The following is a 274166-nucleotide window of genomic DNA, read 5'->3' as shown; positions in this document are numbered from 1 at the left end:
CTCAGAATAGTCTTTCCAGTTTGACAAATCTTTTACTACAGCACCCGGAGGCAGTGAACAGTTTGTTCCGAAGCGGCCCGCCCTGCCTCGTCTCCTCACATCAAGTCAGTAATTCTCCACCCCTGCCCGGGCCTCCCTAGGTTTTGGCTAGTATTCAGTACACATATGTCTACTGGGGAAAGAGTGAACTCAGTAACCAGAGGGAGGGTAGTGTCGACCTAAGCAAGGTTTGAAACTGTGCGGGTGGTTAACCTTCACAGCAAGATGGTCGAACAAGCTGAAAGGCTTCACACAGCTCTCTGCCCCCTCCTCCTACTCTGCTTCTATAAAGGGCTGAGACTATTACCCTGAGCCCCCCTCAACCACCCTCAAAACGTGTCCATGTGAGGGGTTTGTGGCCCGGCTCTGGAGAATAGCGGAGGAGCAAGAGTGAAAGGGGCTCTTTCTGAGGTGGAGTCGGCCTCACAGCCCTGCTGTCGTGGAAAGGCCTCCACCTGCTTCCTTGTGAGATTGGTGAACAATAAGATGCTTGTCTGCCGCCTCTGACAAACGCCCCGCCCATGCAGGAAACACAACCCACCTATGAGCCTGGGCACTAAATCCACACTTTACTGATGCAGAGTGAGAGCGTTCACTTACTGAGGCGTAATGCACCGTAGCAGGCCTCTGTTCATTTTCATGATGGGATTTTGCGGTTTTAAAACTTGCAGATAGTGGCAGAAAAGTGGAAAACGGATTTAATTTATAGAGAAAAGCTGGGAAAAGCAGAAATATTCATTTGAGCGGGTTTATTGAAATGGTAACACTGACAAACTAATCTTTGTTCATTTACAATCCTTTTTTTTTTCCAAAGCTGCACTCAGTGACAGCACCCATCAGCTTGTCTTACACAGCGACTAAATTAAAAGTTCCACTTTGAAAGACTTAGAGCATCCAATTGCAGAAATGGAATGAAAGAATCCTTGTTTTCACTGAGGATTGTGTTGTTGGCCATCCATGAGGCACCTAGAGAGGGTCCCCAGATAGCAAAATCATTATGGCTTAAATCTGGCCCAAAACTGGCATGCCATTTTGGCAAAGTTCTGGGCGGATGTATGGGCCCTAAATGGCCCAAAATAAACAAGCCAAAATCAAACCAGAAGGAAGCCAAAATTCACCCAAAACTAATTGCGGACTTCCAAAATATAGCCATAATTGTCCCAGAAAAGCCCCAAATCCCCATATTCCAGCCAAAAAAGTAGCCAAAAGTGACCCAAAGAGAGGCCAAAAAATTCACCCAAAATTTGTGTTGATCATGCTTTTAAAATGAGGTGGGGTTCTCTTCTGGGTAGAAATTCCCACTCTTTGCACAGTGTTTTGGCTTTACAGAAGTATGCCAAAACACAACCAAAACATCCATATATGGAATAAGATGTTGCCGCTCTTTAGTCAGTCTTCTGGCTTGCCATAAACATGCCATACCATCCCTGTACTTGATCCCGTTCTTTGCCCAGTCTTTTGGTTAACCACACATATGCCAGAACTCAGCCATACACTGCTGGTGCCTCCATATCTATTATGGATAACCTTAATCATACCACAGTTAAGCCTAAAGGTTTTCATAATGCCAAAAGAAAGCCAAAAATGCCAAATGTATGCCATAATACTGCCAAAATATTTGCTATCTGGGTTTAACGTTTCTACAGCAGCTTTGACAGAAGACTTTAACAAACCAACCATGAGAAGGACAGTGGTTGTGGGGTGTTGATTTAGTTGTAATCCTCAACTTCACCACAAGATGTCACTAAATATGACATTCTGAACCTTTAATGGGTGCGCTAAGTCAAAATATAATACTTCTAAGCCACAGAGTACAGACGTTAGGGCAGAGTACTTAAATTATCAAAGCCATTTTACATCCAGTTTACATGAATAGATAATAACCAGTAACGTGTCCAGGAGGTACCCCACCTTCGCCCACTGGTAGCTGGGATCAGCTCTAGCATCTGTACGACCTGAACGTTCTGAACAAAGTGGTTCAGAAAATGAATTCAACAGATGTACACCATCACTATTATTATTATTATTATTATTATTATTGTTATTGTTATTATTATTATCGTTAGCGGCAGTAGTATTCGTAGTAGTATTTAAATGGAACTGAAAAAGGCTGAAAGACTCCAAGAAAATATCCAATGTAGAGAGCATGAATTCACAAAAGAGAACTGAATGCATCATGTGACACTGGTAATGTGACGTGAATTAGGAAAAAGAATAAACTAAACTCCATTAATTAGATTAATAGATTTTAGATCAAAGTAAAACTGATACAGAAGAAAAACTGAAGTAAATTCACAGCCCCCTGCCCCTGATTCTGAGTTTTGAAAAGAAAAAACAAAATCTTTCTTTCTTTCTTTCTTTCTTTCTTTCTTTCTTTCTTTCTTTCTTTCTTGCCCTTTCTTTCTCTCTTTCTTTGTCTCTCTTTTTTCTCTCTGACTTTCTTTGTTTTTCACTATTTCTTTCTGCCTTTCTTTTCTTTGTTTCTTTCTTCTCTCTAACTTTCTTTCTTTCTTTCTTTCTTGCCCTTTCTTTCTTTCTTTCTTTCTTTCTTTCTCTCTTTCTTTCTTTTTTCTCTTTCTTTCTTTTTCTCTATCTTTCTTTCTTGCCCTTTCTTTCTTTCTTTCTTTCTTTTTTCTCTTTCTTTCTCACCCTTTCTTTCTTTTTCTCTCTATCTTTCTTGCCCTTTCTTTCTCTCTTTCTTTGTCTCACTTTCTTTTTTCTCTCTGTCTTTCTTTGTTTCTTTCACTCTTTCTTTCTGCCTTTCTTTTCTTTGTTTCTTTCTTTGTTTCTTTCTTTTTTCTCTCTAACTTTCTTTCTTTCTTTCTTTCTTTCTTTCTTTCTTTTACCCCAGCTGGTCAAAGCAGATGACCATCCTCCAGGAGTCTGGCTCTGCTCGAGCTTTTCTTTTCTTTCTGTTAGGCGGAAGTTTTCTCTCTCCTCTGCCACACTAAGTGTTTACTCCTGGAGGATTCTGTTGGGTTTCTTCAGATTAGCTCAAGTGTCTAGTTTAGACCAGCGCTAAATATAAAGTGAACTGATTTGATTTGAAACTAAGTTCAATAATCCTCATAAACTTAATCTTTTTCTTCTGTTTTTTGTCAAAGAACCGATGTGGATGTTCAGTTGTTTTTATAGAACTTGTCATTTCATGAGTGGATTGGACCTCACTGATCTGGTGGTTCGTAGTGGAAGATCGTGTTTAACTCTTAGTGGTCTGTCCATACTTCTGAGTTTGCCTTTATATAACACATCAGAAATGTTCACCACACCCATGTAGGTTATATATTGTCAGCACTATTTCACCTGTATGATATGATCATTCTTTTGCACTTTATCTTATTTAACATATTGGACCCAAAAATACACAAAAATAATAGAATACAATTTGGAAAAAAAAAATTGTTTTACTATTTATTACAAAGAAATTCACACTCCTGGTCAGTGATCTGTTTTGGAAGTTGAAAGAGTAAAGCAGGTTTGTATATGAACATATAAAGGTGTCTACCTATTAATCAGATCTCCAGGTTTACATGGATGATTAATGTCAAACAAAACCGTTTTCTTTTCTAATGCTTCGATCACCCTGGAGGGTTAAAGAGCAGAGTTTAAGTGTTTCTGAAGGCGTCCACCACAAACTGTAGAGTTAAAAACTGTACATTTAGAGTTTAAGTGTCGACTGGTGAGCAAGGAAGTAGTTCATGCTCCTGTAATAGTTGGAAATGCTCTTCCAACATTTAACTAGAACTGTGTCTTTTCATGATACTGTTTGTAAAATGTTCTGTGGTATAAGCCCTCATGGGCAGGAAAACGTCATTAACGTTCAGTTCATTTGGAGAAACGTGAGACAGAAACAGGATGAAAAACTGTAGTCTGAAAAGTAACTTTGAAAAGTACAGTGTCTGACTAAGAAGTAGAGGAACAGAGTAAGTATCAAGTTATATACAGCAGAAATAGTCCAGTAACTCAAAAACATATGATATGTTATGTGTGATGGTACTTTGTTCTATTTCACTACTGGTGGTTTTACACAACAGAAAACTAGACTCATTTGTGTCAGAAACCAAACTGAAAATCTGAACTGAGTTATTCCAGGAGATCATTTCTTTTTAGTTTGTGGAATAACTTTAACAAAGGTTTCACTGAAATTCAATAAACTGTGATCCATGAAATATCTGTGAAAAATCCATCAGTGACAAATAAGCATTGGTAAGATGAGCAACTTAAAGATATTATATGTTTAATGTATTTAAAAGCATGCAGTAGAGTTGCTAAATTATAAATATGACGTTTATTTTGGTTTTGCATTATGTTGAACTCCTTTTCTCTACTTTCTGTTCTGTGTGGTAGTTCACTCTGCAGCAGTGCATGGTATTCTGTAAGGCCTCTGCATTTCACATACAAGTCAATATCTACAAACTCCTCCAGAGAACACTATTCTACTATTGGAATTAAAAATGAAGTCATTTATCATATTATTGTTATTTACACTATTTCACTCTGTCAGCTATGATAAAGGAAACCAAATCTAGACATGTTGTATTTATTTCTGTAGCCTATTATTATGTATATATGTTGTCCACATTGATTTTATATTAATTTGGCCCAGAATGACTTTAGTACTGCACCCATGCCATATAGTCACGGAAAAAATTATTAGACCATCAAAAGTCATCAAAAACAATGGTTATACAATTAAGTACTAACTCCTGTGTGTATCATGTGACTAAAACAGACAGAAAAGAAAACATGGAATGCCTAAAAGCACTGTTTTTGGCAGTACAATGCCATAGCTATTGATGTAAGAACTGAAGTGATTTTGGTTATTTCCAAAAAAAAACAAAACATGGAAAATGGATAGATATCAGCTCTGAAATTAAGGTATTTTTGTTGTTATCATTATATTTGTCCAAACAAATGTAGCTTTAGTTGTACCACGCATTAAAATGAACAAGAATTGAAGAAAACAAGGACGGTCTAATATTTTTTTCCATGACTGTATATGTATGACTTACACACATGAATTCAAAGACAGTTTCTAAAAGTGCCAGACACTAGAAGGAATGTGAGAAGTGCATGTATTCTAACATGTATACTTTGTTTTGAAGTAGAACCGGATGGTCAGAGACAAACACTAATTTTGTCTGAAACTAATTCATAGACTTTCACATTTTGAGCCAAAACTAACTTCAAAAGGATTTTTCTTCATTATAGATTCGATTTGGTAAAGTGTTATTACTTTTATTCTACAAGTATTTTGCTAATAGACCAGTGTTAGAGATAGGAAGGTACATTCATTGGTTTGGATTATGAATTTGGACATTTTACAGACTCAGGTCTTTTTGGTATAGGGTCCCTGTCTTGCAAGCATACAGGAGCATGGAGATACAGTTTCTGAAAAAGTTATTAGACCATCAAAAGTCATCAAAAACAATGGTTATGCAATTAAGTACTAACTCCTGTGTGTATCATGTGACTGAAACAGACAGAAAAGAAAACATGGAATGCCTAAAATCAATGTTTTTGTCAGTACAACGCCATAGATATTGATGTAAAAACTGAAGTGATTTTGGTTATTATGAAGAAAACATGGAAAATGGATAGATATCAGCTCTGAAATTGAACCCTTATGAACTATTTTTGTTGTTATCATTATATTTGTCCAAACAAATGTACCTTTAGTTGTCCCAGGCATTAAAATGAACAAGAAATTGAAGAAAACAAGGGTGGTCTAGTAATTTTTTCCACGACTGTAATGGGATAATAAGTTTTATGTGATAATACTACTACTATTACTATTACTACTAAAAAATACATGGTGTTCATGGAGGTGGAGGAGAAAACACACTTCAGATATCATGGAATTTACAAACTTTGGCAAGCGCTTCTTTATTTACATCCAGGCTGTCTCGCAATGTCACAGCTGTTTTCCTTTTTTTCTCTTTTTGTAGAACGTCATCACCAAACAAGTTTGCTCTTTACAGATATACAGTATTATGTATACGAGTATCTTCCTGTCGGTGACCCTCTGACAACAGTGTAAACAGAGAAAAAGAGCAGTTCCCACTCTTTAGAAAACACATGCAGTGGAGTGGGACAAACATGTCGACAGTTGGCCAGGGTTTACATTAACAGGAGCCTCTTCTCTGATCACCCAAGCAGTAGTTGGTTCAGGTTTTGTCAGACACTCCAGTGCTCGAGGCGGTCACCAAGGAGTTGCAGCTTCTAGTTTCCTCCACAAGAGGGCGCTAGTGAAAAACAATGTGAACGCCCTGGCCTTACAAAAACAGAAAAGAAAACCGACACAGGACTAAGATACTACTATGACTGAGACTACTGTTCTCTCATCTAATGAGTGCAGTTAATATAACTTAGAGTCCTGTTCTAGTAACAAAAACACAGATAAATCATACCTACACTTAGCTGCTGGTAGGGCATTTCATTTTTGGCAAAAAACTTCCAGAAGGCATTTCAACAGAGTGCTATGCCAGGTTTATATATTTACACGCATTGCTGTTTCATCTGATGTACTAATTAATGTCCATAGAGCATGCATAGGTCTTCGTGAAATCGTCCAATCACTTTGTGTATGCTGGGATAATAGAGGGGGGGTCTCACCCAAGATGACGAGAGTCCCGACAAAGAATTACAGCACAGTGCAAAGAAACCCAGCAAAGGTTCCAGCTATAAACTGACTGACTGACAGAGAAAAACCTCTCCATCAGACATTACAACATATACATACAAGTCAAGTGTCCTCAAAATAAAAAAGGTGTAAAGTAACACCGGTGCAGATTATGGTATGTGTTACAGCTACGGAGATTTCCTGTGGATTGAAAAAGAGAGGGAGGTCTTTCTTTGTTTGCAGCTTGGAGCTTTCAGTCTTATCCCACGATAGATACGGGATGGAGCTAAAATAAACCACCCCGACCCCAGATAGTACACAGAGGAACACTAACATTCCTGCCCTACTAATTCAAAACGCATGGAGCTCCCATACTACACCATATAACCCAGCCCCCCCAACACACCAAAGAAAAACAAAACAAACACACAGATAGTCTGTTGTATACTGTACAGCTGGCCCTTCTTCAGGGAAAAAAAACAGTATTTACATTCACATCTCTAGAAAAAAAAAAAAAAATTTCATGTAACAAAAACCGTAGAAATGGACAAAACCTTTCAGATCTGAGTTAAATATGAGCTGCAATACTGATTTTAATACATTCCAGGTCTAATTGAATGATATTTCCTGCAAAGAAACACATGATGGACTATATTCTAAGATTGTTTTGATTGGACTCAAATATTGCAAATTTTTCTTAAGCTCAGGTCTGGGTTTTTGCCCATTTCTACATCGTGTTCTCTTCTTTTGTTGCAACCTTTGGTAACACCTTCAGGACATTAACTGGCAAAAATACTACACAAGGAAGAGGCAGTGAGTGATTTTAACAAATCAAACCAGTCAACAAAGTCTCTCAAGTCCCAACATGTATAGGCATATTAGTAACTTTGCTAGGATTAGAGAAGAAAAAGCTATAATGAGGATCAATACTGAAAGACTTCCTTCATTTTAACGCTACTTTTTCTATCACCCCGCATGGAGCTGTTGCAGTGATTTGTGATAACACTTCCGTTAACTTGAGCTTTACCTAATACTGCTGTAGAAAACAAATCGGTTTACTGGCGAATAAGACTAAAATGTGACACATTTGGGTTTTTTTTCCGACCGCTGATTGAAGTTCACTAAGACCTGACGACGAATAACATCCACACCTCAGGTTTATAGATAGCGCCGCTCCGTTCCCTGCGACCCAATGTGTCAGACTGTAATCTCAACTTTGCTGGTGTAATTAATCAATTTTGAACACTCTCAAAATACTCTCCTGACGAGAAAAACAATATGTGAAATCACACGCACACACACATACAGTCGCACTAATCCTCACACCCCAAATTGTTAAAAAAAGAAATCACAGAACAAGTTGAAAATATAACATACAAAGACTCTAAACTCATCCAGATCGCAGTGAGGCTTGATGTTACATCACGGACATTTCTGTCTTTGAGATGACTGGTTGAAGATGTGGAGAGTGTGACATATTTACAAGATGATGAGGAAGAGGAAGAAGGGGGGAGGGCTGGGGGTGTTATTTTTTTAGGCGGTGAGTGTGAGGAGGCCTGTGATCTGAGAGGTCAACATCTGAGGGTGGACTCTGTGTCTGATTGGATGTGGACAGCGATGATGTCCCAATAGTCCTGCACAAAAACAGAACAGACATAGTGGATGCAGACTATGTGCATCCACGTCTGCCTGTCTTTCATACACGCGAATTGCGGCTGTCAGGTGAAAAAACACTCACTATTACGTCCTAACGTCCACCAGGTCAGTGGTGACACAGGTTAGTTTTGGATAAGGTTAGGGCACAGGTGTCAAACATGCGGCCCGGGGGCCAAAACTGGCCCGCCAAAGGGTCCAGTCCAGCCCCTGGGATGAATTTGTGAAATGCAGAAATTACACTGAAGATATTAACAATCAAGGATGTTAGAATCATTTTAGGTCATTTCAGTCTAAAGTGGGTCAGACCAGTAAAATGCTATCATAATAACCTATAAATAATGAAAACTACATTTTTTTTCTCTTTGTTGTAGTGTAAAAAAAAACTAAAATTACACAAAAGTGTTTAGATTTACAGACTAGCCTTTTACAAAAAATGTGAATAACCTGAAATGTCTTAATAGAAGTATGTGGAATTGTACCAATATTCTGCCTGTTACTAAATCTTTTGTGTATTTGTAGATCCACTGTGATCTATAAGTTGTGATGCACATGTATAAATGATAAACTAAGGCATAATTTTGTTCAAATTGCACTTATTTTTCTTAACAATTTTCAGGTTCATATTTGTTCATGTTATATTCAAGTACGGTTTGTAGATGTGAACATTTTCATTACGGAATTTGACTTTTTTCACTCAAAAACAGAGAAAAAACCTTTGGAGTTGACATTATTTATCAGTTTTTATCCTATTATTTAAATTATTTTACTGGTCTGGCCCACTTTAGATCATATTAGGCTGTATGTGGCCCCTGAACTAAAAAGAGTTTGACACCCCTGGGTTAGGGTTACATTTGAGACATAGACACTAGACCATATTCCCTTTCAAATATACTTTAAAGTGTACCTGTACTGGTCATGCTTATGACACTAACTGTGCGTTGTGTGTTACTTTTAACCTCCTCAGGCCCAGGAAAGTAAGTTTTGGCTTTTTTTTTTTACATTAAGTAATTGCCTTGATTGGAAACATCATGATGCAACAGTTTTTTGAGATACATATTTTTTTTATGGAATGTCCTTTGCAGTAGACAGCAAGTAAAGTTGTGAAACTCTTGTTCCCTACAGAGGACAAAACTGCATTGCTGGGTCTCAGGAGGATAAGCAAGAGAAGCGCAAATTCAGTAAAAATCACCATAAATGCACCACACTGGACCTTTTCATTACATGAATTATGGGCGGGGGCAGAACCTACAGCGAACAGCCAATGCCGGCCGTAAGTGATGAGCCATCATTGATTCTGGGTGATGGAGTGTGAGTAAACGAGCAGCAATCAGTGAGCGAGATTGAGTGGAAAGCACGTGTTCGTGCTTATTGTTTGTGCAGCTGTAAGATTTGCACTCCGCCACTGTCCTAGAGACGTGACCCAGCACTGGACGATAATGTGTCATCTACAGGCTCATTTATGTTCGCTTTACACACATAAATAGGTACTTTTGCTTTTAACGTTGTCATGTGTCAGAGCATTTCTCAGTTAATCCACCAGAGAACGCCGCTCTTAATTAACATACTGGCCTAATACCACGAAGAAGAGTTAAGTGTTTTGAGAAGAAGAAGTCAATAATAACAAACATGGCAACGACAGAGGAGGTATTACTAATGTGATACCTATGCTGATATTGAGAAGGGTAGTTGCCATAATTTATGACAACTACCGACATATTTATGACTCATAAATATGTCGGTAGTTTTTCATTAACTTACACAGTCGCTCTTTGAAAAGTTCCACTATTTATGGAAATTATTCTGTTCACATGTCAACACTACCTCCACGGTTCGCAGTGGTACTGCTCTGTATCCGCAAGCAAAACAGAATTACTTATGGAATGTACGCAGAGGACGGACAGAACGCTCCGTCCGTATCCGTCTGCGTCTTTAATGTAGAGCATAAATGAGCCCTTAGACTGGTGTCTGCTGCACGGGGGCAGTGACCATTCCATCACAGCCCAGGTAATCGGACAAATCGACGAATCTGCGTGACTACCAGTGCTGGAACAGCCCGTGAAGGAGGCAACATGTCGGTGAACATGCCTGTGACGTAAGTTACCTGATGGAACCAGTAGTATTATACGTGGTCTTTTCAGACAGCTAGCAATGAATCTTCACTACTGGTACCCTTTAATGTATTTTGACCTTATGCGTCCCAGTCCTTCTGCTGTGCCTCATGGGAATAATGTGAATGGAGGTCAATGGGGAGAGACAGTTTTTGGATACTGTGTTCATTGTTCTGGCTGAGTGTCCCCATCTGAACAGGTTAACAACCCATGATTTCCAGGTGATTTTCATCCTAAGTATTGTGTTTATTTTTAAGCAGAACTGAAAATCATATATATTTTTGCAGTGAATATATAGTTATTTTGAAACAGTGCATTTAATAATGATTCTGACACTTCTACATCAATCTCACCTTTCTTTTGAACCCAAATTTATTGAGGAAAAACACTGTTGTTTATGAAATATACTCTACTCATTTTGGGACTGTCATTTTCAGCTAATAGGCTGAGAAATGGGTTTAGGGCAGAACAGGTTAAAATATTACATTTGTCTGAGGTAAAGATGGTGAGGAAAGATCTACTTTAGAGTGAAACAGCTCAGTGGTTTGCATCTGTCATGCATGCGATACACATCACCAGTAAAACAACCACTACATCGGCATATTTCACCTCAAATAGGAGGTGAAAAGGTGTTAAAAGAGGTGAGAATCACTCCATTCATGTTGAAGCTGCAGACAGACAGTTACAATGACCTGTGTGACACCTGTGAGTTTTGAGCGTGTGGTCTTTCTATTTATGGATTTTCACAGTCTGATACTTCAACAGTTTTACAACAAACTGTGACTGCCTTGACTCATAAAAGTACATTTCAATCTGCTAAACAGCATATGTGTAAATAACGGCATAATTCAACCAGCATCAAAAAATTACTTGTCTTTTGCCATTAACCATCGTATTATTTTACCAAAATAATGAAGCACAACAGAGGGGGCGGGACATCAGCTGTCTATCACCCAAACCCTGACTCTAAATGGGGATTAGATTTGATTCGTGTTTAAACTGATGTAGTTTAGTTTGTGTTTCAGACACATGATGACCTTCCTTTTCTGATGCAGTCTAATACATGCATTTTGGCTGTATACTTCTTTTACTGTAACTGAAACTTTAACCCTAGTTCAGAGGTTATGGTTAGATTTGAGCCATGTCTAAACTAATGTAGTTTAATTGCATTTCAGCCACATGTTAAATGCATAAACTTGAGGATGTTCCCTTTCAAGTGAGGTCTTGTACATACGTTTTGGTCGTACACTTCTGTTACAACCATAAACTTCTTAGTGTTAGGATAAGGGATACATCTGATCCACATTTGGGTTGTGTTTCAGCCACGTATTAAACACAGAAACTAGAAGATGTTGCCTTTCAAATCAACTCTAATATACGAGTGGGTGTTCACAAATTGACATTTCTGATTGTTGCAAATACTCTTTAAATATGGAAAATCCTCAGAAAGGTCTCGGAGCTGCTAATATTTTCTAGAGGTAAGAGCTTTTCACTTGACGGTAGCAACACACCCACCCACACATACACACTCACACATACACACACACACGGCTCTGAAATCAGATGCGGAGATCATGGAGGGCCTTCACTTAGGTGTTGCGGACCGCTAAGGCCTGTTCCAGCTCCTGTCTCCTCTGCTGGATCTGTCAGGGCAGAAGAGGCAAGAACAAACATGAATATGTCATCGGAGTGTGCGGATGCGTAGCTAAGGGATGTTGTTGTTGTCAGGGTGAAAAGATACCGAGGTGTCACTGTCTCACCTTGCAGTAGAAATAGCGGCTGACAGCCTCCTGGGACCAGGGCTCGTGGTAAAATGCCGCCCTCCTCTCCTCCTCTGGGTTCCCCACCACATCTGTCATTAACTACAACCAATGAGAGGGCACAGTCATTAACATTTTTTTAATAGCACAGCACTAATTGCAGCAATCAATTAAACACCCATTAAAAAGCTTGACTTTCCTTTTTCCTTTACCTCCCTGTATCACTAATAATTACCTTGCTCTTTACCCGGAGGTTTGAATAAAAAAATCACTTTTTAAGTACAAGGCTTTTAAACAAAAACTACATAAAATTAAGGAAGTAGGGAGTTAATTTACAGAGACATTTAGTTATAAGAGGAGCGCCAAGTGTGAGCGCATGTATTAATAGTAGTAACCTTAAGGTCTCGGCTCTGGGATTTGAGCCAGTCCTGGATGTAGCCCTTGGGATCTCTGGAGAAACTGAGCATGAAGTCCCTCTGGATCTTCAGCTGGTTGATGGACTCGATGGTCTCATGGATCTGAAAGGGCAGCAGTGACATGGATTACGACAAAAAGCAGAAATGTAACTGCTTCCTATTTGTTCAGCGGTGCCAACATCATCCTGTATATGAAAACAAGCAAAAAACTTTATATCATGATGCCCATATTCAAGTATTATTCAGAACTGTATAACAGACCTGCATGATGTGAAGGGAAACATACCATACGAGATAAAATGGTTCAGTTTTCTAATGATGATATGACTAAAAATACTGGCGTCTAAATTCAACAAAGACTACACAGAAAACAGCCTCAATAATTACATAAATATCTTCATTGTGTTCTTAGCCAAATCACAACTTTTACCGTCTGTTATTTCTCTGTGCCGTTTGGATGGTCTGTTATTAGCAAAATCTTAGACAATTGGACAGTTGGTGCATGTAAATTAAAGGATTTTTCTTGTTTGTGAACCTGGTAATGGAAATACAATTTAGCGCTCAGCACCATTGTATTTAGTCTCTGCATCATCATTAAATTATCAATTTCTCCTCTTGAACCCTTGTGCCCTCCCCAGTTTTACTACCTTCTGTTTACCTTTGTGGCAAAAATGTACATGCAGAGAAAACTGCTATAAAATCATCATACGCCAACATTTTTTTTTGCTTTTTAAAAAATAATAATTATATTTTATGCATCAGCCTACAGTGGGAAAATGGTCGAAACTGGTGGAATAAAGCAAAAATGTCAAATATCTCTAGTTTTCTTCTAAATGAAATGTCGACATTAGAGAAAGTACAGTTATATAGTGTAATGGCAGTAAGATTAAAAAATGTGGTTTTAATGGAAGTCAATGGGGCATTTTGGTCCAGGTAAACAGAGGCAGTATCTGACACTACAGGAAAAATACTAATGCAATCAAATCAATTTTGTTGCTAATCTTTGACCTATCCAAGAGTCTAATCACACCTAATGTTCCATCCTCCTAATATTTATTAAATGGAAAATATTACACTTTTTGTGTTTTTTTGTAATGAATTGCTCAGAATTCAAATAATTAAACTGCTTAAAATCCTGAAAATGGTTGAATGTTTGGTAGTTTTTAGCAGGGCTGAAGTTGTTGAAGAGATTTATGGAAACACAAAAGCAAAAAATAAATGAAAATATTAATGTATGATGATTTTATAGCAGTTTTTTTTTGTGTGTACATTTTTGCCACAAAGGTAACCAGAGGTTGCAAATGCATCATGGGAAATTAAAACACATGGAAGAGAAAAACACACTGGGTTTAAAAAATATATCTAAAATAGTTCCTGCCAAATTTCATTCTGAAAGCTGCATTACAGCCAAAATGATCAACAAATTTAAAAAAAAAGAGAAAAATGTACAAAAATGCCCGAGGAACTAAGGGTTAATGTAGGTCTATCTACTCTCTGTCCTTGGTATCTGGTGTCCCACTCCCACAGGACGACGTATTTACCACCTCCCTGTGATGAACATCATCAAAGTAAAGGAGGATTGTTCCACGGAGTGTGCTCAATGTGATGCTGCTCATCGCACCTTGTTGTCGAGGGAGGCGATTTCCTGCTGGTTTGCGGTGGAGAGGAGGAAGCTGCTCATCTGACTCTTCAGGGGGTCTTCCACCTCCACGTCGATGTCGTAGCAAGCCGTCTTCTTCTGGTCGTTGGGGTCCACGCTGATGGAGCAAGGACAAGGAGACGAGATACAGAGAAGGCATTAAAATACATTCAAACACTAGGAAAATCATTAACTAAGACGACAGCTTTTTGTCTTTTTACTTGTAACACTTCTGAGTCTGTGAAACCTACACTTTTTAATGCCTCATTTTCCTTTTCTTTTCTTTATGAAATAAATACTCCCAATAACACTGCCAATAAGTAAAACATTAAATATTTTTTGTTGAATGCAGTGTCAATAATGTTGAATCATATTACATCAGTTCCCCAAAATAAACCTGGAATTAATCTCAACAAATCTTTTTTTTGTTTTGTTTTACCAAAACGGACAAAAGCATGTGGCAAACTTTACAATAAAGCACATCTGCAGTAAAACGCCGCTGAGACTAAAATGAAACTAGTAGGGAAAAATAATTTAAATAAATAAAATTTAACTTAAAGATAAAAATGACAGTCAAAAATAAATCTACTACAAACAATGGAACAGACAGATATGAAATAGATATAGATGTAATATCATCTTCTTTTTAATTTTTTTTTACCTTTACTAATGGTTGACAGTATAATGTTCAATAAATCAAGGTTTTCCTCGTATCTAAAATTGCACAAATCCTCCAAATAAAAACACAACTACTTGCACTGCAGTCTGAGAAGCAACTAAAAATGGACTCAAATTGACATCTATGATAATTAGACAAGGATCTACCTGATGACGTGGTTGATAACGATGGGGTCGGGGGGCAGGAGGAGGTTGGTGAGGCGTTGAGGGATCTCAGAGAACTTCAGCCGAGGGCAGTCGAAGATCTGGAAAAGGTAGAAAAAAGTTGTGTTAAACCACATAATAGAATGTTTCAATGGTTTCCTCTGGTTTACTAATGGGAGCATGTGGAGATAAAGGACAGTAAAATACACTATCTACATTCATTTATTTATCCATATAGCTGTATTAGTGTTTATTATATAGTTACATGGATGGTAAAGGTTTCTATTATTGGTACTAACAGCTGCAGTAGTAGTATATCCACTGTTAATAATTGTATTTGGAGTAGTAGTGTTAACAGTTATTGTATTGATGGTAGGGGGTTAACATGTAATTATTTTTTTCTTGTTTTATGCAACTTGTCATCCATGGCGACAGAGCTCATATTAATCCTTACACTTCCATGCGCAAAAGACTTTTATTTTGCACAATTCAAATTAGCATTGTTCACTGAGGCATGAAAACTGACCCAGGACACTGGTGTCAATCAACAGAGAATTACATGGTCAATAAACACATATGACCACATTTTCAAAATGTCTTCACATTTTGGTTTTATGTTGTTTTTTCTAAGAGTCTACTTTTTTTCTGATACACCCTGTAATTATGGGTAATCATATCAGCAACAGCAATTCTAGTTTTTAAACATTTATAGTTCAGTTTGCTGTGCATCCATGTGTCCCCCCCCCCCCGCCCCCCTTAAACCCCAACTAGTCATATCAGACGCCCATCCTCCAGAGTCAGGGTCTGCACCAGGTTTCTTCCTGTTGGTGTCTGAATTGGCTTAAGAGTCTGAATTAGACCAGCTCTAAATGTAAAGTGTCATGAGATAACTTTTGTTAGGATGTGGCGCTATATAAATAAAATTTGATTGATGAATTCGTATTACTTCAGCTCAGTGAAATCCACTCTTCAGCCAACAGTGGACCTAATATTTTTACAATAACGTTGTGCTTTGTAGCGCTCAGAGGCTCCCACCTGTTGGAAGTACTTGTCACAGTTGATGTACTCCTTGTCATGGGAGTCCTGCAGCTTGTTGGTCTTGACGTACTGCCAGAGGGCCTGGATGATGCAGGAGCGTGTCTGAGTGTGGATGCCAAGCAGGCGAGCCAGGCGAGGGTCCAGCTTAAACTGGGGAGGCTGTGGAGAAGAAGTAATCGCATTACAACACTTTTTTTTTCTCTTTTTTCTTTTACAGCCGCCCACCTCGGAGCCTTTACATCAGCTCCATCACATCTTACATCCTTATCATGTTTCCCCGGCTTGTAAATGGATGTCAGGTTTGAAATGGGAGTCTTAAATGCACTCTAATGTTTCTGCAGACTGTCAGTTATCAGTGATGTGAGGCCTGCAGGTTGTCACTACAACAGCTGATTTCACGGCATGGATTAGCCACAGATATGTAAGAGATGCGATGCTATTTCTGGACTGTTTTTGTAAGTTGTCGTGAAGCTTCGCGGCGCCCCCACCTGGTAGTCCAGCATCAGCAGCAGAGTGCAGCGTACGCTCACGTCTCCGGGCCTTTTCACCTGGAAACCGTCCGTCTCCTGGGTCGTAGGCGTGCGATGCCACTGGAAGACCAATCAGACAACAGCAGACGATCAGTACACTTCCTCCGCTCAGCTGCTTCATCCAGACTGAATGGTCATGTTGTTACTTTCACAGTTTATTTCACACTTTATTAGACTTGCTAATTAATTGATGTTTAACAACCATAACAATCTATAAATGGTTCCAGTAGGTTTGTACTGTGAATGACACAACCGTTTACCAATGATGAAGCACATCTAGATCTTTAAAGATTCAGTGCACACTAGGTTTTGCCACAAAATATACATTATTTCTATATTTTTTAATGTATTCCTGGTGGTCTAAGAGAAAACTAGATGTCTGCACCTTTATTTCACTGTCTAATTTCTAAATTTAACCCACTATGCAGAAGTTTGTCGTGCATTTTAGAGATGCTTGAGGGTAAAATACAAGGTCCCACACATTTCACAGACTTTTCCTTGACTTATTTACTGTATTAACATAGTTTTCCTCTTAAATTATTATTAAAGTAATTTGCAGAAGAAGGTGGAGGCACAAACTGTCCAAAAAAAAAAAAAAAGCAAATAATCGTATTTCTGTCCCACTACTTTTATTTGTATTTTCACTTTGGGCATTTAACATTTGGGTTAGGTAGAAAAGTCAACATTTTGCTTTAGAATAAATGTTAAAAAGTGGAATTTAAACAGTTAATTCCAATAATTGTGTTTGTAAATGAGGACCGATAAGGAAAATGAAACAGATGCTCGAAGTAAAGAAATTATATTGAAAGGGATTTACAGAAATGCTGCAAAACTGCAATGAAAGGCTGCTGTGTATGAAGAGGTGAAGAAAGAAATGAAGGACTAAGATTTTTTTCAAACTGTAAAAGAAGTTTGAGACAACATTAAATGATTCAGATCAGTGATTCGCTTTGGTTTAGGAGTAACCACTAAAGTACACAGACCTTACATCTATTAGCTACTCAAGTAACAGCTCAGATAGGCTATCGTATTGTATTAAATACTACTTTAAACAGGCAAACTCTCAAAGCAGGATGATGCTGTTGAAGAACAAGCTCTTAACATGTGTGATGAAAACGCACATATTCTTTGGCAAATTTTCAAAAAATCTGGCTAAAATTCTCAAAACACTTGGATGTAAACAATTAATGCTAACGCCATTTCACAACAGACATAAGAAAAAAGCAACAAACATTAGACCGTCATAGTTTCTACACCATGTCTGCTCTTTCACTCTTTAAAAACTCTTTAGTGTCCTTTAGTCAATTTGACAGATTTCCTCTTTTCTTTTGAATTTCAGTACAAACAAAATGAAACTTCATGTCTTTTCCAAAACTTTCAACATTTCTACTTCATTTCATGATGTTTCAAGACCTAGAATCTTTAAAATTCCACCATCTTTCAGGTTGTTAGTGACTCTGGGAACCTTTTTAACTACTGGTCAATGTAATCCTATCAAGCCCTGGGCCATTTGTTTCCAGCCAGAATCATTTCAATGTAACGTAAAACAATGGATTAGCCGATAGCAAAAGTTTCATTCATATAAAACTAAGCTATGATGGAAAAACAGCAATCATTTCTTCATGAAGTAACCTTTATTTTTGTTCTTCTTTGGCTCATTCAGTGAGTTTTAAAGGTAGAAAAATAATCCTTGTACTGTTGGAACTGTTTAGTGTTAGCGTAGTGCTGGAAAGTTGTTGCACTGGTCTGTTGTTTAGTGAATTATTCATGACATATGCTGGTATCGGACTGTTAATTTGTTTTAGATACTCGTCCATTTAAGTGCTTGTTGTTTGACTTGTGATATGTTTTCCAAAAATGGGTTTTGTTGATGTTTTAGCTGATGTCCTTTTGGTTTTGTGGTTGTAAAGAATGTGTAGATTGACCTACTGGTGTCTCTTATTTTGCACACATTCTTCCAAGGACAAAGACACAACACACACACATTCTCCCCCGCCCCAACTCCAAATCTTGTCTGCTCTCAAACTCTGTTTTTTCACCCTATCCCCTGAATCCTATCAAATCTATGAAAAAATACCAGCATGTGTCCATGTGTGATGTGTGAAAACTGTATGATGTCTTATATTTGTGCTTTGCATTATCCTGTGTTCTTCACTGCAAATTTCGAAGAAAAGGGTTCTGTGACAGCGCACCATTTGCGGTGGCCCGATGTCCCTAATCATCGATCACAATCTCGTTTGATGTACTCTGTGCTGTACGTACTCTGTGCTGTCAAATGACAATAAATAGCAATGAATGAATGAATAAATGAATGAATGAATGAATTAATTCGTATATTGTGAGAAACACCACGTAGCATTACCATGGCAACACAGAACAGCAGCTGGGCGAAGTCAAGTGAAAGTTAACATCTGGTCAAAAAAAGTAAATTACAATAATCTACACCAAACTTATATTTTTGGGTAGGTAATTACTTATATTTTAAGAAAAATGTATTTTGAAATGAGAAAAAAATTTGTGAAGAAAAAAAAAATAAAAAAAAATTGAGGAGTTTTATGAGTGTGAATGTTTGGAAAGTGATAAAGTTTTCTGCCGTCAGTCTGGGTTCATTTTATAAACTCATAAATAAACTAAATTTATTCCAAATACATTGATATTTGACTATTATATTAATTGTCATATTCTAAACACACAGTGTTTAAAATTAATAAATGCATATATCTATGCAAAATACATTTGAATATAATATTATTTTTATGTTGTAAATATTGTAAAAAAAAAAAAAAGTATATTGATGATTGAAATAAAAAGTGTTTAATTTGATATTTACTGTTATTGTCCATCCGAGATGCTGCCATTTGTCAAAACTCTTGCTATTTAGGTATGATAAAATATTTTTTTCGTCTAACCAATTATTAGGTTGCAAAATAGAGGGTTTAAGGTATACACTGAATACATTTAGGGATGAAAATGTCATAGGAACTTCACCTTTGAGAACTTCATAATTCTTGCAATAAATTGACATTAATTTTTGTCCATCTGTGATGCAGTAGTCTTTGATATTTTTCATTTAAAAACATTTGAAACTAAATTTTGCCCTTTGAGTATGTTTAAGATGACATTTAGACCTTTCCAATTATGTGTAATATTTGTCTTAAACTTGTCTGGTTCAAAAGTTATGAATTATGAGATATTTTACTTTCACTGTTCCAAGAAACAGTGTCAAGTCTTTTGAGTTGGACCAAGAGGAGAAAGCTGCAGAAGGAAAAGTGCATATTTCAGAATTCTGCCTTTACTTCCACTGATTTCTGCAGCTTTAATTGAGAGATTTTCATATATATACATTAAGCCATTTTTACTGTTGCTTTTCTTTGTGGTTGGAAGTGGGTGGCCCATGCTGGAAAAAAGCTTGACATTATATTTCAACATGGGAGCCAGTGTTTAGAAATATCAGAGCAAAATGAATGAAAATGTAATGACAGCTGTGTGGTCGTTTGTTTACCATTATGTTGACAGCGCTGTCAGTCAAATAGGATTAAACCTCACCACCCACACATACTTAATTAAGAGGATTATGCCTTTTGTGTTTCTAGTGTTATACTCATAATAAATAACACCAAAAATGCCTTGTTTTTCTGAACTATCACTTAAACCTGCTACATTAAAACACATTAAAAGCTGATCTAGTTAAACTACAGTTGTTTGGAGTCCCACTTTATCCACATGACGATTTAATGTCATTTTCATTTTAGCTTTGGTTTTCAGCTTTAGTTATTTCTACTGAGATTTGGCTCTAATGATGCTTGAAAACAACACTGTAAGAGCAGTGAGTGAGAAGCAAAATAGCAAAATTGAGCCGAACAATGAGCTGAGAATTGCCATAAACCTCTGCAGAATGTGTGTGGGATCAACATAAACCACTGCCATTTGCTTTTTATGGAAAAGTTAATTATAGGAGCTTTAATATTTATTGTTAGAGAGAATTATCAAAGACATGTAGGTGTCATAAATTTACTGAAGATGCCTCGTGACTGTACCTACAACTAGCAGAACCGATCTTAACCTCAAGTACCAAGAAAGTGGTTGTATTTCTGTATACTGTGCATGGCCAGTTTGCAGAGAAACCAAGACAGGAACAGGTTAAGCATATGGTCATGTGGCTGAATGATATCATGTTTAAGATTAGACAATCTGCAGAGACGTGGAGGGAAACGGCAGAAAATCTACTGTATCAAACTCAATAAATATCAGTCTGGCCAAATAAAACTGTTGCTATAAGATTCTGTATTTCATTCTCAGTGTTTACATATCAGAACCTGTTCTCTATCTGAACCACAGATGAAATGGTATTTACCTCTTTTTTTTATCTAAACCACTCTGACACGAAAAAGAAAAGCACTTGAAATCTTCAGTACCAGTTGATTGTGGGGACATGGCATGCAATACAGAGCAATGTTTCCCCCAACCAACGGCTTACTCGCAGCAAATTAAGTGCTGATTGTACTTCAAGGTAGAAAACATTTTTTTGATGGGAAATCATTTAAAGCAAAGCACCTGAGTGCCTTGCTAAAATCCCCTCTTAAAAGGAGGAACCTTGAGAAGTCATAATTTTCACTCAGCAACTCCTAAAGTGGGTTTTTCAGTAAATATATTTTGAGAAATACAAAGTGAAGGGCAGCTAATGGCTGTTTTTAATAAGTAAGCACTTGTTTGCTGGTGCTTTCGCTGCTTCATGTTAAAGCAACCTTGCAGTAGTAAAATATAGGAAGAAAATGTGGTAGGAAATCAAATTATCATAGAAGAAAACGGTCCTCTTCCTGAGTCCATTTTTTTGTCCAGTGGTCGATGTTTTAAGGAGCAGGTTAGTTTAAGACTTCACTAAATTACTATTTCCCAAAACTTCGCTGTACTGTACGACAAAGATGCCTCAGATAACCATAAACACATTCAATTGTGCAGTAGTTTATTACTAATAGATATAATCTAAACTCAAAGTGTGACCAATGTGACCATCAGGCATGTATTTTAGATATGAATGTCCCCCAAATGGGCTGAACTGATCAAACTACTGTGGCTCCTGTTACAGTGTGATCCATTCGTATTTGAACAGGAACATATTTAGTTGTTGTGGGTCTCTGACTGTGGGACTTTTTACACATCAGACATTTGAACTTAAAAAAGGAGTGAGTCAAAATGTCTCCTGTGAAAAATACTGCAGATATCTCCACTCATTTTTAGCATCTCCTCCAAACGTCAACCTGACTACAGGTCACATCAGATGGGGCTTTTAAAGCACCCGTGGAGGTGTGAAATGCATCTTTAAGTGCCCAGTAAACCTGCATGGACAAGACCTGCACTGCACTGCAAAACGGAAACTCCAAAGAAGCCAAATATTCCGAAATTTACCCAAACTGTCCTGTATTAACTTGACCAAAGACTGTGATGTGGCTTAAAATGGAATAAAACACCAGTATTTAAGCAACTTTTATCTATTCTATAAGCAACAAAAGCAGTTATTTAAGAGGAATTAATAAACTGTTGAAAACACAAGCAAAACAGTCTTGTTCCTCAGTTGACAGATTATGCATCCATCATTTTAGCTTTGTAGTGGTTGCATCTATCCCCATATCAGCTGGAATGTCTTATTGAAACAAAGATAGATATGAATTCCAAAAAGGAGACATGCATTCTTTACAAGATTGTTTTGTCTTTTTGGAAAAAAGAAAGATTTCCAATGAAAAAAGGCCTTTTTCTTTCTTGAAATGTCTTTTTTACAGTGTACCTCAACAAAATGAATGCAAATAATGTTATAAATTGAGCTTCACTACAATGATTTTGCCTGTTGCTGCTGGGCATAGAAGATGCGGCAGTTTAAAGGGATATTTAACATCCCAAACTAAAATATCATGCTGTATCTGATCTGAGCTATTTATTACTAGTTATTTTCCATGTATGAAACAGTTTTAATCAAACTTCTATGATGACATAAAATATGTGGTCACTAGTACCACAAATGTGAGTTGTGTTTTACTTCTGCTTTACAATAGCTCTGGCAAACAATGTACATTTTTACTCCTCTACGAGTCTTAGAGATATTAGTTTATAATCAATTCCCTTTCACTGGATTCACGAGAAATTACATCATCACAAAGCTGAAACCAGACTGTTTTTCTGAGCTCATTAAAAGTTGACTTTACAGACATGGTTTTGTGCAGATCTTATAGATTACGATGCACTGTCTTAGGCCACACTCAGACTGCAAGCAAACGTGGCCCAAATTCGATTTTTTTGCCCATGTGTGACCTGTATCCGATCTGTTAAAGACAGTTTGAACAGCATAAATCCGATTTTTTCAAATCCGACCTAGGCCATTTTCATATGTGGTCCTAAATCCGATACATATCTGATATTTTGCAATGCAACTTCAGTCTGAACAGCCAGGTCGCATTTATCCAACCTTTACGTCATTGCAAATGGAACAAACATCACAATTTTGCGTCCCGGGAGGAGTGGTGGGAAAACATATTCATGTATTACGTCAGGACCTCTTTTGCGGATGCGGGTCACTTCAGGGTCACATTCAATTCATACTCAAAACTGATAGAAGTTGCATTTAATGTGTAATATGAACGAGCACACAAAAAAGTTGAATTTCACCAAAAAATAAGAATTGTGCATTAAGACCTGCTGTCTAAACATCGCTATAGAATACATACACTTCAGTGATCAAATGAGCTACATATACATTGAGCTTCCTTTGAGTTTGTTCAGGCATCGGTGCCTCTTTAAAGGAGGCAGCATTCATTTGTTCATTCGTTCATTCATTCATTCGTTCTGCTCTGTGCTCATCCCACCTACTAAACATCTTCGGCTCATCTCCTCCACCCCCCATGCAGTCATATCCTGCATCCATAAAACCATTTTCTGTTTATATCCTCCTGAGACCCAGGAAAGTAAAAATTGTAGCTGTTTTACATCAAACAATTGTCTTGATTGGGAACTGCATAATGCAACAGTTTTTTCACATATATTTTTACAATTACTTTTTATTTATTTATTTTTTAATGAAATGTCGTTTGCACTGGACAGCATTTTTTATGTAAAACTGTCAAACTTTTGTCCCCTACAGAGGACACAAATGCATTGCTGGATCTCAGGAGGATATCCTGCTCATTCATTTAAATTTTGTGAATCTGACGGTAATGTGTGTGTGTGTGTGTGTGTGTGTGTGTGGTGATCATATCGTTGTGTAACAGAAATGCATATCATTCATTAATTAATAGTAAATCTGACCTGTGTCTCCTGCCTCATCATGACCTATACTTTAACTGCAAAAAGATGTTGAAATTTTTGCTGTGTAAAAGCCATTACAGTACATTCAGATTTGGGTGTGAATATCAACCCTAGTATGAGTGTAACAGAAAATAAATTTATTAAAATTTCATTACATTGTCAAGATCATATGCTTTCATTATTTTTTAGGCATATTATTCTTTTAAATGTGATTAATTACCAGCTCTTTATCTTCAAAGTCATGATTTCACTTAAGTAAATCATGTCTGTTTTGTAAATCTTTACTGGATGAAATACTGCAAAGCTCACAGTAAGATCAAGGAAACTATGTCTTGTCTTTTTTTTTTTTATAGTCAAAGTATACAAAGGTGCTCAGATAGTTGGTGAGATGCGTGGTTAAGTGAACATCTTCCTGTGTGTTCAAGCGTCAGACTCCATTTCAGGACTGACCTCGACCAGGTGGTTGTCAGGGCCGTACAAGTCTTTGTCCAGTTCGATCACCAGGCTTTTAAAAAACGAAGAGAACTTCTTCTTCTGCTTCCCGGGCTGTAACAGCAAACAGAGAGAACGTCAGTTAATGTCAAAAATCAACCACACATTTGCACATCAAACGCGGCCGACTCGAAAGCAAACGTCATCATCACGTGGTCACCAAAAGCGACGTTACTCATCAAAACCCCCAAAAGACACTGAGTGAGATGAGAAACAGAGCAAGACAGTAAGACATTCTCAGGGTCCACTTCCTCCAAACTCACCCAGAAATATTTGTGGTTTGTGAAACCTAAACGCTTCCTACCACTGAAATGACAGCCTTACCTCAGACTGCTGAGAACATCAGAGCTTTTTGAAGCACAGCTTACGGCACAAAAAATAAATGTAAGATCATTTTGTTTTTCATGCTGCTTCGACGGCCTCTTTAAAAAGCATCAATCATTCATTTTTTTTCTAAGCCAGACGATATTTTTTCTGTCCAAAGTTGTTTGAGCACATAATTACTGAGTTTTACAGTCGGCCAAAAACGACCCAAAGCAGCTCTGGGATCAAAGTGAGGCGCTCTTTCATATCAAACGCTAAGATTACCATCTCAGTTATTTTTTTGGAGGACCAGAAGCTATTTGACTCACACTGAGTTCACCCACAAGAGATGACATAATACTTCATCCAGCAGCAGATCAATATCACACAAGTTGTTCTCTCATTTCATTTAACTATGTAATACAGTCTGGGTGTGGGTCTTTGTTTAAACGCAGTATGAAACAAAACTAATGCTTCAGAACTCACATCGTCCAGCAACTTCCCCTCTACTCGCAGCTCCCATGATGCAATGCTGCCGTCGGAGTCGTCGGCATCAGGTCTGGCAGGGTTGAAGGTGTTTGAAATGTAAAGCCTCAGTTTACGCTTCTGCTGCTGACACAAGGGCACATAGATAGAGCAGTTTAAAAACATATTTCATGTGTTGCAGGTGTCAGATCTGAGCTGAATGGATAGTCTAAATATGTAACAAACAGTCTGGATCAAACTGTTTTTATCTTCTGACGTAAGAAAAAAACAGTGGTTAAATGTTAATGTTAATGTAAATGTTTAGTATGTGTAATGGGAGATATTTTTGATGGGTTTATATGTAGTTTGGGGTTTACGTATTATACCCTGCACAGTTTAGTCTCTATTTATTTTTTATTTCTGGCAGAACGGTTGTGCAATGGTGATACAACCAATACAAAGGTGCTATGACTAGTTATTCATTGTTCTCTATTTTAATGAGATAGATAGTCGATGAAGGAAATATATTTGGTTATGAATCTGACACAGAAAGTAAGGAAGGGGCAGGACCAGATAAGCCTTTGCTTCTTTCTGTCCCTTCTCAAACTGTGTTTATGAGTTGATTCATATGTGGGTCAAGTCACACGGTTATGTAGGGAGTGCTCGACTACATTTTATACTGTAATTCAAAAAGTATTTAAGATAGAGACATGAATAATACATCATTTTAAAGGTATTAACTAGTACCTGAAGCTCATAAAAAGAAACAAAAGATATAGTGCCATCTTTTGCCATAAAAATTTGAAAAACTGCATGGTTATGTAGGGAGCAAAGATTAACATCTAAATTTTCCTTTTTTTCTAAACGTTTTAAAAGTGCGGTTGCAAGTGTCTCCTAACTATGACAATTTGCTGAGATGTTCTTTAAGGTGTCTATTTTGATAAACCATGAATGCATTTTTTATTTTTTCAATATAACTATGACTTATGGCAAGAGTTTTTAAGAATGGAATGGTTAACATAAATGTATAGGTACATTTATGTTAAATTTATTGTATTTCATTACTTTTTCTGTGGTTAATGCCCATTGATGGATGCATATGTAATTGACTTCTTGGTTTTAGAGTTTTTTGGTTGTTTTTTTACTTCAATATAAGAGATAAACATGAAACATTTTACTCCACTACAGCTTTCATCATGAGCCTATTTACATGACCATAAAAGTCCGATAACTGGGAGTAATCGGATAATTGTAATAATCAGATATACATGCACTTAAGAAATACAATAATCAAAAAACCCTGGTTTAGACGTTGCAGTCCATTATCGGATTTCTTTCGAGGTACATGTACATAGTGATGGTTTTCTACAATTTCTACGATTTTAATTGTGCTTATACATGCACAGATGTAAAAGAATAAAATAAATCAGATTAACCTGTATACATGACATTGGAGTATTGGGGAGAAATCCAGGTGTGTTAATCTGATTTCTCATAATCAGATTACTGTTGTTATCTGATAAAGCATATGAGATCATCCTGTTTACATGATCACCTGTATAATCTGATAACTCCAGAAATTGGATAATGTTCAGAGTATTGGTGTGCATGTAAACAGGTTCCATGTTTCAGATTACAACTTCTCATTCCTTTCCTGTCAGAATGTAAACCAATTATGTCTGTCCAAAGGTGTAGCGAGAAAAGACACTTTGAAAAACCCAGATGTCTAATCCTTACCTTCATCGGTCTCTTCAGTGCTTCCTGAATGTCCACACGTTTGCGCATGATGGTCTGGTCCAGTTTGCGCTCGAAGGCCAGCAGGTCCATGTACGCTTGAGACTCGGGGACCAGCTCACGGATCTGCTCGGAGGGAGAGAAAATCTGCCGTCAAAATCCAGAGATCAGATAATAACAGTATTTCACACGCAGTCTATTCTTCGCACACACTTTGAATCCCACAAAAAGGCTTCAGCAGATTAGCTGTCTTTTCCGTCTTGGAGCTGGTGGGGGGTCCACTGTGCTGTTTCAAGGACATTTAGCTCTTACCATCCTGTTCCTTTAAGATGGCTTTAAGGTTGAAAAATGAGCCTATTCCAGCATCATAAATATATAGTGGATTGTTAGATGTTTACATTGGTTAAATATTTCATTAACTTCATCCTTTCATATAAACTTCTCCTAAATTGCCTCATATATGTTCAATATGTAAAACCTGAGATTTGTACTATGAAGCACTAACACTCTATTTCTTGTGCATAGTTTGAGTGCACACGTTAAATGGCACGTCGGTGGAGATCCAACCAGAAACCTTTGCGCATCTCATTTCCAATCCTAGATGCACAAAAATACTGAACAGCAAAAAAAGAGATGTTCAAACCATGGATCTTGGAATCAAATTTAGAGTCAGGGGAGACTCTGAGGACTAACATCCTCGTAATCCTGAAAAAACACAAAAACAAAAAAAAAAAAAAAAAACCCACACTGATCAGATTACAGTCCTATGACAGATTGTTTTTCTCCATAAGCTCTTCTTATTATTTTACTTATAAGAGGCTGTAGGGAGTGGAAAATGTCCCTAAGCTATTGCTCAGTCCATCCTAATTCGGCAGGTCCACAGCATCCTGAGGACACTAGGGGATAGAAATGAGATGCAGAACGTGCAGCCAACCAGGCTGCACAGAGACATTATCATACCGATGAAAGTCCTCGGAGCATCAAGGGCTGCTGCTTACCAAACTGCACACACACACACACACACACACACACACACACACACACACACACACACACACACACACACACACACTCATACTGTACAGTCAGCTCCTTCTTCTCCTTCCCTTTCTATCCTCTACTAGGTAGTTTTTTTTCTAAATGGCTGCTTTCATTGTTCCCTCCCATTCCTTTCCTATCTCCATCTCATTGCCTTTCACCGGGCTGAGGTGCCAGGCAGACAGAGGAGTGTGGCAGACATTCCCTGTCCCTGACTCATTATTGTGGAGTGGCGCCCCAGCCATGCTATCTCTCCTCTGTCTGGGTTATGTTAGGGGATAAGACCTGAACCCAGACGCTCACACGGTCTCAGCGTGAAAGCTGTCTGTGTTACCGGCCAGGAACGCTGTGAGGTGATGCCGGTGGCACAGGGCCGAACACTGAAACCACAGGACGAAAAATCGCAACCTTGGTCGCCTCACGCTCACCTGTGGCAATGTGGAATTGCGCCATCTCTTTATATTACACTTGAGGTCCGTCTCGACCGTGTCCCACTGACTATCCTGGCTTTAAGAACCGAACCCAACGACAAACCCTAAAACCTCCTGGTCGCTCACACATCACCCTCATTCTCACTCTGCTGATTTGGAAATAGTGTATAATCATCTGGCCCTCTGTGCCGTCCAAGAACCCCCTGAACGGGATTTTTCTGCTCGGCACACAAAAGACAATCACACACACACAAAAACACATCAACAAAGGTAAAAATATGCAGCCTCACCCTTTGCGGAAGAATCTTGTCTGCCATTTTCCTTCTCTTAGCACTAGAGAGAGGGAGAGAAAGACAGAGAGAAAGAGGAAAAAGAGAGCATGTTACTATGGTGACTGATAGCGTAGCACCCAGGCCATCTGCTAAAATGCTGGGCCATATCCAGCACCCCAGCGTCCCAGCTGTGTGTGTGTGTGTGTCGGTGCATATGTGCGTGTGTGTATGTGTGTTCTCTGAAATACGGCAATCTACCTGGAGACCAGCATCGTCCAGGTCACATCACACATCTCCTATATTCCCTGACATGTGTTCATGGCATTCATGCACACACACAGACACACACACACTCTGGGTGTCCAAAAGCTTTTAGGAATGCAGAGAGTTTTTCCACCAGGGAGAATGTATGTGTGTAGATATTTTCATTCATGAATTCCTGGTATTTCCTGCTTTGTGAGAAGATTATTTGTTTTTTTGTTTATCTCATACTTACCCAGTTCTAAAAGCTAATTCAACTGCAGGTTGGCATCTTTATCATAACTTTCACTCATGGTTCAAACTTGAACACATAGGCCTTTGTTTCGGTGTAAACGCCTTATAAATGTATTCAATAAAAAGACATCTGTGGAATTCTGAGAGGTGGGAGCAACCATGAAATTTCATGCAAGCGTTTCTGTCACTTGTTTCGGTAAAAAGAGATAATATCTGAAAACTGATTGAAGATACTACACTGCAAAAAGGAAAATTCAATGAAAATAACTAAAAAGATGGTGTAACCTTGTTTTCTTTGCTCAAAATTATTCTGGCTAAGGTAAGAAGCATGGGAAGAAGCAGGTGAAAACTTCTTTTAACCCTAATTTAAGATATCTACTCCTGAATGAAGCTGAATATTTTCCTCAATGTTTACCATGAATTCTCTTTGTGATGTCTTTGTTTAACTAATTTCATTATCAGTCTTATGGCTTTTTAGGGGGGGGGGGGGGTTTACATCTTATCTATTCATTTTTGACGACCAAATTTGGGTGGGTTATATGTAAATCTTGACACCGATAGTAATTTTCACTAAATCAACACATAAAACCAATAATCCAATCTTACTGCAAGGATAGAAGCCTATATTACACACTGCCCAACCCTTTTTTTGGAGATTACTGAATATGCTTTCTATGTAGAAGTAGAATTTTTGCAGTGTAGAGAAGTGTAGATTTGTTCACCACAGAACAGTGGTCTGTGAAGCAGCATGTTCCATCAGCATGCCAACATACTAAAAAAATAAGCTGGCTCTAAAGAGAACTGCAAGATCTGAGGGGTGCATTGCAAAGGAAAACACAATCCTGCATCACAACATCCGTATTTTACTCTGGTTTTAAAAGGGTCTTAGTTTGGAGTCTACTGAATTTCTCTCTCTCTAACTGCAAAAAACTGTTCCCATCATGCCATGCTCCAGTCCAAAGCATGCACCACTACATTTTAGGAGTCAAACCTCTAGGTCTGTATGTATGTTTGGCCAAAAACCACCCATTCAGCGAGCGCTGGGCTCAGGTGAAAGGCTAAATAGGCCAGAGTCATCAAACGTAAGAAAACGGACATGCAGCAGAATAAACTCCTACTTTGATCCGAGCGTGGGATCTGATTGGGGCTCTCTCATGTCCATCTGCCTCGCCGGCATCTCATTGGCTCCGGGGAATCCGACTGGCTTCCTAAGAATTGGTGAGGATTCGAAGGTTGTCCGATTAGAGTTGGAGCGAGACACACACTCAAGTGGTAGCAAGAAGGATGTCAGAAGGGGGGTAACACCTGGGTGGGGAGGTTTGGGCTGTTTGGATGTCTGTATGTGTTGGGTATGTGTTAAATTTAAGGGTCTGTTAGTAGGTGCACACTCCAAAAACTCAGACAAGGACAAAGCACTGGCATGGAGAGGGGGTGTATCTGTGTCCATGCAACGCGGACCTGGGAGGCGTCCTGCTCATCTGAGGGACACGCTCATTCAACAAGGTTTCTTAGTGAACCATAACAATCATGCTTCACACACAGACAGACAATACACTGATAATGGACACACTGTGAACTAGTGGATCATAAAGGAGCACAGTGAGGGAGCAGACTGCAGTGTGTCAGGTCGTCATTCAGCTCAGGATGGCTCCGAGTAGCAGAATGTGGATGCAAGTGAAGTCATTGCACTTTGATTTTTCTACTATTAAAACTGTGCTTGACCCGACAGTTCAGCTCTAGTCACCAAAAAACCCTATGGAAACACACAGTAAAACCAGCAATAATACACATACAGGGTCCTACCTAAAAGCACTGATGACAAAAAAGAAAAGTAACTTCAAAACCCAAAGTTGTGACAACCATACTGAATAAAAGATCAGTAATTTAGTGGTGCAAAGCTTCACAAAGATGAAAAATAAAGCTGTAATGGATTGATATTCTTCCTTCTCTACTACTTTCAACCCTGTACTTTTTAGCTTTAACTATACATTATCTAATAACGTTTTATAACGTCATTGCAAAACATATATAAATGACCGTGCTGCATGTCAAAACAGTCTGATGCCCACTGAAGTCCACACTAATGCAGATATTTTTCTCTATGTTTGGGCCTCTCATCCACATGTTTTATGTGGCAAAAACTGAAATAAATAAAAAGTAAAAGGTCCTCCAGTTTGTGTGTATCTATGTGAACAAGGAAAATGCAGATTGGAAAATTTAACTATGGTTTGTCTGAGCGTTTGGAGTCTTTTTTTTTGCGTGGACTGAGATATTTAAGAAAACGTAGGAAGAAAATATCTGTTTAGAAAAATATCTGCATTAATGTGGACAGGGCATGAGTCTTCTGAGCTAATTGTGTGACTGTATGGTACTTAATTTTCATGATCATATTCAGTTAAAAGTACAGCGGTAGACTAAGGAGCAACAGTAAACACACTCATTTATGTATATACTATATTAACTAATGTAATTTAGGCTTTGTTCAGTCTGCAGGCAAATGTGGCCCAGGTAAGATTTTTTTGCCCATATGTGACCTGTATCCGATCTGTAAAAGACAGTTTGAACAGCACAAACCTCTTTTTTCATATCTGACCCAGGCCACTTTCATATGTGGTCCTACATCCAATACATATCTGATATTTTGCAATGCGACTTCAGTCTGAATGGCCAGGTTGCATTTATCCAACCTTTACGTCATTGAAATGTGACAAATGCCACAATTTTGTGTAGAGACAAGATGCCTCCATATTTACTTCTGTAAACACAGTGCGTGCCTGCGTGGTCATGTATTACATCAGGGTCACTTCAGGGCTGCATTCAGCTCATACTCAAAACTGATAGAAGTCGTATTTAATGTGTAATATGAATGAGCACACAAACCATTTCACCAAAAAATACGAATTGCGCATTAAGACCTGCTGTCTGAACATAGTGTTAGTCATGTATTAATATAGTAATCAAAGCTTAATATTAAGCTGATACTGACTGTTAATAATAATAATCAATCACTGAGACAAATTCTAATGCCAATATTTCCCAGGTTTTTAGTTTGCAGGCTTATTAGTCGAAACAAATGTTGAAAAAGTCACCTCGTTTTTGCACATGAGAAAATAATCTGCAGATTAATCAGTTCAATAATGAAAACATTTGGGAGCTGTAGTCATGTTGACATGATTTCCTAAATGGCAGGTAACTTTGGCAATTATAAAATCTGAAATAAGCTTATTTTATCAACTTCAGAGCAATTACATCTAAGATTTCTGTATTGAGATGCAAAAAAACTGGCCCTGTATAATTGATGGGTTTAGGCTGTATCTAGTCTCACATATCCAGATCTATCTCCACAGTGTTGTCCCCTTCCACCATCATCCTGAAATTGGAGTAAATGTTCTCTGTGTTTTTTGGCTAGTTCTGTCATGGGATGCTGCGACAGTGGATTTATACAACACTGAATGTTTTCATGATCTATGTGCTTAGGATGAATCGCATTGTGCTATTAAAATGACTAAATGCCAACAAAAGAATACACCCATAAAAATAAGTGTGTCTATGTGAAATGTTGCCATTTTCAGGGTGTAGTTGCAGCTTGGTGGTGGTTGTTCTTTCATGTATTGAGGTAGACTTTCACAGATAGCAGAAAGAACGAATAAAATGAATCTTGCCAATAGCTGGGTGCTATGGCCAAAAAATTCTCTATCTATTTTTTCAATTATATGGTCAATTGTGAAAGCAAAAGGTTGCGCTTGAAATTTTTGTCTCCAGTGGAATTTGCAATGTATTGATTTTTCACAATTTTCAGGAAGCAAAACCTTGATTTATTGAATTAATTTGATAAATTGCTCAGCCCTAATCCCGAGACCACCTAATGGAAAACATTCATCCTAATTCCAGCGGCCAGACTGGGCTCCATCCACTCAGATCCTGTGTTAACTTTGACTTTTAACTAACTCTGAGGAGATACAAACAGCAGCCACATTGACGGCTACACTTTGACCCAATTGTGTTTTAGATGGGACAAAAACTATTCGCGCCACTTTATGCAAAGTAGATAGGAATTAAATCCTATTTTTAGCATCAAGTTGCTCTGCAGAGCTGGGACCATAAGGCCTCAATGACACTGCAAACACAGGTGGGCCCGCCCTCAGCTGGCAGATGTGTGGTGTCCAGGCAGGATGGAGGCGTACGGCGAGTGGGGGTGGTGCCCGGGTTTCAACTTGTTCGTTAGAGGACACACACTACTCTGACAACGCAACAGAGAGCCAAAGAGACAGAGACACCTGGACGGGTCACCCTGCACCATCGATCAGACCCTCCGCAGCCAGTCAGGCCCCTCTGGGGGGTTGAGGCCCCGATGCAGGACAACATTTCCCCTGACCTGTTCGACAAGCGTGCTTAATTGTAAGTGGATCAATTGTGCTGCAGATACTGAGAGAATGAAATGGAGAGAGACAGAGGTCCTGCATATTGATCTTCTTCTAATGACCATACCTGCCACACACTCGTCTCCTTATAGACATCCAACCACTGTGTGTGTGTATGTGTGATTGTGCGCCTGGGATACTGATGTTCAGATCTTCACAAGACGCAGCAGTTAAATAGCTGACGATAGATACTATAACAATAAGCAAAAGAAAATGCTAGTGAGCCTGAGCGTCTGCAGACACAAATGTGGACGCCACACAGAGTTTTGATAGCACAAAAGACACTACAAAGACACTGAAGAAGAGACATGAAGGTTGAACAGAGAGGGAGCATTCAGTCGTGGCAGTGATGCACAGAGCGGTGAGCGAAGCCAGAGATGCAAAAGGCTGAGCGGTGGGAAGGAAGCAAAACAAAAACTGAAATGAAAGCTGCATACAGAATCACAAAAGGCTGTGGTTTCACTTCTTATCAATGCAATGTTTGGTGTGTAATTCTGACAATGACTGCATGTGTAGCATCCACAATGACTGCCTTATTATGCGGAATTATTGGATTCATTAAATAAAAAGAGAAAACAAACCCAACACGTCACCTTTAATGCTTCATTACTATTATCAGATCTTCATTTTACAGTATTTTAAGACATGGAGTTCAACAAGCCATATTGTCATTTCTTGACAAATATCATGACAAATAGTGATTTTATTTTTGTTAATTTTGTTGATCATCTAACTGATTAACCTTTTAATCTTATTGATAAATTACACACATTTTAACACTATTTAGTAATGTTTTACAATTACCCACCAACTCAGTCACTACATAGAATTATCAGTACAGTTTTATTCTTACTCTTGACAATGTTAAATGACAAGTGTTAACTCATTCTGTTTTATCTTCTATACTATTTTTTTTGCCACAAAACATGTTTTTTTGTGGTGGTGGTGATATGGTTGCTCAACAACTACTTCAGTCATTGTTGCGTTGACTTTTTACTGTTGTCTTTACTGTTCCTGTACCTGTCCCGAGACAAAGCCCAAAGACTTCTTTGTCTTCTCCATGTTGGAATGAAGGAAGACTAGATGCCCCTAATGCCTCTGGAGCTACAAAGTGGCATCAAAAAACTTAATTTGACAACTGAAAGGTAATGCATTGTGTTAATTCAACATGTTTGTGTAGGAACAGAGCTGCTTCTGTCATGTTGGACTTCATTTTGTTGATTAGTTTGCAAATTTTTTGCACATTTTCCTGATTTTGTTAATTTTCTTGATTATTTTCTTCATTTTGATAATTTTTTCCTTTCGTTTTCTGTTTTTTTAAATTCTTATGCATTTTATCTTTTATATTTCCAAATGATGGACTTATATAGATAAGAAGTGAAAGCTTTTTATTTGATCCATACGTAGCAGCAGAGCTACACCTCCAACATGTTGCTCTGAAATTTGATGTAAAAAAGCACCACATTTTCAACTCTTTGCTTCTGCTGGATATGACAGGACAGGCTCGAACTAGCGGCATAGCATAATAAGTTCCGCAGACATCTCTGCAACAAAATATTCTGACTTACTTGATGTATGAAAAATGTTATTTCTTCACAATCTTCACAGTATCTTTCAGACCTAAGCCTTTTAACATGGCTGACACGTTCATTAAAACCTCAGTTGGAGGTATAACCACAACAGGTGAAGGTCTTAAACCACACACACAAAAGCAGACACAGATGCAGTTTTCATGCCATGCGGTTATGAGGAGTCAGAGTTTTGACTGAATTCACACTCACTTTCTGGCCCGGTTCTGGACAGCCTGCTGCTGCTGCTGCTGCTGTTGCTGCTGCTGCTGCTGGACCTGCTGGGAGGGGGCAGGCCTTTTACGACTGGGCTCCATCACCGGTGAGGGCAGACCAGGCCGCACCGCCGGGCTGCCTCCGTACGGTGGGCCGGGGGGGCCCATCGGAGCTCCCTGGTGGGGCATCCTTGCTCCGGACGGCATACCAGGACGCTGGGGAGAAACAGGAGAATGGAAGGTCAAGTGTGTGTAGAAATCAGTCTGTACTGTGGTTAAGATTAATTGTAATTACAAATTAGTGTTTCTAAAAATAAAACTAAGCCATCTCTGCGAGAAGGTCGGTCTGTTGTAACCACCTATGTTGGAAAAAAAATATCTCAAGAACAGGTTGACAGAGTGTCTAAAAATTTGGCAAAAACATTCATCTGGACTCAAGGATGGTCCGATTAGATATTGGTGGCCAAAAGTCAAAAGTCAAGATTGTTGAGGCCTCACAAATCACTTTTTTGGCAATAATGAGAAAACTCCATGAACAGATTGTGATGGAAGGATAGTGAATGCATCTGACTGAGTTTACAGTTTTTTGCAGACCAAGAGGAATTTAAGATTCAAAGATTTTTATTTTATCAATTCACTAGATGCACAGGGTATACAGACAATTGAGATGTCATGTCTCTCTGACCTTGTAATTAAAAAGGCATGGATATTCTTTAAAAAGAGGTAAAAATAGAATAAGCATAAATAGGTGGAATAAAGAACAAACTATAATAAAATATAAAGTGAATATGTAAGTCTATTTACAATAGTAGTGGTTGTGCAATCAGTAACGATTCTGAGGTGAATAATGGATCAACAATTTATTTTATTTTGTCTTTAAACAAACTCATCTTGGATGCAATAATGTCATATTAGATTATTATAAAGCCTTAAAAGACTTAAATTGAAAAAAAAAAAATAATAATTAACTGTCTCTTGTGATAAAACTGTGCTTAAATATAAACTCTAACCTCACCATATGACAGATGCTAAATCCTTTTCCTACTTTTTGTAACATTTAGTAACATTTCTACAATCAATAAACAGTAGGGTAGAAAAAAAAACATGTTTTGCGTAATTTAGTGACATCAAGTTATCTGTGTTACATAAGTTGTCTATCTGGAGCCAAAACCATCAAAGAAAAACAGTCTAGTATATCTTCAATTTGGGGGCTGTCCAATATTTGATTTGTGTTGTGTTTATACCTGAACAGTAAGACATAAAGATCAACAAACCTTTTAAGTGTAAAAGTATCAATACAATTAGGTTGAGGCAAAATAATTTCAGCTGGATCCATGTAATTTACTGTCAACAGCTAATTTGGTGCATTGATTTTCTTAATTTTGTCCTGTTTTAATTAGAACGCAAGAGAAACTGTACTGGTGCCTGAGTGAATTGACTCTTTTTAGATAAAGGTTTGAGGGAGAAAGAGATGGACTAAATTATGAAGCTTTTTAGGACTCTCAAGCACACACACATGTCCTCTGAAACAATGCAAACAGTGTAGGAGCCCCTGGTCTCACACTCCCATCTTGATGCCTGGGAACAACTGGGGTCGCTCTCACCTGTGCCTGTCAGTCCCATGGCAACAGCTGCCTCCCGCCTCGGTTTATTGTCTCAAACCAAGCAGGGGTTCAATAGATAGAAAGAAACCCTTTGACTCTTTAGAAAACACCTACAAAAACAACCAGTGTTACTAATTAAAAATTACTTCAAAGCACACTGAGCAAAAACCAGCCTGAAAATCTCAATACCACTGATAGTTTTTACAGGATCAAACTATAAATATTCTACAAAGGACAGACAACCTGTGATGTTGGACATTTCAAGATCCTGTTCTTCAGTCTGCTTCTGTCACTCATAACAACAGCTACACCTTATAAATCTGTGCCAAGGCTTCTTGAGATCCAAATAACTACTGGCTGCAGTTTTGTGGCCACTGCTAAAGAGGTGTTTGGATTCCAAATTAAACGTGTCTGATGTATTGTAACATTAAAGAATGAGGACAAAAGAGGACAGCTCTCGTTTATCAGTTGTAGACGTAATCACCACACGTGCAAACACACATCTGATGTGATCTTTAGACTGTCCACAAACGGATGAAAGTCGCACTATAAGAGACAAACAAACAAAAAAAATACAAGGCAATAAGCAGCAGGGAGAGCAGAATAAAGAACTGCAGATATTGAATTGCATCCAAATATAAATGCATGTATTCACAGTGATATTTAATAACTCCAACGGCACCGAAGATTATGAGTGCATACAAGAGGCTCAGACGGATGTATTATGTGGCCTTTGAAATGGGGACCAAGCAGAGATCCTGTGATAAGAGGCACGAGCAGACGCTGCTGTCACTCTGGCTGGGAGTTTGGTCGGTGGGGGTGGGGCTGCCGGAGGTTGGGGGGGTCAAAGCAACTGAGAAGGGTCTCAGGACCAGAGAGGATAACACAGCATATGGTCGGGGGCCTCCCACTCAAATGTTGTCACCTTGTGGCGTCTTAGGAGACCCTCTACTCTTCCTTGTTGTCCTCTTTTCTAGCTCTACCGTGCTCTCCGTTCCTCTGCACAGACACAACTGGTGACACAAACAGGCGAGACTTTCATCAGCCAGACCCACCCAGACAGAAAAGACGTAGGCTTCTGTTGCTGTTACAACCGTCTGTCTGGAGAATTTGAGCTTTTCAGATAACAGATACACAAAAGGGTACATTCAGCTGGATAGTGTGTAAGATGAATGTGTACGGCACTTCGCTGACTTCACCTAAATCCACACACAATGAGTGGTTCTCTATAATCTGACCTGCTGAACTGACTCCAACACTCTGCCCGGAGCTCTGCCAGCCAGCCAGCCAGCAATCGAATCTGCCATGTGGATGGATATCTGAGAAGTGTGTTGGCATCTCTGGAAAGGCTGGAGGGATTTGAAGAGGCCAAACTTAACCCACACTGTACTAAACATATGAATCTGTGGGATGTAATGCGGACGGTCACTCATGAGGCTTCGATTGGAGCCCTGAAACCTATTAAACCTGAGGATAAGATTCCACAAGTGAGATATGAAAAAAATCAATTGATAGTTTTTTTCCCCCCTGTATGTCCTTAAGTATCTTGTTTTAAAGACTTCTGTATATTGCAGGCAAAGTACAGCAGCTTCTGTTGACCCTTTTTATTGTAACAAATACATTCGGATACTGCCTCCAGACTTCACTAATAACCCACTAATTGTGGAAACAGCATAATCTGTAGTAATAGCTGTAGCTGTAAATCAATGAGCTCATCTGGCCTTATGATATTACAGCACCGTAGTTTTTGTACGACTGAGTCAATAAATTTGATTCTGTCTATCACAAGATGCTGCAGTTGGATAATGTACAGCAGAGATGGTTCCAAATCGTCTGATCCATTGAAATTGCGCGAATCTGAACTTATCACTTCCTTTTATATTAGTGTTGACTTAGTGTTGATCACAAAAAACCCTCTCAATGTCATGCATTTTCTTTAAGGATCAACCACAATTTTTTCCGGGTCAGTATTGATATTGATCATCACTAATGGTGACCCAAAAATTAATAATATCTCAAGTTGTTGATAGTGTGTCACTCATAATGTGTGTCCAGGTAGTACTATGAGCAGGATGCTTAATTATTTCATTATATCAAATATAAAATAAAAATTACTGATACTGATAATTATAAAAATATGAATATCAAATGAAACAATCACTGTGGGTGATGGTCTATCTCTAGCCTGGTGGAAAAAACGGTCTAAGCGTGGCTTCTTTTCATCAAGAAAGAAAAACAGTGCTAGCTATAATATCTGAAAATTATCACTTCAAGGACATTGATTTTTTTTTTCTCCCCCACACACAAAAAAAACAGGAATCAGGCCAATAAGCACAGTTGATAATGTCTCTACTATCTTACAGACCAACATTCTTAAGTATGGCCAAAAATGTTGCTTAAAAATCATTAAAAATAATAACTGATCAAAATAAACGGATCTGGGCATATAGGTAGATAACTACATATACATTTACATTCAGTAGACTGATAGATTTTCTTTCCACCTTAATCAAGTTTGGTTTCATCTTACTTAAATGTTTGATTCATCCAAATATATCAGTGTATTTGCTCTCTGTTAATTAACTGCAGACTGCAATAATTTAATACAGTCTGCAGTATCAGCCTTCACCTGTTATAACCCAAGTAAATGGGATTTAATGACCCTCTAGTCTGAATAATCCACAGAATAGAGGAGGGACAGTTTTCATGGGGACTATTTTTCCTGTGGAGAATAGTTTAAATGACTGAACACAGCAAGGTCTGTCAGAGTAACTGGGTTATTATGTTTGGAAATACAAGTGGCAGTTTTTCTTCTTTTCGTTTTTCTGTGTTGAAAGCACCATGTTAAATTTTTTTTTTTACCTCCTCCACATTGAAGTGGAAGCAGAAATCGTAGAAGTATGAAAACAAGGGGAAGCAAAACTAAAACTGCCTGAGTAGAGCTGCCATTTAGGCAAACTGACCTGTGAGCACCTGGGAATGATTTCATCACAATGATTGACAAAAGAATCTCAGAGTTTACAGATGACAAAGCTACAGTGTGTCATATTATGTTTTTGGCTTATCAGGGTTTCCCACACAGAGCGCTGGGAGGCTTTTCTCATCGCCATGACCCTCGCTGACCTCCACACACATACTCTCTCTCGAGGCTGAGGAGTTGAACAACGCTGATAATGAGAAAGAAAGAGGAAGAGACCTGAGCCAGGCCTTCAGCCCACCCATCAGTCCTACAACCAGACCTCGGCCAAACGCTCTCCCCCACATTACACGCGCACACACTTCTGCTGGGAGGCTGGAACAGTATGACCTTCGGTAACCACAACACTGTTTGCATATTCTTTATTTATATATGTATATATATTGTGTATGTCAATGCAGCTGCACATGTACTGTAAAAGCATGCTTCGCTTCATTCGCCCATGAGGAACGGAAACGTCATCCCTCGCCACAAGCTAGCAAACTGCACCAAATCGTCCCCATATCCCGTAGTATAAATATTTCTCCCTTCTGCAGTTTACAGAGAGGAACCTGCCGCAACTATTACAACAAGACTTTTCCATCTTCAGATCTGGGGGAGAGGATAGAGAGAGAGTGGGGAGAGGCAGGGCATGAGAGAAAATAAGCAGAGGGAAATATTTGGCTTGGAGCAGCCAGAGCCTCATCAAGGTTAATTGGTCTGTTGAGAGGACACACTCATCTGGCTCATCAATCACCTGCTCCATTGTTTCCTACGGTGTGTCTCTCTGCGCAGGGCTTCAGCACCAAAGCCCCTGTAATGACCGCTCCTGTCAGACAGACAATACCTCATCTTGTTTCAGTATATAAATCTGCCCGGTGTCAGGCCGCCCAACATCAGCAGTGATTAAAATGGAGTTAAGTCCGAAACCTGAACTCAGTCGACCGAGATCTGTTATTCGGTTTTAATGAGAGATGAAGACTCAGAAAAGGGTTTGCCAAATAAATACCAAGACCTCTTTACAAGTCTCTCGAGGTTTGGGAGGTGGTGCCAAGTTTCAGGTTGAGAGCGGAGGTGAAATTCAGAGAGGAAACCACAAGGTATGACATCCATGATGAAAAGATTCTGTTCCAATATAAGGGTTGGGGACACAAAAATAAAGGTGAATCTCAGTAACTGCCAGGTGATAACAGCTAACAGTTAAAATGTATTCATTCATTTTATCTTTGTATTTTTATGTTCAATACCAGGCTGGAATCACAGAGTAACGTGATAATATTATGTTACCTTGCTGCTGATAACAACAGCATCACAATACATTGATCAGTTTCTTTATAGATTGCAAGACGATCATCTATTACACATCATATAGTAAAAAAAGAAAGAAATACATGAAGAAAAGCCTAAAGTGGGAATGACGTATATATTAACTGCATTTTGGTGTCAGGAATTGATAACTGAGATAGACTAATAATGTACAAAAAAGTATCTAAGAGTCCATCTTAATGCCTCTTTAACACACTTTGGCTTTCATGTTCATATGTTCCACATGGGTTTTATTAAAATATCAGCTTTGGGCTCTGGTATACTAGTATCATATTGCAGGACAATACAATATATTCCTGTATCAATATTTTGTCCCATCCCTAGGTAGGACACAGTAAAAATTAAACTCTGCTGCAAAACATTATGATTCTTTAGGTCATTTCTTTCATTTTTATGGTTTAATACCTCACAGTTTTTCTTCAGGTGCTGAAAATGATTCCACAGAGGGTTATTCTGTTAACTGTGGGCTCTAATATGCAGCCTTCCTGGTTTTGTTGTTGCATGTCATTTGCTTTCTCTGTCTCCTCATCTCCTGTCGTCTCTCATCATGTCACAAAATGACCCAAAATATTAAACTGTTGTTTGATTAAACTCACTGAACTGCAGACTGGTCTAAACACTTGGGTCTGTCTCAATGTCAAAGTCTGATCTGTTAAAACTTTGCTAAAAGGAAAGCCTGAACCCTGTGATTCATTCAGCTCATTACCAAAACAAACTGTTACTGTAGTCCATGTTCTGTTATTAATGTCCAGTTCGGAGCTTATGATAACAGTTGCCTTGACCTCTAACCATACACAACACTTGACTTGACATTTCATGCTAGCTTCACATGAATGAACTGATTGTTCTGCTTGATTTCCAGGATTGGCTGTGTGCCTCGGTTCTTGTCTACGATACTACGTCCGTTTGTCTTGTGACCTTACAGGTTCAAATCCTCCACCGAGCGACAGCACGCTGCCTGGAAGGCTGCTCTGAGCGTGTTGTTTTGAGTGGACTCGTCATTTCCCCCCCTGTGTCTGTGACTCCCAGGGAAGCATGCTCAGTGTGCTTCTCTGTTAGCCAAGGGGGGAGCTGGCTGCTTTCACTGCTGCTGCTGCTTAGCGTCTATTTCTACAATTATCCATTTCTGTGTTAGAAATCCTCTGCTCCCCATCCTTCTTTCTCGTGCTCAGCTCCATCCATCCATGCTGCTCTACTTCTTGCTCTTCCGAGCCATCTCTCTCTCTCTCTCTTTCTTAACAGGCTGGGATCCAGGGGGCTGGAAATAACCTTCACATGGCCAGCTTACCCAGCTATCTCTCATACACAGACCGCTGCTGCCGCCGCCGCCGCTGCGCCGACTCATGCACACACATACACACACACACTTGAGCAGCAGTTGCATACAAACACACACACACACACAAGATGCATGCCAGAGCCCAGCTCCCTTCACGGGAATGACGGACAGCGCCACTCACCACTCCATGGACCAGGAACTCAAACAGTTTGCTCTTGGTGGCTTTCCTGGCTCCCCCCGCCGTCTCCTCCGTAGCCATTTGCTCAGTCCCCTCCGTTCACCCTGCTATGTCTCCCCTCTCCTTCTTTTGTCTTTCCCTCTCCCTTCACCCAGCCTCCTGTTCCCCTCCCCTGCTCCACTTTCCTTCTCTTTGTGCTCTCCTTTTCAGCACTGCCTGTCCCTGACTCTCCTTCTCTCTCTCTCTCTCTTCCCTCCCTCTCCCTCTATTTTCAATGTGCAGCAGCCCTGCCGAGTCTCTCACTGTGTCTAGCTCACTTTTTAGTTGAGCTGCCTTTCAGGAGCCCGGCACGTCGCTTGGAGGTGGTGGTGGTGGGGAGGGGGGGCGGGGAGTAGGGGGAAGAAGGGGTGGGGTGGGGGACGACTGTTCGGGGGTCTGGCAGGGGGGTTTCAGCCAGCCCACCCTGCCGCTTCCCCACACAGCTGTTGCATTCCATTGGTAGATAAGGGCATGCGGCGCAGCTAAGGCTGCCGTTTGGCCTAAACAGGGGCTGGGGAGGTGAGAATGGGTTAGCCATTCCTCTGCTGCAGTTTCCCCCCGGTGACCAACCCAAAGGCCACGGTCAGCGCACACAGAGCTCCAAGTCTGGGCTCATTCTCAAAAAAGGACATTGGGCTCTTAAAGGGGCCATGCTGCATATCATTAACACATGTGTACACACATAAATTGCCATAGGTAATAAAGTTCAAACAATAAACTGTAAGATAGCTGTATTTTCTCATCTGAAAGCCAGCCAGAGAGATTACATTTGACTGTTTGAATGTGAAAACATTATCCACAAATGTGCTCCATAGCCAGTTGATAAAAGGAGATGTCAAGAGCACCTTCATTTCCTGTGTTTCTGTGCTGACCGTGTTGGCCTTTGTCAGAGTGCATTCATAGGTTACGAGTATTTCCTCCACTCGCCTCATTAGCTTTACCTTTCACCCAGAGGCTACACAGTCAGGCTGTGTGGTACAGAGTAATGGCAAACAAACAGGCTGGTCCACGCAGCAAGGTGACCGTGTCACTTGACACGTGTAATTAGGCTATTCTGTGAGTTTCTTGGAGGCTTGCTTCCTTAAAGCTTTTCCCCCTCAAAATCAGAAAACTACAAGCCCAAAAAAGGTGAGAAAAAACACAGACTAAGTGTTCAAGGACAGAAGGGTGTGATGTGAGGAATAAAAAAACTACTGAGGCACACAACAGAATTACATAGAGTGTGTGTGTGTGTTTTGTGGGTGCTGTGATTTCTTGGTTGTAATACCGTCCAATTACACCCAATCTCATGCTTTTTGCTGTCACCACACAGGTCATTTCTATTGACTAAAACCACGCCATGTCGAGGATTATAACTCTTTCATTTCTCAGCGCCTCTGCTTCCTTCCCCAGCCTTTCTCTCCCTCCAGCCGTCAGATGAGGGGAGTGAAATATTCATGAGGTTATTTGAATGACAAAGGAGGTGAAGTGGGGCACATTCAGAGGGGCTTGGCTTATGACACATGAAGGCAAATTGTCACTCTTATTGCTTCCTCCTCCTTTTAGTTTTTTGGATATTAACAACAGGAAAAAAGTCTGAAATCAGGAAATTAGCCTAAACAGTTTTAACTCTTTTACTGAGGGGTATGTGTTACAGGTATCACTATACAGGTATAAGGCCTGATTGCCACACTAGTGTATTTTTTACTTATTGCTTTTACAGTTTCCCTTGTTTTGCTTTTATGTATATACATGTTGTATATGCAAAATTGTTTTTTTTTTTTTTTTTTTTAAATATGACATAGCTTACGGTGCCATCTTGACAATGACTTCCTGAAAGAAGAGATCTTAATGGAACCTCTTTTTTTTTTTTTTTTTTTTTTTAGCAAAATAGATGGTTTAAAAAAAAGATGACACAAAGATTAGATGCAAAAAAAAGGCAAAAGATCAGAAAAAGTATGTGTGTCATTTATCCCCCATATATTAAGTAATCTTCCTCTTTAAAACATACACAAGACATAAATGTTAGGGAAAGAGGTTTTGTCCCAGTTATGAGCAACAGACCTGAAACTTAAGAGTTAAACTCAGCTGTTACTGTCAATATATGGACAGCTGGTTATCAGGCATGTGGCCTCTCTAGGCCAGAGGTCATGACCTTCTAGAGGCCGTCTAAAAAGAACTCAGGTTTTTTTTTAATATATTATCCTCTAAATGTGATATCAAGTAAAACTGGCTGGCAGAAAAGTGAAATATTATGTCTCAAATTATTTGCCCTCCAAGTTTCCTTCACACTTCAGGTTATAAGAATGGACTTGTCAATAGGCAGAGCCCGGTCCTCTCATGCTCTGCTGACAGTTTGTAGCATTACTTTGCTTGGTGGCGACACCTGCTGTTAAAAAGTGTGTACTACAGCTATAATCTATCCAGACCGGATAAAGGAACTCTAGGAACACTGGGGACTAAAATCTCCAAAAAACAAGATTTTTACTACTGCCACAAACCATCACTGTACAGCATCAACCACCGCTGAAGCTATGTATTTGATTAATCTAATATTATATAACAAATGACACAGGCTTCAAATATGTAAGTCTTGTGTCTTGATTTTCTACAAGGTCAACAAGCGGAGCTTGTCCATGCAGATTCAGAGATTGAGCCAATCGCTGTTCCTCCAGCAACGGCACGTGGGCGTTCAAGATAACAAAGAGATCTGGCAGTATGGGCAATGCAAAGGGAGCTTTGAGAGGAGGAGTACCCCCTGCCGGACCCCCACCGTCTCCCTCACCAAAGCCAGTCAGTCTCACCAAATGGTAATGTCCCAGTGTGTAGCAGACAGGGGGGTAGAGGGGGCTAACAGGGGGTAAGGGAGCAGCAGTAGTCTTATTAATGACCAACAGAGGGAGCAGCCAAGCAGGCAGAGGGATGAAGAGCAACTTTATAAGCCTGCTTGTTCAATATGAGAGCAAATAAGGAATGAGACACATAAAAATAACAGCATGAAAAAAAATTCTCTTATTAACTAAGCTCTAATCAAACATCACTGACTTAATTTTCACAGCATCTTCCTATTAGTTTTTAAATCTCACACTCACTTCTTTGGCCACTAGAGGGAGACAAACAGCACATACGATGAATCAGGACAATATGCAAACTGTCTGGTCTGTCTGCAATCCTGCAACACTGTCTGCATGAGAATAAAGTGTAAACCATCCATTCTCAAAGACTGGGCTGCCACCCGCAGGTGGATCGCAGAAGCTTTCATTTGGGTCACCACATAAATTATCATTCCAAGCATTAATAAAGATGGAAACTACAGCAACAACAGCAAACATGTTTTTGATACTATGTTCATATGTTTCTGATCATGTTATCTACTGCACTGAATCTAAAATGGAAGTAAAGCATGTGTCTTATTTGTTTTACAGATGGGTGGTGTTAGTGCCAAAATCATCCACAGTGAGATCCAAACCAAAACCAGGCCTGACACATACAGTGGATATAAAAAGTCTACACACTCCTGTTCAAATGCCAGGTTTTTGTGATGTAAAATAAATTATTTTAAATAATGTGACCAAGATAAATAATTAAATTTTTCCACCATTAATGAGCCCTATAACTTGTACAAGTCAATTGAAAAACAAACTGAAACCTTTTAACCTTACAATAACCTGGTTGCATAAATACGCACACCCTTACACTAATCCTTTGTTGCAACACCTTTGGCTTTTACTACTGCCCTCAGTCTTTGTGGGTAGGAGTCTATTAGTGTGGCACGTCTTGATGTGGCCATATTGGCCCACTCTTTTCATAAAAATGCTCCAAATAAGTCAGACTGGGAGGGCATCTCCTATGCACAGCCCTCTTCAGGTCACCCCACAGATGTTTGATCGGACTCAGGTCTGTACTCTGGCGAGGCCATTCTAAAACCTTCAACTTCTTCTGGTGAAGCCATTCTTTTGTTGATTTGGATGTGGGCTTTGGGTCATTGTCATGCTAAAAGATGAAGCTCCTCTTCATCTTCAGCTTTCTAGCAGAAGCCCGAAGGTTTTGTGCAAACACTGACTGGTATTTGGAACTGTTCAGAATTCACTCCACCCTAAGTCCCCAGTTCCAGCTGAAGAAAAACAACCCCAAAGCATGATGCTGCCACCACTAGTTGCTTTTCCATTGACCCTCAAATTGCACAAATATAACTTGCGCATAAAAATTTGCCTAATGGAAAAATGACAATTTTGCCAAAAGTCTCATTTTTCAATTAAAAGTTTTTGTGCTGGCAAGAGGTGGTTTTTCAGGCAAATGGTATATCACGCAAAACTGCAATGGAAAGACCTTTTTTCGCAACTAGAGTCAGGTGAATTAAAAAACTGGATGTTGACAGACATTACCAATCATTTTTTAATTTAGTACGAGATAGAGGGGTAATATATAATAATATTGAATATATCTGTAAATCAACACCATATTTACATTCATCACCATGTTTATGGAATGGCTTCTCGTGTCATTTTGCGATAATAAATAAACAAATCATCACATTTGTGATTTAATGGAAAAACTGACATTACGCACTTCTGTTTTTTCGACATTTAGTAAATATCGGTAAAGTTTTGCGCAGATGTCCAATGGAAAAGCGACTACTGAAGGTATGGTGCTCTTTCAGTGATGAGCAGTCTTGTGTTTGCGCCAAATATACCTTTTGGAATTATGGCCAAAAAATTCAACCTTGGTTTCATCTGATCATAACACATTTTCCCACATGCATTTGGGTGATTTAAAATGTACTTTTAAAAAATTTTGCTGGGCTTGGGTACTTTTATTCACAAGATAAGGCTTTGGTCTTGCTCTCCTACCCCATAGCCCAGACATGTGAGATTGTTCTCATATGTACTACATTGCAAGAATTTGCTAGACATTGTTGAAACTCCTTTAATGTTGCTGCCGGCCTCTTGACAGCCTCCCTGACCATTTTTTTCTTCTTGTCTTTTCATCAGTTTTGGAGTGACGTCCAGTTCTCTGTAATGTCACTGTTGTGCCACATTTTCTCCACTTGATGATGACTGTCTTCACTGAGTTCCATAGTATATTTAATACCTTGGAAATTCTTTTGTATCCTTCTCCTGACTGATACTTTTGAACAATGAGGTCGAACTGATGTGTTGGAAGCTCTCTGCGGACCATAGCTTGTACTGTAAGAAGTGACTACAAAAATGTCAGGAAAAGCCTACTAGAACAGTCCAACTTTATTTGGGGTTAATCAGAGGCACTTAAAATGGTGGCAGGTGTGTGCTGACTACCATTTAACATCAGTTTAAATATGACTGGTTAATTCTGAACACAGCCTTATCCCCAGTTCTAAGAAGGTGTGCACACTTGTCCAACCACATTATCTCAGTTGTTTCTTTTTACTTCCTCTCCCTAAAAGATTTCAGTTTGTTTTTCTATCGAGTTGTAGAGGTTATAGGTTACATTAAAGGTAGGGTAGGAGATCCTGGAAAAAGGGTTCAAGCATACTACATTTTGAAAATACACAATTCAAAAGTCCAAACCCCTTTCTTCAGACTTCCCCACGAAGCCACATCTCTAGAGTACCGGATTGTACTCGCAGAGGGGGGAGGGCCAAATGGCAGTTGACTTTGATAGACATATCACCATTCAATCATTTCGATGGGCCGGTTCAAATGATTGGATGGTGTTTTTTCAGTTCTGTCCATTCCACAGGTGACTAAAGTTTTTTATTTTTTGTTAGAGCATTTAATTAATTCGTTGCAATTGAGGTGTGAGGAGGATTTTAAGCAATATAGTAAAAAATGCTCCAAGAAAACATCTACCTTAAATGGGGGAAAAAGTTTTGAAATGATTTATCTTGGTCTATTTTTTTTACATCACAAAAACCTGCCATTTTAACAAGGGTGTGTAGACTTTTTATATCTACTGTAGCAAGGGCATTATGGAAATCAACCTTTTGAAATGGGCATAGCCAGACAAGAATATGACTGATATGGTTTGATTAATGATGTACTCTTTTAAGGATCTAAGATGAAATGTCAGAAAAACTGGGCAATGCACAGCCACAGCTAATGTTTATAAAATTTGTCCTGTCCTTTCACAAAGATAACCCTGCATTAGCTATGACCCTCAGTAATGCTGAGTAATGAGGTAGCTAAGTGGCAAAGAGTTGGCAAGCAACTGAACAACTGCTCTAAAACATGCAGCATATACATACACATAGGTTCTCCTCCCAAAACATCAAATCATAAACGAGTCAAGTTACTGGTTGAATTTGCCTCAGGAAGTCTCATACTGAATCACAGTAATGATCTTAAAAACAAACAAATAAATTAGACAATATACGAGCAGTTTAGTGATATCCTTGAGGTTGTGTTATGGTCTTGATCTAGAAGGCTTAGAGACCCAGAGACCAAGACAAGACCAAAAGAAGATATGGTCACATCTGAGACAAGATTGAGATCTTCAAAGAGTGGTTTCAGTTCATGAATACAGATAACCTCATGTTGTTTCCTGGTGTTATGGAAATGTGAAGCCACTTTTCAAAGCTGTGTACTGAGACAAAGTACAACAGCAGAATTGTATCCAGGGGTTAGTCACACATTTAACCCCACTACCTGTCTTAAAACGCCTGTGATTTTACAAAATTACAGCGCAGATCTAGAAGTGCATTTGTATTTTTATAATAGGTTTAATATGATGCACAGATTGGATGGCACTTTTAATTTTGTTGTACTTGTTACAATGACAATGAAAATATTCTGTTCTGTTCTATCGTATTGTATTGTATTGTATTTTATTTTATTCTAGTAAAGGCAGAAGTCCTCGTACTTTCAGACCACATGAATTGCAATATGCTGAAAGGTGATTATGCAAGTTTTATTAAAATGATGCAAAAAAGAACACATCTAGCACTGTAGCATTAAGTATATTTTACACCAAATTAAGTTGTGTTAAATAAAGTTATATCTCTTCAAATGTCTGGTTAACTCGTGAATATTAATTAGATAAACTCCTTTTAACAAAGACTGATTTGAGAGTCAGGGTCACAAATTAATTATTTTTAAACTAATAAAGTTTAATGTGTATTTTATTCCCAGGCTAAATACAGAAAATAGAAGATTTTCCCTTGCAGGTGAAATTTAATATGCATTTTGGCCTTACACTTCTGTTATTTCCCTATCATTAACACTAAGCAAAATGTTCAGTGAAAAGGGTGGGTCTTCTGAGGTGATGTGGACGTTGTAATAAAAATGATCAGTAAAGTTCACGTACAAACAGTTTTGCTCTTTTTTCCATTAACAGATAAAGACTGTGGATCGATCAGGGTGGTTTGTCGCTTTTTAAATGTCCCTCCCCAGAAAAAAATTCATAAACATTGGTGGAAATAGTCATGTTTGCAGGTTGAAACCAACACATAATGACAATGGTAATGGGACGACAGGAAAAAGGTGCATAAATCAACCCCAGATAAAAAAAAAAAACCTTGACAGTTAGACAATAACATGTAAGTGAAATTAACACCTAAGTGAATATCTCTGACTGACTTAACATCAAAATCAAAGTAATCAGTAATCAGTCAGTTTTGAGTTGAACATCAAACTAAACATTACAAATGAGGCAATTCTAAGTAGTTTTTATATTTTGAGGTGTTTTTTCCCTTCATTATCAGCACTTCTGGTTGGGAGGATGGATATTAGGAATCAACCAAGTTCAACCAAAACCAACTGTCTGTAAAATGTCCAAATTCATAATCCAAACCAATGAATGTGCCTTCGTATCTCTAACGCTGGTCTACAAGCAAAATACTTGTAGAATAAAAGTAATAACACTTTACCAAATCAAATCTATGATGAAGAAAAATCCTTTTGAACTTACAGTTTTGGCTCAAAATGTGAAAGTCTATGAATTAACATTAAGGAGTTTTAGACAAAATTAGTGTTTGTCTCTGACCTTTCCAGTTCTACTTCAAAACAAAGTATACAAGTTAGAATATATGCACTTCTCACATTCCTTCTAGTGTCTGGCACTTTTATAAATTGTCTTTGAATTCATGTGTGTAAGTCATACATATACAGTCACGGAAAAATTATTAGACCACCCTTGTTTCCTTCAATTTCTTGTTCATTTTAATGTCTGGTACAACTAAAGGTACATTTGTTTAGACAAATATAATGATAACAACAAAAATAGTTCATTAGGGTTTAATTTAAGAGCTGATATCTAGCCATTTTCCATGTTTTCTTGATAATAACCAAAATCAGTTCTTACATCAATAGCTATGGCATTGTACTGCCAAAAACAGTGCTTTTAGGCATTCTATGTTTTCTTTTCTGTCTGTTTTAGTCACACGATACACACAGGAGTTAGTACTTAATTGCATAACCATTGTTTTTGATGACTTTTGATGGTCTAATAACTTTTTCAGAAACTGTATCTCCATGCTCCTGTATGCTTGCGAGACAGGGACCCTATACCAAAAAGACCTGAGGAAGCTTGAGCGTTTCGAACTAGCCAAGCTTCGGCAGATCCTTACAATTAAATGGCAATATCAGCACACTAACAACAGGATCCTGAATTGTGCAGAAATGCCAAGCATCGAAACTACCCTCATCAAACATTGACTCAGGTGGTCAGGACATGTCCAGAATAGATCCTTCGTGACTCCTAAGAACCATTCTTTATAGCAAACTCAGTTGTAGCACACGGCATCGTGGAGCCCCAAAGAGAAGATTCAAGGACCAACTCAAGTCCTGCCTCCTCCAAGCCAGAATCAACCCCAACACCTGGGAAACAGAAGCTGCCGACCATCCAGCATAGTGAAGAACAATTCATTCTGGTAGTTCCACCTTCGAGGAATGGAGAAAGACAGAGGAAGAAGAGGAAAGGAGGCAGTGCAAGGTATGGCAAATCCGACCAAAACTACCATCCACCCTGCCATGTAATCAGTGCCCAAGAGTCTTCCATGCCTGACTTGGCCTCATCAGCCATGCAGATGTAAACATCAAGGTGGCACCAGATGAACCAAATTTGGATATGAGTGCTGCCAACAGGGGGGGGCATGTATGTGAATGCATGTATATGAATTCAAGTATATAACATTTAGCATATTTTATACTGTAGTACCTGTAATAAATATTCTCCACCTTGGATGTTGTCCTCTTTTACTACTTTCATAAATGGAAACTTGGTCAATATAATTGTCTTTTTTGACAAGACTTTACAAAAAGTATTTGATATCAAAGTGAAAACAAATGTCTACATCCATTAATTAACAATACATGATATAAAACAAGTGACTCTACAAATATTCACCTTCATTCAGTTATTCATACAGAGCTCCAATTTGGTCTCATCAGAAAATAGAACCTTCTTCCTGATGACCTTGGAGTCTTCCACACACCGTTGGATGAACTCTTCAACAATGGCGTTCTCTTTGCCGCTTTCCTTATAGCTTTGACTAGTGAATAATCTGAGTAACTGTTCTAATCAATTTAATTTATTAAATTGAATTCACTCTATTCTCAGCTGCTGAGGCTTTTAACACCTTCACAGTGGTCATGTGTGTCTTGGTGCCCTCCCTCACTAGTCTCCTTCTTCTTCAATACTCAAATTTTCGAGCACAACCCACTCTACGCAGATCTGTACCTGTGCAATACTGCTTCCATTTATTTATGATTGATTTAACTGAACTCACTGTGAGGTTCAGTGATTTGAAATCTTTTTGTATCAATCCGCCGACTTATACTTTCCAGTAACCATTTCTCTGAGCTGTTAAGAGTGTTCTGTTGTCTTCATGATGTAATTGTAACCAAGAATAGTGATTAAGCAGTTAAAACACCTTCCAGACACAGGTGTCTTGTACTACAAACACCTGAGACACATTCACTGCACTTGGGTTATCTCCATTTCACTAGTTGTTAGACAACTGGCACCAAGTGACCGGACCTCTGTTGAATTAGGTAAATCACTTTCAAAGGAGTGAATATTTATATGATCAGTTATTTTACATTATATGGTTCTAATTAATTGACATTACTTCGTAGGAATTTGTTTTCACTTTGACATAAAAGAGTTTATGTAAATTCTTGTCAAATTATGTTGACTACGATTTCATTTACAAAAGCAATAAATATAAAAAAAACAACCAATGGGGTGAATACTTTTTATATGCAATGTATCTCTGAAGCTAATAATTTCCACTAAATCGTGAAACACAGGATAACACAGCATCAATCAAAGATGGAAAAACTAGTAAAACCATGTGTAAATGGGTTATAAATGAGACAGGCTGCATCAAAACAGTCTTTCTGTGATCTACATCAGTGAAGATCAGCTGATTGGAATTTGTTTGCTTTGTTCTGTTATACTCATTCAAGCTGTGCAGTGACATAAACAACTGAATAAAAGAATGGAATGTCATCCTTCCATTGGTGATGTGGGCCTCTTTGTCTAAACTCAGGTAAAGACTGGCACAGTGGTGAAAGACAAAGAAGACAAAATTTGACACTTGAGTATGTCTTCATAGTTCCCATTGGTGAAGTTTGCATACCAGAAACTACAAACCTGCACTCGTCAACATTATTGTCACAGACAGATGGGGTTCACTGGGGGGGAATGGACTGTACTGAGGGCACGGAGTAAGTCTGCTTCTCGGCTTCCCACTACTGGGCCCCTCTCCTTCATTTTCTTCAGTTTAAGAGTTGCAGACAAAACCTCAGCTCAAGCAGCTTAAAGGCCAGAGCTACTCAATGGCCATCAAAGAGACTGTACAAAAGCACACAGACCTGCACCTTCACTGAGGGGGGATTAAGGGGAAGTGCGTTTAAGGGCTGATTCCGACCAGATAGGCATATGTAATAAAGAAGAGTAACCCACGGAGTGAGAGAAGTCTCCCGTGACGGTTGAAAATAATAGGGCATCTGCTGATATTTATTGATCAAAGTGCATTGGGAAGGAAATGAGTGAGTGAGGCTACTCAAAGTGGGAGTGCTCCTGGGGATATTTTTGTTCTGGAGGCATGTTAAGCACCAAACCTAAGAAGCTGCAGATAAGGAGTTTAGGGTCGACCTTGGCTCTCAGCGTTGTTTGGGACAAAGCATCTTTATCCAGGCACCGTTTATGGCCAGGCTCTTTTTTGGCAGGGCCCGACCCGCTCCTGTCACCGTTAAAAAAAAGGAAGCATTGTGGGAGCAGATGGAAAGAGCGAGCCACAGCCTTAGTAATGAGCCGAGTTTCCCCGCAGCAGTGAGCAACACACCGGAACAACCCTAAAGCGTTACCTGCTTCAGGGTATTTCCTGTTTGCTGTAGCCATGACAACGGGATAATCTGCCTTCAACTAACAGCTACCAGCCAATCTGGTGAAAGCAACACCAACTACAGTGACTTCAAAACTGGAGCAGCAGCTGGTGAACTGAGAAGGGAACTATTCTGCTCCAAAAGTGAGAAGAAATCTTTATGTTAGAGGTGGAAAAGGCTTCAGTTAGCAGCGTTAGTCAGCACTGAGGTCACTAGGGTCCATTTTGATACAAATACACAGTGAAAAACAGCCACTTGCTATGAATAAAACGACTCAGCTACCGTATAAAATTCCACAGGACGAAAACTAAACCTGGCAGGAATACTCTGAATAATTCCTCAACTACAAACTCTCTCTGGTTGCACAAAGTCTCCCCTAGCTGCCTCCTCCTCCACCGCCTCCTTCTTTCCTACTACTGCATCCAAGCTAAGTATTAGCCCTGATCTTTCAGCACGACTCTGCCCATGTAGGATGGGAGTGAGAGCAGACAGAACGAGGGCAAGATTGGTATGTGCGGGCCGAGATGACTCTGAATCCAAGCGATGAAAATCAGACATAGAGAGGCACAGAGGAGATGGAGGGGGAAGGATTAACCACTGCAATACCGACCCATGGGACCAGTCAGGGAATGAATGAGTGGAGGAAAGAATTAATGACATGAATGACATTTCTTGTTTAAAACTTTAACTACTCCACCAGGACCAGAGCTAGTCAAGCAGCACACACTATATTCGAACATTTACTGTACTATTCATTCCCTTCAGTGCATAGACATGACTACAAAAAATGTGCACTGTAATGATAAACCCTAACCAAAAGGAAAATATTTAAGTATACAACATTAATAACTGTATTTAGTTACAGTTAAAAGTTAAATAAGTAATCATATGATACTATTACATCATTAAAATAAACAGATCTGCATTATTTGTACTGAAATTTAAAAGCCGTCATTCATTTTAATTCATTTCAATAATTTACACACAGGACAAAAGTGTATCTGCACCACAGCAGGCTCAGTGCACAGTAATCTGTCCACATATTATGATACAAGAACAACAATTTAGACATTCACCTGAATTCAAAGATACGGTTTTGTTTTACATGTTTTTTTTTTTTTTTACTTTTTCACTATTTTCATCCTGCAGGAAAACTGAGAACATAAAAACGTCCCTTGTTCATGTCAGTTTTATTTTAAGCAATGCATGGCAAGACAATGCACATATTGAAAACCAAATGTTCTATAGAGAACTGTAAATTTACATGGATTTATCTACATCTCAGTTTAGTGGTTTTCACTATAACTTGATTCTCTGGAAGAAGAATTCACATTTCATATATATATTTATATACTGGAGTGGTAATATGCTAACAGAGATAACATGAAAACTTTTCATTAACTCTGAGGAAACGGCCTGGCATTTAACATGAAAAAAAAACAAACATTCAAATTAAGTAAAAAAAAAAAATCATCAGCAGTGGCCTTATATGATTTGCATTTCATTATTATCATTTCTAGATAAATCAATCTGCAGACCTGGTACAGGAAAGAAGAAAAACAGTCCCCATAACCTGTTTTGAAGCATGTTATTATTGCACACCTGTTGTGAGTAATTACAAGCTTATGCAGCTGAAAAGGTCAGAACATTTATTTGTAGGTGGCAGCCATAGATGTCCACAGAAACACTGTGTACCATTACAGCATGTGTAGGGTTATATTGTTGCTAGTTTTAAATGTTCAGCTGCAGCAGACTCTGCAACACAGTGTGGTGCAGTATTGAACGTTAACATCTAAATGGGTCAACGAGTCGCTCGGTGAACTGTAGCACTATTAGGACCCAGACAGTTTGTCTGCGAGTCGAGCTCACAATCTCATTAGACAACTCTACATTATAAATGGGAGAAATATGCACTGGGAAAAAACACACACAGCTTTAGGTCAGATAGCAGTGATTAAAAAACAATGTTATAATCTGTCGGTAGGCAGGGAGGGAGTCATGTGTAATTAGGTTACAAAGCGCCCCACTTAAAACCATAAAAATCTATAATCTCTGTGTGGAAATAACACAGTAAGGTTGAGAGGGAATGTGTGAGAACAGTGTTTATAGCCTGAAAATGATATAAAATTCACCCTCACTATTGAGCCTATAAATACACTGTATGTCAGCGTAAAATAGAGCAGAACTGCACCTTTGTACAGCATATATGCACCATCAAACACTGCACTGCTCCATAGCAGTATATGTCACCATGGTTGAAATTGAAAAAAAAATGTGTTAAATGTTTCTATAATTTGAAGTGATTCTGTTCTGATAATTCTCTCAGTTTGTCATAAAGAGTGAAAAATCCTTTGTTATCATTTCTCAGAAACAAAAGTAATGTGGTCAAGATGCTTGTTTTGTCCTAAATCTGTAAATGTTCAAGACAAAGAAAAGCAGCAAGTTTTACATTTCAGAAGGTGAAACCAGCATATTTCTATTTGTATATTTGCATGTAAAAATGGAAACCTCTTGACTGATTATGGAAATTCTTGCGGATTAATTTTCCGCCTAACCACTATAAATTATTGACTAATAGTTTCCGCTCTCATGTTTGGTAAAATGAATAATTTTCCTACATTTTATAGTAAGCTGATTTGTTTCTGGGTTAACAAACAGCCATTGAGCCAGCACATTCCACACTAGCTGAAAAAGGAAGTGCTCCATTGTCCATTTATCCCTGCTTATAACACAAAACACAAAGCTGGTAGTGGTTGGGAAGGGGGGGTATTTGATTGGGGTTCCTATATTTGGGAAATAAAATGTGCATAAGAGCACTGTCTTATTACTGTCAAAGCTGGAGGAAATATTACAGTTTAACAAACTTACGAAAAGCTGTGGAGCTGACACGGTACTCTCAGTAAACATTGATTGACCTTGATGAGTCTCAAACTAAATTTCTAACAACCAAACTGCACGAGTACCAGTATGTGTAGGTGTGGTGGGGTGGGGGTCGGAGGATTTTTTTTTTTTTAATGTGCAGCTTTCCTTAAAAAGCCAGGTCAAGCATTCAGCAGGCTGTAAAAGGAGCTGATCCTCTGATCCTCTATCAGACCTCAGGAGCTGTGACGGTACCTTGCATACTAATGGGACTGTTCTCAGTTCTTTTATACTGAAGGGAGTATCTGTGCCAGGAGCTGGGTCAGGGAAGACTGGTTTGAAATTTAGCTATTTTTGTCACATTTTTCATACAGAGAGCAAGCCCGTGTCACCGACAAGGATCAGCCAGTGCTTCAAAAAAGTATTTCTCTATTCATACTTCTGAATCTTATGAATAGAGCAAGTCTAATTCAAAAGAAATCACAAAACAACTCAAGTATAGCACAGTAGCTTCACATACATGCTTTGGAGCAAAGTAAATCCGAAAAGCAGAGGAGATGGAACATTCATGCACTATTATGCGTGGAAATAAATGTATGTTCTTTGTGGAAAGCATCGTTCCACACAGGAAAAATGAATGGAATGATTACTTAAAGACTAAAACTATGGAAAAGCAGCTCACAGGCAGAAATTCTCTGGCATAAGAGAGTAGTTATGTACTGCTCTTTGTTAAATAATTGCACTCAAATGCCTGTCTGTGCATTTTTCCATGTACAACACTAAAGTGAAGTGCATGTAATGACGTTCCTTTGAAATCAGTAAGTAGCTGAGTCACCAAGTCCTCCATACCTCAACAGTTCTCTATGTTAAAACTGAGAGATCTGTAAAATGCACAACCACTTCAATGACAACACAGATAAACACCTCACCAAAAACCACATGCTGATAGAAAGTTCTCGAAATTAGACCGTGGATGTAAATGAACACGTAAAAGATGTGCAGAGCAAAAAAAAATGCACTTAAAAAAATCTATATATATCATGTGGTATTTTAACCCATAAAGACCCAGTGTTACTTTTCTGTCAGTTCCCAAATGAATTTTTCTCTGTATTTAACCTTTCTTAAGCAATTTATCAACATTTATTATAATATTATCCTCTGTATTTTGCATTTCTTCAATAAAAATCAGGTATTTTCCCATATTTAATTCACTGATCATATTGATATTCTTAAAAGCTCAGATTAAAATTAATTGTCATAATATCAGAAACAGAGAAAAATGAAGAAAATTTGACTTTTCATCAAAACTTATCATTAACTGAACTTTAACTCAGTGTGTCCATCCATTGTCACTGATCCAACTCCAGGGGTTTTAGTGGTGAATCAATGTTGTAGAAGATGACAGTGTTTCCATGTTCACTACGGAGCCTCTGAACGTCCAAATAGCTCATATCTGATGACCATGTAAAGATAACAAACTGTATTTTAAACCAATTATTTACATGGATCGATACGTTTAATGGAAGTTACTAAACGTTTTATATTGGTAGATGATATTGAGTCTTTATGGGTTAAAAAAGTGACCAACATTTTTGCCAAGCCTTAGAAGACAGAAGCATGCACAAAAAGCACTAAACCTGCCAGAAATGTATGATTAAGGCTGCAACAGAAATGTTAATGTGAAACATTAATAATATTTTCACTGCAGTTACTTTTAACTCATGCACGGGCTGAGATTCTTACATTCTTACTGAGATTCTTTGATGAGTTTTGGGATTTTTTTTTTGTAGATGCACAAAGAAATATCAACAAATCAGGAGAAATAAATCATTTGCAGCTGAAGTGACTACTTTGCAGCCTACAGCTGGAATCTTAATTTTTTTCCCCTTTGGATCAGCAAAAGTAGATCTGGCAACTGCTATACACCCCCAAATTCCTCTCATGCTGCTGTGTGCACCCACAGGCTGCCAGCAGATTGACACAGTGAAACTCAAAACTTTTTGTGCAAAAACCTCTTGCTGACTCTAAGGGGCACCGACGGTCCTAACGTGAACACGAAGCATCAGACCATTAGAGTGTTGAATCAAACCGAGGGGGGAGGAAGAGGAGGAGGAGGAGGGGGGTGACGGGAGAGTGAATTAAAGACACGCGTAAAAGAAGCCAGAGGATGATCCGCGGCGCACTCTTTCTGCCGGGGCTTCACCGTGCATCCTCTCCATTACTCCTCAAGTGTCTGCTTCCCACACCAGTCAAGGTTAACAAGCCGCGCTGGTGTCTGCGTCGGCTGGAAAACGGGGAGGGGTGGGAGGTGGAGTTGGAGGGGTGAGGTGCTGCAACTATACACTGTGCTGTGTGATGATGCAGACAGGCTGAGAGGGAGCTACTGTAGCCTACAGTCCCCCTTAAATATTCCCTACCACATCCCCACTCCCCGCTCAATAATGTCTAATTCATTGTGCAGCATGCGCCTGTTCGCCTCGGATAAAAAGCCAAAATACAGCACTAGGTGGAAAATAATCCGGCCAGCTTTTTTTAGATGCTCAATAAATCACAGCTAGATGAGGAAAAAACTCCGGTGCGCACTAATCCGGCTGACAACGCGCCTACAGAAGAAAGAAAATGTATGAAGAGTAGTTTCAATGGTGGATGCGGATGCGTTTACAAGGTAGCGCAGACTCAGCGAGGCAAAGTGATGTGGAATAAAACAAATGTGCTAATATATCACAAGGTAGCATAACCATCCATACCTTTCTCTCCATCACTATGCGCTTTTCGGCTACTCAAAAACAGCAACTGTAGGATGTGTGTCTGTCCGGTCCGGCACGGCGCAGCGCTTTCCCTTCACTCCTCAACTTCCTCACGGCTTTCAGACAGAAGCGTCTACCTATCACTTCCCCATTACTGGACAGCTAGGGCGACTTATTAGCGCTGGCCTGTGGGACGCCGAGCCGGGGATGGAGCCAGAGCCAGGATTGGTGAAGCCTTGTTCGGGAAGGGAGCTGGAGCGCAGGCGCGGTCTAACAGAATGAAAAATTACCAGTGGCAGGGAGTGTCATCAAATTATCCTCATGAGCGGATTTTTTTTTTTCTTTTTGGAGGTGGTGGTGAAGAGGGGGGTGCGGTTGTCCGATAGAAGATTTCACTTACAGAATGCATGCAATTTTAACAGCGGGTTCTTTTGCATTCGGATGTTGGGGATGTGTGAGTAGTGCAAAGAACAAAGACACGTGACTTTTTTTTGGATGCTGTAGGCCTCAGTGATGCACTGAATAAAACCTGTTATAATACAGTGAAAAAAGGAGCAGCACCATCTGCTCCCTAAAAACACAAACCAGACGAAATTTTATGAAGAAAAATGGGAGTCTCTGGGGGGAAATGCTGCTGCTGCGGGAATACATTACAGCACTATTAAAAAAATTACTGTCAAGCATGAAAATATCACAAAGTGTAAATATGTGTTTTGCTGTATGATTTTGTATTACCAGAAACAGGCGTGTACTGTAAGCGTGTCGGGTTTATGGGCGTTTACATAGACATAAATCTATTAAAAACAATTATTATTCATGCCTTACCTTAGGATGAGTTGGTTTTATCTACAGATGCAGCAGGTCATGTTCACAGTTGCAAAGACAGGACTTCCGCTTGTTTCTTGTGTTATGCACCTGGTGACATCTTTCATTATATTAGTTAATACCACCTTAACTGAAAAGGACACACACAAGTTGGCTGTAACAATATGTTTTTAGCCTTTAAAACTCAGTAATTGTAAGGACCCATTAACCATTAGGGTCCATTCACTTTACTTGAACACCCCCATTTGCTTAACCGGCTAAAATAATCTTTTTACATCAATAAGATTTTCGGGCTAATGCTAAAGCTAACTGACTGTCCGACAGGTTTGTACGACAGCTAACTCACCAGCATTTTGTAGCTTCTGTTTCTTGAATAAATTTTCCTCCTGAAAACTAGTCCAACTGTTGTTTTCGTTAACAAATTACACAAACAATTCAGTCAAATGACTGTAGCGCAAATAAATTTAGAATTTACCGTTTTAATATTCAAGTAAGCTAGCATTTAGCATAAGTTCACGCTCGGCAATCTGTAGTCCCGCCCCCTTTTCGCCCAAATATGGTCATATCCGCTCCATAGTTTCAAGTCCTACATTTCTAAACCAATGGGAACATCACAGCCGCATAGGCTTTTGTCCACTCATTATTTTCAGTAAATGTATACACCAAAAAAAGAACAGCAAACATGGACATAACTTAGAGGGACTTTCTGGCCACTTTTAGGAGTAATTGAACATTATTAAATCAATTGTCAAGTGCTGAGGTTTGCTTGATGTTATACTGTCATATTTATGGCACTGTTCTCATTCAAAAGCTAAACTCTTAACCTCTGAGACTGCAGAGTGACCACTGAAAACACACATGAACCACCCAACAGGAAGGTCTCCAGCTGACCAACATCAAGCTCGCTGAAGTGTCCTGAAGCAACAAAGCCAGTCCCCTTATCAGGTCCTGGGATGTTCTGTGTGTCCTCGATTCTCCTCAAGGTTTGAATGAGGAGTTTTCACAACACCATCTGGGTCATACATAGTCCTGTTTCAGACAAAGCTTTTCTTTTCCGCACTGCAGCCCACTCCAACCTACTCACAAAACTCTAATCAGCAGAGGTTTACTACTGAAGCCTTGGCTCGATACCAGCTTGAAGAACAAAAGATATCCCATGGCACAAAAAATTCTTGGCGTACTATTTGAGAATTTTGAACCAAAGAACTCACTGTGAAGACTGTGGTAGATACTGAGGCTGATTAGGGCAAAAGAAGAATAGATTTTTTTTATTAAATTGGCTAGTGACGATGCATACAAAGGAGACAATTACTCAGGAGATTTTCAAAACAATCCGTCTTCACTTTCTGTGCAATACTAATTGACGTTCATAACTAAATTTAAGACTCTCTCTGCATGCATTCAGCTCAAACTCCCAGATCTACAAAGTGTGGGTGTTCAGGAGGCAGTAATATCTTTGAGAAATTTTCCAACTTTTATTTGATCATAAACCGACGAATGTTGCTATTGATCTCTTTTTGTGAAATGAACAGAAAAATGGTATTTGGCAGATGTGAAGTGAATATTTCTAAGCAGGTCCTGACGTTTTCTCTTCTCTTTTTTTTCTTCTTTTTTTGGCCTCATTAGTCTTGGACGTCAAAATAATCAATCACAGGTTCTTCTTTAACGGTCTTCGACCAGGAGCTTCCAGTGACAGGCCTGAAGAAAAAAATCAAGTATAAACAGATTAGACAAAAGAGTGATATTTAAAACTAAACTGAAATGATGCTGGTAATTACAAGGACAGTGACCACAGATGAAGGCCTACTTGCTGCTGTGTTGTTTGATGTGAGCGATGGGGGGAGGGGCTCTTGCAGCGGTCTCTCGCTCGATTACAGATGTCAGAGTTGAGTTGGGACACGCTGCTTTCCCCCTGAGAACAAGCAAGACACGATCAATACATTAATTTGTCATTCATGTATCTGAACCCTGTGGCTTAATAAAAGCATTCCTATAAGGCTGCCTTTCCAAACTTTGGGCTGGGATCCATAATGAATCTGCACCGCACTATGTCTTATTTTAATTTCTAGATAAATTGCCTCTGTCCTGGTGCTGTCTGTTGGTTTTGATACACTCAGGGACTTCATAATGTATTCAGATGCACCCAGGAAACTATGAAAACTGTACTCTAATGGCCACTAAGGTTGTTTAAAACAATGTCGTTTTTCTTAGTTTTCCAGGTCCAGTATGTAAGATTTGGGGACATTTAGGAAGAACTGGTTGCACAAATGGAATACTGTATACACAGTCATGTTTTCATGTATAACAACATGGAAAGTTACCATTCGTGAAGTCAAAATGTTGCACTGTTTCTACTGTAACTCAGAACACAACCTCTTTTTCTGTTTCATAGTGAGGGATGTCCAGTGTTAAGGTGCATTACCATCACCTACTACAGTTCAGTGTGGACTAGGTTAATATCTCCTCAACTAAAAGGCACAAAATGGACTCTTCCATTTGTTTTTGTGGCCACCAACAGCAATGGCGGATAGCTACTGGAAGCAAAAGGCAAGTTCACCACTTGATATCACTAAAAATCACACAATGGGATATGAAATACTTGTGTCATTCCACTGATATTAACTACAGTATTTTTAGTAAGTAACGGCTAAAACCATTATAATACCCAGTTACTAAGTCATTATATATTTTACATTTTTTTCTCTCACAAAAAGCAAGGCAGTTAAGTTAACATAATTTCAGTCATTCTTAAGAACATATCAAACTGTTAACCTTTTATGCATCAATTTTTTTTTTAAACTATGAAATTTTGACATCAAGATTTAAAAACTTCACTTACTTACTAAACCAGCTTGAGACCACACCTTCCAAACTCTTTTTTCTTCTTCAATTAGAATAGAGACATGCCCTGAAATGGTCTTAGGATTGAAGTTGCATTATGTCTGCCATTTAGAGGTGAGAGGTGGTAACAACATTTGGCAACTCTATCTGGAGCTATGGTCTATTTCATTCAGTTATGTCACTTGTCGCAATATTCCAACTTTGGTGCATAAAGAGTTAAAACTATCACCTTACTCAGCAAATGTTATTACTGCTGTGTACTTGTATAATTCATAAAAGTCTGACATTAATTATTTGCTGTGTTTAACAGTAGTTTACCGTTTCCTGTTATAATATGTAAATTTGGGTCCTTGGAGGATATATAATGTGTCCGGAGGGTCTCAAGGTAAAAACATTGTTGTGTTGTGAGATGTTTGGAGAGGAGTCGTACTTATGAGCTGTGATGACCACGTTGCGTTTGGGCTCGCTGTCGTAGCTCACGCTTTCCACGCCGTATACCTCGGCCAGTTCGTGGATGATCTTTCGGTGTTCTCTGTTCATGGGTGGGAAACAGTGACTCCTCTTGGTTTGTTTTCCCTGTAAACATCAGTAATACGCGTCTGTTAGAGAATTAATAATGCTGGGAGGTATTTCTAAGCTTCATTGACCTGCTTCTAGTACCAAAGTAACAGATGTTGTTTACAGATGTGCATTAACAGCCTGTGCAGTGTAGTTTGTTTTATTTTTAATCAGTAAACAGTGCATCCCTTTTCAATTCAGATACAGGTACAAAAGCTTGTGGTTCATTACTATTCATTATTATTTCACAAATTACAATGTTTAAACTTTTATATTACTGTGGGGCTTTAAAAATCAAATGGTTTATTCACTGCACAGGCCCCACTGTACCCATATTTATTAAGTACCTTTGGTCAGAGATTCTTTTTTCATTGTTTGGGCTAAAATAAATCCATTTATGGTGAACAGTTTGATTCAAAAAATGTCATTAAGGTGTTTTGTCTCTTTTGGGAAAAACAGAAACGCTACCCAATATTTGTGAAGAAAGCCATCGATGGCTTTAAGACTTAACAGGAGCACAATTCTGCACCGAGGCTCAAAAGTCTTGTTTTGCTGGATGAATGTGTGTCGTTAGAGCATCTGATTAATGCCCGCAATTATTTAACAATTACCCTTAAATAAATCCTCAGTTGTAATGTATTCTGATGATTCTAATATGCAAAAACCATAGAGAATGATCTAATCCATTAGAACATGGACTGATGTACCTACATAACAAGATTTTAAATATATCTGTGGAAAATAAGCGAAAAAAAATTATGCTAATATGGTTACCTAACAGTCCAAACTGTGCAAGGCTCAAATAAGAACAACCATTATCCCTCATGGGCTCAGGATACAGACAGGATCTCTCAGAAAACAGGAATAGAAGGGAATAGTTACAGCTGCTGCCAGACAGTGTTATTTATTCCAGCAAAAATGTAATGAATTCATAAGTGTAATCTCATTTGAGTTCCTGTTCAGTCATATGATCTACTGCTTAGACAGACTTCAAACCAGTCCAGACTAAGACTGCATGGTTTGTCTTAAGACCAGGATTACTAAACTGCACAGTGGACTGTCTTTACACCTTTTCTCAATATTCTTTGTATATTGAAGTTAAAGCTAGGAGATATGACAAAGAATGTAATCAAGATTTTTTTTTTTCAGTTATGGCTAATAAATGATTTTAATCGATCGTTACAAAAACACCACTTACCAGGGTGCATTATTTCTAAAAAGCTAAAAACATCAAGAAAAAAGAACACCTGATAAAATTTATGAATTCATAGTGGATCAATTAAGACAAACAAACTTGAGGCATTTTTACAGGCGTGAAGGTCCACAGAGGAAGCACTACTCTCTATTTGTGATTCAGGGTGCTTTTCAGGACTTTCATGAAAAAAAAAGTTAAATAAATTCATTATATTGCCGAGACCTTGTTGAAGACCTTCACTAATGTTTACTTCGATTCATACAATAAAAACACACTGATGCCAGTTTCACCCCGGTCATTTTTTAACCAAGTACAATATCCAGATGAAATACATTATCATTTCACAAGTAACTCCAATTATTCATCTTTGAAAAAGTAATTTTCTGTAATGTAAGTAAACTAAATTAGTTTATTTACCTAGAGTAGTCATGATTATTGATGTATTTCCTTTAATTTTTGTAATTTTGTGATGCACTTGGAGAATGTGAATCCCATATTGACTAATTCTGTGGCAGAAGATTATGGGAATCCCAATACATGAACAAAATAAAATTATACAGACCATCTTGTTTTAGAATAAGACAGATTATTTTACAGATGTTCACATACAAAAGAACATGTACTGCTTGCGTGGCCTACTTACTATAGGCATGGATACTAAGCATGTTTGACCGAACTTTTTATAGTTTATTATACAGGAGGAAAATGTGGAGAAAAACAGCTGGCAAGAACCAGGTTTATCGTTGTTGCCAGAAGGACCACACATAAACGAACATTACAATAAAGCCTAAAAAGTATATTTTGGTAGAACAAAGGAATTCATAAAAGCAGAGCTTGTAGAAGAGTAGAGAAGGGTAGGGAATGGAGTGAAAGCAGCAGAGCAAGCAGAATACTTATGATACGAGAGAATATGAGTCTTAATATGTGGACAGTATTTAATACAGCGCTCACAGGCTCTGTCTATTCATTGTCCTACAAAGAGATTCAGCCCACGATAAACAACGCTTTACTTCTGGCAAAGAAACCAAAGCAGTGACCTTGAAAGCCTCATTCCTGATAGCCTCGATGCATCAAACAAAGAAAAAAAAAACATGAACACGAGGACTATTTTTCCAACTGCCCCATGAGGTACCTACTAATTTAGTCTGGCTTAGAAACAGTCACCAAAGAGGCTTTACCGTCCTGTCAGAAATCTACAAGCAACCACAGATGGTTCCATCTTGGAGGTCCACTGGAGAATTGACCGAGCTCAAAAATAGCTGAATATACAACAACTAGGTCATGGTCAATGATGTAAGCTGTGAATATACAGTATATTCATACAATGTCATAGCTGAAAAGAATCCGATCAAGTGGGCTCTACTTACGTACAGTCTACTGAGCTCATGAAAAAGGTCATCATTTTCATTTAGAGCCTTAAGATGATTCATGGATGACACTGAAATTTAAACTAACATTTTCCAGATATTTGAGTTGTTTAATAAGTGTATCCTGTTGCCAAGAAGCAGTCAATTCCAAAAACAACCACCAGAGGGAGCACTGAATCACAGAAGAGTCAACTTCAACAAGGGATTCAATGAACTGTTACCTTACTAAGAAGCTCGACCAGATTCTTGATCTCTTCTTCTACCTCTGTGAGAAATTTAAGGTCTTTTCTAAAAAACAGAAAACAAAGTCGTAGAGTAAAGTTTCAGTGAATAGTTCAGCTGATTTTTACACTGTTCATGCAGTAACTTCAAGCCTATTCATGACAATCAGCGCTGAAGTCCTTAGTGTGATGAGAGGTACAGACCTTGCATCCTCTTTGAGGCTGTCGCTGTAAATGGAGGTGGAGCGGGCGTTGAACGGGTCAGAGGATGAGTCTATCTGCAACGCATCTGCCAATCGTCTATTTCTCTCCAAAGTGGCACATTCTTGGTCACATTCAAGCCTGAAATTGCAAACATTTCTTGCATGGAAGCTCTTTGTACTGACTTGAAGGAGAAAAGAAGTGCCATTTTTGCCTCTTGAGATAGAAAACGATTACAGACATTTGACAGCATTTTATATTTTCATTTCCTCCATGATCCTACCTGGCCTGTTTCAGCTCCTTCTTCGTGAGGAGAGACCCGATGTCCATAGAGTCTCCAAGCTGCATGTCGGACAGTTTACTGGCCATGGCGATGGCTGCATATCTACAGTTAGTACATAGAGGACAGAATTAATGCCATTTCTGTATTCCTCCAACAAAAAGTAAAGTTAAAGTTTGCACCCATGTCTGTCAGAGTCAAACCTTCTATGTGTTCATATGCTCAGCCAATAAAGCTGAATCTGACAGAACACAAAGTTATAGTGTTGACAGTAGACGAAGATTCAATTGAAATTCAGTCAGTCAGTCACAATCACCTTTTGTCTCATTTTAAAAAATGAAGAGCAGTATAATATAAAACCTTTAACTACATTTCAGTAAGGTACAACAAACATAAAATGCTATAGTGTAAGTGTAAAAATAAACAACATTTTAGTATGTGGCTATATGAGAAATAATTAACACAAGAAAGGTATAAAATATAAGATCAATGTCTTGACCAAATGTTAAATACAGACACTATGTCTCCAAAGGCCAGAAGTGTTCTCTGCAGAGCATTATTGTTAAATTGAAACCTTGACCTTTTGGATATAAAATGTCATCCCATCACCATTTTATACATAAATCTGTGGAATCTTCTCATGATCTTACACTTGAATTACAGCCAAAAATGTGTTTCATGAGGTCACAGCGACCATGACCTTTGGCTTCTGCCCAACACAATTTAAAATCAAATCATTTTTAAATCCAAGATAATATTTGTGTTGAAGAAGTTATTGAAAAACTTTCTCTCTGGAAAGACTCAAGGGAGAGTGGGATGGACGAACCATAAATGTAACGCCTGCAGCTACGGCTGTCATAGCCAAAGAGGCATGAAAATAAACCGCATCTCAACTGCTTAATATAGTCTCAATGTAAAAAAACTCAACACACAAAGAGTTGGACTAACCTCTGATATGAAGTGGCTGCTTCTGTGCACATCACCGTTTCTTTTCTTCGCCCACAGTCACACTGTAGAGCTACCTGTGAGAGGCAGAATGCATTTCACTCCACTAGCAAAAAAGCTTTTTTCAAAGCAGACAAATCTCTCTTTTTGAGAGTTGAGTTCTACACCAGTGAAAGCTCTTATTTGCTGAATATGGACGTCTGCCATTGGCTTGGTTTCATTTAGACACGTTAACTATTTAAGACAGATTCACACACTTCCAAAAGATTTCATCAACTGCTGGTTTCCTCTTCATGGCCAAAAGGTACAGAGAGGATACACAGCTGGATGGGTAACATTAAGTCTTTATGAAACGTAACACATTCAGAACTACATCTGATTTTAAAAATGGTCTCCATCAGGTTAATAAGATGTCACACTGAAGAAGAATTTAAGACATAGGTGTCAAACATACGGTATGTGGGCCAAAGCTGGCCTCCCAAAGGCTCCAATCCGGCCCGTGGGATGAATTTGTGAAATGCAAACATTACACTAAAGATATTAATAATCAAGGATGTCAAAATCATTTTAGTTCAAGGTCCACATACAGATCAATATGATCTTAAGTGGGTTGAACCAGTAAAATAATAACATAACCTATAAATAATGACAAATCCAAATTTTTCTCTTTGTTTCAGTGTAAAAAAGAAAAATTACATGAAAATATTTACATTTACAAACTGTCCTTTTCAATAAATGTGAATAACTTCAAAAAATATGAACAGGCTGAAATGTCTTAAGAGAAATAAGTGTAATTTTACCAATATTCTGCCTGTTACTAAATGTTTTGTGTATTTGTAGATCCATCGTGATCTGTAAATTGTAATGCATGTGTAAATAATACACTAGAAAGTTTAGGTTGTTCATGTTATTCACATTTTTAAAGGATAGTTTGTAACTGCAAACGTTTTCATAATGCAATTTTACTTTTTTCACTTATTTTACTGTGCCAGCCCACTTCAGATCATATTGGTCTGAATGTGGCCCCTGAACTAAAATGAGTTTGACAGCCCTGATTTAAGAAATGGAAAAATATTCCTCAGTGCCCCACAAATCCAAGCCGCTGTAACAGACACCATCTGCACAAACTTTGTACACCATTTTTCAGCTACTGGACGTCCAGCTGTTCGCTGTGGTGGTGTGTTGTACCTTGGCAGTGCAGGTGGTGCGTGGGCAGCTGCTGCCTTTATGACAGGGAGCGGAGCACGGGTGGCCACAGTCTGGACGAGGCAGCGCGCAGGGCTGATGGCAGCTGCCGTCTGCCAAGCACTCGCCGCGGTGGCAGATGCGCCGGCAGCGGTGCATTTCACACGCCAGCAGTTTATTACACGTCAGGCCGCAAGATATATCTTGAAGATGACATGGGATGTTGCTGCGTTGCTGAGAGTCAAAGACAACAGGGACACTTTAATGACAGGATTTAAATCTAACAATGACCTATGTGAGTTTTCAGGTTCATTTTAACTTACCTCATGCTTTCCCATGCACCATTTCTGAGTGAGGTACGTGCAAGGTGGACACTTCTCTTCACTGTGGCAGTTGTGAAACACTACATACATGAACAGACAAACGGTAGAATAACTTCAGACCCAGTTTATACCTAGCATTAACATGTATTCGTGGTAATCTAATCACAAGTGAACTCAACAGTCTCCTACAGACTGTGCAGTTTCAGTATTCTTATAAGTTTATCAGCAGCAGCACTATATGACATGGATCTAAAAAGATATGATACGACTATTTATCTCACCGTGGGGAAATTTCACAGTTAACAGCAGCAAGATACAACAAGCAAGTGCAGAGAAAAAGACAGGTAGAAAAACCACAAATAAGTAAAATATGTATTATTAAGAGAAAACTAAGAAATGTAGTATTTATATAAATATAGAATTAGAATAATTAAATATTATTTCCCTTGTGGTTGCACATGGTGTGATATTGGGGGGGGGGGTTTACTGAGAATTGCTATAGAGTCATAATAAACTTGAGTGTGATGCATGCAGACTGTATGACAATAATATCAACTGATCAATATCAACTGAAGCCATCAGCACACAATGTTTACTTCAGTAGCAATAGTTGTAAACGATGACGCTAAGCTAATTATTACACTATTACAATGGTGGTAATTTTGTGAAATCAAGGGGGAAGGACAAGAATGTGGAGCCAGGCATAACTTGGTAAAATAAAGCAACCTGAGATGACAATTTTGTAAAGAAAGTGTGAGGTCAGTAGTTTTAAAACATAACTGCCATTTTATGTTACACTCCTATTGGTTGTAAATTAAATGGAGGTGGTAATAGCTGTCACACTGTGAAATGTCCATCCTTAAATTTCTGACACTGGCATAGACTTGGGTAACGGCTGCTTCTGAACTTCTCTAACTGTGTAATGTACGACCACCATTTTTTGCGCTGACCATAAATATCTCTACATCTTCTCATCTTTCATCTGGGATGATCAAAAAGTACAGCGTATACTAGGCTCAATGCCAGGTGTGGATGCTGTTAAGACACACCGAGGACAGACTGGGATCCGATCACTCAGACCACATTTTTAGACGGACAGGGGTGCATATGGCTGTGGACTTTAAAGACATCTGAAATGTAAAAAAAAAGGGCTTGTACACACAGTACAACAGTGTCCCTTTTTCTCTCCAAGAGGAAAAACATAATATCTGTAGTTTGCACAACCAGTTTGAAATGTGTTATAACAGAATGAAGATCCAATTAAGCCTAAGTCATGCAAGAGAGCCACTAAATGATCACAGTAGTCATTCACTGTGCTTTACATAATAACTTTATCTGGTAAAAATGAAAAAGCAGCAAAGTATTCTTTGATTAGACATTCACACTTCTAACAATTTATTGGTGATAAAAAAAAAAACAAAAAACTAACGGCCTGTTTAAATAGAGTCCAACAGAGACAAATATCTCTGTTATCTCTGTCTGTTCAAAAAGTCAGAACAGAACTGGGATTGAAAGCTTTTAAATGTTCTGCTCCCACTGCCTGGAACAATCGACAGAAGGAGGTAAAACTGAAGGAACTGTTCTCTGTAAATACATCCAAAGTCATTTTAAAGGAATAGGAAAAGGACAAATCTGGATGTAGTTGTTTTTGTAACTGAATGAATCAGGTTCTGCTTTGAAGGCTGTTTTGTTTTTAAGGAACATTTTGGGTACTTTTAGTACCTTTTAAAATTATTGATGTTTTATATGCATGTTCTTAGTTTAGTGATTTATGTATGGCTTTAGAACCAACTTTTATTATGTGTTTTATGTATATTTCTACTGTGGATGTATGTTCTGCTGCTGCTGTCTTGGCCAGGATGTCCCTTGCAAAAGAGATTGAGTTTTTTCCTGGTTAAATAAAATAAATAATGACTCGAGACCCATGTGGAGACACCTTTTCATGCCAAATATGCACAGACATTCTCAGAGCTGTCCACTGTGATTTCACTACAAAAAATACACGTTAAAGGCCGGTCTGAAAAGGTCCCAGTCACAGCGTGTACTGCAGTGTCATCAGTTGGTCTCACCTGGGTGGTCACAATCGTGTCTCCTTGTGCAAAGATTTTTGCACTCAGGTGGCTTTGTGCCACAGGCGATGGGCGGGTATAAGACAGTGAGCCCACAGTGGCACGTCAGCTCATCAAAACCTACAAAAAGGGTTACACACATTTATGACTAACATAATCCCACAAGATGATGTAAAAACCTCATGCTATTTTTTGATGGACAACAGAATGACTATGTGGTTCTTCTGAGACGTGGCTCATAAATACAGAGAACTGATGGTTGGACTCACTGGACTGCCAGCAGGGTTCACATTTTCCACGGTGACAGGGCTCCTGGCAGCGGTGGAGACCACAGTTGAGCTTGTAGCCGCAGATCAGAGAACACTTGTGCTCCACGTTCTGGATGTTAAGACAGAAACAAGTCACACCACATCCTACTTCCTAATTAAGTCCAAAACCAGAGTTTAAAGTGCACCTGTACTGGTCATGCTTACAACATTATTTGTGCTTTGTGTATAACTTATAAGCAAGACAACCACAAATTCAGTAAAAATCGCCATGAATGCACCACACAGGACCTTTTTATTACATGAATTACGGACAAGGGCAGAGCCTATAGGGAGCAGCCAATGCCGGCCGTTGTGGATTCCTGGTGATTGAGTGTAAGTAAACAAGCAGCAGTCAGCGAGCAAGACTGAGTGGAAAACACGGGTTTGCGCTTGTCGTTTGGGCAGCTGTAAGCTTTGTGCTCCGCTGTTGTCCTAGAGACGTGACCCAACACCAGCTGATAATGTGTCATCATAGACTGGTGTCTGCCGCACGGGGTAAGTGACCAGTCCATCTCAACCCAGGTAATCGGACAAAACAACATTACTGTGTCACTACTGGTGCTGAAACAGCCCGTGAAGCAGAAAACATGTCTCTGATCACGTCTGACTGATGGAGCAGTGACGAAGTCGGGGTTTCTGCAGGTATCAGCAAATCTAATTTAATGCTTTTTAATGCCCTTTTTAATACCACTTTAAACAGATTTAATGCTCATGTCCAACTGCAGATACAGTTTTATACATGGTTTTATGACGGTTTACTGTCAACAGGCTTTAACCAGTTTCTGAATAATTCTTCCTCCAATCACTTCTGCTGAAACTTGCATTGTCCCATTTTTCCAACATATATACATACATAATATTCCCTCTGCTCTTTTACCATGGCATGAGCATGCTCACAGCATGTTGCATTCCAAGCATCTGGTGTTGTGACTTTGTGTATTGGTCATAAACAATAGCCAATTAAGGGGTTCCACCTGTCAATCATCACACTATACTTCTGATCAAAATTATTACATGTTTATAATCAAAATAAATCGTGAATAACAATGTTTTTTTTCCCATCAAGTGTATATAATTTTTTAATGTCTCTGGACATCAAATTTGAGGCTTTTTAATGCCATTTAAGGCCTTAATTTTCACAAAATCAATTTAATGACTTTTAATGCTTTTTAATGACCCACAGAAACCCGGGTAGTACTTGCACGTACTTGACAACAGGCTATAACAAAAGTTACCTGATAGATCCACTAGTATTACACAAGATCTTTTGAAATAGCTAGCAATGAAAATTCACTACAGGTACCCTTTAATGTTTTTTTTTGTTACTTATTCTACTTGATTTTAAGATCATAATACATATTTAAATCCTTGTCTACATGTCTGTAAGCTAAGAATCATGTGCTTATACAGTAATAAAGTAAGAGGCTCTGTTTGTTACAATGATAACAAATTTTCCTACACATTTAAAAGGTATTCTAGAGCAATTTGGACAATTCTACCCTGAATCCCTTCCTTGAATTGAACTAATGAATCTATCAAACCACTATACATTTTTGTTGAAGTACTGTGAAATGTTCCATATGTAACCTACTAGCACATGTTCCCATTGTTAAAATACCGACTCCATGGCTTTTAACATTCACTTAATCTATAATGTTGGATAACTTTACAAAATGTAAAGGATGACACAAATCCTCACCACACAACAAAGCTCGCCACACTTGTGTCGACCACATAACCGTTTTTTGTTGCAGCGTCTCTCGCAAGTGAAGACAAGCTCATCTGAAACAGACAAAGTCATGAAAGTAAACTCCAGTGGATCAGGTGGGTGGTGATGTGACTTTTTTTTAACATCTGATGGGTGTGTTTAAAATCTCACCTTCTTTTTGGATTGTTGCGCATGGGACCTCCTGAAACATGGCAAAATTATGAGTGAATGAAATAAAATGAACGTCACAGAGATTATATATGTATTATTAAATTATGTATATTCTTACTTTTGTCTTGGCGCCACATCTGCATCGGATCATAGAGGTCAGGGAACATGGCCCACAGCTGCCCTCATGGCACAACTTCTCACAGATATGGATTGTGTCTGAAATTACAAGAGGTTTACTCCTGATTTAAGGTAAAAAATAAATAAATAAATAAATAATGCCAGTGACTTCAACATAACTCACATTTTTTCAGCTGTTGGATTACTAACACTGTATAGAAAACAGTGTGAAAATACTTCAAATATTTTAAAAGACATGAGGAGCAATGACTGACTACATAGGATGGTCCTACATATTCTCATACACAAATGAAAACATCCAGGAGCATAGCCAAACAGCAGAAAACATACACATACAATCCATTCTGAAAATCCAGCTATGAAAGATAATACCTTGCTTCAAGGTTATTACGGGCAAATAAAAAACCCCCACGGCTTAATAAGACATGAAGCAGAGGCATGAAGCCTGCACTGACAACATGACACTCGAGGGTTTCTCTTTGAATCCGCCACGCTTTTTTTTCCATCGTTGTGTGCATTCAATGGATTTCTGTGAGCTGAAGTGTTTTGATAGCAGAGGACCTTAGAGGTAAACATGACAGTTTTGAATAGCCAGCTCATGGCATCTAAAGCATTCAGTTTTGAGGTCTGAGGGTGCATTCTTGCAATACGGTTAACCCTTTAACCCCGGAGACATCATTTCAATGAAACAGGCTACTGTGAATTGTCGTCTGTTTCAGTGTCATGAAAGCTGCTGTGAGTATGTGCTTGTGTTTCTTTTATTCAGTGGTTTTGCTTTACTGTGTGTTTCAGGTCAAAACAGTTGGAATAACAGAAAACGACAGAGAGGAATTGAAGTTTTAAAGGTTTTTGCTAATAAGGGACTGAGAATGTACGTCAATAAGAGATTTAGGATGCTGAACATGAACTGTGAACTGGAACACACTGAACAACAAGTATCTGAATTTTGCCCAGTTGTTTTTGTTTTGGGGATCTTTTTTTCTAAATCAGTTCAGCTGCTTTTAGGCACCTGGTTGAACTCCAAAAAGCAATTACACAGTCTAAACACAGAAAAAAAAAAATAAAGGAAAAAAAAAATCATGAAAGCACTACAAACAACAGTAAAAACAAACAAACAAACAAAAAAAAAAACGACGAGGAAATGGATGTAAAAAAAAAAAAAAAAAAAAAGATAGAAAAAAAAAAAAGCCCAAACTGTCTATTTTTTAGAACAATTCAGTTTCACCCACTGCTCTGGGTTTTGCCCCCATTACACAGGCGGCAGGGGCTGCACTGAGCATGCTCAGATGTCCATGTTATTGTTATTTGTCTGCACAAGGTCTATCACAACATGTTTTGAAAATTTTCCTACTGAGCAAACAGTTGAATTCTTAGGAATATTTAAATTAAATCATACATTCAGAATGTCAGGGGCTAAAGGGTTAATCCACTGATGAATTATGCATTACTTAGAAGTGATTTTTAAAGGACTGCTTAAGTTCACCTTTCAAAATTATAAATATAAATGAGAAACCCAAATAAGCACATGCAGTTTAACTGTTTTAGATACATGTTCTTACCACTGGAGCCACAGGCCAGAGGTTTGTTACACATCTTTCCACAGGAGGGGATGGGATCAGAGCAACTTTTTCGTTCTGAGTAACCCAGTTCCAGGAGTTTAGTCAGCGGGGTTTGACCACAAGGACATGTCTTTACCAGGCGTGGCGACAGAGGGCAGGACTGACATGCCCCACGGTGGCATAGATCTTGACACCGATGGGCTTCACAGTCCAACATCCTGCACAGAAGAGAGTGAAAGAGCATGAGCTATGATGAATACTTTAAGACTGACAACCGGCTTCATTATTAAGAAATGAAGACATCCTTAATGCAGTTTGGTGAGACTTACTTTCCACACACTTTCTGACAGGAGAAATGCCCCGAACCATCAAATCCATCTTTATTTGTGCCACACAAGACTTCACGAGTGGTAACCCCGCAGAAGCAAACTACAGGAAAAAAAGTCAATCATTAATCTCACTTTCACTTATTTATAAATACTACTTTTAGTAAATCTTTGTACAGCCTATATTCAAGTTTCCATTTAAGCAAAAGTGCAAAGTCTACACCTATAACGGTGTTCATGTTAACCCATAAAGACCCAGATATCCACTGCAGACCAAAATCATCTACTGATCTAAAACGTTTAATACTTGTTGATCCACTAATCCTATCAATACATGTAAATAATTAGTGTAAAATGCAGTTTGTTATCTTTTCATGGTCATCAGATATGTCCCATTTGGACGTTCAGAGGCTCCATAATGAACATGGAAACACAGTCATCTTCGACAACATTGATTCACCAGTAAAACCCATGGAGTTGGATCAGTGACAGTAGATGGAGACTTGTTTTTACTTTCAGTTATTGATATCTTTGCTGAAAAAGTCACTTTTGCAGCAGTTTTGTTTTTGACATAACCTTCAAGTTTAATCTGAGGTTTTATGAACATCTACATGATCAGTAAATAAAATATAGGAAAATGCATGATTTTTATTGAAAAAACACAAAATACAGAGGATAATAATACAATAAATGGAGATAAATCACTTAAGAAAGGTTAAATAGAGAGAAACATTCATTTGGGAACTGCCACACAGGTAGCACTGGGTCTTTAAGTGTTAATCTGTAAATTTAAAACTGAGCAAAAATATTGCTCAAAAATTACATTTTAGCTTCCAGTGGCCAATCAGTAAAAGCCACTTTGTCAATGCAGTCTTTATTGAGTTTTCTCTTGTGTCTAGTTGTCACTTTGCAGTGTAACAGCTGAAAATAGCTAATATTATCCCAAAAAAATTGTGCAGTTCCAGGTATTTACTGGTGTACTTCGTAACAGAGACAGTATTGATGATGCAAGATTCGCCAAACCCCTAATCCCTTTACTCAAGTCTCCATTCTCCATCCTACATTCTAAATTACAGCTCTGGAAAAAAATGAAAGACCACTGCAAAAGTATCACTTTCTCTGATTTTATCATTTATAGGTATGTGTGTGAGTAAAATGAACATTTTTGTTTTATTCTCTAAACTACCGACAACATTTCTCCCAAATTCCAAATAAAAATATTATTATTTATAGCATGTATTTGCAGAACATGACACATGGTCAAATAACAAAAAGATGCAGTGTTTTCAGACCTCAAATAATGCAAAGAAAACCAGTTCACATTCATTTCTAAACAAAACAATACTAATGTTGTAACTTGGGAAAAGTTTAGACATGAATATTTGGTGGAATAACCCTGATGTTTAATGACAGCTTTCATGTATCTTTGCTCTCCACCATTGCTGTTGGATGACTTTATGCAGCTCCTGGCATAGAAGTTCAAGAAGCTCAGTAATGTTCAATAGCTTGTGACCATCCATCTTCCTCCAGAAGTTTTCAAAGTGGGTTCAGGTCTGGAGACTGGGCCGGCCATGACAGGGTCTTCATCTGGTGGTCTGTCATCCATACCTTTATAGACCTAGCTGAGGCCAGGAGGCATTGTCCTGATAGAAAAACCAGTCCTCAGAGTTTGGGAACATTGTCAGAGCAGAAGTCCAGTAGTTTTCAATGGTTATTTTTGGATTCCAATTACTGTTATGATACTAATTGCACTGTTTTTACCACCCAGTTAGTCCTATTGCAAGAAGACAGTGCCGGCCACAGTAGTGGTTTTTATACTTCTCCTTCTTAAATAAGACATGGATCAGGTGTTTATTCAGTAGAATAAGGTGTGCTTGTTTTGGAATTCAACAGACAACAGACTGTCATACATGCAGACATGATGATTTCAGAGGAAATTGCGGTGGTCTCTTAATTTTTTCCAGAGCTGTATATTCAGTTCTATTGGGTTGTGACTGGTTATGACTACGCTGGTGCGACCCAGTCCTAATGTCTGATTACTGCACAAAGTGGGGAGGCCAGTCCAAGACTCACCTTGCTGAACCTCCAGCTGACAGGGCTGACATGTCCCGCGGTGGCACACCTGGGTGCAGGTGTGTTTGGTACAGTTGAGCGTAGCGCCACACACCTTGTCACATTTGAGTACAGTAGCCTGGCCACAGCGCATTGGTTGACTAGACAGTTCAAGAAATGCTGTGGTGTCAGTTAAAGCAGAAATAACAGGCAGATGCAGAACTATGGATGCTTGCAACAGCCAAACAGAGTAAAGGCCCATTCATGCTCCTTTTATGTATGTAAATAGGTATGTCTGTTTCAAATGGTGTCAAGCGTCACTGCCCTCAGACTTAGATCCGTCCACTGTGTTGGAATGAGCGTTTATCAATTAATCCACCAGAGGGCAGCACTCTTAATGAACTTACTGGCCGAATACCATGAAGGAGAGTCCAGTTTTTTGAGAAAAAGAAAGTCAATAATAACAAACATGGCAATGACAGAGGAGGTTTTACTAATGTGGATACTAATATTGATATTAAGAAGGGTAGTTGTCGTAAATATATTAGTAGTTTTTTAAATAAATCACACAGTCGCTCTTTGAAAAGTTCCACCATTTCTAGAAATTACTCTCTTCAAATCTCAACACTGCCTCCATGGTTCCCGATGGTACTGTTCTGCAATTCTCCATTCGGGTTTGCATCCACAAGCTCTCAGAGGACAGATAGAAATATGCAAAAAATTTACACAGAGGACAAACAGAGTGCTGCATCCGTATATGTATGCATCTTTAACGTAGAGCATGAATGGGCCTTAAAGTGATACTGTAGACTGGCACATATCAAAGGTCAAGTACCTGGTCTTCCCACAGATGCAGGATTTGGTTACAAAAGCAGGACACTGGGGACAAGGTCCAGGGTGACATAAGCTGAAGAGAAACACAGAGGATATTATTTAAGAAACAATCCTCACAGGTAGACACTGACATACAGAGAAAATAAAACAATAGTTATGCTGAAGAAATCTAGTATATGTGGAACCTATGGGTCAAACTGGCCTTTGCTGTTACAAGGACTATGTGTTATTAACAAATTCTCAAATCCTAATACAGACAATTTTATATTTAGATAACAATGTATATCATAATGCAGCACATTTTATATAAGTTCAACTGGCAACCAGTTTGGCCTGTTTCTTTTTATATTTTGAATTATACACAATGCAAATGAAACGTCAGAACTTAGATTTGGTTATTGTTTTATTTAGAACCGCCAACAGATTTTCAATTAACCCTGGAAAAAAATAAAGTATTAGTGTATAAGATAAATTCAAAACACAAAATGACTTGAGTCATACTGTTTGACATGATTCTTGTGTCAGTTATTACTGTATCTTTGTTCACTACTTCCTTTCTGTTGAACAGCATATTTTTATATCTGTTTATTCGTTGTTTATCCAGGTGTTTGCATATACAACATCTGATGCGGAGGAAGGATCCCTCCTTTGTTGATCTTTCTAGCTATTTTCCAGTTAAAGGTTTTTTTTGGGTGTTTTCCACCTCATTTGAACAGTGAGTCTATGGACAGAGGGTGGTATGTATTGTATAGACTGTAAATCCCTTTGAGGTGGATCTCTGATTTGTGATACTGTGTTATACACATAAAGGTGAACTTAACTGAACAAGTGGTAAAAGAAGTTAGTGGCTCTCATCTTTTATCTTTAAAAGCTAAACCATTATCATGTCACAGAAGTGGCTCCTCTTTAAAGTACAAACTCCTATTTCTGACTGAAGAAATTTTACTTTCTTCTATGTTTGTTTGGAGGGGGAGATACCATGTTCTGCTTCCAAAACATCAAGGTTGATTCATGTCCATGCTATGACCAAGAAATTTCTTCGTCTGAACATAACTTCAAATACTGTTTTCTTGTTATTTTTAACTGCTCACATGTTACAGGGGTGGTTGCAGTCCACTCCGCCTCTTTTCTTCCCACACATGTCACCACAACTATGGGGAATCTCACTGTGCTGCCACTCTGGGTTTGTCACTTTACCTGCCAAAAAAAATAAAAGGAAAGATGTCCTTTTTTGTGGATTTTTAGCAGTCGACTGTATAGGAATCTTAAAAAGAGGCGAAGGGGAAAAACTATGGATCAAACCATTGCTCACCACAGAAGCAGGTGTAGGAGGTGGGGTTTTTAAGTGAAACATTCTGGCAAGCTGGACAGCGCCAACCTTCAGCTGACTCTGAAAAACACACACGTTTTTTTTTTAACTTCACATAAAGAGAACTGCAAACTGGCTGCAATATTTACAGGCAGCAGCACAATACACTGTTAATGTGCCACACAATTCAATGCATGAGAGTTGTATTGTGATTTTTGCAAACAGGGCCCCACCAACCACAGCAACTGTACTATCCTTGTGTATTACACTGTGCCTGACACTGCCAGTGCAGCCATATCCAAACAGAGTCAAGGTCCTAAAAATATTTAAGCATTGTACCATCTGCCTGAGAAGCCGGGGATCGAGCCCATTTCTTGATGCAGTTCAGGTGGAAGACATGGTAGCAGCTTTGGCAGCTCCACACCGGAGCCATGACCCGAATGACATCACAGCAAACCATGCACTCGTACTTCTCCCCAGACAACTGTTCAATAAGGCATCCTGAGAAGGAAGAGATTAGGACAAAACAGAGTGTCAAACACACAACCTTCAGGTTAACTCTTTTTTTGGACTGACATAAAGGCCTTCAAATGACTGGCATTATCAGTATAAAAACACCACAGATGTATGTATGACTACTGGGACATAGTATGTCAACTAGAGATCACAAACAAATGTATTTATTTAATATGTACTCCCAAGATATCCTTATCAAACATATGATTTGGTTAAAGGTCATTCTATACCAACTCTCCTACATAATTCTCCCAACTCATATCATGGACTTTGTGGAAAAAGATCAGCTGAAGAATTTTGTTTAAGTTCATGGCACCTTCCTAAAGCTCTACTTCACATTCTTTAGTGATGGATTTCTTAAAAGGAGGGATATTTTGCCTGTTTAAAAATGGAATTTTAAACATTTCTCTGTGGTCTACGTAAACTGTAAATGCTCTGCTTGGGCCTGAATTCTTCATTAATTCAGCTGTACAGGTCCATCTTCAACCCTATTTCTGAGTAGTGACACCAGAAAGGTGGTTTTGAGTGCTGGCCCTTTAAATGCAAATAAGCCACTTCATGCCCTGCCCCTTCCAGGTTGTTGGCTGTGCTCCTCTGTCCCATTCAACCACCAACTGAACATTTTTAGGTAATCGGCTCAAAGTTTGGACATATTTTCAGTGTGAACTACAACTGCTGCTGCTGACAAACAATTCTGGCGAAGTCTTGACCTTATAAGTGCAAATGTCGTGACGTAACTAGTTATAGTCGTAACAAATTAACCAGGAATTAAAACACGTTGTAGAAATCCACTTGATTTTTGCCAAAATGAATATAAAGATAGCTTTGCAGCACCTGGACAGTTCAAATTCAAACTTTTTGAAGTATTAAGGTCCCCAAATACACAAATAATTGTACCAAAGACTAATAAAAGAGGGTTTAGCAAAATATGACCCCTTTAATTTTAGTGAGGCTTAAAGTACACATACTAGTGTGAAAATTTTGCTCAGCACATCAAAACTTCATCAAAACACATTTTTGGAGTAGAGCTTTAGAATTTTGCAGAGTCCCATGACCTTAATGGAAATTCTCACCTCACAGTTTTTAAGAAGATCCCGGTCATGAACTAGAGGGGTTTGGTGAACATTACATGTAAAAAGTTGTCTGTATAAACTATTATTATCAGATATTATTAACATCAGAAATATTGACATTTATAATCAGACACAAAAGTCCTACATAGGACTGGCTATTATGTATAACCTGTACACAGATAACTTAAAGGACATGTTCGGGTATCTTATCTGTTTTACCCACTTTGGATATATTTTAAAAATAGGTGTGTCTGGCTCAGTAAATGCATAATTATGCCTAAAAAATCATTTTGGACCATGTTCAGTGATGCATGACTCAGTTGCTGAAGCAAAACAGTAATACCAATCATCTCTAAAATTGATCCCATTTAGCCTGATAATGTCTGTAATACTAAGTATGAAACTATTTTGTATTAATAGCAACATGATTTACTCAACTAAAAAAGGAGTTCCATTAAAGCAAAAAATCCTTATGATAATGATAACAACAAACATTTGTAAATAAGACATGTTTAGGTGATCAGTTGGGATGTTCCATTCACTTCTGCATGTAATGTATAATTTTTAACCCTTCTAAGAATTGAACATTTTCCCCTCCTCATGGATTCTAAAGCTTAATATATTTTATGTATAAATATAGTGTGTTTAACGCAATAGAATCTACAACATGGGAAAGAATGTTATTTTAGATTTAAAAAATCAAACCTAATGATTTTTCTGTATTTTCCAACTTGGTATTCAAATGAGTTCAGGTCAAAGGTCATGTTCAGTCATTATACGAAGCTGGATATGTATTAAAGGCACTATTTAAGTATTATAAGTATGAATAATATATAAGTTGATAAAATTGCTAAAGAGCTTTCATGTGATTTTTATGAAATATTGCTTGTGCAAGGTGATGGCAAACGGGGGTGAGTTCAGCTGCTGCTGTGGCAGCATCTGGAGATTTAGACAGTTGGAGAATATCAATATATGGCATCGTAAGATCTCCAAGATCTTCTTGGAGTCAAAAATTCAACTATTTCTGAGTAAGTTTATGAAAGTGGGCCTGATAGGTACAGAAAGGAGATGGACCCTTTTCAAAGGATGAATAGATGGGGAATATAAAGTTGCTAACCAAATAGAATTTTTACAGTGCTCAGCAACTGAAATCATATTCTCACCTGTCTGCGTCTCCTTGCTTTCTGGCACCTTGCACCAGTTCTTCTGACCGGACCTGAAATTTTGATGTTGTGCTCGTCTCTGTCCTCTGCCCTGAGAGGCTGTGTGTTGTCCTGAGCCTCTTCCTGCTTTGCGGGCAGGATTCTGCTGGGACAGCCTGTCTGGTTCAGAGTCATCTTGGCCACTGGCTCCTCTGTCTGAGCCCACTTCGTCATCAGGTGGTGGTTTGGGTGGTTTGATTGGTCCTTGCCGTTTCTGCTTCAACTCAGTGTGTTTCATCTGGTGGTCATTCTGTTGGGAGCCTGGGCCCTTACTTGTCCTGGTCCTTTGAGTCCTTTCCCTGTTATCTAAAGGATGACTTTCTCCTTTGTTATAATCTAACTTCAGACCCTCTGCTGTGGTAGTATTGCCTTTATCATTCAGTTCTCCTCTCCTCTGCTCCTGACTAAACCTCCTCGGTTTTTTAGCCTGGGCATCCTGGTCTTCATTGCCATGAGCAAAATTCCTGCCCACATCATCTCTGCGCCAGTTAGGTGCATCAGGCCCATCTCCTGGATATGTAGCTGACTGATAGCCACCTCTGTTATTGCCACCAGGTCTTTGCCACCAAGAGTTTGACCCACTAAACCTCCCATTTCCACCTCTATTCCCTTCTCTCCTCCCTCTACCTCTGCCTCCTCTTCTGACTCCATCCTCTCCTTGATAGGGAGGGTACTGGAAATCTGGATAATTTGAAGAGTTATGTCTAAAGGATTGATCAAAGCCTTGATTCAAGTGTTCATCTTGCTGCGAGGGCTCATTGCTACTTGAATTTCTGTAATCGTTATGCCTGGGCCGACCCCTTCTGGTTTTATGCTGATGATGCCTTTGGTTTGACGTCCCATTGAGATGGATGTCAGGAGGCTCTGCAAACAGGAAAGAGCTGTTTAGTAAAACATCAAAATCCTGAGAGTACTTTAATGCAGCCTTAGATTGGTTTGTTATCATAAAGCGTAGGTCATTCTCAGTCTGACATTTACAACAGAAAAATATGTGTCAACAGTCACCGGCTGGTAATTGTGGCTGCTTATCAAAGTTCACTTGTCATTTGTCCAAGCCTGGTAACACCGTTAGCTAAGCTACTGGTAGAAACAAGCGCGTGTAAATTACACAGTAACTAGGTTAGCTAGCGTTAGCTGAAAGTTTCTTGTGGTGTTTGCTAACGCTAGCTGCTCATCACAACCAACTACTGCCTCATGAACAGCTCGACTACAGTGTTAGCGATAACTACATGTAGCGTCACAAGCCACTATCTATCGTTATACGTTGTAATAACTAGTTTCAACAACAAAGAAGGCCACATGAACGTAATATGTTCATTCTTTCGACAGTGTGTGTTACCTGATGAGCCTTCGGCCATTCAGTTTTCTGAAATGTGGTTGTTTCTCCCACGCCACAACTTTGACAGCAGGCTGCTTAGGGGCTGATGACAGTCGTATCCTAGTATTCAGCGACAGTTTCTTTATTTAAAAGGGGTCTTCTGGTTCTTTATGCCGAGATCAAATCCCCTAACAACAGCTAAAATCAGCCTATACTTACCTTATCAGAACCAGCTAAAGGCTAATAGCAACCTTATGAAACCAGCTAGTAATAAAAGTCCAACTTCCGTTTGTTATTTTCAGTATAAAGGTCGTATTTAAATACGCATAATGTTTGTATCTGTACTTACACTACCATTATTAGGTACCTATTTTATAACTCAATGCAATTGCACTTGAGGACACCTCGAAAAAATAAAAGATATTTTTCCACTTACAGAACATGTAATAGGATTTGTACACAAAGCTACAGGCTACAATAATGTTTTAAACTACACGGTTTGGACTGGCATTGCTGACTAAAATGTATAATTATCACACAAAAAAATTATATTACTTTGCTAGAGACATTATAGAGCCGGCTAAATCTTCTACAAAATTAATAAAATAATAATAAAATTTAATTTACTATAACATCATAAAACCACTAGATGGCGCTTCATGTTTGGCTTTTTATAACAACAGATCATCACTAGGTCTTTTCAGAGGTAAAATTATCATGTTATATTTTCTTTTTCTGCGTATTACATGTAATAACACCTCTTATTACGTAGGAGAATAACAAAGAACATGATGATATTACAGAAACTAGTGCAAACAGCCACATTGTCCAGATGTTACATTGTGTTTTTAAGGAAAATGAGTGACAGTCTATGTTAATTCATTTTAGTAGACAACAAAGACATGCAGTGTGCAATTCAACCTGGTGGATAGTTTTTGTCTGTCACAGTGATTTTCACAGGTGTTAATATGTTAATAAAACCCACAAGGACATATTTTCCACAGATGACATTACCAATAGAAATATGTTTAATTTTGCAGCCTAATGAGGTAATTGTGTGTAAAATATGAGAGTTGTTTTATGGCCTGCACAAACGGCTTAGGACTGTAAATATCCTGTGAAACCTCTGTTTTTCGATACAGGCCTCCGGAATAACTGCTCTGCAGTCACTGAATCCACACTACGCATGCGCAACGTGGCTCCTCGTCCCCGTCAGCCAGGCGAGGTGGGTGGGAGAAAAGTACGTCAAGAGTCCAATAATGCACGCAAAAGGGCGGAAAACCTATGCTTTTGTTTTCAAAATAAAAACAGAAATTATTATAGGTTTTTTTTGTTTTATTACAACCAAAGTAAAGCGTGCATGATAAAATAATTGGCTTCTATACCATTAAATGTTTAGTGAACTGTTAATCACAATGGCATTTGTTAAAAAGGCATGTTTGACATTGATATCGTTTAATTTAGACACAATAAATAACACGTCGAAGTCAATACTAATAATATGTACACACTCTAAGTGAGTGTATTATGAAACTGGATGTCGTTGTTTTACATGTTTTATTGTGTTCGTTCATAAGTCAGTCCAGGTTCAAAGCGTTCACGAATTTCATTACATTTCATCTAAGTTAAAAATAAATGTTACCACCGTTTGGGCACTGCTTTATGAGAAAAAAACCTGTATCGATAAGCATTAGAAAACATTAAAAACCACCGTGACTTAAGCTTTACTCACTGACATCATGGTGTTTTATTTTGACAAACCGGAAATGTAATCTGTCCCTCGCGCGCACGAATCAGGCTGGAAGAAGCTCGAGCGCGGCCGAGCAGTAGAGAGTGGCGGAGTGTGTGTGTGTGTCTGCGGCAGCGTTAAGCATTAAAAACATAAAGTACGGCTGAAGAATACAGGACCGAACCCCGCTGCAATTCTACACGACCTCCGCGGGCCATGGACTATGATAAACGGTCACCAGAGGCTGCTAACGGTGGGCTGTTTTGACGACAAGAGGCTTATTGAACATCTGTAGAGCATAATGAGGGCATCCGCTATTCTTTATGGTGGTTTTTCCTCCGAGGTTTAGTTAGACGCAAAGTGACACTATTTATAAATGCGTCGCTTTTAGACATCCTCGTAAGGAATACACTCGCCAAAGGGACACAGCCTGCAGAAATTTAGTTAATTCCCTCCTCTCCATGGCCCCTGGGGAACAGTGAAGTCATTTGAGAAGTCACCGGAGAAGAGACACGTCTTAATCATCTCGATAGTTTTTCACAGTTTTTTTTTTTTTCTTGTTGCAAAAGGAAAAATCGCTCTTTTCCTTCCAACTGGCAACGCGGACGCGCCAGACTCCTATTGCTTTCTATCAAATTTTTCAATCTTTCATGGTTTTGTCTTTCTGAGCATTTATCGCCAATCCTCCTGTGGGCATTTTCCCCGTTAAAGGATGCCGGATCAAATATCGGTGTCCGAGTTTCTCTCGGAGACAACAGAGGATTACAATTCCCCGACAACATCCAGCTTCACCACCCGGCTGCAGAGCTGCAGGAACACAGTGAATGTGCTGGAGGAGGTAAGGCCACGGTGTCAGCCTGCCACTGAGCAGCCCTCATGATGGATGGATGGATGATGGATGGATGACTGAGGATGCCTTATTAAGCAACACAAAGAGACTGCATTATCATAGTGGCATCCTTTAATAGAGACAACAGGATTTTAGGGTTTTCAACAAAATCCAAGGCAGCAAAACCTAAATTAACTTGTGTTATTTTGCAGAAATTTACAATCACAGCTCCACATTATGTTCCCTACATCCCCTTCTAAAAAGAAAAAAAATACACCTGTTGCAGATCTTTCCTATTTTATTTGCACATTATTCAGCCTTTGCTGATGCACTGAACCGAAAATGGATGTCTCCTTACACATACATAATACTGCCCAGAGCTGGTTTGTGGACTCTCATCTTGTGTGTTTGTGAATCTGCTGCTTTTTCTTGCCAGATCGAGTAATAATAAAGGGGATGGATGGCTTTGGTGGAAGAGTGCAGGGAAATAGGAGGATGTGCGCTCAGGCCTGCAGCTTTCTGTGTTCACGATTACATAACTCACAGCTTCAGAGCATGCTGCCAGGCTGTAGCAGTGTGTATGTGACACACACACACACACATATACAGAGAAAGACCTCCTCTACTCACTGGCAGTCAGATTTGGATTTAACTCTTTGAGGATTATAAGAGATTCTCCAGTTTCATTTTCATTTGGAGCTGATGAGTATCTTGAAATAGCACTCAGGGGGAAAAAAAAAAAGTCTCACTCCCGTCACCTCTGATCATATAGGACGAGTGCAACCAGGTCAGACAGGTGGGGGTTTAATATGAGTCTATATGTTGCCTTCACCTCCCCACCCCCACTATCCACTGGCATCCTTCCTGCCATGATTAAATGGAGCATCAAACACTTTCACTGCTCTCAGTTAACGCCAAAACGTGACCTCATTTCCTACTTTAAAACACATGTAGTTGCAGACGTGTTTGACTTTTGGCTCATATGGGTTTTTTTTGTTTAATCTGCCATGTAAAGTACAAACATTGAACATGTAAACAGTGAATCAGGAAGCTTATCTCAGATAGTACTGAGAGTGTTATCTGTGCTTCCAAATAGGGTTTATTTGTAGTAAATAACTGTGCATTTAAATGAGGAGAACAGGAAAACCCCAGGGTTAGATCTGCGTTCTGTCCTCTCATCAACACACTAACAACTACAGCCCAGTCTGTGCTCAACATCAACTGATCCTTACATGTATATTATACTGTAATAACAGAAATCTTACCAAAACAGCACGAGGGCTGTGTTTATTCTAAATGCCGAGCACACTTTTGTGTCTGCTGACTGTAACAAGGAAAAGGCTCGCATCATGAATCACCTCTCTGGCTCTGTGCCTCCGAACCAGAGAGACTGCAGCACAAACGAAAAACATCTGTTGGAAAGGCCGCCATGTGCGCTGGGCTTCAGTAGCCACTCTGGAATTTTTGCACAGATCACATGACGAGGAAGACTAGTATATTGGCACCGAAGAGCAGGCAACATGCTCTTCATTGTTTAAACAAAAGACAAGATGCCTCTGAGATGTTTCAGGGAGGCTAATGAGCAGAACGCCTGTCGGGTAACTCAAACTGGGATACACCCATCAGTCGCAGACAGACAGCCCAGAGCATGAATACTGCTGGATTAGTTTGTGTTGGGTCATTCAATGAAAACGCCCCCAATCTTACACAAAAAAAAAAAACTTACACTATATTTATATTTGAAGGCATATAAGTGTCAAACTTATGCTAGTTCAGGGGCCACACACAGTCCAATTGAATCTCAAGTGGACTGGACCAGTTAAAAAAAAGTGAAAAAAGTAAAATTATTTAATGAAAATGTTTACATTCACAAACTGTCTTTTAAAAAATATGAAAAATATCAACTACTGAAATTACTTGTGAAAAAAGTGCAATTTTAACAACGTTCTGCCTCAGTTTATCATTTACACATGTACATTACAACTTACAGATCACAGTAGATCTACAAATATACAAAATGTTTAATAACAGACAAAATATTGTTAAAATTACACTGATTTCTCTTAAGATATTTCATGTTCATATTTGTTCAGGTTTATTCACATTTTTTTTGAAAGGGTAGTATGTAAATGGAAACATTTTCAGGTAATTTTACTTTTTACACTAAAACAAAAGAACTTCTTTGTAGTTTTCATTATTTACAGGGTATTATGATAGTATTTTACTGATCTGACCCACTTCAGATCATATTGGTCTGAATGTGGAACCTGAACTATAATGAGTTTGACATCATCAGTTGTTAATGTCTTCAGTGTAATTTTTGCATTTCGCATATTTATCCCATGGACCAGATTTGGACCCTTTGGGGGGCCGGTTTTGGCCCATGGGCCGTATGTTTGACACCCCTATTTTAAGGTAAACCTTCTTTAGCCACAAAATTGTTTTTAATTTTATATATTTCCCCAGTCACAATTAGAGGCTAAGATTAGAGGCAGATTTTGAGGTCAAAACACATAGTCTAACCCATATTGAATTAAAGGATGTCATTCTTGACTTCCTATTACATATTTAATGAATATTTCTAAAGAGGAACTCATGACTAAATCCACCCAAACTTTCTCATTCATCTCATGATTTCATATGAAGCTTTTATTAAAACTCATCAGCGTTAGCCTTACCTACTTATTCTTTATAAATTGTAGAATAAATAAAAGGGTTAAATGACTGACAACGTATGGCTTGGTTCATTGTAGCACCTATTTTGTGACTCTTTTTATTAAAATTGGCACTAATGTTACCTTCTGTATAGTAAAAAATAATTAATGTTATTTATCTATATATCAGCCATAAAGCAGTCATACACCAAAGTGGTTTTATTTTTTTAAAGCAAAAAATTAGGACATTATACCATCTTAAACATTACTGTAGAATAACCCTTTTATAGATGCCGTGTTTGATCCTGGCAGAGACGTGAACTTATAGAAACACTTGCATCATTCACTTAACAGAGGAATAAAACTGCCTTAAGCATCCGTTTGCCTGCAGAGGAGTTAGTTTAAGATGTGCCGGGTTTGTGCTGCACCCTCTGTTCTTGTCCTCAGACTCAAAGCCTTCTCCCCCTTTTTCTCCAAGTCATTTCCTTGGTATGTTGACAAGGTAAATTATGCAGAGGTACGGCGTGAATATTTAACGCTGTAACCTGAGTGGGAGAGTGGACCCACAGGAGAGGCGGCACTCCCTACACGCTTCCACTGAGTCATCTAAAGGTATTAAAAAACAAAAAGTTGTCGCAGCATCACATTATCTTAATTCAGCACAGCATATCAATTATTGATTACTGCATAATGACACCAAGTATTCATGACTCATCCACCTCCACCCGCTAACTTTTCTCTCCCTGTGGGGACTTTAAAATGTTTAGTATTGTATTTGAGTCTGTGCTGAAATATGGAAAACAATAAGGAGCAAGAAAGAAAGACGCAGACCGGAAAAAATAACCCTGCTGGTTGCTTTGTTGACTGCTGTATATAAGAGCTGGTGACATCGTATGTGTGCGTAGGTGGCAGGCCTGCAGCTGGTTAGTGCCTGGGTTTTATTTTGGGGACATCTCCGGTAAAAAGCAGTCACTGTGGGGCTCTGTTTCTGCACTGCATTTACCAGAAAGCACTTGGCAGCCAGTGCTGTGTTGATGAGTGTGGGTTTTCTTTCAGTTTAAGGCGCTGCTGAACATTTCTTTGTCTGTAAAGATATGCTAAAGACTTCAGGGATGCAACTAGTGATGCAACTAGATCAATGCTGCTTTTCTCAGGGGGGCACCAAAAAGCTAATCTGGGCACCAACTCAACCAAATATTGACCCATAAAGACCCAGTGCTACATTTGTGGCAGTTCCCAAATAAATTTTTCTCAAGAGGTTTATTACCATGTATTCTGTTATACTCTGTATTTTGCATTTTTTCAGTGAAAATCAAGTATTTTTTTATATTTAATTCACTGATCATGTAGATGTTCATTAAAGCTCAGATCAAAGTTGAGGCTTATTATGTCAGAAATAGAGAAAACTGAAGAAAAAGTGACTTTCAGCAAAGATAACAATAACTAGAATGTAAAAACAAGTCTCTCCATCCACTGTCATTTATCAAACTCCATAGGTAGTATTTCATCATTATTTATTAAACAACTGAGCACTTTATATTAGATCCTTGTCCCGAGCCGAATGCAACAAAATTTCGTTCTGTATACACTTTGTGCATACCTGAATGTCAATAAAGTTTGTCCAAGTCTTAAGTCACTGTCATTTATCAAATTCCATGGGTTTTAGTGAATCAATGTTGTAGAAGATGACAGTGTTTCCACAGTAACTACAGTGCCTCTGAACATCCAAATGGGTCATATCTGATGACCATGAAAAGATGACAAGCTGTATTTTACACCAATTATTTACATGTATTGATAGGATTAGGGGATCAGTTTACATCAGTAGATGGTTTTGGTCAACGGTGGATGTTTGGGTCTTTATGGGTTAAATCAATGCAGAAGACATCAAAACTAATTCATAAATTTCCCCATTTCTAGTGTTTGCAGTTATTTCCAGTGGATGTCTGAAATATATTTCAATTTTAAGCTTTTTGGACATTACTTACTATCTGTTCTATTATTTCCAAATATTTGTACTAGATTTTCTTAATTAAAAACACTGAATATATTTAAAACAACAACCTCAAAATCTCCACCATCTTTGTCCTTATATCTTTTACAAATGCAGAGAAAATACTGGACTCCAGAGAGAAAACCTAGGGAAAACACTGTCATTGTAAAATAATAGTAAGTGCCAAAAAAAGTAACAATTTAGACTTATTGATATGTCTCAAGGCAGAGTAAGAGAATCAGTCTGACCTCTTAACAGTTTATTCCAGATCAAGTTATCCCAGGAACCTTGAAGCCAAGAAATTTGGTTTGGTAATTCATGCTCCTAACCCTCTATTACTTAACGTCTCATAATCTGCAGAAGATGGCCGATTGCCATGGAGTTTGCCAAGCATATTCCTACTATTAGGGGGAAATCCCGTATAAATAATATCCCACTTAACCTTTTGTCAAGTACCATCCAACTTTAACTTTTAACTCCTAAAACACAATGTTGATATTCAGGTTTTAAGAGCATTTTTCATGTATGTTTGCAGTGCATTTGGAAGATTCATCTCAGTGTTTTATTGCAGTTTTTGACAAACCCTCACTCATTGTGTCATAAAACAAATCCAATTATCCAGCGGTTTGAGTACAGATGTATAGCTGAAAGAAAAGCCCACAAAACACTTGGATATTTACAGGTTTTTTGGATATGTGCACATATTTCAACCAGAATGTTTTCATGATAGTTTAAGGAATCAATTATGAGCAAACATTCCAAGGGCATTAGAGATGTACTTCAGGAATCTTTTTGTGTAACATGAAAACATTGTCAATGACTAAGTTTTCAAGCTCAAAATATTACACTCTCTGCCTTTATTCTAAAATATTCAGAATTGCTAGTAAGTCGTTTACATGTGTAGCAAAAATTTATATTCCACTAACATTCCCGTTAATCTACAGCCATTTATACTATATTTTGTTCCTCCTTAGATCATCTGGAAAAAGTATTTTGATATTTGCTCATATCCAGATCCCTTTTGATATCCTCAGTCTGTCAACAGTTGGTGTGTTTCTTCTTCTAACAGAAATGTGGAGTTTTCCTTGGAGCATTCGTCTCTACCAGAGAGGATTTCTGCCTTTGCTCCAGTAGACTGTAAACATGGGCTGACTGTCACAACCTGCAGGAAATCATGAAAATTAGATTCATTATCATAATGCGCTGCATACTTGTCCAAAGAATCCTCATAAAGCTGGAATAATGTCAACATATCCCACATGTCTAAATTAGATAGAGCCTCATTCAAATTATAGAATATCCAGATGGAATATGGTTTTTAAATCAGAATATTGTGTTATTTGGAAATATACCCACTCATGTCAAATATAACCTTTTTATCTCATCATTTAGCAGAGACTCTGGAGGACTCTAACTAAGCCTTTATGTCCTTTATTATAGAATTACACCAATGCAACATGTTAGCATTGATATTTGCAAATAATTACAACAACATAAATAGGGTACTACATTGTAATAGAGTTATAGTGGAAGAATTTACTACTGATACATTAGTAGCATAATATATAAGGTATCAGTAAACATCAAAATCATACTCTTGATTTCTTCAGTAAGGTCTGTATAAATGGTTACAAAACTACATTATTTTAGAAAAAGTCGAAATGACAAATTGCATCAGAGGGTCTTTTATTTGCTCATGATTATTACTACTTCAGGGGTGTCAAACAGAAGGTTCGCCAAATGGTCTAATCTGCACCGCAGGATGAATTTCACAAGTGCAAAAATTACGCTGAAAATATTAACAGTCAAGGGTGTTCAGGGGTCATATACAACTCAATGTGATATCAAGAAAAATAATATCACAATTACCTATAAATAATGACAACTACTTGGTTTTAATATGAAAATAATCAAATTACATCATGAAAATATTTGCATTTTCAAATTATCGTGACACAGTAAAATGTGAATAACCTGAACAAATATGAGAAATCCTGACATTGTGCAATCTTAACAATATAATACATATTAATAAATGTTTTCTGCATTGATGGATCCACTGAGCTCTTTAGATTTTGTTAATAATAAGCTGAACATAATATTGTTGAAATTGTATTAATTTTTTAAAAAGATTTTTCAGGGTGTATGTGGTTGTTTAGGTTCACATTTTTATAATATAATTTAACTTTCACACTAAAACAAAGAGCAAAAGTTGGATTACTATTTATAGGATGTTATTTTACTGTTCCATTTGAGATCACATTGGGATGTTTGTGGCCCCTGAACTAAAATGATTTAATAACTTAAACCCTCCTCTTAAGACCAATATATGTGAGGCAAGTAAAATAACTGCAGTATAAATACTCTACAACTAAAATTATGATTGTAATGTTGCAATCAGGAGTACAGAAGAGTAAATGTGACCTTTGCTGATGTGAAAATGTCATAGGTTATTACTTCAGTCCTCTCCTCCTTCTCCTTTATTTGAGTGGATATTAGCCGCGAGCACTTGTTATTCCCCGTGGGCCATGCTTTGTCTCTGCCTTTCTCCCACAGATGGTACTCTGCGTCACTGGGTTTGCGTTCCTAAACCACAGAGAGCCATATAGCAGCAACACAAGGGAAACCCTCACTGCATTGGCATTCCTTTGAGCATGCCTCTCACACCACATCACATGGGCTGGACCAGAAAAATGTTGACTTTTCACAGTCATCCTATTCAAGCATGGCTGGACTTGACCTAATAGGCAGGGACCTTTTATATATTTCATTCACTTTTATATAACTGCTTTTTCAGCCCATGCATTTTAAGCTTTAAAGGGGTTGGAAATGAGAGCTGAATGAGGAGGTTTGCGCGTTTGTTTTGGATTGAAAATTGCCTTGAAGAGCAATTCTTGAGTGACAGTTTGAAGATGTAATTTGTTTAAGGAAAGGTCTTAACATTCCTACCATTCTTGTAGAGATGCAAAGGTTTACTCATGTCACTCCAAAAGGCACAAGTGGTAACCGTTGATGATAATAGTATGAAAGTTAGCATCATAAATTTGTCCAAATATCTAAAAATATCTGCACAAATAGTAGCGCTTGGAGGAAAACCCACATAAAGGTGCTGTTGTTAGGTCTAAGTGTGGTAGAGAGTAAGCGTGCCGCGTTTGTTAACGCATAAAAGCATCGAGTTGTGTCTGAAAAGCCCATAGTACCTGAGGCCATCTTTTAGACGACAGGATGTCATGTGAGTCTGCAGCTTCGTCACATGTAACATCCAGCCCACCAGCAGTCGCAACAATGTCCACACAGTCCGCACAAGACACACAGGGCTCTCAGCGCCTGTATTCAGTCATTTATCTTCAGAGGATGATGGGGTTCATTCTTGTATCCATCTTAGACTAGAAACTACCAGACTGACACGAGTGATAAACAGGGATCGAATGTTTATTGTCACAGATCGTGTTCCTCACTTGCTGGAGACTATAGACCCAATTAACTTGGAATATATTCCATTCTGTACTTTCTTACAGTTTTTTGAATAAAATGCCAAAGTTAGGGATGCAAATTATTGATTAATCCATTAATCATTAGTTGGTTGACCTTATTGATCGATTAACGATTCACTGATAAGTGGCAATTTTCCTGAGAACCTTAATTTCTCTTTCAATAGGGTCTATAAGAATAAAAGCAAAATATTGTTTAGATACTTCATGAAAAAAACATGTCATATTCCTTAATGATTGATTTATTGTACTATTGGATACAGTACAGGCAATGACATTTATATAGTAGAACTAGGGATGTAACGATGGGAAAATTTCATATCACAGTTATTGTGACCAAAATGATCACGCTATCATTATTATCACAGTATTGTTGAAATGTGCTCGACATGTTCAGAAAGTACCTATACACAACCTGAAATAATTTAACCAAGTTGTATTTTGAAAAACAAAACAAAACAAATAAAATAATAGGCACAATGCACTTTCTGTTGGCAGAAACATTCAGATATTAACATGTAAACATCAAACATACAAATGTGCATTAAAGATGGCATTGTTTGACCATTTTCCATATCAAGTTTGTGTTGAAAGTGAGGTAATCAAACACAGTTATCATGATAATTAGAATTTAAACGGTAATACTAACCGTCAGGAATTTTACCTTGGTTTATCGTTATACCGGTAATCGTTACATCCCTAAGTAGAACTAAATAAATTCTGCAGAGAAATTTAATAAAATAAATGGATCTGAAGAGGTGCAGTTTAGAAGAAAAGGGCATTTCTGGCTTTGCATCACTGACATGATTGAGCGAGATTTCAGTGGAGATGCCCACCCCCTAAAGCGATTCTAACTCATCAACGCCATGATCCGGTTCGATGACTATCCCAGCCGTGACATTATTCAACTTCAGTGATGAAGCCTAGTTTAGGCAGTGGCACCCTTTACTATCCCGTTGTGGAAAAGGGCAATTAACCAACAATTAATAATTACATCGAGCAAATTCTTATCGACAATTAATTGATAGTCGATTAATTGTTTAAATCCCCAGTCAAAGTATCAAGAAATGTGGCTTAAAGTAACAAAAATGCACATGTGGCATCAAAGGTGAATATGTCATTAAAGCTGCAGAGCTTCATTTTTAGCATCATTGGGCAAAAATTCCATATTTACCTATTTACCTTTTTGTTATTCAAATGATGTGTGAGGACATAAGGTTTCTGCATCTACTCCTTACTTGTTTTTGGGCTGTAGATATTCTACTTCTCGTCCAATCATAGATATGTATGGGTTGGTGGGTGGGGGTTAAATACATGATTGACATCGCTTTTCCATAATGTCATGAAATGGTGTCAGCTCATCTGCATTTATATTTAGTCTTTTGATTTGGACAGGGAGGAGAGAGCTGCCAAAGGAAGGAGTATATTGTCAAATTCTGGCTGTTTTTTTTTCCACCCTTAATTGTGGCTCCTGCAAAAATATGAAAGAAACCTGTAATTACACAACACCTATCCTAAGACTATTTGTTTATTGGATCACATTTGATTGACATTATATTAGCTAGTAACATTAGCTACACTGTCACTGGGGCTAAATGTGCATGTAACATCTGTAAAATATATAGTCTAATAATAGAATACATCAGTTGTATATGATAAATCAATAAAAATGACATTAGTAGGTAACTCAGTGGCTGGATCGTTTGCTAACAGCTGGTAGTAGAATTACATTTTGGTGACTGGAATCTGTTTTATCATCACTTCACCAAATGGATGAATTCAATGTCTTTGTAAACAAATGTCAGAATATTTCTAAAATCCTAAATGACAGTCATTAATGTGGATGAAACTACTTTGTAAAGTATTTTATGTTTATTGTTATGTATTTTCTGCTCTGAATTCCATATTTAGACTCTTCTTGAGTATTTTGATTTCCAAATGCTTTAATATTTTGCCATCCTGTTGATAAAAAAAAATAAAATTAAAAATTAACAGTTTTAAAAGACTAAGAGGTTGTTTTTGTTCGTCATTTGGACTGCCCTTTCAATTTCCCCACTTGAAATGAGCCAAAAAATATATGTATTTGTGTAAAGGAGGAAACAGATTTTAATCATACTTGGCTTTTACATAACAAAATTGAGTGCTGGCTATTTAAGGTCTCATCCTGCAACATTTTCAGCTGAGGAGCCCAGCTGTGTCACATTCAATTATTAATGAAGTTATGGCTCTTTATTCAACATTTGTCCCTTGTGTCGCCAAACCCAGTGAATCATACAGTGTGAGAGAATGAGAGCATTTTTTGTCCCTTGGCGCTGTTGATCTCGTGACATCTTGTTCCAGTTACACTGCACTGGTTAAATAAAGCAGTGTAAATGGGCATTTCTTAGATGGTTAATCTTAGTTTCAGTGACAATGGTGTGATCATTAAGCTGTTAATAGCCATAGTTGTTCTTTGCTGAATTCATGAGAGATTAGTGCAGTGTATTTAGTTTTGTTTTGTGTTCTTGGCCTTCCTTTAGATTAAAATGCTTCCATGTTAATGCTTATTTCAAAGTAGATGCCAAACTCTGCAAGAAATGAAGGAGACACATGGATGCAGCAGTGCATTTAAAGGGTATGACATGCTAATGCTAATACCATTTTTATAGAAAAAAAAATGTTAGATGGTGCTGAGTTTTCATGGATGAATGCAAGATGTTTATTCAATGTAAATCCATATATCACCTCATGTAAAACTCCTTTTTGATTTAATAAATTGTGTTAATATCTGTAATATCTGTATCTGCTAACAGACAGTGCACCCATTTGTCTGTAGTCAATGTCATTTAACTGTGTTTATGTTAATGTTGCTTTCACAAAATATTTGCCTGCTGCTGAAGTTCAATGTTTGCCAGCAATAAAGTAGTAAAATGGACATTTAAAATCAGAAAATTCCACATTGTTTTTGCTATAAAATCTGTAGTCTAGTTTCTGTGTTGTGGTGCAGTTCAGTTTTTAAAGATTATAACACACTAATGCTTCATTCATCCCATTTTAGAAGAAAAGTTATGATATAAAGGATGGATACAACATGTTGATTCATTATGTATCCGGTTGTCAGCAAGTGTAAAATTGATTTTTAATAGAGCTTTTTCACAGCAGATGTTTGACTTATTAAGGCAGTAAATGCACAGGTGTAATTGCTATTGTTAGAAATGACTGCACGCCATTAGCTCCATCATTTTCAAGCCTTAGGATTGTGCACGTTCGTTTACTGGAATGGCCTCCTGCTTCAACTCAATGGTACAGAGACATTGTTAATTTTATCAGTAACACCTGTGCTTTGCTTGTTTTTACAAACCAAAATGTCTGCTGTGAAAAGGTCTGTGAGTCAGATTATGTTAGTATTACTATAGAACATTTTAGATGTACTGCATCTGCTACTGCATCTGACACATTTTTCAGTTTATCAGCATTTTTGTACCTCTTTTTCCATGAGGTGGAAGATACTGTGGATGTCACAAGTCCAATAATTGTGACTCAGAATCACATTGTAGGCCCCCATGAATGTTGTTTTATTCTTAATCAGACTGGAATTCCATATCAGATTAAAATGGCTGTCAGTGCAGGGAGACATAAAACACCATCTAACCCTGAGGAAAGACTGCAGACAGATGTGAACACTGACCCACTCTTCTTTTGCCTAAATCTGGGGGAAGAGCAAGGGGGATCAGAGTGCCAGAGTAGAGTCTGGTCTGGGCTAATCCGCTGCCGGCTAATAGCCCTTGATGATATACGCAGTGCAGCTGTGGCAGGAAGGTAGGCCAACAGCTGTGGCACACAGACCGATTATCAGATTTCAGCCACAGACAGCAAACAAGCCGACAAACAAGCAACAAAACAGCCTCATCTCCTGCTGTGAAAGACAGAACAAACTAGAAAATGGCTTTGAGGTGTGGTAGGCTTTACAGGGAGGAAAATTCCCCTGTTCAGATGCTCTTTTATTTTAATGCGTCATCTTATTTTTGATGCACTGTGTGAGAAGCATTGCAGACACTTTGTATACAATCTTTATATATTCATCATGATAATGAAGCCAAAATCACACCTGGCTTTGACCATATTATTGCTAAATCAAATATTTTAGAGGAGATTGTAGCAACCTGAATTTTGGACCTCTTGTTTCATGGGTATTTGTTCCCTTAGAACAAAACAACCATGCATCTTTTTTCCTCATCTTATGTGGGTTTTCATTTTTCTACTTCTGTGGTGCAGCAGTAACAGCGTTGTCCTCAAGGACAGCCCTGCAGAACCAGGAGACAGTGTTGTTCTGTGATGTCTGGCTGTCTTGTTGGGGCCTGAGGGGTAAACAGTGATTCTCTGTGTTTGAGCTTTGATGGCATTTAGCCCTGGACTGCATCTTTGTGCATCTGTGTAGATGTGTGTGTCTTTTTGTGTAGCACAGCTAAAGAATTGATGCAGCTTTTCAATGTCACAACTGAATGCTACCTTCTCCAGAGCAGCCAAACGCCCCGCTGAGGTAATTCAGGCCAGCAAGAAAGGCTTTGACTGTCCTTGAAGACAAGTTGTTTACCTCGTCTCCTAATGCTGTTTAATATCAGTGAAAAGTGTTGCATCACTTCCTTTTCCACACCATGATCGCAGCTGTCAAAGTTAAGTGTAGAAGCTGTCAGTAGGAAATCATAGAGTGCATGAATAGCACTTAAAGCTTTTGTTGGATGTGACAGCACAGGCTTCTCTCTGTTCCTCTGTATGTCCAGTTGCTCAAATGTCTGACTACCCAAATGGTCAGTGGGAGTGGATACACCTGTGGTTTTGGAATAGCTGGTCTCTCACCCGGCGGAGTCCCCATAAAGTGTGAAATTCGAGACCTGTCGGAAGAAAAACTTCAAGGAATGCTGTAAAGCGCTGTGCAGAGCCTGTGACTTTGGCTGAGGACTCCAGACCCGCCATGTGCACCAACGCTGCTCAGAGGCAAAAAAAAATAATGATACTTGTGATTGTATATGTTTATCTGAGAGGCACATTCTTTGGCTGTGTTTCTCCTGATGGTTTATAGTGTGGGTGGCTGGTTGGTAGGAAGCAAAGCTGGCAGGTCTATCAGCTGATCAATGATAAGCAAAAGAGTTTATTTTAGTTTTATTTGACCTATGCTGTGCCGGTCTGTTAGAACATTCCCCGTCCTCTGCCAACTCATCTAGTGTAGTATTTCTCCTATAAGCCGTTACATGCTCGATACTCAAACACCCCTTTGTGTTGAATGTTCAGAGATAAACTATATTTGCTGACATTGTTTGACATGTATTGAACTGGGACAAGTTATGAATACAAAAATATTCTTCAGGAACGCAACATTTTTTTCAAGAGCATGGAAGCGAGAGACTCAAATCAATGCAAAACAGTTTCATTTTTACATGGTTTCTTATCTTGACCACCATCAGTTGTGGGTGAACTCAGGTAAAGGGTTGCATTTTTGAGGTTTGTGGGCTTGTTGCAAATATCTTTATGTTTGACTCTTGATTGATAAAATGTGAACTTTTTTTTAATTTTTTGGCCAGAATATTTTTATTGAGGTTTACAATCATGAAAGCACAGCATTCACTTCAATCACAATTTACCCTCCTTTATGTATCTGTACCATTTTAATTCAAAGCAAAAACAAATATAACTGCATACAAAACATCAAGTGAACATTTTTACTGTATTTTGTGATTCATACAGCCACCACTAGTTTAATTGTGACTCTGTGGCCAGATTGTATTGATATATTTCAAAGACCATTGGAAATATCATTGCTGAGTGAAAAGTTGAAAACAGTAGCCCTGAATGAGCAGTAGTTTTGTCACCTTTTGTGTCAAAATTTCCCTGAAAACACACATCTTTTCTTTGTGCTGTTGATTTCTCAGTGTAAAACATTGTAAAAGGAGTAGACATACTGTCATTTCTAACCATCAACACAGTTCTTCTGTTTACTGCTGTTAATAAAAGCACCTCTACAGAATCTAACAGCTGTTTAGTGACTTGCTGAATGGTAAACATAATACATCTAAAGGCATGCAGCTTTGTCTGATCTGAGTGCAGCAGTGTGTGGGTGTGATTGTGAAAACATGCGCATTGCTTGAAACAAGTGGTGGGCTGAGTGAGAGCAAGCGTCGTAGGGGAAAGCCACCAAATGATGTGTGAATGTAACACTGCTGCATGCATGGCTTGGCTTTTTGCCGGCTACACGCATGCGCATCAGTTAATGTACTGAATGTCTGAAGGCCTGTTGCAAACACTCTGCATCCTCGCAGATCAGGAAGTCGGTTTTATCCACTGTGTGGCCTTACCAGACTCACCACAGAGAAATACATAGCTGAGCAGTTCGTCTCGCTCTGGAAGGGTAGAGCAGGACACAAAAAGCAGCCATACATAATGCAGTAATCTCAGACTTTTATTGACTTGTGTAAGTGGCCAAGGCATTAGCTGATCAAGGTTTTCCCAATGGCTTTTCCCAGCTAATTACAGAAAATACCCAACATAAAGAACAAAAAATAAAGCTGTATCAAGAGAGTATACCAGTGGATTTATAGCTTTTTATTCCACCTCATTTTATTTAACCTCTGACAGGAATCTTAAACTGTCAGGGACATTTTATATTATAGTTTTTACTCCTCCAACATCATCATCACATTGCAATTTTAATGTGGACATTTAAGTGTTAATATAAGATCACCACATATAGGAATATGTCAGAGCTGGATGCAAACGTGCAGTGCGTCAAGGAGCTGAGCCGCGTGGAAATGTAATCTGGAAGACAGAGGAAGATGTCCATTACAAGCAAAATGTGATACCAGCTTATATTGCCATTCTGTAATAGTACACCTATTTAACGAAGTGTGACAGTGTCTGACCTTTGGTTTCTAATGCAACTGTTACGCTGATGATGTTATTCTGATGTTATTTCATCTCAAGCTCTGTTTGCTGTATATTTCTGAAGTCATAGAAATATAATAATTGAATGTTTCATAAAGGCAATTACTGTGTCTAGAACTAAAATCCCAAAATGATAAGCTTTAGTTAATAAAAGAGTAATATAAATCGTTTTTGAGTTTAAATGTTGGCTTCTCAATTTTCACTGTTCCTCCACATTTTTACACAGTTTTTTTGGTTTCCAATTATCCTTTGCTTACAACTGCATTACCATTAAAAATAATGTAACATAAAATAGTAAATTAATACAGTATATCTTGCCGGTGTTTAGCCTTTCTGAACTTAACTTTAACACCTGGAAAAACTTCTTAGTTTACTAATTAGTCCTTCAGTGTAGTAAACATAAGCCCTAACTAACCCATAAACCTAGTTTACAAATTGTTTTGTAGATTTGAATTCTAAGTATTTGACATTTTTTCCTGAAAATCAACATAAATGTTTACCCTAAAATCAAGAGTTACCGATTCATTTAATATTGACTAATTGATTTATTGGCACATCACTATTGTTGTACAATGCTTATCCACGGTCATAAACTATGTTCACTGGCAGGTAGAGCTGTGCAATGTCTCGAATTGCAGCCTCTGTTATCTTGTGGAATTATATGATTGTAAAAGGCTACAGTTTAAAGATCCAGTGTGTATGTTGGTATGTTTTGGATTCAGTGATGTACTGACTAAAAAATGTAAACTGGAAAATCAATAGTTAATTTTTTTTCTAGAATGATCAATAATCTGTGCATTTTCCCTGATAAGGACTAGACTCAAACCGCAGTTCATCAGGTTGTCAATCAATTGTTTAGACCTAGTTGTACTAAATACCCTCTGAAAGTCTTGCTGAAATGATGTACTGGTGTGCTGAAATACTGGTTTTCAACCTTGTGATGTTACTCTAAGTAAACATGATGGTGTGCACTTTGTGCTTAAAACAAACATGCTGCTTTGTCATTTACACTTTGGCTTAAAATGATGGTTCTGTTGCTGGTCTCTGACTTGTGGCACAGTTCATTGTAGATGAGATAAAATGTGAGTGGGAGGAGGGAGGTGATTGTTTAGAGTTCTGAAATGTCAGTGGAAGACGAGATTTTTGTGGAAAGATGCAGATATGGACAAAAATCGAAATTGCAGAAATGCTGTAGTTGCTCAACAAACCTGGGCGCGCTTTGCAGAAATATATGAAACATGAAATATGATGCTCTAAACCTCTTGTTTCTGTGCAAATCTATGATTATACAGCACGTGATTTGATACATGGGGCCCTCATTAACTTTAAAAAAGATGTAGTATTACTTGAATCGTGTCATTTTAGTTGCCATTTCAGATACACTACATCAGTCATGTGGTTACCAGATACACCTCTTAACCAAAACCAAAACCACTGGCAGTCGATCACTCTCCTCAGCACGGTGTGTGAGAAATAGGCCATCTGACCTCAGCTGCATTTGGAAATGTTACATCCTCTCATTTTTCCCATTCCTTTTGGAGAACTGAAGGCCTCTCCGGCTGCAGGCCCAGAGAAAGGGATGTGCATTTGTTTCCTGCCAATGAAAACGACTCCCCACCCTTCCTGCTTGAGTCATGCCACATAGACTCACAGACAGACAAACTGACTTGACTTGTATTTCCTTTGATTTCTTTGTTTTGACAGCATTAGAAACAAGATTGCTGTAATTCATAAACATAACCATGTATTTCCCTTTTCATAACCTGTTTCCAGTGTAGTTTTTTGGGCTGTTTTGAGCCATGACGGAAATGAGAATGCCATGTATGCATAAGCAGGCAGAAGTAAAACGTGTTACATGTGGACACTTTGAAAAATGCCTATTTGGTCAGTTGTTTTCATGCCAAAACTACCCTTGCAGATATTTTTAGCCTCATGTTTTGGCATTTGGGGAAGTCCTTTGATAGTTGTGCCCTTTTCCTGTTTTCTTCTTCTAGGAAATAATTAGCATATTAGCTATTCTGAGAACTTCAGTGTCCGGTCTGAGATTGGTGAAGAGTAAAATCTGCCACAGTGGCACAGCTGAGTCCCACAGTGCTGCTGACAAACACAGAGCTGGCTGGTTAGTCAGAGCAGCTTCCCACAATCTCCATAAAGAAGAATGTCGAGCCAATGCGTGAGAGGGCCAGATCACATCTCTTTGGAAACCGCAGTCGTCCACCAGTGTGACGCCAAATGCCGGCCTGGAAGAGATGAGTATGGGTCAAGGAGATGGAAAGGATGAGTTCAAAGAGGAAGCAAGAAAAGACGACTAACGTGCCATGAAAGTGACAGGGCAGGAATCTCAGAATAGATCAAGAAAAACACTTCCCAGACCAGCCAGCGAATGTGTTGTTTTTTATTCCTCAGCTGTCAGCAGAGAGCAGTTGGTGTCATTAGACCAAGTGCCACTGACCCAGGACAGGACACTGACAAGCCTGGCCGCTTCCTGCTTCCTGTCAAAGGACGGCTGCAGAGGAAGCAGCAGGACTGCAGAGGGAGGATAAGGCTTCGGGCAGGAAGCGTGAAGCTGAGACAGCCTCCAGTCAGTCATGCCCAGTCACTTCAACCACACATGTCCCTGGAGGCATCCTGGTCATGACTGTGTTTGTTTCAGAAGCAGGAAGTCATCCCCACTGCCCTGCTGATCTAATCTTTGGGGATTTTACAGCTTTTTGGGGCTATGTATCTATAACTAATAAATGGGTAATTTCTTTTGTTAGTGAGGTGATGTGACCTATCCATCAGCAAAATTGAATTCACTGGTTTTCTTGAAACTTGGTAAAGGGGTAGGGCGTGAACCAAGGATGAACCCGTTAAGGTTTGGAATACATCCAAAAGGGGCGTGGCCAGGAATTGTTTTTCCGCTTTAATCTACATTGGAATGCCTGTCTAGTTTCAGTTGCAAGGAACAGTTCTTTACATCTGTTGATTATCTTTCAATAAATTGTTTTGTCTATAAAATATCAGCTACGTTCCTTGCTTTTGCCTATCCAAAAGGCTGTAACACAAATCTATTTGATTTATCTGTAACACAAATCTGTGATTTCAAATCATGATTTTATTAAAGAAGTTGGCATGCTGTTGTCACATAACCTTGTTTTTTGTTTATTGTTTGTTCATTTACTCAGAGACAGTGCTGTAAATGTGCCACTGTTCGCCAAATGGCTGATTCTCAACTGTTGTCCCTTGGCCAGATGTTGAACTTGCCAGTTAAACAACAAAACAACATTAGCTTACAGAAAGCAAACAGAGCACAGCAAAATCCTAAAGGAGTGACACAGGCAGCAAAGCACAACAATGTGAAAAATTAATACGAGATGGTATTATACAGTTAACATTTAAATAAAATCAAGCAAGCGTCAGTTAAAAATATGATGATGCAAGAAGTTCATACAGCGTAGTATTTTACAAAGCTTCAAGGACTCAGACTAGAACAATACAAAGTACGAAAATGCAAACAATGGATAGCAGATACTACTAAGCAGCCAGTGCAGGCAAAGTAAAAATCAATTCTAGAAATGACAAAGTGACCAGGAAGAGTCCCAGAGCACTTAGGGTACTGAACTGGAAAAACGTCTTGCACCCAAAAAGTGTTTTCGACATAGGCCACAATGATAAAAGAGACATCTGTAAAACTGCTGATAGGACACCTACAACTGCACAAAAGTTGTGTATTTTTGTGATGCCACCATGTTGTAAAGTCTTTACTGAACAGGAAGAAGCAGGGAGCTGCATTTTTTGTGTATGCACCAGCGAACAACATTAGATAGAGTTGGTAAGAGTGGACACCATTTTGGAGCCCAGCATCTAATTCTACTAATACATCCATATTTAGATGTAAGCAGCATTTCCCTAAATTGGAGAAGCAGCAAAACAGTAAATGCCACTTCATAGTACAGGATCACAACGTGCCACCAGATCTGCTTGGCATTCATTATAACAAGTCTCTGAACTGGAGGGATGGACAAAATTCTTTAAAAGTATAGTCCTCATTTGTTGAGAGAATAGTGATGAAGAGTTCTGTCTCGTGTGTTGATCCAAAGGGCCCACAGGTATTTGGTTGGTTGAGATGTGGTGACTGAAAAAGCCACAGTATATAGCCTAATGCACATGACTTTCACACTCAGACTATTCAGTTTGCCACATGCCATATGAGGATGAGCTTACTGTCATCCTGAAAAAGACCCCTTTCATCATGTTTTTCTTTGAATTCCTCTAGTACAAATAGGCAGTGTTGGAATTACTGTTTTTTCGAGTATTTGGCTTCTCAAAGCATTTGTGATATTCAGTTTTTTCTCTGGCACACAAAGTAATTCATCTTTCCTTTTGCTGTGGAAACTGGCGACAGTTTTGGAGCTTTCCCCCTTCCTCCATATCCCCATATCAGTCCACCTAACACCCTTTGATTGCTGAGTTTTTTACGGTTATTTGTTGTTGATGAAGTGGTTTGTGTGGCTGCCAAATGCTTCTTGGGCGGTCGAGCCACAATTGATCAAAGCTCTTCCCATTTCTCACATACTCCACACCAACCCGTCGTGAGTTCTCACATATTGGCTTTTATGGTGCATGACTGACACTTCTCGCTTTCACAAATGAATATTTGCCTGAAGAAAAATGTCTGAAGATAATGACATAGCAGAGATGTTTTTTCCTACATTTTTGATATAGGACTTTAAAAGATGTGACTGTCTGAACTTGGAGCACACATGGTTGTCAAGATCTGGCACGACTGCTTTGCTTCACCTTTCTTAAGATGGCCCTTGACCTCTTTGACTCCATCTCTGTTAGTGCAAACGCCACTTAAAAGCATTTTGACACTGACATGTTGACTTTCACAGGTCAAAGGTTCTTCAACATGGATATTTCTCAGCGGAATAACACAGTCATGAAACATATTTTATTCTTTGCTGCTTTGTCTCAGCTGTATTAAATAAACTGTCCATATGCAACACTAGCTGTTCAGGCAGCGAGACAAGGAACCACAGATGTTTTGGCATTGTCACATTTGCTAATCCCTCAGGGTTGAGCAGGAGCCTTCTATTGGTTCTCTGGCAGAATATAACAATCCTTTGACTATATTCATTGGTTGCCGGCCTATTCGATAGCAGAGTATGGATGCATTCCTGCCTGTTGCCAGGGGTTTGCAAACATTGTGTACCAAGACAGAACTCTTCTATTGATATCTCCCCATGAAAACAAGAGAAAAAACAAACTGCTTTAACAAGCCATCTCTCCAAGTTTCATTAGTCATTTTCACAGTGAGATATTTAATGTTGAAGCTGAATATTTAATTAGAACTCACTGAATGGAGTAAGGGTGACCCAAGGTTGGAGATGCCAGCTGCTCTTATCACAAGACCAAACAAGGTCATTGTTGCTCAGTGTCCATTTTCTGCTCATCATCCTAATCAGCACAAAGCACTACAACTGCCTCTGAATAATGACAGATTTTATTTTGGAGACATAGGACTGCAGACTGGAGTCACGTGTTGCACTCTGAAAGGAAACACAGCTTGTTAATGGATGAGTCGGCTGTTATGGGAATTCAAACCATGACTGTTGTTTTGTGGTGCTACATGTCTAAGCACTTACACTGAGTCTGTTCAGAGGTCAAAGTCATCAGGAAATGGATAACTCTTAACTGCATGTCATAGAAATTTAAAACTGTACTTGTATGGGACTGCAGATGAAAAGCAGCAACAGTATGTGTGCTTTCTGAAATGCTGATACTGGCTACCTTTTGGTGAGCTTAAAGTCAGCTTGTGGTGACCAAGTTGTCAGCTTATTTTTGTCAAAGGAGAAATTATGTAAAGAGGAAACTAACTGTCAATGCAGTGTCACCCACTTTGACAAGACCAGACACTACTGGTTCATCAGCATATGGATGTCTGTCAGTTCTGGTCACATGTACAGTTTGCTGGACATGGGGGTGGATCTCTCCTTCAATGTGGTTCTCCCTAAGGTTTCTCTTTTTCCCACTGGGTTTTTTGGCGTTTTTCCTTGCTGACAAGGAGGGTCTAAGGACAGGGGATGCCCGGGACTTTAATCCATTTGCTTCTTCAACTGTTTAACTAATTATTTGACTGTTTTCTTATTTTCATTGTGTTTTTATCAGTGTAACAAATTCTGTAAAGCCCTGTGAGGCAACTTCATTGTGATATTGGGCTCTACAAATAGAATAGAATTGAATTAAATTGTTTGGCGTTGTTGAAACTGAGGGATTCTTCATATTGAGACCCTCTTCACATCTGGCATTAGAGTGTCAGGATCTGTGCCTGTGTGACTCTCAGCTCCTCCCTCTTGGTCATGGTCTGTGCCTGTGTGACCCTCAGCTCCTCCTTCTCCTAATCATCATCATCAGACTCACCTGCTGGCGCTGCGTGGCTGCAGCCAATTACCTCCAGCCTATTTAAGGCTTTGGTTTGCAGCCATGCAGCGCTGGTCCATTTCTCTTCTTTCCATTTCACTCCATAACCCGGACATTTATTCATCTACGGACTCTGATTCAGGTTTTGTATGTTGTTTTTTATGGACTCTGCCTTAGTTTTTGTGTTAGGTTTTTTGTTGTTTGGTTTTCTTTTTTTTTTTTTGTTAAATAAACTGGTATTTTTTTCTCTTCAGTACCGTGCATTTGAGTCCTCTCTTTTCCCCCCCGTTTTGACATAGAGTGGATATCTACAGGCATCTCAAGTACTGGATCTCACTTCATCGCTCACTATGCAATTAAACATGTACATCCTAAACTTCTATTCACATGGACCTAATGTTTTTTAACTTTTGGGAGGCAGCAAAGCAGTTCCCTTATCCAACCTGTTAAAAATTAAAGGAAAAAATCAACACAATTCACATTCACAAACCTAATGACAACATGAGTTTTTGGGAAGTACTGAAGTAGAAATGTGGTTATTGAGAGGATTTCTAAGCCTGAACCAAATTTGCCCCTTGCAGCCTTACAATATTGTTTGGTGCTCTGCTCAGACCTGGCTAACACGCATCCGTTCACAATAGCTACAATCACTTGCAATTAATTGATCACTGAGATCCAATCACAAGTGATCACTGAGGCACATTCTGTTCTTCCCTACTCTATATGCAAATTAACAGCTTCAAATGAAGTCTAAAACTTTTTGGAAGCTTTCCTTTTAAGTTTAATAGGGTGACTTTGTAATGTTTCTCTGTAAATTTAGTTCACTGTACAGCTCAAAGACCAGCAGCTTTAAAGGTGGAATACTGAATGTTCATATGTGCAGCTCTGGGTGAACACACTGCAGCGATTCTCCACTACATTGTACTAGTGTGAGGAAGTAGAATGTACACATTTCATATAATCTGGTATAGACTCATCAACATGTTGTTAGCACTTAACTCTTTCAATGCCATGGGCCGATTAATTCGGCTTTACGAATACAACCTTTAAAGTGCCACGGGCCGATCAGATCGGCTTTGGAGAACACGCCATATTTGTGTACAAACAAACCATCCACCCCCATTTCTTTCTCACATTTCGATGACGTTCTTTCTGTCCCCCTTTTGAGACCAATCAGACGGGAATTTGAGGTCACGCGACCGAATAAATTATGCAAATTACGATCAATAATGAATCGGCTGCGTCCGGTGCGTTTTGAATCTAATCAGCAATCGGTCGGATGTTACCGAGCGGTTTCCTGCAGGATTCTTCAAATATTATAAAAACAACGCGAAATACTGAAAAACGGCCAAATTCTGTGGCACTTTTAAGGCTTATTAGCCCCTTAACTGTCTGGCACCGAAAGAGTTAAAGACTGAATTGTCATTGAAGTATTGTACTCCTCCTTAAGAAGTACTCCTTAAAATCTACTAAAAGAAAATCAAATTCAGCATGTTTTACTTTGAATGAAAGCTTTTGCCATGATGTTCATGTTAGCCAGGAAACAGAGAAATTGTAAAAGTAATCAGCCATTTGGACGTGCATGTTAATACAAGGCCTGAGCTGAGTCTGGTGAATGGATCTTAATGCATCTCAGGTAGAGTCTCTACTGTACTTAGAGCTGTCCATAATGCATACAATTAAAACTTCAGACTCAGAAGAGATTTAATGGTAAAGTAACCTAAAAGTTTGATAAAATCTTTCATCATTGAAGAGTTAATCTTAACTCTGAATTCCATTTCATATGGTTTTGATAATGACACTGTCAAGTATTGTCACATGGCTAAGTAATGAGGTAGTTTGTGTAGCTAGTGGGCAGCGGGTTTTGGTTCCATGTGCAGGGGGATCAAAGGGCTTGGCCCTGGCAGAAAGGGCCCCTCGGCGTCAAACTACTGCTGCCCTAATAGTGAAATATCCATGTAAAACTGTCCAGGGGAGGCCAACGACAGCTGAAGTGTATCGTGAAATGTAATTAGCCCACTTGTCGTGTGTGTGTCTGTGTTCTCTACAACCTGACCTTGAAGTACTAGTGTTTTTGCTGGTGTTTTCCATCAATTATAGTAAACATGGCAGAATTATGGCTTCATTTCCTGCTTTTAAATTAGATGGATATGAAATGTTTTCTCCTGTCGGACTTAATTATTGTGAAAATCACCAACACTGGAACATTTAGACTCAACAGGTAATGCATATGTGTGTTAGTGCTTGCTTTTGACTATTTTTGCTCATTATCTAACGTTTTCCTGCAGTCACTGACATGATAATCAATGTATCACACAGGGATGATGTGCTGTGTGACAGGTGGTCTTTATGCTGCTGCTGCACTGAACTTCATGCTGTTTTAATCACAGCAGGTGTAAAGGCTTGACCTGGTAGAATTGTGCTTTCTATTGTGTCAAATAGGCAGTACATAGATAAAGTCTCTCTAATAATAAACACCAAATCTCAATTACTGTAGAAAAGGGGCTTTTTGGAATAATGATATTTTGTTTTGTGTAGTTAAGTGATGACAAATTGATTGCTTTTGTGTTATTACCAGCATGATATGCAGTAGGATGTAACGACGGGTATCAGGTTTCTCTATATTCATTGTGTATGGAGCCTTTATTGTTACTGTTCAGGCCTGTTTTGGAATTTAAGTGTGTGCAGCAGGTTAGACTGGATTTCTTTGGTAAAGTATGTTTGATCAGGACCATATAAAAAAGATTTATACATGAAATTCCAGATGTATTTCTAGAAATGTGTGTGAAAACATACTGTATCAGGATGAACATTTGTAATTGCTCATGAAATGCTTACATCACATCACACAAACACATTTAATTATTCATCTTTATATGTGTATATAAGTAAAGCAGTCTCTTGTGCATTACAGAGTAGCATACACAATTTTCACATGTAAAATCTTTGGATGTATTCATTATTTCAAAGATAAAAATGGCAAAAATACGGAAGATGGCTCAAATTAAATGTTACAATAGAAACACGTCTATTTACTACTGATATAAAGTTTAAACGTGCACATTACCATGCCATTAGAAGATTTGAAAGAAAGATTTATAGGAATATGATATTATGATAGGAAAAAACTGCCCATCCAGAAGAAAATGAAAGTCTGCCAGTGATTTCAAGAAGATCACTACAAGGCAGGTCAATAAAGAAAAGCCTTGGGCATAAAATATAAAAAGGCTCCAGTTAAGAGGCTGTTTAAAGTCTAATTTGTCTCCGTTTTACTTGTCTAGTCAAACCACAGATCAACCGTGTGGCATTCGCACTTAAATAAACAGCTTTCACTCAGCGCTGATGTGACATGTACAGGTAAAAATGAGTTATTGGATGTGTTCAAATCTGTTGTTAACTTCATATGCAGTTGTTATTTCCCCTAGCAGGGAGGGGAACTGAGCAACACACGCTCCACAGGATTAGTTTTTCTTGTGAACGATGGTTGTGGTGATTAATTTTCCTTGTGTGACGCTCGGGGGTGAAGGGTGAATGAGTTCAGGGGTCACGGTTGTGTTAGCAGAGCTATTTGTCAGCTTAACGTTATGTTTTAATACATAATACGCATTAGTAGTAGCTCCCTGTGTCATGATCTCGAGCATCTGTGAAGCATCTGTTTTTCGATTTACTGTAAATTGATCATTAATTAAATCCCCTGTTGCTGTGAATAAAACTCTGATAATTAATCTCGAAAACTGCATGGATATGAGCCCAAGAACGTACTGTAACGATAGGTCAGTGGAGTCGTTTATTTTCATAGCATTTACATGTTTCATTGTGAATAATTATGAAAATAAATAAAATTAGATATACTCACTACACATTTAGCCCATTGTGAAACACAAAAGCTTTGCTCTGCAGTCTGCAGTGTTGAAATAATGATTTATACAACATTCAGGTCAAGGTCTGTATTGTGCACGCTTTATGGAGTATGCATGCTTATAATTACTGAATAAATATTGTTGCACTTATGCCCTACATTCTTCAGGTTTGCTGTTCCATAAAGTCTTTACAAGTCTGAAATATTATTTGCAGCCTTTTAATATGAATCTTCTGTCTTCGCTTTTTCTCAGGCGTTGGACCAGGACCGAACCGCCCTCCAGAAGGTGAAGAAATCAGTGAAGGCCATTTACAGTTCAGGACAAGGTGAGACAGCCTGTTTCTAAATTTACCAAGCCCAAATGTGCATTCGCTGATGGTCGGGCACATGTTCACAACCCTATCCAGAAGAAAAAAACTCCCCAGAGGAAAGCCAAGGATTTCTTAAATACCTCTAATAAAAATAAGGATTCTTTTGTGTGTCTGGATCATTGCCTTTTGTGGGACAGATGGTGTTTTGTGTGTGTTTATCCAGGCTGTCCCAGAAATCAACACCTGAGTTTGTTTTGCTCGTTGCTGTGACATGGATCCTCAGTAATTTTCCACTGGATTCTTTTGAAAGCCTCCTCCCTGTAAATTGACAGTTTCAGATGTTTTGTCCCACAAAAAAGTTAGTTTGTTCTGCACAAAAGAGGCATGTTACCTTTTTCACATGTTGTCTGTTTGGATGAGGAGCCCTATATGTTTGGATTTTTACTGATTATGTTGTGGTATCCCAAAATAGAAATAGAAAGGAGCGCTTGTGCATCTGTTAGATACCAAAAATGAAAATCAGTAAAATGTCAGTGTCAATGTTTTCAATCTCCTCTCAATAAGGACCAGAATTCAGGTGCCATGAGAAATTATTTCAATGAAACAGGCTATTTGGAATTGTCGTCTGTTTCAGTGTCATAAAAGCTGCCGTGAGTATATGCTTGTGTTCCTTTTCTTTAGTGGTTTTGCTTTACTGTGTCTTTTAGGGTCAAAGCAGGGTGGAATTAGAAAAAAAGACAGACAGGACTTAAACTTTTACAGGTTTTTACTAAATAAAGCACTGAGAATGTGATTCAGTAAGAGATTTAGGATGTTTAACATGAACTGTGAACTGGAAAACACTGAACAACGACAAGGATTTGAATTTTGTCCCAGTAGATTTTGTTTTGGGGCTCTTTTTTTTTATAAATCAGTCCAGTTACTTTTTGGCCCCTGGTTGAACCCCAAAAAGCAATTACATGGTTGAAACTCAGTAAAAACACAGTAAAAAAATAAAAATAAAGGAACATTACTATAACACTGCAAACAACATTAATAACAAAAAAAACAATGAAAATGGTGGGGGGAAAAAAATCCCAAACCATCTATTTTTATAGGGAGTCGGGTGGGGGGGGGGGTCTATGGAAAGCACAAGGTCTATTCTCTCAGCAACTTTTCAAGTTTTTCCTATTGAGCAAACAGTTGAATTTTTAGGAATATTTAAAATAAATCATACATACAGAACGATCACCACAGACATGTCAGGGGTTAAAGGGTTAAAGTCTAAATCTTTGCCTCAGTTTGTTGCCCTGGTTTGCTGCTTCAGGAATGAACTCCACAGGGTGCTGATCACACCTGACCCACCCTTCTCTCGATTTGGCAACCTCCTAAACATCATCCCCCTGGAGCTCCAGCATCTCTGACTTGATGACAAGGACAGATGGATGCTGCTGTTTGACTGACAGCTCCTGCAGAGAGTTTCATAGGCCCAGAGACCAACACGTCTTACCCAACTGACATTTCCTGTACATATATATAAATATGACTGGCTGCTGCCAGAACATAGAAAACAAAAAGTCTCTCTGGAATCTTACTGATCAAAATGACGGGTTAAGGTCATAGACATATGCATCAGTTCTGTTCAAGACCTGCGCTGGTAAAGAGACATTTTGTCATAGGATCTTATCAGTATTTTTGTCTAGGGTTGAGCGATAATAACAGTTTATGCCCCGTATTGTTTGCTGTGTAGGAAATCAGGGCTGGAGTCTTCTTGCAATCTAGCTGATTCACAAAATATAAACACTGGGCTGATGGATGACTTAGTGCCTCCTCGTGAGAATCTGGTGATACGGAGCCATTCATTAAGCAGAGACCGCACATGAATAGACTCTAATAAGAACACACCAACATAAGCATTAAAAAAATGTAGAAACAGTTCAGTTATAACTAGAGATAAGATTGGGATGATACGGTGATCTTATGAGGCAGAATCCATGACCTGAATCACATTTTACTCACCTCTTGTAAAATGAAGGTGAGTTACAACCAAGCTATAACTTTTCTTGTAGTTTTCTCTCGTTTCTGGAGGTTTAGTCAATGTTTGATGGATTTGTGTTGAGTAATTTCTCTGGCCAGAGTTTTATAATGAATCAAGAACTTTTTACACTTGAACATAACTGTCTGAGTGCACATCAGAGTTCAGACACCAGACTCACTGCTCACAAAGTTATGATATTTATTTTTTTCCCAATGTTCTTTTTATTGGGATCAAGGTAAAAAAAAAAAAAGAAAGAAAGAAAGTGACAGTCATACAAGAGAAAACCCCCAATACATTTGGATTTTCCACATAACATATATGCAATTCCCATTTGATCCTACCCCTCACCCTATAAAGTCCTGGGTAGCGCATCCCAATCTGAGATTAAATAAATAAATATCTATATTATTAGTAGGTATGACACTCATAAGGCATAAATAAATAAACAAAAAGAAAAGAGTGGAGTTGGACTACTAGGCAGATTTGAGAGCAAGTGAGGTTGTGTTGACATGTGTCGTCCCTCATGATCTAGATTAAAACTCATGACTTAGTTATGATATTTCTGTGTCATTATTGTAATAGCAGCATGTTACACAAACTAATCTGCAAATTGATGTGAACTGAAACCAAACATTTCAGTGCAGACAGATGCAGTGTTACTATAAATGGACAAATACATTCACTAGTCTAGCAACTTGTAGTGACATCAATACTGCAAACCCATAGTTTAGTATAAATATTGGAATACTTTATGTTAAATACCATAATTACACTGATAAATGGGCCACTGAAAAGAAGGAACATTTTGACAGCACTGTTATTTTTTTTATTAACATGACCACTGCAGCTACTCTTAAAAGTAGAAAGTATGATTAATTAAATCACAATCCAGGGTTGTGAGACCACCCAGACCTAAGTAGAGGTGGGGAAGTACCTCAAACATCATAATCAGACTGTGAAGCCAAAGCATATTCACACATCTACTTCTAATATACTATAGAGGCATTTCAGTTTCGCTTTTGCAACGTTTGCTGGGGTGGGTCACATATACTGGGACTGAACAGATGCAGCTGTTTTTATTATTATTCTTGTGGTCTGATTTTGAAGGCAGATTTACTTCATCCACCTGTTAAATGACGGAAAAGTGGCAGTAGAAAAATATGCATAACTGTGAATTGTAATTTGCATAAAATTATTAGTTGAGGAGTTACACCACCATATCTGTGAATATAACCGACTGACATATTTTTAAAATCTGTACATATTTTATCACAGGACTGACATTCTTCTATTTATGGATATTATCTTAACTTGGACTATTTTTCTATTTTACATTTTAAATATACATTTTTACTTGAATTTCTATATCTTTTTCAATTTTTGACAGTGGTGTATCTGCAATATTATAAATATCCCTCTTGGATTAACAAAGTTTTCAGATTCTGATTAATAAAAAAATTGTAAGGTTGTGACTTCAAGTGTAGGTGGTGTTTATATATAGCTACCTCTAAGGTGGTTTGCAAACGGCTCCAGAAGAAGAGAGCGAGAAGAATAAAAGGAGAATGAGGGTGAAACTGTAAATACAAAAAAAAAAACAAAAGATGATGGAGAAGGACCTGAGTCTAAATTGTTGCAAATAGTTTGATGTGGACATGGTTTATATTTATGTGTTGTTGTTTTTTTATGGTAGATCCAAATAAAAAAGAAACTAATGAAATGTGATAAAGGATTCTTAATGTATTTTTATTGAATTTGTAGAACATTTGTCATACAAAATAGATGATTTTGTCCATATACTGTGTTACTGTGAATATCACTAGGATTTACAAGAAATTACAGTCATGTTTGTTTAATCTGTTTGCCACTTTACCGTAGAAAAAGATGAATCACTGAAACAACTGCTTTCCTTCTCCATTTTTTTTGTATCTGAAGTGTTCTACATTTTTGGTTAGTGTTAAAAAAGATGCCCTGTGTAAAGTTAATGTAATTTTATATTGGTCACAGTAAGTTAAAATATAGTGACTGTTATACAGTCTATTCTTAGAATCACTGTTTGAGTCAGGAAACACATGCTAGCTAATGCTTTTTGTCAGATCTAAGAGCTTCTTTGTAAATTTAATGAAGTCATATGCATTATTACAAACCCCATAAAAGTAGAGTCAAAGTGTGGACCACCTTGTGCTGCTGGTTAGATTAAGAATTTGCTGTTGTGAATGCTGAACCTCACTATGGCATATCAATGACATTATATATCCGGAACTCAAAGTGTGGAAAAAAGATTACAGACACTTCTTGGACTGTACCAAGAACCTGCTGAGGTTCAAGTCAGTTTGGGGCTATATATTAATCAGTACCTTAATATATTTCCATAATGTGTTTATATTTCATGTAAATCATCACCTTTAGGCCAACGCAGGTGGATTGATAACCTGACAACCGTCCGTCTTTGTTTCCCCTGCAGACCATGTCCAAAATGAAGAGAACTACGCCCAAGCTCTGGATAAATTTGGCAGCAATTTCATCAGCCGGGACAACCCTGACCTGGGAACAGCTTTTGTCAAATTTTCCTCCCTTACCAAGGAGCTGTCTGCTCTACTGAAGAACCTGGTGAGTGAACGAGAAGTGGTAAAAGTACTCACATTTTCTATTCAAATAGAAGTATAGATACTGTACATGTGCAAAAAAAAAATAGAGGTCTAAAATGTAGTTTTTTACATTTTTCGTGGCTCTTAATTGAAGCGCACATGTTGATATTAGTTTTCTAGACTCAGACATCATATTAAATTGTCTTCCCTTCATGTCTGTTTTGTCTTGTTGCATCTTTTTTGTTGCTGCATCAGTCACCATATGCTCTGCTCAATACACAAATGTTGCCTTTTAATTGTGTTATTTTATGAGCCATGTACGATGAAATTGGTCTTGATATTATGGAAGTGTAATGGTGCAGTGATCAGGGGGCAAGGACCTTGACTTGAAACTGAAGGTTTAAGGAATGCTTGAAGTAGAAGTGCCTTTAAGTTGTAATAACACTGATACCTGCTGGGATTGACTATATTTGGCTCCAATAAGCCCTGAATCCCATAGAGTTACATTGAACTCTTTCAGGTTCAGTCTTTCCAGGACTCATTCAAGTCTCATCAGTCACATTGGACCCTCTAATATGTCATCTGGTGGTCCAACTTTAAATTTTTCCTCCATCAATAAGAACTCAGGATAAATACATGTGTTGATATTCGTTATGTCGAGCTATGATTGAGATATGTGTGTATATAATAAAGCATACTTTTCCTGACACACAGCTCTACACGAAGCAACCATGGCTCAGATGGTAGAGCCAATAACCGAAGGGTTGGCAGTTTGAATCCCGCTCTGTCCTAGTCAGTCTGTTGTGTCGTTAGGCAAGACACTTCACTCTCCTTGCCTCCAGTGCCACTCACACTGGTTTATGAATGCATATGGTGGTGGTCGGAGGGCGCAAATTCACAGCCACGCTTCTGTCAGCCTGCACCAGGACAGCTATGGCTACAGATGTAGTTTACCACCACCAGAGGGGGAATGTGAGAGTGAATGAATAATGGGTCAATAATGTAAAGCACTTTGAATGATTAAAAAAGCGCTATAGAAATGTAATCCATCATTATTATTATTTCTATATTTGTGGTAAATAGGTTCAACTAACAAGAGTGTATAATTACCATTTTAACCATTCAGTAAGCTTATATTTAGCATTAGCTTGCTGCTGACTCCTTGGTTTCCCTTAGCTCCGCCCTTTTCATCCTAATATGGTCACCGCTGGCTCCAAAATGCACACATGACAAGGGTTGAACTGCAAAGAACATTCTACTACTGACAGTTCAGGAGCCAAGAAGAGGCTTCATAGTTGATCCATGTGCTTATTATAAAGTTTATAGCAATGATCCAACATAAAAGCGAAAGAAAATCCCCTCATATACATTGAAAATAAAGTAACAAACAGGTTTTGATATTGTTAGGAGTAGAAAGTACTGATATGTAAGTTAAAATGTGGGATGGAAATATTAAAAAAAGAATGTAAGGCGCATATACTTGAAAAATCTACTTGAGTACAGAAACAAATGTCTTTTCTCTGTGTTAGCAATATGTCCTCACAAGGATAGGAAAAGATAAACACTTTATTTCCCCTTTGTCTTTCCCTCTTTAAATGGCTTAGGATTTAGGTTTAATCTTAAGATGAAGATTAGAATTATGGTAGTTCAAGGCTTAAGGTGAGGCATTAAGAGTAGAGGGTTAAAACGTAATGGGTGAATCGAGGCAGTAAAAGTCTCAACAAATATAATAATCGTAAGACATATTTGTTTTCAGCTGCTAAAGAAATATCTATCCATCTCTTAGCTGGTATGGGACAGTGTTAAAATCGCCTACACAGTCAGAACCGTCATCACATTCAGACAGTATAGCTGACTGCGGCTATATCCACCTCCGAGCCTTGTATTTTTTTTCCAGATGAGGCTCTTATCTGGCTGCCGTGGATTTCCCCTGACGTTTCTGTTGAATAATGTGTCCTGTTTGAATCCTCTGTGAGTGATTGTTGTTGGAAGAAGAGCCAGTCTCTGCTCTCTCTCTCTTTTTCTCTCTCTTCCTGTGAGGCTGACAGCGAGATTAGCCTCCATAAATACCCTTGGCAGCACCAGAAGTAACTGTGTGTGTGTATGCTCTGTATGTACATGCGTCTTAAATCACCCACCTGTCGCCACTACCTGCATATTACAGCAAAGTGAAATTATCTCTACCTGTCTCTGTCTTCATCTCTCTTTTGTTTCTTCCCCGACTCTTGTCTTTTCCATTTTGAGGACTCTATTGAGTGTAGTTTTTAGACTTCAATAACTGCGCCTACAGGGCTGCTGGTATGTGCGTGCACTACAAATGAGTATTGATGAAAAGCGCTTATCCTAGATGTGCTACATATGTTATTGGCTTCAATGTAAGGATTTTTTTGGACACATTTCTACAGATTTTGTATTCTTTCCTGCACTATGCTCATTGTTTATATCTTTCCTAACAATTGTAAATTCTGAGAAAGCAGAAGACCCAAGACAGTTTCCAGGATGGGCTGTTAGAGCACACCGGCAGCCGGCCAGTGGAAGATTGATTCTGACATTGGGCATATGCAAGACAGGCACTTAAGAAGCACATTAGCACCCATTAACTGTTGTTTACTTCCTTGACCACTGCTGTGTGTCTGCACAGACTGGGCTAACTACTAGAGGGACTTAAATGCTTAGTGCTGTTGTAAATGACCTTGCTGATCCTAATGGTTAGAGCTGCTGAGCATAGCTGTGGCAACACAAGCTGTTGGCCACATCAAGCTTTTGCTAATTCTTCACTTGACTGACTTGCACAATTTTGCTATTATTATGTTACTGAGTTCTTCGCCAGACGGGGCATCAGTGTGTTAATGGATCGCACTGTGGATTGATGGATAAGCCTGGTGTTAGTCTATATTTTGTGTTTTAGTAATAACAGGGTTCCCGTGAGGTCTTAAAAAGTCTTAAAAGTCTTGAATTAAAAACAAAAATGCATTTAATACCTTAAAAAAGTCTTTAAATGGTATTAAATTTGATATGGTATGTCCTAAGTTTTTTTTTCCATAAACTTGTTGGCTGTTTGGTGTTTTAATGTGTCTGTTAAATGTCCAAACTGCAAAGAAAGTAACGTTAGTCTACTCAGTTTCACCCGTTCCAAGCTGACAATTTATATTGAAATTAGGAACCAATTATTGCTAATTTTGCAGCTTCCGATGAGAAATGATCCCAGAAGTGAAAAGTAAGCAAGGGGAAGGGCAAATTTAATAATGCCTGATTAGATAAAAGATCATTCTTGACCTGGTTACCATGAGTTTTCCTAAATTCTAGGAGTCACAAATTTTTGCCAGTATGGCCTTGAAATAGGCTGTGAAATGGTCATTAAATTCTGCTCTAAATAGTTTTAAAAAGACTTAAATTTAACTTGTAGAAACCTGTAGGAACCCTGAATAAGTAAAAGTAGTAAAGTAATATCAACAGTTGTTTTGGCTAAACGGCCACATATGAAGAATAAATTGAAACTTTAAGTCATACAAGATGGGTCAAAAACAGTTGCGTGATCAATATCCACAGTTTCTGAACAAAAGTGCTTTCAATAATATAGTGATGTTACACAACAAACAAAATGCTTTAATGTAAAAACATGTTATGCCCAATTGTTCTGAAAATGTATTTGAAATGGGTTGTGACAGTATGAAAATTAAGCCTAAAATCCGTATAAAATGCTATAAAGTAATACAAGTAAATACAAATGGTAAAATAATGGCTCAGCTCTTTCATTATCCCTGATTTTTGTAACCACCAAGCTAACCTGTAACTAATGTATTGAGGTTTTTCATGTAGCCTTCAACACAGCTGTGCAAAGCCGTTAAGTGGCTGCAGTGAGTCCGTTCCTCTAATTTTGTCTAGCACTTTGCAGTTTTCACAACATTTTTGTGATCTCATCATCTGTCATCTTGGTTCCTGTCTGCAGTAAAGACTGGCAGACATTCATGCTTTGCAGTTTTTATGACTTCACAGTAGCAGAAAATGGATGTCACACAAACTCCTGCAGGTTCAAGTGGATGAATGAACGTTGTTGTGCCAACTATGTCTTAGTCCCCTGGTACTTACACTAGTACTACCTGGATTCCTCCTGTACCAGAGGTCATCTGTAGGGCTAATGTAATCCTGGGATCTCCTGTGATTCAGAAATGTGTCTTAAGCAGTGAATTCACACCAGGTAAATGAAGGCTGTTTTTACACACATTTACTGACATTATTCCTTGGATCTAATGTCAAGGTTTGCTATTAGTAGGCTACCACTCACAGATAACTGCTGAGCCTTTTGAAAGTTAGAAAAATGGAATTTAATGCACACTGCCATACACGCCATTCATCCCTGAAGGACATACAGGTAAATTGGCTCCTGGAGTGAATGGATATCTATGCCATACCCTGATATGAGCTTCCTTATTCTTTTCTCACAACATTGTAACACCTTTCATTCGTCACTACCAGAGCAGCCTTCATAATTTTTAGATAGGAGATAAGCAGAATAAAACCACGGAGGAAACAAAAAGCATTTACTTATTAATCTAAATCATAGAAATGTTGATTTGCACATGACTGCTATTATCACAGGACCTCTGTGTTTGCTGAAATTCGTGGTGGAATTTTTACTTTATAAATGACAGAATGGCAGATTCACAGGGGATTAAGACCACAGACGACTTCTGCAATTATTACAAATTACCAGAGGTCCACAGGTAATCCTAGTCCTGTTCAAATAGGTTTTATGATCGTAATCCCGTGGCAAATTTGACAGGTCTTTCCTTTGTGAAGTAAAAATGTCACTACAAATGACAAAGATGTGATCATCTTTCCAGCCTCAGAAGTCCTGCAATATTTTTTAGGTTTCTTTGCACCTTTTTTCTTCTTTGCTTGAGGCTGAACTGTTGATTATGAACAACATTTTTGGCAGGATTTTAGGTGCAATCTCAGGAGAGTCATTGCCAGAGTAATTTTCCCACCTGCATTTATTTACTTTTCTGCTCACTCAATCATTCATTAGTTAATTGAATATGATGTAGATTTATATGCTGATTTATATTTTTAGTCATAAATTAATCTTTTACTGCTTTTATGCTGTAATTAATCTGTGCTTGCTTGCAGTATGTTTTTGTTTTTTTTGTCTGATTGTGAATGAGCTGCGCTGAAGATGATTTTCTGTCATGATAGATAATAAATTATCCAGATTGTGATTCAGTCATATCATTACCTAACAAAGAGCAAATTCAAATCAGTCAGTGGAGCAAAACCTGGAAAGACAATGAAGACAGTCACGCTTCATGAAGATTTGTTTATCTTTCAGTGGTAGTTTATTAAGCATCATGTTGGATGGATGTATGTTGAAGTAAAACACAGACTTCTCTTATCTATTGCAAATTCAGCCTATGAAAGACAGATGTTGGAAGCAAATAGTACTAATATTAATACTCTGCACTTTGGCAACATTAACCCTTAAAGACCAGTGTTATTTTTGTGGCAGTTCCCAAATGATTTTTCCTCTCTATTTAACCTTTCTTTAAGGGATTTATCACCATTTATCATAATATTATACTCTGAATTCTGCTTTTTTCAGTGAAAATCATATATTTTCCTATATTTAATTCACTGATCATTTAGATGTTCATAAAAAGTCAGATTAAATCAAAAACAGAAAACTGAAGACAAAGGGAGTTTTTCATCAAAATATATTATTAATTGAACATAAAATAAGTGGGTCCATCCACTGTTCTTGATCCAACTCCATGGGTTTTACTGGTGAACCAATGCTGTAGAAGATGACAGTGTTTCCATGTTCACTATGGAGCCCCTGAATGTCTAAATGAGTTATATCTGATGACCATGAATTGATGTCAAACTGCATTTTCCACCAATTACTTAGATGTATCGATAGGATTAGTGGATCAGAAGTTATTAAACATTTTATATCAGTTGATGCTTTTGGTTACTGGTGGCTGTTTGGGTCTTTATGGGTTAAAACTATACTCTACACTACTGCACCTACACAGGTCATTGGGGCATTGACCGGTGACAATTTGTACTTTATGTTTGTGATATGGTCATTTCCTGCATCCCAAGCAGAATGAGTCCTAATACATCTAACATATAATTAACACCATGTCACTCATCAACTATATTCTCACTCCCTGTCTCCTCTTCTGTCTTCAGCTCCAGAGCCTCAGCCACAACGTGATCTTCACTCTGGACTCGCTGCTGAAGGGCGACTTGAAAGGCGTGAAGGGGGTAAGATTTACTGTAAAACAGTTTCCCATCGACTCTTCCAGCAACCTCACCCCCCCCACACGCTTAAGCTCAGTAGCAGCAGGGCAGGGGTGGTGGGGGTGGGGGGTTTAGATGCCTAGTCAGCACATCTCTCTATTCATCTCTTCACTTCTGTGCATGTGCATGTTGAGTGAGAGAAAGACAAGACCAAAGAGATGGGGGAGTCAGGAGAAGAACCCACTGTGTAAAAGATCACGCTGGAGATCTTGCACAAGTAAACAGCGCCTTTGTATCACGCTTGAGGCGAGCAGTGAGTAACTAGGTCATGAACTTGGTAGTGTTCGGGGTACAAGGAGGGGCGTGGTCACTGGCTGGCTGTCCAGAACATAAATTGTGAAGTGAGTGAGGCATTTGCTGGTTGTGATCCAACTCTGCAAATAACTCCGTCCCCACGGTGACCTCTTTGTAGTTTGCTGATGCTCATCCTCCTGTTTCTGCAGGACATAAAGAAGCCCTTTGACAAAGCATGGAAGGACTACGAAGCCAAGTTGTAAGTATATAATTACTTTGCTGTTGTAATTTAGCTTCTTCTTGCTCATTATGTTGTACATAGATCAAACTGAGACCTTCAAGGAGCAATATAAAAATGTACTGCTGGGCAATAAAACGATAATGATATATATCGTGAAATAACTTTTCCTCGATCGAAATATAAGACATATTCAATACAGTTTCGATAAAATTAATTTGTCCATGTTTTGACAGACATGGGAACAGCCAATCATAATTAAGTAGTGCCGCATTGAACCAATCACACTAGAACTACGTCAAGGCGTAAGAGCAGCTGCAGCACACATGCTAATGTTTGGGTTGCAGCGGGAGGTAATGAGTGTTCCCTCAGGAGAAAATGTGACAAGAACTTGGGCAACCAGGTTACTGAAAAGTAGGGTGTGAACCGTTTCTGTTCGGGGCCTTCAGTTCAATATGGAGGTGTACCGAACAAATACATGTAGCTTATGTGAAGAACGTAATCACTCACCTTTGCTTTAGTTTCACGTTTTGGTTTTATGGCAGTTACGGCCGTTAAGGAATGCACCCCAATGTATATACCCCGATATTGTTTCGTGAAGATTGGTCTGTTTTGTTTGTGTTCACTTCTAAAACTCGAAAGCTTTTGCCTGGTGGTCAGACTTTTAGTTTGGTTTTAAATATATGTACCTGTTTTATTTATCTGAAACATTTGTGTAATGTTCTTCAGCACATCAGTCATGTTCAATCTCTGACAGAAAATAATTCATATTTAAATTAAAAATAACCTTCTGATGTCTTCACAACTAACTTATGAGTAACAGAAAATTTAAGCTGGACGAAAATAGGGATTTGATTTATATTGTGATATATATCGATATTGTCTGATATGAAAAAAATATTGTGATAGGATTTTTTTCCATATCACCCAGCCCTACCAAGCACATTTAAAAACACAAACCTATAGGCTTTTAGTTTATGAGAGGTTAGGTTAATTAAATTAAATATTCCCAGCATGCACCAGAAGGAGAGAACTAAAGTGGCTTTGTCCTCTGTGACAGTACAAAGATAGAGAAGGAGAAACGGGAGCACGCCAAGCAACATGGGATGATCCGTACAGAGATAACCGGAGCTGAGATCGCTGAGGAGATGGAGAAGGAGCGGCGTCTCTTCCAGCTCCAGATGTGCGAGGTAGGAAATTAAAGTCTGGCAGGTTTCTCATTTACCAGTCCACATCACAAATTAAATCCACACAAACACACACACATATTCTCACAGACGGTCTGGGCCTTCCTGTGCTGAGTTTGCCTCATCTTTCCACCTGGGTTTCTACTGGGTCCTTCAGTTTCCACTCCCATCAAAAACAGGCAAACATGGGTTACTTAACCTGTCCAAGACACAGATCAGTATGTGGAGGTGGTCCCCAAGAGGCATCAGTGGCAATTCACTGTTTCTAATGTGGCTAGTGCTAATGCTATTTGATAATGCTAATGCTAAGTGCTGTGTGTATTAGGATATATTAGGATGCAGTGATTGAATTTCTCCACAAAAATAATAAAGTAAGTACAGGCGTATCTTGACTCTGCTTGCTGTAGGTACCAAACAAGTACAAGTACACACTGATCCAGTAGGGAAATCAGAACTATCTAACTATCAGAACTGGCTAATATCCAATATGAGGGTTTTCAGTGGAACCACAATGAAATCATCACCTGGATTTTTTTTAGATGAAGTTAGTTTTATGTTCATTGATCCAGAAGTATTTATTTATGTAATTATTACTTTGATTTACACACTCGAAGCAACAGCTCTCAAGTTGCTTAAGTTAAATATTGTTGTCAACAGTGCTGCTTCTGTTACTTAAAAATCCTCTATCAGTCATCCTGTCATACCAGGTACCTAGTTGTCCACTGCTGTCATAGTACATCCTACATATAGCTTGTCGTCATAGCAATCACACATGAACCAGCTGTGGTGTCATCTTGAATGGTAACACAACACAGATAAAGAAAGGCCAGTGCATGTCACCCTCTTGCTGTTAAGTCCTCAAAGTCATTATTAGCATAAACCAATGTTCAGCTGATATATTTTTTCTGGCTTAATTCTAGGTTTATAAATATATAATTGGCCAATCCTGTCGAGCACAACGATGCCACTGTGATAGTGACAGTTCTCTAACGCCACCTTTTTTGGATTGCTTTTGCTTGTTTCCCTCCCAAAAATGTTGCAGATACTTCGCACCATTTTTGACGTATGGAAAAGCAAGAGTCGAGTTGAGCTGGTACCATGTGATGGAAAAGCCCCCATTACTGCGTGGTTGTGTGGGTTGTTAAAGCTGCCATCTTACTAACATTTTAAGAAATAAAAATATAATCATGCTCAGCCAATCAAATCCCTCTAGTCACACATCTTTAATGGATAAGTTTGTTATGATCTACATTTTTCTTGGTTACATCACAGTCGTTAAGATGGAAAATATTTTCCGCCGTTTTAAAGTCCTTCCTAATAGTTAGTGTTTTGGCATGTGACAAGTTGTCAAATTTATGAAGCGAAGTTTCGATTTCTGGAAACTCCATCCATGATGCATGTAGAGAGGAAAAATGTCAGAAGATGTCAAAGCTCTTCACCAGTATCACCCCGTGTGTTAAGACAACAGCTTATATACCAATGCATACATATGATCCAGTATTACAGGCACACATACAGTATATGGGATGGAAAAGTCATCCAAATCATAAATGTAATGCTCAAACCGGCTCTTTAGGGTTATAATCCATCTTGTCTGAACCGCCACTTATCATTAAAATCACACAGTATATAAAGTCTCCTTCTTTAGTTGGATTTAAAGTAGATTGCTTTAACTTCTTGTGGATGGATTGAATAATTTATAGAAAAGCTGTAACACTTGTGTGGCTCCATGTGTAGGTACTTCAACAGCGTAAGGATACAGCAGTACCAACGTTCATTCACGATTAAATTTTCTGGGTCTGGGTAAGATTTCACAACCCAAAAACAAAAACTCATGACATGTGACATATATTAGATGTTACTGTGGCAAGCCATTCCTATAAAACAAACTGTTTGCATTTAATATAAGTGTTTTCAGATGATTCTATGAACATGTTTCCTTTTGAGCGTGTTATAACACTATTTGAATGCTCTTTGGCATCGCTACGCAAAGACTGTACTTAAAGAGATGTGACAGTCAGGATTAAGTGTAAAACAAATGTGAGCTCTGTATGTGCCCAAGAGAATCAGAACAAACTGTTAAAGCTCACTCCGCTTTGCCAAAAACCTCTCTAGTGGTGGGTGGTGACGCCCACGCTTGTTCACTGTTTTATCCTGTTAGGATTTTTTACTCAAATTACATAATGGACCAATGGCTTTGGAGCTGCTGCTGCCGATGGTGTGTGTGTGAATTATTCACTATAAAACTTGCTGCAGTGTTTTTTTGTCCTGCCATGCTGAGCTGCCCTTCTCTTGAAGTGACTCAGAGGTGTTTCCTTGCCAACATTATTCACCTGGGTTCAAAAGGTTTATTCTGCTAGAGTGCAGGCACAGTAAGGCTTAAATGAATCGACATATTAAATGAAAATGGTTAAAAATGTTAAGTGGATGAGATTGAAGAGATATGTTAAATAAAACTGGTGAGATATCAGCATCACTGTCTAGAAGTAGTTTTTAAGTCTCATCTATATCCTATTGGTCTATTGGCAGATGTCAAAACTACTGTTGCTTTCAGACACTTTGGCTTTGTCTGATGTTGAAATATTAGTACCGTCTTGCTTCTTAGGTTTCTCCTTTCACTATCAGAGTAAACTTAACCATCAGCTGTTGTACTGGCCAGCTTTGTAACCCTCCCCAGTCAATGCAAGATGCCAAAAAGAAGCTGTAGCTCCCATGTGATTTAAATCTCAGCTTCCTCTTTCATTTGCAGCTTCGATAACTCTTTGTCCGTTTTAGTTTCTGTTCGTCTTCAGAACTTTACATGTCCTCAAAACCTCCTCCAAATAACACCCGATGGCTGCTTCAGAGTGAAACCTTCAAACAAAAGGCCTTTGTGGTTTAGTAACCGAAGCAGTGTCGCCATAAACGATCATTAGATATCTTTGTGGTTTAAGGAATCTGCCCCAAAAACGCCTTAAAGGAGGCTCTGTTATGACAACAGAAACAGCTTGTTTCTGCATATACTGTATATATATGATCTGTCAGTGTCAGGCAGAGTGCACTTCATGGTCCGGGCCAAAAATAATGAGATTTGAAAGCCAGATACTGTATCTCACAGCTGCTGATGTATTTATTGAGTGATTGTTATCGATTCAGGGGCACTATCGAATCACTTAAAATGTATTAGATCGTCACTGGACAATATAACAAGATATACACAGAGACACTGGGATTTAAAGTGTTTGAAATCAGTAAGCAGCAGTGTGAGGATTTTCCCAGTGGTTTATGGAGGGCGTAGGTGATATGATAACTTAGCCTGCTGTTGATGCTGTTTGAAGTAAACTATGCATTAAAGTTACTGCTGGGCAATATGGCCAAGAATATCTTAGTTATGGACACTTTATGATTTTAATCAGTTGCTTCCTGGATACATTGACTGAACACAAAACATCATTCAAAACTACCTTGTCTTTACTAAAGCTATGTAGTATATTCAACTAGAGACACACATTCACACTTATTAGATTACAAACAGACACTTTGCATGTTGAATTTATCTTGAGAGTTTGCAGTTTAGGCATTTTTCACAATTTTCAGAAAGCAAAACCTTTATTAGTGCTCTGTCCACACTAACACTTTTTATTCCTATTTATGCATCAGTAATCACCTTTAACCAGGTGTAATGATCACATACTGAGTCCCAGACACACTTTATCTATCAAGACTTTATTCAAGATTCAAGATCCTTAATTGTCATTCAACATTTAACATGAAGAACAAAATTCTGATTCACAGGATTGACAGTGAAGCTGACATTTTAAAAAGGACCACACACATTTAAAATAGAAAAATAGGTATTAAAGATAGAACAACAACCAAAGCAAAGTGCATATTGTAATGAGAATAAATAAATGAGCATAGAGGAGGAGGAGAAATGACTGGAATGTTAACATATTATATTGTGCGTTCTATTGGAATAAACTGGCTGAATGTTGAATATAGTGTTATTATATTGCACATAAGTGAACACCATCGGAGTGACTCATTTTTCAGTTGTAGTATGAGTTGAACATTGTCACACATTTTTACATATTTACATATTTACACACATATCAGTCACAATCAGTTTCATGGGAAGAGGTACAAAAATATTTTATTCCAACTGTATGGGCAGCAGAGTAGATAGCAAAAGGCTTATTCCCTAGAATTAAAACAGGCTGTACTTCTATCACTATATTTTTATTATTTTTTTATTATAATTTATTTATAGTGGTATAATATAAGCCATGTATCTTCTGCTTAATGACTGAATATTTACTTGTTTGTATGCAATCAACAGATTCATACATTTTATTTCCATTTTTGAAAGATTTAAATCTGAAAGGTGAAATCAGTTTATGAGAAACGTCTTATTTCTACATCAACAGTCAACATGGCTGGAAGTAGCGATGCTGCAGTTGTTGTGTACGGGGCTGCAGTCAGTGGTACAATCTGTTCATCCCACTTAACCTCATTTCTCTCCATTGCGTGTACTCGCTCGCTCTCACGGTCGCTCTCTGTTTTCTCTCTCTCTCTCCATGTTACTCAATCACCAGATTACAGGATGCTCTCACTCTCTCACCCTTTTCATCCTACGCTGTCAGGGAAGGAGAGGGTGGAAAGGCAGTGCTCAGCAGGCTGCATTATAGTCCACGCAGACAACGGCCGCAGCGCGAGCAACGGCTGCTCATTCACACAAAAGAGCTTCTAAACACGCACATGAGGCGGCGTTCTCCAAAACACTGAACCCACACAAGGCACAGACAAAATACGGATAATCTCCTGTCCAACGAGCGCTGTCGGGCAGACAAAGGGACAGCACATGCATGCATACACACACATGCACTGATGCTTACACACACACACACACACACACACGCAATACACTTGCGCAATATGGAGCAAATTGAAAGTATGTGTTGTCATCTGAAGCGTCAAAGCATTGTTTAACAGATTAAATTTTACTTTGCTGCTGAAAGTGGTCTTTAGCCATGACTCTGTAAATCTCCATGGATTGGCATGATGTGGGATTAGCTCAGATTATGATTATCTTTCATTCATTTGTTTGGTGCTGTCTGAAAATGTTTAATTTGTTTTGAATCCTCAGACATCCCGACTGGAGAATTCAGTCTACAAAGCTCTTCCTCTGGAGGCTATTCTCTTTTTTTTATGATGCTAATGTAAAACATCTCTCATCATCCTTTTGAAACTTTATTTAGATCAAGGCAGAGGGATGGGATCCTCTTGTACTACAAGGCATTTTTCACTGTTTTCCCGTCTGGTCCCCATACTCCTGCAGTGTCAAGGCGGTCTGGCTCCAACATCAAAGTCTACATAATGCGCACTCACAGATATGATTATCCTAATGTAATGTCTTCATACAGTCAGTGCAGAGGAAGTCTTTACTTCAACTTAGAGCATCTCTGTGCTGCATTATTCCTCATTAATTGAAAGAAAAAGTCCTTTCAGCAGACCTTGAACTTCTTCTCGTGGTTGAACTTTGTTTGTCTCTTCTCCTTGCAGTACCTGATCAAAGTGAATGAGATCAAGACCAAGAAAGGAGTAGACCTCCTTCAGAACCTGATTAAGTATTACCACGCGCAGTGCAAGTAAGTACCACCGTAATCCTCTAACCTAATGTGCGTTCCTCTTCCATGTGCATCTCAAACTCTTAAGAAATGTCTTTCAAACACACTAAAGAGAAAAAGTTGATTTTTGATCCCATTTTGCAACTCTGTTAATTTTTGTATCTTCTGTATGATTCACAGATGCATTAGGGTATATAGTCACACATATAGCTCTCATAAATATGCACAGGTCGTCATACAGATATGTTCTGACAGCTGTGGGGTTTGGTGGGTAAATAAGTGGGTGCTCTCTGTGCCAGAACCACAGCTCATGACGTCCCATCACCGAATGACAAATTTTCTCTCAGCGTTGCTAGGTCCTGTCATAACACTGGGACAAAACAATGAAGTTTCTTGTAAGTCTGCTCGACATGGGCTTTGACGGATAGAAAAGCTACAGGGGTGATGGATTAGAGGCATAAAAATGCTGAGGCTGAGTGTGACCGCTCACATCCGAGAAAGAAGGAAACAATTTAAATGTTTCTGCTTGTTTTAATGACCAGAATCACTTCATTTACCAAAGTAATTACTGCAGTGAAAAGGAAATTACAGCATCCACCGGGGCCCATTTCTCATGTTTTTGCCCATTGTGACTATTGATCATGATGACTGAGGTTTATTTACCAGTTTTACACACATGTAATCTATCATACAGTGGAGTTCAAACTCAGATAATACATATTTGTAATACTTTTTTATATGATTTCTGTTAAATTATGACATGTAAGTTAGGATTTGCTTACTGAAAGCCTGTCTTCATATTCATATTCCCAAGATGTCTGAGTTTTTTTTTTAGTCATCAACGTGGGCAAATATCTGAGAATGACCCCCCAATGCAACCTCCACCTGTCTTAAAAGGAGGTGGAGATTGAGGTGGTCCCATCTGATTATGTGTACTGTGTCTTAAACAATTCTAATAATTAAATGATTAAAGAAAATAACAATTATCACCTTAAAACTGGAGAGTTTAGTAGTTGTACTGTTACTTTGTCAGATAAACAAGTAAGCTGAGTTACTGTGATCACACGTTTACTGATTATCTTGTTAATAGCAACATTTGTCAGAGATTTTGATGAAAAAGGGATCAGTGTGGAAAACCCTTCGCCACCCTGTAATAAGTGTAAAGACATCTTTAATTCACTGGTAAAGTAATAGTTCTGTTTGGTAAAATCTTACACCACCATCATAGCAGTTTAATACTGTAGCTGCATTTATAAATAACAGCAGTGCTTGTTAGAAATGTGTTTTTAATTGAGAGTTTTGATATAGAGGTCTCAAAAATATTACAAACACAATCAACTTTATGCAGGAAAAAGTGTTAGTGAAGTTGTACATAATCATAAATTTTCCATAGTAGAAACTACACTGAAAATGAAATTGTAGCATTAACTAGAGTCTATTTTTTATTTACATGTATTTATGTATTATGTATTTACTACAGCTTTCCAGTTTGGGGTCAATAAAGTATATCAATCTGTCTATGAATTTGCCAATGATGAGTATTAATCATGATTAAGCCCTCCCACACACACACACATGCACACATACACACTGTATTCATTCCTACACACACACACACACACACATACACACACACTCCAAAAAAAAATCTGCTTCCAGTTGTACTATATTGGAACATATTGCTGCTCTTTACACTGAACACTTACTTGTTCATATGCACATTCTATATTTCATATTGCATTTTATATTTTACTTTTATTTTATATATTTTATGTATATTTTATTTTCTGTGCTATGCACAGTTTACACAGGGGTGCTTGTTGTAATTTAGTTTCGCTGTGAGTGTACCTGGACATCCACATGTGACAAATAAATATCTTGAATCTTGATTTCCTAAACTTCCCAGAAGTTCCAGACCCACATTAGGAGTCAACAGTGGAGTTCAGACTCTAATGTGGGTTTTTGTTCGTTTTTGAAATTCCAACACTTTCACACACACACACACACACACACACACACACACACACACACACACACACACACACACACAAGGCATCTTCTAACTCCTGCTACTTTTCCAGCTCTCTAAGCCCTTTGGGCCATAGCCAAGCCTTTTTACACAATATCTGTAATGTTTATGTAAGTTAGGATTAGCTAAGCTCTAAGGGACATGCGTGGGTTTTTACATTGCCCAAATTTCTGCAACTTTATCCAATACTTGATCATTGAGAAGGTGACTAATAATAATAATAATAATAATAATAATAATAATAATAATAATAATAATAATAAAAATGATAATAACAAGAAGTATAATAATGAGAAGTGAGATATGTGAGCACAGGTGTTTTTCAATTCTAAGGTGGTGAATTTTCTTTTGTCACTTGGCCATTAACATTGTACACATACTGTACATTCTGACACAGTCTAAGACCAGCAGTACCTGACTTACAGAGCTGTGAATGAAGGAAAGGGAGTGAAAGGAAACAAGCAGAGTAAAGATGTGGCAGAGCGAGTAATGAAAAGAGGACCGAAGTGATGCATTCCAAGAAGAAGAATCAGTGGGTGGAGACAGAGAGGTCATTAGTGGTGATTTGCGGCTGCAGCGCTGCATGGAGGTGTGTACTGCTGACAGATCCGTAATGGATTCCTGGATGTGCACGGCACCTCTGCAAATCTGCTGCAGATTCAGCCAGCTACAGCGTCTGTGCCAAGAGCCAAAGGCGCCAGCGTGAATCGAGCTATATATTAAACAGAAACTGCACCAATTCCTCTCCGTCCTTTCTCTGTGTGACTTTCATAATCACCAGAATAATTTGCAGATGACTAATTCCTATACATGCCCAAGCTATGCCTCATTTTTATCCCTTTGAATGTTGCAGTAAATTAAAAATCTCACGTTCTTCTCTCCAGTTTCTTCCAAGATGGCTTGAAGACGGCAGATAAGCTGAAGCAGTACATCGAGAAGCTGGCAGCTGATCTCTATAATGTAAATACTCACATTTTTAATCTTTTTATATGTTGCACTTGACTTCTGTTTTTAGCACACAACAGCTTTTAACTGAATGAAATCAGTACATTTGATAGGTTAAATAGAGGTTTTGCATGAGCCTATAAGTGCAGTCACTCATCCAAAAGTGTTGAGTAAATCATGCTGTCCATCACATATCAACTTCCTGCATTTACTTCCTGTCTCCACTTTGAAGTTTCTGTTTTTGTGGTTTCACTGGAGCAGCAGTTCTTGGGGAAATTATGCTCCTTTTACCGTTATTTAAGAGCACCCTCCATTTCCAAGGATTCTAAAGAAAGGTAGAAAGTCATATTAATGGCACACATAAATTTAATAACGTAATGGAGCAACAAATCCATAGCTCCCTGTTAAATGACATTAATTGGGTGCTATCCATATAGCGTTCGCCTGAAGCTTGTTTTCTGTTTGTCAGCGCCTGGCAGAGTGTCAACCTCAGTAATTGGCTGTTAGTGTAAAAGATGGCTAGAAAATGTGTGCCTCTCTAAGAAGACGGGTCAAATGTGTAAAGAAGCACTGAAATATTATAGGTATTTATTAATTGAAAGGACTGTTGGCACATTTTATTGCTGTTCCTCTGAAGTGGACCACTTAATTCAGTAAGGTGTTGAGGCCCTTAACCAAAGTTTTTCCTAGTTTACTAATAGATGTTAGTTCCAGCTGGTGGTCACACATCTGAATATATATTTATATTATGGGGAGGGGGAGCAAGGTTCGAGTTCAGTGGCTGGGAAACAATATTTAATGCTTTTAACACTGGGCTACATTATAGAGAAAGACAGAAAAATAAGGTCTTAGAATAGTGGGCTTTGGTGTTCGTGCTTGTAAAATGTACTTATACACTGTTGCCTGTAAAGGTGTAGTAAAATATTTACAGCAAGGGACATCACAGCAGCACCTAAGATGGAGAATTCTAATTTCAAGTCTAATTTTGCTTTCCCATATAGTCAATATAGCTGGAATAAAATACTTTTGTACCTTCTCTCATGAATTGAGATTGTAACAATGTGATTCATTCTTGATAGACTCGGTGTGTAATCATAAAGTCAAAGGTGATTAGTGATGAGTATAAATAGGAATAAAAGGAGGAATGAATTATTCCATCTATATGGGCAACAGTGTGTTTTAAATGCTTATTTAAGTAATGTATTGCACTGTCTTGCTCTGTACTGCACTTATTACACTGTATTGCACGGATCTCTGTTATTTATTAAGTAGGACTGCAGATGAAAATTAGCACTGACGCTAACTCTGGCATATTTACATGTTTATACTGAAATGCAATAAATAAATGTGTTAATTAATGTGCACTGTCCTGCCTAAATAAAGATACATACATACATACATCTTACAAGAGCATTAATAGAGCTACTCATTAACACTAGAAAAACAGTCAGAATATTTTGTTAATTTAATACAACAAAATATGACATCTAGTGGGAGTGAAAAATGATTATTCAATTAAACATACAGTAACCAAGGTAATTTATTTTCTTGTCTTGTTCCATTGAACGTTTGGATGAGTCTATTAGTCTGTATTTATCTGGGCTAGTGTTAGAGTGAGTGGATATTCATCAGTTAGCTTCACAGCCTGAAGGTTCTTCACGTACCACACAGGTTTCACGTCCTCTAGTTGATATTAAAAACATGTATGCTAGGTTATTTCTCCTGTCAGTAAGAATCCACGTGTTTTGAGGTTCTCGAAAGATAGGTGACAATTTGTAAACTTTTTTATTCTCAAGATGACCCCCTGGAATTCCTGCCCAACATAGGGTGGAATATATAAATAAATAACCACTCATGCAGGCAATAATGTTTGTACTAGGGGTCCAAAACGTTTCATTCTCCCCCTAGTGGTTAGCTGTAATATAGGTCATAAACACTCCCCCATTTATGTTATTCTTTAACACCATCTTAATTAAAGATGCAATGTGTTCATCCAGTAGATTTTTCCCAAAGATGACTTTAGTCTTTGTGGGTTGATTTGAGATCAGTTTGTTATTTATACACAGTGGGAAGAAACAGTGTCGCTGTCTGTGTGGGTTGCTATTTCCATCTTCACACACGATCTATGGAATGGTTTGTTTTTTCAGGGCCAATATCAATCATGATTATTAATAAGCAGGAAGATCATAAACTGATATTCATTTGCAGTTCAAATGAAACTCTTCCACTTTAATATTAACTAAAGCACAAAATTTGGGTGAAATGTCTTGAAGCTGACTAATAACCACTAGTAAATACATTTACTAGTGGTTATTTGGTCTTTCCTTAGTTCATTAATTGATACAATAGACAAAGCTATTTTTTGATTGTTTCATTGATTTAAAAAATGCCATGAAGATTATACATTTTATTACAAAAATAAGAAGAAACGTTGGAATATTGGAACTGATAATTGGTTACGGCCAATAATCTGCCTATGCGTAGTTACTGAGCTCCTTGAGGTTGTTTTTGTTACCTGTGATCAACTGACCAATCAAAACCCGATCAACGAAGACTCCTCACATCCTCTAACCCAGTGGTTCCCAACTTTTTTTGGCTCGTGACCTCATTTTAACGTCACAAATTTCTGGTTACCCCAGACATTCAAAACGGAGACTTTTTTTTTTTTTTGCTAAAATTTATTTGTTTTTGCTCAAATAAGAGTTTGCTATACTATGTTGCAAATAAACATACATTTTAGATGACATGTAGGCTACATAATGTATATTATTATGGACAGAGGCAGAAAAGCCAGGTGTAGATTACTGCACAAAGTGAGAATTTCTTTTGCCTTAGTCAGGATATGTATTGTCAGTCCAGCTTGGATTTACAAGGCTGACAATTGATTCAGAAAAAACAATAACTCAAACTATGAATTATGAAAGAGCTGCAGCATCTGAAACCAACCACAATGAACATTTGAAAGATAAACAGTACCGCAGTGCTTCAGTTTCAGCTTCACTGTTTGTCGTGTCTTTTGTGTATTGTGATTGTCTCTCTCAACTCACCATATATTTTTTATTAGTAAATTTTGATTTATATTAATTACTAGTTTTTGACCCCAAGGTTGAAAAACACTCGTCTAATGTGTGATGGTTTATTAGTGGCCCATTTACATGCTTTTAGTTTAAAGAATGGCTGGTGTTGTGGTATCCAGCTGCCTTCTTATCCGTACATCTCATCCTCACTTTTGTTTTTCTTCTTTACAGATCAAACAAACTCAGGATGAGGAGAAGAAGCAGTTGACCGCCCTGCGAGATCTCATCAAGTCCTCCCTCCAGCTGGACCAGAAGGAGGTAGGCAGGTCACATCCGTCCACACCAAGCCAATTCTGGTGTTGCAACAGGTGAAACGTTTCCACCAGGACGAAGCTGAGCTAAACACAGCCACGGCAGACCTGAATCAGTCACTCAATTAGTTTATCCCACATGTTTACCAAGCACCTCCTCTCACTCTGGCCACTACCAGGTTTGGAGCTTGTCTCCTGCAGCACAGAGTGAGTGCCCAGTGCTGTACCATGCTGGTAGCCAGTGTGTGGTAGGCTTTGCTGGTGACCAGTGTTGTGCCTCACTGGCTGCTCAGTGGAGAGCCACTCACATTACCCACTCGCGTGACGCAGGGTTTTACTTTCTCGTGCAGGCTGCTGTGGCTGTTCAGTGGTTAAACCGTCCCCCGGTTCACATATTCACACTTTTGTTTCACACGTTCAGAAACAATCTCTACACTTTTGACAGCATCCTTTCCTTTCATTTACACCTCCTATAGCCTTTCTTGTTAGAATCACAATTGGTAAGCACTACTTTAAGAGAGTCCACATCCAAAATAGTGGTTTTAATCAGTAAACAAGCAGGCAGAACACACTTTCACACTCACCGCCTGCACTTGGGCTGGATCTTTCACACCTCTCCCCTCTATCTCCCCCCTCTGCCTTCTGCTTGTCTGGAATCAAGTCTAGAAGAGTAAGTGCTGGTGCATGCTAGCATCTGTCTGTTCTGCTTGACGCTGGAGTGGTTTGCCCCTTTAGAGGTGTTGCAGAGCATGTTTGTAGACTGTTTTTTTTGTTTTTTTTTAATCCTTTGGTAGCATCCTCATTTTGGCTTTAACAGCAGGTCCTGTGCTTTGATGCTGAAGGAAGACTTGTGTGTATGTGTGTCTGTGTGTAAATGTTTGCATGTCTTAAAGCAGTTTCTCAGTCTATGCAGTGTGTTTAATGGTATTTTGTGTCTGTGCATGTACTTGTGTGGGTTTGCACAGGACTCTCAGAGTAAGCAGGGTGGCTACAGCATGCACCAGCTGCAGGGAAACAAGGAGTTTGGCAGTGAGAAGAAAGGCTACCTGCTGAAGAAGAGCGATGGGTAAGGTGCCAGCACAGACATTATTTAAGACAAGGAATAAACACATTTGGAGTTTATGCTTTTTTGGTCTTTATCTGTATGTGGTAGAATAAATACAGAACAACTGCTTTAAACTGGTGTGTATTCGCATAAAAGTGCAGTTCTCTATCCAGCTCTGTATATTCAGTAGGAATAGGAACACAAAATCATGTTTTGTTTTATAAACAATATAAGTGTAAGTTTTGCTCACTGGAAGTGCTCTGCTGGAATAAGGGTGAATATTTCTATCTTCACTTCCACTCTTTGTGCATTGCAGATAAAACCTTGAGCTGCAGCTACACCCTGAAAAAGTTTTTAAAAAGACACACTACTTTAACGTACCATTTTCTTTTGTAGAGATTTAGGCATTTTGGAGACAATGATGCTCATCCTTACGCGCACGACTCATGTCTCCCACCAAAAATACGTCTTTCTCAGTGCTATCAATACTACACTGCAAAAACACAATCTTACCAAGTGTATTTTTCTCATTTCTAGTCAAAATGTCTCATCACACTTAAAATAAGACAATCCCCTAAAGAGTAACTTGTAAGTGAGATACAAGAACTTATTTTTATTCAAGAAATTTCGAGAAATCTTACCTAGATAATTTCACTTGTTCCACTGGCAGATTATTTTGCTTGAATTAAGCAAAAAACAATCTGCCAATGAAACAAGTGAAAATTATCTTGGTAAGATTTCTTGACATAAGATTTTCAAGAACCATTGTCTAAAAATAAGCTCTTATATCTCACTTACAAGTTACTCTTTAGGTGATTATGTCTTATTTTAAGTGTGATGAGATATTTTGACTAGAAATGAGAAAAATACACTTGGTAAGACTTGGATTTTTGCAGTGTATATCAGGATGCGCAGCCCAAGAACTAGCCAAACAACCCAGATAACTTTGACCCCTATTCCAGGCCTATATAACAAACTGTGGAGAAATGTCTGGATATGCCCCCAGTCTCCACTGACTCACCAGCTGTATGGATGAAAGAATCTATTGCTGGACCCCCATGAGGGAAACCAGGGTTTGGTTCTTGCATGTAACATCACTTACCATCTTTGTATAGTTTCTTGTTTAAGTTTGAAGGACCATAGTTTGACCTCCAAAATGGAAAAAGATGAGTGATCAGAGTTTGTTGACCTAACATTAATTTCTTGGGCATTTGTGTAGCAACTGTATCCCCTACACAGCCTGGTCAGGTACATGTGATACTAGTTAATAGACGACATCTGCTGACATATGTAACGTAAACCCACTGCGGACCACGTATAGATACAGAAGGTGAAGAAAGATGTAATAACCCTTTTCTTTTTGTACCCTTCCCAAACACACAGACTGAGGAAGGTGTGGCAGAGGAGGCAGTGCTCAGTGAAGGGGGGCATCCTCACCATATCTCATGCCACGGTGAGTGAAAACACACACACACACACACACACACACACTCATACAAACTCCCTGACCCCTGCGAGTGACTGTGTGGATCAAAGGGTGAACATCACGTGGGGAGGTTGCGTTGGGCTTTCTCAATCTGGATGCTGGCAGAGTGGAATTGACATAGATGGGTTGTCATGGCAACCATGTCCCCCCTCGCCCCTCCCCCTCCGCCTGCTGCACCAGGGTGACTCATCTCAGAGCGAGTGTGAGCATACTGTATATGCTGGCACGTCTATAGCATTGTCTACACTGTTGTGCGGCAGTAACAGCAGACGCCGCTCACCATCATGGCTGTGTTTTGCGAAAGAGAATTAAACATTGTATTCAGAAGTAAATGAACATTGAGAAGCATCTGCCATTTTTGTTTTAACCTCCCACTGAGCCTCAAACAAAGAGACCAACTGGGCTGAATAGCTAAACACAATCAGGAAATGTACCTAATTGTGGCAAAGCAGTGACAGGTGTCTGATTCAACACAGATAATCACCAAATCAAATTTAATGACAGTGACTGCGAATAACAAAGGGGTGCATTTGTATGTCACAATAGCAGCCTTTTGTAAATGCTATTTTTCTGTCCCGCACATTGTGCAAAACATCTAATTTATCCAATAATAAGGGTCTTAAAAATATTGTTACAGTTATTTTTCCTGATTCTGTATCGATTCTCAAAAAAATGTTATTTGGATTTTTACATTGCATTGCATTTGTAGTTATTTATTTAAGCTAATGTTAATTCTTTTACTCACATCGTACAAAAAGTAGTGTAAAAATGTTAGATATTACAGGGACTGAGCATAAATACATATCCCACATTTTGATTGTATTGAAATAAATATTTTCAGTCAGATGTTATGCATATGATGTTAACATTGTTTTCCTAAAATTATCAAGATCTTAGAGTCAAATAAAAGGATAGTATTAATATTGTTCCAAAAAAGATGGAAATATCAATGAAAACACTTGTTAGACATCTGTTAGATAGATCTGTTTTTACATTTAAAGGACCAGGAAATTAAAGAAATACTTTACCTTTGTATTCTAATGAGGTCTGCTTATTTAGTTAGTTTACATCATTACATCACTTATTGCATTCATGTGCCTATGCGATAAAGAAGTAAAAATTTGAGATGGTAAAGGTGTTATTACATCTTCATGTATGGATCAGTATCACTATAAGGTGCCTTTTAGACTTCAAAATGTCCAAAAAAATAGAGATTTTCCACTTAACTTCATGTTCAATGTGTCAAGTCGACTGTAGACTGTTAGAAATGCATGGTGGTCAAACTCCCAGATTTTTATTAGATATTTTGCAAGCAGACAAAGTACAAGCAGACCACAAAATATGAAACAAATATGTCCACCCTGTCGCCGACAAATACATGCAAAAAATAAGTGACAGGGTGGACAGGTTTGGCTAAAGTTAGCATTTAATGACCACGTCTTTGAAGAGGACTGAGTAATGTTCAACAAATATCTTTTGGATTATTGAAAATGTTTATATTAAACGATATTTAGTAGTGACAGGGTGGACATGCCAAGTTTGAACACATCTAAGTACAAACCTAAAATGATGAAAATTTTAGAATGTCAAAGTAAATACTAAATACTCTCATAGATTATGTTTCCACCTCCAGTGAGGACATGCAAAATAATGATGATGTCATCAGTGATGTCATCAACCAGATTATTAAAGGGGCGATTCCCCCAAAGTAAGAGGGTGGACAGCAATTTCAAGGACATGTATAGAATGTTGAATATTATTATGAAAATAAAATATAAACAAGAAAAGCACTCGGAGAGTGCAAACCTCCACCAAGGCAGATCAGTCACCCCCCCCCATCACCACCAAAATTTAATCATTTGTTCCTTGTGCCAGTATCAATATTTCCTGAAATTTTCGTCCAAATCCGTCCATAATTTTTGGAGATATCTCACTCACTCACAGACAGACAGACAGACAGACAGACAGACCAATGCCAGCAAAAACATAATCTCCTTGGTGGAGGTAATTAGCAAAATGACTTGTTTTATTGAAAAACTTATATAATGACAACATGTTAAAAGTTTTTTTTGTTTTTTTTTCTTATTTATACACTTATCAACCTCAGTAAAGTTAGACGGTCAGTGTGAGGGATATGTACTAATCATGTACATTCCCTCAAAGAAAATTGTGTAAAATAATAAAATCACATTTCAAGAGGTTTAAAATTGTTCTGGTGTATGTGTAAGTGTTTGCCCGCTCATAATAAAACCCTGGAATTTCATTATTTTGCAATGTGTTCATGGTGACAGTTAGATTCTGCTCGGGAGAAACCAAAGGCACCTTATAGTCAAATTGACCCTTATACAGTTTACCCATATATCATTTGTAATATATATATTAACATGTTTTATATATTAGCAGAAGACAGAATGAACATCATTAGCCTTGTAATATATATTCATCTGTGAGTATTAATCATCATGTGCACCATAGTTATTCTGTAAATATTCAACCTTCTGTGCAATATATTTTTTTATATTCTCAATTTTCATTCTTGTTTTTATTAGCTTACCGGCCGACAGGCCGTAAGCTATTGTCGTCATGCGGCGTCTGTCAGTGTCGTCTGTCGTCGTCTGTCGTCGTCGTCGTTGTCTGTCGTCATCTGTCATCCGTTACAAAAATTTCAATCGCCTTCTTCTCCGAAACTATAATTCCGATTGACTTCATACTTGGTATACAGCTTCTTTATGATGATGTCAGCAAAAGTTAGTGAAATTATTTGGCTCTGGATCTGATTCTGGATTTGGTGCAACTTTGAAAAATGTCCCCATTATAAGCGATAGGAAGTGGATTGATGCAATAACTCAGTAAATATAAATGATATCAACTTAAAATTTCTACACTATAGCCCTGATGGGGAGATGACCAAAACGTAATGTCCACATGCTGATCAGGATCTTCTTCTGGATCTGGAACTGACGCAAAATTAAACATGGGCTCTTATGAGGAAAAATTTTCAATCGTCTTTTTCTCCCAAACTACAGTTCTGATTGACTTCAAACTTGGTATACAGCTTCTTTATGATGATGTCAACCCAAGGTACTGAAATTATTTCAGTCCAGATCTGATTCTGGATTTGGTGCGACTTTGAAAAATTTTCACATTGTAAGAGATAGGAAGTGGATTGATCCAATAAATCAGTAAGTATCAATGATATCAAGTTGGAAATTGAATTTTTTACAGATCTGATTGGAATATGACCAAAACATGGGCTATTTCTGTAATATAATAAATACACAGAACTGGGTGATAATAAATGGCATCCGGATACATTTCCCAAAGCTTTTAATTTGGCCGGTAAGCTACAGGGCCATTGGTCCTATTTTCTTCATATTTGTAGGACTTTATCGTGTACATATTTTGTGCCTTATATTTTATCTATAACTATCTTTTTGCACTGAAAAAGGAGAAGCTTTCGAATCTCGTGCATTCAGTATAATGACAGTAAAGGGGATTGTATTGTATTGTATTGTATTCTATGTATCTGCCAACTCAGGTACATGTTTTTGTTGAAGTGAAAGTTTTGTTTATTATTTCCATTCCTCTAGTCTGTTGTGTGTTATCAGTTACCATTTGTGTGTTGTTACTCTGTTCGCTAACATTTTGTGCTTTTAAACTAACAGTATGCACTTAAATATTGTATGAGGCGAGCATCAGGACAGCATTACTGAATGTACTTTCTCTGTTGAGGAATGGCTGTCAGCCGGCCTGTTGGTCGAGCCGGTGAGCGTGGTGAAGATGACACGCTAGAGGCTTATTTACCAACAGACAGTTGTTTCAGCTGGATGTAACATGGCAGGGAGGATTAGCTCTGGTGGTGCGTAATGACCGTGAGTGACAAGACCACAAGCCTCTACAGATTTATTGTTCACATTTATGGTATTAGGGCTCAGGGTTGGTTCGGAGCAGCACACAGTCACTGTTTCGCACGTGATGACATAATTTCTGTCTGCTGAAGAAAACTCAGGGGGAAGTGGTTGTCTCAGATATGATATGAAAGGTTTCCTTTTTGGCACCGAGCAAAGAAAAGCTACATACATCTATGAGCCATGCTCCAGTAAGTGAGACTTAGGGAGACTGTCTTCTAACATCTTCTCTGTAAAGTAATGGGTTGGATTAATTTCACATTTTATGTGTAGCTTTCTTTGGACAATGTTTACAAAGTGTAGACACAGTTTTGACCTATTTAATTTTTTAAATTTTTGGTGAATTTTTGAAATATTAACAATTGGCCTTTACTTATAATGGGCCATATTTTGATGGTTTATAACATGGAAATGGGTAGAGATATCAATATAGTTATTGTTGAGCATAGGAAGTCAAAAATGGACTTTCGTTTGGGCCCATGACCTTTGACCTTGAGAGACCTTGAAGGGTCAAATTTAAGCTCACCAATGTCTACCTTTCAACAGTCTTCTTCTCCAAAACTACTGGTTGGATTGATTTCAATTTTTTTATGTAACTTCCTTGGCACAATTTCTACAAAGGTTGTTCACAGTTTTGAGAAATTTTGACAGATTTTTTAAATTGGAAAAATTTTCCTTTACTTATAATGGGCCATATTTTGATATAACATGTAACGGTTAGCGATATCAATATAGTTCCTATTGAGCACTGATAGGAAGTCATATATGGCCTTTCATTTAATTAGTTGAGTTCTCCACTAGTGAAAGTACCACCCACTTCTATTGGGAGATTGATCTCTTGCATCAACACCACAGGACTCTAACATACCAGCAGATATTCAACTTGTTTTTGATGCTTAAATGGAACATACAGGTGAGAAACAGGGCCATTAGTCCTATTTTTTTTGTTGTTCATCCCTCGTGGCAGCTGAACTTTTGGTGACTTTAGTTGACGTGGCGAGATGCCAGCCGACCGGCCGAGCTCCAAGGCTCATCACAGCCTGTTAACATTTCATTAGCACGTGCCCCTGCCCCTCCTCTGGCCCTCATTGGCAGGAGACAATGCTCAGTATCCATGTGCCAACTGGGCCCATTATTACAGTACCAAGGCCAGCCAGCACGGCCCAGTTTCTCCGTCTGGACTGAAGAACCCTGGAGTTCACATTGTGTCGCTCTTACAGAGATTGGTCAATTTAAATCTGTTCTCATCATAGTTTTGATGTCTTTATGTCGCTCACAGTGGTCCCATCATACTACAGTATCAACACTTAATAGTTTTTGGCATTTATTGGCAAAACTGCAAAAGAATTACTGCTTTTGTTCCATTTATGTAGACTGCATGTCTTTGTGTTTTAGAGACAATCTCAATGGGTATTCTACAAACTAAATGCGTATGGGAAAACGGCATCAGTTTATTAATCAACAAAGAAAACAGTCAGTTGCAGAAAATGTGAAAATACTTTTGTACTTTTGGTTTATTAGACTCAAGTCAGGGGTACATGATTTGCTGAAAGGTCATATTATGATTATTATGGACAACATTACAATTTCAGTCTACTTACTTGACCTCAAATCTTTAATCATTTATAAATGTGTGTGCATTCTTTAAAAAAACTGTAAAACTGACATTGAAATTGAAATTGAATTATATTGTGCTGATCTACTTTAAAACCATATATGTATAATAACATTATATCAAATATTTCTGACAACATTCAAATTCAGCAGTAAAGCACACTTTACTCAGTTTAACTGTATCTTTCCTTTGGTCGCCTGTTAATGATGTCATATCCTGTATATTTGTACAAAAAGTAGTGTAATAGTGTTGGATATTACAGGGACTGAACACAAACACATATCCCGTATTTTGATTGCATTGAAATAAACATTTTCAGTCAGATTTTTTGCATATGATGTTAACATTCTTTTCCTAAAATCATCATGATTTTAGAGCCAAATAAAACACATTTATTTTTAATGTTATTTGCAGAAGCTTCACTGGAATGAAATTATTTAAGAGGATAATTTGTCACTAAGTGTGATGCAAATAAAGCTGTATGTTTCTTTTCAGTAAAATCCTCTTGAGTCACAAAGTTCAGTTTATATGTTCTGGGCTTTTATTTTGAAAGGTAACAACAGAAGTGATTCATCTGCAGAGTGTGCATTTATATCATCTTTATAGTTTATTTTAGTGTATTTCAGTGCAAATGTTTGTTTCTGCATATTTGTGCATTACATCAGTTTGAATCTGTGTAATATTTTGGTTTTTTTTATTACTTTTTTTTGTTTGTATTAGTGTGTTTATGACAGTGTTGTTGATGTGTGTGTGTTTCTGACCTCACCGTTATTATTTTGTTTGTGTGTACAGTCCAACAGGCAGCCGGTCAAACTCAACCTGCTCACCTGTCAGGTTAAGCCCAGCGCCGAGGACAGGAAGTGCTTCGATCTCATTTCTCGTGAGTTTTTGCACATATGACAACAAGATAGAAAACATTACGAGTAAAGTTAGGCTAATCCTGCCTTCATGTGCTAGAGGAATGATGGTAAATGCTAGTTACAAACTCGAAAATTGGACATGTACACGCCCTATTTTCCACTGGAGAACGGGAAGAATTTTGATATGCAAGCTGCCGAGATGAAAATAACCTGTGAACTTTTCAACATGGCAGAGAGGGTTCTGCTGCTGTTAGCTGATGATTTTGCACATTTATAGTGTACACACACACTTTCAAAAAAAAAAAAAATGCTGTTGCAGATGAATTAACACGTCCAAAACTTTTACCCAAGTAGCAGGTCATGAAAAAATGTGTGTCAGCCATTTTTCATTTTGCTATGAATGCACCTGAACACAACGCACTTTAATTTTAAATTCACAGGTGAAAAGGGTCATCTTCGTGATAGCCCATGAAGGCAGCATTAGACATACTTTTATACTACACCAGCCACTTCACAGATATGGTGCTGGGTTTGGATAGCTCATTCTCCCTGTTACCTGTGAGTGAAATGCAAAATCTGACATTTGCCTAGTTAACGTTATGGTCTGTGTGTTCAACAGATAACCGGACATATCATTTCCAAGCTGAAGATGAACAAGAATTTGTCATGTGAGTACAAAACACTGCACAGACAAAAACATCTGTAATGCCTTTGTGCTCATTTATTTATTTTATTTTATTTTCATTTAAAATCAGGTAAGTTATTGGAGAACTGATACTCATTTTCAAAAACAACCTGGACATATAGAGACGAACTACCAGTCACTCTCACATTCACACCTTTGGGCAATTTAGATTAACCAATGAACCTACTGGTGCATGTCTTTTGGATGACATGACCAACGTAAACTCAGCTTTTTAGTTTTAGGAGTTTACCCCTCCCACTGTATCCCACTATCTGATCACACATGTAAGATACGGTTGAGTCAGGTTCTGTGATGACAACCTGCCACTAAATGCTTTTCATTAATCAGCTCAGATGTCCAGTTGTTGCTCAACTGAAGACAGGAAATGAGTTTTCTAAAGCTTGAGTTCGTTGAGAGTGGGTGGCAGCGAGGAAAGCAGTGGGATTTGTGGTCGGCAGTAATTCAGGTCATTGTAACCTCATACTGTTGTTTCCCATGCTGTCACACACATACATGTACGTAGGTGGGCATGCAACACACTGAAACACACACACACACACACACACACACAGATTATCAAAGGATTAGGAATAACAATTATTTTACTGACTCACTCTACTATTCGGTTTTTGTGCTGAATGCCAGTTGTCATGTTAAATCCATTTTGGTGCAGAATGGAATAAAAAAGAATTCTTAATATAGTTGCTAATAAAATGCGGTTTACTTTAGCTTTAATATGAATGAAGCTCAAGTGTTTTAACTTTAATGAATGAAAGAAGTACCAAAGCTTTAATTTAATTGGAAACATTTATGAAAATAAAGCATTTGGATTCATATCAACATTTCTTTTTCTTGCTTAATCATCTTATGATTTTTTTCTCTGTTGCCTCCTGTGAAAAAAAAAGTAAACACCATGTTGCTTCTCTGAATCACTCAAAAACAAATATCAAAAGAAACCTGAATGAATCCCTGTGAATTGTGTTGAGTCATAAGGATTAGAACAGAGACCCCCCCCCCAAAAAAAAAAAACATACAAACAAATGTGAAGTGTTCTGCGGCAGGGCTTTGATCTGCATTACTTGTGTACTTTTGTGCGGGTTTTGCATGTTTCTGCCTCGTAGTGTTTGTGCCATTTGGTGCAGGGCTGCCTGAACACTGAACGCACATGTGATCCTCTGGGATGGAAGTCGTTGCTCCTCACTGCCTCTTCTGTCACGCACTTCCAGCAGCAGCAGCTCCGTCTTTATGGGATGTTCCATAAAATATTCAGTATTCCACAGGGCTCCTGCTTTGTGCAATAATACCCTCCCTCCTAATTAAGCAGGAAGCATATTATACTGCATAATATAACATGTATGCATAAACCTGCTTTTGGCTCAGTGTCAGCGTACCTACGCATCTGCGGTTCCAAATATCCTGTTTCTCACACTTTCAGATAAACACACACTCTCACATGCTGGTTTGTGTGCCCACTCCCTGTCTGGCCCTGGCCTCTGCAGATACAGTTGACTGACAATGACAGAGAAAGTGCTGATGAAACTCATAGGCCTGTGTGTGGGTGTGTCGGTTTTATGTCAGAGTGTGTGGTGTAGTGAACGAGGAGAGTCCATGTTTGAAAGACAGCTCCAGTGTTTCCTGTCTGCATGATTATTTTAACAACTACAGTGTGCTTGTTTTCAATTTTTCATTTATGCTTTTGTTTGTTTGCATCTGTTTATGTTTCAACAAAAATGAAAAATAGATGTCACAGGGAACAGCAAAAGGGAGCATTTTTAATAATTTTACTATACTTTGTGTAGTCACAATACTTGAATGCTTCACATAATGTGGTTTAAAGTGAATGATAAACAGTATATTTATTAGGGAATCACCTATTGCAAATTCTGGATCAAAACCAACACAGATATTGTACTGGTATTGTAAGTCTTCCACTACAATAGTGGCCAATATGTGTATTTTATGGTTTGTTTTGTTTTGTTGTTATTTATGTCCCCTTTGGTGCCATTAACTACTTATATGACTTCACCTTCCTAAAATAATTACCTAAGTCATTTTTTCAGATTTCAGGGAACCAAAAAAACGAACCAGGCCTAAGTCACACTCACTATTCAATCAAATGATCTGTTTAACTGAGAATGTAGGTGATTTTACCAGAGGTGGCCAGCATCAGGAGGAGATGATTTAGGCAAAAAAAAAAAGTCATTTTTGTCAAAAAAATTCATTTAGGAAGTTGACGTGTAAAAATAAGTGAACTTAAGTGTTTTATAGTCTTTGAGCCCTTCATCACATTATCTTTGAATGAGTAAGATGATATCCAGTAACAATATTGGCCAATATCAGGAAACATTACCATATCAAACACCCTTCCATCCATCTTCCGAACTGCTTAATCCTTGAGAGTGTCACTGGGGGTGTTGGCAGCCTATCCTGGTTCACCTTGGACTCAGGACTTTGGACCCAGTTCATCACAGGGCTGATATATTCAGACAAACAGCCTTTCACGCTCAATTTCACACTTATGGGCACTTTAGAGTACAAATGGGTGTTTTCAAATAACATCAGAATTAGATTTTTATATTGAAAAATCTTGAATTTGAAGTTTTAGATTTTTTCAATTATTGATGTGAGAATTAATGCTGTTTCTTAGTGCTTTTTGTTATCTTTTATGCACTGGACTATCAAATCAAGCTATTTAAGAAAAACACCTTTTTGATGGCTTTCTAAAAATATTTTATTACATTTGCTATCTTTAAATTTCACCTTCAGAACTGATTTCTGATTTTAAAGTTATTAATCCCTTTCATTATAGTACATTCTACATAAATGAAACTGATTTATATTATTCCTAACACTAATGCTAATATCTTCCCTCATGCAGCTGGATCTCGGTGCTGACCAACAGTAAGGAGGAGGCTTTGAATATGGCATTTCGTGGTGAGCAGAGCAGCGGAGGGGAGGACGGTTTGGAGGACCTGACTAAAGCCATCATAGAAGACGTATTGCGCATGCCTGGCAATGAAGTCTGCTGCGACTGCGGAGCTGCAGGTGTGTATCGCTGGTGTTGTGTGTCTATAGAGGCTCCTTTTATACATCCTCTTCCTGTTTTGTGCTTAGTCAACCTTCACCTTATTACAGGAAAAGGCAAACACCTTTACTTCAGCATATTCTGATATAAATGTGGACATATTTTTTACTTGACGCCATGCCCCATGTTGATAACTTTGCAATGTCAGAGCCATTTTAGGCACAGCACCCCTCAGTTTGATAAAAACTGAACCAGCAAACCTGCAAAACTCCCCAGCAACCCCTTGACAAACAGGCAGCGGTGTGTGTTAATGTGTACGCAGTGGTGTTGTTAGCATTCAGGACACAACCCTATCCCCATCCTCCCCCGCACTCTGAAGCTAAGACTCAGCACTCAGGAGTGGCGTAGACATTCAGGCCCTCCGACAGTGAACACACACATGCACACACACACTGAGCGTCCTTTTCTAACACAAACACACACAGCAGCTCACCGACCGATGGGAGGACTTATGCACTGAAGGGAAAAAGCATTTCTATGCTCTGAGGAACAACATTACATCACGTTGTTACATAAGTTGCTACGTTGTCGACCCCTGCAATCTGCAGAGGGGAGGTATTTTGTCTTGTCTTGTTTCTATACATGGCTCCAGTAGTAGCACACATTCCAGATGTGGTTTAAGCTGTTGTTCTCCTTTATGAAATCACAACTAATTTCTGCGAATATGATGAATGGATGTCATAGTCAGATGTCACCAAGAGAAAGAGGTCGACTCCATCTCATTTGATAGTCTCCCTATATCTCGCAGCTTTGCAGATTCAGTATTAAGCAGCTATAGAGGTCACTCTGCATCCTCTCATCATGCTTAACATGCACCGTGTGACCTCTCCTCAGCTTGCATCTGCTCCTTGTGTCATGTAAATGTGTGTGCGTCTCAGTTCATAGCTGTGTTCAGGCTGTTTCTCTGTGTGACTCATTTGTTTTGGGCAGCCTCGCTTGTTTCCACCAGCCTCTGCCTGGTGTTCTCCTGTCAGATCCAGATGGACCAGTACAGAAAACACCTCAGATCCAATACAGCTGAGCTATACGTTTAAGGCTGACTTAACCCTCCCAGATTGCATCAGATCAACAGGCTATGATGGCTGTCAGTTAGTTTGCTTAGAGAGAAATGTGTGAAGACACCACATGACTCTGCTGCATCACAGCCATTTGCTTCCCATTACTATAGATTACACAGTGAACTGATGCCCCTCCTGCATATGACTGGGGTCACATTGCATACAACATTCTCTAGGAGCCTGTGATATATGTACTATTGATTTCGTGGCTGTTTGCGACATAAATACATTCAATAAATGAGTTTCTATGCTTTGTTTCATTACACAAAATAATGTTGTAACTACATTGGATTAAATAATGGGGCTGCTGCAGTGTCCTGTTATGTCGTTTAGTGCACTGTTTTATTCAGTTTCCAAACATGACAGGGACTGAAATCTTTTCAGATATCTGTAAACATTGGTGTCAGTAGTTTTGGTACCTGTCTCTATCAATTTAATAACCTTTGTCAAGACTTGCTGTTTTCCTCCCATGTTCACCATTCACACAGAAATGAATCAAATGTGGGGAGAAATGATAACAGTGTTTTTACTGACAACAGCTTTAAAAGAATGCAGACATGAGACATGCAGGATTTTCAATGAACGCCACCACTGTCACTTTTTATTGATATACCCAAAACAATATATGTTCCTCCTATCATATTATATTTGACAAAAGAAGAAGGAAAGTGTGTTGAACATTCTGGGCCAGATGAAATGACACCCTTTTAAAGAGACTGTTTCATATCGAGCTACCAGCTGCCTATATCACCCATTTAATACCCAGATGAAAGTGTATCATTTGAGGCTCAGTATAGATCAGTTTATTGCTCAGTATTGTGTATGTGTCATTAAAATGTGGGTCATTATGTGCTGTTCTAGACCCAAAGTGGCTCTCTACCAACCTGGGGATTCTGACCTGCATCGAGTGCTCTGGCATCCACCGAGAGATGGGGGTTCACATCTCCCGTATCCAGTCCATGGAACTCGACAAGCTAGGAACCTCAGAACTCTTGGTGTGTCTGTTTGTACAAAAATACAGTTTACACAGTGAAGTTTGTCATCTCTTCTCATTGTTTTATCTGTATTGAAATAGTGGAAGTAATGAGAAGCATACGTAGTTTTGGAAGAAGAACAGAGAGTGTAATTTAATGCCTAAAACAGACAGGATACATACTCCCAGAACTAGGTTGCTCATCTATCTGTGAGGACATGCGAATGCTGTTATACTTGTCAACATTCTCATGATCTCATGCAGACGTTTTACTGCTTTTTCTTCTCCAGCTGGCCAAGAATGTTGGGAATAGTAGTTTCAATGAGATCATGGAGGGAAACCTCCCATCCCCTTCACCAAAGCCCACTCCCTCTAGTGACATGTAAGTACTCACTTGGCAGAAATTTTCACAAACAATAAGCTTTTCTTTATTTCCAAACAAACCACTGAATTCTTTGTCTCTTAAAATACACGTTGCACCCACAGGACAGTAAGGAAGGAGTTCATCAATGCTAAGTATGTGGACCACAAGTATGCGAGGAAGACATGCACGTCTGCGGCAGCTAAAATGATTGAGCTCTTTGAGGCGGTCCAGTCCAGGGACCTGCTGGCGCTCATCCAGGTCTACGCCGAGGGGGTGGAGCTTATGGAGCCCCTTCCAGAAGCAGGGCCGGTGAGTCTGACCTCTAAGACCAGACTACTTTGTTGTTCATGTCAGTGTCTGATATGAACCCAAAGACAAAAGAGTTAATGTCAGCATTCCTTCAGCTGCTTGTAAAGCCTCTCCCATAACCTCCACATGCATTGTTACAGTATATTTTTATCACATCCTTTTGCCTGATAATAGGCTGGAGAGCCTAAAAACACTCCTGCGCAGTGCTCTACATGTGTTACTGCAGTGGTTTGTCCTCATCTAAGGCTGTGTCCCAGCAGGACAGCCAAACGCTGACACATTTCTGCCAGTTGGTGAATTATTTGGTTGTTCAAAATGGGTGTAACAGTTGGAAATTTTTGAGTCATAGGGATAACTTCACCAGCAGGTGGTGATATCCAGCAACCTCCACCACACTGTAGGGCATGATCATGTCATTCGAGTCCATATTTACACAGATGACGGGACAATTCATGTCTCTGTTTTTAATTTTGTGGTGCAGCCTGCTTTTCATCTGTGTCCTTGACTGGTTTACGCATAAATGAAAGTGAAATAACAAGCAGTAGATGATGACGATACCATACTGTAAACAACATGCTTGACCAGACGTAATCTGACATAAATAGGTCAAGGTTTTATAACATAGATGTGAGTCTCTTCTAATGAAAAATTAAGGGTGAAACGCAGCAGTAAAACTAAAAGAACGATGTCATTTAATGACAGAGGGAGGTGCTGCTGCTGCTGCTGTCTGCGCTATCAAGTCTGACTCACCGATATCTGATCTGCTGCTGTCAGTACATCTGAAAGGCTGCTCTCTGCAGACAGCACAGTGACATCCCACACATTGTCCAGCCCTGAAACACAGACTGCACGACTGGAATGCATCACTATATATAGCCACATTGCTATAGATGCCAAGAATCCAGCAATATCAATAACCTTAGCTGTCATATATTTCATCTTTTATCTCCGTCCTGCCTTTCATTTACAGAAATTACATTGTGATCCAGCTTTACTACATATATTAATCCCTCAAAAATGGACACATCTGAGCATCATTGCTGCAAAAATAATATTTTTAGGAGCCATTTTGTTTACTGCAGCTTGTTTAAAAGCTGAAAGGGCGACAGAGAACGAGAGAATACAGAATGGATGCTGCCCAGATTGTCTCACCGTGTCTTTGCTGTGTTTGATGGCCCCCTGCAGGAAGCCGGAGAGACAGCACTGCACTACTCTGTACGGACTGCTGACCAGACCTCACTGCACCTGGTGGACTTCCTTGTGCAGAACAGGTACATTTCCTACAGTAGCATTTGCCACGGTAAGCTAGAATACTGTTTGTATTTTTTGTTTTACAGCACTGTGAATCGGTTTCAGCTTTTCGTCTAAGTATCTGTCAAATTTTCCTTACACACATCAGTAGTTTACAAAAAAATGCAGTAAACAACTGTTTCATGCAAACACCCAGCATTTGATCTTACTGTCTGCTGCGAGCTGCTCCGTTCTATATGCCTCGGTATTTAATAAAGCGGTGGAAGTGCAGAAGAAAGCTTAGCGCCGCACAGCTCAGCTTAGATTCCCACAAGGCAAACAGAAATGGGTCAAGCACTTGTTCTCTGCCTTAATTTATTCCTCTCTTTTCAATTGTTTACCCACCACTGCCTCAACTGCACACAGCCGCTACAGAAGGAGTGGAACCCTCTCATTAATTAATATCTGCTCATACTGTGTCATGCTTTGCCCTCATTATTTGAAAATATGTGACTCTCTCCAGTAGCTGTAGAAGATGTAAAATTAGATTATTTACCTGCTGTTAGTTTTGCATCATAATTGAATACAGTTTTGGTGTTATTTCAGTTTATTACCTCAGACTTTGAAGCCAAAAGAAAAAAACCTTTACTGTAATTTAAAGCACTAGAGCTAGGTTTATGTCACATCACAAGACTGTAGAAAACCCTCTCAGGCTAATGTCCTGTGAACCCAGAATATGTGTTGGAATGTCTGTGTTTTGTTTTTTTCCACAGCGGTAACCTGGATAAGCAGACGGAGTGGGGGAACACCGCCCTGCATTACTGCTGCATGTATGAGAAGCCTGAGTGCCTCAAGTTACTCCTGAGGGGCAAACCGGCCACAGACATCAGTGAGTCACATGGCCCAGTTCACCCTCCCGCTAATGTCATCTGTAGGTACATATGTGACTCCTAACTGTTGATATGCTCGCTCCCTCAGCCAATCAGAATGGAGAAACGGCGCTGGATGTTGCCAGGCGACTGAGGAACACTCAGTGTGAGGAGGCAGTAAGTATCTCTCTCTCTATCTGACAGAAACTGCAGGAGCTTTTTTGGACATCACGGTGCATTTTAATGGCCATAAGGATGTTTCAGTTGAATAAAATCATACTGCTGTTCAGGTAAATTAAAAACACACAAGAGCAGAATAGAGTGTGTTAGACATTATTATTGAGATTGTTTAGAACACTAGATGGCAGTCAAAGGTCTGTCTCCAGCCTCAGGCAACAGCAGCCAATAATTGTTTAAGACGGTTTATTATTAACAGTGAAATGAACATGCAGACAAAGAACAATCCTCATTGTAATGTAAACGCTGTAACAATTGTTTTGTGTATAACTCAGGAATGTGTGTGTGTGTGTGTGTGTGTGTGTGTCAGCTTGTACAGGCTGCAGAGGGGAAATTCAACCCCCACATTCATGTGGAGTACGAGTGGAGCCTCAGACTGGAGGAGATGGATGAGAGCGATGACGATTTGGATGACAAGGTTTGAAAAGAGCATCGGATTTCATTACGCCCATACCCTGCTGCTGAAAGTCATAATGGAAACTACTTAAGAGTCATACTGGGGCTCAGATCCTGTGAGCAGTGATTCTGTATCACTGTCAACAATAGCCTCTGCAGATGTAGGCACATCTTTTATGCGCCTGTTGATGTTTTTTTTCTTGTATGTTTTCTTCATTTCTGTGGTTAACACTTGTTAGTCACTTGTAAAGATGTTTCCAGCGAAGCTAAAATGAAGTCTTCAGTGGAGATGAGGGATTTGAGCAATTTCAAGCATCAGGAAGCTGGACTTTGATGTTATTATGTGCACAGTATGAAGGAACAAGACATCAGCCTCTTTGTGTATTCACATTTTGCACAGACTAAACCACATACACATACAGGGTTTTACAGCTTTAATGAAGTGAGGCAAAAACAACAAAGACAAAAAAAACATGGAGCAGAGATTAAATGATCAGTGTCAGATGGAGGAAGGTTAAAACTAGGATAAATTTAATTGGATTTAAAGTCATTGTTACAGCTTTACCATAAACAGACAAAGCCAGTTTTCACTCAAGTATATAAAAATATCCAGAAATATGAAATATGCAGGAATTGTACACTGTAAATATGGAAATATCCTCTTGAGACCAAGCAATGGATTTTTGTTCTCTGTAGGGGATGTGTTTCGCAGCTTTTCTTAAAAAAAAAAAAAAAAAAAAAAGATGTCCACTGTAAAGGACATTCCATAGAAAAAAAAACAACAGTGTATCAGAAAAAACTGTTGCATTATGCTGTTTCCAAACAAGACCATTATTGAATACAAAAGGAGCCAAAACTTTTATTTTCCTGGGTCTCAGGAGAATATGAAGTACAGTTAAGTAGTTAAAATGCAGTGAAACGATACAAAGATGCTAAAACTGAAGGAAATCAAATCTGAAGTGCCTGCATTAATCTCTAAATGCAAATCAAACATACATTCGTACTCAACTAAATCAAATACAGTGGCTCCGATTTAAAACAGAGATTTAGATTTGTATGTTTTCATATGTTTTGTTTTTTGTTTTTTTTAATTTAACCTTTATTTACCCAGGCAAGCAATTAAGAACAGATTCTTACTTACAAATGCAGCCTTTTTTCTTTCTTCCAAACCCCTACCCCATGTTACAGATAAGAATGATGGCAAAACTAGGTTAATTGAATCACATCAGCCTTTCCCATTATAGGATTAGAAAGAACCTATCAATGTAAAGGTCTGGATTTAGGAGGATTTAGGTGATCTAATTGCAGAAATTGAACACAAATGAGCACATCTTCTGTCGCGTGTGAGATATTTCTTTGGATTTAGTGACACGGAGCAGAGAGAGGAACCCTAGTGAATTAAAGAAAAGCAAATGGGTAGAAAGAGCAGAGACATGACTCACAGGATCTAGTCTGTTGGAATAGACCTACCATTGACCGACTGTCTCCACTGGTATTCTCCTTCCTTTCCATCGTCTGATACACTAAAAAAACTATCAAACCTCATCTACATGTCATATAGTCGACACACGTTCTTCTGTTCTTCTATGCATCACTTCCTTGTGCATTTACCCAGGTGTCACCATCCTGCCTTTCCACCAAATATTTCACAAAATATCTCCCCCTGACGCTATTTAACAAAGACACCATTGCTGTATCCTGGGACTAGAGCCACCCAAGATGATTAAACTACAAATAAGCCAAAGACTTTAACTCCCCTCATCCAGAATGGTAGTGTGTCTGGCCAGATCTTTCTCCATCATTGGCACAAATAAAGTGTGTGTGTTGAATAGATATGTTCTTTTCCAACGCTCTGGGTCTGGTCATGGAACACCAATGACAACAGATACATGATGAAGGGAGGTAGGACGAATGACAAGCAACAAATGTGTCTGTAAAGGAATGAGAATGCCCCAAAACGGAAAATTCAACAAACTAATTCTTATTTAGAATTCACCAAATTATAAAACAAACCCCTTTTTAGGATTTGCAACATTGTCAGCTGATTTCATTGCAGAGATTTTCAGGTGACAGATTGTGACACATTTTCTTCACATCTGAATGAATAAGTAATTAATGTGAATACAGAAAGACCTATATCTTAGTACATTCTGAATTTTATACAAAAACAAATACAATTTACTCATATTTGACCATTTTCGCCTTTTGTTTAGAATCTCTTTCTCAATCAAGCATGTAACAAAAGATAAAACAGCAGCACATTAACCCTTTCATGCACAGTGCTCACTCCAGTGGACAGTTCTTCTCCAGCTGTTCTCTTGTATATTTATGGGTTTTGTTCTTTTAGTTCCAGATCAGTGGACACTCATGCACCATCTCATACACTGACATTCAGACCATTACTGGAACTGAGCTGTTCTACATAAACCTGATCTGCACTAACATGTTTGAGTGGAAATCGATTTGTAATTGTTATGAGACTGTAATTAACTGTTTTCTGAGACTTTTTTTTTTTTTTTTTGCATATCCTCCTGAGACCCAGCAATGCAATGTGTCCTCTATAAAGGACAAAAGTTTGACAGTTTAACTATAATGCTGTCCATTGCAAAGGACATTCCATTAAAAAATCAATCAATCAATAAAAATTGTTTTAAAAATGTATCTGAAAAAACTTGCATTATGCAGTTTCCAATCAAGACAATTTTTTAGTATAAAAAAACTAAAACTGTCAATTTCCTGGGTCTCAGAGGATATTATCTCCATGAAATGAGCAATAACTAGTATTTGAGTAGGATAAAATGTGAGAAAACATCAGATTAGTGGCATTAAAAATGTTTTTATTTCAGTTTTCACACAGTTTATCACTTTCTGACGATGAGTTTTAAATACATGTTTCTTTGCTTCAAAAATTAAACACATAGTGTCCAGCTGAGTGGACATTTTTGTAACTCCACGAAAAATAGATTCATTTAAAAAAAAAAAAAAAAATCAATTGCATTGTTTTTTTCATGCCTAAAGAGGAACAAAAACACTCAAGAAAAAAATATTGACTAAGGTTCTCATAATTCATGCATGAAAGGGTTAAAGATAAAAGCTAAATAGGGAACACTTTTCAACTATAGTGGCAAATTATATAAACACACGCCCTAACATGAGACTCTTCATTCTATTTATTTTATTTTATTTATTTATTTAGACAGGGACAATACACAATCTACATTAACCTTAAACAGGAGAGATATAGTGTGCCAGGTTGTAGCACTAGTGCTAATTTCCACCTGTAGTCCCTGGGCAGGCTGATGTTATCATTAAAAAAAAACACACATTAATAAAAACTAAAACATACAAAAAGCAGTAAAAAATTGATTTCTACAACTCCATCTATATAAAAAGTTCATTCACATCCAACCATTCACTCTTATGTCCCACTGCAGTCTGTCATACACACTCTAAGCATGTTTACATCACTTTACATAATGGCTACAGGTTTGGTCAGAGAGTAGCTGTTTTTTCACCATGTGGGAGAATGTGTGATAGTTTGTAATAGTAGCTCTGTTGGTAATGTGTTCTACATTCGTATGGCCACACATGAGAACGCTGAATTTGCGAATGCTGTTTTGTGCCTCAGAATCCTGCACTCACCACGTGCTGTTAATCAAGTAGTTCGAGATGTTTTTCCAAAACTCAAAGAGAAAAACCTTTTTAACTGAGGAGCAGCAGAATTATGTATATATTATGAATTATTTGAGCTGTTTCTTGGACAGGTGATAAAAGAGGGTAGTTGTTGCATCTGAGTGAGCACATGATGAGAAATACTACCATAAAGCGTGACTCGGTACAAGGTAAAGTATAAAGTACAATCAGAAATGAGGGACGTTTTGCTGTCATCATTTCATGTATCACACAGCATTATTTTGACCGGTTTTCAGCATCAGTATATGATTTGTCTAACAAGCGTGTCTTCCTTGACTGACTGCTGTTTCGTCTCATTCGTTGTGCATCCCCTCTCCAGCCCAGTCCCATCAAGAAGGACCGCTCCCCGAGGCCTCAGAGCTTCTGCCACTCCTCCAGTCTGTCTCCTCATGACAAGCTGTCGCTGCCGGGCTTCATCAGCCAGAGGGACAAACAGCAGCGTCTGTCCTACAGCGCCTTCACCAACCAGATGTACAGCGCCTCCACTGACCTCACCTCCTCCCCCGTGGCTGATGGACCACCGCTGCCACCCAGGAACCAGGGCAAAGGTCAGACCTGCCTGCTCCAAGGGTCTCTGAGCCACAGCCATTTTCGGACAACATTCACTAGTTTATTAGTCTTATCCAATAACCATGACAACCATTGTTCTATCAGCCTGTAAAGGAAATGGTGTAAAGGTTGTGTATGCTTTACTGTGTCTGATAAGCAGAGGGAAGATAGTGTGTGACATTGTACTTAATTATTGTGTCTGTAAATGTTTGATTATATCCAGGACAGGATACGATGTACAGGAATGCTTCATAATGACTTTTTTCTAGAGACTTTTTCTGTGCACTATCCGTGTTTTTACACACACATACACACACCCCACAGTGGAATGCAATTTGTCATCACACAGATCAGAGGGTGGCGAGCAGGTGTCATTAAGACTGCTTACACAGTAAACCTGTGTAAGGCGGGTAGCAGTGGGTGTGTTTTTTTAGGAGTGTGAAGGGAAAGCTGGACACACCACGCATCATCATTAGGCTCAACACTGTACTCGCTATATACTGTGGCTTTGCTGTCTCTGCGGTATTTTAATTAAAAATAACAGTCCTCCCAGAGGGGAGGTTGAAACTCACAGCTTTAATAAATGTTTGAAAATACTGCAGTAGCTCACGCTGCAAAACATCTTCACACACCATCGACTCCATTATTCAGAGATCCGATCTTATTTTTCCCATGACAAAAGGTGTGAAATTTCACCTGTTTCCACTGCAGAACAGTTAATATCTGAATGAGCATTGATTCACCAAGAGAACTGTCTCTCAACTGCAGAAGTTGAAGTCCATAAGCTGTTTCTGAAATTCCACACTAACCTGCTATTTAGTACACAATAAAAGTCTGTGGAAATATTACACATATGTAAGCAATGGATGATACAACAGCATAAATACATCACAATGTTATGCAGTTTTAACAACAGTTTTGTAATAAACCTAACACTAATGCATTCACTAACTCTGATATGGTTCAATCATCATATAGAAATGAAATGACTAGACATTTTTCAGTACACAGTAGTATCTATGGAATTTGGCTAGTATCATAAAAGCATCCAACATCATTACCCGGCTCTAGATAAACTAGATGCTCATGACGTTGTAACCAGAAATCATTCAAGAGTCATTTCCCCTTTTGCAGCAATGAAGATGCCTGAGGTACATAAAACGTTTCCTCCAATTCACACTTTGTAACAGCTGAAAGGTTTATCTTGCAGTTAGATATTGTAGATGTAAGTAGAGCTAAGATTAGTGGTTTACCCCTCTGACTGGATCTAATAAAGTGAAGTGGAATTTATACTCTTAAGCAGTGCGTCCAAAAAGTAAATTATGACACTTATTTAAATGGTAGTTAAATGTTTATGCAAACACAAATAGACATATTCAAAGTGTGGATTTTTGGACGCAGATTTCTGTTTTTTTGTCCACAAAAACTTTCCTTTCAAATGCCTAGGTTTGCTGATGAATTACAGAATATCAGGTTTGGAGCTGCCACTTCTGTGCAAGTGTTGTTGTCAACTTCCTGAACAACCTGCCTGAATGTAGCTCCAGGTGCCCAAAAAGGACGACTGTTACGTAATGTACAGAAGTGTCTTTAGATCTTGTTATAATTGGAAACAGGTGATTTTTTGAAAATTTGTTCAATGCAAAAAATAAGATTAAAGCCCTAAGTGGCATACTGTACATTTGCAGGATTACGTGCTAATTCCTCAGATGCTTCAGATTAGCAGCACAGTGCTCCTTGAAGAGGTCGGCCCCTGGGGCCAGCTTTTGCACCGTTTTCTCCTCTTTTGCTTTGCTTTGCCACTGATAAAATTTTCATCTTGTTATTTTACAGTGTGTGGGAGCAGCTCTTTTAAAGACTGACATACTGTCGATTCTCTCCCACACTCCTCATCTCGCTCTTTTCTTTCTCTTTTTTGTTTCTCTTATTCTTTCAGCTCCACACTTGGCATTCCTTGGCTCTCATTCGCACTACGCCACACTGGCTGGCACTCGACCATACATCAGTGAATATCCTGATTTTATGTTCTCCCCTTACTCGGCTGTGTGCCCCATATACAATTATCTCAGTTCTTTCTTCCTTTACGGCTCAGATTTACAGGGTGGTGGTGTTTTTTTAAGTCAACAATGGACCGTGTAGGCGAGCACAGTCTCTAGTTTATTACTTTTTTGCCTACATTAATTTTTTATCTCGCTGGCGTCATTGGCGTCATGTCCACCATCCCTGAGCTGTAAAATCTAACACAGCTGTCTTCTCCTCTGGCTGAGCTCTCTATTAGCTGCTTTCACTCTACGTTTTTTTTCTACATTTGTGACCTGGAGTCCCTCTTAGAAATAGTCTGGCACATTTTTAAGACAACTCACCCTCTAGAAAACACATCTACATCTAAATCATACTGCCCCTTTTCATTTCGTTGCATTCCCTTCCTGATATTTCTGTTTTATATCTGTTCAGACGGTTTGTTGTTTAACTTGGATGAATTGTGAAGTGTCTCCTCATTTTGTCCTGCAAAACGTGTTCCTGACAGCAAAAAACTCCCTTTTCTGAAGTTTTCTGCTTCTCCTCTCATGATCTCTCCTTTACCTTCTCTGGGTTTTTGGGGAATGGTTTTTGGGGAACCTCATCACCTCATGTGTTTTATGTATCGCTCCCTCTAGCTCCTCCCCCATCCGGCCCTACCTCTACACTCACACCAGGAGGCAGCTCCACCCTGTCCAAGAAGAGGCCTCCGCCCCCTCCTCCTGGACACAAACGCACCCTGTCTGACCCACCCAGCCCGCTCTCTCACAGTCCACACAGTAAAGGGGGCTTAACTGGGGGTGAGCACACCAAACAGTAGGGCTGGCTGCACACGGGCGTGGCTCCAGCCTCCAGCTTCAGGAGTATTATTACAGCACTCTTGCATATGAAGATGATATGTTTCCATGGGATTTTGGGGGTCTTTGATTTAATCCAGAGTTAGACTAGTGGATGCCTTGTTTACGCCTCTTCATGCAGGTTAAAGGTATGTTTAAGGGGGATCATTCATCTGTCCTCAGTACATTTAATGTTTACAAAAGTACAGGTAATTGACTGGCAGAGTAAATGTTGGTTACAGAACTGAAAGCTACGCTAACGGTTTGAGACCCTCACACACTCAGACTTTTAAGAGCCCAAGTCTTTTCACTTCCGAAAATCCAAACTTCATATCTCTATATACATTTGGTCCAGTTAGGTTTCCAATTTTGGTTTGGCCAGTACACTAAGGCACTTTTACATCTACCTTGTTTGGTCTGGACATTTAGACTTTCCAGTTAGATTCAAACCAAACTTCCAGGTGTAAAACCTGTCTCTGACCATGGTTTGGGCCAAAGAGCCGGTCGTTGGTCTGAATTAAACAAGTGGTCTTGGTTCCAATCAATCAAACCAGGAAAAAATAGCAGAAAACATTAAAAATTAAGTATACTAATAACATGCAGACATCAGATGCACCTCTATCTATAAATGACAATGGCGGATTGTGTTTGTACACTCCTAAGACTACAGTGACTATAGAGACTGTACACCCCTGTACATAATAAACACTAGAACCATGATTCAGACCTTTGTTAGAACATTCAATTGCAAAAACTCTCTAAAGAATTTTGCATTGCATACTTACTGAAATAACCTCCCACAAAGGCTGCATGTCTGTGTACTTGAGATTGATTGGTTTGTAGTTGGGCGTGCATCTGGGGTCGTATGTTGTCAGTTTGTAGGGAATAGAGAAACTTAGAAAAATGAAAAATCAGGTTACATATAAAACTTAAGGTTAGTTTGACAAATTTGTATAAAAAGTGTCTTTTGCTCCAGCTCTTTTTCTTCATATGTTTAATGGCTGATGACAGACAGCCTCCCATAACTTCCTGTAATTCAGGAATGTCAAACATGTGTTCCGTGGGCCAAAACCAGCCAATCCGGCCTGTGGTATGAATTTGCAAAGTGCAAAAATTACACTGAGGATATTAACAGTCAGTAGTGTCAAGTAGTTTGAAACAGTGTCAAACTCATTTTAGTTCAGGTTCCACAGACCAACGAAGGTGATCTCAAGTAAAATAATAGCATAATAACCTATAAGTAATGACTCCAAATTTTCATTTTGGTTTGATAAGGAAAAAAATAATATTACATTAGGCCTATAAATGATGACAACTCCTTTGTTTTAGTGCAAAAAAAAAAGAAAAAGTTTACATTTACAAACTATCCTTTAACAATAAAATGTGAACAACCTGAACAAATATGAACAACCTGAAATATCTAAAGAAAATTAAGTGCAATTTTAACAATATTCTGACTGTTACTAAATGTTTTGTGCCTTTGCAGATCCAATCCATAATGCACATGTATAAATGACAGGTTGAGGCATAATATTGTTAAAATTGCACTTATTTTTCTTAAGAAATTTAATTATTTTCTGTTTGAGTTGTCATTATTTATAGGTTATTATGTTATTCTTTCACTAGTTCAGCCCACTTGAGATCATATTGGGCTGAATGTGGCCCCTGAAAGAAAATGAGTTTGACATCCCTGCTGTAATTGGTCTGAAGCATCCAGAAAAGTGTTTTCATATGATTTCGTTTGAAATGGACTGAGGACCTCTCTTCCAGTTTTTCTATTTTGATTTGGATCAAACAGAAAAGTCTGAATGTTAGGTGTGAACTTGCCCTCAGAGGGATTTTGAATGAACTGGTAAATTAGACGAATGTATCAATTACCATACCTTTAAACTGCACAAAGAGGCATCCGTAAGTATATTAGTGAAAGTAGTTATAGCTGATCTGCACTATAAATATAAGTTGTCTTCAAACCACCACCACCACCAACAAACACCAGTTATTTGCAATCTTGTCTCCCTTACGTATGTCTATAATAGGGCTTTTCCTGCTGTTATTTTGCTTGTTATCATTTGTCCTCTGTGGTATTTTGTGTTACACGTAACACCCGAGCACTAATTAAATGATGACACTTACATATTTCACAACAAACCCCAGTTTCCAAATCACACAGGCTCATGGAAAGCTCAGCCAGATGACGCCTCCCTCATTGTTTTTCTTTAACCATCACAGCATGTTAATTTATCCCTACATTTATATCAAATTAATCTCCATACTACATTCCTCTGCTATGATGTTGAATGATCTGTCTGTCGTCGTCACTGTTAATATTTTAGGAAGTGACTCCACCCCTCCTCCGGTCAGCAAGATGTCTCCGGTATCTAACAAGTTTGAAGGCATTCCTCAGCAGCAAAGGTATCACGGACGGAAATAATCAATGAACTCATCTATCTGAATCCCTTAGTATTGGCTCAAGTTGCTTTGCACACTACAGTGTCTTCTAGTTGATTTTTTTAGTTGATGTTCCTTTAATTCTACATCATTTTTTCCTCAGCACTACTTCGAGCAACACAAAGTCTACACTTGGTCCAAGGGTCCTTCCCAAACTACCTCAGAAAGGTATAATATTTACATAAATTTTACTTTAAAGGTACAATTTGTAATATTTCTGCATTAACATACAGTATATAAAAACAGCTGGGCCTTTGTTATATATTTTATCATCTGTTGAAATTTCAATATTGATTTTACTATTCTATAATGTGCAACTACTAACTTATGCAAGAAAACAAGTCGCATAGTGTTAAGGGCTTATTTAGATTTAGAGCAGGGGTTTCAAACTCATTTTAGTTCAGGGGCCACATATAGTCCTATATGATCTCAAACGGATCAGACCAGTAAAATAATAACAGTGAAAAAAGTAACATTACATTATGAAAATGTTTACATCTACAAAGTTTTCTTAAAAATATGAATAGCATGAACATCCTGAAATGTCTTAATAAAAATAATTGCAATTTTAACAATATTATGCCTCAGTTTATTATTTACACATGTATATTACAACTTACAGATCACAGTGGATCTACAAATACACAAAACATTTAGTAACAGGCAGAATGTTGTTAAAATTGCAGTTTAGTGGTTAATAGACTGTACTTACATAGTGCTTTCGCACACCTTTATAGTGTCCAAAGCGCTTTACAAAGCCTCATATTCACCCATTCATGCACACACTTATACGCCAATGAGTTACTTCTCTTAAGACATTTCAGGTTCATATTTGTGAAAACACACACTAAAACAGAAAAACTTGTAGTTGTCATCATTTATAGGTTATTATGCTAGTATTTTGCTCATCTGATCCACTTAAGATCATATTCATTCATATCCTTTTCGGGCATGTAAATGGAACTATTGTGCTTTTCTTCTGTCTAAGATTGTTATGATTCTTGATATTTGTATTATTATGTATGTTTTACTAGTGCATATATGTTAAATTTCATTGCATGTTCGGAATAAATCACTAAATCACAAAAAAATCACAAAATATTGGTCTGTATGTGGAACCTGAACTAAAATGATTTTAACATCCTTGATTGTTAATGTCTTCAGTGTAATTTTTGTATTTCATGGTTTTGGCTCATGGGCCATATGTTTGATACCTATGCATTAGAGTTGAAGTTTTAGCACAACTTAATTTTTATGTTGTTGCACTTGGAGTACATTAAAATTATATAACATGAATATACATCATTAAACATGATGTGCATAAAATGTTAATAGGTTATATCTTGTATAAACATGATTTATACCTCTAAAGACAATTCCCATGATTCCACACTATTGCACAATGCCAACGAACTATGTCTTTCATTAACGTTTCTTTTGAGAGACATGTAGCAACAGAAACAACAAACAACTGCTGTGTAAAAGACATTTTTAACAAATAACTCCTCCTTCCCTCAGTGGCATTGCGGAAAATCGACACCATACACCACCCTTCTATGGATAAGCCCAGCCTTCCTCCAGAGGTCTTCCAGAAGTCTCCACCAGGTACCGACACCCCGCAGAAGGCTCCTCCACCTGACAGACCTCAGCCGGGAGATCTGCCGCCCAAGCCGCAGCCGTCTGAACTCCCCCCCAAACCCGGAGAACTTCCTCCGAAGCCACAGCTCTCCGACCTCCCTCCAAAACCTCAGCTGGGGGACCTCCCGCCCAAACCACAGCTCAAAGACCTCCCACCCAAACCCCAGCTCGCAGACATCCCTCCCAAACCGGGGACCGCCGAGTCCACTCCCAGGCCGCCTCCTGGAGAGACGGCGCCAAAGCCTCAAACGCAACCTCCGCCTCCGCCTCAGTCGCAACCTCAGCCGCAGCCTCAAGATTCACCATCACCCAATCAGCAACCAACTATAGTAACCCCCACCCAGCAGCCGGCTGAGGACACCAACGGGACCCCCGCAGGGATGGCAGAGACACCTGTGCCACTTCCAAGGAAGATTAATACGGTAACATAGTCTTAATACAGCTAATCCAGCACTGGAAAAAAATCAGCACTTTCTTTTTTTCTTTAGGACCATTTTCTACAGCTGTCAAAGACATTTAAAGGGTACCTGTAGGGAATTTTCATTACTAGCTATTTCAAAAGATCAGGTATAATACTAGTGGTTCCATCAGTCAACTTATGTCAGTGTTTCCTAATCGGTGTGCCATAAGAAGTCATCAGGCATGCCAAAGAAAATTATCCAATTTTGCCTGATTGCTACTGTAAGCGAGCAACGTGATATAGATACATAGGACAGCACGCACCAATGATCCACTCTACAACAACAGTCTCCTTTTTCCCATGTCAAAAAAAAAAAAGTGAAAGTAAACCAGCCCCAATGTGGTGCGTTCTGTTGATAAAGCCCCCCTCACTAGTGATGCACGGATCAGGTTACCTGTGAAGGCGCAAACCCCGGGTATCGAGGAGATATGCCTCCCATACTATTATACAACATACCTAAATCCAGTGGTCCGTCTGAGGGGTCGCTGATGCACCCTTCTCAGCTTTCTTGTTCAAAACGCCCCGTGGCAATGTTGCCCTTGCACCCCCGATGTGCCACCCGAATAAAAGAGAGAGACTCAGCTGTTTAGGAAGATTCATGTATGTCTTTCTTCAATTCCTGCAAGAATATCACCTTTGTGTTCAACTAAACAGGCCCAGGTTTCACACTGAGGAAGTAAAGAGAGACTACATTTGCATTATATTTCAATACATATACTTTTTATGACAGTTTTGTTTGGTGGTGTGCCTTGTGATTTTTCTAATATAAAATATGTACCATGGCTCAAAAAGGTTGGGAAACATTGACTTATATTATAGCCTGTTGTCAAGTACACATGAGTACTAAATCACTGCTCCGTCAGTCAGACATGGTCAGCAACATGTTTCCTCCTTCACGGACTGTTCCTGCACCAGTAGTGATGAAACCTTGTTGCATTGTCCGATTACCTGAGCTGTGTTGGACTGGTCACTGACCCCGTGTGTCTACGATGACACATTATCGGCCAATGCTGGGTCGCGTCACTAGGACAATGGCAGAGTGCAAAGCTTACGGCTGCACAAACAACTAGAAGCACTCGGAGAGCGCAGACCTCCGCCAAGGCTGATCAGTGGCCCCCCCCCGTGGGGCCCCCCACCCCCGATCACCACCAAAATTTAATCATTTCTTCCTTATCCCATTTCCAACAAACCCTGAAAATTTCATCCAAATCTGTCCATAACTTTTTGAGTTATGTTGCACACTAACGGACAGACAAACAAACAAACAAACCCTGGCAAAAACATAACCTCCTTGGCGGAGGTAACAAGCACAAACACATGCTTTCCACTCAATCTGGCTCACTGACTTCCACTTGTTTACTCATACTCCATCACCTGGAAACCATGACGGTTCATCACTTGCAGCTGCTAATGGCTGCTCCCCATAGGTTCTGCCCCCACGCGTGTAATTCATGTAATAAAACGATCCAGTGTTGAGCATTTATGGCAATTTTTTTTATTGAATTTGTGCCTTTCTTGCTTATAAGTAATACACCAAGCACAAAATAATGTTGTAAGCATGATCAGTACTGGTTCACTTTAACCTGTAAGTGTAACTCCATAATGTACATCTTTCTTTTCGATTGTTTCTTCTACATCTCTGTTTTTGGATGTTTATTGGTGATCTCTTTTTAGTTGATGCATGACTTGTATTATTAATAATATTTTGTTTTTCATACTTCTGTCTGTCCAGGGGAAGAGCAAAGCTCGCCGGGTGAAGACGATCTACGACTGTCAGGCGGACAACGACGATGAGCTGACATTTGTTGAAGGAGAGGTGATCATAGTTACAGGCGAAGAGGACCAGGAGTGGTGGGTGAGTCCAGCCTCAATACTTCAGCCTTCACTTCAGTCCAGTTGCCAAAGTAAAATGTTGCTGCTCATTTCTGCAAACCACAAATATATATAACATCAAAATTGTTGAACCAAAGATACTAATATCAAAATTTATAGATATTGATATGTCATAGTTGGGATGTTATAATCGGTCATGGCACTTTTCACTCCTGTCTTATAACACACTCATTGAAAAATATCAGGTGTGTAGAGATTCAGTAAATAGCTTAAATGTATTTGTCAGTAATATTAAACACCACATCCTAACTCAAAAACTTGTACTGGATAAAAATAAAAACTTCAGGTTTCTTCAGTCATCATACTGTATGTCCATCATTAGAGAAGATAAATAGTGGATTCTTCATTGAACAGTTACACTGATGTGACACATAGCCAAGATTTGCAAAAACGTACTAATAACCCTATCTTTTCCTACTGACTTTCACCTTTTTGTCTCCAGGAATGCTAAACCCTCGAACCTTGCTGTGCTGTTTTTCTTACATGCTCTCTTTACCTTGTTTACTTCCAGATCGGGCACATTGAAGGAGAACCGGATAGAAAAGGGGTATTCCCCATGTCTTTTGTGCACATCCTAAGTGATTGACAGCCAGAAAGACTTGCACTACGCCTCTCCCTAAATTGGGAGGTCCTGTAAATAGCAACCGTAACACCCCTTGTCATGAGACAAGTGTCCTAAAGAAAAAAAAAAACAACCAAGAAACCAGAGAAGGCTCATCTAGCCATGGATGCCTCATCCATGCTGTACAAAGAATGTGTGTATTCTTCCTCTACCAGTATTATCTTAACCCTATAGCACGGCTGTGACAAAGCCACTCTCAGAACCCTAGCACTTACCTAAAAGTCTATGTTTATGCTGTTACTGTGTATATATGTATGTAAATATATATATTTGTGTGTGAGTGTATATACATGTTTTATTGTACAAAACATGTACCATTGCTCTCTACCTGTCAAATTAAGCATCAGGGCAGTGGAGTTTGAATTTTATCTATTAATTTTAAAGGCCCTCAAGTAATTATCAGCTTATATTTCTGGAAAAAAAGAGAAGGAATGTGAAATAGGTCATGTCACTATTTGTGTCTTGCATCCCTGTTTACCACCATAATTGACTGAAGTGGCAGGAGTCTCCCACTGATGATCCCAAGATGAAAATTTCATTAAATGTACTCCTTGTTCTTGCTTGCTTTGTGTGTACACGTATTATGGTTGTTTTACAGTATAGAAACCTGCTGCTACTGTGTGGTGGAATATCAAAGCCTGTGGTTCACTGTAGGTCACTAATTTACTCCTTGTTACACTGTTCACTGTATGTATGCTGTGTGTTGAACTCAACGCCATCCCCACAGTCTTTTTACCTTTTCTGTGCATGGTGTAACAATGACTGGAATTGAGTGGAGTGCTGCGTTCGAAGACGCTCACCTCAGGGTTTGAAGAGCCACTATTAAAGCAGGACTACCCAGAAGTATCCTGTTATTAAAGCCACTATTAATTGCAAGTATGGGAAACTCAAGAGGACATCTTAGCAATAACTTGATTTTCTGACAGGCTAGAAATATCACGAGTGTACAACAACCCGTGTCATTATTCAGAATCTTGTAGAACCTCATGAGCTTGAAGTTTTTAGTTTTTAATTCATGCAATCATGTAAAGTCAATCCATGTTACTGGATTTAGTACATTTCAAGGTTTGCCTGTGAACCAGAGATGTCTTTCGTTACAGGGTGGACTTGTAAAAAGGCTGGAGAGCCGGTGTATTCTCACACAGTCCTCATTGACTTGCAGTTCTTCCCATGTTAAGGAACAAACCCATTGTATCATTAAAAGTGCTGTAATTAAAACCCTTGTTCCTGCTCTTGCTTATAAGCCATGTTTTTCAGTGTTTTGCCTTCCTGGGAATTTTAAGACTCCGCATTAGAAGTGAGGTATTTCTAAGCAGCTTATTTAACAGTAAAATTCAGCCGACATTTAACACTATAGGCTTTGCTTCAGTTCTGGTACATTAGATTTTTGACCCAGCTGTACAGTTTAAGCATGAGCAGCCTTCAGAAGTAACCATTTAAAGTGAGACACTTGTGCGAAAAGTTCATCTCCACATTCTTTATTTTGATATTCATATTAACAGAAATGCACCATCCAAGCCTATACGTTTGGATTTAACATTAACACAGGAACAACTTTTAAGACAAATACTTTGTGTCACTGCACAAATTAAATATTACCAAATAAAACTGTCCACATAAAGCAGTAATACCAGAATACTGGTAGGTCATAACTAACTTATTTACACACTTGGGCTTTAGGTTTGGGCCCTTTATCCTTGTCCACTGATTTGATGACTCCTACAGCGACCGTCTGCTTCAGGTCTCTGGCTGCAAAACGACCTGTGGAACAGAAAAGGCAGTTTCAGACACGATGCGCAAATCGATATTTAGAACACATTAGACTGATAGCGTACCTAAAGGAGGGTATGTGAAGAAGCTCTCCACACACATGGGCTTGATGGGAACCAGTTTGACTGTTGCTGCATCTCCAGACTTCAGAATTTGCGGCCGGTCCTCCACTTTCTTGCCCGTGCGCCGATCAAGCTTCTCCTTCAACTCAGTGAAGCGACAGGTTACATGAGTGGTGTGGCAGTCCAGGACTGGAGAGTACCCAGTTTTGATCATCCCTGGATGGTTCAGAATGATCACCTAAAAGATTAAGAGATTCAGTACAAAAACCACATGTTTCTAATGACATTCTAATTCCTGTCACCAACCTGAGCCTCAAAGCTCTTGACATCTGATGGAGGATCCTGTTGGGCGTTACCAGCCACGTCTCCCCGCCGCAGGTTCTTGACGGACACGTTCTTAATGTTGAAGCCAACATTGTGTCCTGGCAGGGCCGTCTGCAGTCCTTGGTGGTGCATTTCGATAGACTTCACCTCAGCTGTGAGCTTGGCAGGGGAGAACATCAGGGTCATGCCAGGTTTGAGGAAACCAGTTTCAATTTTGCCCACTGGAACAGTCCCAACACCTGAGGAGACAAAACAGACACTATTCAGTCTATATGAACCCCAACCACTAAAACCCTCCAGTACTACTGCGCATCCCTACTCCCTTCACTGCACACCTGGACCTGATTGAGCAGTTAATTGGCTTCAGACTTGGAAACAAATCTCAGCTTTTCTGACCTCCAATTTTGTAGACGTCCTGCAGAGGTAATCGTAGAGGCTTGTTGACTGTTCGAACAGGTGGTTGAATGGAGTCCAGGACCTCCAGTAGAGTTTTCCCATTCAAAGTCCCATCCCGTCGTCTCACTTTCCTACCTTGGAACCAGGGCATCTGTAGAGAAATGACTTTTGTTTAAGGCGTTACACAGCATTAGAGCATGAATTTTGCGCCACGTGTTACCTTCTGGGTTGGCGTGATCATGTTCTCCCCAGTCCAGCCAGAAATCGGAACAAAAGGCACCGTCGTAGGGTCGTAGCCAATCTTTTTCAGGAAGCCACCCACACCATGAACCACTTCGTCGAACCGTTTTTGGCTGTAGGGTGGTTCAGTCACATCCATCTTATTCACACAGACAATTATCTGCTTTACACCCAGCGTGTAAGCCAATAGTGCGTGCTCTCTGGTTTGACCACTTCTTGACACCCCGGCCTCAAATTCTCCTTTAGCAGCAGAGACCACCAGGAGGGCCACATCTGCCTGAAACGACATTAATTACACAATGTTAACAAGCAGACACTCATAAAATCATAAGGTGGTGAACCCATGTGTGTCGTCACCTGTGATGTCCCGGTTATCATGTTTTTAATGAAGTCACGGTGGCCTGGTGCATCAATTATAGTCATGGAGTATTTCTTTGTGTTGAATTTCAGCAAAGATATATCAATGGTGATTCCTCTCTCCCGCTCTGCTTTCAGTTTGTCCAATACCCAGGCATATTTGAAGGAACTCTTCCCCATCTGTAATGACATAAAAGTAGTAAAAAAAAAAAAAAAAGCTGCAGGATTCACTTGAACAGTGCATATTTGCCAAAGTAGAGATTTCTTCCTCACCAGTGACGCAGCTTTTTCAAGCTTCTCCAGTCTTCTCTGATCAACACCACCACAGATGTAGACAAGGTGGCCTGTGGTTGTTGACTTACCACTGTCAACATGGCCAATAATCACCATATTTACATGAGTCTTCTCCATGGTTAAAGGTAGGTTTGCCAACCAGAGACCGAGGCCTAGTCAGATACAGTAACAGTATTCACTCTACAGTTTCTTCCAACAAAGTGTTTCGGCTTTGCTTTTGGGTTGGCTTTATAGTGTGTGAGCAGACACATAATCAGAGACAGGTGTGATGCTTAATTGGTGGCTGTTGCTCAACCAGTGTAAAGTAAACTCTAATGAAGTTTATACACTGCATAAGACTGCAAATGAGGAAGATACAATACAGTCAAACTACTCTTTTTACAGCTGTTCCTTGCTACCTCAACCAGTGATAGGTAAATTAAAAAAAATAAAACTTACAAAGGTTTCAGCCTGCTCTTGCATCAGTCTGCAGTTGCAGCCGGTCATGCTTTAAAGCCTGCCACCGTGGATTACCTCATGTTCTCAGATTACACCCAGGTGTGTCACTTCTAGCCTGAAGCCTTTGAACCAGCATTAAGAAACAGCCTCTCTTTATATATCAAAGAACTATGGAAGACCACAGAGAGTCAGAATTAATGGGGGAAACAATACTGATTTTTTTTAAATGATGAAAAAACAAGTCAAAAAAGGAGATGAAAAGTGATAAATTAATAATAATAATAATAATAAAAATGTAGCTCTACTTTAACTTGTCATATCCTAAAATGTTTCCAAAACCTACAATATGGTTGCTATGCTATTTGCAAAGGTGAATTTAAGAACCATATCCACTTGTGCAACAGTTTATATAGCTGAATACTTACATATTTTTTTTTATAAATATCCACTCCTCTTCGGTAAGTGTTATATCCGAGTAAGTCAAAGTTGAAAATGATGATAAATCACCTAAGAAAAGTTTTTTAAAAATCATCTGGAAATCACCACAAAAATAGCTCTGGGTCTAAACCCTTTTATGCATACTGGTCACTACAGCGGACAGCTATTCTCCAGCTGTTCTCTTGTATATTCATGGGTTTTGTTGTTTTAGTTCCATATCAGCCAACACAGTGGACACTTATGCATCATCCCAAACACTAACATTCATACCATTACTGTAACTTTGCTGTTCTTGATAAACCTGATCTGCAGTAACATGTTTGAGTGTAAATCAGTTGCTTTTTATTGATATTAGACTGTAATTTACAGTTTTTCTCAAACAAAAGTTTTTTTTTTTTTGCATCTTATCTCCATAAAGTGAGTAATAACTAATATTAGAGTATGTTAAAATGTGACTAAACATCAGATTAGCAGCATTAAATAAATGGATTTCATAGTTTTCACACAGTATATCAGTGAATACATGTTTCTTTGTTTCATAAATTAAATGCATGGTGTCCAGCTGAGTGGACATTTTTGTAACTCCATGAAAAATAAGTTCATAAAAAAAATTTCAGTCGCATTGCTTTTTTTCATGCCTAAAGAAGAATACAAACACTCAGGAAAAAATCTAGATTAAGGTTCTCATAATTCATGCGTGAAAGGGTTAAACATCTGAATCAGTGTCCCAGTACTTTTGTCCATATAGTGCAAGGGTGTCAAACTCATTTTAGTTCAGGGGCCACATTCACCCCAATAAGATCTCCAGTGGGCCGGACCAGTAAAATAATAACAGTGAAATTAAAGTAAAATTAAATGATGTCAATGTTTACATCTATAACGTTTCCTTAAAAATCTGAATAACATGGACAATTTGAAATGTCTTAAGAAAAACAGGTGCAATTTTAACAATACTTTCCCTTAGTTTATCAGTTTATCATTTACACATGCACGTTACAACTTACTTTACAATTACAAAAACACAAAATATTTACTAACAGGCAGAATATTGGTAAAATTTCACTTAAATCTCTTAAGACATTTCAGATTGTTCAAATTTATTCAGGTTATTCACATTTTTAGAAAAAGGAAAGTTTGTCAATGTAAACATTTTCATGTAATTTTCATTTTTTTACCCTAAAAAGACGAGAAAATTTGCAGTTGTCATTATTTATAGGTTACTGTGATAGTATTTTACTGGAATGACCCACTTGAGATTATATTTGTCTGTATGTGGAACCTGAATTAAAATGATTTTGACATCACTGATTGTTAATATCTTCAGTGTGTAATTTTTGAATTTCACAAGTTCATCCCAAGGGCCAGACTGGACCCTTTGGCGGGCCAGATTTGGCCCCCGGGCTGCATCTTTGACACCTGTGCTGTAGATTAAATTACTCAAATACTGAAGTATATAAAGTAGTTAAAATGACCATCCCTAAATATACACTATATCACATATCAATACAACAACATCAAACATATCAATTTGTGAAATGCAAAAATTACACTAAGATATTAACAATCCTTTTAGTTCAGGTTCCACATTCAGACCATTTCAATCTCAAGTGGGTCAGACCAGTAAAATACTATCATAATAACATAAAAATAATGACAACTCCAAATGTTTCTCTTTGTAAATGTAAATATTTTCATGTATTTACACTAAAACAAAGTATAATGTTGCAAAAATGCAAATAACCTGAAATGTCTTTAGAGAAGTAAATACAATTTTAAATAAATAAATTTTTAAATACAATATTCTGCCTGTTACTCAATGTTTTGTGTGCTTGTAGATCCACTGTGATCTGTAAGTTATAATGTACATGTGTAAATGATAAACTGAGGCAGAATATTGTTACAATGACACTTATTTTTTTCAGTTTGTTCATGTTATTCACATCTCTTGAAAGGATAGTTTGTAGACATAAACCTTTTCATAATGTAAATTAACTGTTTTTGCTCTAAAACATAGAGAAAAGTTTGGCGTTGACATTATTTATATATTATTATGTTATTATTTTACTGGTTCGGCCCATTTCAGATCAAATTTAGCTGAATGTGGAACTGAACTAACATGAGTTTGACACCCCTGATCTACAGTGATTCAGTATAATAGAGTTCTTTGTGTAAAATGAACTGGGTATAATAGTGTAATCCAGGGGTGTCAAACATGCGACCTAGGGGCCAAAACCGGCCCGCCAAAGAGTCCAATCCGGCCCGCAGGATGAATTAATTATTAATTAGTGAAATACAAAAATTACACTGAAGATATTAACAATCAAGGATGTAAAAATAAATTTAGTTCAATTCCATCTAAAGTGGGTCAGACCAGTAAAATACTATCATAATAAAGTATAAATAACGGAAACCACATATTTTTCTCTTTGTTTTAATGTAAAAAAAGTAAAATTACAAAAAAATGTTAACATTTACAGACTAGCCTTTTACAAAAAATGTGAAAAACCTGAACAAATATGAACAACCTGAAATATCTGAAGAGATTTAAGAGTAATTTTACCAATATTCTGTCTGTTATTAAATGTTTTGTGCATCTGTAGATCCACTGTGATCTGTACATTGTAATGAACATGTAAAAATGAGAAGCTGAGGCCAAATAATGGCATAAATTGTTAAAAGTGCACTTTTTTTCTTAATAAATTTCATTTTGGTCATGGTTCATGTTTTTCCTTTTTTTTTTTTTTTTTTTTTTTTTTTTTTTTTTTTTAAAGATAGTTAGTTTGTAGATGTGGAAATTTTGATAATATAATCTTAATTGTTTCACTCTAAAACAGAAATTAGACATACAAATTTTGGAATTGATATAATTTATGTATTATTATGTTATTATTTTAATGATCCGGCCCACTGCAGGTCATATTGGGCTTTATGTGGCCCCTGAACTAACATGAGTTTGACACCCCTGATCTACAGTGATTCAGTATAATAGAGTTCTTTGTGTAAAATGAACTGGGTATAATAGTGTAATCCAGGGGTGTCAAACATGCAGTCCGGGGGCCAAAACCGGCCCGCCAAAGGGTCCAATCCGGCCCATGGGATGAATTAATTATTAATTAGTGAAATACAAAAATTACACTGAAGATAATAACAATCAAGGATGTAAAAATAAATTTAGTTCAATTCCATCTAAAGTGGGTCAGACCAGTAAAATACTATTATAATAAAGTATAAATAACGGAAACCACGTATTTTTCTCTTTGTTTTAGTGTAAAAAAAAAAGTAAAATTAGTCAAAAATGTTAACATTTACAGACTAGCCTTTTACAAAAAATGTGATTCAGTATAATAGAGTTCTTTGTGTAAAATGAACTGGGTATAATAGTGTAATCCAGGGGTGTCAAACATGCAGCCCGGGGGCCAAAACCGGCCCGCCAAAGGGTCCAATCCGGCCCGCAGGATGAATTAATTACTAATTAGTGAAATACAAAAATTACACTGAACATATTAACATTCAAGGATGTAAAAATAAATTTAGTTCAATTCCATCTAAAGTGGGTCAGACCAGTAAAATACTATCATAATAAAGTATAAATAACGGAAACCACATATTTTTCTCTTTGTTTTAATGTAAAAAAAAAAGTAAAATTACACAAAAATGTTAACATTTACAGACTTGCCTTTTACAAAAAATGTGATTCAGTATAATAGAGTTCTTAGTGTAAAATGAACTGGGTATAACAGTGTAATCTGTGGTGTTTTGGGGTCAGGGTCATGGGTCAGACAACAGAGTAGCGCCCCCTGCAGCTTGGACAGGACCTATATTACCTTAATGCCCAGGGATACCTCAGCAGAGTGAGTAAACCTCAGTGAATCAGCAGCGGTCTACATAAAAAATAGAACAGCTATCAATGGTAATGTATACAGCCGTGAATTTCTGATGTAGGCCAGAAGTAATCCAAGGACTCAACCCTGGAGACAGACCCGGCAGGTCTGAAGCGGGCGGGGCTTTCCTCCGTCAGGGTGGGAAGGTGTACAACGTCCCCCTCCGCGCTCAGCGGTGGAACAAACCGAGCCCCCCTCCGCCTCAACAGCCAAATGACGCTCACTCACTAACCCGGAAACAGCGGCAGCAAATCGCTTTTCTTCTCCTTTGAGCCCCTGCCGCTGGCTTCTAGCGTGGTATCCAGACGGCTCCCGTGTTTCTGTACGAGCATCAAGGTAAGAATGGAAAAATACTACTTTCTCTGCCCTTTTACTGCTTCTCTCACCGCGGCGCTTTTACTGTCCCCCGGACGCCCCTCTATCTCGCATGTTTTGGCTATTAATTGTTCATATTCGGTGGCAAAATTAATGATGAATCATGAATGTGTCCGGTAAAATCAAACCTGCGTATCGTCAAGTTACTTCTAAATTTAATGTCTTGTAGAATTTAACTTAACAAACAGGTTACATCCCTCACGTACCGTTAACTTCCCCTTTTTGGGAGCAACGGTAGATTGCTGACGTTAGGCGACACTGCGAGCTACATTTTTTCCTTTTTTTGGCCAGAGGCATTGAATGTAGCATGCTTGACCCATATTGTACTAACACCCAGTTATCAACTATGTCTCCTCATTTGAGTTACTCTATAGAGCCAAGTAATCTGTGCATTTCTAAATAAAATGTATGGATTGAATTTAAAAGCATACATGATGCCCCACGCTGCATTAAAGGAAATGCACACACTGAGATCTGGTTTTATCTGAGTGTTTTCCCACATGTGATAACCAGATTAATACATTTTAAAGGTAAAGTTGGTCAGAACAACAATTGGAAATATTTATTTAGCAGGTGAAGTCCAGAAATAAATATATCAGCTATATATTTGGCTGAAAGTACAGAGTAATGTCAGTAAAATAAAGTTGATCACAGGTAAAAGTGCTGTTTATGCTTATGGAATGTCTTCTGTCGTGCTTTACTGTACATTATATTATAGGGTTACTGGGTTTTTATTACTAATATTAACCATTTAAGTGCTGATAGTTGTGGTGGAGCTGTGTAATTAACTAGTAGGTTTCTAATATCGAAATATGCAATGTAGCAAGTAATTACTTTATATGTATGTTCACTCACAAACTTGTCCCTGCACAGTAAGTCAGTAAGTGCAGTGGACGTAGTAATTTTTTTTGTCTGCTCAACTGAACCACAGCACGGAACTGTATGTTGATTTCCTTTCCACCCAGTCTTTGCATAGGTCGTGAAAGTGGAAGCGAAACATCCAGAAAGTCAAGCCTGATGGTATTTTGGGCAAATGTGACTTGGTTGTGGTTGTGATTGTGATGCAACGTCTGTCTTCAACCTGTCTCAAAAGTCTCACAGTTTCTGTGTAAAAGCTAACCAGCTCTGTCACATGGGGATCAGTAAAACATGCAATAAAAGGCAATAACTCTTTGATACGAGCACTTGGCAGAAGAACATTAATGGTATAAATCAGCAGTCGCACCAGATTTAGACCAGGATTTAAATTCTGACACCTTGCTATGACTTTAAAAATGACAGAGATGATTTATTTTCCTGTTGGGTAGAATTTGACTCCCCTAGTACTTCAGAGGTACTGCGACCTTTACCCCTCATGTCACCTAAAAACAAACAATTAATCTATCAGAGTGGCTGTCAGAGTGAGTGAGTGAGTGAGTGTGTGTGTAGGGAAAACTGCTGGTGCTTATATAGTCAGATAACACCGGTATTAATCATATTCATTGCTATGTCAGTCAACTTGGATTACCCACAAGATGCCATATAAGAGGGTGTCCAGTTTATGTGAATTGTTCTTTTTTTGCAGGTTCTTTTATAGATTGGCTTGTCTTGTTGAAAAAAGGAAGTATCACATTTGTTGACTTTGTCTTTAATAAATGGATATGCATCTCCCTTCTCTTAATCTTTGAGTGCAGGTAGCCTATAGAAATACACGAATGGAAAAGACGTGAAAAGTGACAGCTCAAGGACAAGGAGACATGGTGCAACTTGTTGTTCCTTGTCTCGTAATTTTCTGCAGTGGTGTCAACAGATGGGTTTGTAGAGTGGATGAAGCAAGTACTCAGTCATCCCAGGTTTGTTTAGGCAGAGTGCAGCTGACGTTTCTCATTACTGAGAAGTGCTGCTTGCAAAAGTGAAGGAGGAAGATGACGTCTTCTGGGCATAAAGTGACATGGTTTTCTTGACACAAACATTCAAATTATTGTACAGCCCCTCCGGCACACATGAATGCCAGACTACTTTGTCAGAAGCGGTGACTTTTGGGCTTGCAATTCTTGGAAATCAAACTTGGTTTTGAGTGAGTGTAGCCACACATGAATCAAGGGCTGCTGAACCTCAAAGATTGTCAACTTGTAATGTTTTACAGCTTAGGAAACACTATTCGATGTAAGTGATCCTATATTTCTCAGCCAATTCTTAAAAGAAAGACCGAAGTTTGGTTTTTACAAGGTCAAGCTGATCTCTCCCCGTGTGTCAAATACAGTTACAGAGAAAGGAAGCTATGTTTCATCTCATCTACAGAGAGACATGTAGTGGGAGCCACTGAACTTATCTGAACTCTGGAGGGATCCCATGTGAGAAGATTTTCCACATACTTTCTCCAGCAAATCTATTTTCTAGTTTGGACAACTGCAGATACTGAAGCTGGGGTGACACACTCGGGATTAGAGCAGGCAGCGGGAGTGTAATGGTAGTTAATTTAAATTATTAATCATTTTCCAAGACTTCTCAAGGATCTTTAGGCTCTGAAGACTTTCAGTTTGACCTTTTGTGTTTTGTTTTAGTGGGATGAGTTGAGTTTATTTTAATTAAAAACTGTTTATAAAAGTCAGGTATAGTTGTGAACATAAAAGCCTATGATTCCAATAGACAGTTTACATGTACTCTTCTCAGATTCAGGATTGGACTGGTGTCTGCTGAAGGGGCTTGGCATCTCTACTGCCTTGAACACACCCACTGTCACTGAGCTGCTGACTTCAGACAGGGTTATGATAGTTATTCTCAGTATGAGGTTCGCAGAGGTTCCCTGCTGACAATCCAACCAGCCTATATTGTATTTCCAGTGGCAAATGCTTGCATACACACTGAAACCTGCCTAGTAGAGTCTTAGTCATGTTATTTTTTGCTCCATTTTTCTTCAGCAGTCATCAAGGTTGCTTTAAGAAAGGATCATTGTCATTATGCTTTTGATACAGTAGTGATTGTCCAAAATACCGTAATGATTCAATTGTTTACATGCAAAGATTTGCTGCAGAATGGTTAATTTTATCCTCAAATGTCTGACCTCTAGATGATGTTTGAATCTGCCTTCATTCATTTGACTCTTCCACTACAAAAAGTCATCACCCTGTCTGTAAAAGTAAAAACTATTTGTTCTGCAAATGTGTGAAAATTCTAATTATTGTCACTAATATTTTAAAATAAACTGTGGGCTAGATTTGATTAACTCGATATTGTATTTGGCTTCACGTAGAAGAATTTTTTTTTTTTTTTGTACCAAGTTATCTGGTGTTGTAATGAAATATAAGATTAGCTACATTTTCTTTAATTGGATAAACTTGGGCTCCAGCCACAAATGTCTTCCCAAAGGAAAATCTTTTAGAATGAACTTTTATGCAGTTTCTCCTCTGGCTGAACTAGCAAGCTGCTGTTGGCTTTGACAGCTAACAGAGCTAAATTTAACTTGCAGGATAAAATTAGCTTGTTTTACTTTAATAACTAACACGAGCTCAATCTAGCTGGTTTGTTTTCTGTTACCTCACTAGTTAATTGAGCTTACTTTGGGTAGTTGGGTGATATTAGCTTTTGTTAGTTTCTCCTGAGTTGATTTTAGCTAGTTAGCTTTTGTTGGCATGTATTACCTTGCTAGATAATGTGAGCAAAAAATTAGCTCACTGTCTTATGTTACTTGGTTTGACTGGCCAAAAACATAATTGTATTTGATTAAAATTATTACACCTATTTCATAATCTCTACACCCAAAGGTAACATTTTATAAAAACATTTCTCTGAATCTCAAAAACTCATTAATTACTTCAATAGTTGTGATTGTAAGTAGCATTTTCACACATGCCTGAAACAAACTGGACATGAGACAGGAAATAACCATTATACTTTGACGCTTTTTCTAATGCTTGATTTAATAAAATTTCAACATCATATATTGAACAACTGGATCATAATATGTATTGTGTGATTTTTGGCAGTCCTGTTCATCAGTGTTGTAAAATGTTCCCTGGCTTTGTTATAAATGGATAAACACAGTACCATGGGCGCTTGTGTAATACAATGTAATGCAATCCTAATTCCACAGTGGCCTTGAAAAATAACCACACTTAAATAGGCGCCTCTATTACACTTCCACTGAAACTACTTTTTAAGCTTTAGAAATATTGCAAGTGCAGTTTGCATCATGTTTTTGGTGTGTCCTCCCATGTATGTCAGATGCTAAGTGCAGCGTGTGCATGTGCTGCTGTAGGTTTATGTAGAACAGAACTCTATTGATCCTTTTCTGTAGCATAATGCTGCTGCTGGAGCATTTGGATTAACTTCCTCCAACTGATTTGGCCTGTTCAGCATTCTGCCGTGACACGACTTAATCCAGAAAAGTTGGTGACTTCAGCATCACAGTGTCACATGCAGGTCTTAATTGTTTAGAATGTGCTTTAGTGGCTCTTGGCTCATCTTGATGATGAGAATATGTTGTATTTATGAGTAAAATTTCTTTGGAAATTGTGAGTGTGGAAGTCACAGTTTGTCAGTGACTTTTCTGTGCGGTAAGAAATCTCATATCCTTCTTGAGTACAGCCAATCCTCCCTCTTCCTTCACTGCAATTGCATGTCTGCTCTTGCCCATGAGCAGATCAGAGTTGAAATGATGACATACTTGAGTCAACCAGTAGGAAAGACTGACTGTGCACCCCCTAAGAAGTAGCCCAGCCCGCTTCTGCACTCTGCAGAATTATCACAAACCTCATATCACAATGCATTGGTCTAAATGTACTAGTTATTGTCCAAGTTTGCCTTAAATTGAGCTTAAGAGGAGTCTGTACGTATCCACTAAACTCTATTAAAACCCGAGCTCTGTTAAATCCCCCCTGCTGTTCAGTCCACCAACACATTTATTTAATAGTTTGTTCATTAACGCATGCTGGCTGTTTTGCTGTTAAATGAGCAGAGTAAGATGGTCCAGTGCGGTGGAGGTCCTAGCTGTGTGGTTTGTTTTTGTAGCCTTTGCCGGCGGCGAGTAATCCACTTTTGATGTGTATGAGTCAGTAAGTGTGCCAGTTTGGGATCTGCAGCACTGGCTGTGCTGGTAGATTGGAGCATTCCTCTGAACTTTCTCACTTCCGTCCTGTGATGTTGGCTTATCTGAAGCCCTGAGCGTGCTCATAATGAGGAGTCAGAGTGATCTCGTTATCCTTCCCCTCCTGTAGGCGACGCATCGAGAGAACTCCAGCAGGATGCTTTCAATGTGCAGCAACATCTTTACAGAAGATGTGAAGAAAATGGACTTTGCATTGAGTCACCTCATAGAGGGCTATAAATAATGTGGTGTCTTCAAAAGAAGAAATAATGCGACTGTCTCCCTCCCCCCATAGCTTTTACACATACAAAGAAAACCCCTCCAGGCTTAAATCTGAGAGTTTGTAGAAGAGATCATAACGCTTTTTCCTTTGGCTCTCATAAGAAGGTAAATTGTTGCCTGTTTGTATGGAATAAAATTAAGTTAAACAGGAAAATGAGTGGCAACAGTGATAATGTTGAGACATGTAAGTAAGAATTAAGCTAAAATAAGACGTGTATGTTAAACCAGGCAGGCATGACATCCTCATGTGGCCGCCTACATGTCACTGGACACTAGTGTGCAGGGGTGTTGCCACAGATGGCATGTCAGCATGCGAGAAACTCAGTTTTTATATGAAACTGTTGCCATGCGTCCCCCGCACCAAACATTCCTCCTCATGAAGTGTTAAAACTGCCAGATAAACCCCAGGTGGAATTTTGTCCCACTTTTTTACATTTATTGAATCATTTCTTGAGCCAAGAACAGTTTTCAAGGAGTATCCAAGTATATTGTGCCCATAGAGAAAACTTTTTGATGTTTTACCGGTTTATAGATTAGGATATTTTTCCGAGATTAAAATAATAATAATGGATCGGATTTTCTACAGTGCTTTTCAAGGTACTCAAAGCTCTTTACATTTTTGATCTATTATTCATTGGCTCTCACATTCACACACTGGTGGTAGGCTAAACTACATCTGTAGCTGACTGAAACGTGGCTGTCGATCCACACCAAACGGCCCCTCTGACCACCACCACACATTCATACACCAGTGTGAGTGGCATTGGAGGCAAGGTGGGTGAAGTGTCTTGCCCAAGGACACAATGGCACATGACTAGGACAGAGCAGGATTCAAACTGCCAACCCTCTGGTTAGTGGATGACCTGCTCTACCTCCTGAACATTGTTGTCATGCTTATATTATTGCAATACATTACATTACATTGTGTCCTCTGTATCATAATGCATATAATCCCCAGCCTTTTATTTGCTTTTTCAAAATATTAAAACATTGTAGAACTGTAGCTATCCATTATTTTTGTAACTGATAAATTTATTGATTATTTTCTTTGATTCAATTAAACAATTTTTTGAATTGGCATAAAAATAATGCTTAAAATGTGAAAAAGACATGTCTGAAAATGACAACTTGTCCTTTATTCCAGAACCAGCTCAAACAACAACCACAAAAAGTAGAAAAGTAAAAGGATATAGCCTATATAAAAAAAGTCTATATAGAAATGACAACAATAACAGGATAAAAGTATATATAAAATGTGGCAGCAAAATTAAGGAAACAAAGCTTAGGTTCAGGAAAATTTTAATAATTTTTTTTTTTAATCAAGTTGATTAATCTTTCCAGCTCTAATACATTCCATCAAATTGTATCCCCTGTATCATAATGCATATGATCTTGCAAACATGCCAGCCTTTTATTTGCGTTTTCATCCTATGACAGCATTCTTTTTGTGGTTATATGCAGCAATAGTGTTTATTGACCAATGACATGAACCTCTTCCTATGCCATATTTTGGTCAATTGAGTATCATTAACACCCTGTAACCCTAAGCTGTTCATTTTCCTATAGTCTCCTAGAGTCTTATTTATATAATAGAATAGTAATGTTGATGTATATCTGGAGAAGTAAGCTCTCAACAGTTTATTCACCTTTTTCATTTTAAGTGTATCGCCTTCATTTAAATGATCTGTGGGAGTTTTAAGTTTTTTAATTTTCTTATGAAATGATTTTTTTCCAGCGAAGGCTCCACTGTGTCCTGTGGATCTCACCAACTTCTTTACTCCACACAAATCCTCTCACGACGTCGCAAAAAGTCGATATCCCTCAGCGCAGCTCCAACTCTCAGTAAGGAAACTGGGAATACAAGTTGTCATGGCAACCTGAAGTTTTATTCAGGGATGAAACCCACACTGCGGGGACCCATTTCTATTGCGGTGTCACTTACCTCTGTCCATTGGTCTTTACCTCCTCGTACACCTACGCACAGAACAAGATGATGTATTTGCTGGTTTTGTTGCCGTTATTATTCAGGCAGCATAAGAATATGTAAGGGTGACACAACTATAGAAGAACAGCTGAATTTGTTGCAAAAAAAATAAAATATTGTGTGCTTTTCTAGTGGAGGCATGTAAGAGTCTTTCATTTTAGTTTAGTTTTATTTATATACCCTCTGTTCTTTGGCCCAAATGATGAAAAACGCTTCAAAAAAACCCTTTAATTGGATGTAGTCTTAAGTAGCAAGGCTATAGAAATATCAGATTTAAATGTTGCCGAGTTCAGTTTTTAGCTTGTAAATAGAAGAAGACATACAGAAATGTAAATAAAAGCAAAAAAAATAAATAAATAATGAAATTAGCTTTTTATTAGGATTTTCCATAGTTCACATGTTTATTCACATAACAATTCACCATTCTCATCCATTCATCTGAAAATTATAACTGAATCACACAGCGAAACCCCCGTGACTCCACAGACAGTACAGATAAGGATGACTGGTTGGTTGGTCCTCCTTCAGCAATACAAAAGATGTAATTCATACAATACAAAATTAAGAACTAAACTCCCTAGAACAGGAATGCAGATTTGTGATATTAAAAAATTAAAAGAAAAAAACCCAACATCAATATAAAAGGGTTAAAAAGGAAAAAGGTGAAATGGACATAAGACATGGCCGTAGAGAAACAATTGTCCAACTGGTGTGACATACTCAATCCATCTTTTCCAAAACAGACCTTGTTGTAGTCTTATTGCAAAAGTAATTCTTTCCATAAATAAAAGCTAAATTTAAGCAACTTAATGCATAATAGACATGATGACATAAGGCATGATAGTTCATACTGTTAAGATATTTTTACTTGTTTATTTTATGGCAAGAGACAGGAAATAAGGAGAGATGGCAAAGCAATACAACACAAGTCCCTAAAGTGAATGTCAAGAGATGTTATTTCAGCTGCCAAACACGTATTTAAAGCTGCCTGTGAGCAGTAATGTGGAGTGGAGCTGCAGCTGGTGAGTATTCTTCAATTTGATAAAATGATCATCTGAAGAGGCAAGAAAAGGAAATATGTGAAACAAATATGTCTGAAAAGGACAAACAATTTGTAATTTATTCCAGAACCAGCTGAAACAAAAGAAAGTATAAAAGTAATCAGATACATAAAACTGTCTATGTAGAAATAACTACAGGGTGTCCCATAAGTCTCCATACATAGGAGACATAATACATTCCATACATATATGGTTCTAACATATATTTCTTTATATTTCTTCTTTATAGTTCTTCAGCAGACATGCATTGAAATGTGTTCCTGACAAAATGGCAGCCATATAGAGCATATTATATAAATAAAAATGGTTTATGTCAAGAAACGTTTATTTTTCCTATGTATGGAGACTTATGGGACACCCTGTATAACAGCATAAAAGCATATACAAAGCTATCTATATAGGAATAACAACAACATATCGAATCTAGAAATAACTAAGATAGATAGATAGATAGATAGATAGATAGATAGATAGATAGATAGATCTGCCTTCACACGCTTCCTGAAACTTGCACAAGTGTTCCTCAAATATTCGGGTGACAACTTCTCCCATTCTTCTTTAATAGTATCTTCCAGACTTTCTCGTAATAGTTTTGCTCATAGTCATTCTCTTCTTTACATTATAAACAGTCTTTATGGACACTCCAACTATTTTTGAAATCTCCTTTGGTGTGACGAGTGCATTCAGCAAATCACACACTCTTTGACGTTTGCTTTCCTGATTACTCATATGGGCAAAAGTTTCTGAAAAGGTATGGATAATAGTGTTAGGTATGATTATGACATCAATATATGTTTGGTTTCAAAACAATTGACATAGTCCCTGCTGAGAAAAAACAACTAAATGTTCATTGTAAATTTTGCTTCCCCACCCTGTAGATCCCTATATGTAAACAACAAAAAACTCTAATGACATCTACAAACAATATGTGCACTGCGATAGATGTAACTAATATACAATATTAAAAAAATAAAATAAAATATTTGTATTATTTGTGTGAAAGTTTAAGTGGTGGTTCCAGTAAAGAAAAGTGAGCATATAGGCCTAGACATTTTCTGCCTTTTTGTCCTCATCTCCAAGCGTCTATGTGAAACACAACAGTGGAACCTATGTTTAATGGCAGCGAAATTGAGGAAACTAAGCTTCAATTCAGGACAATTGAAACTGAATAATTTCTTAATCGATTCGAGTCTATTAATTGATTAACCGTTTCAGCTCTAATGTGGTGTGATGCACTCATTCATGTGCGTGACAAATGGACAGGCTCCTCACTGCGCTTATATCGATCATCGTAGTGGTCTGGTCTATAGTCAGTGTGTAACCTACAGAGTACAGCAGGCCCACACATGTTGGGCCACATGTATTGACCCCTTCATGTGGTGGGGTAAATGAAAAACAAACCAAACCGTGTAAATGTGCACATCTGAACTTGAGAGTACAGTCCTCTGGAAAAGGCAAATCAAAACAAGGAAATGAGTCAGGAAGTGAACACTCAGTCAGTGCAGAGAAACATCACTGAACAGTGTTGGTTTTATTGCCTCCAGTCCTGTGGGAATTTACAGTATCGTGTTGTTAACCATGAGGATTTCTTCAACGTTACCGCTGCTCATCTCTTATCTCAGTCACACTAAATGCAAAAGACTTGTTTTGAAGGCAAAGAAATTCTCACGTAACAGTAGAATCCTTCTGAGGTGAGGAAAGACCACTGCCCCCACCTCACAGTGAGCACTTTTACTGCACTTGCACTGTGTTGTCTGGCATTCATTATTACTGGGAGGGATGAGTAAAGCTGAATCACTGAATGATCTCATCAGCAACAGCAGCCATGACCTGAATGACAACAGCCCCGTGTATGTAACCCACACTGTTAAAAGGCAGAGTGGGGGGGTTAACACTTCATTCTGTCTAAAGAATAGACCAAAGGTAGTTTTAGCAACTCTTATGTTTGTGTTAAATGTTGACAAATTTCAGTAGAAAACAAAATCAAACTGCATATTATTGAGTGGATTATAGACTTGGACTTTATTCGTCCCAGAAGGGAGATTTGTTTCCACATGACTGTATGTAGAATTGTCACACAAACACACACAGACATCAAATAGAAAAGAAAAACATACGGAAAAGGCACACATATCAGAAATACACTTAGTTGTGGCAGACATGGTGACAAATATGAGATTTGAGAAGGAGGAGAATGTTGGTGGGGTCTGTTGTTTAAAGTGTCTATGGCTGCAGGAGTTGAACTCCTTCCCAAGCGAGCTCTTCTACTATTTTCACGTTAAATGAAGTCTAATGATACTTGATGATTAAAAGTATTTTGTATTTTATGCAAATCTTGAGAACAGTGAGTGGAAATTGTCAGTATAAAGTATACCTAGAACCTCAGTGTATCTAAATTAATATGAACTTAAATTAAACTTATTTTGCAAAGTTAATTTGGTTGTATTAAATATTGATGCTGAGTTAAGCACAATTCAGTAGTTCTTTAAAAATAGATTTTTAATATTTTTCCACTTAAATCTATTCAGTCATATTGTTTGCCACTTTGTTGCCATTTTTTTTAAAGTAATAACCAGGTATTTTTACAGTGACAGTTTTGTCATTTATTTAGCAGAAAATTAATTAATAGACCAAGTTTAGTATTATTCTAATGGAGCTTTCCATTTTTTTTAACCTAAGATGTCATAGGAGCAAAACCTTTTCCTTGTGTGTGTTGTTTTTTTTTTTTAACTATATGAATGAATATATTAAATGAGGGTGTAATGTAAATGGCAAAAATGACATTCAAAGATAACATAAAATTATATACACATAGATAGATAGATATGCTTTATTATAGACTCATGGTCCACATTAAAAAGCAAACAGATAAATACAAACACAATTTAAAAAAAAGCCCTTTATAGTTTCAAGAGGCAGTCATACCAGTGTTCCAGAACAGACATGTGTAACGTACAGCACTATATGCAAGATTAGTCCGCAATAAAATTACAGTATTTTCTGAATGATTCAGGTGACACAGATTTAAACATCAGATTTCTCAACACAGCACACAATAGATAAATTACTAAACGGCTAAATTTACTTAGGGGGTCAAATCAGTGGCCATTTTTGTCAAAAAAAAAAAAAAAAAAAATGGAAGAAATGCATAGAACTGTGTTGGAATAATGCTAATACATTTGTGCACAGACTACTGATATTATTTGACAGTGGAAGCTATATTTTCAGAAATATTGGATTTTGAATAGCACGTGTATGTGAAAACTTTTGCTGGGGGATGGACGTGACATTACCCATGATGCTCTGGTCAGTACCAGTACTTTATTAGTAATAAACTTATATACTTACCATTGCTAATTCTCCTCTTATTCATAAATGTTGGTATTAAACAATAACAGCTTAACAAAAACACAAAATGTGGCAGTGGACGGATGTGACATGGTTGTTACAGATCCCGTCATACTGATGCTCGGCAGCCATGTCACCGTTTCCACAAATGATCCCTGTGCAAAAACTAGGATCAGAATTATTTATTGTATAGTTTATCATCATACTAAAGAGTAAATAATATAGAATTGTTATTTCTTTATAAAAATGGTTATTATTAGAAAACTGTTGATTTAAAAAGTGACGTGTGACATTCTTAATGTATTGGTGTAACATAAGCAGGATGGATCAGCACCATACTCCATATTGTAACCTGTAAAAATAAAACATGTGATATGTAGGATATAATCTTGTAAGAAAAATTGGGGAATCTAAAAGAATAGAATATTTGTTTTTCAGGTAAATTCAGTTCAAATATAACTTGGCCATTTGTGACATGAAAATATAGCATTAATTATGATGAAATTGGACATTTTTGACCTGAAAACATAGTTCATATGACCATCAACATGTTGCAACAGAACTGAAATCCTGTAAACTTGCATAACTTGCATTTACCAACACAAAGTTCATTTGGGGATTCACTTACATTGATTTCTTATGCACAAAGACATAAGACCTCTAAGCAAATTTTAGCCATAAAGAATATATGAAATAACTTACTAAAAAGTTAGTTAGGGTAAAGTCATGTTTACATATGATTATTAAAGCTTAAATGTATACCACTTATGCACCTCTGAAATGTAAGCAGAGGCCCAGTATACACTTAAGTACACATCATCATAACACTATTCATCATTCATCTGTAGATGTTACATATAAGGACTATTTCCTTGTTATTGTAAAGCTCCTGACTCAATTGTTCTAGTGAGTAGCTGTGCATGTTCAAATATTTCAACATGCTCCCTGTCATTACTCTCATTTGAATGTTAATAAAGTTTCACTACCATCCCAGACGGCGCAAAATGGGGGGGTCATCAAAACCATATGCACGACTGTCTGTAAACTCCTCATGTGGTTGCTCATGAGCTCATTTGGCCTCATGTTTTGGCCCCCAGCTGTAGCAGTGATGCATAGCCCACTCCCATGATTCCCTGTCACAGATGTCACCCAGAATGTCCCCTGTGACATGTCAGCTCTATTGGATTAGAAGTCATGGCCAGTTTGCGTGGAGAAAAGCCGGGATAAGGACAGAGGCCGTCGCAACATCATTCTTCAGGTTCAGTCGACCTTATAGTCCTTGAGGATTTCTCTTATTTCATCTCTTTAAAACCAACTCCTTTACTTTATAGCCCATAGTTTTTCATAGTGTCGTATTCGATCACAATATGAAGGCAGTTTTCTTCTCGCAGCTCTCGCAGGTTTGAAGTCTGATCACATTCATGCATGACCAACACTGCTGCTAAAGCCGTGCATTTGTATTCAGGCCGGCGAGTCGAGCAGTGCCTTGGTCCTAATGGTTTCAGTGAACCGAGTTTTCACTTTCAACTTCTGAAGCATGCTTGCGGTTTGCACAGACTGTGTTAATGTTAAACGGAACCTGTCGGATTTTCTGAACTATGTGTTTTGAAATCTATAGATTCAATCCTGAACTTCCTGAGTGAAATGTTGCAGACATGAGTTGGATAGAGTGACTTCTGTCGTCGAGACTGTGCAGGAGGAAACGGGGAGCCTTGTAGAAAACCTGAAGTACTCGCTGAATCAGAGGAAGTGTTGCACAATAGGAAGTGGGGTGTTTTTAATGCAGGTCCGGTTGTTCCATGTTTTATAAAAACTCTCCAATTAGCTAGTTTCACAAGAACAAGACCAACTCTTGTCTAGAAATGTTATAATTCCCTTTTCTGTCATGTTTGGATAAAATGAATGATATGAGGCTACATGCTGACCTTTGTAACGGGGTGGAACCTGTACGTGAGAACATTCTGGTACTTTGTCATTTGTTCCATTGAAAAAGCACAAAACAGTGTTTCAGGATCCAGAAGTGGCTTGTTTTAGGAACATGCTCACATTTCAGTTTATTTTTTTCAAAAGGGGCATACATATGGGATTTGTACAGGTGCTTGAAATCCTTGAAAATGCTTGAATTTCAATGTTGTGTTTTCAAGGTCTGAAAAGGGCGTGAAAGTGCTTGCAATTATAACTCTGTGATGTAATTTATTTATTTATTTTTAATATTAACTCAAGCCAAAGCTACTTACAGAGAGGTGATACATTTTGAAAAATAAAACTTTAGGTCAAAACAGAAAATTAGTGGGTGTTCTCAGGTTGACTCCAGGTACTTTTTTTATCTTAATCTTTGGCTCGTTGCGAGTGTGTCTGAAGAACGCCAAGTGTCTTTTCTTTTTTTGTATAAAACTTTGTGTTCTCCTTTGACTTTCTAAATGTTTTGCTATTATGAAACACAATTTTAGATGTTTATAGTGTAATTCAATGTACATCATTGTGATAAAAAGTGAAAACAATAACTATGCGTATATGTATTCCTGTAGATGTGTAATTTACCCCTGTGATAAGGCGCCATGATAGAAAAATTTGAAAATGACCCTTAAAACTGCTTGAATTTAACCTTGAAAAATGTGTTCGAACCCTGTACATACATGTTTGTAACCTCTGTTAGAGTTTAATGCATTGTGCGTTTGTGTTTCAGAGGCTGACCTCTGCTGGAGGACTGTGACCCGGGGCCACCTGCCAGGCCAGGCCTCCCTGCTCCTGTCTGACAGTCACACACTGCTGGTAAGTTCTCATATTCACATTTGTAGGTTCGTAAGAATTTTCCAAGTCCTGGTTGACGCTGTAATACTAAGACTTCTATTAAGAGCAGTATCCTCAGCTAGCATGTCTGTGTTGCTCTTCGTCATGGAGAGTGGAAATATTGGCCTATTTTCATACTGCTGGCTTTCATATCTGTCGTTTACATATGTATTTATAGGATGCAGTGTATATCTGATCAAAATTTAAATTGTACACAATAAAACCTGCTGTTGAGAGTAAAAGATGCAAGACGACTCCATGCGTCTTGTTTGTTTTTCCCCTGAAATGTGCCTGTATTTAAAATTGATGTCATGCACTGAGTGCATTTAAATGAATGGGTTATTTTTGTAAATGTCAGTTTGCTCAGTCATTCACTTCATTTTTCCACTGGTGACAGTTTCCATGCAAATGTGGGCTCAGTATTGGTAAGGAGACTTATGTGGATGATGTCGTGTGTACTTCTCTGTTCCTGCAAATACTGATTTGAATGTCAAAATAAAACCTACATACTTAATGGTATGATTTTACCCACACACTTCTCTTTTAGCAGAGAACAACTGACACTTGAGAGTTGGAGCTTTAGTTGCATTTCTCTCTGTGGACACTGTACTCAAGCTGCGTAAAGTTTAAAACCTGTCTCTTCACCTTCTAAAAATCATATACAAAGAGGAAGAAAATCGTGAAGGGCAGCTGGCACCCTCACATAACAGTGTTGAACTGCAGTCTGATGCAGAATGTTTTGATAGCTGATCAGTTTTACTCCCAGCTTTTGGCAACTAGTTGGATGATGCACCTTAGGCTAGATCAGGGGTGTCAAACTCATTTGGGATCAGGGGCCACAGACTAATGTGATCTCAAGTGGGCCAGGGCAGTAAATTAAATTATGAGTGAAAAAAGTAAAATTACATTATGAAATTGCCCAGATCCACAAAAAATTAAAAAACTGTGAACAACCATAAAGAACCCAACATTTCATTAGAGAAGTGCAATTTTACCAGTATTATGCCTCAGTTTATCATTTACACATACACATTACAACTTACAGATCACCGTGGATCTACAAAGATACAAAACATTTAATAACAGGCAGAATATGGTTAAAACTGCACTTCTCTTAGACATGTCAGGTTGTTCATATTTTTTAGGTAATTCACATTTTTGGTGAAAGGATAGCTTGTAAGCATGAGTAGTTTCATGTAATTTTCCTTTTTTTTTTTACACTAAAACAAACATTTGTATTTGTCATTATTTATAGGTTATCATGATAGTATTTTAGGGCTCTGACCCACTTGAGATCACATTGGTCTGAATGTGGAACCTGAACTAAGATGATTTTGTCACCCCTGATTGTTAATATCTTCGGTGTATTTTTTTCATTTCACATATTGATCCCACGGGCCGGACTGGACCCTTTAGCAGACCTGTATGTTTGACACCCGTGACCCAGATCCACTGCACATGTAGTATCCCGTGTTTATATAAAACATCAACTTGACATGTCAGCTGCATCTGATTCATGTTTAAGCATTAGCAGAATCTCAAACTGTTGTAGCTTCTACTTCAGTAGAGACATGTCATTATGTAAGACTGCCTGTGGTGCACCTATGCCTATTATAGTCTTAATGTGCCGTGCTGTGGGTGTATGTGTAATGCTAGCTCAGGAAATGAAGTGCATTGTGGGCCATAAAAAGGAGTTGAGTAATGTAGGTGCTCCCAGCTTCCTCTTCCCCAAGGCCGGGGTGTTTATGTAACGATAGGGCGCAGGGTCACTGCCCAGCGTCTCTGGACGTGACCAACATGGACTCCACTACTTTTTTTTTATGTTAGGGTCAGTTCATTTTTAACTCATAGATGTTCTCCTTGTTTTTCTGCAGTATGTTTCGGAGTAGGTTTTATGTTTTTTCAGCAGGGCGTCACTCATGTTTCCTGTCCACATAATGTCACTGTCAGGTTCTCATTCCACCTTTTCCAAATCCCATCATCTCTCCCCGCTTGCACGTCCGCCCATCCCTGTTGTATTTTCCTCTGCGTTTCCTCGGAGATGGTTACCATGACACGCAGCCATCATTCTATTGGCTTAACCATGGTGCTGGAATACTGTGCCTTTCTGACAGCTAAGCCTCAGGTGGTTCGTATATAGGATCACTAAGTCAGTGTCAGATCCTTGAAGATCTGTCGTGCATTTGTGTGCATTTAGACTAAGGCCAAGCTGCTGTGGTGCTCTGGTTGTAAAATAGCCTAAATCACAAGCTATTTCTGTTCGTATGTAGTCCACAACCCTGTGGCAGTGCAGGGGAACAGTAGACGTGTTGCATCATAAATGGAGAGTTAATGCAGCGAGTCTGTGTTTTGTGTTAAATGTATACAGGATGGATTAGCCCTTGCTAAGCCAGGGGGAGGTGTGGCGCAGTAGCCTGAGGTGAAGCTTTTCTTGGCTCACCAGTTGCTAGGATTATAACTGGGTCAACACTGCCCTCATCTGGTAAAGTTAGGTACCATTTTACCTGCAGCTTCTGAAAATATTTAGGATTTTAATAATACATTTTTCATTTTAAGTACTTTTTAATACTGGTGTAATTCCCTGACAGTTGTTTTGTTTACCTCACCAGTAGACTTTGTGTTTTTCTTTGGAAGTATTCGTAGCTCCACTCTTGACTCAGCATGTGGAAAATGCTCCTGCCACCCCCCCCGCCCCACCACAAACCCCACCCGTTGAATGAGTAATTTGAGATGATATGTCTGAGTGGTTGTAATATGTGGAGTGGTTTGTTATGTCAGCTAAAAGCTCCCAGCTTCTCCTCAGGTTATACATTATTAATGCTGCTGGAGGGTTGACACTGTGTAACTTCCTGCCCAGGTTCTCTAGAGTCGACCGCCGTCACTCGTCTGCAAATGTACATGTAAAACAGCCTTGATACTGTTTCTTGCAGATCAATAAGAAACATGGACTGAACATTGAGTCTACATGGATTTTAATTGTGAGTTGCATCAATTAAGCAGTGACAGTAAGTGAACACTGGATGGAGCTCTTGGATAATGGATGTTGCCCCTCATCCCATAAACTGACATTTATCAGACCATAAAATGGTCTTTGCAGATACTTTTTGTATAATTTTATGACAGTCTTGTGGAAAAGCATTTCATCGTGGCTGCTGTCTCTTGTCACATGTTTTTCACTTTCCTAAAGCTGTCCTGAGGATGGATTAACAAGGTTTGGGAGTGGTCTTCCTCAACGTTCACGCCTCATACGCACAACCCTTTTCATCCTCCAGGTGGCAGTCCTCTCTTACAGAATAAACTGGTACTCTTCAATGTGACACTCATCATCCCTCTAAAACCTCCACCGAGCCCCACCCAAAATCCTGTTGGGTTAATATTGTGCAAGGAAAAAAAAAGCACATTTAAGGTCACATTGTACTGTTCCTTAAGTGAAATCAGGCTTTAATTTAGCGTAACAACCACAAATGAAAAACAGAACACTCAGGAGTGTTAAGTAAGTGTGATATAAGGATGCAGTGACATGAGTGAGTCACAGTCAGAAGGTCAGTCGAGCACTGACAGTTGAGGGCTGTTTCTGGTGGAAGAATGGAAGATCTCTGTGAATGGGTTCAAGGGATAACTGCCCTGAGGGACATGTTGCTTTGACCAACATTAATGAGCCAATGTGACCTCCCCTTCCCCTTAACCGATTTCCTAACACGTCCTAGGAAGGAGTCAGAGGACTCTCAAGGGCAGGGTGGGGAGGGTTCACTGGAGTGGAGGCTTCCTTCTGAGGCAGATGTTCAGCTGAGGCAAAAATTCAACAAATTTCAACAAAAAGTCAAACATTACTGGATGGAATCACTCGGTTATTAACCACAAAATCAGTCACCAACATTAATTATTAAAAAAAAAATGTGAAGAGAAAAAAAGTACATTTTCTGTAGTTTTACATTCTTAAAACGGAATATTTTCTGGTTTCTTTACTTATGTCATTAGTATCTTTGGTTTAGGGACAGAATAGGACATTTTAGGAAATAATCTTGAGCTTTGGAAAGCACTAATCAACCTTTTTCACTATTTTCTATGATTTTATGGACCCAACAACTTATTGATTAATCAACAAAATGTGATAGCTGCAGTCCTAATGTATTGACACATAGATGTTCCTGTATGAGATGATCACTGAGGCCCTCACTGTTTTGGTGTTCATCCGCTAAATGGATTAATCTGAAACTAACATGAGCTCAGGCTGTCGGCGTGTCTGTGTGTTTTGATGGCATAAAGTGTTGTATTGGTGCGACAGAAGAGCCCTTCTTAGCGCTCGATTTCAATGGAGCCCGCTTTTTAGCTGACTCTTGTGTACGTGCCTGTTGCCATGGTTTCCAACTTTCATCAGGTGCTGTCCAAAGAGAAAGGCTTAGCTGAAGGATGAGGCGCACCCACTTTCATCTTCCTCTGATCTGCTCCTCTGGACAAACTGCAGTTTGCACATGTGCATTTCCATTTCTTGCTGATGGGCTCCATGATGACTGTAGTAGCAATAGTGATGTGAAGCTTTGTACGACTTGTTTTTAGGGAGTATTTTTAGCCGCCTGTGCGCTGTTGCTGCTGCTGCTGGTGGCAGGAGTAAGACAAGACAGCTGATACTAGATGTCACCTCGAGTATCACCGTCAGTTGTAATGATTCAGTCTTCCTGTAGTGCTGAGGTTTGTTTTGATCTGTCAGAATCTGGGTGAGGGGGGCATTAGCTGATGTTTATGCGACAATACAGAGGCGTGGCTACAAGGTAATCGAGTTCACCCCCATAAACAAACAAATGACAGCCATCCCCCGCCCCTTTTTCCTTAACCACCCTGCCCCCCCTCTCTGAACCATTTTTAGTCAGCTGTGTAGGAGCGGCATGGTCTGGGGAAGGGGGTGAGGAGAAGTTGAGGATGAGAGGTGGGGTGGGGGGTTGGGGGGGTCAGTGGGGTAGAGGAAGAAAGCAGGGGGGGTGAGGTGGGGGCACATGCCAGCCCCATTTGGGAAGTGCTCCCCCATTTTCTGCTTGTCGACTCGGGCCAGTGTCAGCGAGCTCCGGCGGGTCCAGGTCTGGCCGAGTGGGCTAATGCGATGTGGCGTGTCACCCGGGGAATCTAGGTCAAGTTTAAAGCTGCCTAGCTCTGCCCGCCTCTGCCGCAGTGTGACGCCTCACAATCCCTCCCCTTCAACGCACGCAATAATATTCAGCACACATCTTCACCTTCATCACTGTTTTTTTTCCTTTAAATATCATATTTTATCTTTAAATATGAGCTATACATTTTCTCCTCTAGACCCACATTAAATCAGACATGAACACACACACACACATACATACACTGCTGCCTCTCCCCATCCCCCCTCCACACCTCAGGCAAGTGCCCAGCCTCTCCTCTCCACGGCGGAGCCCACGTGATGATCCGTGCTGTTTCTGTGCCTGGTTGGGGAGGGGAGGGGAGGGCGTTGTTTTTCCTCTTCCATAGTAAAGCAGCAGGGCACGTGGATCCTCATGCTGCAACCGAGTAGTGGAATGTCAGCACTATCCCCCCCTCCGTCCCCCACTAACATTAGCCAGCCATCACCCCGAGTGTGCGCCAGTTTTGTAGGACATTGCCGCAGTGCTCGGTTTTCAGCTGTGTCCTGTTTCTTTTTCTGCACATATTAAAGGGAAGAAGAGCACCGGGAGACGCCAAAAGGCAGTGCCATGCAGAGGTCAGGCTGCTGCATGGGCGTGGCACTGTTTTGGTGTCTTAACCAAATAAGCTCCAACCTCCCTACATCTCTGGATTATTGAAATTACATGTCCAATGTTTGGACATTTATAGATATATTTCAATTATGGCTCCCCACAAAACCTCCAAATACTAGTTCTTTAAAATCAGGGACAAACAGAGAATATATATAAAAGAAGATAATAATTTGGTCACATTTGTGTCATTATAATTTGCGTTTGCATATTTTTATTTAAAATATTTTTTTCTTAATGTCAATTTGCTGAGCTGCACACAAATTTAATCATATTAAAATATCTGCTCCGTAGGTGAATAAAATATTTCTCCATCGTCTCCAGTTGACTTCACTCTCTACTAATCTCCTGTTTTTGGCGCATTACCTCATCTGTATTAATATATTCATGTGTTTCAAGTCCTACTACTACTGTACTCGCTTCCTCACTCAGAGCTGCAGCCTGATTGGCTGCTGCAATGTTTTCAATGGCACCAAATTTTTTTTGCCTCCATGGATACAGTGAGCTGTTGGGTAGATTGGCTCAGCCAATAGGAGAGCTGCGCGGGCTCCTGCTTGTCAGATTCTGCCCCTGGCCTTAGAAGCAGCCCTCCCTCCCTCGCTGCGAGCACGCGATCGCTCAGTGGGGGGGTTCAAAACAACAACAAGACTGTCGTCGGACTCTGTGGTGCCCAGGACGTGTCAGCACTACTGGGTCCTGCTGCTGGCACCAAGGGAGGGGGGGGTACTTCAAATCCAAACTGTGATACAGTATCTGTACATCCTCAGCCAGCATTTTATCCACTCACTCCTCTGTTACTACGCTATCGCTAAGCAACCAGTCACATGCAGCACAACTCATACTGACATCCTTTATCTGCAAATGGACAGTTGTTATCATAAAAAGTCCATATAAGACACTAAAAACCCTTCTGATGGAGGTTTGTGAATGTAATCTTGAAATGATTCTTATGATGTAATTTGAGTATTTATTTGCCAGAGGAGTAACATAAAAGCTGCAAAATTTAATCTCCTCTTTTTCTAATGCACTTGAAGATTCTCTGAACTTCGAAATGCTTCCACTCAAATCCCCGTCCTTAAAATGACCTTGTTTCTAACAGCACAGGGGAGCAGTGGTGGTCCTGTGAGACGCTGCTGCCTGTGCTCAACAGTGTGTACTGTGAGTTGTAGCAGCTCTGCCTAACAGCCGGCTGGCATCAGCCTGAACGGCTGAAAGGTGGCGATAGAGGACCAGAGGAAGACTGGCAACAGTGGTGGGCACTGCCCACATCATCCAGCAGGGCGAGGTCAGTGACAGCTCTCAGGCCTTCTGAGGCTGGATCAGGTGCTGCTTCTCGACAGCCAGTGAGGTGCCAGTGTTGGCACAGCCAGACATTCAGGTCACATTAGCGGAGGAGAGGAAGATGAGGCTAGACAAGGCAGGTGGATCTGTGCAGGTGGTCGCCGGGTTAGACTGAATGACAGCAGTAGGAGAAGGGGTCTGAGAAAATAAGTAAAAATAAAGATTCATGGCCAGTTACTTGAAATTTTTGACACAAATATGCAGCCTGTATTTTAAAGTATTGATCGGTAAGTTATGACTCAGCAGTGTCATTGGAAAGAGATATCAACTGTCAATGAATGGAAAGATATGGTGTACAATGTATACACTACAGAGACAGAAATGCACTTCAGTTAAGAAGTTTGGACTAAATCAGTCAAATTAGGTTACCATGTGTCAGTTATGGTTAGCAAATAACCAGGTTAAGGACATCAATCAGCCATGAAATGTTATTTTTATAATGCCACGTCATAATAAAAGTTGTCTTATGATGTCTGTGGCGCCTGTTTTAGCACACGGGGTGACAGGTCTTTTAAAGTGTCTTTGGAATGACCTGCCTCTACACCTACGGTTCATGGACTCTGTAGAGAGTTTTAAAAAACACCTCAAAACAGTCCTGTTCAAGAAGGCTTTTTAATTTCCCAGCTGACTCAGGCCTGCGACAAACTGATTGCACTTTATGTATTTATCATATTTTAATTGTATTTTATTGTGTTTAAATGGTATTTTAATTGTATTTTGTTTGGACTGTTTATTTGTGCTTTGCACTGTAAAGCACTTTGTGACTCTGTCTGTGAAAAGTGCTCTATAAATAAAATGTACTGTCTTAATTTGCTTACGTCTGTGTAGGTTCTCATTTGCCCAGGTCATCCTTTTTCTTGGTAGTTCTTCTCGGTTCAGCTGGACTGGTGCTAAACCAGTCCAGTTGAACTGAGAACAACAACCAAGAAAAATTATCTTATGACTCTTTACATGTAGAGCTAGTCTAATCCAGACATGTCCTCTCAGTTAAAAATAGTCTGCCATTTTTTCCCCCTCCAAGTGCAGGATAATCAGAAAATATGGATGTGCACGCTCCTGGACAAAAAAATAAAGTAACACCTGTTCATCATGTTTTATGTTCTTTTCATCTTATTAAATAGAGGCAAAATATAAAAATGTGAAGTTGGGCTGTGTGACATGTCTAAAAGCTCTAAAGTTACAGAGTACATACACATACACACACATCCTCAGCATAACTATATATTAATACTGGGATGAAAATGTGTGTATAGGTATTTTCTATTTTTTTTTTTTTTATTTTAACTGACCATTTATCTTTTTCCTCATCCATTTTTTATGTCTTCTGTCTGATTTGCACACAAGTATCATGCTTTTTCTATGTTCCTTAAAAAAAAAAAAAAAAAAACTTAATCAAAATTAAATTGAAGTACTCATTGATTACTTGTTGTGTTTTGGACATGAGGGGGAGTTTCTGATTACTGTTATAATGTGAGTAAAAATAAGGACATGACCCACTGCAGAGCTTTCACATTGCAGATGCAGGTTTACATGTCCTCTCCCCCGTCCACCATCATGCATCTCATGCATTTTAAAAACACCCCATCTACCCCTCTGCTCGTGACTGCTGAGTGTGTACTTTGCTCTGTCGCAGCACCTCCTTGTCTCTCGGCGTTACCTGTGTCGGCATGATTTACTGTGTCACCACCGAGCCCTCACTGAGTCGCTTTGGCTTTTCACCTGTCACTCACTGCACATGACATCTGCCCACCGAAGTTCAGCCTCGTCACTGTTCCAACGGCGTCACTGTCCCTGCCTCCGCCCTCTCCGCACCCATCCATTGTGTCAGAAAGGGTTAAATCTATCTCTGTTGACGGAGCCTGTCACTGTTTCTTTGCATAAACTGCCACAGATCTGGGACTTGTCATGTTTGTTGACCTCTGCTCTGATTCGGAGAAAGATCAGCTCTGCACTTTCTAGGATAGGGACTCCTGGAAGGCTGATCCTTAAATATAGATCTACAGCATGTACTGTATGTGTATTGGTATGTATGCCTCAGCAGTGCAGATATAACTCGAGCGCTGATGTCAGGGTATCGCTATCGGTCTTTGGCGCCCTAGTCACTCTTCCCATTTCTGCTATCATCATCATCTCTTCAATACGTTGTTCACCTGAAGGCACCGTCTCATTTACAGCAGCATGGGAAAGTAGTCAATGGTATCTCTCTGAAGTTGTACAGTAAAACAAAATAGCTGTGGGCCAAATATACAGACTGTTTTAGTAATGCTGACTAGGGCTGTGTGATACCATACAGTCATGTTAAGAATCTCCCCCTTCCATAACATGTTTTCTGTTCTTTCTGCATCTGTGTCATGAGGAATTGATATTTTCATCATCATTCAAAGCAGGGGTGTCAAACATGTGGCCTGCGGGCCAAAACCGGCTTGAAAGTTCCAATCCAGTCTGCAAGATGAATTTGCAAAGTGCAAAAATTAAACTGAAGATATTAACAGTCAGTGGCGTCGAACTCATTTTAGTTCAGGAGCCACAAACAGACCAGTTGTCATCTCAAGTAAAATAATAGGATGATAACCCATAAATCAGGGGTGTCAAACTCATTTTAGTTCAGGGGCCACATTCAGCCTAATCTGATGTAAAGTGGGCCGGACCAGTAAAATAATATAAATAATAGGATAAGAACTTTTGAGTGAAAAAAGTAAATTCCGTAATGAAAATGTTTACATCTGTGAATTGTACTTGAACATAACATGAACAAATATGAACAACCTGAAAATTCTTTAGTAAAATAAGTGCAATGTTAACAATATAATACTTTAGTTTATCATTTATACGTCATAGTGGATATACAAATACACAAAACATTAAATAACAGGCAGAAAGTGGTACAATTCCACATACTTCTCTTAAGACATTCCAGATATTCACATTTTTTGTAAAAGGCTAGTCTGTAAATATAAACATTTTTGTGTAATTTTGCTTTTTTTTACACTAAAACAAAAAGACAAATTTACAGTTTTCATTATTTCTAGGTTATTATGATAGTATTTTACTGGTCTGATCCACTTTAGACAGAAATGACCTAAAATGATTTTAACACCATTGATTGTTAATATCTTAAGTGTAATTTTTGTATTTCACAAATTCATCCCAGGGGCCGGATTGAACCCTTTGGCAGGCTGGATTTGGCCCCCGGGCCGCATGTTTGACACCTGTGCCATAAATAATGACCTCAAATTTTCCTCTTGGTTTAATGTGAAAAAATATTATTATTATTATTATTATTATTATTATTATTATTATCATAGGTATGTAGACAATATTATACTATGCCTTTAAATAATGACGTGTACATTTTTCTTTGTTATAGCGCAAAAAAATGTTATGAAAATATTTACATTAAAGAACTATCCTTTAACAATACAATGTGAATAATCAGATCAAATATGAACAACCTGAAATACCTCAAGAAAATTAAGTGCAAATTTAACAATATTCTGCCTGTTACTAAATGTTTTGTGCCTTTCCAGATCTGATCTGTAAAGCACATGTATAAATGGTAAGTTGAGGCACAATATTGTTAAAATTGCACTTATATTTCTTTTTTTCCCAGGTTCTTCACACTTTTTTATTTGGGCAGTTTAAATGTAAATATTTTCATAATTTAATGCTATTTTTAGCACTAAAACAAAGTGAAAAATTTGAAGTTGTCATTATTTATAGGTTATTATGTTACTATTTTACTGGTCCGGCCCACTTGAGATCAAATTGGGCTGAATGTGGAACCTGAACAAAAATGAGTTTGACACCCCTGATGTAAAGGCATCACAAAAAACAGCCTGAAACACAAAATCATTTCATGTTCGCACAGCAACAATCAAAATTATCAGTTTGAAACGCCACAAGACTTGAAGATGGCTTATATTTAAAACATTTTTTAAAAATTTAATTCAGTTCAGAAAGGTATTTTAGATGGATCAGGATTATTAAGTTTTAATCTCTTGTTGTTTTATTGTATTTAAAGGACAACTTAAAGTCAAAAGCTGTGACATAAAAAAGTAAGTAAAATAAGTCATACATAGACACGCCCACATCATCACTAGAAAGTTTCAGAGGGAATACAGATGAAGCACCTTCCTCCTTCTGCTGTGGTTCTGAATGACAGATCTGGTCGACTGGCATAGACAGACTGAGAAGTGCCTCTGTGTTTGCTTTGCCAGAATTTTGTCTCTCAGACAAAACTACACAACACTAACACTAATGCAGGGAGAATCTCCGAATGAGCTGGAGTTGCTTCATTTTTATATTACTGCATGAGGCTGTTATTGGCAGCAGGTACAAACTTGACAAACAAGAGTAAAATAGAAAATACAGGCAGAGGCAACGGTCTCTACCATTAAATACAGTATGTCACGCAGCGGGTCAGAGGTATTTTTAGGAAATTGTAACATGGTTTGGCATTTAGATAAATTATCTGTGTAATTATTTGTGTATTCATTTATAATGTGTTAGTTGAAAGTATGTCCACAATCATTTTTTCAGGTCTTTATTCAGGGTTGAGTCATTTGGTGTTGGAGGATATGTTGGCAGTGTATTTATTACCAGTACAGCTAATAATGTGTTTATTTATTGTAAACATATTGACATCACAACATTGAACAATGTTATCACACATTACACATTTTCCTGATATTCGGCCAAATTATTTGCACATTTCATGTTGACTTAAAAGCCCGGTTTAGTGCATGTTTCGTCTATGGAGTCAACACATAGTGTTTGTGCAGTCACTATGTAGGAGCGGTTTGTTGGTTGGTTCAGTTTTTTCAGGTGAAAGCCCATGGTATTGGTTACAGCTGTACTTCGGCCCTCTACTTACTGAGTACTGAAAGGGTTAATCAATTAATCAATAAGCCATTTAGCTGATTGGCAGGAAATTAAACTGCATTTGCCAATTTAACTTTAATTAATCACATACGGGAGTTGAGGTTCCCCTACAGTTAAAAAGGACTTTTTTTTCTCTTCTCTCTTCCTTCATGGGGCTGTTTGACAAAAACATCTTGTCTCACACAAAAATGAATTAAGTTTTTTTTTTTTTTTTTTTTTGCCATGAGGAACGAGGAAGATATCCTTTTTCCAGACTTTAATCAGGGCAATAAACTTTTTCTGTAAGAATTAAATAATGGAACTACAAAGACACAACTTACCACATTTTGTTCATGTAGATTAATAATGGATCATATGCTACAGTCCTATTCAATAATTAGCTTTTAATTCTATAGTGAAATATAGGCCAGAAATCACTAAATAAGTGTAGATCATGTGAATGCTACTATATTCGTTAGGCAATTAAGCTATGAAGCTGTGTCATACACTATTGGAACACGTTGAATTCAGGTGCTTCTTTTCTAAGGGGTCTGGACTACAAAACGATAATAAAAAATGTCATACTATAGTTTTATATTGTGATGAATATCGTATTGATTATTAATATTGATGTTTATATCTCAAATTGGCATGAGCAGGACATCTTACAGCTGTAGCCATGATGTGTCCATATATTTTTGTCCATGCGGTTTATAAACATCAAAATTTACTTTTTAAGTTTAATAGGAGATATTTTTTTCCTAAGTGAGATGTTAAGAAAGTAGATGGTTATTTATGGTAGAAAATTAGTATTTACAGTCAGAGCACGAAAAATGTTTTAGAATTTTAGAGGTAAAACATTTAAAACATAGTCAGGGATGAAAAAATAAAGAAAAAAAAATCAATTTTGAGAGAAATTAAGTAAAAACCATCTTTGAGGTATTTTGGAAGCAAAGATAACAATTTAAACAAAACTAATCAATGCAATGATATTTATTGCAATATAAAAGTATATTAGGACATTTGTCATTATTGTTTTGTATCCCAGACCCGTGTTAGAACAGAAACACCTGAATTCAACATGTCCCAATACTTTTGTCCATATAGTATATGACTTAGGCAATTATGCTTGGAGGCTAACGATACTGTGGTTCTTTTGCATTGTGCTCTTGCAGTAATGATGAGGGTTTCTTATTGTATCACATGTGCTGTAGGCGCGTCATTACTCAGACGTGTTAAATATTAATCTTATGTTTCAGCCCTTATAACCATCACACTGTAGTACACTTACAGAAATACTATAGTTATTCGGCAGAAATGACAAAGTGAATTTCAGTGCACAACTAAACAGCCAGCCTCATAAACAGGTCTACTTATGTTTCATATGTGACAAGTTCTTTCATAAAAAAATTAACCATATCCCTACTATTATATGCAGTATACATGATTAGATGTGAAGTTACTGTTCGATTTCCCCGGAGGAGACTTGTAAAATGATTACTTTGCATATGACTGCTTGATTTCTGGGAAGGAGAAACTCAAACTGAGTTTTTTTTATTTTTGGGACATACATGGGGGGCTTTTTGGTTCACCATCTGCTTGGCAGGAGCCTGGGCACAGGAAACACACATGCGGGGGTCTTGGGGGAACGGTGGTCTCTGTGAACAGTGGGCACATCTGGGGCACCAGGCTGCCGAGTTCATACTGGCGGCAGAGCGGTGAAGCGGAACGGTGAGGTGCTGTGGGTGCTGCTTGTGTTGATGGTCTCCTCCCTAAAATTACTGGTTGTTCTCTTTCCTCTACAGGTATCGTAACATGGGGAACCTACTGAAAGTTTTGACGTGCACAGATCTGGAACAGGAGCCCAATTTTTTCCTCGATTTTGAGAGTGAGTCCTTTTAAGTAATTGCTCCCGCTCCTGATATCGATCACATGAATATCTTTAAATAACAGTATAAAACTCCGAACTCTTAAGTCTTTTCACCCCGCCACTTATCTTTTACACTATGATCCTCCCAGAGGCAAAAGCAATCAAATCTACCACTAAAGCTTCTCCGCTTTCCATCAACCTACCTCTTCTACACTAGAGTGTGTGTGGAATTTCAATCAGGGCAGACTTGCAGCAGAGACAACCCCCCCACACTCAAATATAAAGCACTGAAGTTCAGCTGCTGCGTAGCCTAAGGCCCCTCGACTGGGTTTGATACCTTACTGTAGTGTTCTCTGCACTTGGCAAACCTACAGAGTCAGTCACACCTTTAGTGAAAACAATGCCTCACACTGCTCAGACTGTTTCTGTGTGAAGTGATACACACAGAGAATATCACACTATTAAATTAAACCCATGCATTCATCTCTGTTGTACAGTCCATGTCTATATTGTACTTTTATTTATGGTGTTTTCAGTCAAAGCAATCAGACCTCATGGCACACATAAAATATAAATGATCTTCAATTAAAAATACATTTTCCTTCTGTACTGTAATAGTGAAAGGATAGCTGAGGCTCATATTGCAGGTGTTTCTTCTGCTGGGGAGCAGGAGTTTGTTACAGTCATCACACTTGGCAAGATTTTCTTGCTTCAGGTGGTGGAAAAGGTTTTCACTAGTGCTGCTCTTAAGCCTAAAAAAACCCAAGTTCTTTCTGTTTTGTGTTTACCAATACTCTGCAACATTCTCTTCACCCAGATCTGTTACAGAGCTGGAAGACTGCATAACCCTTTTTTTTTTTATATTTGTCTCTTATCTTGCACCATTTTCCTCCTCTCTGCCAGAGAAGTGGGTGGTGGCAAAGTAAATGAGAAGCTCTAGAAGGATGAGATTAGTTCATCCAAGTAGCATTAACATAATTGAAAGTTTTTTATTAGAATTTCTATCAGCTCAGAGGATTTGATAGATTTCCTAGATTTGTCTTTTTCCATACGTTGAGCCTCTGCATATGGATTAGAAACCAATCAGCTTTGCCCCATTGACCTTGTTGTTGATATTTTGCTGCAGATGCCCAGCCCACAGATGCAGAGCGGGAAGTGTGGGAGCAGGTGGATGTGGTGCTGAAGGATGCGAAGGGCATCCTGGATGAGCTCCAGGCGTACAAGGGGGCAGGCCAGGAGATCAGAGAGGTAACACCAGCACAGAATATCCACCCCCAATGACAGAACACAGAGCTGCAGCACAGATAGGTGAGGCTGTTGTTTTCCTGCTGTGCAGAAGAGACATGGAAAAGTAGTGCTGCATTACTCACATGGGGGGATGTTTTAAGCACTTTCCTCCAGAGAAGTGTAGGTGTTTCCTGTTAGCTCATTGTGAAGTTCTTGTGTTACATTTGTGAAATATGATTTTGGCTTTTTTGTGCAGGCCAAAAAGACTTAAATCTCTCAAAATAAAAAAAAAACAAACAAACCTCAAATTAATATAAAAAAAATCAATATACTGTATATGTGCACTAATATAGGAAATGGTTGCATAATAATGACATCAGCTCTGACTTCATGCTTTCGTCTTCATATAAGCTCTGACCTATAAATAAACTCCGACTCTTGAGATGGAGATACATAGATTTTATTTCGTGTGCCATGTATTTTTCAAAATGCCATTTAAACACATATGCATAATTAATGCATAATAACGCAAATGCATATTTGTTTCAGCCTCATTTGTCCACTGTTTCCTAGTAACGAAAAAAAAACAAGATTTCAGTTGCTTAGTCAGATTATGTTGAATAGCTTTTTTCATAATTCATGCATGAAAAGGTCATTGATCCATAAAGTGTTTGTGCCATTTCATTTACAGATAAAAGTGAAACAAAAAGCTGAATCTCAATCAATAAGCTGTTAAAATGTTAGAAATGCTCCATAAACTCTCCGTATGTTGAATCATGTAATAATTTCCAAGTATACACAGATGCTGAATTCACCACTACATATTAAAATGACATTACTAAGATATTAAATTAGATTTTCCTGTAAAAGAAGAGTAGATTAAAGTGTTTTCTTTTTCTTATTTTTTCCTCAGGCGATCCAAAACCCAAATGATGAGGCGTTACAGGAGCAGGCGTGGGCAGCTGTGGTTCCCTTGGTGGGGAAACTGAAAAAGTTCTACGAGTTCTCCCAGAGATTAGGTATGTATTGGCATAGATGCATACGTCAGATACAGCTTCAGTTGAAATTAGATCACATGTCAAGGTGAGGTTTTTTTTTTTTTTGTTCTTTTTTTTGAGTGCAACCAGTATGCTGCTGCAGTTTAAGTTATTTTGAGTTATCGTGACATGGTTGCTCTTTGTAGTTCTGTGGGTTGTGCCACAGACACAGGATGAAAGCTGACGTCCTTTATGTAAACACCACATAGACGCATAACCTCCATACATGACCTTAATTGTTTGCATGTGCATCTGTGATATTGACTGCTGAGCTGCAAAAGTCAACAGACATGCAACACATACACACATACATATAGGCTGTCATTATATAAGCAGACCTCAAACCCCACCCCCAGCCTTGCATTTCTCAACACGCTGCTTGCACTGCACTGTGCATTGACCTCTGTATAGGATGAGGCTGTAGTTTGTTTAATTAGCATGTATGGGGGGTGTGGGGGGGTGGAGGCTGACTGATCTTACTGACCCTGATCTTCTTATGACCCTGGCTTTGGGGAGGAGGCGTTGATGTCTGCCATGCCTTGACGATCTCACCCCCGTAATCCCAGTGGCGGTAAAGAAGGTAGTCAATGGGAGCAGTGGGCGGCGGCAGGCGGCAATGACTGTTATGTAATGAAGTAGGTCAGCTCACAGCCTTGGCTGCTGCTCTATTTCACTGCCTTGACTCCAGGCTTCAGGGGCCGCGATGGCCTCCGCAGCCTGCTGTCGTGTCTGATATGCGTGAGGCTTTAAGTCCTTTAAGGGCGGGTGATTGTACAGCACCACTACAGTACCAACTGCAAGATGTAAGTAAGGTGATAGTAGCTTATGTAATCAGCTTTGCATATAGAATGCAGGGACAGATTTCTCCCACTCTGTAGTCATGATCCACACCCGATTTCAGCTTTAACTTCTTACACTGTCACACAGATGTCACTTTCTAACATTGCAGAAACAATGTCATTCAGGAAAACTTCATAATAATAATGACTGTAAGTTTGTTTGTTTCTTTTTTTTTTTTTTTTCAAAAGAAATGGGTCTGGATTTGAGTCATCTTGGCTCACCAGGCTTTATAGGGTCTAGACCGCCATCTGACCCCTCCCCTTTACCCGAGTAAGCGGCTATATACGCCTGCATTCTGCTTGCCTGCTCTGCCATGACCTGATGAGATCAGACACCCCCCCACCCCCACCCCCCGCCTTTCCCTGACTTCCCGACATACTAGAGTGGCTCATTTCTGACGGCCTGAAAGCAACTCCATTTTTACTTTTGTTTTGACTGAGACGTAGGGGGGAAAAAAGTGCACTAGTAAGGCCATTTTTAATCAGCCGCTTCGCTGCAAACGCTGGCCCAAGCAGATGGGAGTCATTACTGAACGGCAAACGTGCTCAATTTACTGCACCACACTGCCAGCTCTCTGACCGTCTTCCAAAAGTCCCTTTACGATTATCTGAAGTAGACTGCTGTCTGAATCGGCCCTGTTCTGGTTGACATGCTCATCATTGTATGTAATCAACAAGAAAAATGTAAAATGCATGTTGAGTAAATATTTTTTAGAATGCTCATTTGGTACCTCGGAGGCTTATTGCATCAGATGTTAAGCTCGCCGGGGTTATGTCATTATTGAAGCCTCTCTTCAGTGTCTAGACTGAATTCTAAGTACTGTCTGCATCTATAAATAAAATCCCTTTGGGCTTTAAAGGTTTTTTTTTTTCTTTTTTTTTTCTCTGTCTTAAACTGGTGGTTTGCACAAGATGTGTTTGTTTGATAATATAACTTATTTGGAATTTGTTCAGTACTTTTTTACTTAATCTTTTCTTCATTTCCCTGCCAGTGCTTCTTATGCATGTTTAATTATCATCCATGGGCATGCTATGTCAAGGCATGGCACAGGCTTTGTATTTACTTACTGTCAAAACAATGAGTATAATCCTTGTTGAATGAAATCCTGTTCCCCTGCCCCCCTATTTCATGCCAGTGAGATAATTAGTACCATGTCTCATCTGCATCTGAGCAGGAATGCCTCCTACACCCCCCAAATGCTCCCTCTGCTCCCCCCAGACTGGCACTGGGCCCTGGGCAGTTTGGGCATCACCACTGTCCCATTATCTGTGTCTGCCCTAATAGGATGCTTCATCTGGCTGACACAGTACGCTCTGCACCACGTAGCTGTGGTGATGCACGACGGACACATCCACAGTACACCTACAAATACACCAGAGACGTGGATAAACGGGGGCATTGATTTAAAGTATGTCACTGATATTGGATTTTAAAGGCTTGTCTAATGAGGATAGTTTAGAGCAGGAAAAAACTACAGATTAATCAGTTCTCACCACTGCCAAAAAATGACACGATTAGAAAAGAACCATCTTAGATTTTATTATTATTATTATTACCAGATAAGTAAACATTAAACTGGATCCAGCCAATCTAGTTGCAAATGATTATATTTTCAACTATTATTTTCCTTCAAAGTCTGTAATTCCAGTTGTGAAGCCTAATGTTAGTCATCAGCCACCAGCAGAGCCAAGTCCTTCTCATGCCAATAATGGAAAACCTTATGTAAAACCTCTTCTCTCCAAAGCAGCGGCCTTTTTGTAATTTAAAGAGATTAAATGACTATACAGTGATGAAATGCATCAGTGCATTAATATTTTGAGTCATCCTGAACCTTCCAAATCCTAACAGAGTCGAGCATTTGCGTCTTCCCTTTGTTGTGAAATGTATAAAAGGATAATGTTAAGGCACACTGAGGTATCAGAGGAACACTGTGTTTGGGTGATACACTGTCTTCAAAGCCAATGCATCCCCCGACAAAACGGTAATTTTAACAACAATCAGCCACCGCTGTGACGTAATAGCGCATTAACCAGCAGTTGTACAATACACACTGAAACTTTAAACTTTGATTTTTTTTTTTTATGGGACTTTTTTAGGTGGAATAAAGTCAATTTTTCTTCAGCCCCCTGTACACTGAAGTACAAACAAGTCAAAGTAACCCTCCTATAGGGTTCATATGGGTGCTTGAAATCCTTGAAAATGCTTGAATTCCAATGTTGTGTTTTCAAGGTCTGAAATGTGCTTGAATTTTAGTTTAAGTGCTTGGAATTTTAACTAACTGTATTTATTTATTTTAATATGAACTCTACTGGGTTAGATGGCAACCAAAGCTACTTACAGACAGGTGATACGTTTTGAAAACTAAAACTTTATATGAAAAAAGAAAATTGTCTGGTGCTCTCAGGTCAACTCCAGGTACATTTTAGTGTGAAGAATGCCAAGTGGCTTCCCTTTTTTTGGGATAAAACTTTGTGTTCCCCTTTGATTTCTAAACTTTTTGTTATTATGAAACAATTTTAGATGTTTATAGCATAATCATGAGTAGCTGTGCTGGAAAATTTTGAAAATGACCCTTAAAAGCCCTTGAAACGTGCTTGAATTTGACCTAAAAAATGTGTACGAACCCTGCTCATATAGCTCAAATTTCAGACCCTGAGAGTCTGTGTCGTCTGGCCTGGGGCTGTCACTGAAAGTCCTGCCCCTCACATTCACCTCTCACCTCATTACCCACTTTTTTTAAATCACTTTTCTAAATCATACAGTGACTGAAGCTCAATGCAAAGGGTGAGATTACACCTCACCCTACACCTTATTTGGCACAAAGTTTAAACTACCATGTACAGTTGCGGAAAAAATTATGAGACCATCTAAAGTCATCAAAAACAATGGTTATGCAATATTTGCCTTTACGTCTAAAATTTGTTGTCATCGGAAGTCCAAAAAGAAATCACTTTTTGTTTGCCAATTTGTTCGTTTATGTTTTGTTTGATTGCTGTTGTTCACTTTTCTTTAATTGTTTATTGTATTGTGTTTTCATTTTGTGTTGCCTTCAAGGATGTATATATATATATTTATACATTTTTCTGGTATGCCAATATAGGTGTGTATATACAGTCACGGAAAAAATTATTAGATTATCAAAAACAATGGTTATGCAATCAAGTACTAACTCCTGTGTGCATCATGTGACTAAAACAGACAGAAAAGAAAACATGGAATGCCTAAAAGCACTGTTTTTGTCAGTACAATGCTATAGATATTGATGTAAGAACTGAAGTGATTTTAGTTATCAAGAAAACATGGCAAATGGCTAGATATCAGCTCTGAAATTAAACTATTATGAGCTATTTTTGTTATTATCATTATATTTGTCCAAACAAATGTACCTTTAGTTGTACCAGGCATTAAAAATGAGCAAGAAATTGAAGAAAACAAGGGGTGGTCTAATAATTTTTTACGCGACTGTATAACGCTCTTGTCCAATTTTTGCTTTTGCTGCACCTTTTAATACAGAAATCCTATTTTTCCTCACAGAAGCAGCGCTGCACAGCCTCCTCAGAGCTCTGACCAGCGAGACTTATGACGATCCGACTCAGCACCTGGAGCGGGAGCAGGCGCTGGCCAAGCAGTTCGCAGAGATCCTCCACTTCACCCTGCGCTTCGACGAGCTGAAAGTAAGTCTGTCCGTTCCTCCAGCATATCCCAAGTGTCAGACTCCTCTTTTAAAAGCCAAACTCACCTTTTTAAATGTTGATTTGTCCTGTGATACAAACCAGACCCCCTGAGCAGCCTGACAAGCTGCTGATGGCCCTGAATTGATTTTAACTCTGTGCAATTCTAAACTGCAGCCAGTGAGCACATGATTAGCATTTAATTAGAATCCTGATACTGCTCTGCTGTTTATAATACAGTGGACGTCAGTAGAATGGCTAATAAGGGTTATTGCGGGGGAAAAAGGTCTGCAAATTGTTTCTGTCCTTCGCTGAGTCCTGCATAATGTGGCAGGTTTTACAAATGATGGAGGGAAAGAGCTTTGAGAACTTATCTGGCATGAATTCAGGAGGAAGAAAAGATGCTGATGTGCAACCTAGAAAACACCAGGAATCAAGCACGGGTTGAATGCCTGTTGTCAAAAACATAATTGTGTGAGCACTAAACTGGGTAGACAGTGGGTGAACTGGTTCCCTTAAAGCCCCGCTACACCCTTAGATTCAGAAACTTAAAAAATGCACCCGGTGCCCCCAGGCGATTTGCTGCGACGTCCCAATTAGTGCCCAGTGTGCAGACTGGCAAGATAAAAAACATGAAGGTGGGGGGGGGGGTACAAGGTGGCATGCCAGGCCTATTCATCAATCTTTCACACCCATCCGTGGGCTTCTGACCTAGTTAAAGTGTCTGAGCGGCACACAGCCCCTCCCTGGTAAAGCAGCCCGTCTCTCCTGGTGGACACAGTGGACACAGACCTAGTACCAGTCTATTGTAGCAGGATTAGCACGCTGCCAGTACCGCTCTGACTGTGACAGGCTCAAGCAGGAATGAGGATAATTAGCCACATGACAAGCCTTCGCTGGTGGTGATGTCTGAAATGAGCTCTCTGGTTGGCCCGTTTTCTACCAAAGGGGTTAGTTTAGCTCCAAACCAGATGATTCATACGTTTCAGTGGGCGTTTTCAAAGACATGTCTGAGTCCTGTGGCTTTCAAGTATAAATAATAATAGAGTAGATGTCTTCCTTCCACGTCCTATGACTTAATCCCCGCTACCATCCTCTGCTCTCTATAAACTCACCCCTCCTTAAAAACAATCTCTGCACCTTTTTGATATCTTTATAATTGTTGACCTTCCTGTCACAATCTGTACTAAACGCGGGCCAAGTGGAACAGGAAAATAACTCAATGATTCCTGACAGGAGGAGCCGGGACGACGACGACGTAAAGAGGATGAGTGTCTGAGGATTCAAATGCAGTTCAGCAAATAAAACTGTAATTGTATCTGTGTTCTTTTTCTGTCATTTTCCCCCCAGAGCTACGCTTCTGCCTTGTTGGCTAAAGCGTTTTGTCATGATGATGGCATGTTTGATCCAGAACTCTGTGTCCTGCTGCAGGCTGTGCCACATACAAACATGCACAGAAAGTCTCCTCCTCTACTAAGATGCATTTTTTATTCTTTTTTTTTTTTTTTCTGCAGATGACAAATCCTGCCATTCAGAATGACTTCAGCTACTACAGGAGGACCCTGAGCCGCATGCGGATCAACAACGTACCGGTGAGCTCCTCATGTCCTTCTGACTGCAGTGAAGATGCTCGAACAGGGAAAAGTACTTATTCCTCACATTATGGTCTCACACTAGTTTCAGGACACTTTGTTCGAACGGTTTTGACATTAACCCATAAAGACACAGTGCTAGTTTTGTGTAAGTTCCCAAATAAATTTTCTCTCTATTGAACCTTTCTTAAGTGATCTATCACTATTTATTTTGATATTATCCTCTGTATTTTGCATGTGTTTCAGTAAAAATCAGGTATTTTCCTAATTTAATTCACTGATTCATTAAAGCTCTGATTAAAGTTGAGGGTTATAATATCAGAAAAGAGAAAATATATCATTAACTGAACATAAACCAAGTGTGTTCGTCCACTGTCATTTATCAAATTCTAAGGGTTTTAGTGGTGAATCAGTGTTGTAGAAGATGATAATGTTTCCACATTCACTGACCTCTGAATGTCCAAATGGGTCATATATCTGATGACCATGAAAAGTTGACAAACTGCGTTTTACAACAATTATTTCCATGTTTTGATAGGATTAGTGGATCTACATGTGTTAAACAGTTTAGATCAGTAGATGGTTTTGGTCGACGGTGGATGTTTGGGTTTTTATGAGTGAACAAAGTAACTGAGGAGAGACTCCCTAATGAAGTTACTATTACATTTCTGCAGAAATTACGCTATGCATGTAATTAAGCCTGAAAATCTGCACCAGACTTTTGATATAGTAGCAGGTTTTTCAGCGTTATTACATGATCATACAAGCATGAATCATTGTGCTGTGTTCATATAGCGGAGCTCGCCTTCACTTATGTAACATGAATGTCCTCTAATAGGAGACACAGAGATGACTGAACTGAACTCTGTATTCTATTCTTCTTTGATTAGGAATATATTGATTTTTTTTATTGTTTATTCAAAACAGAACAAAACTAAAGCGCTCAGCACCACAGTAGAAAAAAATAAAGTATAGAGTTGCAGTCCACATGGTTGGCATAGAGACAGATTGCCATCACATTCATTCTATATAATAGGAGTCTATTTAAGAGCAGATGAAAAGCCTTCAGTATAGTCCATGAAGGGTTTCCAAATGCAGTTGAATGTGTCAGTCTTAGAATGTGCCAAACATGTCAAAAAGTCAAGTGGAATGTGCTCTAATATTAGCTTTCTCATATTCTATTCTTAACCATCTCAGTGGTTTTGTATTTCTTCAGTTTTTTAAGAAAACGTGTATCATCATGATGTAACTGTGTGTAGACTTTACATCGATTAAAGCCATCAGCTCTCATGTGAATCAGATATTTCAGACTGTGCTAATTTGCAGGTAGGAATGATGAATGGAGGTTTTTCAGACTGTGCAGAAACAGTGTTACACACACACACAAAAAAAAAAAAAAAAACGAAGTCAGGGAGTGTCTTTTAAGTCGAAGCCCCACAGGGAGTTTCAGCGAGTGCAGGGCGGCAGTGGTGCGTGGCAGCACACACCAAACCCTCCAGAGAGAAAACACCAGGCTTACGTTGAGAGGGGATAATGTGCAGTAGATCGAAGCAGATCAACATTACAACGACTCGGAACAGTCACCGTTTGTCATGTCCATCCACCCAAACCTTCCCTGGATATCGGCTCTGATTTCCCCAAAGGTCTTGATTTGATTCAATAAGTTCAAGGATGTTTCAGATATGGTACCAAGTTTGTTTTGACATGAAAGAAATTCTCAGAAGTAATAATGTGAATGTGTATGAACCTTTTACATGGCACATTATTTAAAAAAAAAAAAAATCAATATTTATATAAAGATTTAACCTCAAGTCAACTCTATTGATGTATGTTTTTCAAGATGAGAAAAAGTGCTACGAAGTGATTTCTCTAGCACAGCAGTGGCTTTACTCATCCTTGGCAAACATTAGAAAAACAAGCTTTAGATTTTATTAATATATTTCATCATCAAAATAAAGAACTCGAATCAGGTTAATCACTGCTGACCTCTTTAATTCAGATCTTTTGGGTCAACATGAAGATGTCTCAGTATATAATCATTTTTGATGTGAAATTTAAATTATACTTATTCTTTTCCATTTACCGTCTTCAGCTGTATCAGAAAACTGGAAAACAGTCAGATTTGTAAAGCTTTGAACTGAATTCATCCATGTAGCGAGAATGTAACGCAGCTTCTGCATGTTAATCATGTCTTTTTTTTTTTTTTTTTTTCACAGTCTGGCTGGTTGATGTCTGGGGTTTAGGTGCATACTCCATGATTAATGATCTGAATCAGTTATATTTAGCTTACATTTTCTTTCCATATAAGGTCCATGTGTGATGATGAGTTAAGATGATGGCCTCATACTGTCCGTTTAATTCAGATTTACGCTTCTTTATACATTTTATAGCAGTTGATCAACAAGAAAAACATAAGTAAAAGGCACATTTCCTGTGGGTGACGTTGATAGAGTAAATGGCAATGCTCTACATGTGTAAAGGCACCTTAAAAGACCTTAATCAACATAACAGTTCCCATAAAACTTTTACTAAGTTGCCATAAATGGAAGCACTCACTCAGTCCTATACAGGCTGTAAAGGTAGTTTTTTGTAGAGTGTGGACAATAGCTTTTCAGCGTGAAATTCAAGGACTCGTTCATTCTCAGGTATTGTGCGCGCTGCTCGTTACCAGATGTGCGTCTTTATTCAGCAGCTTCAAGGACATCTAAAATAGACTTTGGTGCAGCAGATTGTTAGAGTTTGGTATTCTTGTGAGCGAGCGCAGAATGAACTGAAACCACTCTTAGTTTTTGACCCATCTGACAGGAGGTTTTATTCCAGAATACGCCATTAGGCAAATGGGCCTAGACAAGTTGTCGTTAAGACCTGTCACCGCTGAAAGATGCTCAGACGGCCGTCCGCACGCCGCAGCAGCAGCGTTTCAGTCCACACTCAGACAGCTGAATCATTCAGACATCTGAGATGAAATGCATCTGTCCCCGTGGTAAACAGTCTTTGAGCTCATATGTCATCATTTGTTAGAACACGAATTGGTTTGAGATTTTGGGGGAAGATTATTCATGCACTGTCAGTGTGCTCATAAAAACATAAAGGCAGGAAATGTTCTTATCATTTAAATATGCAGATAAATTTAGAACGGGCTGTTCAAGAGACACCTTTTTCTTTGTTCGTCAGGTGTTTTCAGTGTTTGGTCTGAAGCTGGAAAGCAGCAGGATGTTTTAGCCAGCTGGAAAAACAGGAGGACGATATAGATTATGCCATGATCACACTGTAAAAGGATATCACTTTGGCATAATGCTTCTTGTGATCAAATGACAGCGTGGCACAGTCTACAGCACGTGATGCATTGTACTCAGGCACTAGCGAGTATGTGAGCATGTTCAATCACACAGGCAACAATTGAACAGATGAAAATATATCCCCGCACAATATAATGACATCACATCTTATGTCCTGGTCTTGGTTGTTAAATGTATTTCCAGAGCCTATTATGTACACCGTGAACACGTGAAGAATATGTACAAGTATCGGTCGAGGCCCTGGTTTCGCTTCATGTCACGGAGCCTACTTGAAAACTGCTCCTCCATTAAATGAAAAGAACTGCTGCCTCTAAACACCGCATTCTTAATAAAGGTCAGATATGGTGTGATATCAGTCAGCGAGCATTTCTACAGCACTTAGAAGCCGATCATGTTATGTGCGGTTTCTTGTGACTTTGAAGTCCTGAATGACTGGAGTCACATACTGGATGAATACAACACGCTATTTTCTGTAGCAGTGTACAGTACATGATGTATTTACAGTGTTTTACAGCATATTTCAACTTATAAAAATGTTAAAGTCATTTCCTGGAGATGAAATTGTTTGTATCGTTTGCCAGTGTTTTTTCTCATATTATTTTCCTTGTAAGCTCATTTAAATGTTTCAACCTGCAACAGTATGTTCATTTTTGTTACACATCTAACATAGAATACGATAGTTTCCTGTACTTACTCTCATAGTTGCTGGGCTCTAAACTTCCTCAACTGTTTATCTATTTAATGTATATAAATGGGAAACTTTGATGCAGATTACAGTAAATGTACCTTAACCCACAAAGACCCAAACATGCACTATGAAAATAAAACCATCTACTGACCCATCATCTTCTGCTACCTTGATTCACCAGTAAAACCCATGGAGTTTGATAAATGACAGTGGATTTGTGTTCAGTTAATGGTATTTTTGCTTAAAATGTAACTTTTTCTTCACTTTTCAATATAATAACCCTTAACTTTAATCTGAGCTTTAATGAATCAGTGAATTAAATATAGGAAAATACCTGATTTTCACTGAAACAAATGCAAAATACAGAGGATAATATTATTACAAATGGTAATAAATCGCTTGAGAAAGGTTCAATATGGAGAAAATTTTATATGGGAACTGCTACAAAAATGGGTTAATGTCAAAACAGTTGGAACAAAGTGTCCTAAAACCAGTGTGAGACAATAATGTGAGGGATAAATACTTTTCCCTGTTAGAGCATCTTTAACTTTAATCTGAGGTTTTATGAACATCAACCTGATCAGTGAATTAAATATAGGGAAATACCGGATTTTCACTGAAAAATCCAAAATACAGAGGATAATATGATAATAAATGGTGATAAATCACTGAAGAGAAAAGTTCATTTGGGAACTGTCATAAAAGGAGCGCTGGGTCTTTATGGGTCGAGCACATGTTGTCACCTGCCGTTGTACTAAAGAAGATGATGACAGTAATGCATTGTGGGATTCAGTGCATTGTTCAGGTGGCTCCAGTTACATACAGTGAAATTTCATCTGAGTATCTTTGGCAAGTTTAGCAAATTTCCACACTAGTCACACATTACTTTGCGTATACGTCTGTGGATCAGTGACTCATTTCAAACCCAGCCTATCTTCTGCATCTTTTTATGACCTACGACCTGCAGTGATTCAACAGAAGACACGAGTTTCACTTTAAAACTGTCATGATTTTTGACTCATTTTAGGCAGAAGGTGAGAACGAAGTTAATAACGAACTGGCTAATCGGATATCCCTGTTCTACGCCGACGCCACGCCCATGCTGAAGACATTAAGTGATGGCACGACGAAGTTTGTGTCTGAGGTGAGCCTCACAGAACTGACTTTTCTAACAGTTTTGGAAAAGCGTGTTCTCATTTATTTTCACCTTCTGTTTCTTTATAGAACAAGAACCTTCCAATTGAGAACACAACAGACTGCCTAAGCACAATGGCCAGTGTATGTAAAGTCATGTTGGAAACGCCGTAAGTGACTTCCTGCTTTGTTGGAACTACTTCAGACTAGGGATGTAACGATATGAAAATTTCATATCACGGTTATTGTGACCAAAATTATCACGGTTATCATTATTATCGCGGTATTATTGAAATTGTGCTCAAAATGTTCAAAAAGTACTAACACACACACTGAAATAATTTAACCAAGTTGTATTTAAAAAAATAAAAATAAATAAATAACAGGCACAATGTAGCTTCTGTTGGCAGAAATATTCAAATATTAACCCTTTAGGGGTCTGAGCCTATTTTTAAGGAAGTGTACTGCATTCACACAAAAAATAAAATTCGGCTCTATTTTTCCGAATTAATGAGATACTGTTTTTGGAAAAAATTTAAATTCGGCTCTGATTTTTTGAATTTCTGAATTAACAAGATACTGTTTTCGGAAAAAAAATTAATTCAGCCCTGTTTTTACGAAATAATTATCCTGTTAATTTGGAAAAACAGAGCCGAATTAATTTTTTTGTGTGAATGCATTAGACTTCCATGCATTTTGTCTGTTTTTCAGTCCTTTTGATTTTGCCTTTATATACTATATAAACAAATGTTTACTATATTCATGTTTGGTATCTTTTTTTTTCAGCACAACTTCATTTATATCATCTGTCTATTATTTTTTCACTTTAACCTACTATAAAAACATAAAAGGCCAGAAAACACAAAAAATATATAAAATCCGATTTGAAAAATATGTTTAATTTATTCTGTAAATAACACAAAGATGCTTAACGAACCATTTCAAAGACTTTAAAATTGAATATTGGTTCCAAATGTTAGGTATATAAAATCAAAATTGTAATAAATTAAAACTATACTCAAATATTTGACATAAAAGCAGATCTTTACATAGGGTTTTTTTTTTCCCCAAAAGTGCAGTAATCAAACATGGTTATCATGATAATTAGAATTTAAACAGTAATACTAACCAGCTGCAATTTTACTGCGGTTTATTGTTATACCGGTAATCGTTACATCCCTACTTCAGACATACTTTTTTTCCAAGTTCTTTATACCTAATGTATTGCGTTCTTCAGGGAATATCGCAGCCGTTTCACCAGTGAGGAAACGGTGTCGTTCTGTCTCCGGGTCATGGTAGGAGTCATCATCCTGTATGACTACGTCCATCCTGTCGGAGCATTCGCCAAGTCCTCCAAAATTGACGTGAGTACCAGTAATATATCGATACACTTGATTTTACAGTATTAAACTGTGTTGATTCTTTAAAACACTACCAGTTGTATTTAATACTACACTTGCAAAGACATGAGGCGTGAACAGTTTTTACTTACATTATTTTTTTCTTTACTTGCCATGAAAAGACTTTCTGAAGTAAATTTTTTTTTTATGAGAGCATCCATGTCAAGGCAGACAGGGGCACAGAGACATGTATGAAAAGAAAGTTAAAAAAAAAAAAAAAGTCCATTGCAGAATCATAAAACTCCAAATATATTTATGAAAAATTCTGTATTCAAAAGAATTCAGCTTTAGTATTACATGCAGATGTGCCTGCCTCTAAATCATTAAATATAAATATTGCACAAAAAATATATACAGTACATACATATATGATTTTGACTGGTCTGTTGTCATGTGATCATTATTCTGTTTAAAAAGAAAAGAATCGGTGTATTGCTTTGTTTGCAGTATCACAGTGTATCACCACATTCTGACTCAGGCCTCTGTGAGCTCACTTCTCTGATGGTGTGTTTCTGGTCCACAGATGAAAGGCTGCATCAAAGTCCTCAAAGATCAGCCTCCGAACAGTGTAGAAGGCCTTCTCAACGCTCTCAGGTAAGATCCAGCTGTGTGTGTCCGCCCACGTTGAAATGAAAGTGGGTTTTCCCTTCAGCCCAGCATGTAACGCCATTGCCACTACAGTCTAGCTGCAAGAGGACGGTCATTGAATAGTGGAAAAGCTTCTCGTACTGAGCTGAATGATAACAGCGGCTGTTCATAGACAGGACAACCCCCCCCCCCCCGCGTTGTGACTCATACTTGGCACAGTCTGGTAGGGATTTGGTCAGCTGTGCGCTCGGTTGTGGTTGGGTGTCGAAGCCCTTCCACAACGGCCAATTACATCTGACACCTCGGCCCCTCACAGTCTCCCAAACTTCAGCCGGTTTTCATAACGCTCACAGCTGCTCCAGCTGACGGGGGTGACCTCACATCTGTATCTCCTCCTACACCACGGCCCGAGGGGCAAGAGGTCGTCAGCATGAAAAGTCCAAATGAGGCGGCGGATCGCACATTTCAGTTCCAGTTTATTTCGAATATGCATCAAAACAAAGTAATCCTACTTTAGTCCCCAGAAGTAAAACAGATTATGAAAAACTTACATACGCACATGAAAACCAAATATGCCTTCATTCACATATTAGAAAAGGAGTGGGAGGAAGTGTAATTTACTTAATCCCACCCCTTCTCCACACGACAGTCTATCATTTAGCTTCATATCAGCATAATGTATGAAAATTCATATCCCTTTGATCTTTTGTAAATAGATAACCTCACTTATCATTTTCACATACACACGTACAGTCGCGGAAAAAATTATTAGACCACCCTTGTTTTCTTCAATTTCTTGTTCATTTTAATGCCTGGTACAACTAAAGGTACATTTGTTTGGACAAATATAATGAAAACAACAAAAATAGCTTATAGTAGTTTAATTTCAGAGCTGATATCTATCCATTTTCCATGTTTTCTTGATAATAACCAAAATCACTTCAGTTCTCACATCAATATCTACGGCATTATACTGCCAAAAACAGTGCTTTTAGGCATTCCATGTTTTCTTTTTTATCTGTTTTAGTCACATGATACACACAGGAGTTAGTACTTGATTGCATAACCATTGTTTTTGATGATCTAATAATTTTTTCCGCGACTGTAGATACACACCTATACTGGCATACCAGAAAAATTTATAAATATCTACGTACATCCTTGACGGCAACACAAAATGAATACAGAATACAATAAACAATTAAATAAAGTGAACAACAACAATCACACAAAACATAAACAAACAAGTCGACATAACAAAAAGTGATTTCTAGATTCCAAACTGGAAGAAAACTCCAAGGCACTCTCTTTAAACATTAAAATGCCTTTATTACCATGGCATGGTCATATCTAGACCGTAAAAACACTTCTACGTGTTTCGGCTTCAAGCCTTCATCAGGTTTGTTTTGACTTCCTGATGAAGGCTTGAAGCTGACTTTATGAATCCCTTTTTCCAAAAAGCACCTCGAACAAACTCGTTTTTTGGTCCTAGAAGAATTCCTTCCCATGAATTTTTGAAAAGTGATTTCTTTTTTTGACTTCCGATGGCAACATATTTTAGACGTAAAGGCAATTATTCCAGTAGCTGATGTTTTTCTGTCACCTGCAGGTACACAACTAAGCATCTGAACGATGAATCAACCAACAAGACTATCAAGAGCATGCTGCAGTAGGACTGAGCTGCTACCACTGTTTGCCTCACAGCCTGCTGGGGGGACGCCACTCTCCTGACTGATGTCGCTGCACAGAATGTCTTTGCTTTTTTTTTTTTAATTATTATTTTATTTTTAACAGAAAAAGAGCTACAGCTCCGCCCTCTTTTCTAACGCAAAATGCTACTGCCATTATGAACGTCTTTTTCTGTGCCAAAAAGATGTTGCTGAGATGTAATGTTTTCGAAAAAGGCCACGAAAACGGTGGCCGCTACTGAAAGCATTGTGGATACTCTGGTGTTTTTAAGCATTTTTTGTTTTTCCCTATATAAGGGACGGGAGTGCTTTGACTTGAAATTTTAAAAGAGAGAAATATATAGAGAAGTATATATTATTTTTGTTTGATTCATTATTTAATATTACATCCTCTGCATGATGAAAACGATGTCTTTCCTCTATTTAAAAAAACCCTCATGGTTCAGTTTAATTTGTCTGCTCAATTGTGCATTAAATGTTTTGTTATTGAAATGGTACTTGTCAATATGAGATTAAGAGTACTGTTTTTATATTTTTTATAGGTTTAATTTGTGCATAATGTCTTTTTTCATAGTTGTGTTGTATTTTTCATTTGAACTTTAAACTGTGATGTGTGCAAATCAAATTTAAAAAATTGGGAGTCTACTGTAAATGGACAGTATGTTGTGGCTGGAGAAATTAAAAAGAGAACTCTTGTTTTCTACAAGTGCCTTGTCAGGTTTGATCTGTTATCTCAGATGTTTTATTACAGTTGGTTTGTATTTGTTTTTTCTCAGGAACAGCAGTGAGACGCATCCTCATGCTCGACTGCTGACGGCTCTGAATAAGACCATTTTAGATCTCGCCACTTGATAAAATGACACACAGAAGCTTTTTTTTTCTTTACACAGCTGTCTTTGGCAGTAGTGAGTAAACATTTACAAGATAGGACAGATAAGATCCAGTTTCAGGAGAGATAGAAGTTGGATGGAAAAAAGAAAAGTGGTTACATTTTCCTTTGCTGATTTGATTTACCTGCAAAAACACATTAAGGGAGCTTTCATTTATGTTACTATTACACATTTCTGAATGTGCTTTTCATTTGGTTCATGCTCTTTTGTAGCTTTTATGACCTCTCTGTTTACTATAGTTAATGAGTCAGAGTGAGTCATAACTGCTCAATGTCAATTGCAGGCATTTTTGTTTGATTAAAAAAGACCTTTTGGATCCATTATTCCCTTTCTCCTCCATCTTACATGGAACATTCAGTAACCTTGATGTTTTTTTGTCTTGTTTTTTTTCCCCTCTGTAAGTGCTTTACAGTGAAAGGGCGCTGCTCTTGGGTGGGCACTGCAGTACTATCAGCAGTACGTTGGAGAACTTCTCAGGGTCAAAGAGAGAGACAGCGGGAGCAGAGTGTGGATGGGTGTGTCCCTGCTCTGCAGCATCACTGCACTAAGACATGGGAAAGGAAGGAAACAGGAGGGAGTGAAGGAAAGAGACGGGAGGAAATGGAGTGGTTTAATCTTGGGTGGGTTTGAAAGTCCTTGAGGGAGGGAGTGATAAAAATGGGAGAAGTGCTGCCTGTAGCTTTGTTGCATTTTTTTTTTTTTTTTTAATGAATGCAGCTCAACTGGGCTTGTAGAGTATGCAACGCACAAACACAACAGCTGCCTGTTCATCACTGTGACAACTTCTCAGTGGGCAACGCCAACCCTGTTTCCTGCTGTTACCCTCAGTCATCACATGCTGCAGAAGAATATGGTGACTTAGGAATCCCGATGGATGAACATTTTCTTGTAGGGCTGTTTTTTTTTCCACCACTGCAAACACTAAATCAACCATTCCTTTCAGGTGAATACGGTCTTTACTCCTGGAAGATGGCTCTTCTTTTTCAATATACGCTCATTGTTTTCTATTTAAGAACATAAAATAGTAGACAGTGGTTGCCAACAGGCACAGCACATCTTTTGTAACATTAGACACAGTCATGGTTAAATCAAGCGCATACACATACTGAAAAGAAAAAGAATGCACAGCAGTCCACACCCCCCAACGGAAATTCTTTACAGGGTCCCAAACCTTATCACACATCATTTTTATCTGCATTATAGAATCCCAGTCTCTCCAGATTCAGTGTGTATCTATTTCATTTAACCACAAATCATATGTGGTAGCAGAGTAAATTTCCAACACACTTTTGTATAATTATCCAAGCACCACAGGGATGAAGAACTAAAGCAGACCCGGTTCCCAACACTGGAAAGTTTCTACTGCATGACCGATCGATTGTACATTTGCATCTATTATAGACAGGAGAACAGTGGAAAAAAAGATCCAGTATGTAGCTTTATATAAAGTCTGTGCAACGTTTGATTATGTCTGACATTGATGGATATATCATCTCCTCCAGACCACATCTCATTTTGCATTTTGATGATGGTGTTGTAAAAAAGTCACTCTAAAGTCTCCTGTTGATGTATGATGTCTTCAGTGGCTAATGCATGTAATCCTGTTCCCTCACTATTTACAGCACATAAGTAAAAACTGCATTGTACATAAGGCACCAATTATGTGATGTCCGTCATTGTATTATATAGGAGCCTTTGTTGTTCCTAATGTAATCCATGAATGGTTAATGAAATACATTAGCCACAAGAAGACTGATGATCAACTATTCAAATATAATTCATAAAACTGTTACTGATTAGTCCAGTGGTTCCCAACCTTTTTTGGCTCGTGACCCCATTATAACATCACAAATTTCTGGTGACCCCAGACATTCAAAACGGAGACTTTTTTTTTTGGCTAAAATTCATTTGTTTTTGATCATATAATAGTTTGCTATACTATGTTGCAAATAAATGTTAATTTTAGATGACATTTAGTCTATATAATGTATATTATTATGGACGGAGGCAGAAAAGCCAGGTGTAGATTACTGCACAAAGTGAGAATTTTATTTTCCTTGGTCAGGATATGTACAGTCAGTCCGGCTTGGATTTACAAGACTGACAATTAATACTGAACAAACAAGAACTCAAAGTATTAATTATGAAAGAGCTGCAGCATCTGAAACTGACCACAATGAACATTTGACAGATAAACAGAACCACAGTGCTTCAGTTTCAGCTTCACAGTTTGTCATGTCTTTTATGTTTGTGATTGTCTCTCTCAACTCACCATTTATTTTTTGTTAGTAAGTTTTTATTTTTACTTTTATCAATTACTAGAAATTTCAGGCGACCCCATTTGAATTCCAGGTGACCCCACGTGGAGTCCCGACCCCAAGGTTGAAAAACACTGGATTAGTCACATCATGAAATGGCAACAAATGCAGCAGTGGCACCATTTTCTTTCTAATACACCAAGAAGCAACCACCACAGGATGTTTAGTATTGGTGTATCTTAAGGCCATTAATGGCTGCTATGCTAACTCGAACGCTAGCATAAAACCTGACTATCTAGAAATACTGCGTAAATTTTCTCAAGTGTCATTGTGCTTTATTGGGACCCTCTAATAAATAGACATAGTAAATTATTTCTGTGTTAGTAAGCTAATAGAAGGCTTTTATATCGGCTATGTGGGCTTCTTTGATAGGTGTGACTACAAGCTAATGCTAATTTAAACTTCTGTTTATTGAATCAAATTTTTTTTTTCTTGTAATCGTGATTAAGAAGTGACAAAAATAAGACTGTGAATAATTCTGTTGTGTAAATGTTTCAACAAGTTCACTCTTCCCATTTCTCTAAATTAGCATTAGCTTAGTGGGTATCACCAAAAAGCTACCATTTATGCAGATGGTGCACCGAAAACTTCGCCAAATGGTATGAAATGGTCCAGACTTCTGTGTCCTAAGTAGGGTCATGCAGGTGGAAAGGCTGACAATCATGAATGAATGTGGATCAATAAGGTGTGGTATAAGTAACATTATTTTAGCATGCTTATCACTAATTTTATTTATTTAACACATGTAGTTACCTCCAAGACAGACTTAAAAATTTCATTTTAATGTTAGAATGTTCAGAGAGTATATGTGGTCTTGTGAAAAATGGGTGCAATTTTTACTTTGGTGAATTTGGGGCAACATAATCTGTCAAAACCTTTAATCCAGTGGTTCCCAACCTTTTTTGGCTCATGACCCCATTATAACTTCACAAATTCCTGGTGACCCTAGACATTCAAAACTGAGACATATTTTTGCTAAAATTCATTTGTTTTTGATCATGTAATAGTTTTCTACACTACATTGCAAATTAACGTTAATTTTAGACAACATTTAGTCTATATATTGTATATTATTATGGACGGAGGCAGAAAATCCAGGTGTAGATTACTGCACAAAGGGAGAATTTTATTTTCCTTGGTCAGGATATGTACAGTCAGTCCAGCTTGGATTTACAAGGCTGACAATTAATACTGAACAAACAAGAACTCAAACTAGGAATTATGAAAGAGCTGCAGCATCTGAAACTGACCACAATGAACATTTGAAAGATAAACAGAACCACAGTGCTTCAGTTTCAGCTTCACAGTTTGTCATGTCTTATGGATTGGGATTGTCTCTCTCCACTCACCATATATTTTTTATTAGTAAGTTTTTATTTTTATTTTTTTTCAAGCACTACAAATTTCAGGTGACCCCAATTGAATTCCAGGCGACCCCACGTGGGGTCCTGACCCCAAGGTTGAAGAACACTGCTTTAATCCATTTTAACCTCCCCATATTGGAACGAAAAGGAAAGAATCTGCCTCATCTCTCCTCTTTGTCAAAGTTTAATGTATCTTTATTATCTGTGAGGGTCCATTTAGAATCAGCAGTAAATAAATAATTTAAACAAAAAAACCACCAACCAAACGTAAGTGGTCCAACAATAACAAACACAGACACAATTCCAGGTCTTTGAGGGCCGGTATCCTGCATGTTTTAGATGTTCCCCTCTTCCAGCACACCTGACGGTCATTATTAGGCTTCTGCAGAGCTTGATAAAACGCTTATCATTTGAATCAGGTGTGTTGGAAGAGGGATACATCTAAAATATGCAGGATACCGGCCCTCGAGGACCACGGTTGGACACCACTGATTTAAAGGGCTTCTAACAGTTGGAACTAGAAGCACTCGGAGAGTGCAGACCTCCACCAAGGCAGATCAGTGCCCCAGATTTGAATGAAAATTTCAGGAAATGTTGATACTGGCACAAGGAACAAATTATTAAATTTTGGTGTTGATCGGGGTGGGGGGGGGTACTGATCTGCCTTGGCGGAGGTCTGTGCTGTCTTTTCTAGAAAAGCACTTGTAGAGCACAGACCTCCGCCAAGGCAGATCAGTGCCCCCCCACCCCCGATCACCACCAAAATTTAATTGTTTGTTCCTTGTGCCAGTATCAACATTTCCTGAAATTTTCATCCAAATCCATCCACAACTTTTTGAGTTATCTTGCACACGGACAGACAAACAAACAAACAAACAAACAAACAAACAAACAAACAAACAAACAGACAAACCAACACCGGCAAAAACATAACCTCCTTGGCGGAGGTAATAAGTGACTTTCTGAGCCTGTTTGTTCTGTGTCATGGACTCTATATACGTCCTGATGGTGACAAAAATATTCTATTCAATTCAATTTTATTTGTAGAGCCCTATATCACAAGGTTTCCTCACAGGGCTTTACAGAATTAGTTGAATATGAAAATAAACAACAGTCAAATAAATAGTAGATGAAGGAAATGGGAAATTCACACCTCAGCCGATGGTTTGTGACCCTCAGTGTAATTTTTCATTACAAGCTAACACATGGGCCCCTGACAGAGGAACATAAACCTATATCAGGACCTGAAAGTGCCAGAGGAAGTGAATTACTGTATGATGTTCACACCTCACAGTGGTCAAATATTAATGGACTTTTAAAATTAGCATCCTTAACGGTGAGAATCCCTCCCCTCATGGACAGATTGTTGTGTCTGACCTGGGACACTGTTGCTGGACATCCACGATGGTGGAATGACTGATGTTCAACCTTCTGGGCCACGTTCCTCTCTGCTTGGGTCCACTTTGTTACTTTTTTGACAGACTTGTGGGTCTTATTTTTTTGATTGATCAGAAATGAATGCAACCTCAGGCGATGACACTGACATTTTCAGTCAAACTATATTTTCCATTGAGTAAAAAACTACTGAAACTGACCCAAAAGTTTGCCCTTTTAACCCTTAAAAGCAACTATTTTTGTCACAACTTCCTAATGATGTGTTTGGTCTTTCCCAAATGACGTATCACCATTTATCATATTATCCTCTGCATCTTACATGTAAAATCAGGTATTTTTGCATATTTAATTTACTGATAATGCAGATGTTCATAAAAGCTCAGGGTACATTCAAAGGTCATTAGATCAAAACTGAAAAAAAAAAGAGGAAATAGTGAGTTTTTCAACAAAAGTATCATTAACGGTGCCTGCATTCACTGTCATTGATTAAACTCCATGGTTTTACTGGTGAATCAGTGTTGTGGAAGATGGTGATGTTTCCACGTTCACTATGGAGCCTCTGTCCAAATGGGTCATATCTAATGACCATGAAAAGATGACAAACTGTATTTTACACCAATTATTTACATGTATTGATACAATTAGTGCAGTGGTTCCCAACCTTTTTTGGCTCGTGACACCATTTCAACACCACAAGTTTCTGGTGACCCCAGGCATTCAAAACGGAGCCTTTTTTTTTTTTTTTTTTTGCTAAAATTAATTTGTTTTTGATCATGTAATAGTTTGCTATACTATGTTGGAGATAAACGTGAATTTTAGACAAACATTTAGTCTATATAATGTATATTATTATGGACGGAGGCAGAAAATCCAGGTGAAGATTACTGCACAAAGTGAGACTTTTAATTTCCTTGGTCAGGATATGTACAGTCAGTCCAGCTGGATTTACAAGGCTGACAATGAATACTGAACAAACAAGAACTCAAACTATGAATTATGAAAAAGCTGCAGCATCTGAAACTGACCACAATGAAGATTTGAAAGATAAACAGAACCACAGTGCTTCAGTTTCAGCTTCACAGTTTGTCTTGTCTGTTATGTATGTGATTGTCTCTGTCAACTCACCTTATATGTTTTATTAGTAAGTTTAGTTTTTTTTTTAATCAATTACAAGAAATTTCAGGCGACCCCATTTGAATTCCAGGTGACCCCACGTGGGGCCTCACGGTTGAAAAACACTGGATTACTGGATCAGTTATTAAACATTTTAGATCAGTAGATGCTTTTGGTGGATGTTTGGGTCTTTATGGGTTCAAGGACTTCCAGGCTAAGGCTTGATCCCTGATTTAAATTTATTCACTATAGGATTGTTTGGAGATGTTCGCGGAGTAAATACATTCCCACAGCTATATGAGACATGTGAGTGAAACGATCCTCAGTGGTAAATGCAGTACTGTTGTCTGATGGGAAATGATGCAAATATCATTCTTTGCGTTTAACGCTTTTGGAGGATACATTTTCTAAACACGTTTTCTGTGACTTTGCCACAGTGAACTGGCACAACTGTCAGTTATTTCTGAGTAAAGAGTTTCTTCTTTTATTCCTGTGAAAACCAAAGCAGCCTGAGAACTGCCTTCTGTCCATAACCACAAGGCCCTAACACATTGTTCATCTGTCTCTTGGGTGAGTCAAGTTCACTTTTCTGAGAAAGACAACGGCTATCCTCTGAGACCACCCCGCCACCCTCTCTCCCACCCCCTCACACACAAACACACAGTCACAGATGCGGAGCCCCCCCCCCCCCCTCAGAATCCCACTTCCTCCTGTACGTTGCTTTAATCGGGGGAGTCTTAGTTAATCAGTCGTGTCAAAACATTAACGGCTCATTGAGGATCACATTTCATGGCAGACAAACTGAACCAAGGGTGCTGTAATCTCGGTCCGTTGGGCAGATAGGACTATTTGCTTGGGTAAAGCTTCAGTGTTTTTATCAGGAACTAAAACTCAGTGAAAGTATTGCCACATGTCAGTGAAAGGGCACAAGTTCCTCTAAAATACCGTCAAAGAAAATCAACATTTCACGCAAAGAAATATGTGTTTGAAAGAACATTTCTCTTTCATTTCTTCTGAATTATTGCTGCTTCAAAACACTCTGTGCACCATGTTACTGTGAATAAAACCACCTAACAGCTTTCCTGGATCATTCTGTATGATCTTCCTCAGGGGATGGAGTTTAGTTGTTGTCACTACATTCTATTTTATGAGTGTTTGGTTCATAAATTAAGATTAAATTTGGTCATGACCAGAAAGTTTAGAAAATGATCACACCTCAATATCTGTTGATTAACTGTTTAATAGTTTTTTTTTAATGTAATAACATGATGAATCTGTATTTGTACTTGATAAGAAGCAGGATTTTAGAAGGTTCTATCCATATATCACCTATTATTTTACATTTTATACAGGTGTCCCAGATTTATTACCTTTTTATCAAATGAATGGGCTAAAATGATTCATCTAAATGGGTTAAGGTTGAAAATCTGCCATCTTTTCATAAATTTTCTCAGATGTTCTCCCACTTGACAGCCCCAGTACCTTTAAATGTTTTCTGAAATAAAACAAATAATAAACTCAGCTCAGTGTTTTATTTTTTTTTTTGTTTTTGGTTGGTGTATACAAAACTGTCATGCCCACATTCACTTCCACTTGCAATTTTGATACACCCTGACTCTTGCAATTTCCTCAGATGGAGGTCCTGGAGGGAGTCGACCGTTTTCTGTCTGTCTGTAGGACCATAAATCATGGGTCAGAGTCCTGATGACTGTGCAACTGTGGTTACAGTCTCACAGATTGAGGTTTGACTCCGTCCATCCTGTCACTGAGTAATATCCGACTGCATTCACATCAGAGAGCTGAAATCTGCTGGTGTGGCCTCAGAGAGGTGTTGTGTTTCTGTGGTTGTTCTCTTGAAGTAAAATGGTGAAAGAGTCCCGGGGTCCCTCAGTGTGGAAATATCGGAGACCCTTGAATGATTTCCTTCCTGTAAGGTCACATGATGTGTGTGTTGTAATGAGCAAAGACAGGTGTATTATCTGTAAGATGACATACATTCACTGGTGTAATGAGTAGAGCAGGGGTGTGCAACTCGTGGCTCTTTAGCCTTTGTCTATGGCTCCCATTGTCAAAAAATATAAGGAACATTTTGAAATGAACCGAATGAGTAATTACTTTTTAACATTATTATTATTATTATTATTATTATTATTATTATTATTATTTTTTTTTTTTTTTTTTTTTTTAATTTGTATTTTATTTCACTTTTACAAAAAAAGAAATTCCTTTACATTTGGAAAATTACCTTTTTCAATACAGATGTTTCCATGTCAAGGATATACCTCCACATACACATGCAATCATTCCAACAAGCATGTAAAATAATATATAGAAATAAAAAAATAAAAATAAAAATAAAACAACAACAAAAATCACAAATTTTGTAACATTGAACCAGGGTGTAAAAACAAAATCAATTTCCTTCAACTGGTCTCTCACCAAGGTGCATGTAAAAGTTGGTAGGTACTAATGCCTGCTGAGAAGTAGCCTACATAACCAACAGTAAAATTACTTCCCCTATACAAAATCTGATCTATGTTGTCTTACATAATAACTTTTTAACATTATTAAAGGTCTAATCTGCTCTAACTTTGTCCGTCTGCAAAAATGCACAGGCTATATAAACATGGAATATATTTTTTTGACAGCATATACACCAAAATGTTTTTTTTTTTTTTTTTGTCAAATTCAAGATTCAACACAAGATAATCAATTTGCATGTGTTCGTAGTTTGTTTAAAAGTCAGCCTCTATACATGAAAGTTGAGCTTTTTCCTCATTACACAATGTAATTATGTTTTGGAAATAGTGTCCATCATTTTAAAAAATCATACAAATTTTGAATGTTTTCATTATTGTAGTTATATAATTTCATAAATGCCCCAGACATTGCTTTGTTCTAATGGAAATACAAAATTAAATAGCAAACTTACCACAAATAGGCCACAGCAGAGCAGCCACCTCATGGTAAAATGTAGATGGGTTTAAATATTTTTGTCATGGCTCCAGTCAGATTTCTTTCTTCTTTATCGAGACAAAAATGGCTCTTTAGGTTGTAAAGCTTGCCAACCTCAGCACTGTAACAAATTTTACCATTAAATAACAGTAAAATACTGGCAGCTAGAGTTGCCAGCATGTTACAGTTATTCTACAGTATCTCTACTGTAATCTGCAACTACAGTTTCTTACTGTAAAAAGTATTACAGTACTGGGCAGTACATAATGTACCTTTTACAGTAAAATACTGTTAGCCACAGTTGCTGCATTTTACAGTAACTACCGTATTCCAAGAAACAATTACTGTAAAAGGTATTTAATGTAATATTTACGGTATAACACAGCAAAAAGCTAGTATTTTAACATTTCAAGTTACATTTTAAAGTATAAAATCATGAACATTGATAGAAAAAGCTCAAACAAGAGATGACATTATTGTACATAACCATGTAAACTGACACGCTGTTTAGTTTAACAATGTCCACTTCGCAGCTAGCAAGTATGCTTCAGCTTAAATTAGCTGCATGTTTGCTACATACGGTTAGCACCCCTAAATATGCAGTATTATTACACGTGTTATACTGTGCAAGTTGCGTCCGGTGTGAACACAGTTTATGGAGGCAATTTAATGTTTAATGAACCCAAAATGCCACAGTTACGTTGATAAAATCACAATTAACTTGATAAATGAACAACTGGAGCAGAATGGAGTTATGGCAGTGTTGGTAGAAGCCTCAGGTGACCTCTGTTCCAGTGCTGTATGGGGTTAAGTCCAGCTGAAAACAGCCATCCTCAGTTATTTTCTCTTTTTATTTTGTCCTTCTGCTTCAAAAAAGAACCACTTACCCTTGATGCAGCAAGTCTATAGTTAACATTCGTTAGATTGAATCTTTTCTAAATGAGCTGGTGGGACTTGATGCCAGATGACTTTGTTCAGACCAGTTCTGGGCGGACAGCAGTGGAGGAACTGAAGAAAATACTGTAGAATACTGTCAAATTTTGCAGTAGCTTACTGTTTTAAATTTGCACCTTAAAGACCTCATTATTTACAGCATTATACTGTATTTACAAATAACAGCATGATGCTGTACAAAATCTACTGTTTTTACAGTAATTTGTTACAGTGTGGAATAGAGGAAAGAAGTACAATGAATAGTTCAGGGATCAGTCAATGTTTGCATATTTCTAGGTGATAAAAGTAGTTTTTCATGCAAATGTATAAACATTTGATGGATCCTGGTGCAGAAATTTTCTACTTTTATTACTCTTACTTTGTATACTTTGGGGTTTTGGACATTTCCAGACACTCTACAGTATGTTTTCTATGTTGTGATGAGCTTTTTAATTAATTTTTTTTCTGGTGTTTTATCATTTAATGAGCAAACAAGCAGGAGATTAACGGATAATGAAAGCACCATATGTGGCCTGATCATTCCTCATTTTATTTTCTTACACTGACATTGAAATACATCTTCGTCTGCAGGCTTATTGAGTTAAAAAAACAAAACAAAAAAAAAACAGCTTTCAGTCCTCATTTTTCTCACAATTCGGAAGAACTCTGTAGTTAGTTTCTCTCTGAATCTGACTGATATCAAATGGACTGGGTGTGACTGATTTACATCTCTTCACTGATGCCTTTACTATGAGCTGATGACTACAGAAATTCCTAGTGTCATCTTACATAATATAATAAAACTGTTCCTATTGAATATCATCAGCGTGAGCATCTACAGATTCCTTGAGTTCAAGTATTGGAGTTAAACAGTGGATGAATATGATTGTGATTGGCTGGACAAAAAGCGGAGAAATCAGATTTACCAAATTCTAACTGTTTATATCTGGAAAATCTGCGATTATGTGACTGGCAATCACTTTAATCCACTTAGATTCCTATTAAAATGGCTTTGGATCTAAAGTGTTTCCCCTAAAGGCTGATGGAGTGTATTTATATTAAATTAGAAACCAGGGTGTGTTTGTATGTGTTTTTTGTGAGTAAAGGGAGGGGTCTGCCAGCCGGTGTGATACGCTCGCTTTAGCCTGGGCTGAGAAGCTCCAGCTGCTACTGAGCGTTCACATTACTGTAATCAAGCCCTGCTGGCACGAGTAATCCAGCACCAGCTCCCATGTCCAACCTCTGTGCCAAACCTCAGAGTTACATTACATTACTAGAAAGAAACTGTTAAACGCGTTCTATGTATTCATCTTATAGGTCAGCATGTGCTACTTTTTGACAGCAGACGGGGGTTTGCTAATGATAAAATGTCACCCAAGGGATTTAACGTCACACCTTAAAATAAAATTCCAGGACTAGTTTGATAATCTCATCTGATTTTATAACTCTAGCCTTGGAGCCAAGTCTCAGGGTTCTGTTACATTACTAGAATGATGCTATAAGTGATGTTCTGTGTATGCATTTTATAGGTCAGCAGGTTCATTTGCATTGCACGTGTTGGTATTATTAATTATAAACTGAGGGATATCACTAAATGACATCTTAAAACAACATTAAATAACATTCAAGCGCAAATTAAGATCATCCCATCTGTATTTACAACAATTCTACACTGTTGCCAATGAAATGACTGTGACCATGTGTTTTATTGTTGATAGATAATATACGTAATCCTTGTACCTGGTCAAAAGTGATTACTGATGTGCAGCATAAAGAGGAATAAAAAGAGCAATGTGTCTGAAAACTAAATTATTGCAGTTTGTAACAACAGTGTATTAAAAGCTAAAATGCACATTTTCTGAGTGCACGTCCTTCAGCTGCAGCATCTCATTGACTTTCTACTCTGCAGGGCGTGTCACACAACCAATGAATGCACATAGGAGACTAAAACTACAGCCTCGTCCACTATATTTGTGTGTATCTGATAAAACTGGTCTTTATTTCAAATCTAAACTTCACAGCACGGCAAAGGGGTCCACCTCTTTTGTAAGAACTACACAAGGTCACATCAGTTCAGAACAGAATCAGACAAGTTTGGCCCTTTGTGTAGTTTTAATTGATGTTTCTGGTCCAATATCATCAACAGTTATGCAGGACTCAGTGGAGACGTTCTAATGTCAGGATCATTTTGTCCTGTTCTCATTCCCTGTGTAAATGTACATAAACATCCAAACACCACACATACTTGATGTGGTCACGGGCCTGCAGGTGGTGCAGTAGCATCAGCTTTGGCTGTCTGTCGGCCTCTCCCTGACTGGAAGAAGAAGAGCTGCTGACTGGAACACATTTCCTCCGCTCCGCTTTATGCTGCAGAGGGAAAACACTGATTCAGCTCTTATGGGAAAACCCCTGTCTCTGGGGTTACTGGGGCTGGGATCACACACCAGTGCTGAAGCTAAAGACAGCAGCATCCCAACCCCATCACCACAGCCCACAGCTGAGCATCTTTAATATCACACATGTATTGATTTACTGTGGCTTATTCGATTCATCAGTTGCATGTAATTAATAGTGACTTGTGATGACACTGTTTTTTGCTGGGACCAGTTTGCAGTATATTTACAACATGTTTGCAAGTATCTGCACCTTCTCCTTGAACTTCCTGTGATATTGAAGCCTCTAGGTCGAACTTCTAATGCGTTAAATCTATAAATTGCTGTTACTATTTCAGCCTGCAGTATTTAAGAGGGCTTGCGGGAATGGCCTCAGGGTGATGATAACTGCCAATGCTCAGTTACTGGGTGAACAACCCCCTGGTCTTTACAGCCTGGCAACACCCTTACACCTTCACATGCCATGCACAGAATATCACCCACCACCCACCACCCACCACTCAACCCCACCCGAGTCCTCCTCTTTCTTCCTCCTTTTCTCCTTCTTTTACAACACCCCTCACCACCACCACCAGCAGCCCCCCATCCTCGACTGCTACTCCACATGAATAATGCAGGGGACCTCCTCGATCGTCGCTACCAACATGCCACGGCATGTTTTATTCACACCAAAGTCAGACGTGCTGCACAGAGATCTCCCCTCGATGCTGCCCAGATCCATGAGCCCCTGCTGGACTCAAAGACCTCGACATCGGCTCAGTGTGTCGGCTAACTCCGTCTCCTTGACCCTGGACATCCCTGCAGCACAGACCGACCCCCGTTTTAGATGGAAGGACAGAGCTGCAAGTAAATATTTGCATTCAATTCTGGACCAGCTGTCATGTCCTGCCCTGAATAAATGCTCCTGATTCATTTGTCCATTTTTCCATTCCATTTAGCTGCCGCTGTTTTCCTTTTTTTTCTCTTTTTGTTTTTGTTTATTTGGGCCTTTTCAAGGTGTCACCTAGACTATTAAAGACAAAGGAAGAGGAAATAAATCTAAAGTTTACTTTCTTGTGTCCTTGCCTTATTTATTCTGTTGTAGTTTTTTTCTCCAATCCACCACATATCCAGGCAGACTTCTCTTTTCTCCCACATAACAACATTTCTATCACATGTTCTGCACGTCAGTATCACCCCCTAAAGCAGCATCTTTTGACAGGGTTCATTTGTTGTATTAATAGTTTTATTAATGATTAATGAATACTTTATTATTGCGTTTTTTATATCTCTTTTAAGTAGTGTGGGTTGCCAGATTGTGAAAAATGTCTTTACCTAATTGGGCAAACACCTTCAGGGAAAGAGATACAGATGGTCTGAACTAAAATTCAGGTATAAATAACTTATCACTTATTAGCTGCCTGCATTATAACTTTATTACCAAAATAGAAAATACCAGCTACAAAAACAGTTGCCATTAATGTAGTTTGTGTCTGTTTTGTGCAGGGAGCTATTTATTTTGATCTATTTATCTATTTATTTATTTATTTATTTTTCTTTAGCTTTCTCTATTTCTAAGCTAACGGCAGCTGGTGTTGTTCAGTGTGACTGCTGTAGAGGAGCAAAAGGCACAGAAAAATTCCCAGGTGGGTGTATTGAGACTTTTGTTTGCTGGCTCAGAAAACAGAAACAAAGTCACCTATCATCAAACAGCAACCTAACACAAAAACACACAAAAATAAACCTAACAGAGCCAACAAGCATCCTCAGTATTGAACCTTTTATTAAGCCCATTAGTTATAAGTCTTTTTTTAAATGTAGGTTCATTTACTGCTCATTAATGGCTTAATGTGTTTTTAACAACTTAACCCATTTTTAATGGTTTTAATGGTTTTATTGATTTTAATTTGTATTGGGTGTTCGTGATTATGTTATCCCATTCAGTGGTCTTATTCATCTGATGTATGTGCAACACCTTGATACACCTATGTTGTATTTTTAAAAATAAAAAGAAACTTGACTTCATACTAATCATTTTTTACCAGTAAAATGTGACACCAACTCCTCTAATGCCTTGTCCATGGTAATACATACATTTTTTCTTAACCATTCTTAACTGTTTCTTAATACATAAATATTAATAATTATGTCCACACAACCTTGGTTATATAAAATACACACAAAATTACTGCAATGCAAAAATTCTCAGACAAACCACTGTTTCTGGTAGACTTTAAAAAGGTCATATTGAACACAGAGGTTTAGTCTGTCACAAACCTGAACAGCAACATCGAGTTAAGTTATAAATTTAAGATATGTAAAAAATCTCACCACAACACCCGTACATGTGTCTGTTTTCCAAACGTGTCTGTTGACCCCAATCTGATGCAGATAAAACTCTGACATATGTTTGAGTGTAAAGGGTTTGTGAGTTAATTTTTCCCCAAAATCAATTTATTACAACTTTTCAACACAAACAAAAGCACATAAAAATGTCTAAAAAACATATGTATACATATATACATATATAGTCAGCAGAATATAAATAACAAAGCTAAAAGAGAAACTAGAACACAGTATATATAGATGGAAAGGAAAATGTAACTTGGGGGGTAATGAGTCACATCAAGGGCAACATAAACAACCATAGGGATAGAAATTGTCTGCTCCACTGCAAGTAACAAAAATGTGCTTTGCCAACATTTTCTGATCTCTGTTTGGAAAACCTTGTTAAACATGTAGGTTGCAGCGTACATGTGTCAGAAATAAATAAATAAATAAATAAATAAATAAATAAATAAATAAATAAGTGTTAGTATGGGTGGGACATAGGGACATAAGTGGATAAAACCTGCTGTTGAGAAAATAAATGTCAGATTAGACTTCCACAGTCACTAATGTTTACAGTCTCCATAACTGCAATGTATTCTTTCAATCCTCCTCCACTTCCTGATCTAACTCTTAAAGCAGGTGCTCCTGAACACAATCCCACTTCGAGGTCATGAAACTGAATCCCTGAACTACTACACCATTCCCTTTTGACATTATAGGCTTAGCGTGTTCACATATATCAATCTGCTCTACATGCATCAGTTTGTCGTCATGTCTTAAGGTCAAACTACACCAAACAACATTTTCTTGTACGGGTGTCCTGAAGGTGAGGTGCCCCTAAACTGCTGTGTGTATCATTTGAACATGGGTGCAGTCATGAGTAACCACCTGTGGTCCTGTTGTGAAAACAACACGCTTCCCTTACTCCAACAGACGGTGTTGCCACATCAGAGTTTTTCAGCCTTATCTGGCAGCCTGATCACCTGCACTCATTATCTTATGGCCCAGTCCAAGACACGCTTTGGCCATGCGTTACCGACCCTCTGTGGCCACATCAGCAGGGATGACAGCATTCTGATGAACCATTTGTTACCCTACGGGGCTCGTGTCTTTGCACCTTTCTGAAGTACTTGATTTATTATTCATTGGCGTTCCCACTGGAGCTGAACCATCATTAGGAGGAAGGTCCCAGGTTCACATCCAAGGCTTCCTGTGTAGATTTAATTCCACTTCGTCCCCACATTCCCAGTAGATTTTGGTCAGATAGAATGGATTCTTTTTTTCTTGCTATTGCATCCTGGGAATTACCCCAACCAAATAAATCAACTTGGGCTCACATTTTGTTGTTTTGAGCCAATATGAACCACTTCTACACCTGTAACAGGTGAAACAGCCAAAGCTCTGCTCTGACTGTTTTTGTTCTCAACAAAGAAAATCTCTTGCATCATCCCATCGCTCCTTAGTATTCATCCCCCAAAAATGCTCTCTCACCTCTGAGTAGTGAAACGTCCAGTGTCCAGATGGTCTGCCATGGCAGCCTCTTCATCCTTGGAAGCATTTTTAAGTGCTAAGATTGGCTGTTGCTGAGAGGAAATGCTGCTAGATTATTTTTTCCTAACAAAGGAAACAAGCACTTTGTTTACCACATATCACAAAAAATAATGTTTAAATAAATAAGGTACATTTCTCTCAAACAATTCAACATCAACATTTCCTTGCATGACCCTGTTGTGAAAACTGTCACAAATAGAGCACAAATAGTACTTTGTTTTGATTTGCAACAAAGACTGTCTTCACTATTGTATATATTATACTATGAGTTTCTACTGATAACAAAAATGATTCAGTCATGTGCTGACATCCAGAAAACAGGTTATAGGCAAACAGTCCTGTTTAAATTTTGGGATGTTTAAACTAATTAATACCCTCTCCTTTGCGAAAGCTACACACTGTCCTCATTACTTATTAGAGGATGACAAAAAAAAGCATCGATGATCCATTAGATTCAGCATGTCCTTCTCTTCTGGCCTAAAGAATCAGAATCACTGACCTACATTTACACCCTACATTTTTATATTTGCTCCATGAAAATGTATGAAATTATTCCCAATAGTCTATTCTCTTTATTTCGTAGCTTATCTCTTGAGCATACAGTTTCCAGTAGTGTATGTGTATGTCAGAGCCATTGTCCAATTATATTTCAGCTGTCATGTGTTGCTGGGTAAAAGAAATCTGCCTTGAGGCTCAGAATCAACAGTTCAGCCTCTAGAGCTTCAAATAAATGGAATAAATCTGTTACTCTAACCAATCAGATTTCATGTTGGCCACATGGGGGTGGGCGATCTAACAGGTGTACAATAATGTCAACATTTTCATTTCATTTGATTGGACGGTCAAAGAGCGACACTCAGCAACAAACCACATCAGTAGACACATGTATAAAACAAAAACTATTGGTTTAGATGTAATAGCTGTTTTCCCAGCACACAATGACCAACAGAGGAGAAAAATATTTGCTCGCAGATATACTAAAAAACAAGCTGTAGTTTTGGTCTATAATGTATTTTAACCCTTTCATGCATGATTTATGAGAACCTTAATCAAGATTTTTTTTTCCTGAGTGTTTTTATTCCTCTTTAGGCATGAAAAAAAACCCCAAAACAATGAGATTTAATTTTTTTTCATCAACCTATTTTTCATGGAGTTACAAAATGTCCACACAGCTGGACACCATGTGTTTAATTTTAAAGGCAAAGAAATGTGTATTTACTGATATACTGTGTGAAAACTATTAAATAAAAATATTTTAATGCTGCTAATTTGATGTTTTCTCACATTTTAATATACTTTAAGACTAGTTATAAGTTACTTCATGGAGATAATATGCAAAAAAGCTAAAAAAAACAAAAAAAAAAACAAAAAACTGTTAATTATAGTCTAATAACAATTTGCATTTTTTTGCACTCAAACATGTTAGTGCAGATCAGGTTTATCTAGAACAGCAAAGTTACAGTAATGGTATGAATGTCAGTGTATGGGATGATACATAAGTGTCCACTGTGTTGGCTGATATGGAACTTAAACAACAAAACCCATGAATATACAAGAGAACAGCTGGAGAAGAACTGTCCACTGGAGTGACCAGTATGCATGAAAGGGTTAATAACATTTACATTTACATTGTCATTTTTGCAATGATGTACATGGTGCAGGTGTGGCTGAAGTGAAAGGAGACCTGCTGAGTTGTGTTCACTGGTTTCTTATTTCAGTAATGGAATTTATTCTTGCTACATCAGATATTTGTGATGCAACGCCCTGTTATATTGTGTTTTTTGTATAATATTGATATTGAAAGGTGGATTAAGTCAGGTAGAATACTATTAATGGCCTAGGTACAAAATACATGGCCCACCACTGGAAGAAAATGAGTAATTTGATGAGAAAAACACCTTAATGAAACATAAATTAGATATCTTGATCATTAGTAAAGAAGGCATTTTATAATTAAAAAGTCACTCAGTAGTCGTTTGTCCATTGGACATCTGTGCAAAACTTTACTGATACATACTAAATGTTGAGAAGACAGAAGTGTGTAATGTCGATTTTCCCGTTAAATCCGAAATGCGATTATTTGTTAATTCATTATCGCGACATGACACAAGGAGTCATTCCATAAACATGGCAACAAACGTAAATATCATGTTGATTTACAGATATATTCATTATTATCATATATTACCCCTGTATCCTGTAGTAAATAAAAAACTTATTTGGTTTCCTGGTGTGTCCACACATACCGCACCATGTTTATTTTAAAACTCTTCTTCTTCGCTTGTTGTAAGGTCTGTCAACATCTGTTTTTTTTTTTTATACACCTAACTCTAGTTGCGGAAAAAGGTCTTTCCATTGCAGTTTTGCATGATATACCAATTGCACTACGCCTGGAAAACCACCTCTTGCCAGCAGAAAAACGTCATTGAAAAACGAGAATTTTGTTGAAGTTGTCATTTTTCCATTAGGCAAATTTTTATGTGCAAGTTATATTGTCGCAATTTGAGGGTCAATGGAAAAGCGACTAGTTGTGGTGACGTGCTGTAAATGTTATAAGATTAGAAAATTATCAGGGAAAAAAAAGGTCAGATTCAAATATGAATGAATGAATGAATAAATGAATGAATGAAATCTTTATTTCGAACATGTAGACAGGACAGTGAAATCAAAACAAAAATCAACCAACAAAATATAAGTACTGGTACATAAAGGATTGATAAGCAAACAAACAACAAAATAAATAAATTAATAATAATAATAATAATAATAATAATAATAATAATAATAATAATAATAATAATAATAAAACAAATGAAATGAAATAATACATGCTCGAAAGGGAGCAGGAAGAGGTAAAAACTTACGTACTCCTACCCTCAATTTCTATTCCTTCCGATCATTATATAGCAATTATTATTTTGTATGAATATAACAACAGCAACAACAACAACAGCAATAATAATAATAATGATAATAATAATAATAATAATAATAATAATAATAATAATAATAATAATAATAATAGTATAACAATATCATACATCCTTTTATTTATGTACACTAATATAATAATACCCATTTTCAACTTTTCCTTCCAGATATTAATAAAAATTAAAAAGAACAGAAACAAAACAAAAACAAAGCAAACAAAAACCCACATACATAATATAATATAATATAATATAATATAATATAATATAATATAATATAATATAATACCTATCGTTTATTCGTGTTTTTACGGAGGGGGGGGGGGGTCCCTCTGCCATCATCCAAAAATGTACACAAAACTACCTCAAATAAGCACAAAATCGAAACACATTACAGTTTAAATTATGCCTTTCTTCACTGATGAGACAGGGTTGTAGAGGAGAAAGTTCTGCTAATATTTTGCTCCCTTTAACGACACCACACCACATGATAAACAGTCATTTAAAGCCCTTTAAAGTACTCATTTATGCCTAACATGCCTCATTTTATGGACTATAGATGCTGAAATACCCTCAAGACCCAACAATGAGCCACCTGGGAGTCTGAGAATCCGCTCCTGTCCAAGTTTAGTAAATACAGCCTGAAAACAGATGTCGATGCGCAGATAGCTATCAGGAGGAAGGACAGCGGGCCCAGTGGAGCGATCTGGGCCGACAGAGGTCATGTTCTGTGGCGGGGGAGTAACTGAGCACATCACTGAGTGCTCGCCTTGACCCTCGGTGAGTTATTATGTTGAGGTGGTCTCGTCCGCAGGGAGGCCCTACTCAGATCGCTTACATCCCACGCTACCTGCGGTGCTTGACTGTCCTGAGACGGTAGCTCATGTTAGTAGGTGTAGGTGCAACTTCAATGGGTGTCAATATTGCTATCCAGGGAGAACTTAAAAGAGAAGCCAGGTTCGCTTCAGCCAAGGTCAATTTTGTGTTTTCCTTGAGTCAAATTCATAAAAAACTAACACTGCTGTACGTCAAGCTTTCCCTGTACAAAGTGTTCCCATCATTCACTCAAGGCTTACTTAACCAGCAGAGTGGAGATGAAAGCTTAAGCATTCGAGTACCCCAAGATCCTTTGATGCCCAACCATGAAGTATGTCTTAGAGCTTTTAGCATTCCTCACTCTGGAAATCAGTCAGAAAGATTTTTTTTTTTTGTCTCTTGCCTACAAACAGAGAGGAGCAGGAGGTCCTCACGGTGAACGGTTTTCCTGAATTGAATGTATGTTGTTAGACTGTTGAACCGAAATGCACAGAATCAGGTTTTGCACCGGCAGCCTCTGTCTAATCTTGTCTTGCTTGTTGCTACAGATAGTATAACTGAGTGCATTAGGTATCTGTTGTGCAACTGCGAACCGTTGTTGAGCGTTACAACTGAAAGAGGTGAAGAACTGCTTGTTTGTGATAATGCGCAACAGTTGTGCATTGTTTTTTCTAGATACAGACCCTGTTATAGTTTTTCTTCTATTTTGAACACAGCTGTTTATTAGCTGAGTACTCATGAGCCTCTTCTTTTTTTTTTGTAGCCCTCAGCGTTTTGTCAATTCAGTGGAGATTTGGGTAATGGCTTCCGCTCAGCTTAAGGAGCGGCTCTAAGTGTGCAGACAGGCTTCAGCTCCTCTCCTCAGCAGGCTTTCCTCATCAAAAACGCTGAGTCCCAGAGGTCGCTCTGCGCTGCCCAGGCCCTCATGGTCTCAGCTGTTCAGGCTCTGGAGAACATCAGGCCCACTCAGCTGTCTGTTCCCATCCTAAAGCCCCCTCCTTTCTGCGAACCACCGGCAGTATAACCCCCACTAGGATTGACAGCATCTGTCAGTGCCACTCATTCAGCAGCTTTTTGATGTTTGACCTTTTGAGATGGGAATGTGCTAGAACTGTAAACACTTTATCATTGTTCCCCACTGTTCAGGTGCTACAGTGAACATTACCACTTGACACAGCTGTAAATATCTTCTCGCACCCTTTTTGTGTATAGTATGTGGCTTCATTTGGAAGATATATCACATACAAGCCAAGATGAGCTGCATCCCTTCTCACTGACCTTTACATTAAAATTGGAAACCAAAAGGAAACATGTTGCCCGGAGATAAGATCACGCCTTTACCCTTTTTATTGGAGGCATGCACTGATCCACAGGCTCTGTTCCCCTCGTGGGGGAAGTCGTTTGTTAGAGACAAATCCCCCCAGGAGCTCTGCTGGATTTAGGGGTTTCCTCGGCTGTTCATGGGGCACATTTCCCAGAATTACACTCATTCATGATGAGTGAAAGCATCCAGAGGTAAAAAGGAGCTGTCTCATTCCTCCATTCAGCAGCTCAGGCCCCTAATCTCTGCTGGGACGGCCCACAATGAGAAAGGAAGGCCAGTACTCACATCAAGCACCGGCCTCTGCAATAAAAGACCAGCCACAATGGAGAACATTTCATGCTATATCGTGAGCTGCCTCATCTGTGTGCTGTTAGGAACTTTTTACACAGTTAAAAAGTCTCACATGTTTTTAAGGTAAATGTAAAAACACACTGATAACTGCCTGTTGTTGTCATTTGTGTGTGTCTTTGCAGGTTTTTATGTGCTTTATATTGAATATATTTGTTACTCTTCAACAGTTTAGAGTGAAATAAAAGAAAAAGGAAAAAGTTCTGTGTTCAAAACCTTTTCTAAAGTTTAAATATGGATGATTTGTGTGTGTTTGTGTACTTATGTGAAGTTTGTGTTGAAGTCTGTATTGATGCTGGTTGTTAATTTATGTTAACCAACAGTATTTAGAAGCTAATGACTGTCTTTGTTGCCTACATCCATGATAACAGCTACAATAAACTCATTTCTATGTTAAAAACTTCAGTTGTATTTTCAAAAAAATTCTTACACTCAGCATAACTTTGAGCCAGGTTTTCAGTTTAAAGCCCCCAGTGACCATATTGGATTGGATGTAAAATTTTAATGAGCCCCATGTTTTTTTTAACATAGTGAAACTGAAAGATACTTTATAGTCTTCTAGGTGGAAGTTTTGCTCATGCTGGTGTACATACATGAAGTTTGTGTTGTAGTCTGTGTTATGCTGGTTAACATTAGCTGAGTACATTTTCTAAGCTGATGCTAATAAATCCCTAATAACGCCCTTTTCCACTGAAGCTCCAGGGGTAGTACAGGGCCACTGCTGATGTGGGGGTTTTACTTGGTTGCTCTTGTGGACCTTCTAAGAACCGATTCACTTTTCCGTTGGCCATATTGGTTACAGAGCCACTGTGTCACTATTACATTACATGATGGGTTACGATTTACATTTTGGGTGAAGTTGTGGTGTAGTGATTAGAAGGTTCTGGATTCAATTCTCAGTTGTACATGAGGTGCCTGGAGCTGGTCCTAGAGTGCTTTCAATGGGCTTTATGTAGTGGGTCTGTGCCACTACTTCCTGAACTTAAAGCAGCTCCTTTATTTCCTGTCGTTCATTATTGGAGGCACTGATTAATCCAGGTGTGTCTGCTAGTACTCAGCCACACCTGGATTTATCAGGGTGTCCAATAATGAAAGAGGGTCAAAACATGGCATTCGAAACCTGTCTGATGGGACATTTTAGAGCAGGGGTCTCAAACTCAGATCCTCGAGGGCCGGTATCCTGCATGTTTTAGATGTATCCCTCTTCCAACACACCTGATTCAAATGATCAGCCTATCATCAAGCTCTGCAGAAGCCTGAGAACGACCGCCAGGTGTGCCGGAAGAGGGACACATCTAAAACATGCAGGATACCGGCCCTCGAGGATCTGAGTTTGAGACCCCTGTTTTAGAGACAATTTGACAGATTAGTGTGGCTAAATGACCCACATTTTTACTTTTAAAGTCATTTTTGCTTTAGTTGGACCATAAGGGATTATCCAAAACAAGGAGCTACTTTATACTGAAATAAATGTTGGAATGGCAATCAATGAAAGTTCGCTCTCTGATGGGACATTACTGTGTTTTGACCCAAGACAGGAAATAAAGGAACTGTTAGGTACTGTGTGTGGTTAACCTTTGGTTTTCTAGCAAAATGATGTCAACTTCAATCCCAACAGCCATGGAGGATCATAACTCTTTACGAAATAGAAGATACAGGGGTTGGACAAAATAATGGAAACACCTTCACCTCAAGATGATAATGCCCCAATCCATACAGCTAGAATTGTTAAAGAATGGCATGAGGAATATTCTAATGAAGTTGAGCATCTCGTATGGCCGGCACAGTCCCCAGACCTCAACATTATTGAGCATTTATGGTCAGTTTTAGAGATTCAAGTAAGACGTCGATTTCCACCGCCATCGTCTCTAAAAGAGTTGGAGGGTATTCTAACTGAAGAATGGCTTAAAATTCCTTTGGAAACAATTCACAAGTTGTATGAATCAATACCTCGGAGAATTGAGGCTGTAATTGCCGCAAAAGGCGGACCTACACCATATTAAATTATATTTTGTTGATTTTTTAAGGTGTTTCCATGATTTTGTCCAACCCCTGTAGTTACATGATAGAAGCCAAAATACAACAAGAAAAGCACTCGGAGAGCGCAGACCTCCACCAAGACAGATCTGTTCCCCCCCGATCACCACCAAAATTTAATAATTTCTTCCTTGTGCCAGTATCAACATTTCCTGAAAATTTCATGAAAATCTGTCCATAACTTTTTGAGTTATCCTGCTAACAAACACGCAAACATGCAAACAAACATGCAAACAAACATGCAAACAAACAAAGCAAAGTGATCACAGTACCTCCTGGCGAAGGTAATTATTTCAATACAGAGGATTAATTTTATCTCAAGAAAATCCTTTTTGAACCCCTGCTGACAAAATAAAGATTCTATTCTATTCTATTCTATTCTATTCTATTCTATTCTATTCTATTCTATTCTTCAAAGCTGCAAATATGAAGGCTACAATGCAAGCTGCCATTAGCTTAGAAATGCAGCTGGTGAGAATCAAAATGACCAGTCTGAGGTTTTACATTCCACCACTGCTCAACACCAAATGTGCTTCTGATAACAGAAATGGTTTTGCAAAACAAACAAACAAACAAAAAACCCTCTTTGAATAATGTTAAAAACAAACATACTCAAACTCTATTATCACTGTTTTGTATGAACGTGGTTTTTCATCATCATTTGACCTGTGTAAGCATTTCTTTGTTGATTACTGACGCTTTATGATCAGCTGATTTCCCTAGTGGTGCTATTCCATCAAATGGAAATATTTCAGATCCTTCCATCATCATCATTATTGAACTTAACCTTAATTCCTCCTGACATATTTGTTTGGGCTGAACATTGTTTATCTGCACAGAATGAGTTTGTGAACGGCTAAAGGTCACTTTCTTGTTAAAAGGTTAATGAACCAAGGAAAGCAGCTGTTTATTATGATTTGTCACCATGGAAATAGCTGAATAAATAAGGGGGGGGGGGGGGGGGGGGGGGGGTGCAAATTACTGTTAAAATAAGTTTTCCCTGAAAGACATGAACAAGTGAAGATGACTTATTCATCATCTTTCAGTGTCTCACTCTGTGCCTTTGCTTGACCACATTAATCCTTTAAAATCTTTTTTTTTAAACAATAAATTGAAAATAAAATAACAAAATAGGGAGATATAAATGCTTTTAACTGCACAACAACCTGCTGAATTTCTAATCAGTCAAATTAAAATTTTCATACTGAGAATTGAACCTATGAAATGGAAATATATAACATTTATATCTGGAGCCTATTAAATTTTCTAAAAAATGTACAATGTGTGCATTTCAAGCAGTCTTTTGAAAAGTGGCAAAGTAAAGATACATATTATTTGCTTTTTCATAAACTTGTTCAGGGCAAACATTCTAGGCTGCATTATACCACCAGTAGGTGGTGCTGTAGGCTGCATTACACATGATTTTAATAAACAAAGCAGAAGAAGCAGAAGAAAAAGCAGTCCGCTGTTATTTTCCATCTGAACCTGACATGTTCTCATACTTTATCAGAATATGTGGGAAGAGTTTGATCAATCAATTAAATGTTCCCGCCAAAAAAAAAAAAGAGTATCCATTTCCTGGATGTGCATCTACTCCATGTGCCATCTTAATCAGGCAAAAAAAAAAAAAAAAAAAATTAGCAAATTTCTGGATGATTTTTTTTTCCATTTGTTTAAATAAATGTTTTTCTGGTGTGAAATTTCCAAATGTTCATGGAAAAATACTTAATAAAAAAAGAGCTGCTGTATGACACAATAGTTCTGATTTATGTTCAACAGAACAAAAAGGCAAAATATTTGTTGAATATGGAAGAGCAGTCATTGGAAATACAAATAAAAACCAAACAAATTAATTGATTTAACACCTAATTTATAACAGCTTCACTTGGTATTTCATGTTGGTGTAATTCTCATAATAACTTCATCGTGTGTTCATAAATATTTCTTTTTAAATTGGAATTATGTCATAAGATTTTAAATGTAACTGCAGCTGTGCTATTGTAAATGTCTAATGTAATGTAATGTAAAAGTACACTAATAATAATAAAAAAGAAAATCAATTATTTACAGTAAATATCATTCATATTCCCATGATGTGCAAATTACAGTAACTATAAAAAATGTTTTTAGCTGCCTTTACTGTAGATTTTGTAATATTTTACAATAAACTTCCAGTAAAGGGTAACGGTATGTGTATAAACTTTACAGCTCTTTGTCATAGTTGTTCATGCCTTGCTGTATCTGTTTCCATTTTTATGAATGCACATTTTTATGTTTTTTTCAGCATTAATGATTAAAAATAGTTACAAAATTGTAAAAACACTAGCAGTAACTGGTCATGATCTTCTGTGTGTTGCACAGTGACACTGGCCATGGGGTGATAACCTGTCCTGCAGGTTATCTCACTTGAAGAAAGTTCCCTGAGTGTCTTCATTACCTGAACACCACTGATATACGTGTTCCATTTGTATGATCTCCACACCTGCTACAAAACACAAACAAGTGAGCACTAATTTGTTTTCTCCGTGTGTCGTTTCACCACCGGTTCAGTCTGGTGAATCAGAACTGGTGGCCTACTTTCCAACGAGAACAGCCAAACAAAGCCAGAGGACGATTTGGTAAATAGCAGTAGCCCTCGGAGCCGGTGGCGCTCTCCTCTTCTGGTGTTGTTGCTAGGAGACAGTGGGTCTAAAATTTGGCTTGGATGAGGTGCACCTGCTTCACGGGGCCTGGCACATCAAGAGTCTGCACATTCAACACATGGGATGCAGACGGATCTGAGCCGTACAAATCTTAGAGGGGAGTCTCCCTGCTTTCTCCTGCTTGTCGTGATTAGATAATGAATCCTCGGTGGACAGATGTGCATGAGTGCAGGTGCTGTTTTTGTGCTCTATCTCAGTTTGCAGTTAAACATGCTCCACCAAAAACTACAAAACGTCCTTCTTCTGTCTTTTCCAAGTGAGCGAGCACAGCATGAGCTCAAGAGTCAATAAAGGACAAACGGATTTAAAACCATGCAGCTTCCCTCACTTTGAAGAAAAGCCTCTCTGAAAGACAACACAGCCGTCACAACTAGAAAAGAACTGATCTCCATGAAGTCGATCAAGATGGAAAAGACACGACTCTCCAATGTGAAAATGGGTCAGTTGCATATAGTTCACTGACATCTCACGTTGGATGCAATCTGAGGTGATAAAAGCGCAGAATGTGTGATTATATAACTAGAGGTTGGGCTTTAGGGTAATCTCCAGTTGTTTGACTGTTGACCAGTCAGCTGAGACCAAGCAGCACCCTGCTGTGACCCTGACAACACTATCGCTATCAAGTCCTGTACCAGGGGTGTCAAACTCATATTGGTTCCGGGGCCATATTTAGCCCAATTTGATCTCAAGCGGGCCGGACCAGTAAAATAATGACTTAATAACCTATAAATAATGACAAATCCAAGTTTTTCTTTTTGTTTTTGTACAAAAAAAAAACAAAACAATTAAATTACGAAAATATTTACATTTTTACAAAAAAGATGTGAATAACCTGAAAAAAATGAAATTTCATTAGAAAAATTAGTGCAATTTGAACAATATTATGCCTCGACTTATTTATACATATACGTTACACACAATATTACATAAACATTTGGTAACAGGCAGAATATTGTTAAAATTTTTGGAATTTGAACTAAAATTTGAACAATTTCTACAGTATTACATCTCTTATTATTATTAACACAACTCCAGATCACAGTGGATCCATAAATGCACTTAACATTTAGTAACAGGCAGAATATTGTTAAAAATGCACATTTGGGTTTTTCATCTTTGTTTTTATTTATGTATTTACTTGCATTTTATTGTGAAAGAATAGTTTTGTAAATGTAAATATTCTCACAGTGTAATGTTATTTTTTTCACTTAAATTTTTTTCCACATAATTTTTCACAAATTTTGTCGTTGTTATTATTTATGGGTTATTGTGTTGTTATTTTTTCTGGAGATCACACTGGTCTGTATGTGGAACCTGAAATAAAAGGATTTGGACAACTTGGACTGTTCAGGTTAATTTTTGTACTTTCATCATGCGGGCCGGAATGGAACCTTTGGCGGGCCAGATTTGGCCCCGGGCCGCATGTTTGACACCTGTGTCCTACACTGTCCTGTATCATTTTAATAACTTCAAAAGGACATTCATGAAAACTAAATACACAATTCATTTATGTTTCTAAAGCTGCATTTGTAAAACATGGTCAGGACTCAAAGTGGGTTGAATAAAATAAATTTAAAAACCTGCAATATATCAATATATTAATCAATCCCCAGTTCTAGTTGTGGAAAGTACATTTACTCAGGTATAAAGCTGTAATCCCTGCTGGTTTCTGGCATTATTGAGTAAAAACTCAATAATTCCCATTCTGTCTGAGAGGAATCTGTTTTTGTGATGTAGAAAATCTCCTCCATGACAAAGATGTTGGGTTAATTAAAGGAGGGATGGTTCAAGGAGGTGGAGCAGGTCGTCCAGTATCCGAAGGGTTGGCGGTTCAAATCCTGTTCTGTCCCAGTCATGTGCTGTTGTGTCCTTGGGCAAGATACTTCACCCTTCTTGCCTCCAGTGCTGCTACTCACACTGGTGTATGAATGCGTACAAATGTTGGGTGGTGGTCAGAGGGGCTGTAGGCATGAACCTGCAGCCATGCGTCCGTCAGTTTGCCCCAGGGCAGCTGTGGTTTACCACCACCAGAGTGTGAATGTGTGAGTGAATGAATAATGGATCCACTGTACGCGCTTTGAGCAAGTATTCATAGAAAAGCACTAAATAAATCTAATCCATTATTAATATTACAGATGGATTTATCAATCATTGATCATTAATTGATCATATTTGTGACTCTACTGACTCAACGTGGAAGCTTGGAAAAGTATCCTCTCTTCTGTGCAGCAGTAAATGTCATCTGAATTAATATGATATCAATATAAATATTAATATGAAAAATGACCAAGCGCAGTGAGCTGCAGAGGGAAGGTGTGTATTTCCACATTTCATCATTTTTCCTCATAAAGTACCCTCAGCTCTATGTATATAATCAACACATACATCAACAAAACACACAGAAAAAGTGGGATGGGAATAGGAAACCTGGGAACCATCTGTGTCTGTAGTGTCCAGATGAATTAAAGTTTTGCTAAACAAAATAAAGAAAGGGCTTTTATACTTTAAAAAAACATTCCTGACCGAACTTTTCAAGCTTCAGGTGTACATTTAACTTACTTACAGAGCAGTAGTGGTTTATCATATTTTCAGTGAATCTATGTTAGTTGGTGTTCCACTAGTGTCATAAAGACTAGGGCAGGGGTGTCAAAGTCATTATAGTTCAGGGGCCACATTCAGCCCAATATGATCTGAAGTGGGCCGGGCCAGTATAATAACTACAGAATTATATATAGATAATGTCAAATCCAAACTTTTTATGTCTAACTCCTATGTGTTAAAGTGAAAAAAGTGAAATTACAATATGAAACTGTTTACATCTACAAACAATCCTTTAAAATAATGTGAATAAAATGAACATTTGATAAATTATTCACATTTTTTGTAAAAGGATAGTTTGTAAATTTAAACATTTTAATGTAATGTTTTTTTTTTTTTGTTTGTTTGTTTTTTTTCACCAAAACAAAGTGAAAAAATTGGAGTTGTCATCATTTTTGGGTTATTATGATAGTATTTTACTGATCTGAGCCACTTGAGATAGAAATTGGGCTGAATTTGGCCCCTAAAAGGAACTAAAAGGATTGCTAATATCTTCAGTGTCATTTTTGCATTTCACAAATTCATCTCACAGGCCGCATTGGACCCTTTGGCGGGCTGGTTTTGGCCCCCAGGCCACATGTTTGACACCTGTGGACTAGGGCATTGCACTGTGCACCAGTAAATCATAAATAAAAATGAGTAAAATAAGTAAATAAAAACTTCAGGAGCTTTTTCTGAAAAATGCAACTTTGCCTCATGCTGCTTTAAGTACAAATTTGATAAACTTGTATGTATTTTATATGACTACTATTACTTACTAATACTGTCTTTACTCCATTACATTTGTTTGACTCTTACTTCACTGGAAAAAATCAAAATCTTACCAAGTATATTTTTCTCGTTTCTAATCAAAATATCTCATCACTCTTAAAATAAGACATAATCACCAGTGGAACAAGTAAAAATTATCTTGGTAAGATTTCTTGAAATAAGATTTTCAAGGTCTATTGTCTAAAAACTAACTTCTTATATCTCACTGAAAAGTTATTCTTAAGTTGATTATGTCTTATTTTAAGTGTGATGAGATATTTTGACTAGAAATGAAAAAAAATATACTTGGTAAGATTTTGATTTTTTCCAGTGTTTTCATGCAAAAAAGAGTTTCTCCCAATAAAGAGACCATTTAGGACTGCTCCAAAATACATGATGGGGATGAGCCTTATTCATTCCACATAACCTCCAACAAGATGTGTCCGCATTTGAACTTCTCTGTGCTGGTGTTTTAAAGAAGCGAACCACACATTTCCATGCAAATTCCCTCCAGTTCAGTGAGAAAGTACTTTTCCATGAATTCTCTTGGATTTTAACCCAATCATCAATATGCAGTAAAATATTACCCTCCTTTTCCCACTTCGCTTTGATATGTGTTCTCCCCTCTAATGTTTTATAACTCATTATACAGTTTTGAGATTAGTTTATTATTTGGACTTGACTGGTATGATTTAGGCAATTGAAAAAGGACACTGAAAAACTGCAAAATGTAAAACCTCTGAAACATGTTTGTTGTCTGAAAAAAACATAACAATTATGTGTATTTTAACTAAATGCAAGATTTCTACCTGTCTAAAGTAAAGGATCTGAACACTTTCTTCCACCTCTACCTTCTGCATTCTGTTTGTGCAGTGTTTCGATGCCAGAGGAGCCACTAAACTAGGGGTGTCAGACTCATTTTAGTTCAGGGGCCACATTCAGCCTAATCTGAGCTAAAGTGGGCCAGACCAGTAAAATAATATAAATAATTGGATAAGAACTTCGAAATAATGTCAACACCAAAGTTTTCTCTGTGTTTTTGAGTGAAAAAAGTAAAATTCTGTAATGGAAATGTTTACATGTACGAACTGTACTTGAACATAACAACAAATATGAACAACCTGAAAATTCTTAAGAAAAATAAGTGCAATTTTAACAATATTGCACCTTAGTTTATCAATTATACATGTGCATCACAACGCACAGATCACCATGGATCTACAAATACACAAAACATTTAGTAACAGGCAGAATATTGGTAAAATTCCAAGAAATTTCATATTGTTCATATTTGTTCAGGTTAATCACATTTTTTGTTAAAGGATAGTCTGTAAATATAAACATTTTTGTGCAATTGTACTTTTTTTTACACTAAAACGACAAAAATTTGCGTTTTTCATTATTTTCATGTTGTTATGATTAGGGATGGGAATCGAGAACCGGTTCTTTTTGAGAACCGGTTCCCAGAAGCTCGATTTCTTGGAATCGTTTGCTTGCCTGCTTAACGATTCTGCTTATCAATTCCGCCTTCGTTGCACATGCACGATGACGTCACACGCACGCTGCATTGTTTTGGTCAGAGCGTAGCCAACATAGCGTTGAGGCAGAAACGGTCTAAACAGACGACACCAGGTCCACTTACTTGTAACACTTGCAAAGCTTCCATTTCTTCAAAAGGGTGGAATCCCTTCAACATGCTCAAACATTTGTCCACAGCATGTGATTCATTTACAGGAATGTCACATATTTGATACTCTACTTAGCAACTGTAAATGTCGCATCAGAGTGAATGCCGGGCCCAGTTCCGGTTCCGGTGCGGACAACAAACGTCGTACCCAAATACAAGTTTCCAAAGGTAGGGGAAAGGAAATGAGGGCCCGGCGTCATCTGTTATTATTATTTGTGCATGCTGTATATGTTATATTTTCTGTGCAGAGATGGAAATATAAAAGACAATTAATGCAAACACACCCGTTTGTACTCTTTCATTCCCTCACCCAATGAGAATCGATAAGAGAATCGATAAGGAATTGGATCGATATGCAAAATCGATAATGGAATCGGAATCATTAAATTCTTAACGATTCCCATCCCTAGTTGTGACAGTATTTTACTGGTTCTGACCCACTTCACATTGAACTGACCTAAAATGATCTTCACATCCTTGACTGTTAATATCTTCATTATAATTTTTGCATTTCACAAATTCATCTGAGGGGCTGGATTGGAACCTTTGGCGGGCCGGTTTTGGCCCCCGGGCCGCATGTTTGACACCTGTGCACTAAACCATTGTGATGTTATGCTAAATCAACTGTACATCTTTGTAAATGTGAGCTGAGCAGGTTCTGAGGAACACGAGTGAAGCTGAACATGTGAAGACTGAAACCAGCACATGGGTCTGGGTTGGAGGTGGCGCTGACATCTCATTGGTCCCTGTGTGCTGCTATGTGTGTCAGGCTCAGTCTGTATGGCTGCTGGGCCTCCACTGTACTGTGCATGTGTCAGACTGGAGCGCCTCCAGCTCCGGTCTGGAAGATGATCAGCTGGGCACGACAGGGTCTGCGAGGGAACCAAAGCCAACAGCCAATAAACACCTCCGTATCCCCACGCCGACCTGCTGAGCCGCAGAGTGTTAATTGTGCTGTGGGTCATTAGGCTGAACACAGGCATATTTCAGATCTGGCCTCTTTGCAGGCTTTGACCTTCTGCTGGGCACCCTGGGTATTACTGAATGTGGGCGCCAGCATCAAAGTGACTGTTGTGAGTCGCCAAGCTAAAAGGATCACTTTTTCTATAAATATTGATGAGGTGACCTAATAACATTGACCTAGTAGCCTTGTTACTACATGAATACTGTGGAAACTTCTGTCATAAGTTTATACTCTGTCAAGTGCACGGATAAAGAGCAAAGTAATGGATGAAACGCTGCATCCAGATCAGCTGAAGTGGATAAATATGACAGTATAAGAAACATTAGGAGTCAAAGTGTATTTGGGCTGTTATTTAACCCTTTCATGCATACTGGTCACTACAGTGGACAGCTATTCTACAGCTGTTCTCTTGTATATTCATGGATTTTGTTGTTCTTTTTGTTGCTGTTGTTGTTGTTGTTGTTGTTTTTTACACATATCTTTATTAACCCTTTCATACACGAATTGTGAGAACCTTAATCAAATTTTTTCCTGAGTGTTTTTATTCCTCTTTAGGCATGAAAAAAACACTGCGATTAAAAATTTTCTTCTGAAAAATAAGTTAAAATAAAATGAAATAAAAATAATTAAAAAAAAAAACTTTAAAAAATACATAAAAAAAATAATAATGAAAAAAAAAAAATTCTTATGGACCTATTTTTCATGAAGTTGCAAAAATGTCCACTCAGCTGGACACCACATGTTTAATTTTTGATGCACAGAAACATGTATTTACTGATAAATTGTGTGAAAACTATGGGGAGGGCTTGTGATTCTGGGGGTTTATGCTCAGGAGAGATCTACATAATGTTACCAATTCATTTTCAGAAAAGATATGTAGTGTCTTAAATCTTTAACCCTTTCATGCATACTGGTCACTACATTGGACAGCTATTCTACAGCTGTTCTCTTGTATATTCATAGATTTTGTTGTTCTTTTCGTTGTTGTTGTTGTTGTTGTTGTTGTTGTTTTTACACATATTTTTATTAAAGATTTAAGACACTATGTATCTTTTCTGACATGAATTGGTAACATTATGTAGATCTCTCCTGAGCATAAACCCCCAGAATCACAAGCCCTCCCCATAGTTTTCACATAATTTATCTGTAAATTCATGTTTCTGTGCATCAAAAATTAAACGTGTGGTGTCCAGCTGAGTGGACATTTTTGCAACTTCATTAAAAATAGGTTCATAAGAATTTTTTATTTTTCCATCTTTTTTTTTTTTTTTTAATGTATTTTTACATTTTTTTTCAATCATTTTTATTTTATTTCATTTTTATTTAATTTGCAGAAGAAAATTTTTGATTGCATTGTTTTTTTTCATGCCTAAAGAGGAATAAAAACACTCAGGAAAAAATTTTGATTAAGGTTCTCATAATTCGTGCATGAAGGGGTTAATACTTTTGACTTTGCCTTTATTTTTCTCCATTACAAAACTGTTTTTTTTTGCCTTGTTTGCTATCTTTTTTTTCAGCATATCCTCACTCTTTTTCATTTGACATGCTGTATTATAACACCGAACCTAAAATCACACAAAAAATATGAAATCTGACTATGAGTTCCAAAGTGTTTTTCACCAAAAACATGTTGAACGAATTGATATAACTTGACTCATTAATCATCTGAACCCGCTCTAGTTCCAATAGGGTCACGGGGGTCGCTGGAGCCTATCCCAGCTACTTATGGGCGAAGGTGGGGTTCAACCTGGATGAGTCGCCAGTTCATCGCAGGTCTTTTGTAGAACTTATGTAACGTTAGGGTTCATTGGTGGTTAATGGTTCATTCTTTATAAAACGAGACCGCAGGATGGAGATGGATTTCTTCTCAAACAGTGTTTTTCTTTTTCACGCATGGCAACTACCACCACATCACTTCCTGAAACATCTCCTCACATGACCGAACTAACCAATCAGGTGCTAGCAGTACTTAGATCGCTAAATGTTGCTTGTATACAACAAATGAGAATAATTAAATGTCTAAATGTGATGATGTAACAGGGTCTCATATTGAACCTGAGGCAACAATTGCAATATTTGGCATTACATTACATTCTTTTAACCAAAATCTAAAAATCAGATTGCCTTCACCACTCTTCTAGCTCGTAGACTAATACTACTAAAATGGAAAGATAAACAACCTCTAACATTTAAATCTTGGTTTCTGAATCTTTTACATCATTTAACATTGGAAAAAATCAGATATTCCATAAGAGGATGTGCCAGTAAGTTTTTCAGTACCTGGCAACCTGTTCTGAATCACATAAAAAAGGTAGATCTGTCACTTATTCCAGAGGAGTCTTATTCATATGAGTATGTGACTAATATCTGTGTCCCTTATTTATTTATTTATTTATTTATTATTATTATTATTATTATTATTATTATTATTGTCAATTATCCCTTTTTTTTTTTTTTTTTTTTTTTGGTGCAACAGGGTGGGAATGTTCATGGGTTTGGGATAAAAAAACAAAAAACAATTACTGTATGATGCTTGTCTGTGACGAGATATGCAATAAAACCACTTTGAACAGAAATGTGTAAATGTGTAAATAATAATTCTGCAAAAATAAATAGAAATAGTTATTTGGGTAAACACTGTCACTATATTTTAAACAAATACATGAATTAACTTATTCCCTGTAATTTATTTCACTGTTATACCTTACATTTCTTCAACATAAATTACTTTAACTTCTGAGCCTTACACTTACAATGAACAAATAAAATGAAAACTTCAAGAGGAAAATGATATAAAACTACTGACAAAACAATCTGGTGTCACAATATGATACCACAAACATGTTCAATGAACCATTTTTACAACTCAGAAATCTATATACAACTATCTGTAAGTGTCACCAGATGCCACACATATAATTGGTTGATATTGTGCACTTCTCCGCTGTCATGTTATTTTTTATGCAAGCTCTTCCCTTAGAAGGCTGTTTAACTGTCTCTTTCTGCACAGAACGCAATGACAAAACTGCAGAAAAATCTGTTTTTAATGTATATCATAAATTTGGTTTTCTTTGACCTTTCCACACAACTGACTTAACAGTTTTACTTCAACATCTGCAATTTCCACACAAGTTTAAAGGAAGACCCAGCGAGGCTCCGTCTGCTGCTACATCATCTTAAATCAGTTTATGATTTGGTCGCTTTGGTTGTGTATAGAGACTCCTACGGGTTAAAGCAGTAGCCAACGCTTCATAGTCTTTCTTTGCAAATCAAAGCTTTTAAACCCTGTAGGCTACTGCTTAGGAGAGCGGTTCTCAGTGATGATGGACGGTAAAACAAAACAGAGAACATGTGCCTTCAACATGATCCTGCCTGTAGCACAATTCTCTACATTGTGAAAGTTTGTGAGTTTAGTGGTACTTAGAATGAAGAGGTTTAGTGTAGTTTATTTGTACATTCACAAAGACAAGAAAAACTTAGAAATGATCATAAATATGGGTGCTTCTATGAAAGTGGGTTCATTTTGGTACCTGACACTTTGCCAGCTTTTTTAGACCCAATAATAAAGGAGAAATTTAGACATATTTGCCCCAGGATATACCTAATGATGACCTCAGATAAATGCAAAAAAAAAAAAATTATACTCTTGCTCTGAGCCATCCTAAAGTTAATGAATTTTTACTAAAATATTGGGGCCAAAAATAGGACCAAAATTGGGACAGGAAAAGCAACCTAGGTGTCAGTGCATTTGATCTGGAAAACATGGCTTGAAATGGTCTTATATACCACTATAAATAGAGCGTGTTAAATTTGTCAATTCTAGTGGTTTTTCTAATCCAGACATGTGGGTTTTTCATGAATCTCATGAGTCTCATTCCAGGTTTTGCGTGTAACCCATTGTGTCCACTCACATTACATGCAGAACCTGCCCATTTAAACACAAATAAATCTTGAGTGATTTTGCAACAGCGGTCATTTTTGTGGAACACTCTACCTTGCATAATTAGTTTGATTCCCAAAATGTACCTGTGAGAGAATAAAAAGATATTCAAAAAAATGGTAGCACGTAATTTTCATGTCCTTTTTACCGTGTTACATACAGATTTTTATATAAGGAATAATATAGAAAATATAAAAATGGGTTTTATCTTAAAAATAGTTTCTCTTTTATCTCAGTAAATATTTATTTTTAAAATAGACCCAAAGTGCTTCCAAACTTGCTTCATAACATTAGTCTACATCTGGTTTGAATTTTTAGCCCCACTGTCCTGTTTTTAGGTACCAGTTTCATAAAAGCACCCATAAGTAAAACTGCTTATGAGAATGCATCCATAATCAAATTTATTAAGACAATTATAGCTTGCATAGAATGTTAAAAGAAATCTATAAGATACTAAACAAACGTAGTACCATTAATATGATAAATCATGTTTCTTTTAATTGCGCATCAGTTAACACTGATATTCTCCGATGTGATGTTTAATTGACAATATTCACTTTCTCACTCACTAATCAGTATTAATTTTCAGTGCAGAGACATTTGTCGGTGTTTACGGCTCATTTGTTTTATTTTCCAGTGTCGTCACAATCTCTTCCCTCTGTTGCACTGATTATCTTTTTGTGCTCTGAAGATTCAAAAGTACAAAAATGCGCTTAGTCATGAGTGCGAATATCTGTAAGAATTGTGAGTGCACACACACACACACACACACATACACACACACACACACACACACACACACACAAAGCTCACTATGACTGATTGATTCATTTATTTTGCGTCAATGCTCAGCCCATGGGGGTTTACAAGACACCAAAACAAAGTTTGCTATGTTTTAGTTCTAAACCACAGTTTGTTTGACAGCTCTGTCCCAAACAAAGCATTCTGTTCTCTCCCTAAGCTTGGCAAATAAAATCTGGCGAAAAATGTTTAATGATGATTTAATACGGAGATGATAAGTTGCTCATTTCAATGGTTTATGTACAATTTATGGTTTACTTCACTAGCTTAGATGGATTACTACCGTCACTAAACCTTATGATTTTAAGTCTTAACTTTTCATGCAGTCACATATCTTGACATTTTTTTTTTTTTAATTCTTGGCTTCGATGACTGAAAAAGATTCATTTTATGACCCTTTTACCTTGCGGACAACCCACCTCTGAAAGCCATCACAGTGATTTACGAGTCTACTCAGGTCAATGGGCACCTCCATTAAAGATGCTCAGTCAGGCAGATGGGGAGAGAGTACAGTAGGACTTCAGGGAGGACAGAAATCATCCACTCTACTCGTCTGATGTGCTGTCTGGACGGGGGCAGATGATGCTCATAGTACAGTAGGTGTGTTTGATGGGTGGTGCTGCCCTCTGGTCATTTATTTTCCCTTTTTTTTTTGGGACCTTGTGTACTGTCAGGGGCTTTTTTAATACTTATCTGCTCAGCAGGGGCCACAGAAGTTAAGGGGAACGTAAGTTAAAGACTGACATATGCCTGGAGCTTCAGACCTAATTCATCCAATATCTACACCTCTCCAGGGCTTTCTTCCATAACTGGGAAGGAGGGATATGTGTGTGTATGTGTGTGTGTTAGAGGTGGAGTGACAATATGGAGGTAACGCTTTAAAACCTACAGTGATCGTGTTGAAACAGGTTTTATTTACCTTTTATTCATCACGTGGCATTTTACAGTTTTTTTATATCTTGAACAGATGTACGGCTTGTGAACGGGGAAGGTAGGAACTGCCTCAGGTCCCATCCAATCAGTTTGTGTTGGACTCTGTTTTGCATTGGGAGGTGTATGTTGACATTACCTAACTCAGTTTCTAAGCTAATAACAGTCTGGGTTTACTTTACACTAATTACTCTGGTTGGTTTTCCATTGAAAATCATTACAATCCCAAATTCTTCAGTGCTCTTCTTCTGCTGCTCTACAGCAGCACCACTGAACACCAACTACCATGAACTTAAATGTAGAGTTAGCTAAGGTCAACAAATACTGGGCTGGACCTATCAAAGGTTTGCGTGTATTAAAACATGTACAAACTCATTGCACATGTAAAAAATGTACAAAGTGATTTACTAACAGTAAATAAGGGTTGCATCTTTCAAAGGTGCAAAATAGCGGGTCAGCATCCAGTTTGTACATTTGCCACAATGAATATGCAATTTGGGGCGTTTCCACGCAGTTGTGCATGTGGTGGGAGGAGAAAATGTAAATATATTAATTTAGCACACGCAAAGTGATTTATCAAACCCGAAAGCGATTTTGCTCATAGAAACTGTGTCTATATTTAACATGTCTCAAAAGGAGGAGCAAATGGTTTGGATGTGTAATTGCGCACACATGGAAGTGGTTAGGAGACAAAGAAATGATGAAACGAGATGCAGAGAACGCATTTTTCACCCTCGTGAACATTTTTGGAGTAATTAAGAAGAACTAAGACATAATAATTGAGATATTTACCCCCCCCCCAACACACACACACACACACACACACTCACTTTACGTGGCTCTTTTCCACTCCTGATGATTGTGATTAAAAATACGCACTGACATTCAGCTACAGTGTGACAAAATTATGTATGCGTGACAGTCATTCAACCCAACTACCCCCTGCGTGCGCGCGCGCACACACACACACACACACACACACACACACACACACACACACACACACACACACACACACACCTTTAAAATGAAAAATGAAAGAATGAATGAGTCATGCCATACCTTCTATGACAAAACTCCTCCAACGTTACATTTCTGTGCCATCATTCAGTCACTGTTCCCGTTAGTGCTGGTGTATCCCAGAGCAGTTTTTCCAGCGTATTGTCTCCAGTAGTGCACACAAAACCCTCATGTAAATAGGGCGGTCTGCAAGACTTTGCACCTGTTGTTTGTGCAAGAAATCTTAGTAAATCACCGGCAAACCGTGGTCACAAACCAAATGCAAAATTCTAGACTGCGCAAGCAAATTACTACATGCAAATCGGGATCTTAGTAAATCCGGCTCACTGTGTCTAAAATTTAATCAAGCACAGTTAGTACATTTACATGAAGTACATACTTAGGGCGTTTTCACACAGCGTACTCAAGTCCGTACCGTACTTGGATACGTTCACACCTTTCCTTCAGATGTTGCGTTCACAAGCGCGTACCGCAGCTCGTGCCCGAGTACGAATGGGTGTTGCAGGACCGAAACAGTAGGTGGCGGTGTGGACGGAATTCTGTCACTATCCAACAAATGCGTTAGTCAGAAGAAGACAAACCCTATCTTACCTATCTGTTAGCCTGTTTGAGGCAAAGTGAAGAAGAGCGACCTTCGTTGTCCCTGATATATCACAGAGTGGTTTGGTTGATAAGGCAAGCCTGGGCCTTAAAATAAAAAAAAGCCCCAGATTTGAGGCTTTTTCAGGAGACAACAGGAGCGCCGTCTATGGTCTCGTGGCCCTTAATCCACTTCAGACTTGTCACAGTGGTGATTAGGTCACTTTCGGACTCGGGCATGGATCATATTCACACAGTAATGTACCGTGCTGGAGTACAGGCAGTCTGGACCCAGGCCTACCTTCTCCACTGGACTTAGGCACGGTACTCGAGCATGGAACGGTTGCATTCACGTGGATAAAATAAAGTGAACTTTGGGGTCCAGCGTACTCGGATACAGACTCCAGTACGCTGTGTGAAAATGCCCATAGTGTACTTAAAGTTAAGACAGAGAGAAAACAAGTTCTCTGTGCAACTTATATGATTTTACATACCCAGATATTAACTGAGCCACGTTAATTCAAGAATAACAATAACGTGCACAACTCACTTGCGTGTACAGCCACTATACTATACAGAAAATGTGCCCTCAAAATCAATCAGCTTTCAGAGCCCGTTTAGAAAGTGACCATTCAGAACCAGTGCTTCCCTTTCCTTCAAACTGTCAAAATTCAGATCTAAAGTGCATTTCTCAAGTAGAGCAAACCTGTCAAAAGGTGAGTTTTGTCCATTGCACACAAACAACAGACCCATTCTCATGTGATGGCTGTTATATCTATGTGCAAAGGATGGTCTTTGCCCTTAAAAGTATTTCTTTTCTTGCGTACCATGGCCCATAAAGCTGTTGATTGTTGAATTTGAGCATGGGAGTTTATGTCAGTTACTCTTGGACTAATTTTTCTCTTGACTTTTGATATAAATGTGATGCCATACTACTGTTTTCTCAAGTCAAAACCAGCATTGTGTACTTTGTGGAACCACAGATGGCCCCTCAGCGTCCATTCCATGGCCAAGAGAATAATCCTTGAGGCTAAGAAGAGACCATCACCACGTTCTACTCTCAACATTTTGACTATTTTTACATCTGGGTACTTACAATACTTGGAATTTTGCCAAAGCTGACAGTGGTAACAGTGAAACATTTCTATGCTAACGCTGTTGTTGCAATGTGACTGCTGTAGAGGAGCAGAAAGGTTGTTTGGTTAAAGATGGAATAAGCAAAAGTCAACCAATAACTGGTTGTAGCCTCTTAAGCCCATTTGCCCCTGCTACCACAGTTCTATCTGTGTTACCATGGCAAAATGTTTATAGCAATATACACATTCTATGGGTCCACATGACCAGAAGATCATCAGCTAAAAACTCAATAAAACCAATCATCAGAGAATAGAACACAATCCAAACAACAAGTATTTAAATGAGTAAATATCCTAAACTAACTGACTAAAACAAACTAAAAAAGCTAACAATCTGAGACCAGCCTATGTCAGGAATAATTTAATAAAAACTAAAGACCAATGTGACAAACTTTGCTGTGCTAAGCTAACATTAAGCAGATCCAACGGTAGGTTTATTATTTCTCTGCCACTTAAACACACTGAACAAGAAAAAGAACAAAAATAAAGATTGCATTATGAAGCGATGATTACAGTTCTTCTTACCTTTGCTGTTTTCTGATCATAACTTAGTAAAAATAAATGAAGCTTCAGCTACAGGCAAATCCTATGTGTTGTGTTACATTGAAATGATTCCCACTGGAAACACATGGCCCAGGGCTTAAGTGGTCAAGGAAATCCAGCACAAACGTCACTGTCAACGTATAATCTATTCATAATGTGGAATATGTAAATCCTGCTGAAGCTTCAACTAATGACGGAGACACACATGACTTCAGCTTCAACATCAGATTAATCACATTTATTATTTAATATTTAATAATTGCTTTTGGATTTTTTTTTTTTTTTTTTTTACATTATTGAATGATTCAAGACAGAACATGACAAGTGAAGGACAACATACTAGTATTACATACAAACGATGAAGACAAAAAAAGACGAGACAGAGACAAGCAGAGTCTCATAATATTTTAGCAGTCTGAAGGTGTTGAAGATGTATGTGTTTGTGCGTGCGTGTGTGTGTGTGTATATATATATATATATATATATATATATGTGTGTGTGTGTGTGTGTGCATGTATTTGTTTTGGGGGAGACATAACTGAAAAGTGAGGATATGATTCGTCAAATTAAGTTGGGATTAGATATAGAAAAGAGTCATTTTGGCAGAAAAATAAATAAATAAATAAATAAATAAAATTAGTACTACATGTTAAGACGAAGTGGAAAGGGAAGAAGAAAAAAAAGGGAAAAAATAGCATTGATAGTGATAAAATTAGTAATGCCACTATTTTCATTACTGTTACAATTCTTGCTTCCATGTCTAGTCTTTAGATTTCCATTTGTTTTTATAAATTAATTCATTTTCTATTTTTAAAGTTTCTCTTTGTTTGTTATTTATGATGCGTATGCTTTATTATTGCCCTGCGAGGAAATGTCCCGGGTGTATCCCAACCTTTGCCGCAACCCTCACTAGGACAAAGCAGTTCAGAAAATGGTTGGATGCTTAAACAGTATATATTTAAATGATTATTTTCCACTAATGTGAACAATGTTTTTGAGTAGACTGAAGGTTATTGATGTGGTTATAATGGTTCATAATAAGCTTTTTGCAGTATTAAAATTTCTACAACTGTGAGTGTGAAATGAAAAATAAATAAATAAGACTATAATGCTAAGTTATTTGATGATGAGAATGGGGGTGGGAGTAAATAAGTTTTTTCTTCTTCCCACTCCTTTTCGCGTATAGATGAATGGTTTTTTTTTGGAATTTTGAATTTGCATGTATTCTGTAAATTCTCAAAATAAACATACAAATGAAATGAAATCAAATGAAATGAAGACTAGCTTCAGCTTTCATACATTTTTAGTTGGTCAGTGTCAGTGTCTGCCTTTGCTTTGACCCACCACAGCCTTCGACAAGGTCACAGCAGCAGCAGCAGCCCATCATGCAGATGAGACGTTGGTCCTTCGCAGCAAGGACTTTGGGCTTTTCTAATATTTCACATAACATCTCTATTTTTAATGAAATGCTGAGTGCTGAGTGCTGGTTGGAATGGCATTTTTACCTGCTGTCAACAGACTCCAAAATATATAATAGTAATATCAGCAGGGGAACTGTTCAATGAAAGCAGTATGGGAGTATTTTCAGTTTTAGTTTGGGTCCAAATAGAAAATCCACTTTGCATTTGCAGTCATTGTTCAAATCTCGGGGGTGTTTCTCGGTAAATGACAGATCAGCAATGTTAGAAGACAGCGTCTGTGTTTCTTTGTTGTCTGAGAAACACTGAGGAGGCTTGTTGTCGACTGCCACTCCCACATCCTCTGCTCCCACTGTGGCACAAGCCTTTTAACCTTGACTTCTTCTACACTAAACAGAATTTCCATCAGAATGCGCAGAGGACCCCGGTGGTTTGCGCTGATGTCACAATCAATCCTCCTTGTGCGGGCCAATGGGGACCTTTCACAGGGTAGTCGCCCAAATCAAACACGGAGGAGCTTCCTTGAATTCCATCGTGCTGAGCGGCTGATTCAGTCTGAACGTTGCGTTTTCTGCACTGGATGTTTGTTTTATCCTGCTGGGTGAAGCAGTGGGACAGAAAATGTTGTGTGTGCCAAAAAGTTTTAAAAATGACGCTTAAAATATCTTTTGGGGTTTTTTGGATCTTCTGGGATTCGGAGGATTCTTTGTTTCCAGGCTTTGCTGGAAGATTGTTTGGCTGCAAAGAAAATCAGAAACATTTCGCTAATAAATAAAAAGTCAGCACTGGATCAGATCAGAAACTCTGTCACCTCATTCCTTAAGTTTCCAACAAAGAGAAATTCTGATTAGTGCGGTCTACAAGGGGCAGGTTTCAGGTTACCCTCTGTAGCGGAGTATGTTATGGTTGCACATTCCCCCTCTGAGGTTTGGGCCTGGAGCCAGAGGCGAGACTCAGAGTCCATCTACACCCAGGATTCATTTCTCTCCTCCTACTCATCCTCTCACCTGCCAAGCAGCTCGTCATTCTTCAGGTTCCACGGAGGTCAGTGTCAGGATCCGATGGAGGTTTTACTTCACTAAGTCAATAAGAAGCTCCCACGGCTTAGACCAACACATTCTATCCTTCAAGTTTGGACCGAACTTACAACCAGATCATGTTTTGGTCTCACGCACGTTTCCGATGTTTCTACTGTAACAGGACATGCTCGCAGCCTTGTGTCAAGTTTCTCATACAGTTTTATCTTCTGACCTTTTCCACACAGTAATGACTTAATTGTCCAAATGCTGCAGTTTTGTTATAACGTCAGTGACTCATACAAACCCTCTGAAAGCTGACTCTGAGAAAACATATGAAAAACATGCAATATGTATTATTAATAAGGCTGTTTACTATGCTAATCCATTGTTCTTAAATTCCCATGATATGAAATTTAATGATTTGTTAGAAAAATGTACTCATTAGGATAAAACCCTTGAGATAGACCATGTTGATTTCAACATATATCACATATGCTACATAAGAATTCACCCGATTTAGAATATTATAAAAATTATACAAATGATCTTCAGAGAAAAATCTAAGTCTCCTCCAGTGTTTAAGTGCAGCTTATTGTACAAAAGACCAAAGTAAGACTAAAAGTAAGATTGAAATGCATTTTTAATCCAATATGATTTTATAAATGTGTAATTCACTTTTGGATATATATAGAAAAAAGGTTTACAGAATAATTTGTGTAAAAACAGTTTTTTTTTCTGTATGGTAGCTTAACCCTTTCATGCATGAATTATGAGAACCTTAATCAAGATTTTTTTACTGAGTGTTTTTATTCCTGTTAAATTTGGCATTAATTGTACAGCTTTTTTTTTTTTTTTTTTTTTTTTTTTTTTTTTTTACGATTTTAGTCTATTCTTGTATTTTATTCTTTTATTTAGGTTTTATCTATTCTTCTTTATTTTTATCTATCATTTTATTGTATTTTATTTTTTTATCATTATTTTTTACAGTTGTTCTGTGTCTTTTAATCTATTCTTGTATTTTACTCTGTTATTTTGTTTTTTATTTATTTTTCTGTACAGTACTTTAATCCACTGTGCTTTCCAAATAAAGTTGGATTGGATTGGATTAAAAAAACAATGCGCTTGAAAAATTTTCTTTATGAATATATTTTTCATGGAGTTGCAAAAAAGTCCACTCAGCGGGACACCATGCGTTTAATTTTTGAAGCAAAGAAACATGTATTTACTGATATGCTGTGTGAAAACTATGAAATAAAAACAGTTTTCATGCTGCTAAGCTGATGTTTTGTCACATTTTAACATACCCTAATACTAGTCATTACCCACTTCATGGAAATAAAAAAAAAAAAAACTTTTAGGTGTTAATGACAGTCTAATAAAATAATAAGCAATTACTTTACACTCAAACATGTTACTGTAGATCAATTTTATCAAGAACAGCAAAGTTACATTAATGGTATCAATTGCATTGTATGGGAGGATGCATGAGCGTCCAATATGTTGGCTGATATGGAACTAAAACAACAAAATCCATAAATATACAAGAGAACAGCTTTGAATAGCTGTCCACTGTAGTGAACACTATGCATGAAAGGGTTAAAGACCCAGTGTTTGGGGATTTAGAAGCATATCATTGCATAAATGGAATATACCATTCAGAATTATATTTCTAATACTGTATAATGACAAAAAAAATTAGAATTGTTGTGGTTTTATCACCTCAGAATGTCTACAGAGGGACTGGATGACCTTCCTCAGTGTCTACAACACTATTTGTCATGTAAAGCAGCTTAAAACCATCCTCTCATATCTAATGTTAAGGTGCATTACTGTCACTTACTGCGTTTTCGTGCTGACCAGAGTTAATTATCTCTTAACCAGTGCTGCTTTACCATTAACTCTATCACTTTGACTTGTCTTGGACCATATATCATCAGATGATATTTCTGGTATCATCTACCGTCTCAAGTAAACCAAAGCAATACAACACGACACATAAAACTGTGCAGATCACATATCGGTCAAGCCAGAATCATTACTGTGTCAGTATATGTGTGTCATGTCGCAAAAATGGGACAGTAAGCCAAACTAGTGGGGAATCTCCAACAGCGCTGAAGCAAATTTCAGAATTAGCTCTATCTTGATAAATCCATAAGATATTTGAAATATAAACAATAATATTCTCGTTTGAAAATTACAATATAATATTTGATTTTGGAAATTATAACTTGCAGTTTTAGGTAAAGGTTAAGGTTAAGGTTAGGTTAAGATAAAAAATAATGTGTTCAAGTGACTAAAAATGACGTAAATAATAATAATAATAATAATAATAATAATAATAATAATAATAATAATAATAACAACAACAACAACAACAATAATAATAATAATAATAATAATAATAATAATAATAAAGTAATGAGTGTGCAATAGGTGATATTGACAAGATTCACTAAAGATAAAGTCACAATAGTTTCCACTGCATTACTATGGCAACGGGCTGTGCTGAGAAAGGACTATCCTGCAGTGGAATTTCAAGGTAACGGTGTTGAGTCAGTTTATAAATCTACTGTAAATGTGCATAAACCATCATGTATGTGTAAGACTTTATCATATGCATGAACATGAAACACGAACTAAGCAGGACTTTTCTCATTTGTTTTCCAATTCATCTTACAGTTGTATGTATGATTTAGCATATTTAATCACAGAGGCAAATGATAAAAACAAAAAAAGTAGACTAGTGTATGAATGAATGAAAGGATATTTAATTTCAGTGTTGTACACTTACATGCCCAGCCCAGAGAGGCTCATAAGACATTATTGACATTCACAACAGGAAGATGACCAACATATAAATCCCAACAACAATTATACCAAACAAGGTCATTCTAGTTCAGGATACAGAGTTCTTTGTCTAAGTTTTCATACCTTCCCCCAAAATCTTGCCAAACTATATATTTCATTTTCAAATAACCACCTCAACATATTCCCATCAGGCATCCAAAACAAATGGGGCTTTTTACATGGAATTTTCTCAAACAAAACAGTAGTGACATCATGATATAAAGGACAATAAAACAGAAAACGCCATTCATCCACAACAACTCTATTTTATTTATTTATTTATTTAGTTAGTTAGTTAGTTAGTTAGTTAGTTTATTTGATAGGGACAATGGAAATTACATAGTATAACTTTTACCTGTTACGAACAAGCTGTAGTAACTGATGATTCACATAAAGAAATTATAGACATTGCTAGTTTCCATCTGCAGTCCCTAGTCAGGCTTTTAGCAGAGAAAGAAAGAAAGAAAGAAAGAAAGAAAGAAAGAAAGAAAGAAAGAAAGAAAAAACATTTAAGGTTGCATACAATGACTATGTACAATCACAGATGTTAAAAAAATTATACATACACACACATACATATGCATATACATTTGTGAAAACAGGAATACAGCATAATAAATATTTAAAGTCACATAAATCACACACAACACTTAACCTGTCCTCTTCTGAGGCGCCTTTATCAGTGGTTTCCAACCTTTTTTGGCTCGTGATCTCATTTTAACATCACAAATTTCTGGCGACCCCAGACATTCAAACGGAGAGATTTTTTTTTTTCCTAAAATTAATTTTTTTGATCATGTAATAGTTTGCTATACTATGTTGTAAATAAACGTTAATTTTAGAGGACATTTAGTCTATGTAATGTATATTATTATGGACGGAGGCAGAAAAGCCAGGTGTAGATTACTGCACAAAGTGAGAATTTGATTTTCCTTGGTCAGGATATGTACAGTCAGTCCAGCTTGGATTTACAAGGCTGACAATTAATACTGAACAAACAAGAACTCAAACTATGAATTATGAAAGAGCTGCAGCATCTGAAACCGACCACAATGAACATTTGACAGATAAACAGAACCACAGTGCTTCAGTTTCAGCTTCAGAGTTTATCATGTCTTTTATGTATTGGGATTGTCTCTGTCAACTCAACATATATTTTTTATTAGTAAGTTTTTTTTTTTTTTTTAATCAATTACTAGAAATTTCAGGCAACCCCATTTGAATTCCAGGCGACCCCACATGGGGTCCCAATCCCAGGGTTGAAAAACACTGGCCTTTATAGTACCCCACCTCCACCTGCAGAGGCAGTACCCCTGCTCTGACACACACACACACACACACACACACACACACACACACACACACACACACACACACACACACACACATACACACACACACACACAAACACACACACACGCACACACACACGCACACACACACACACCTCTGGGCTGTTTGTAGATTTTCTATAACATAGGGCTCTGTGGAGAAATCATATTTATAGTGAATGTAATTTCTTAGTTTAGGCTTATTTAACACCTGCCATTTCCGCTGTTCTTTATGTCTGTCAGAGCTGAGTTATTTTACCCTGTAAATTATTAATAGATAAGTACTGTACATTTGCTGTGGAGAATATTTCAAAAACCTCCTTTGTAAGTGTAAGTGGAGGCAGATGGATGGATGGATAATCTGTATAGTCACCATTAGATATCTCTAAATATTACAAACTGAGCTTTTAAATTGAATAATGTATCTGTCCAAGCCTCTTCTGTCTGTCTTTAGAACATAAATTACTTTTTTTTTTTACTGTCTATTCCGTTCACACTTATTGTGCTACATGACTGACCACAACCTATAGTGTTATTACCAGTGACAGAGTCTAGCTGATTTCACTGTGAGTGCCCTGGAGAAACAATTTCACTTCAAACTGTGCACAGAAAGAATCGATTTCCCCCCAAATCAAGAAACATTGTTAAATTACCAGATTAGGAGCCTTTATTATCGTAGCTGTGCACACAGAACACCACATCAGTCTTTGCCAGGCTCATTACACTTGTAGCGACACAATAAAAACTCTGTAATCGTTCCAAATACATGTAGACATTTTGATTTTCTTAACTTGTAAAACAACGCCTATCAAGACAAGGAAAAAATATCTACATGTTCTGTGTTCATGAGGAGGTTGGGCAATGAATTCATTAGCATTGGTTATTTGTAAGTTAATTAAAAAGTCTAATCTAACAAATCAGCCAGTGTTTGCCTCTGCTAAATACAACGTGCACTAGTTCTGTGTTTGCATTAATATGGCACTGATTAACTCTGAGATATCTGAACACAAACTGATTAGATCTATTAGGGGAGGGATTAGTTCTTAAAAGCACTGAAGACTATTTCCAAACCTTTAGGTTTAAGGATGGTAGGATGTGAAAACTAGGACCAAACTGCTGAAGGAACTGCGACATCTTAAGATTTCCTGCTATTTATAGAATTATTTATTCATGTTCTTTCTGAAACTATATTAATATGTAACTTTCTCTGTAATTTAATGGAGGCCATTAAGAAAATACAGTGTAAACCTAATGAAAGTTGAGCAGATGTTGGAATGTTTGGACCACCAATGTACAACCCAGTAACACTAAAAGGGGGTTAAGTATTTTAGCCAATTATCCCAGCAGGAAATAAAAAAGTCTCCTGTGATTACACTAATGTAGCTGGATCCCTGTTAGAAACACAGTAATATGTCTGTACACCACTTCTATTATTTGTATACCATGTACCCAGTTTCAACCAGAGATAATAATAATAATAATAATAATAATAATAATAATAATAATAATAATAATAATAGTTTTTATTCATACAGCATTTTCTATCACAGTGATTTATTTATTTATTTATGTAACCTTTATTTCGACAGGTAAGTCAGTTGAGATCCGATTCTCATTTTCAATAATTAACTGGTTTCACAACACAGCAACAATAAAAGAGTAAAAACCGATTCAACAAAATTAAATAAATAAAAACACTTTTAAAGAAATACAATTCCAGTACAAGCAAAAGAACAAGCTGAGATCACAGTGGCGCCATATGACTCACATACAATAATAAACAAGTGGGATTTTAGCTTTGCTTTAACCCATAAAACAGCCACTAGTGACCGACACCATCTACTGACCTAAAATGTTTAATACCTGTCGATCCACTAATCCTATCAATTGCTGTAAAATACAGTTTGTCGTCTTTTCATGGTCATCAGATATGACCCCTTTGGACGTTCAGAGGCTCCGTAGTGAACATGGAATCACCATCATCTTCTACAACATTGATTCACTAGTAAAACCCATGGAGTTGGATCAATGACAGTGGATGGAGACA

The 274166-nt window shown here is 38.2% G+C and overlaps 5 protein-coding genes and 1 long non-coding RNA gene across 16 annotated transcripts; 3 read left to right on the top strand and 3 right to left on the bottom strand.

Annotated features, from left to right (window-relative positions):
- Positions 1-11510: 11510 nt before the first annotated feature.
- On the bottom strand, positions 11511-59891 carry smarcd3b (SWI/SNF related BAF chromatin remodeling complex subunit D3b). Of its 5 annotated transcripts, none has more exons than XM_030123724.1 (14): positions 59631-59891; positions 35356-35573; positions 30272-30361; positions 28677-28719; positions 26921-27043; positions 25205-25330; positions 24374-24469; positions 16589-16690; positions 16098-16259; positions 15066-15163; positions 14223-14358; positions 12581-12703; positions 12186-12287; positions 11511-12068 (listed from the first exon to the last, which is right to left on the bottom strand). In XM_030123724.1, the coding sequence occupies exons 1-14, from the start codon at positions 59640-59642 to the stop codon at positions 12015-12017; spliced, it is 1485 nt and encodes a 494-aa protein (XP_029979584.1). In that variant the 5' UTR covers positions 59643-59891; the 3' UTR covers positions 11511-12014. The 5 variants fall into 5 exon arrangements, with proteins under 5 accessions (XP_029979584.1, XP_029979581.1, XP_029979582.1 ...); XM_030123721.1 differs by lacking the exon at positions 59631-59891 and adding an exon at positions 42704-42993; XM_030123722.1 differs by lacking the exon at positions 59631-59891 and adding an exon at positions 42704-42993 and having other exon boundaries at positions 25205-25327.
- Positions 48551-58524, top strand: LOC115411536 (uncharacterized). Its single transcript, XR_003934229.1, has 3 exons — positions 48551-48651; positions 50876-50883; positions 58513-58524. It is a non-coding gene; the product is annotated as an uncharacterized LOC115411536 (long non-coding RNA).
- Positions 59892-61908: 2017 nt separating the features above from the next.
- Positions 61909-84443, bottom strand: nfx1 (nuclear transcription factor, X-box binding 1). 2 transcript variants are annotated; one of them, XM_030123809.1, is made up of 24 exons: positions 84374-84443; positions 84176-84274; positions 82798-83700; positions 80385-80546; positions 80049-80126; positions 79828-79933; positions 78738-78809; positions 77924-78063; positions 75854-75953; positions 75525-75742; positions 73946-74043; positions 73828-73858; positions 73648-73730; positions 71910-72018; positions 71641-71760; positions 69572-69651; positions 69252-69482; positions 68067-68140; positions 67122-67223; positions 66842-66979; positions 66638-66704; positions 63727-63872; positions 62263-62367; positions 61909-62153 (listed from the first exon to the last, which is right to left on the bottom strand). In XM_030123809.1, the coding sequence occupies exons 2-24, from the start codon at positions 84192-84194 to the stop codon at positions 62078-62080; spliced, it is 3258 nt and encodes a 1085-aa protein (XP_029979669.1). In that variant the 5' UTR covers positions 84195-84274; positions 84374-84443; the 3' UTR covers positions 61909-62077. The 2 variants fall into 2 exon arrangements, with proteins under 2 accessions (XP_029979669.1, XP_029979670.1); XM_030123810.1 differs by having other exon boundaries at positions 84176-84257; positions 84374-84440.
- Positions 84444-85950: 1507 nt separating this feature from the next.
- On the top strand, positions 85951-170310 carry asap1b (ArfGAP with SH3 domain, ankyrin repeat and PH domain 1b). 6 transcript variants are annotated; one of them, XM_030123802.1, is made up of 30 exons: positions 85951-86721; positions 112283-112355; positions 116819-116964; positions 123135-123209; positions 123689-123738; positions 124778-124907; positions 130446-130531; positions 133424-133499; positions 136733-136819; positions 137474-137482; positions 137778-137878; positions 139241-139310; positions 145659-145746; positions 146346-146394; positions 149290-149456; positions 151416-151549; positions 151818-151909; positions 152014-152200; positions 153386-153471; positions 154204-154319; positions 154409-154476; positions 154847-154954; positions 158945-159173; positions 161108-161176; positions 161829-161990; positions 164360-164438; positions 164578-164642; positions 165993-166534; positions 168305-168427; positions 168977-170310. In XM_030123802.1, the coding sequence occupies exons 1-30, from the start codon at positions 86596-86598 to the stop codon at positions 169049-169051; spliced, it is 3468 nt and encodes a 1155-aa protein (XP_029979662.1). In that variant the 5' UTR covers positions 85951-86595; the 3' UTR covers positions 169052-170310. The 6 variants fall into 6 exon arrangements, with proteins under 6 accessions (XP_029979662.1, XP_029979663.1, XP_029979664.1 ...); XM_030123803.1 differs by lacking the exon at positions 137474-137482; XM_030123804.1 differs by lacking the exon at positions 161108-161176.
- Positions 170311-170606: 296 nt separating this feature from the next.
- On the bottom strand, positions 170607-173055 carry eef1a1l3 (eukaryotic translation elongation factor 1 alpha 1, like 3). The gene is made up of 8 exons (XM_030123811.1): positions 172969-173055; positions 172510-172682; positions 172237-172416; positions 171860-172156; positions 171640-171790; positions 171226-171482; positions 170923-171157; positions 170607-170848 (listed from the first exon to the last, which is right to left on the bottom strand). Exons 2-8 carry the CDS (start codon positions 172645-172647, stop codon positions 170745-170747), a joined length of 1362 nt encoding a protein of 453 aa, XP_029979671.1. The 5' UTR covers positions 172648-172682; positions 172969-173055; the 3' UTR covers positions 170607-170744.
- A 4419-nt stretch (positions 173056-177474) lies between these two features.
- fam49bb (family with sequence similarity 49 member Bb) lies at positions 177475-223883 on the top strand. The gene is made up of 12 exons (XM_030123871.1): positions 177475-177623; positions 192089-192174; positions 205949-206031; positions 207140-207261; positions 208154-208259; positions 212652-212791; positions 214303-214380; positions 219395-219511; positions 219592-219671; positions 220739-220865; positions 221425-221495; positions 223099-223883. The coding sequence occupies exons 3-12, from the start codon at positions 205959-205961 to the stop codon at positions 223160-223162; spliced, it is 978 nt and encodes a 325-aa protein (XP_029979731.1). The 5' UTR covers positions 177475-177623; positions 192089-192174; positions 205949-205958; the 3' UTR covers positions 223163-223883.
- The last annotated feature ends 50283 nt before the right edge of the window (positions 223884-274166 follow it).

Source organism: Sphaeramia orbicularis, chromosome 20 (genome assembly GCF_902148855.1).
Source record: "Sphaeramia orbicularis chromosome 20, fSphaOr1.1, whole genome shotgun sequence".
NCBI classification, from domain to species: domain Eukaryota; kingdom Metazoa; phylum Chordata; class Actinopteri; order Kurtiformes; family Apogonidae; genus Sphaeramia; species Sphaeramia orbicularis.
The sequence above is the reverse complement of the archived record's forward strand: the minus strand, read 5'-3'. Positions and strand labels throughout refer to the sequence as shown.

Bases quoted from the DNA above. Each gene is read 5' to 3' on its own strand.
- smarcd3b (XM_030123721.1), bottom strand. From the start codon at position 42,781: ATGGCTACGGAGGAGACGGCGGGGGGAGCCAGGAAAGCCACCAAGAGC. The intron at 28,720-30,271 runs GTAGGAGTTTAT...CCCTCTCTCTAG, and splicing joins GATCCCACGCTCGGATCAAA to TGCTAAGAGAAGGAAAATGG. The intron at 16,260-16,588 runs GTGGGGGCGCCG...TCTTCTCCACAG, and splicing joins TGCTGATGCTGGACTACCAG to CCTCCCCAGTTTAAGCTGGA.
- fam49bb (XM_030123871.1), top strand. From the start codon at position 205,959: ATGGGGAACCTACTGAAAGTTTTGACGTGCACAGATCTGGAACAGGAG. The intron at 214,381-219,394 runs GTGAGCTCCTCA...GACTCATTTTAG, and splicing joins TGCGGATCAACAACGTACCG to GCAGAAGGTGAGAACGAAGT. The intron at 219,512-219,591 runs GTGAGCCTCACA...GTTTCTTTATAG, and splicing joins CGACGAAGTTTGTGTCTGAG to AACAAGAACCTTCCAATTGA.
- eef1a1l3 (XM_030123811.1), bottom strand. From the start codon at position 172,647: ATGGAGAAGACTCATGTAAATATGGTGATTATTGGCCATGTTGACAGT. The intron at 171,791-171,859 runs GTAACACGTGGC...ATTTCTCTACAG, and splicing joins TGATCACGCCAACCCAGAAG to ATGCCCTGGTTCCAAGGTAG. The intron at 171,483-171,639 runs GTCAGAAAAGCT...TTGTCTCCTCAG, and splicing joins GGACGTCTACAAAATTGGAG to GTGTTGGGACTGTTCCAGTG.
- asap1b (XM_030123802.1), top strand. From the start codon at position 86,596: ATGCCGGATCAAATATCGGTGTCCGAGTTTCTCTCGGAGACAACAGAG. The intron at 86,722-112,282 runs GTAAGGCCACGG...GCTTTTTCTCAG, and splicing joins CAGTGAATGTGCTGGAGGAG to GCGTTGGACCAGGACCGAAC. The intron at 145,747-146,345 runs GTGAGTTTTTGC...TGTGTTCAACAG, and splicing joins GTGCTTCGATCTCATTTCTC to ATAACCGGACATATCATTTC.
- nfx1 (XM_030123809.1), bottom strand. The intron at 72,019-73,647 runs GTGAGGATTTGT...CTTAACATCCAG, and splicing joins GTGGCGAGCTTTGTTGTGTG to AACGTGGAGCACAAGTGTTC. The intron at 63,873-66,637 runs GTAACAGTTCAT...TGATGTTTACAG, and splicing joins TGGTCGAGCTTCTTAGTAAG to GGAAAACAAACCAAGAGGAG.